Genomic DNA, 280184 nt, shown 5'->3' on the forward strand with positions numbered 1-280184 from the left:
ATAATTTTGTTAAATTAATGTATTAAACCAAAAAGGTAACAAAGTTAGTTTAAGAACCTACTATTCTTCTCACCCTCACTTTGGTTGTTTAAAAAAACGGACAAATGGCTAAAGATTACTACACTATCTTCGTCTTGCTTCTTGCGTTCTTAGGAAAAAGGGCAAATGGTTTTGGTTTGTCAGGTGTAATTAGTTATTTAAGTAATCACGTTACAAAAATGACATTCTAATTTTAAGGAATAAAGATCAAAAAACCTTAACATTGAAGAAATACACATCAAATTTCAAATCAAAATTAAATTAATTTTTTATTTCCAACTAAATCTTAGCCAATTTTAATTTTAACCTCCATTACTATTGATTTATTTCTATGGTGCTAACATCAAATTAACTAAGTGACCATTAAAGCTGTTATTTTAACATGAGTATATTTTCAATATTGCGGCTGGACGCAAATGTCGCAAATAATATTTTCTGTGAGATAAAACTAATTTGAAGTCAATTTTTAAATTTTTGAAAAGGTATTTGAGGTAAAAGTATGTACATTTTTACCAAGTACTAGTATTGTTTTTTTTATATATTTTGTACAAAAACTGTCAATTAAATTTTTCTCATAATTTTACTAGATGTCAAAAACGTTATTTTTCGTTACATAAAATTGTTTTGGAGATGAAATCATTTTTTGTTCGTATAATTTTTCAGGCGAACAATATTTTTTTTCAGTTTTTTTGATTGGTATCTTTGGTATCGTTCGTGAGATATTTAGGGTTTACCAAAATATTTACCCATTTTTTCAAATTACTATGTCAAAAAAAACACCCACGCAATTTTCTTGATAGCCCTTTTTGCATCTTTTTATATTATTATCTGTATAACAAAATTTATTTCAAGTTCATATTTCTAGTGGTTCTTGAGCTATGGACGACGAAAAAAACGTCGCGAACGTACACACGCAAGCATAGACAACTCTCTAAAAATCTTTTATTTCGACTCTAGGGACCTTGAAACGTCGAGAAATGTCAACATTTTGAATTTGACAAATCGGAAACATTAAGTACTATTCACATGAGCAAGACCAACGACCAAAGAATGAACGAATATTCGTCGATTTTGACGTTTCTTTCACATCAGAGTTTTTAATTCGTCGCGAATGAAGCAACAGCCGAACACCATTCACCACCAAAACCAAAACAAGAATGATTTTTTAGGTTAAGTACGCGCGATTATTTTATTCGTTGCCAGTGTGGATTGTGTGGAACGCGAATAAAGTTTGACAGTTCGTATCAACTATAATTTTTTTCGTGACGAATAAATTTGTTTTCTTAAATTTATTAATATATTATAATGTAAAGTAAAAGTATGTATCATAAATCAAATAGAAACTATATTGCTATCGTTTTGTTAAGAATTTGTGTGGAAATATGTCTTCAAACTTATATAAACTCACATTTTGTAATTCATTCGTCGTTCGTTGGTCGCGCTCATGTGAATACTACTTTACAATAACTTCCTATGTTAAGTTAAAAATGTTCGCACTATTATTAGCATGGTTTAAAAATATTTGTCTCATTTGAAAATGATTCGAAAAAAATAGGGAAAACCTTAATTTTTCTAATTGGCAACCACAAAAAGTTTATATTCTAATTTTTCTTCTATTTTTTGTCCTGTGTATTTTTTTAAATGATTTCATTGCCAATCAACCAATCAAACAATCAAAATAACAAATTATACAAAATATAAATAATAAATTATAACAAAAATGTATTTTCATTGACTCCCTCGAACTTTCGCTGAATTTGTATACATTCTTCTCTATCTTCTGTTTTTTTAATAATCTGGAAATTTATTATTTTATATTGGAATTCTCACTCATTTTTGACCTCACCCAATACATTCCACATGCAAAACATGTGGAACGAATTGTTTAGGAAGGCGTAAAAAGATGTCAGGTCGAGCGTTCCTTCTTCATGATAGTACTATTCAAATATATATACAAAGTTTTTGTTCGTTTCTACATAAAAATCAACAAAATGTGATTGCATACTTCTAGGATGTCAACAGCTATCAAATTTCTCGAAAGATGGGACATTCAATTTTATCGATATGTAAAACTTGAGCAAATCGATAAAAATAAGTAAGACATTGTGATTTAAGGTATAAAATGAAGAAAAACTAAGAAAAAAGCACGTAGGTTATTTTTTAAGTATTTCAACTTTAATTTCGGTGACTGCTAAGTAAAACAACACAAATATTAAGAAAACATAAATTATCGATTGAACTAAAATTGAATAAAGTAAGAAGACTCATTACTATTATTGTGACAGATTGTTTTTGAATTTTTTTTTGCAAAGAAATATTTGTTTACTTGTAATGAACATAATTATGTACCTGTACCTTGTACATAAATCCAATGTAAATGAATTCGAAAAATCTCCAAGATTTCTTCTTACACATCGAAAGTTCCAAGACTGCTCATTTTACTCTTCTGTATCACTCAAAAATGCAAAATATTCACGTATCATATATCTCTTTTTATAAAAAACCTTTATTTTTAGTAAAATGTTAATACATTTAAGAAGAAAAACGTCAAAGAAAATGTTGTCGTTTATTTTTTTTTCGCATGTGCGAACGAAAACTTTGGTTAAGTTAAATGAAGCAAATCTTTCACACTCGTGAAAACGTTCCTTCGTGTGTGCGATACAGAATGTCACTCCCAGATCTTATTATCATTCGTTACTATAGAAGCCACTTGTAACGAACTCCAAAGCTTTCGGAAAGATATATTTTTTTTTTCGTTCGTACCATGAATTCCCTCTGTAAATAAGCTCTTTAGATGCGTCCCGCTTCACATAAATAAATATATATAAATCAAACACTTCCCTTTGTTTTTAACAAAATATTACTTCTTTTTTATTAAAATATTTAGGTTCATTCAAGTTGGTGTTGCTGTTTATTTGATTGAATACCGTTCCATTTTAAAACTTAAGCCAAATATCATCTTTCTCTTTTAGTTTTTGTGAAACATACAACGTTCTTTCTTAGATTTTTGTTTTTTTTTATTATTTTCAAAAGAAAAAAATAATACAATAAAAATAACTTTTAAATATTAAATAAAAATACTTGAGCGTTCGCATTTAAGTATCTTTATAAGAAAAAAATATGAAAACCTAAAAATGATTTATATTTATATACTTTATTTGTTGGTTATACATATCGACGAAAAATTTATTTTAAGCTCGACAAAAAATTTTACTTGTAACATGGCCAAACATTAACAAAAAAACGTACTTATTTATTTAAAAATTAAATTACACAGAAAAATATTCATTATAACTTTTAATGGAAAAAAATGCATCAGTTAATATATTTATTTTTTGTTTAATTCATCTTACTGTGACACTAAGTGTTGTTAAGTTTCTATATATTTTGTTTAGTGGTAAATATTATTATTATTATTATGTATAAGAGGAAACAAATATTGAGAACTGTACACAATATTCACTACCCTAAAAAAAAATACAAACAAATAAAAAGAAAACGATATAAGACAAGACGAAGAGAAGAAAAACACATTAATATAACAAATGAACATTATAATTATGTAATAATAATAATAGAAAGATATAAATTCCCCAACTGTGTAAAATAAACAATTTAATAAAAAATCATAATATCTATCTAAGAAGAACGATATTATTATTTAAAAATAATAATTATAGGTTTTGTATGATTTATAAACTTCATTTAATACTAGTTCTTTTTTTTTCGTTTTAATTTATTATTTTTTCGTTAGTAGTTTTGTACAGAGATATATTATTATTTTACACTGCTGCTGTTGAATAGACTTTTTTTTATTTTACTTTAGTGCTGCGAATGTAATTTATTTGATTCAGTTGTATTTGTTTTTTGTTTTTTTTTTTTTTTAATAAGAATATCATGTAAAAAAGTTTATATAAAAAGTTGTTTTTTTAATTTTTTTTGTTGATAGCAAGTACAAAAATTTATATTGTTCCACTCACGTTACTGATTTTATTTTATTTAGTCTTTATTTGTTTTTTTTTTTCAAATACTTTGTTTATAATATTTGAATGCTTATATATCTGATAAAGAAAATAATAAAAACAAAACACATTCCTTTTATAATTATTATTTTTACATATGTTGTAATACAAATATTTTTTTCTTTTTAATGAAAACAAAGTAAACTTTTTTTTTTTGTTAATAATATTGTATTTTTTTTTATTTCATTGTTTGTTGTTAGTTTCATTGACTTTGTCTCTGAATTAGTAATTAAATAAAAACTATATTTACTTATATTTTCGACTAACAATTTTTTCTTCTTTATATAACTGGACGACTGCAATGGCGTTTTAATGTTTCTTTTATCTTTTGTTTTAATTTTAAATATTTTATTAACTTTTTACTTTTTACTTTGTGTTTAAGTTTTTGTTTTTAGTTTTTTGTTGGTTTGTGGGTGAGTTAAGCACTTTACATGTTTTCAAACTGGTCAACACGACGTTTCGTGTTGCCCTTTCGAATTTCTCGGAGTGTCTTGTATTTGTCACGACCTTGACGAACGTTTTCACGATGAATCTTATCGTTGAGCGTCTCCTTGGTCTCATCACGAGAATGTGCCAAATCTAGTTTCAAAACCTGTTTTTTTTTTAATTAAATAAAATGTATGGTTAAGAAGTCTATTAATTTATTTAATTCGGTTAAACTTACCTTCAATTGATCATGAAGCCTTTCATTTCGTTCGGCTAACGTACGCCTATCCTCAACTGGATCGTTAATGTGTTCATCAGTATCCAAGTCTCTTGATACATCCCCACCATGAACATCACCGTTGGCCAATTCTTCTTCATTATCATTCTCATCTTCAGCAACATGATGGTGTTGGGGTGTTGTTGATGCAGCTAAGAGAGCAGCAGCAGCTTCAGCCTAACAAAACAAAAATTATAATAAGATATTAAATTGTATTTCTACATACAAAGCAGTTCACAAACAAACCTGTTTGAGCCTAGCTTCTTCGACTTCAGCTTGCAGCCGTCTGGTTTCATCGTCCTTGGCATTGACTTCCTCTTGAATTCGGAACACTTCAGCCTGTTTAGCTTGGATTTCTTCTTCGAGTTTAATCTTCTCGGTTTGTTCCATATGTTTAGCCTCTTCGAGACGTTGCAACATTGATTGTAGCTCCTTTTGATGGAGTTCGAGCTCGTCCTTTGCCGCTTGCAATTGTTTCAATTGCTCTTCAAGACGACGAATCATCTCTTGGGCCTCCATGAGGTCCTTTTGTGAGCGTTCCATTTCTTCTTGCATTTGCTTAAGACGGTCTTCGTATTCTTGTTGTTTCTTTTCGGCGCGTTCACGGGCTGCCAGAGCCAATTGCAGCTTCTCTCTAATAAAACAAAATTAAAGAAAAAATCGCTCAGAGTTAAAAAACAAAAATGCTTCAAATTATAAAAATTATGATTTACCGTTCCTGTTGCTTGGCATTCTTCTCTTCCCTTGCTTGTGCTTTCATTTGCTGAACATCAATTGTATCTGGTTTGCGACGACGCATATACAATTCGTGGTTGCCCATACACAAGGCCAAAATTCTCTTATTGATCCTAACGCGTGGCGCAAAGAACACAAAGTCTGGCGCTTTTTTATCAATTGGTTTAATGATAAAACGCTTCTCTGAGAAAGAAATATTCCTGATCTCAGACCATGGGAATCCAATTTTTGGAGTCAATTTATCTTCTTGTTCGTAGATATTCAAACCCAATGCATCAACACCCAACCACAAGTCAGTTCCTTTCTTGTTGCGGATTTCGAAATAATTCACTCCGTACATTTCTAGGTCCTGGGCAATTTTCAGATACTCCATCATAGCATCTTCGCGCAACATACCGCGATGTTCTTGCCACCAGGTCATTATTGACGCTTCCCATTCGTCCTTGGACATTTTATGCTGATCAATGACACGTTGCGGAAGAAGACGGTCGTTCGATAGGAAACCAGCAGTGTGGGTGCTCTTATTGTGATCACCATGGCGTGCCTGGACGGCATACGATGCTAGCAGAACTGATGTCTCGGGCGGGCAATAGATTTCATCAGACAATATGGCATTTTTCACTTGCAAATAAAATAGACGCAGAGTTATGTCTTGGATCAGTTCTTCGGCCACATCCTCGGGATAGAATTTGGCTCTGAAGCGGAACTGTAGGGGATCTTCTTTCTTTACATCTTGATTCATAACCTAAAATCAAAACGAACACAGGGAGTTTTTTAGAGATTATATAAAAACTATACAAATCTTGAAAAGAGAAACAGTTTCTTAACAAAAAATTCATCAACTTTACCCAATTAGAAAACGGCATTGATCCTGTCTATTTAAAGACAATCGAAAGCATGACAAAAGGAAGGAAAATGAGTTATGAAAAAAAACATGCCATAATAGATAATTTTGTTGTTTTGGTTTGTTATTTTTTGTATTTGTATTTTGCATTTTGGAAGCTCTACCAATATGATTAACTAGCGATTTGTTTATATAGATTCTACTTTTAGCGATGGTATACTGGAGTTCTTTAAGCCTTTGGGTCGTGCATCGCCTTACCATATCCTCGGTATCTGTATCGTCACCATTTTCTGCAGTTTCGTCGTTTGTTTTTTTGTCCACATATTTTTTAACGCGTTTAAGGTATTTCATTGTTTTTAAAACCGCACTATCTGGCTGCTTGTAATTGTGAAAGAAACATCGAGTTCTTAATTTTTGTAACCTTATATTAAACTAATGAGTGACATGATGAGGATTGATTAATGATGATAAGTTACGAGTAACTCGTCCATTATGGAAATACATTATGAAAGTAAGGAGTTTCCTTTTTCTAATGTTGCAAAATCTAGTTACATTTGATGCGTCATTATAAATGTTAGCTCTTTATTCGAAAGTTTTAAAAATTCGAAAATTAGCGTAAGGTCAACATTCCATTAACCGTTTAACAGAAGGTAATTAGGGGCCATATATAGCATCCATTGGTTTTCATTATTGAAACCAATCATTGGAATGTTTGTCATTAGACGCAAATTTCGTGATTGGTAACAAGCATTTGAAGTAAAAATTGATTTTGAAAGTAAAAAAAGGTGTGAATACCAACAAAATGAAACGCTTTCAGTGAAACGATTATGTTCCGAAATGAGAAATCAACAATAAGCTGTTCATTCCAATCATTTTATCATTAAGAATTTAATTATAAACTTAAAAGTTAAGTTCTCGTTTAAATAATGTATTTTTTAGTAGAAAAAATGCACAACTCATCAACTTTATTTTGGCACCAGACATAACAAATTTGAATCTCGAAACAAAATTTTGAATGATGAGATCCAATGATAGCAACATACATACAACTGGCCCCTAAGTAATATGATTTGTTTTCCTTTTTTAATTTAAAAAAAGGTTTAAGAGGAAAAAGTAAAGTAAAATTAATTAAACAAATTTGTATGAAAGGTCTAGAAAACTTGTTTTAATTTATAAATAGTATATTACAAAATAACTAAATATAATTTATTTAACTATGTATTTCGTTTTAAGTAATGTTTCAGTTCAAGAATCAACTTAATAGTTAAACTTTTGACCAAAATATTGTTTAAGATTTTCAAAAAGAAAGAAATGAGAAACACAATTATTTCTGTAGCTATCCTTACCTTTTTGTATAATTTGATCCATGTCAAGTCACCTCTTGAATCAGTATATTGCAATCCAAAGAACCAAACTTCACGTAGTCCAATAGTCTTAACAACTTGATCGAAGAGCTGTTTGCCGGTGGTAGTCGTCTGTATGGCGAACTCCAGCTCGGCATCCATTGTGGTAACTCGCACATTTAGCTGCAATAAAAATGAAAAATAAATCCCTGATTAGAAATTCAAGTTATAATTATTATCATCATTTTTGGTCATTTATCATAACGAGACTAAAAACAGTGACAAAGAAAAGAAAATAAAAAAAATGCACTATTGGGTGTGGTTGGTAGTTTTTTTTTATTTTGTTTACCAAATACGAAGAAGAAAACTTTCTTAGTTTATCATTTGTCACTGTCGTGGTCGTCGACGTCTTCTTCATCCGTGGTCGTCGTGTCGTGGTAAGTTGTCTTGGACATCATCATCACCATCCACATCTCTCTCTCTGTCTATCTCTAGAAAGTCAGTCACGGTTACTTGGCACGTGATAGGAAATATTGTTTAAGTTTTCTACTTCTCATTAGAGGAACGAGAAATAGACGCGCATTTTATTGGTAATGAAGTTAGATTCGTAATTATAACGGTTGTGACAAAAATAACTAATTAACTTTGTTTGGTCAGTAAAAATTGCATTGATAGTGTGGTCACCTAGCACCTATAGTAAGTATACTATAGCTCGTGATGGTTGCCAAATCCAATTAGCTTTTGGGGTTAATGTTTTCAAGTGAGAGAAAAAATAAGAAGAAAAAAAATACAAATAACAAATTCGAAACGGACGCGGCAATGAGAAGCCATAGGAAAAAATAAACATGTACACTCAATGAATCGTGCATATAGTGGGCGGAATCGTCGATGGTGGAAATACGTAGCAAGCGGGCAGATTTATTTTTTCAAAATTTAAGCAATAATTTGCATAGGTATATGCAATTTATTCATTGCAAATAATAATAAAGGCCACGCCGACAGTTGAACTTCCATTTTTAAAGCAGACGCGCATTTGGCTATAAAATGTTTGCTATTTGAATGTAAAACAAAAATTATCTTCTAGCCCACATTAGATATTTGAAATAAGCATTAACACAGATAAATTGTATGAGCTGATTAAGTCGGTTTCCACTTTAAGTTCAATTCTATTGTTACCAATGAGCTCCTAGTTTAAGTTGAAAACACTGGTCGACAAGGGTTTTTACTGGCGTTAAAATTGAACTTTTTCAATGGGTTTTCGTGATGGCCTTATTTCAAATCTGACTTCAAAGTTATATCACTATTAAAGTTCGAAAAACGCGTATATAAGGCTTTTTGAGTCTATATAAATTTATGAAGTAGCTTAGTAGTGATGGTTTACCAAATCTAGAATTCTTTTCTTCAATATTAAGTTAAAATATTTATAATGTTAGATTACAAAAATCTAAAAGAAATGTAAAACTATTTTTGCTAAAAGTAAGTTTTGTGCTTGTAACGCATCTCATCATCAAATTCAATTTTTCTCGAAACTTTATATAGATTTAAAAAAAGACTCATAACTAATGAGAATTTCCAGAAACTAAGAAAAATACTAAAATGCTTTAAATTGTATCTTAATCGTAATAGAATTTATTGTTGAGAGAAATTTTTAATTTTAACTTAGGCTTCAAAACACCGTTTTTGGTTGTGTTTAGCATTTAAAAAACTAAGAACAAAGTTGAGTTGTAATCCGGCAATCGGTATTACCGATCACAACTAGTAGTCAACTAAAAAATGGTTGACTTTTTAAGTGTGTTCGGGGTATTATGTAAGCCAGTTGAGTTGTCTCTCAGTTGTGATTGTTGTCAAAATTCAGCAACTGATATTTACTAGTTGTGTAGTGTATTTGTGTGTACAAAAAAATAAGGGTAGGCATCAACAATTCATTGAAAACCAATTTTTTAAAGAAAATGGAGAAAAAATGTAAGTTTTACAAATAATAATATAAACATCTGTAAGAAAATAATTGTTTTAGATTAAAAATAACTAAATCTGCCCAATTCGAGAGGTTGATTGAGGTTTTGCAGCAGAAACCTGAGCTGGCTAGAGGCAAGGGACAATTCTGTTCCACAAAAAGAACCCAAGACGAAGAATGGGAAAATATAGCTGTTCAACTGAATAGCATTGGACCACCCATCAAGAACAGCGAAAGAATGGCAAAGAGTAAGTTTAACTGAATGCAAAAGCCATCATTTTTTTTACAAATTATATACACACATACAGGTATGGATCCATTACAAGGGACATTTAAAAAGAAAGCTTGCCAACAAGAAGCTAAATTTGAAAACCACAGTGGGTGGTACAAATCAAATCAAATGGGGTGGCGCAACAGTCCGTTGTGAACCAGGGCCTAGTGACTTACAACTCTCAACCATTCCTGTGTGCGAGTACTGTTGTCAGGAATGGAAGGGACCTACAATTTAAGGCCGAATCCGAACGGCTAATTTGAGAAAGCACTTTTTCATGACAAGAATTACTCTTGAAGGATTTGTCAATTCCTCGCAAGAGGCAGTACCCGCGAAAATTATTTTTTTAAATTAAGGTGGCACAGTCAGGGATTGAACCCAAGACCCCTTGCATGACAGTCCAACGCACTAACCATCATGCCACGGGTACTACATCACAGCATATAAGTTTAACCAATCTGGAAGAGAGCGTGGTTGGGTTGATTGAACTGCAAAAATCAGTGAATCCAACATTCAGACTGTAGTAACCTTTTCTATTTAAATAGAGATGTTGAAGACTCTTTTTTGGTGCTATGATTCGAACATGAGTTCCATCGATGCATCCTATTACTCCAGGAAATCTGGTTTTCTGGTAAAAATGAATTTTTGATAAATTCATCTCATCATTTGTCATACGAGCCTTAATCCATTGTGGACAGATACGTTCTTCTACTACGTCTAGCACTTCTTTTAACCCTACCGAAACTGTTGGCTGAGCAAGGCCTAAATTAAAATCATTACCACTGCACTTTTGGTAACTTCCTTCTGCCATGAAACGTAGGGCAGTGCATAGTCTGAGAATTGGTGGGATTACGGAGGAACGCTGTGGTTGTTTCAAATGATCTTTAATTTCATTTAGCACATAAACAAATGCGTCTTTGTTGAGTCTAAAATAACTTATAAATCTGAAACAAAACGAAGACATTCAAATCAACACGAAGTTCCAATGGATTGGAGTGATCTCGAATATTTTTTCTCATCAGCGTAATATTCAGGGGATTTTCTTCTTCCGAATTTCCAAGAAACAAATCAATAGAACTCTCCATTTCCTATTATTTTGTCTTTTTTATAAAATTTTGCACTGAATTCAAAATTTTGAAATTTCTACGTATTTTACTTTACACAGCTGATTTTGACACGAAACAAGCACATAAAAGAAGGCAACGTATTTGGTCAACTCAACTGAAAAAAATTGTCTCCCATAATACGATTTTTTTTTTGCAGTTGTCTTCAAATTGAGTTGTCTTGATTACAACTCAACTAAGTTGAGTTGTGATCCATAATAGGCCCTTAAAGTTTAGGACACGTTAATCCTTTAAATAAATATTGTTTTGTTCTTGCCACAGAAAAAAACGTTATTTTGTCGACCAGGGCCCTACTCTGTAATGCGTTTCGAAAGCAAATATTTTCGAAAACGAATATTTTGTACTCTCTATTTCTAATGCGAATAAGAAATCTAGTACTTACGGAATGACAAATCCGCATGAGAAACTTTTAGCTATGACTATTTTGCCATTTGAACCCCATTAATTTTGATAGGTGCAAATTTTAAAATTACTTATTGCAAGCCTTTACAAAATAATGGGCTAACTTTGAACAAATTGAATTCAAATTTAAACTAAAAATCGTTACTTTGGGTGGATATTCTGCAAAATATTGTATCACTTTATGTATAAGAGATTTCATCCGTAATTCCCACTTAGGTTTTTGTCCCGCGCCATTCCAGCGATTTAACTGAAATTCAGGAAAAGTCGAGTTGATAAGGTTGAACCGTCATTAAAAATCCGATTTTTGATTCCCTTATTTATTCACAACACAGAAAAAATTAAAATTATTGATAATTGTAGCACATATGGCTTGATGTTTAGTGCGTAGGCTTGTCCTAGATGTAGAATTTTTGTCACGGAATTAAGTTTGAGGTTTACAAATTCTCAAATATAAATTTTTGTCCCAAGAAGTGTTTTTTCTTAAATAGGAAGTTCGGATTTGACATACAAACTGTAAGCCATCCATTCCTCAAAATACAAAGGAATGGTTCAGAAGTAACTAACATTTTTATTTTTGGACAAAATAGTGGTTTAGATATAGATTCAAGATTCAAATATTTTATTTATAACAAATTAGTTCTTACAATATAAGTTTCAACGACAGTAATAAAATAAAATAATAATAAGACAATGGCGTTGCCGTCTGTCTGATATATTTTTGTATTATTAATGTTATATATAGTAAAATGGGATAAAATAAAAAAAATAATCTAACATATCCACTGTTTTATTAAAAGCAACAAAAAAAAACGCCTAACGCGAATCTGCTCAAAACCCTAACTTCCAAGTTTGAACTCAATCGACCCAATGGTTAAGGCTGTAGGAGCGTGGACAGACAGACAAAAATCACCGGACGGAATCGCGATACCCACTTTTATCGACTTCTCTACCATCGTAATATCATGTTTGATTCAAATCTCGAGACCGAAGTTTTGCACGAATGCAAAACTTGCCATATAGTTCCTATATGTCGCAAGTAAAAATATTACACACATTTTTGTAAAATAGAGAGACATGTTTAATTAATGCTAAACTAAACTTATCGTTTACATGATCAAATTTTTAATAGCTCGAAGCCATTCCACTTGTTTACAACCAATCCATATTTTCCACAATATCAACGAAAAAAAAAAACTTACTTTTACTTTTATGATATTAGTGTTACATATGTGTATGTACATAGTTATGAATAAAAATAAAAGTGAAAAATGTTCTTGAAAAATGATTTCATAGAAACCGCTTACAATAATGTTGTCAGCACCACGCCCCGACACTCGATTGTAGAGCTTCATTGTGAAATAATCCTCATAAATAACGAATAATTTGTATTTATTTAATTTTTCAAATAAACGGTTTACAAAATTTTTTAACCGGTTTAGTTAGTTTCTTGAAGTTTGTATCACAATATTCGGTAATACCAAAAATACTATATATATTTAACCTTTAACTTCAGAGATTTTTTTATTATTTTTTTTTACTTTTCAAAACTAACCGTTTTATGTTTTAAGCTTCCACTGGATCGAGATCGAATTTGGACCTTATTAGTATCACATACAACCATTTTTAGCTAATTTGTTGATCTCAAAATTAAAAAGGACTTCAATAAGAATGCTATATAGATATTTTCTGAAGCTCTTATAAATCTACGTCCGTTCTGTAAGTTTAACTCTGACACACTAAAGATAGGACGATACTAGCATTTTTAAGGTTTATTTTTATTTTATTTTTTAGGTTACTTTTATTTCATGAGAAGGTATATTATGGTATGAGGTGATTTATTTGTAACAGGAGGGTGTTTTTGTTTTTCTTCTTGTTTGCCTTATAAGCCCACTGGCCTACTGACACCCTCACAATACACAATAATACTGTGTATATATTTTGTTCTCTTGATAATGACTCACTAAGAAAACACAATAAAGTCCATGTTGAGGATGGTTAAGAGACATGAAGTGCTAGGTAAACAGATAGGCTGCTGGTGGCAGGCACATTTTAATAAAAAAAAAAAAACAAAGTTCTGTTTTGGTTCCCTGGACTTTTTTTGTTTTTAAATAAGCTTGCTGTATTTGCAAGAATATTCTATTGGAAAACGTGCGTATAATGACGTCTTGCAGAGCTTGCTAAGTCAGCTTACATGTGACCAAGTTGTCATGTATAGATTGTCTGACAAATTTAAAATGTCAAGTTTTTTTTTGTTTTATTTTAAATAATTAAGGAAATAGATATATGATATGTAGGTAGGCGTATGTTTTTGTTTTTACTATGGGTGTTTTCCCCAACAAACTATGATATTTTTATGTTTGACCTAAAAAAAAAACAAAAGAATGTCCAACTGTCGTCAGTATTGTACTTTTTGAGTCTCAAAACAAAGACTTCAAAGACTTGCGACAGCCAAGGCAAGACATTACGTCGTCATTAAAAAAGGAGCTGGCGCATTCTTTAAACCTAATGAAGTCAACATTTTAGTCTAATAGGAGTACAAACAAGAGAACATTCAATAATTTAAAAAAATGTAGGTTAATAGTTTGGAAAAGAACTTACAGATGATGATTTGGGCTTCATGTTGATGCAGTTTCTTGTCTCTTATCCAAGTTTAAACCTAGAAATAAATTAAAGAGAATGATTAGTACAAATGTCACAAAATATAAAGCTGATGATATCATAATTCTTGTTAAGTAACTTGTTACCTAAATAAACATTTAAAATAAAGCACAAACTATACTAAACGAAACTATTTATTGGTTCCATTTAAGCACGTAGTTTTCAAGATAAAACATAAGATTTTAGTATTTTCGTGATATAATATTGTGTCATATATTTATAACAGACACATTTTTGAACGTAGAATAGCAATGACATTATGAGTAAAGTACGTAGGTACATTGGAATGTCATAAATTGTTGGAAATTAACTTTTTATCAGCTGGCGCTTGTTTCCAATAATAAAAGATTAAATAAAAATTCAATTGAAATACATGAAATTATAAAAATAAATAGATTTACTAACAGGTATTGAACTTTTTGAAAATGTCTCGCAATCAGAGAGTAGAGCTGAGTCCTCTTCCTCGAATTTCAATACAATTTTAACTCAATTCTAAATGGGGTACTCAATTCAATTCAGAAACTGATAAAAAATATTATAATCAACAACATACGATTGATCGATAAGATTCGATTGAGAACTACAATGAAGTAACACAGCAGTCTACTATCAATAACCAAAAAGTCGTTCGTTCATCAATCAAAAACCACAATAGGGGCCAATTTAGATATATTAAGTTTCTTGATTTATATTTTAAAACTCAATTGCTTACACAGTTAAATAAGTTACAAAATAACAATTGAGAAATCATTCAAAGGTGATGGTGATTTTAAATGTTCTATCATTGATCGACAACTCAACAATATGGGTTATTATTAATTTTTTGATTTCTTTTGTCATTCATGATAAAATGACAGTTATCGTTCAATATAAATGAGTAATAGAACAAATACTTAATTCACTAGTAGTTATTTAAAAAATAGTGTAATCATATACTACACAATACTCCCGGATCTATCGAAATGTTATTTCTACCTACCAAAACAGTAATTAATCATTATTTCTAGTAAAATTATTTTTTTTTCTTCTATTTATGCTTAACTTCCCGCTCAATTAACTCCCTTCAACACTTAATAATTCATTTTAAATGCTTTTTATGACAAAATAGATTCTCAATGATACTTCTCTTGTTTTGTTTCTTTTTTTTTAGAATTTCCCTTGAAATATTTCAACGTGTGTACATTTAAATAATGAAATGACAATGATTCAGGCATCAAGGCAAAAGTTTTTCAAAAATGCATTATCTAATCAATTTACTCTAAAAATTACTTCACAGGTACAAACATTGGTTATACTTATAGGTATAATAAATCATTGCAATAAAAGCTTTATTAGTTAATAATTCTAATCGTCAATTAATATGGAATTAAAATCGGATTACATCAACGAAAGAAATTATTATCCAATACTAAGCACAAAGTAAGCCGCTCAAGGTTGAAAACACAATCAATTGAAAGTGAAATGAGTTTCGATTTCCTTACAAAACTAAAACCATTAAAATGTATGCATAAATATTTTTGAAAGAGTTCTCAAATTATTAATAAATTTAATGGAAAAAATATTCTGCTCACGTTAGTTGGTAGTAGTTTTAATGGCCGAAAATACGTAACCAAAACAAGAGACTTATGCATAAAACGTAGATAATTCTAACACTTGGTTTAAAAGAGAAGTTTATATAGTATTTACTATTTATTCATTTGTGTATAAGGACCTCAAAGTTGTCATTTGAGAAGATATCATTGGCTAGCTTTAGACTTTGTCTTCATTATAGTTCAAGGAATATAGTGACTGCATTTGACTTATGGGTCCTTTTTTACTGTTTTCAAGCAGTCACATATCTTTTATTTCGTTTATTCTTAATGGTTAAAATGTGAAGTATTAAAATGAGAACTTAAAAAAAGAACCTAAATCTAATCACAATAGGCAGGTTCAGACAACATTAGGGACTTTATTTGCAGTCAACTGCATTCTCTGAACGTACATTTTTAAACTTGTAACTTTACTTCACTAACCCCTACCTTCAGTTCATTGCACAAAAACTATAAAAAAAACACTATTGTCTGCAAAACACTCCTCAGGCAAGCTACAAAACCATCACGATTTTTTTTTATTGTAGAGAAATATTATTTATTTCTCTTCCAATTTCACAAGGAATCCTTTTACAAAATTGTCATTGTGACATAAGTTCACTTGACTTGATATTTAGGGATATTTTTCTTGACTTACTTTCCAGTCAACTTTCCAATGAAGTTGCCTTAATTGGAAGTCAATTTTTTGGCAGCTGGCCAATCAAATACTAGAAACTTGCCTTACGTTCAAGTCCCTTATGTCGCCTGAACCTGCCCAATGTTAGTCTTTTTTGTTGAATTTAAGATGTGAGAACTTTTGGAGAAGATATTCAAACCGTAACCAATGTTAATTTTGACATACAGGGTGGCACACGAATCGTGCTACAAAAATAAAACGTAATAACTTTTTTTCTGTGTGAGTAATCGGCTTATTTTTTTTGTATATTGTATTTTATTATTTAGATTTATGAAAATGGATGCTTGGGATACGGAGAAAAGAATTTGGATAGTGCAACGGTACCATGCTTTGCAGTCCGTCATTTCCGTCCAAAGGGAATTTAGACGGGAGTTTGGTGGTAATCCCCCGAGTAGATGGACCATTATGAGGTTTGTAAACATGTTTGCCGAATCTGGAAGCATCGCACGAAGGCCGTACCATCGAGATGCCAATGTTCGGGTTCAGGATACAATCGCAGCAGTAGCATCTGCAATACAGGCCAATCCGAGCGTTTCGACCCGAAATTATCGGGGCAAATTGGAGTTAGTAGACGGTCATTACAACGGATACTTCATGACGATTTAAACTTGTTTCCGTACAAAATCCAAATTACTAGCAAGTTAAACCCTCAGGATTTGCTTGTTCGCCTGGAATTTTGCCAAAAAATGATATCAATGGCCGAAGAAGACAACACATTGATCAATTGTTTGTTCATGTCTGATGAGGCCCATTTTAATCTTAACGGCAATGTAAACAATGCTCCATGAGACGGAACTGCACCCAGAACGAGTCACTGTGTGGTGCGCAGTTTCATCAAGGTGTATTTTCGGGCCGTACTTCTTTGAAGAAAAAGGTGTAACCGTTACTGTGAATGGGGACCGTTATTTAAAGATGTTGAAGGAGTTTTTTTTACCCAGAACTGCGCCGAAGACGCATACGCGTTTGGTTTCAGCAAGATAGAGCAACTGCACATATAGCCAGAACAGTTATGGCGGAGCTAAACAAAAAATTCGCAAGCAAATTAATTTCTAGGAACTCCACTCTTCGCTGGCCCCCAAGGTCACCTGACCTGACTGCACCAGACTTCTTTTTATGGGGTTATGTCAAGCAAGAGGTGTATAAAACGAAGCCCAGGAATTTAACTGAATTAAAGCAGTCCATAACGACAATAATTGAGGCGATCCCAACTTGAACTTTTCAGGCCGCAACCAATAAAAAAAAATGAAATACATCGATTAAAAAAAAAGTTATTTGAATTTCTTATTGTAGCACAATTGGTGCGCCACCTTGTATGTATCTACTGTAGTCAAATAAAAATAAATTAGGCCGCGAAACAGCCCGTTGAGAACTAGGGCCTAGTGACTTACAACTCTGAACCATTCATATGTGTGATTTCTGTCAGGGATGGAGGAGAGCTACAGTTTTATACACCACGAGTAAATGTGTCAAAAAAATCACTCCAAATCCATTCTCAATTCATTTATTGAATCTTGTATTCGGCATGATTTTAAATCTTCATAAAATATAAAATACAAACGCAAGACAACTGGCAGTTGGCACATATGTACAATTGAATTTGTAGCATTTTCATTATTTTATACTGTCACTCAATTCTGGTGACTTAAGAAAAAGCCAAGAGAAGTCAAAATGTAGGAATGATCGTGTTGATGTATGGTGTCAAAAAACTGGAACTCATTAAACATTAAACATAATAGGGACATCTCCAATATAATGTACATACAGTGCCGCTCACTTGAATAGCGCCCCCACTATGCAATATGTAACTGTATAGAATTCGGGTCTTTGACTCAGTATACCGTTGCAATATTTGTATATTTTAATTATCTCTTAAATTGCTCTCTCTGTGACCGAATTCATACAATGGAAATGTTCCGTTAAATATAGTTTTTGTTAACTTTATTGAAACTACTGTGCAAAACGTGGTTTTATTTAGGTTCACTTGAATAGCACCACCCCCTATATTATCAGTTTTCGTGTGGATTACAAGCCAGGTAGTTATTAAAAAATATTTTTCCATTTCTTTTAGTCATTTTAAGATAATTTCAGTCAAAATGGGTCGTGGTAAATCATTGGCAGAGAACGAGAAATCTAAAATTAAAGCTTATCGCGAGTGTGGCCTGTCTATTCACCAAATAGCTAAAAAAACGCTACGAAGCCGCAAAGTTATATCCACATTTTTACGGAACGAGTCAAGCTATGGTAAAAATATGAAAGGCCGAACGTCTAGTGTCGTTAGCGCTGCTGACAAAAGAGCAATCCTGCGACTCGCGTCAAATTCGCATGATTCTGCCCCCAAAATAAAAGAAAAAAGTGGTGTCAAAGCAAGTGTATCTACCGTAAAACGGGTAATTTCTAATGCTACACACTTAAAAAGATTAAAGCTTAAGAAAAAACCACCGCTTAACCCGTCCCGTAAAGAGCAACGCCTTAGTTTCTGTCGTGCTAACATGACATATAGTAAGGAATGGTACCGTGTTGTTTTCTCTGACGAAAAAAAAATTAATTTAGAGGGGCCTGATGGATTTAACTATTACTTCCATGATTTGCGGAAAGAGGAACATCATTTGGATCGTTTGCACAGCCGAGTGGGTGGTGTTATGGTTGGGGAGCCATTACTTATTATGGAACTTTAGAGTTGCAGTTTTTGACTCCTCGTATGAATGCGCAATCATACATTGAGGTACTCGAGGAGGTTTTTCCTTCGATTAAGGAATTGTTTGGTGACTTGTCATGGAAATTGCAGCAGGATAACACACCCATCCACAATGCCAGAGTAGTAAAACTATTTCTAGAGCGCCAAAATGTCTCATTGTTAGATTGGCCACCATATTCGCCAGACCTAAACATTATCGAAAATGTTTGGGGGTGGCTTACTCGAAAAGTATATGAATCTGGGAAACAATATGGTAGTAAAGATGAGCTAATAGAAGCCATTAAGTGTAGCTGGGCCTCGTTTTCACTGTCCTATATCAAAAACTTGTATGATTCCCTACCGAACAGGATGTATGAGGTTATTTATAATCAAGGCGGGACCACCCATTACTAATTTTTGTTTTTATTCATAAAATTAATGTTAATAATTGTGTTCCTTATAATTTAAATTTGTTTAAAAGCTTGAAAATATTAATAAATTAATTTTAAATGAAGAGGTGCTATTCAAGTGAGCTAAAATTTGATTCAAATTTTTTGAGTCACATCACTTTAAAATGTATATAAAAATAACCACTGTGAATATACATTCCATTCTTTCCCTTTTTTTACAGAACTTAATAAACTTGATTTAAAAGAAAAAAAAAGAGTCATTTTCATTACTTGTTTTAAAGATATTGAGCTTTAAACTCGAATTAAAGGGGGGGTGCTATTCAAGTGAGCGGCACTGTATAATGAAATAACATCTTTCATTTATTATTTTAACGATAAATTAAATTGTCAGTCATAATTTTTTATAAAATGTACTATTATATATTGTACGCATGTACATATTTTATTTACTATGACTTTTTGATAACTTAATGTGTTGATGAAATAAGATTTCAAGAAGCAGATGCGGGCGGTGTAAACAAAGTTTTAAAAAAACCTACAGTCAGACATGTGTGTAGGCTAATTTGTTAAGTGATTCATTGCTAGAATTAGTGTTTTTAAAATGTCAAAGAAAAAATTATATAAGAACATTTCTATAATTGTCTATGAGAGATTACTTTCCTGTACTCTGTTTTTGGCTTAAAAAAACAAGCTTCTTTATAAAACTATTAAATTCTTTTAGATTTGTATTTAACAAAAGGAATAGAATTAAGCGTGATAAGAAAATGTTCTCCAATAAAATTTTATTGATACATTTGAATTCCAATGCAAAAAAAAATAATTTCTCCCAGGCCAATAGAACACGATTTAAAATAGAGTTTTAAGTTGTCATTGTGTTTGTGTTCTTTCTAATTGGTGGAGCTAGTGTCGATTTAACTGTCAATTTTTATTTAAATTTGTGTTTGCTTGATGCAAGGAAAAAAGCTTGATTCGACAAATGAAACATTTCTAAAATATTTTTAATACAATTTTTAAAATACAACAAATCATTGTTTTTGGATACAATTTACATTTGTCAATATTGAGATCTGAAGTGGAATCGGGTAAGGTGATTTGTGATAGGTGACAGTCACAATCAACAAATTCGATCTGTGTAAGGTGACAGTCACCGGAGACAATCGCGATTTGGTGACTTTTTCTAGGGACAGCTCTATAGTTGTCACTTTCATTGGAAATTGATTTTTATTTTTAGTTGCTGAAATTTCAAGACAATATGAATGTGTTTGTGCCTTTGATTTTACCTTCTGAAAATGAAAATATTAATCATAATAGAAATGTCCGGCTCTTAAGGATTGTTAATCCGCAATAAAATAAACATTCTTGATCTTCCAAGTCCAAAGTAAGTACGCATATGTGCTATATATGCGGTCAACACACATTCCCCCTATTCTTCGATTAGCCTAGACTTTAAATTTTCTTGGAGGTGGTGGCTACCAAAGGCAAGTTGACGTTGACTGGTCAGCTCCATGGGGCCAAAGTACTGTTTGTGAGGTTATTTCTTTGACCTTAAAACAAATGGAGAGAAAATTGTGCCCACTTACAATCAAATTTAATCAATGGGCTTCAGAAGCAACAAAAATGTTCTTCTACGAAAAATATCAAATTCCTGGAGTCAGGATTTTGTTTCTTGGTAAAAATAAACTAATTTTATTACTTGTTTTTTATTTAATTATTTGTTTCCTAGTAATCGGCTGCATTGATGGGAGTCATATTATGATTCTCCGCCCTTCGGAAATTGAGCATATGTATTTCAATAGAAAAGGAAGACATAGTGTAAACGCTATGATCTTTAGTCAATTTTTTGATTCATTAATTTTTGTTGCCTAGATCTGCAACGAGAACAGAAAAGATCTGGCAATAAATGCAAAATATGGCGGGAGTGCTCACGACAGCTTTGTATGGAGACAGAGTGCTCAACGAGAAAAGTTAAATGCTGACTATTGTGCAGGCAGAACATCATCGTGGCTACTTGGTACATCAAAGCTTATAATTACATAATAATCCGGTTAGCTTCAGATCGGTTTTTGAATACAACCACTGCAATTGTAACAAACGTCAGTGAATTTCTTTTAAAGTGATACCAAATTCTAAGCAAAATTTGGTGATCACCGTACACAGACGCAAAAATTAGTTTGATCACTTTTTATGATCACAAAGGTGACAATCAAAAATCACCTTAGCCGATTCCACCCCTGGTATTTGATTTAAATTGATTCAATCTATTCAAGCCCATGCAAACCTTAGTAAATAGATGTCTTCGTAACATCCTAAGGATTTTCTGGCCAAACCGTGTTGCAAATGAGGTCCTTCATAGAAGGACAGTTCAGGAACCTATAGAATCTATAATACGAAGACGTAAGTGGCAATGGATTGGACATACGCTTCGAAAAGGTAACGACTGCATTGGAGGCCAAGCAATGCAGTGGAATCCGCTTACACAAAAAGGAAGAAGAGCTGGACGACCGAGAAGCACATGGCACAAAACAGTCTTATTTATTTAATCCGTTAATTATCTAACGTTAATATAAACTTATAGCTATTTACATAATTTTTAATTTAAAATTTTAATTAATATAGAAAAAAATAAATACTATAACAAATTAAAAAATCTTTCTTTAAATTGTTTACTTTTAACATTGTCATTAACAGATGAAATTAAATTATAAAATTTATTGAAGACTGAAATCAATTGATTTAAAGGGCTATTCATACCATAGTTAGTTCTGCTAAAGATCGGACATAAAGGTATCTGTCTTCTTATGCTAGTTGGGCTATAGCTAAAATTTAGACGATTCAGAGCTGTTGCGGATATAATAGAACCATTAATTAATTTTAAAATAAAACAAAATTGGAGATATTGTCTATGTTGTGAAAGTGTAGGGAGCTTTATTAGCAAAAGTCTCTGAGAATAAGGAGGTGGTGTAAATATTTGGGAAAACGGAAGAAAACGAAGACAAAAACGCATAAATCTTTTTTGGATACTTTCAAGTCTGTCAATATGGACTGAATAGTATGGTGCCCATATAACACAGCCGTATTCAAGTATTGGCCTTACAAATGATACATAAAGAAGTTTTAAGACGTATGGGTCACGAAAGTCACGAGAAAAACGTTTAATAAAACCTAGAATTTTGTTAGCTTTTTTAACTATAAAGTTATAATGGTCACAGAACGTTAATTTACTGTCAAGAATAACACCTAAATCAGAGGAAACGGAAAGCTTACAAAGGGAGGAAGAATCTAATAAATAGTTATAATCTATAATTGTTTTTTTGCGTGTAAAACACATAGTTTTACATTTGTCAATATTCAATAAAAGTCGGTTTGTATTGCACCATTCCCTAAAACTATGAAGATCTTCTTGAAGCAGTGAGCAGTCATTAATTGAACTAATAGATTTGAAAATTTTAATGTCATCAGCGTATATTAAAACGGAGGAGTTTTTTATAACGGATGTTATGTCATTTATATATAAGATAAATAATAAAGGACCTAAATGGCTACCCTGTGGAACACCAGAGTTGACGTAAAATTGGTCGGAGAATTCATTTCTGAATATAACGCTATAACTTCTGTTCTTGAGATAAGACGCGATCCACGTCAAGAATTTGTCGTCAAACCCTAAGGCCTTAAGTTTATGGACTAAAGTCTTGTGACACAATTTGTCAAAGGCTTTGCTGAAATCTGTGAATACGCAATCTACTTGTTTACGATCTTCGAAAGAGTCAAGGCAGAAAGAAGTGAAGTGAAGTAGGTTTGTAATTGTTGATTTATTCTGGACGAAACCATGTTGATTTTCACATACAATTGAATTACAATTAAAGGATAACATCTTACAGATAATGGACTCAAATAGTTTGAGAATAACGGAAAGTTTGGCAATCGGCCGGTAATTCGTTATTTCATTCTTAGATCCTTTTTTATGAATCGGAGTTATAAATGCACTTTTCCATTATAGTGGGAAAACTGAGCTTCTAAGAGATTCATTGAACAAAACAAACAGAGGGTACGATAAATGAGACACACATTTTTTTAAAACACATGATGGTACTCCATCAGGGCCAGGGTGAAAACAGTCATCAAGTTCTGAGACACAACGAACAATTGAATCCTCACATATTGTCAAGTCAAGTGAGTTAAGGTGAGGATAATTTTGGGCTGGAAAGAACGAATGGGGAATTTGAAAAGAAGGAGGTACGTCGAAAGCATCTTTGAAGAAATTAGCAAACATATTTGAAATTATTTGGGAGTCATGACTTGTTGTGTTATTAAAAGACATAGAGTTTGGGTAACCGTCAGTTTTTCTTTTACTTTTCACGAAATCCCAGAAGTTTTTTGGGGTCTGTTTCAATTCATTTTCAATTTTTATAATATAGTGAGAGTTTAGAATATTGGAGTAGTCAATGAAAATATTTTTAAGTTCGGAGTAAATCGTGAAGTCTTCTTCTGCTCTAGTTTTACTAAATTTTAGCCATGCCTTATTTCTTTTATTTTTTAAGTTTTTTAATTGAGTGTCAAACCATGGTGGAGTTTTAGATTTATAGCGAGATTTCCGTAATGGCGTAGTTTCATAAAAATAGTTAAAAATAATACTATAAAAATTTAGACACATGTCATCAATATTACGATTTAGGAGCAGTTGATTCCAGTCAACATTACACAATAAGTTAGTTAGTTCATTAAAGTTACATTTTTTAAAATTGAATTCAAGTTTTTCATTTGATGTATTAGGGATATTGCACACATTTATATTCAGTGATATATTTAAAGCTGGGTGGTGACGGTCTTCTTCTACTAGTTTAACATCGGCTGGAGATACAGCTACGTCAGTATTTATCGTGTCGGAGAAAAATATTAGGTCCAAATATTTGTTGTATTGATTGGCAACTCCATTAAATTGAACAAGTCCACAAGAAGCTAAACCATCAATAATTGTGAATTCATTGGTGCTCGTTGGACTGATAGGTGTAAAATAGTTGAAATCTGACGATTTTGTCCAGTTGAGGTTCGGAAGATTGAAATCACCTATGATGAGCAGTTCATCATTAGGTTCCATTTGGTCGTGGATCTTCTCAGTTAAATGCATGCAATTTTCATAGACAAAACTGGTAGATCTTGGAGGTATGTATACTGAGATGATAAAGAGATAACCTGTTTCCAATTTGATTTTAATACATAGCATTTCGACGTCAGAAAGATCAAAAGAATCAACCAAAGTGCATATAAGGTAGTTTTTTACCGCGAATAGTATTCCACCACCGACTGTCTCCGAGTCGCTCGATTGGTGCCTATCTCGTCTAAAAACTTGGTAAGTTGAGTCAAAGAGTTCGGTATCTATGAAGGAATTATTTAGCCATGTTTCTGTAAAAGTAATTATGTCATGTTGTAGATTGTTAATATTTTTATAGATCGTATTGATCTTTGTCCTTAGGCCATTGACGTTTTGGTAATAAATCAAAACTTGTTTAATCTGCCTCTTTGATAATAATGCATTGTCCGGGTCTCTTGAAAAGGGTTAAAGGATGACGACTTTATATTATTATTTTGTTTATTCTCGAATTCGTGTATTATGATCCCTTTCGGCCAAAGCGATGTTGAGTTTAGAAGGTGGAAGATTGAGTCTGGAACTCTTATCTTAAAAGATTCATATTTCGAGTGGTTTCGATGAATCATTTTCTCAACTTTTAATAGCGACGTATCAGTCTTGTTCGAAATAAAGTTTTTAATATCGAGGGCGTTTGTTGAAGGGGCAAGTTTAGATAAAAATAAAGTTCGATGGCCTTCTACTACTTTCAATCCACATGAGATAGGTGAGTTTAGATGAGTTTTCTTTGGAAGGGATGAAAATAACAATGAGTTTGCTAACGTTGATGATGATGGGTTTGAATTTGCGAGTAATGGCTCTATTGATGATATTGAAGTTGCTTTTGCTTTGATCGGGACTGAAGATGTTGATAAGGTTAGAGTTGATTGAAGATGTTGAGAAGGGAGTTCAGATGCAGAGGGAGAAGCGGCCCTGGCAGGCTTCTTCGTTGAGGGATTAGCTTCACTATATTCGGCGTCAGTTTCGTCAATTTTCCGCTTTAATGATGCTGCATCGTTTAGCGATCGGCTATGAGTCATTTCATTTTCGACACTATGAGAATCCATGTTGTGAATTGTGTCAGTTTCGTCAGTTATTTGGTTTAAAGATGAGGTGTCATTTAGCGGTCCACTATGAGTCATTTCGACTTTTTTTTTGGTGACAAAGTGGTTATTTTGTCAACTTTTTCGGTAAGACGAAGTAATTGGTTATGCAGCTTTTCTAGATTATATTTGTTTTGTATTATGTCGCGAGTAATGTTAATCTGTGCAAACGGATCGCACTCGTCACAGAAAAAGTAAAAAGATTTCCTTTCCTTGAAAAGCTTAATAGTACTATAAGGGGCGTCAATACATTTCATGTGATATGATCGTCGACAGTTGCCGCGGAATCGAGGCGGAATCAGTGTCACTAGGCAAGAGTTGGAGGGAGCTGAAACACATCTCTGGAAACGGTACACGATGTCGCGTAGGCGTAGAAGAGGCCCTATGCCCATAGGTCTGAGGACCTAATTAAGTATTTAAGCCCATGGAACGGCCGAAAAGAAAATAAGTAACAATTTAATACATTTTTTTCAAATATTTATATGTAAATTGAAAATGAACAACAAATTAAACATTATAATTAGTTTTGCCTTAACGAAATAAAATTCTAATTGTTCAAGGTTAGTAAAATTGAATATTTCAGTTCTGACCTTATGGAAAGGTGTTGTTAATTTTGTAATTGTTTATTAATTGTTTTTATACACTCACTTGTGAGTCACTGAAACTTTGCGTACTGTATTGAACTTCTGGTAGACACTTATGAGGAATAAATGAAAACTTAAGAATTTACATATCAAATTTTAACATTAAAATTTCTGTCAAAATTTAAAATTCTTAACTATCGTACCTGGATTATACACTGTGAACTAAACTTAGTAACATCTATCAACTTGAATCAAGGCCTCATAATTTTAAATGTAATTTACAAGGCTAAAAAGTCACGAAATGTCGTCGTTTCTAACCTGAGATGCGATGCGTATGTTTATAAGCATCACAATTGAATAATACTTTAATCGTCAACATCAATATTATGTATGTACCTTCATAAATATCATCTCCCAATCAGAAAACGACGACGTCATTCATCTTACAATTAAAGCTACAGCAAATAATAAAAATATAGTAATAAAAATGATTTATATTCATATTCAACTGCTGCACTCGCGATGTTTACACTTGAACTCACCATGTGTCCATTAAAACGCTCATAAAAATTGCTTTCGATGAACGTATAAATTGCAATGTAAACACGAGCATCGTTTATTAGTATTTTGAACGTGTTTTGAACCAGGGGTAAACCACTTGTCAAAGTTTTGACTTAAAATGTATTCAAATTTAAAAAAATAAAAAAATGAAAAAAACGGGTGATTTAAATGACGCCAGCATACGAGTAATAACAATTACTATATGTACATATTTTTATTATTTTATATTTCAAAAGGAACATTTTTACTATGACATATTTGGTGGTGCCAAGCAGTGTCAAGGTTTCTGAGGTAGAACAAATCAAGACTCAATGCAAGATTTTTAAAATTCATACAATAAAAATATATTCTATTGAGAAGGATTGATTCCCAAAACAGGCATTTAACAATGATGTCATTCAAAACCACAACAGAAAATTAAACATCACTTACAATAATATGTTTCTGTGACCGTGGGGTTTTTTGTTTTATCATTTAGTCATTTTTAACCCAACTTGATAACCAAATTCTGTGGAAGTTGTCGGTTAAATAATTCGAAGAATTTGACGTTTTATGTACAACTAAATCTACGAGTATATAGGCATCATCGTACAGAATAAAACCGATTAAACTTGACACATATTTGAACATTCCACTTTGTGATTTATGCGAAGTAAACAATGCAATGAAAAATGGGGAGTGTGGCTGTGGGGCAGGCAGACAAGCCTGCCTATACACTAAATGAGAATGACGATGGCAGTCGAAACGAAAACAAGAAGGAAAAAAAGTGAGAATATGTCAGACACGATAAAAGTCTATAAATAGATTTGAGAGGAAACATTGAAAGATAGTCTTGCCGATTTTGGAAGAATATTTAACACACAATTAAGTGATTTAACACAGAAAAAAAAACAAAAAGAAGGAACATTATCTTAAATGCAAGGAAACGACGATAGAGAAAGTGACAGGCATTGTCTTTTCACAATGGAAATTCCTGAGACAAAAGTACAAATTCGAAATTAAACTGTCAACACAATATTCATCTTGAAAAATGTTAAGATGTCAAAAAACAAAGAAAAAATACTTCACAATACAGTAGAGGGTAGGTCTAGGTAGTAAAGGGTGATTTTTTTGAGGTTAGGATTTTCATGCATTAGTATTTGACAGATCACGCGGGATTTCAGACATGGTGTCAAAGAGAAAGATGCTCAGTATGCTTTGACATTTCATCATGAATAGACTTACTAACGAGCAAGGCTTGCAAATCATTGAATTTTATTACCAAAATCAGTGTTCGGTTCGAAATGTGTTTCGCGCTTTACGTCCGATTTATGGTCTACATAATCGACCAAGTGAGCAAACAATTAATGCGATTGTGACCAAGTTTCGCACTCAGTTTACTTTATTGGAAATTAAACCAACCACACGAATGCGTACAGTGCGTACAGAAGAGAATATTGCGTCTGTTTCTGAGAGTGTTGCTGAAGACCGTGAAATGTCGATTCGTCGCCGTTCGCAGCAATTGGGTTTGGGTTATACGACCACATGGAAGATTTTACGCAAAGATCTTGGTGTAAAACCGTATAAAATACAGCTCGTGCAAGAACTGAAGCCGAACGATCTGCCACAACGTCGAATTTTCAGTGAATGGGCCCTAGAAAAGTTGGCAGAAAATCCGCTTTTTTATCGACAAATTTTGTTCAGCGATGAGGCTCATTTCTGGTTGAATGGCTACGTAAATAAGCAAAATTGCCGCATTTGGAGTGAAGAGCAACCAGAAGCCGTTCAAGAACTGCCCATGCATCCCGAAAAATGCACTGTTTGGTGTGGTTTGTACGCTGGTGGAATCATTGTATTTGTATTTTTTTAAAGATGCTGTTAGACGCAACGTTACGGTGAATGGCGATCGCTATCGTTTGTTGCCAAATATGGAAGAACTAAACTTGGTTGACATGTGGTTTCAACAAGATGGCGCTACATGCCACTCAGCTCGCGATTCTATGGCCATTTTGAGGGAAAACTTCGGAGAACAATTCATCTCAAGGAATGGACCGGTAAGTTGGCCACCAAGATCATGCGATTTGACGCCCTTAGACTATTTTTTGTGGGGCTACGTCAAGTCTAAAGTCTACACAAATAAGCCAGCAACTATTCCAGCTTTGGATGACAACATTTCCGAAGAAATTCGGGCTATTCCGGCCGAAATGCTCGAAAAACTTACCCAAAATTGGACTTTCCGAATGGACCACCTAAGACGCAGCCGCGGTCAACATTTAAATGAAATTATCTTCAAAAAGTAAATGTCATGGACCAATCTAACGTTTCAAATAAAGAATCGATGAGATTTTGCAAATTTTATGCGTTTTTTTTTTTAAAAAAAGTTCTCAAGCTCTTAAAAAATTACCGTTTATATGCATATACAGTGAATCATAAAAGTCTGCGTACAAATAAAACAAATGGAAATAACTTATAAATTCCGCTTTATTTTAAGAATAACTTCATGAAATATGCTTCCGTGCTTTATTAAATTTTATGTATTCTTACAAAATAAAAATTAAAGCTTATAAAAAAAAAAGATATTAAAAAAAACACTAACAAAATTTGTCCCAAAAAAGGCTGCACATGACACTGTTCTTACTTAGAAACAATTGTGAAGTGCAACGAGAAATTAACTGTTATCTTGTCAATTGTGTTTTGCTGGCTTCTTTATATAATTATCAGTTGAAAATTTGAGTTAGCAAAGCTGAAAATTATTATAATTTGAGTTGATAAAGTGAAAAATAGTTGTGATAGAGCTAATTTTTAAAATGAGTCGAAAAAATTGTGAAATTCCTATGGATACCAGGTCAATTATTATTGAGCTTGTTGTACAAGGGGACTACATTACGAAAAATTGGTGATATTGTTCACAGAAGTCATTCCTCTGTCCAAAGAGTGGTGAAAAAAACTTTAAAAGTAAAACCACGATCAGGGCGCCCTAAAAAGGTAACCACGCGTTTAGAACACCACATACTGCGACAGGTTAAGTCGGATTCTAAAATAAGTGCTCCCAAAATCGCGTCGGGAATTTTACGAGATTTTGATGTGAACATTAATCCAGAGACAGTAAGAGTTGTTCTAAGAAAAAAATTATTTTCATGGTAGAATCGCAAGACGGAAGCCGCAAATCTCAAAAGTGAACGCTAAGAAGCGTTTAGTGTTTGCAAAGGACTGGATTAAACAACCAGACGAGTTTTGGAAAACAGTTATGTTTTGTGACGAAAGCAAATTCAATTTGTTTAAATCCGATGGCCGTACCATGGTTTGGAGGAAGCCAACATAACATTACTTCGCAAGCTGTTCTTGGCTCAGTTTTGCAGGAAGAGTGGAATAAAATTACACCTGACGATACAAAGAAGTTTGTTTCTAACATGAAAAATCGACTTAAAGCTGTTATTAGCGCTAAGGGATACCAAACAAGGTATTAAGTTAAAAAATACAGTGTCGTACGCAGACTTTTTTGGGACAAATTTTGTTAGTGTTTTAATTTTTTGTAAATATCTTTTTTTGTGAATTTGTTTATAAGCTTTAATTTTTATTTTGTAAGAATACATAAAATTAAATAAAACACGGAAGCATATTTCATTAAGATATTCCTAAAATAAAGCGGAATTTTTAAGTTATTTCCATTTGTTTTATTTGTACGCAGACTTTTTTGATTCACTGTACACTTGTTTTTGAGTAATTTTATTTTAATAATGAAAATGTTAATTTGTAAACCTTCTTTCTTTTCTTAAACTGGTGATTTTGATATCTATTGTCAATTTCTATTTCAAAAAAAAAAAAATAGATTTTTTTCGTAATAAGACTTGATTAAAAATTGATTTTCTTGTTGTCACTGTTTTATAGTTCTTTAATTTTAATGACAGTAGTGTCGGTGTCCATGCGAACTGTCAATTTTGTATTTAAATTTGTGTTCGGTTGCTGCACTTCAAATGAAATACGAGAGGCGTTCAATATATTCACGGTATCGGGGTGAAGCTGTGGTTATATATATAAATTGACTTATTTATCAAGTAATACTATTATTTTAGTGCATTCATGTAAAATTTCATATAAATGTGATTATTATTCACCGTTAAATCTCTATTTAAACAGAATCATAATGGCAACTGAGACGATGATGGTGAAAATTGAGCATCGCGCTGTAATTAAATTTCTCACTAAGCAAGGAAAAGGTCAAAAAACTATTCATGAAGAAATGGTGGCAGTTTACCAGGGTTCCGCACTTTCATTATCAACTGTGCAAAACTGGTCAAGTGAGTTCAAGAGAGGCAGAGAAAGCATTGAAGACGACCCCCGCTCCGGCGCCCCGGCTAGTGCTTGTACGGGAGAAAGCATCAAAGAAGTCGAAAAACTTGTTCTCGAGGATGCCCGAATAAAGGTGAAAATGATGGCAGAGATCACCAAGCTTTCGACTGGTACCATTCACACCATCCTTCATGACCATCTTAACCTTTCAAAGGTCAGTGCAAGGTGTGTGCCACGAATGCTCACAGCGCCTCAGAAAAAAGTGAGAATCGCATGCTGTAGAGAGCTTTTGGAGATGTGTAGTGAGAACGCGGACGGTGTTATGCATTGGATTGTTACTGGGGACGAAACATGGGTTTACCACTATGACCCTGAAAGCAAACAAGAGTCCATGCAGTGCCATAAAAAAGGAACAGACCCCCCGAAGAAGTTCAAAGTCACTCCGTCTGCCGGGAAGCTCATGGCTACAGTTTTTTGGGACTCAAACCATCAACGCCAAATCCTACGCTTCCACTTTGCATAATTTGCGGGAGGAAATTAAAAAGAAAAGACGGGGTAAACTCGCAGCGGGTGTGTTGCTTCTTCATGACAACGCTCCTGTTCACACGGCGCGAGTTTCCAAGGCTGCTGTGCGAGATTGTGGTTTTGAAGAAATTCAACATCCACCCTATAGTCCAGACCTTGCCCCTAGTGATTACTTCCTGTTTCCGGATTTGAAAAAATGTCTTCGTAGAAAAAGATTTTCGGATGATGAAGAACTCAAGTCGGCAATAAATGGGTATTTTGCAGGGAAAGAGAAAACTTATTTTTTTGAGGGTTTAAAAAAGCTTATCTCAAGATGTAACAAATGCATTGATGTTGGGGGAGATTATATTGAAAAATAAAAACAATTTAAATTGAATTCGCATTTTCTTTCATATCGATACCGAGAATATATTGAACGCCCCTCGTATATGGGCTTGATATGAATTATGTATTTCGAAAATGCCTTAACACCATTTTCAAAATCGAATTCTTATTATCAAACTGACATAAAAAGTGAATTGGCATTTGTGTAAGCCTTAATTTCTTGAAAAATTTGCAAATCTTAAATTAAAAGCAAAATCATTTACTTTGCAACATCATAAAGTTGTTGGCAAATTACAAATTACAAGTTAAATGACTTAAAGGAACAACAAGTTTTAAGTATCTGATTGACCTGCTGTCTTCTAATTAAGACGGCTTATTAGAAAATTGACTTGAACGTTAGTTTAAAAAAAATTTCCCTAACTATCAATTCAAGTCCACTTATGTCAAAATAAGAGCTGATCATGTTTTTGACTGAAAGCTGGAACTTTATTACTCTGCAAAAAACTTATTTTCTTCATATCTCCAGTTAATGTCTTGTTTAAAAGGTTCCCCTGTCAGATTTGCAAAAGAATTAGTCATGTCTTTACAATACAAAATATAAATCGTGATGGACTTGTAGCTTGCCTTAGAAGTCTTTTTGGAAATTCTAACACGATGAGTTAGAGTTGAGAGGTAAAGTAAGATTGAGAGTGTGAAAATTTTGACACCTAAGAAACTAGGCAGCTGCCTCGGTTAAAATTAAGTCATTTTGTTGTCTGAATCTGACCATTCTCTTAATGCAATTTCATTTGCTAGCTGTCAAACTGTCACTGGAAAATACATTCCAAACTCAAATAATCTACATTAAATTGTTTCAATACTAGAAAGTGAAGGATGTTAAAATCTCATTCGTGTCAGATTCCACAACACAAAGAAGTCTACATCAATTTTAAATTGATTTCAAATTTCATTTGTGAGATTTTTGAGATTTGTGCAAAATTTAAAATTTTACAATTCTCTGCCTCCATTTGCTTGTCAAAATTTGGCTATTTGGTTGTAAGCGATGACTTTTTTCCAATTTTGAAAACGGATTGAACAACATGTTGACTCTTAACAAAACAGAATTGGCCCAAATATTATTATTTGATTGATTATTTGTTATAGAAAAGTAATAGTTAATAATAAAAACTTAATGTCATAGTAACCCCTCTCGCAGTTTAATTAAGATGTAAAAAAAAGTAGGTAGAAACAAACTAACAGGAAGTTTATTCATAATTGCAATTGTAGTAGAAGGTTATCATGCCTCGTTTAATTTGGGCTTTACTGTTCGTTATCTAAATCATTAAAGATGATTAAAAGTAAATCAAATAAGCTAATTGGTAAATAAAAATAATAATTGCAAATGGGTCAAGGTTGAATATCCAAGCGCTATGCTTTTATAATTATTATTTTATCTTTACTTTGATTGTTATTTAATCACCTCACGTGTAGGTAAGTTACCTACAGATTAATAAATTATAATTAAGGAAACAGATATCATTTACATTATAGGTTTATGGGGATATGTAACGACTCTGTAAGTTGATCATGAGCAAAGTTTAAGAATGTTTCCAATTAAAAAAAAAAACAATACCACTTGTGCTGGTTATTTTATGGTACAGTTTCTACTTAAATATAAAATACTTGCTCCTATCGTTCTATGAATGACATCAATCTTAGAAGTTTATAATTACGTCATTAATTGTGTTTTTGTATGGATATACGTGTACTCACATATGCTCCTAAACAATTTTCTTCGGTTAACAGGTGTGAAATATTTCAGTTAAGTAACAAGTTTTTTTTTTACAGTAATTATCTTGTCAAAAAGTCTAATTAAATAAGCTTAAATTAATTTGGATACCGTTGTTATGCTATATACTTAAGTCTCAGTTGTTAAAAAAACAAGATTAAATCAACAATGAGTACAAAATGACTCGTTTAATAAGACATTTTACAGGTATAAGTACTTATTCTTATATATATTATGTATACACCAACGTTACAAGAGACGTTAACAAAAAAATGCTTTAAGAACGAGTTTTTTTTAAATTATGTAAATTTTATATTACGGTTTCTTTTTCCCTCTTCAGTTAATATGGAAACTTAGTGCTCGTTATGATGTAACAAAAAAGCGATAAAATAATATATGAGTAGAATACAAAAACAATAAATGAAGAATAGTTCAAGAACAGGTAAAGTTCAATCGGTTGCTTAGTTTGACAATTAATTAAGTTAGATAATATTTTCTTTGGATAAATGCTTATAAATAATAAATGATATGCCAATATTTTTTGTATTTTTAAGAACAAATATCTTTTCCAGCTATTGTTAATGTTGTTTTAACCTGGGGACAGGTGAGCTTTTCCAATGAAACCCGGAGTGATTGTATAGCACTTTCATATTAATGTATGTTCAACTAAGCATATAAGTGAAAATTACATACAGTGGTGGAAAAATAATTAGAAACAAACTTTTCGTTTTACTTTTTTATTTACAAAAGGTAGAAAACCTTATTAAAACTAAATAAATATTAACAAATAACAAAAACAATGTTATTTTATATAAACTTATGAAAAAGTTATTAAAAAAAACTATAACATAAATAGCACTATATTCGAAAAAAAAAAAAAAACAAAATAAAAGTGTGGAAAAATAATTAGAAACATCAGTTCACTGAAAAAGAAAAATACAAATAAAAGGTAAAGAAATTATATTTTCTACTTCAAAATACCTTTGTTCGATTGAAAAAATCAATATTTTGTGGGGTAACCCTTATTAGCAATTACAGCTGCACACCGTTTCTAACTACCAAATCTTGACAGCGTTGAAGTGGGATATTCCGCCAAGCTTCTTCTATGTTTTTGAAGAGCTCATTTGAGTTTTTGGAAGTTTTGACTCCCAAACTTCTCTCAACGTCAGCCCACAAGTTTTCGATCGGATTGAGATCAGGGCTTTGTGCTGGCCAGCTTAAAACATTGATGTTTTCTTCCTCAAACCAAGACTTCACTAAACGTGAAGTGTGTTTAGGATCATTATCCTGTTGAAAAATTTATGAAACTGGCAAATGATCAAAAGTATATGGCTCCATAACATTTTCCAATATGTTTTTATACATTTGCTGATCCATTCGGCCATCGATGCGCACAATAGGACCAACGCCATGCCACGAAAAGGCTCACCAAACCATCACATTTCCACCACCATGTTTGATCGTTTTGATGGTATACTTAGGATCGAGTTCTTTGTTAATTGGGCGTCTTACATATCTTTTACCATCAGATCCAAACATATTAAATTTTGATTCATCGCTCCAGAATACTTTTTTCCAAAATGCTAATGGTTTTTGTCCATGTTCCTTGGCAAATGCTAATCAACGTTTTAAATTTTTTTGAGCAGTGCAACCCCGCAAACCTACTTTCAGCAATCTATTCCTTATTGTCCTAGACGTTACTCCTGTACTTAATTGGCATGACACAGCTGAATGAATTTCCTTGCTGGTCGCAAAAAGGGTTGGCCTTGCTAAGCCTACAAATAAGTCTATCTTCTTTGGCAGTTGTTTTTCTTGTACGGTTTTTCCTTTTGGGAGTTTTCGTGCTGCCTGTCTCCCTTAATTGCTCCATACACCATCTTTTTGGAGCAAAGCAAATCCTTGGCGATGTTATCCATGGTAGCTTTTTCCTTGCAGTACTTGTGGATAATTATCTTCCTTAGCTCTGGTGTGCAGCTCTTGTTTTTACCCATTTTTTTTGAACTAGATAGTAAAGATAAGATATTTGAACAAACAAAAATGTAGCGCCAAAGATTTACCGTTAAATAATATCACTTCTTCAATATTTGCTCACTGTTTATAATTATTTTTCCAAGCTTACATTTCAAATATTCTTTTGTAAGCTGGTTTAAATTGCCGATATTAACAAATTAACAGTTTATGAAACCTGCAAACTAAAAACATGCTCCACAATAGCAGCAAAAAGAGAACTGTATTTTACCGTTTATCATTTTTTGTGTGTGAAGAGCATAAACAATGATAAGAAAAGTGCATATGTCTACTCTTTTCATTGTTTCTAATTAGTTTTCCACCACTGTACATGTGTATATGAAAATGGATCTATTGCATCCCTTCAGTATGATTCATCAAATAATGTGATCCTAGTGTTTTCCTTCTAGTCTAGACTACTCGCCTTTTCCTTAGGTTGGGTTCCTAAGATGTTTCTATCCATTAGAAGTCAAAGAGACCTGCTTGATATTTTTATTCAACAGTCAGCCTTTGGAACGACTAAGGAAACGGGTTTTTTATGAGAAGAAATAATACTCATGAGATTATCTCACTCTTGACAAGGGACATTACTCTTAATAGCAAAAATATTTTGCTGTCTGACGATGACATTACAGTCAAATTCACCATTTCGCTGCAGGCTACAAAATACATTTATTCGTCAAAAATATTATGTTTGCTTGAGATCCAGACCAACTGGTAACTGTTTCTTTTGAACACAATGTGGATGAATTTGATGGGTGTGGAAAAAAGCAATTTGATTTTTTATATAAAGGGTGATTTTTTTGAGGTTAGGATTTTCATGCATTAGTATTTGACAGATCACGCGGGATTTCAGACATGGCGTCAAAGAGAAAGATGTTCAGTATGCTTTGACATTTCATCATAAATAGACTTACTAACGAGCAACGCTTGCAAATCATTGAATTTTATTACCAAAATCAGTGTTCGGTTCGAAATGTGTTTCGCGCTTTACGTCCGATTTATGGTCTACATAATCGACCAAGTGAGCAAACAATTAATGCGATTGTGACCAAGTTTCGCACTCAGTTTACTTTATTGGACATTAAACCAACCACACGAATGCGTACAGTGCGTACAGAAGAGAATATTGCGTCTGTTTTTGAGTGTTGCTGAAGACCGTGAAATGTCGATTCGTCGCCGTTCGCAGCAATTGGGTTTGTGTTATTCGACGACATGGAAGTTTTAACCCAAAGATCTTGGTGTAAAACCGTATAAAATACAGCTCTTGCAAGAACTGAAGCCGAACGATCTGCCACAACGTCGAATTTTCAGTGAATGGGCCCTAGAAAAGTTGGCAGAAAATCCGCTTTTTTATCGACAAATTTTGTTCAGCGATGAGGCTCATTTCTGGTTGAATGGCCACGTAAATAAGCAAAATTGCCGCATTTGGAGTGAAGAGCAACCAAAAGCCGTTCAAGAACTGCCCATGTATCCCGAAAAATGCACTGTTTGGTGTGGTTTGTACGCTGGTGGAATCATTGGACCGTATTTTTTCAAAGATGCTGTTGGACGCAACGTTACGGTTAATGGCGATCGCTATCGTTCAATGCTAACAAACTTTTTGTTGCCAAAAATGGAAGAACTGAACTTCGTTGACATGTGGTTTCAACAAGATGGCGCTACATGCCACACAGCTCGCGATTCTATGGCCATTTTGAGGGAGAACTTCGGAGAACAATTCATCTCAAGGAATGGACCGGTAAGTTGGCCAACAAGATCATGCGATTTGACGCCCTTAGACTATTTTTTGTGGGGCTACGTCAAGTCTAAAGTCTACACAAATAAGCCAGCAACTATTCCAGCTTTGGAAGACAAGATTTCCGAAGAAATTCGGGCTATTCCGGCCGAAATGCTCGAAAAAGTTACCCAAAATTGGACTTTCCGAATAGACCACCTAAGACGCAGCCTCGGTCAACATTTAAGTGAAATTATCTTCAAAAAGTAAATGTCATGGACCAATCTAACGTTTCAAATAAAGAATCGATGAGATTTTGCAAATTTTATGCGTTTTTTTTTTTAAAGTTCTCAAGCTCTTAAAAAATCACCGTTTACTATATAAAATCATTGAAATAAAATAAAAGTTGGTTCCAATGTGGAAAAGACCATAACAACGACGATATCGCTAGACGTATGTAGGTACTCTGTTTTAAGATCTGTAACGAAATCAGGGTGTATGTTATAGTTTATAGTAGACAGTTGGCCTTAGAAAACGATATACACTACCGGTCAAAAGTTTGAGACCACCTCCGAAATTTGAAAAATATCGAGTTTTAACCCCTAAACTGAAGTTTAAGGAAAAAAGTTAATACGTGAAAAAAGTGAAGAGCATGTCTAGTTGTAAATGATAGAAAAATATAAACTAGTTTTATTCTTAACATAAATTATTTATTTAAAAAACCAATAAAAGCTCTAAATTGAGTTTTCATCAAAAAACCCTCCTTTAAATTCAATAATTTTTTTACAATTCTGTTCAATCTTCTTACAAGGTTTTGTATTTTTTCTTGTGGAATATTATTCCAGCAATTTTGTAGAGTTTCCCAAAGAGCAGATTCCGATGTTATGTGGTGATTCCGGACATTTCTGTCAAAGCTCAATGGGGTTAATATCTGGAGACTGCGGTGCCCATACCATTACTTTTAGAATTTTCTCATCTTCTTTTTGTTTGAGGTATCCCCGGCAAAGTTTTGAAGTGTGTTTCGGGTCATTGTCTTGCTGGAATACAAAACCTTCAAGGATTAATGAGTCCAGATACCAAAACGTGGTCTTCCAATATCGTTTTTTAGACTTCTTCATCCATTCTTCCGATCACTCGTGTTAGATCTCCTGCTCCATCGAAGGAAAAACAGTCTGGTAGCATCTTCTGCTCAGCACTGCGCCTGACGTACACTTTGCGATTAGAGCCAAATATCTCAAACTTGGACTCATTGCTCCATAAGATTCTGTTGAAGTCTTCATCTGTCCAATCCTTATGAGTTTTGGTCCATTCCAACCGTTTGATCTTGTTTTGGGGCCGTAGAAGTGGTTTCCGCACTGCAACGCGCCCAAAAAGTCCAGCATGCCTTAGCCTTCGTTGTATCGTTGATACAGATAATGGTTCTTGCCGGATTTCATTGATTTCGTCGCGTATTCCTGGTGCCGTTTTCTTCTGAGTGAGTCTTGGAAGTAATTTGCTTGATTTAAGCTCATATTGAGTTTGGAGTACAACACTCTACTGAGGGACTCGCGAGCAGTAGCTTTAAAACCATCCCGAACAGAGTTTCGTGTTTTCCAATTATGCGATAGAGCTTCTCCTTCAAATCAACCAAGTTTCTTTCTTCAATTAAAACTTCTTCATCAAAACTGATTGCCATATTTTTCCATTTCCTCATCCACTAATCCTCATTTCTTATTTCGTAACGCAGCATTTTCTTGAATAGGCCCTCATCTGGTTTAAAAATGTTTACGATATAATCCGCTTGAGTCTTTAATGTACTGGCAAACAGTTTAGAAAGACCTGTTTCTATGTATAAAGCATAGCTTGGAGTTTTCAGAAGAAAATTCACTATGTGAAAACAAAACGGCACTGAGGAGACATCCTTGTTTGACACCATTGTCTGTTGGAAACCATTTTGAATAAACTGACCTATCCCAGACAGATGCTTGAGAATCAAAATACATTTCTTTTATAACATGGATAAATTTAGTTGAAATACCTATTTGCGAGAGCTTATAGAAGAGAGCATTACGATTCACCAAATCAAAAGCTGATTTAAAATCTACAAAGAATGCGTAGACCTTCTTGTTCCTGGCTTGGAAAGCTTTGACAATCGAAGTTATTGAGAAAATGTGGTCGGTGGTTGAATAGTTTTTCCTAAAACCAGCTTGAAATTCGGAAAGAATATTGTTGACGTCAACCCATGATTCCAATCTGCCTGCAAGAACCCCACAAAACAATTTCGCCATAACATTTATAAAAGAGATTCCTCGATAATTTTGAACCAGGTCCAGACCTCCTTTTTGTGAATCGGGAAGATCACTGACTTTTTAAATGAACTGGGGATGTCCTCATTTTGAAACGCTTTATTGAAAAGGATCCTCTGTTGGTTGATGAAGCTCGAAGGAGCGTTCTTGAAAAATTCGTATGGAATTCCATCTTCGCCCGGGGCTTTTCAATTTTTCGCTCTGTGAATAGCAGCATATATTTCAGAAGCCGAGATTTTCTTGTCCAAGCAATCGTTGGTTACCCAAGGTTCCGCAAAGTGGTAGTTTAATATAAATAAATAATGGGTTTCTCCTAATAGAAGGCGCGTGATACTTTGAACCTTTTCTTGAAGATCAACATTTTCGTTGGGGATTGTAATTTCGCGACTTTGAAGTTCAAGTTCCTCCTCTAAAATATTCGATTTGAATTCGAAACGTTGGACTTTTAGGCTCAGTTCTTCATTTTGTTTTTTTAAACAGTCGATCTCAGCATTTTGTGTTTGTACATCGTCTTTGGTGGCCAAGTTGGCGGTTGCTTTTGGTAATTCGGTGTTCAGTGAAAGATCGACTATCATTTTAATCCTTTGTAGATCAGCTTCCGAAATGGACATGATTCGTTGTTTGTTGATATTTTTTTTTGAATTCAAGTGACACGGATTTTTTGCAGGTGTAGTTTTGTTCTGGTGACGTTTGGCTTAATTTTCTTTTTTGGTCAGTCATGTGACTCAGATAAAAGCCTAAAGGATTTGTTTTAAAGCTTAAACTATTTATTTTACCTGAATATTTTACACTTTTCTTCGATAAACTTATAAAAGAACTTGAAAGACTAAAATGTAAGAATTATGTGAGTTAATTATTATTTTGAATTTAAAAATTCGCAGGAGCGATATGAAAATTGATCCAATCACTTTCACAACAGTGTTGCCAACCAATAATTAATATTTAAGCAATGCAATAACCTTGATTTTAAGATTTTAAAATTTAAGAATTGATTTTAATGAACTAGTGTCACAAGAAGAATTGCAGCAATGTTCAGTTCAGCTTAAACATTTCAAATATTTCTTTTGACAGTTCATAGTTCAAAACTTTTTGTGGTCAATGTCCTGCCAAAAACAAGATTGAGCTTAAACTTAAAAATATAGAAGTTTTAGCCTTCACCAGCAAAAAAAAAATACAAATTTATTAATAATTTATTTTTATTTATTGTATATTTCGGTAAATCTACCAAAACACCCCCACTTGTTATAAATATTATAGCTACATTCAGTTTATAGAAATGAGATAAAAATAGTCTAAACGAAAGTCCATACTAGCTTACTCTTTTGATTTTGAAAAAAAAATTAGAATTATTCATCCCTCGGTTTATTTTTTACTCTTGCCAGCTAAAGGTCAGAGGCATTAAGATTAAAAATAAACGTTTCTTCTGTTCTAGTCGTAGTTTTTCATTCATAAATTACTGTTGTATACATATGTTTTGCATATACAGTATTTGGTTTCCCCTCTAATTTGTTTTAATTGCTATTTCGATTAATTTTTGACGCGATCAATTTGGACTAGGAGCGGGCATAAAGGGAAAAGTATACTAACAGCCTGCTTGTTGAGCATTAGAATGAGTTGTATAGTTTTTTTTTTGGCGAGCATTCAAAGAAATAAATAATAAAAGCGTGTCCAACTTCTAGATAGGGGGCGATAGAATACTTTTTTTTGTGTTTTGTTGAATATTTACAGAAACAAATTGTATTCATTAGAAACTATCCATATGCTTAAGTTTTTATATAGATACTTTGTGTATTCTATTTACAATAGCAAGTTTAAGGTCGCTATTTTTGTGGGAATATTTTTTTGTCTGATGTTTTTGCATATGACACACCGGATATTGATGTATTTTTTTTTTAAATATATGAGTAAATAAATGATGTAATTGTTATAACGATATTGGACAGCAACTGAAATTATAGATTGATTACTTCGAGTTGATGTTACTTGCACATATTCATGTCTTATACATTTGACAGAATTCCAAATGAGGAAGTTGGATTAGATAATTTATTAGTTTGGAAATTGATTTTAAAATTTCGTGATACAATGCCCTGACCTGACCATATTTCAAAAGGCAACCCATGCAAGTCATCACATGACTTTGTCTTAGATTGTGTGTTGGAATAGATTAAGATGTTTCTTAGGGAAACATCACATATGTAACTCTCTCCTCTAAAAAAATATGGGACGTCTTTTTTTCTTAAAATGATTGTATACCAAACGCGTAAAAAACAATTTTCTATTCCAAATGTTTGACAGTTTTTCAACATACAGTGTTCCACAGAATTCATGGTACAGTAAACATTTTAAGTACAAAGCTTGAAATATTTAACAGTAACCCAAAATTTCACAAATTTTCAACTTAATTTTAGCAGATTAACATTTGTTCATAATTTCAATAACAAGAAAGGAAACATTTTGCCATAAATATATACTAAATAAATAATAATTACGTTAAGCTCTTGAATTCTCTTCCACAAAAGTCATGATACACTTGGCAACTCTTTTATTTTTTTAAGCAACGGTAAATTCTTTTTATGTTTACGTGAAGCCATTATTTGAGCTAGATCTTTTTAATTTTCTGTGTAATTTCTGTTGAAAAAGAGTCAAGAAAATGGGAGGAAAGGAGCTTACACTAGAAGAAAGGCGCTTGGTAATGATCTTCATCAAAATCAAAACAAATCGTACTCCGAAATTTCAAAAATTATTTCTAGAAGCCGTTCTACTGTTCAAAACGTTATTAAGCTTCAAAACTCACTTCCCGGGATAAGACAAAAATCAAGCACTTGGTAGCCCAAGATCCATTTATAAGTGCGCGTAAGATAAGTGGAGAGCTTGAAAAGTATAATAATAAAAAAGTTCATCCTGAAACTGTGCGACGCGCCATCGTTGAAGCCGGATTTAACTCTCGTGTACCTAGAAGGAAACCGTTAATCAGTGAAGTTAATAGAAAAAAGAGGCTTGCGTTTAACAGTACGTAAATGAGACTCCCGACTTTTGGCGCAAGGTAATTTTTTCAGACGAATCCAAGTACAACGTATTTGGCTCGGATGGTCGTGTTAAAGTATGGCGAAAGCAAGGGGAAGCCTTAAATCCGAAAAATACGATTAAGACAGTAAAACACGGTGGTGGAGGAGTAATGGTATGGGGCTGTATGGCTGCATCTGGGGTCGGAAATCTTGTCTTAATAGAAAATACCATGGACCAACATGTTTACCTTAATATTCTCATAGAGAACTTAAAGGAAAGTGCGAGAAAACTGGGTCTTTTAAATAATTACTACTTTCAACAAGATAATGACCCCAAACACACTGCCCAAAAAGTGCGTATGTGGCTAATTTACAACACTCCCCACCTATTAGCAACCCCTCCCCAAAGCCCGGACTTGAACCCCATTGAGCATTTGTGGGATGTTCTCGAAAAAAAATACGAGTCATTCATAACAAGACCCAGTTAAAAGAAGTTTTGGCTCAACTTTCCATTACCGCAGCACGAATTTCGACTCGCGGTTTTTTTTATTCGATAGATATGTGCAAATAAATAATAACTATAGCAATTTTAGAGCGAGGAAACATTTATTTCTATTTTTAATTAATTTTTAAAGTTCACTTTTTTCCATACAAAACACTCAAAAATGGTTGATTTTGACATTTCTTCCCTGTCTTTTGTTCAGTGTTGCCATACTTGTTTTTTTTTTCTTGGTAATTTCTTTTATTTTAGTGCTCAAATGGAAAAGTACTTTGCATATACCCAAACTCGCACCCACCCCAAATCCTATAGTGACCCCAAGCAGGGGGGTTGCAGTGGGGCAGCATGCCCCCCTTACATACCTAGCTGTTAGTACGCCGTGCTATCAATTAAAAAAAAACTTGTTTTAGGCTCAAAAAATGCAATACAAAAAAAGTAGGGTTAAGTCCGAAAAAGAAAATATTTTTTTTTATGACTTAAAGTTGTTTCCTCGCCCTAATATTTAAAACATGTTCTATTGAGACCTCTACCTAACTGCAAAAAAAAAATCAAAAGGAAATTCATGCTGCGGTAATGGAAAGTCGCCCCGAAGTTTTAATCAAAGAATGGCAGAATATTGGACAAACTTGCACTGAAAATTTAGTTTATTCAATGCAAACCAGACTGAAAGCCGTTATAAAACTGAAAGGCTATCCAACTAAATACTAAAATGGTAACTTTTAATCACAAAAACAATGTTCTGAGATGTTTTTTTAATTTTTTTTATAGGTGTACGATGACTTTTGTGGAAGAAAATTCATGTTTTTGACCTATTTTTTTTTTTATTTTTTGTTCCAATCATGGTTCATTTTCTTGTCGTTAAATTAACATGCGAATAAAAATGAGTTGTTATAAAATAAGAAATTTTGAAATTTTACTTTGTTGTGTAATATTTTAAGCATTATGACTAAAAATGTATGTTGTACCATGACTTTTGTGGAACACTGTATTTTTATTTGAGAGAATTATTAATTTAGTTTGAACTTTTGAATCTAGTACTCTACACTCAAAAGTCCTATAATTGTATTCTTTAACTCTGTTAGGAATTGTAAAATTACAATAAAAAATCCTATCATGAAATTTTGAAAAAGCTTTCAAAAGTAAGAATTTTCAGTATTGTCATTGTCACTTTAGAGGGATTATATCTATTAAATTTTTTGGTGAAAAGAAAGAATCGTCTACACTTCAACTTGCAGTCATTTTTGGATACGCTTTATATTTGTTCAACTCATAAGCGGCCTTAATTCTTGCTTTTAACAAAACAGATCATTGTTATGCATATTTACAATTGAAATATTGTCTATTAAATACATTTTTAATAAGAAACGACTAATTAAGTACCACTTAAACCCACATTTAGCTCATTAGACATTTTTTTTTCTGTCAAACAAAATATTAAGATTTATACATCCAAAAGCCTTCTGGAAATTTCTCCATAAAGAAGAAGTGTCGATCTATATTTTCTTTTAATTCTTTATGGACTTTCAAAAATCCAATTCCAAGCAAACTGGACAAAGTCAGATCTCATAAAAATGATGTACAAATGACGTTACAAAGTAGATCTCATCACAATGATGCTTCCAATGACCATAGACTCTGAGCTATACCCCACTAGCCTTAAAATGTCAATCATTTCGCCTTAACAAGTGTACATGGTTTGGCTATAGACTATTAAGTCTGTTGATCTATTATTACTATATTCTTCTTCTATATTTCTCTTTCCACAAACTCACATATAGACGGATATAAAGATGCTGTTAAAAATCACTTAAGTAAACTTGACATAGATTGAAAATCCGAAAAAAAATTCATCGCATCATAAGCGGAATTAAATTGTGGACAAGTATTTCAATTCACTTTTTCTTTATACAACTCGTATCTTCTATACTGAAATTGAGTGGTGGGGTATATTGGATGTTACTCTGTTGCTGCATGCAACAAAAAGCCGCATATATCTAATTGTCTGATGGGAATAAATAAATAGTGAAAGAGAGACTTGTTTCTACATACATATATAATAATGTTTGTACTTGCTGGAGGTCGTTATTGAGCAAATGATCAGCTTTCGTCTTTTAAGTTTGTGACCAAGTTGTTTAAATAGGTACGAGTACGAGTAGAGTATGTTGAAAGAAAGTCATGCTGTGTGACTATTTCTCTTCCTACTTCACATTGTTCGTTGCAGCAACCATTTATTTGTGTATGGAGGTACAATTATACCCTCTTTCTTTTTGTCTCTACAAATCCGCCCCTTTCTCATCACCCATCAGAAAACAATAAAACATTGTAATACAATATTGCAGTTGTTGCGTTTGTCGCAATCAAAGCAATAGCACCAATCCGATATAAAATCTATCGATTTATTAATTTTAAAGAGAGAAAAGTAAATCGATACTTTTTTAGCAGAGATTCAGCTTTCGCCATATTGAGACTACCATGATTGATAAAGCCATATGTACATAATATCATTGGCTTCTCCGTCGTAGTCCGTTGTCCGACGTCGAACGTCTTCATATGCGGTTTCCTGTTTTCGTCAATAAGAAAAAGTAGAATATTAAAGTCAAAACAAAACAACAACAGCAAAAAAAAAAAGACTTAAATCGATTTGATTAAGAAAATTATTGCAACTTGTTTTTAATTTTTCATTTTGGATCAAAAGTCGTCCTCATCTTGAATTCATATATAGATAGACAAACCGGACAAGTGTGTCTTTTATGATGCATCGGAATTGAGGCCATCGTCTAACTCTGTATATTTATGATTGGCTTGACTTTAAATTCAGCTTATACTGCTGCGCATCGACAAATGTGATGCTCCAAGAGAATATTATATATTTTTTTTAATTGCATCTGTCAGATAACATTGTTTTAGATCTATACAATAACTGTTCTCAGTGTGGTGGTGATTTATGAACAACGACGGAAATTAACACTCGTAACCTTTGTTTGTTTTTTTTAAGGTCGAACTGTAATAAACGATGCATGCCCATGATGTGAAATTATTGTGATATTTTTTTTGTTGACAAGTTGGTTTAAATTTATACTGCAAATAATTTTCAAAATTCATCATCAATGGGAAATTGAAGTCTGATATGTAATTCTTTAAAATATGAGTTGAAAAAAGTTTCTACGGTACTCAGGCTTCTGCAAACCGTGTTGTTTTCTTGCCAAAAGTTGAAGATATATTTCAGATAGCAGTTAAAGTCCTAGAGCTAGATGGAGAAGTTTGTTGGGTGAGGCCTTAGTTCACACAGGACTGTAGCGCCACTTTAAGTAAGTAAGTAAGTAAGTTAAAGTCCTAAACGGTGATTTTTTAAGAGCTTGAGAACTTTTTAAAAAAAAAAAAACGCATCTCATCGATTCTTTATTTGAAACGTTAGATTGGTCCATGACATTTACTTTTTGCAGATAATTTCATTTAAATGTTGACCGCGGCTGCGTCTTAGGTGGTCCATTCGGAAAGTCCAATTTTGGGTAACTTTTTCGAGCATTTCGGCCGGAATAGCCCGAATTTCTTCGGAAATGTTGTCTTCCAAAGCTGGAATAGTTGCTGGCTTATTTGTGTAGACTTTAGACTTGACGTAGCCCCACAAAAAATAGTCTAAAGGCGTCAAATCGCATGATCTTGGTGGCCAACTTACCGGTCCATTCCTTGAGATGAATTGTTCTCCGAAGTTTTTCCTCAAAATGGCCATAGAATCGCGAGCTGTGTGGCATGTAGCGCCATCTTGTTGAAACCACATGTCAACCAAGTTCAGTTCTTCCATTTTTGGCAACAAAAAGTTTGTTAGCATTGAACGATAGCGATCGCCATTCACCGTAACGTTGCGTCCAACAGCATCTTTGAAAAAATACGGTCCAATGATTCCACCAGCGTACAAACCACACCAAACAGTGCATTTTTCGGGATGCATGGGCAGTTCTTGAACGGCTTCTGGTTGCTCTTCACTCCAAATGCGGCAATTTTGCTTATTTACGTAGCCATTCAACCAGAAATGAGCCTCATCGCTGAACAAAATATGTCGATAAAAAAGCGAATTTTCTGACAACTTTTCTAGGGCCCATTCACTGAAAATTCGACGTTGTGGCAGATCGTTCGGCTTCAGTTCTTGCACGAGCTGTATTTAATACGATTTTACACCAAGATCTTTGCGTTAAAACTTCCATGTGGTCGAATAACACAAACCCAATTGCTGCGAACGGCGACGAATCGACATTTCACGGTCTTCAGCAACACTCTCAGAAACAGACGCAATATTCTCTTCTGTACGCACTGTACGCATTTGTGTGGTTGGTTTAATGTCCAATAAAGTAAACTGAGTGCGAAACTTGGTCACAATCGCATTAATTGTTTGCTCACTTGGTCGATTATGTAGACCATAAATCGGACGTAAAGCGCGAAACACATTTCGAACCGAACACTGATTTTGGTAATAAAATTCAATAATTTGCAAGCGTTGCTCGTTAGTAAGTCTATTCATGATGAAATGTCAAAGCATACTGAGCATCTTTCTCTTTGACACCATGTCTGAAATCCCGCGTGATCTGTCAAATACTAATGCATGAAAATCCTAACCTCAAAAAAATAACCCTTTACTTTCCACTTTCACACGAGGACATTTTGTCTCCAGAAAGAAGAAAAAGAAGCGAGTAAAATAAACAAAATAGATAATGTTGGCAATTCAAAGAGATTTTCGAAATATTTGTTCACAACTTAGAAACGTAGACCCTAGGTCTCAGCGGATTATTGCACCACCTAATTTATTTGAATTTCGTAAAAGAGACTTGTGATTATTCCCATTGGAAAAACAAATCCAATAATTTTGTATTTTGACTTTCCGTTAGGCAAAATAAATTATTTTTGTTTTGAAAACAATTTGAAAAAGAGATTTTTCAAAATAAAATTATGATCAAGATTCCCAAACTTGTGTTTTTTGTTATGGGTTTTCACAGCAGGTTCAATAAACGAAATTTATATAGAAAAATATATCATTTCGAAACCATATTTTTCGAAAACAATGCGAAAATAAAACAAAATTTAGTTTGTTTCTATGTGCAAATGTGAATTTCAATGATGTCCTATATTAACTAATTGATATTTGTTTTTCATTTAAATAATTAAAAGCCATTTAATGGTTTTATTGTTAAATCTATATTTAAAACAACAATTTAAAAAAAAAAAAAACCTATTAACCTTGAAATAGAGAACAAAAATAAAACAAACAAATAAAACTCAATCAAGCGATTCATCACATTGCGTGTGTGATGCTTCAGTTGAGTAATATGGAAGTTTTAATGTACGTATTTAAAAGGTGCTTGCTTCCACTTGTACGTCAGTGATATATCAATCATTATTATACAGAAGGTGGTTTTATTGCTGATATTTAATTTAATTAGTTGAAAAAAAATGTCTAACTGTAGAACTTATTTATCCAGATTCAACTTAATATTATCTTCCATATTTAAACCCTTGATTATCTTTCTAAACAATCGTCTCTTCCTTCTCATTAATTTCCAAAAAGAAAATCTTATTTTTTATTATCATTATCACGATTATGATAAAAATTTAACTCGACTGTTGTTATTATTTCCAAAAAGAAAAAATATGACGAATTATTACTCAATGCAATTACTGCCAACCACTTATCTCACACCTTTAGCTAAAAATATAAAAATGATTTCATCTCATTAGATTCTTTTCTCACTTCTATTATGATTAAGACAAGTATTCTTCAAGATAAAAAGTGAAAAAATGCTAATATTTGTTTGAGATGACGACTATGAAGTCGACTTCGGCGGTGCGGCGGCATAAAAATACACTACTTTTAATTTTATTTTTTAATTTTATCTGAAGGAAAAAAATACGACTAATTGAAAGAACGCGGAAAGAATACAAATGAGTATGCAAAAAATATAATCTCCATTTCAAAGCAGTATGTGGGTCACCTGAGACCTTGTTGCACACGTAGGATAAATGAAACAAATTTCCAAAACCTGTGCTTGATATAAAAAAAAAACTTGGTACCTTTAAAAGGGAGTCAAATGAAGTCGTATGCTTTCCGTGCAAGAACAAAATAAAATGAGAAATTAGAAATATCTATTTCTACGTAAAAAAACAAAGTAGTTGATATAGAAGACTTTTCCAACAGGGGTTGAGAAGTTTTCATGAGCAGATACAAAAAAACAAGCTAGTATCACCGAAAACTCATGCTCCCAGGCCTAAGTAGAAAAGATTTGCATACTACATTAATTCTTGGGGTTAAAATGAATCATAAGTAAATGAAACTATTGTAAAAGCAAGAAAAGCTCACCCAGCTCCATCTATCAGAGAAAGAAACAACTATTAAGTATGAGTTTTTGAACAGATCAATTGCACTAACTACAATAAGTAATTTACAAAGTACATTTCACAAACGATATGCCTTTTTATTTTATTAAGTATATAAGAAAATTACTTGATTACTATCTTTCCAGAGTTCAAGAACATTCATTGAAGTGCAAAGGTTTGTTTGTATAAAAAAAATCCCACTCTAATCCGACCGAACTGATCACTCATATGAATATTAATACCTTTACTGAACAAATCATAACGATCATTAACATTATGTTAAACAAATTAAAATTCTATGAATCATTCCAACTATGATTATAATATCGTACAATTGATCAAATACTACATTTATACTATATTCCACAAGAAATGCAACTCATTATAAAAACTTTTACTCCAACTGAATTAATTCGACATTATAAATAAAACTGAATTAAATATAACATTAATTTATTCCTTTACCGATAGCTTAAAAGATTAAAATACCACATGGACTACTATTTATTTATGTTTAAATTATTACATACATACATACATATTGTGACATCACTTAGTTAGTATTGAAATTTTGAAACACAAACTGATCGGGGTTATTTCCTTTTGACAAAACAAGAACTAATCATTTTAGTCTTTCCACTTTAAATGTGTGTTCCATTCAATGACATGTGGAACTTAAGCTTAACCTTTGCATCAAATCATCATTTCATTTATTTTGTATAAACAAATTATATTTTTTGTGAAAAACTTAATTTCAGGAAGACATTCAAATTTTAAAAATTCAAGGTTATACAAGTATAACTTAACATTTAAGCTTTCAATAAATTTCATATTATAAGCTTATATAAAAAATTATAGATTATCATTCATACATAATGTATAGAATATATTTCTGACAGTTCACATGTTTCCCTTAGTAAATGTCAAATAGAAGCCAATTTATGAAACCCTTTTATTGATATAAATGTTTGTACCTACAATAAATCGTTAAGAAAATAAAGAAATTACCAACAAATCTTAACCCTATGATTTTAAAACAAGAATCATTTTGCCAATATAAAAGAGCTCGCAAACCAGTTTAAATTTAAGAGGTTTCGAATAGCATGTTTACATATTTGTCAGGTGTTTTTTTTTCTCGTGTTTGTATACTGAGTTATAAATTGCTAATCGTTAGTATTTAAGTTCTCAGCCAAGAATTGGCTCATCCATTCAATTTATCTATGATTCACAAATCACAATTTGTCTAGAAATGTTCTGAATATTAAACCTGATATGCATTTGCAAAAAAATGTCATCTAAAATAATATTTCATTGGTATTAATAACGTCCGTTCACTCTGCTAGATACTTTCGACTAGTGACTTCATCAAAGTGTCAACAAAAATTACTAAAAACGGTTTCCGAATTGAGCTAAGAAATTTTAAATGTCTTGATTACGTGATTATTTTAAAGAAAACAAATCCCATCAATATTTATAAGTTATTATTCTTAATTGGAAAACTTCGAAAAATACACGTTAAATTCACATAAAAGGTACTTAAGTGGAAAGAAAACTAACTTGTCACTTTTATTCATATGCAAAATGCACATCTCAAAGGCTTCTAACTTAAGCTATTGATTAAGTTACAAAAAAAAACTATTCATTCTTAGTAATAACTTAAACTCTGACTAATTGCAATGAGTGTATGTGTGTAAGTTTTATATTTATATGTATATTGAACGGTAATTACTTCTAAATACATGACAGAATTTATATAAAAATAAAAACTTGAAGTAGCATTGACAAGCACACGAAACCCCATTAAAATCGTCGAACATCACACGACTATCGACAACCAACAAAACAAGAAAAATACATTTTATTGAATAGAAGAAAATACAAAAAAAAAAGAAGAGAAACAAATAAACATGTCCCACATTAAAACAAATACCTTACAATTTTTAAAAAAAAAGTCGAGTTTAAAGTTGGTAGGTGCTTGGTTGTGTGCTTATTGACTGTACAAGTACCAAGTACACTCACCGCACCAATCTATCTATATTATTCAGTCAAGAACTTCCAACTTCCAAGTCGTGATTCACGCATTTTGCGGTAGGTGCTATTTACTGCTATATAATTATGTTTATTTTATGACTTTATATTACATACATAGAAACTGGAATTTTATCATATAAGACACAAAAACAAAATACAACAAACGACAACGAAAAATGTACTTAAGTACAAGTAGCCAGAAAACGTAACGTACAGTTCTTGAAATTTTTCAACTTAAATAGAATATGATTGCATAATTCCAGTTAAATAGAATTCTTGTTTTTTTTTATTTACATTTTGGTTAACATATGAACTGTTAATTTGCACTTATGTTTTTATCTAGATACGAATAAAATAAGTTACGAATTTTATCTTAAGACTTGATACAATAATTAAATAATTAAAATGGATGCTGATACATTCTTGCAAACAAATCCTAAAACATCTTACGCACAAACGAAAACTGAAATAGAACTTTTTGTTAAGCTTCATAATGTTCATAGGGTTTTAATTTACATGTAAGTTTCAACAAGTTACTACAGATTTGCTTTTCAGTATTTAAATGGTTAAGAGTGGCAGTGACACACGACAGAATTGGTAAAATAAAAAGCTCAACATAAGATACCCAATGTACATAAATAAGCAAACCATTCTTAAACAACAACAAAAGAACTCCAATGTCTTGAAATGTTGTGCAAAACTTATATACAAATCTGGCCTTAACCCCGTGCCGTCGGATAAAATGTGTACTGCCAAGTTCTAACTTAACTATTGCCACATAATTCAAATTTGTGTCACTATTTTTCCTGAACTTCAAATATTTTCGTTTAAAAAGCGCTTTGCAAGTTCTTAATTGTGAGTTTTTGTTATAAAAAGTCTTATTTGAGGTTTGTGCTAAGCCCAATATTATTAAAATTATATTCACAATGTGAGTAAATGCTTGTCTAATAAATGAAATAAACTTAAGCTTGAAACACGACTATTTTTCTCAGTTCAAAAGAACCTCGAACGGGTCAAAAATAATTCCACCCTTGACAAGGAAATTGGTCATGACTTTAAAACGATATTCAATTAAGAAACCACACTTAAGAAACAATCTTTTCTTTTGACAATGACAAAAGTGGCTTATCTTATATGATTTTTCTAAAACCTCAGAACCTAAGTGCCTAAACAATTCAACAATCGTTCCATAGAAGTAACTGTGAGACAAAGTGCAAAGGGTTGTTTCTCATAAGCGCTTCGTTTGCATTGAACAAAAAGAAATTTAAATATTAAATAATGTATCACGCGTTTAGAAATAAAAGAATATTCATAGTTTTAGACTTCATAATTAAATCCTAACATTGAAAACAAAAATTCATAACATATGTACATACTACATAATAGCAATTAAGAATTATTATTTTTTTCAAATAACTTGCGTGACTGTTTGAACATAATTAAAGATCTTAAAAGTAACAAAAAAAAAAAAAAACAAATAAAATAACCTATCACGAGTCAAGTGACTGATAGTAGTTTTTTGTTATACTTTGAAGATACATACGCGACTGTTACTCTTGTCAGATGATGATGATGGTGAATGATTTTGTTTTCCAGATCAGTCTAGGTTTTTTTTTGACAAGTCATGATGAGTGATTAAGGCCAGATAGTTTATTCAGTTATGTAAAAATAAATTAGGGAGCACAACCGCTTGTAGAGAACCAGGCCCTAGTGACTTACAACTCTCAAGCATTCCTGTGTGCGAATGTTGTCAGGAATGAAGAGGAATTACAATTTTTATGTTGAATCCGGTAGAAAGCACTTTTTATGACAAGAATAACTCTAGGAGGATTTTCCAATTAATGTGGCACAGGTAGGTATTGAACCAAAGATTTCCGACATTACAGTCACACACACTAATATTCACGCCTGATAAGTTGTGTGTTAATAATAATAACATATTTTTTAAGAACAAGATTTACAGCAAACAAATTTTAATAGGTATTTCCATTCCTTAGGGGAAAGTGTCTATGATATTAAAAGAAGGGAAATATTGTAGCATATTTAAATATTTATAATTGTACTAAAATTTAATCAATTGTATGGTAATGCCTTTTATTTATTTAAGTTGGTACAACTTAGAAATTATACCAAAGACTTAGATTTCCCAGGGACATCCATTTTGATATAGATCAGACTTGGTCTTCTCCTTCAACCTCAGCTTAGAGTAAGACGTATTTTTAATTAATAAAGAAAACTTGAATTATTATAGAATTGTAACCAGAGTTTTATTTCCTCAACATTAAATATAAAAGTGGCAATTAAATTCAAATGAAAGTGATCGATTATAGGAGCATTGTTAAAAAAACTAATCACTCATAAAGATCACGAGTCCATTATTTTTAAATTGGTTGTTTTTTTTAGTGTAGTGGCTAACTGAGAACTTCACTAACATTGTGTAAATTAAGCGAAATAAATTAAAGAAAAACATCTAACATTGTGTAAATAAGGACCTAAGACTTACGATTACGACTCTCAACTATTCCTGTTTGCGAGTATTGGTAAGGATTGATGTGTGCCAATTCAGAATGACTACTCTGAGAAGCAATTTTCAAGACCAGACTCATTTTCTCTTGGAGGATTTTTCATTTCCTCGCAAGAAGCAAACACAAGAATGTCAAAAAAATAGGGCTGGAATTCGACATAATATCTCAAACTAAATTGTTAAACCATTTTTTTTTAGGTTAAGAGTGTAAAATTTACAAAAATGGATCGCTTAACTATCGCAAAACGCATACAAAATGTTAAAACCAACTACAAAAATGGTGATTCTGCCAGCCACAAATCGTGCTTTAAGAGGAGATTATGGTTTACATAATCGTTCCACTACCCAAGCAATTGGCAAAATTGTAAAGAAATTTGAAGAGACTGAATAGGTTTCAGATATTGTAAAGACTGTGTATCAACGTTTTAGATAGATAGATAATTTCTTTATTCTTATTAATGAATTCATATATTACATTGCGCTCGAATGCATAGACATAGTTAACAATAACATTGTATAATAAAAATAGTTAGTGACAACAATTATTTTTCAAAAATAGTGGTGATCGATTTATTTTGTGTGGGGTTACAAAAAATATAATGGAAGAAAAAAAATTAATATAAATTATACATTGAAAATTATGAATTAGAAAAATAAAAATAGTATTAGAAAAAATAAATTTGAAAATTAAAAAATATTTTTTAAAATTAAGTTTCAGCAAACAAATCGTATTTGGTTATATACATAAGTTTAATTTTAGACAGTGTAACGTAGCAAATTTTCAATTTCTTGGTGGCCTACGGCCAGAAGCCATAACTTTTTTTTCTTTAAAAAACGCGCCAATATTTCTTATTTTAGGAACTTCTATAGGAAGCGTGTTAAAAAGTTTGCAGGAAGCTATGGAATAGGAGTTCCTGTAGCTTATCGTACGAAAATATGGGATATTTACTATAAAGGTGGAATTACTCATGTTTAGCAAACCAAAATCTTAGCAAGTGAACATCATAGTTAATATCTGAATTTAGATTCAAAGGACTATTGCTACAGTTTGCAATTCCAAGGTCATCAGCAAAGGCTCTGACTTTATCTCGGAGAGGAAGTGAAAAAAGGGAATTAATATACACCAAAAATAAAATTGGGCCCAGCACGGATCCCTCTGGGACTCCCAAAAGATTAAACGTACTTATGCTGCACCGAACTTTTACATTGTGTGATCTAATATTTTTAGATAAGACTCCAGCCATTTCCAGATGAATCCACGAAAACCGATTGTCAAAGGTTTTAGTAATATCCACGAATAGTCCAGCACACTCTTTCTTAGCATCTAAACCTTCTTGTAAATTGCAGCAAAATTCTAGCCTGAATTCAAATTTGAATGGAATTAAAAAATTTTATTTTATTAAGGTAAGACAGAATTCATGTTTTAATTAAGTTCTCAAATTATTTCGATATTGAAGACAACAAAGTTATGGGTCTATAATTTCCTTTATCTGTTTTACTCCCATTTTTGAATAATGGAACTATCATACCTTTTTTAAATCATCAGGAAACTTTCCAGAGTATATGCTTAAGTTAAAAATGTGTGTCAATATATCTACCAAATTTAATCCAACCTTTTTATGCATTATATTAGATATTTCATATATGCCATGAGAAGTTGAATTATTTAACGAGTTTATTGTTTAAAGTATTTCAAGTCCTGTAATTGACTCAAAAAAAAACTGTTCGAACTTGTTTCTTGAGGAATAATCTCATAGCAACAGTCAAATAAGTATGTACACTTTCAGAAAAAGAACTATGCCCAACAGATGCAAAAAAGGAACTAAATTCATTCGCTACATCTTTTGGATTCGATAAAACAACTTAACCATTTTTTAGTACAATTGGATTGTTGCTATTCGATATGTTCCTACCTAAAATACTATTAATGACTTCCCATTCCTTTTTGATGTTGCCCTTTGCCGTATGGATTTTAGATTGAAAAAACGAATATTTTGTTGTTCTTATTTCTTCTTCAGACTTAAATTTAATCGCACTACTGAAAATATCGCTGCTGTAAGTAAAGTATTGCCGAAATTGTCGTATTTGGGGTTCAGAGAATCCTCAAGTAATTGAAGAGAGGACATTACATCCACAAAAATTCGCTTTGGCCCGGATGTGTTATTGGACCTTAATTCTTCGAAAACACCGATGGAACGATTGTCACCGCCAATTAGGAGCGGTATGGTCATATGATAACCGACTTTTTTAATTTCTCGTCGTGGCCATTTCAACTGGCCACCAAGATCATGTGATTTGACACCGCTGGACTTTTTTTTGGGGCTAAGCGAAAGAACTTGTTTATGCAAATAAATGTTTAACTTTTGAGCACTTAAAAACCAACATTGGTCAAGTTATGATTGAGATACCTCCCAATGTGTTAAAAAGTGGTCGAAAATTACCTTAAAACAAAACGATGCTTTTAACAATTTGCGTGTTTTTAATTTAAATCATGTAGTGTTTCATTTGTTAGTGTTTTATTTCAACAATTGAAGACCGAGTCAAATATTCTATACGTTTTAATAGAAATTGCAATCACAAGTTCAATTCTTTTTTTTTTTGAATTATTGAGTATAACAACTTTACAATGCTCCTATACCTACAACTATCAAGTTATAGCAAAATAAATTATCGAAAAGAAAAACCAAGCAATTTTATAGAAAGTATGTCACTAACAACACTGCATCGATATCTATACAACAACAAAAAAACAAGAATGTAAAAATGAAAACTACTATCATTTTATCACCGAAAGCTGAAGAAAAATAACACACCAACTACAATGGTCACCTATTAAGTTGCAAATAGTAAAAAAAAAAAAGTATTAACAACCAATTGAATTTTTCAAGCCTGTCATTTAAAAACTTTATAAACCAAAGAGTATGGTATATAAAAATGTATAAATCGAAAGTGACTGGTACGCATTTTTAAATTTAAAAAAAAAAGTTGGAGAGTTTTCATTCTTAGCATGGCATTGTCAATTGACCTCTCTTTACATACCACACACCACATGGAGACATTTTTTTGAAATTATTTTTTGCCGACTAAAGATATTTTTGGTGTATTTAAATTATTATTGTTGATTTGTAACGATAACTCGTTCTCGCTCTGACTCATTGGACGTTCAAATATATTAAAAGACATGGGTTAGTTTTTGGGTTTGAGAAAATATAAATGTAAGAAACACCAAGACAGACATTTTTACTTATGCGATAAAATAATAAAATCATATCAGCAAAGTACTTGAAAATTAAATATAATGTCATGTATATTCTCTTCAAAACCCAAAGATATTATTTATCGATAACGAACGATATGAGTTGTGTATTCGATTCAATTTTAACCTATTGTTACCTTTATGTACTAACCCCACCCCTTACCTCCCTACATTATGTATAAGTACATTCTTTTGCCAGCCCCCCTGACCCCGTTTTCCTATCTTTTCCACACCCGTGTATGATTAGGTTTACGTACTTGTTTCTCTGTATTATAATCTTTCGTCAGCAGCTCTATGTTCTTAGGACTACTACCTTGGTGATGTAGACGTTCTTTGTTGGTTCGTTCTCCTCGTTCTTCTAGCAACAGCAGGTGGGTTCCAATTTACTTAACTACTTTGTTTTTTGTTGTTGTTCCTTTTAAGTCACACAGTAAATATAAGAGATTGTTAAACAAACAATTAAAATTTTCTATTTGTGCATTTTGTTTCGTTAAACAATTCAAAAACAAAAAATGGTAATTATGACGACAGTATAACAAGATTTTTCTCTCACTCTCAATGATGATGGTTAAGTACACACGGCGGCGCAAAGGCTTTTGGTGGAGCACACACGATGTCGATGTGGATACAGTGTAGGTTCCTTCGGTCTTTTGGTTTGAACAAAAATATTTTGGAGACGATGAAGATGGAGAGTACGAGAGAGAAATAAAGAGAGAGAGAGAGTAGCTAACACACACACGCACACACTGAAACGGAAACAAGTACAACGAGTTTTATAAGTTTATACAAAAAAAAAAGTTTAATTTTTTTCTTTTTGTTGTGTTATTATTTTTATTTTTTGGTGTTGGAATTTAAATTCAACTTAGTCGAAGCGTCAACGACAACGAAACGGCCAACAAGAAAAGGACTTACTGTGCGCGAAGCAGAAAAGAAACTGAAACCGCGGTTGGCGTTAAAAGCCGCTATCGGTTGCTGTTTTTCATGTTGTGCTGTGCCGTGGCGATCATAGACCCCCTCCTCAACCCCACCAATACCCTCTTAATTTGAATGGATACGAAGTGCTTTGTTGGGTCGTACGATCGAGCTTAGTAATTTCTATTTTCATTTTAACGTGGAATTTGTATTAATTAAGTATAAAATGATACACATTTAATCGTAATAAATTCTTATTAAATTAATTTTAGGTTTTTAATGTGAAATGGGTTTTTTTCATATAGTACTAGACGTAGCATGATATTTTGCCTACCACAATCATTTTAGGTTCAATCCCTGCCTGTACAACTTGAGTTTTTTTTGAAAGGTATTGTCATGAAAAGTGCTTTCTCAAAAACTCCAGGTCCCCTCTGCTCGTAACATTACTGTCAAACAGGGATAGTTGAAAGTCACAAGGCTTTGTTTCTTCACATGCAGTAGGGTCATCAAATTTATATTTCTTATGCGTTTGTCAGAATATCCATTATATCCTTATTGTTAAATATTTTCTGATCTATGGGAAATTAGCAATATGTTTTTGCTTAGATCTGGAAATAATATAATTTGTTAAAAATTTAAGCTTAAAAGAAAGAGCAAGATATTTCATTAACAGGGGTAAACGTATCATCCAAATTGTTATTGCTGAGGTCACAGCGTCATATCCTTTCCAAAAAAGTTTCCATGACCAATTCGCAAATTTGCAGTTTTATGTCCTGGACAACTTCGCTTCTTCTTAGGTCTTGAATCTTGAACAAATGTGGAAAATTAGCATAGAATTTATAATACATATTTCATGTGGCCCTAAAAAAAAGGCTGTAGGTGTAAAATTCGCAAACTCCAGTGACCAACAGTGATCACCTTTATACAAAATAACACAGTCAGGAAACTTTTCTTGCAAATTTGATCACCGTAGCGCCATTTTTGTATTGGACAAGTTCAGACGACATAAGAGGATTGAAAGTAAGGAAAGTTTTTAGCATCTTATTGGCCAGCTGCCAATTATTTCAAAATCTCTCTTACTATCAAGTCAAAATGACAGTTAATCATGTTTTTTTTTATTCAACTGAAAGCTGAAGTTTATTACTCTGTGATTTATTTATTTTCTGCACAATTCTATTTGATGTTTTATGTAAAAGGGTTCCTTGTCAAATTGTAAAAGGAATAAGTAATACTTTTTAAAAATACAAGTCGAGTTAGAATTGTAGATTGTTGGAGGAGTGTTGTGTAGACAATTATGTTTTTGTTAGTTTTTGTACGATCGACTGAAGGTAGGGGTAAGTGGAGTAAAGTTTCGAGTTTGAAGTTTATGACACTTGAAAAATTAACTAGTTGATCTGGTCAAAATGTACGTTCAAAGAATGCAGTTAACTGCAAATGAAGTCCCTTATCTTGTCTGAACCTGCCCATTGATGTTTAACAATTTTAAAGGTGTTTTACTGTTTTTTACTGATCCAAAGTCAATAGATCACATTTCTCCAAGTGGCGTTGCATTTAAAATGTAGCCTTCTATTGAAGAACCTCATAAAATTTTCAGTTTTTGAAAAAAAACCTATGAATAAAACAAATTAATTGCTTAGTAAGCTAATTAGTATTTTTTTATCTTTTAGTGGCTCCAATACATGCCTCATATTACCTGAAGAGATGGTTACTGGGAAAGGCCGGGGGTTTTGAAAATGCAAAACTTTTTTCTTATTCTTTTTTTTTAATTCTTTCCCAAAGAGTTGTTTCAGCGATTGTGTTTTGCTTCCATATATGAGATATGACACACCAACGGCTAATGTGAATGAATAAAAATAAAGACTAACTAGTATATGCGAAAGAGAGAGAGATAAAGAGAAATAAAATTAAAAAAACTAAATCTGCAGTATTTTGTTGCAAATTTCTGATCGGACAAAATATGAAATAAAAAAAAAGAAAAAACGACAACGATAATTACAATATAATCGACTTTGACCAACAAGTCACAGCTCACAGGGCCTTTATAACAATTATTTTGATCAATGATTATCATCGTCATCATCATCGAACAAACAATAAATAATTGTTTCTTTTTTTTTTCAATTTAACAATACCAGAGATGCTCTTCGGTAGAAATTGGGTGCGGTTTTATTTTTAAGTACCTACATAATAGCAAATAAAAAAAATAAACAATTGTATTGCTTTTAGTAAACTATTTCGAGATAAGATAAAAAACAATTGAAATATGAAAAAAAAAATATTTTAAACTTTTTTGTTTTAAAATTCAACTTGAACTGTTGCGTACAGGCTTTCATAGAAAATAATATAAATTGAGGTTAGAGGTGATTGGACAATTTGTTATTTGAGGGCAAGGCTGTGGCATTTAAATAAAAAGTTTTAAAAAAACATTATGTGATAAAAAAAAGAACGAGATAAAATAATTATAATTGTAAAATTATATATACATATCTTAGCTTAAGGTTTTATGTCAAGTTCTTTGCCAAATTGCATGTAAAATAAGAAGTATATTAAATATTATGTAATACATTAAGATAAATCAAATGACGAACATGTTTACATATTTCTTTGAAATTTTGGAAGGGTGTAGATAGAAAATAATTGTTAAGTAATTTAAGCCTGCAAAATGAAGATAGTTATCTTTAGAAACGAAATAGGAGAAAGGGTAACACGATGGATAGAAGAAATGAATTTGAATTGATTTTGAAAAAGGACAACAGAAAATGGACGTGGATATCACCGAATGGTAAAATAAAAAATGAAATAGACCTGACAAACAAAATTAAGACAGTCAAAGATATATCCGTGCTCAACAACGTAAAGTTCGACAGTGACCACAGATTATTATAAGCCATAAGACACTGAAAAGAAACCGACAAGTCCATATCATCCCAAAAATGATTCCCTACAAAAAATAGTAGATTATAACCACACATTGACAGCAAAGATAAATCAATTATCAACCTCAAAACGTGACATACAAAACACATATGACGAATTAAAAAAATCATAAAAAACTCTGCAAAACTATCAATTATGAACACCAAAAGATAAATTATCCAACAATACAAAAATCTTAATCTCAAGAAGAGATACTCTACGAACCAAGAAACAATTACTTGACCAAGAAAAAACTGAACTGAAAGAATTAAGAAAAACTATCAAACTAGAAATAAGGAATGATATCAACAAGTTCAACAAAACAATAGCTAGAAAATCAATAAGGAAAACAAAATCATTACTTAACAGTCAATGGATTATTAGCTTAAAAAGCAAAAATGCAAGCAACATAACAAATAGAAAAGAGTTAAACAAAAATGCTACTAAGTTCTTCGAAAAACTATTCTCCTCGACTAAGTATACTCGTATAACTGAAGAAGAAATATTGAAAACATGGATATCAATCTCCTAACAACGCAAACTCCCATGTTTAGCAAAGAAAATATTGAAACGACCATAGACGATTTGAAAAATGACAAATGCACTGGAAATAATGGAATCTCTGCAGAAATGATAATATACGGTAAAGAATCGCTTTCCGAAATCTTAACATTTATGTTTAACGAAATCATAAGAACTCAGCAATTCCCTAAGCAATGGAGAGAAACAACCATTACACTTATACGTAAAAAAGAAAAAAAAAGACGATTTGAACAACTATAGACCTATAAGTAACATTTCGACAATTTATAAGCTGTTTTCAAAAACAATCTACAGGAACATCAAACAAGATTTTAACAATAAACAACCTAGGGAACAAGCTGGATTCAGAGAAGATTTCTCAACGACAGACCACCTACAGACGATGAATCAACTAAAAGAAAAGTGCAATGAATTTCAACAACCAATATACTTTTTATTCACAGACTTCAGTAAAGCATTTAACAGCGTTGAACAGGAAACAATACGGACATCTCTAGAAAATCAAAAATGGACCCAAACGTTATAAGGACTATCAAAAACATATACAAAAATAATGTAGCACAAATAAAAACAGAGAGTACAGGGCGTAAATTTAAAATAACAAGAGGCGTCAGACAAGGAGACCCGCTTTCACCTTATCTTAGAGGATATTTTTCAAAAGATGAAATGGAAGACAAAATATGGTATAAGGATATGTAGACAACTTCTAAACAACCTAAGATTTGCGGACGATATAGTACTAATATCAACAAAAGCTAAACATATACAAGAAATGACAACAGAACTTACTAGCTTGTGCAAGAACTATATACTACAAATCAACAATCAAAAACAAAAGTGATGACAAACCACATCAAAGAAGATATAATTCTGGACCATGACAAAATAGAATACATAGAGGACTACGTATACTTGGGACAACTTAAATCTTTTAAGGACCAAGAGAAAAAAGAAATCAACAGACGCATCACAAAAAGCTGGAAACAATTCTGGAGCCTCAAACAGATTTAAGAACTGGACCAAAGTGCAGAAACACGAAAATATCTCTTCGACTCCGTTATTTTGCCGGTGCTGACTTATGGACTACAAACCCTGAACTTGACTACGAAATCTCTTGACCAGCTAAGGATCTGTCAATAAAAAATGGAGAGAAAACTCCTCAGAATAAGGCCCAGTGAAAGGATAAGAAATGAAGACATCCGAAACAATACTCGAATAATTGACGTGATAGATAGAACCAAAAGACAAGTTGGCAACAAAATGGAGACCGGAAAGCAAGAGGCGAACAGGCCGACCGAACAAGATATGGAGTGACGATCTTTGCCAAATAAACGAAAATTGGTACAGTGAGGCGAAAAATCGAGACCTATGGGCCGCTTTGGGGAGGCCTACGCCAAAAACTAATAATAAATATTGAAAAAATAAATAACCAAACTTTTAAATATCAATTATCTTACTTTTCTATTATCTAATTAATAATTCTATATTTGTAATTTGTATCATTCTATCAAATAATTTGTAAAAATTCTAATTAAAAAATTTAAAAATTGTATCAATAAAAAGCTTATAATAATAATAATCTTTAGATTCGCTGTGAACATGTACTATTTTACCAATGATTGTGTTATAAGTAAAATAGGTTATGTAAGTAAAATAGGTTATATAATGAAATTTATTTTAAAAATATTTGTTCAATTGTGTTTTAAAAGTTGTTTAATGAAACAGCAGGAGCACGTTTCCTATATATACTTTCTTTATGACTCAAGACGCTAGAAATTGAATTTAGGGGATTATCAACCCCAAAAGTAAACAATTGCAGTTTTTTTGTATCGTACCCATCTTTCGACAGTAACCTTATTTCTTTAAACTGTGTGTTGGATAAAATTAATCTCTCCCGAACCTTTCAACTAAAAAAAGGAATTATAAATCGCCAAAACACAAATTTGTGTGGAGAAGATAAAAATAATATTATTTTCGATTAAAAGTACAGATGGAGTGTAAAAAACTTGAAAAGTTATCTCTCTCTGGAATTTTATGTTTGGTCTTTAATAGTTTGTTATAATATGGTGAATATTTTCCAGAATGGAAAACTTCCTTTTTTATTACTGTTCAAAAGTATGGTCCAAAACATGGAATACAAAACTACTGCCCAATTAGTAAATTGTCATCAAGAACAAACCATATCACCTTACCATTTTCACGAATTGTATTCTCAATTCATTGGAAAGGAGTTAACAAGTGGACGGTATCTGCATCGATTTCGCAGAGGCGTTTTAATAAGATGCATCATTAAATGTTGCTTACAAAATTTAAAGTACATAGGTTTCCATTGACACATACTAAAATGATTGACAGCATATCTTACAGGACGCAGTCAACTTCTTTTTATCGCCTTGGTTATCTCTAAGTCTTTTTCAGTAACTTCTGGCGTTCCGCAAAAGAGTCATTTAGGTCCAATTCAGTTCTTTATTTGTATACCTGATCTATCTGATTTCTTTCCAAATAAAAATGTTTCAAGCGAGTTTGTTTCTTCTCGTGAGCTAAAAATCGTTCCCTATTCCGGAAACATTTTTTTTAGTAGAAACTTATTCAGAAATATGTAGTTTTTACTTTAAAAAAAATTAATTAAAAATTTCATTACGAATCTTTTTTAAGTTGGAATCTGTTTGCCTGAATCGTAGTCATGTGTAAGTGCATCCAAAGAAATGGTCAACTCAATTCAAACATCCAGTAAATGACTTTAATCATGGTTTAACAAATAAAGGGTGTCCCAAAATTAACGCAAGATTTGAATTAAATAGAAAACGCCGTTTTTAGTCTTTTGATAGTTATATTTTTATTGACTCGTAAAGTACATAGGATAGGGTTATGTATGGAATAACACATAGGACAAATGGCCTCCACGGCTTTGCATGCACATGCGTACTCTTTTGTTGAAATTTTCCATGACCATTCTGCATAGATGTGGCTGAATTTCGTTGATGCAGCGTTGAATCTCCTCTTTTAATGCACGGGTGGTTGTGGGCTTGTTGACATAGACTTGTGATTTCAAATAACCCCATAAAAAGAAGTCTAATGGTTTTAAATCACACGATCTAGGAGGCCAATTTTGATCACCGAAACGAGAGAGTACACGACCTGGAAATGTCTCATGCAGTAATTGAATTGTTTCACGGGCTGTATGACATGTGGCACCGTCTTGATGAAACCACATATTGGACACATCAATATCATCCAATTTTGGCAGAAAGAACTGTGTAATCATGTCGCGATATCGAGCACCAGTAACAGTCACTGCTTGACCAGCATCATTTTCAAAAAAATATTTCCCAATTATGCCTCCAGCCCAAAATCCACACCATACAGTCACGCGTTGTGGATGCATTTGTTTTTTCGACAATCACATGTGGGTTCTCCGAACCCCAAATGCGGCAATTTTGGCGATTGACAAAGCCATCAAGATGAAAATGTGCTTCATCGCTTAGGATGATTTTGCTCGAAAAATCAGGGTCCATTTGTTGATGTTCAATAATCCATTCAACGAACTCTCTTCTCTGTCCATGGTCATTAGGCTTCAATTGTTGTGTTAATTGAATTTTGTTATACGCTGTAGAGAGGTTCTTGAAATTTGCAATTCTTATCCACGACGTCGAATTAAGGTTCCTGGATTGTCAGCAACACTCTCACGCACTGCTTCGACATTAACATTTGAACGGCTTGTTTTTGGACGACCAGTGTGTTTGGCGTCTCCAACGGATCCAGTCTCCATGAATTTTTCAATTAATCTCTTCACTTGACGAAGTTAAAACACTATTTCGAACATATTTTGTATGAAATTTTCGATCTGCAGCCGCCAAGCTTTCACTATTTTTGAAATATTCTTTAATAATGAAGACACGTTGTTCTATCGTGTAAAAGTGGCCACAGACGACGAACTTGCTCGCGCAACACGTTCGTGCTCGCGCTAAATTCGTCGTCTGTGGGGTTGTTCGCGAGCGGCACGCTGTTGCCGAAAAATTTCGATTTCATCGTGTTCGCCGGTTTCAATGTTCGTCGTCTGTGGCGATGTTCGCGAGCAAAACTTCATTTTAATTCAGATTTTCGTGGAGTGCACATCGGGGAAGAAAAACAATGGCGACAGTAAGCCGTGATTTCATTGATGAATTCATTCAAATTTTGCGCGGTGAAGATGCGATTTGGAATTGTGTGTGTGACAATTATAAAAATAAAATTGAAAAAAATAAATCTTGGAACAATTTACTAAAAAAATATAAAGAAATAGACCAAAGTGCGACAATTGACAGTGTAAAAAAAAATATAAATCTTTGCGTGCATGATACAGGCGAGAACTCGCTTGATTTGTTTTCTTTTCGCAAAGGTAAATCATCATAAGGGCAACGACTTGCGCTTTTTCATCACACATGATGTTTCCTCCTCGGAGATTCAAAACGAAATGAATGTTCGCGAACAATGTTCGCCGTCTGTGGAGGAACGCAGGCGAGCATGTTGCGAGAGCATGTTCGTCGTCTGTGGCCACCTTAACGCTCCATTTTTAATAACCCTATACTGTTAGCTGTCAAACTGCTTTTTTTTTCAGGGTTGCCAACACTTCACTGCACAAATGGCGGCAAATTCAAATCTTGCGTTAATTTTGGGACACCCTTAATATTGTAAAGCAAGTAATTTGAAAATTATAAAATCCACGAGTCAAATGACCATGTACTAAAAGAACTATCGCAAGACATTTTAATTGTAATAAATTCGAATTATGCGCTCGTATTTACAACCAATAGCACAAATATTAATTTTTCTTTCTTTCGTTTGTTCGTCTTTAAGTTAAGCAAGCATGCATCACATGAATATAATTTTAATTTAAATATTTTATTAATTTCATCGTCAATGCGTATAGCGATAAGGACTTTGCTGAGATAAAAGTAATAAACAGCACAACAGCTCAACGTTGTGCTAGATTTTTTAAATAAATTTAAATGCATAAAAGGTAGGTAGGTATAAATGTTCTTGAATTTGATTTATTTTTAAAAAGAAAATAAATACTTTTAATCACGATAGAAAAAAAATAATAACTTAAATTATTGACGTTATGATGTATCTACAGAAAAATACAAAAAATTGTTTTTTTCGCAAAGCCTATGTACAAAAATGTTCATCTTTTTAAACCTGGGATTTATTTTCGTCGTTCTTTACTTATCTAGATAAGAGATGCAGATAGATATTACAACAATTGCACGCTCATTGTTATCATAGTCATCAAGTAAATACAGTTATTAAATAATTTGTATGCGTTAATAAGATTTATTTGAGATTACTTTAACTTCACTTTAGTGGGAAATTAGTCATAGAATAAACATTTTATGGAACAATGTGAATATTTTGTTTGTAAAAACTTCTACGACAGTTTAATTAACTGTGATTCACTCACATAAATTCAGATGCTCTAAATATTGAAATGGTGGATAAAAAAATTATCATTTTAAAGGTAAATAAATGTTTAACCCTTGTACTTGAATTGTAGCTTCAGCAATCCTTCCAAATTTAATGTGTTAACTTAGAACTTTATCGTTTATTCTGTGTTGTCAATTTGTGGTAGAAATTAATCTTCTAAACATTTTTGTTAACATTTTAATATTTAAAGTAGTTTGAGTATATCAAAATTCGTATATACAATTTGAATATTCTATTTTCCCATTATTTTTGATAGAGTTTGTATTATACAACCCTTGTGTGATTTACAGTCGACAAAATAGCTATAAATAAGCTTTAAATTGTGGGAAGATACACTGTATGCAGTTTTTGTTTTATAGTTTAAGATGTTTGCTATTGATGCGAATATTACAAGATCTCAATCAATTGAGTACGGCTGTTCTTGAGATAAATAAACAATTACTTTGGTAAGATACTAGCTATTGAAGACCTTTGTCATATTGGGCATATAATCGTGTACAAATTCAAAATTGTATAATGTGAAACTGAAAGTTACGTTAATGATACCTTAAATGTTTGAAATCAAAATAACAACGAATATCTTTAAAATACACCACACAAAAATAAAAAATCAGAGCAGACATTTACCCATGAAACACCAAGAGTTCAACTTTACTATTGCGAACCCCATCCATGAACAAAGCATGCGTTCTTTGTCATGTTTGCATATTGTATCTAACCTACCTATGTTTTTGTTCTTCTAGGTAAAAATACACAAACAAAATATTCTCCGAATGTTGTGCACAGACAACAATAACAAACATTTTACCCGCATACGGCACAATCACTCACCCATGATGGTGATAATGTTCCAATTTAAATCAATACTCGCCATTGCCATTCAGTTTGCTCTGGGACTACCTGAATGTATTCAACATAAGCGTATTTTCATCGCAAACATAAAACACGATCAAAAAATTACCAGAGGTATGAAGAAGATCCTCTACACCTAAGTTTGGCACAGCACAAGGGATAAAAATCGAGTCTGAACTGGACAACAAACATTACCAACAGTTCGAAAGCACCAATAACAAAAATTGTATTCTCTCTCTGAAAACAAAATACCCAACATTGCGACTTGTTGACAACTATACAAGCAACAAGAGCACCCGGCCTAAGAACAGCCAACTTAGTCAATGACGAAGCGACAAAGAATCATTTTGAGTAAGGCAAAGGCAAAGTAGAAGAAGAAAGGGCAAAAGTATCAGCGGCAGAAACACAGCCAGAGTCAGATTCAGAGCACTATAGATAGAGAAGTGCACTGGAGGTGAGATGGCGGCTGCCGCGAACCGTGCCATGCCGCCGCGCCGATCTGAACCGCTGTCGAAATTGAAATGGAAATGTATGACGACATAGTCTTCTTTCTCTTAATTGTGTGGTAGGTATGTGTGCTTCTCCCATTTTTATTTTACATAAGCTCCAACATTTTCGATTCGAGACAACAAAAAGAAACCTGCCTGCATCTTTTTCTTTTCCCTCTGCTCTTGGGTCGGTAGTGATGATATTGCAAAAGATGAAGACAAAATACAAAAAAAAAAGTGAAATATCTTTTTGAATGACTCATGGACAGAGCAGCAGCAGCGAGACCTTGAGCTGCTCTACAATATCATTCAACTTTTATTTTCAATAAACAATAAATATAATTTTTACAATTCAATGAGAATGGGAAAACTAATTTTCATGCAAAGGCAGAACATAGAAGTAAAAGAAGTGAATTACTTACCTTTGCAATGCAATTTTATTTGAAAATTCCGATAAGGAGGGCGCGCGGGTTTTTTTTTCGTGTCGCCTATAATTTAATTCACACAAACTCTCGAAGACCACGAACAAAACTGGAAAATTACCACGGAAATTAATGTTTGTTCAGTGTTAATTTTCTTTTGATCATTCACAGATTGATTAGTTCTTTTATTTTTTAAATAATTTAGATCGCAAAGTCACTTAGGTGTAAATGCAATGCGACTAAACTTAAATTAAATAAAAAGAAAATTCAAAATTTCACTTCACTCATTCAGATTCAACAAACAGGAAAAAGAAGTTGAAAATTAGTTTTTTGGACAAGTCAAGTGACGGTGACACCTCATTACAAAAAAGCTCGTTAAATCCAAATGTGTCGGTTTCGGTTGCGGTTCATTATTCTTCGTCAAGTATTCGTTTAGTTTTCGCATAAAAATGTAGTAGATTAAAATGCAATGTGGATAAGAAAGTAGTAGGAGAATTTGAAATTTTCGTTTGGATATTCGGAGTAATCTTGGTACTCGTTTACATTGCTTTTTTTAATTTTTATTAAGATAGCTTCTTGAATCATGTTTTGAATAAATTTAAAAAAAATAAAACACTCAGGAAAGTTGTTGTTGGTAGAAATTAATTTAACGAGTAGCTTAATATCACATTATTTGTCATATGTTGTCTCATATTATATCTGTGTTGTTTGTAAGGAAGTAAAATCGTAGTTAAGTACGGTTTCATTTTAAATAGCCCGCTATCTGAGCAAATGTCAATTTTGAAGTTGTCATTTTTGGACATATGAACAGTAAACACTACAAAACTGTTACAAATGAAACAACATAAGCTTACTCAACGCGTTGAAATATTTGAAATGAGCTACGAAAATGTAAAACAAAAAACAATCGTAACTTACAAGAAAAGTTACCTGGCCTGACATTTTTCTAAGACAAGATCCCAATCTATAAATGATGTAAGACCACGTGAAAGTTTAATTCTTTATCGATGGTGCAATTCGTGCAACTATCAAACTAATGCAGCCGCAAGTTCTATCGTATGGTACTGCAACCGTAGTCGTGGCTGCCATTTGGCTGATACTGTTATAATTATAAACTAATTTTTCTCAAAATATTTGTTTTGCATATTAAAATGAAGCCTCTTATATATTCATAAATACTTCAATTTTGTATGACTACCTGTGAATAGGTACGTATTTATTCATAACAAATACATAAAATTAAGGGGCAAATTAGAAGCAAGCATTGAAATTTTCCACAAATAAAGAAAATTCATACAATGAAAACGTATAAAGGAGCTTCATTTAAATGAGGCTATTGTAAATATTTCCCTGCTGGAAAAAGATCCTTTAAGAACTTTTGTTTAGAACAACTCTGAAAGCTTTGATAACAACTGTTTTTGTTTTAATTTGAAACACACACGGGTTTCCAAAAGAAGACAAAAATAGATGCTCTCATATGTTTATTATTATCTTGCTGATCCATAAAAGTATGGGAATAATCAAAAATCGAAAATGGCAGACATATCAACATCATGAGAAAAACAACAAATTCTAAGACTTGCCGAAAATTTCACCCCAGCAGCGATTTAAGTAGGGGCCAAAAGCTGAGAATAAGTCAACATAACAACGGTTCGAAGGATAATACAAACTAGTGATACTATCCAGATGAGAAAAAATCATATCTGATGAAAACAAAATTACACCGATAATTATATTCATTTCCATGATCTGGAAAAAGGATAAGCTTGTTTCGGCAAGACAATCATAGATGTAAATTTGTTGTAATGGTTCAATAACTACAATAACACAATACACTTGGATTTTTTATCCACAAAAATGAACGAAACAATTATAAACTAGACTATACCCTGATTTACGCTTTAAAGGATGTTTAAAGTTGTATTCAATTAGAAGACGTGGAATTTTTGCCATGGACACCATAATTAAAAACGTTTCGTTATGACCATCACCTAGAGCTTATACAGATGCAAGACTATTTGAACACAAGGATATCTTAATTGAAACTAATCGTGATGACTGTATTAAACTTATTAAAAAAAACTGTATGATATTATTACAAACTGTCTCAGAGGTATCATATTCCAAAATGTCTTAAATATACCTTTCGTTATTTTTTTCTGAAATTTTACTTGTGACCTCTTTCTAACGTCGTACTTTTTATGGTTTTCATTAGCAGTAGTTTTTTATCTTGGGGAGTTCGAATGTGCGTTTTCAATTAAACTTTACATTTTATAAATTTCTAATAATTTGTAGTAGGAAAATACGTACCTATTCACAGGTAGTAAACGTTTCCGGGTACAAAAGTTCAACCCAGTATAAAAAACGAAAATTGAATCAAAAATGTGTGGCCTCATCTCATCCTATTGGCAATATACATATGTTTGTGTCTCTTATGTAAACCTAATATTCAAATACTTATCCTTTTGCCTTCCATTCATATTTAAATTTTATTATTAACTGAGGTTAGGCAGCAATTAAAATAAATGTCTCACTTTGGGTCATGCCTTTCAGAGTAACAAATTTATTTCCACATTAAGAAGGGATTCTCAGAGAATGATGTCTTTTCGGAATATTCATTAAGAGGCCAATTTGACTTCTTCAGGATTAAAATGATGCGTTTTATTTTTGTCTTTTAGTTTATTAAATTTGATACAAAAATGATTAATAAATTATTCACAATAACTTTCACACTGATAACTGAATCCAATAAGTAAACCGCGGAGGGAGTCAAATATAAATTTTAACGTTGTTACAATAGAAAAGGTATAAAATTATTGGAATCTATCTGTCACCCATTCACATCATTTCATTTAAAAATTGTCATGAGGTAATTATTTCTTTTCATGTCACTTTGTTAATTTCCCCCAAAGAGCCCTATCAAAAAAACATACTTGCTCTTTCAAACAAAGAGCTTTGCGTTCATTTCATTTCCTTAAGAATGGAACCTCAAAAAAACATAATAAGCAAAAAAAAATGATCACATTAATTACATAATTCGAATCAAATATAAATTTTGAGATTTCTACCACAGTGAAATTATCAAAAAATAAGTCCCTATCCACCTTTCATCGGATTCTCTTATCGATGTTAAAATATTTATTATTATTATTATTATTATTTATTGAACTATACATAAATGTACAAAACAATACTTAAAAGCTAATAGCTACTAGGGCTTCTAAACGGTGATTTTTTAAGAGCTTGAGAACTTTAAAAAAAAAAACGCATAAAATTTGCAAAATCTCATCGATTCTTTATTTGAAACGTTAGATTGGTCCATGACATTTATTTTGAAGATAATTTCATTTAAATGTTGACCGCGGCTGCGTCTTAGGTGGTCCATTCGGAAAGTCCAATTTTGGGTAACTTTTTCGAGCATTTCGGCCATAATAGCCCGAATTTCTTCGGAAATGTTGTCTTCCAAAGCTGGAATAGTTGCTAGCTTATTTGTGTAGACTTTAGACTTGACGTAGCCCCACAAAAAATAGTCTAAAGGCGTCAAATCGCATGATCTTGGTGGCCAACTTACCGGTCCATTCCTTGAGATGAATTGTTCTCCGAAGTTTTCCCTCAAAATGGCTGAATTCGTTTAAATATTTATTTATTTACTATTTTCTAATTTGATATTTCCTGTTGATGCTGGTGAAGTTTTTTGTTGAGTTGCACAAAACACACAAATGTTAACTCCGAGTAGAAAATAACGATTGCAAACAACACCTAAGACATAAATAGTACTAGAATAAAAAAATGTTTACTGATTCACAAAACTTAACGAAATTGCCGGCAAATATTTCTGCACATATTTGCCGATTGCATTACAGCACTGCAATTCATTATGTCAACATGACAGTGACAGTTCATATGCACCTATGCGGTTTATGCACTCTCGAACAGTCTTCAAGTTATGGCATCCAACATTCGACTATTTGGAAATATCTTCAAAAACTCAATTATAACAGCGAGATGTCGACATCAAACTCGTAAAAAATTAATTTCCCAAAATTGTTAATTGACATAAATTCAAATAACATTAACTCCTAACAGTGACTCCATCTCGCCTACGTTTGGTCAAGTTCTCTTCTACCAACAAGGATTTCGATAGCATAACACTAGATCCAGCTTCTTATGATAAAGTTTGCACTGAAACCTTAGATTCACTGTGTTATTATTTTGAAGAAATCACCGAAGGAGCTACGAATCTAGGAGCTACTGATGTAACATATGGAGTAAATTTGCTATTTCTTAGGCCTAAATGCAAATCGTTTAATATTTTCTTTTGTTTGTTTGTGTTTGAAAGGATGGAGTGTTAACAGTTTGCTTAGGCGATGAACATGGAACTTATGTGATTAATAGGCAATCTCCAAATAAACAAATTTGGCTTAGTTCTCCTACTAGTGGACCTAAAAGATATGATTTTGTTGGACCACATAAGGACAAGGGCAAATGGATATATAAACACACCGGAGAAACATTGCATGATCTTTTGCAAAAGGAAATAAAAACTATAATTACGGAAGACGTAGATTTCTCTAAGTTGCCTTATAGTAAATGAAATATTGAATCTTTAGAAATATTGTTTGTTTCGACATTAATTTGTAATTAAATTAGGTAAATCAAAAAAGTTGTTTTTGTATTTCGTGTAAATCGTTGGAGGAACCGAGAGGCGCAGAAATCCACTTGGCTTTATCAGGAAACCAATTGAAATATTAAGTACGGGATTTTTTTTTACATAGATGGGTCAAAAACAAAAGAAGGGGTTACTGAAGGTTTGTACCTACTCTGAATCATTGTAGCGTGTTCCAGGCGGAACTTTTGGCGATAAAGGAAGTCTTGTCCTGGCTCAAAGAAAACGTGATATCAACATCTGATATCCGTATTTTCTCTGATAGCCAGGCCGCTATCAAGTCCCTGGACTCTGTCTTTACAAACTCTATAACAGTCCATAACTGTCGATCATCTCTAATGGAGGTGGCGCAACAGTTTAATATTCACCTTTGCTGGGTGCCGGGCCATAAAGACATTCCAGGTAACTGTAAGGCAGATGAACTCACCAGTAACGGTACAGTACATCCCATCCTACCACGTTTGGCAAGTACTGGCATACCAATCGCTACTTGTAAACTGTTGCTAATGCAAGACGTTGCGAGGAGGGCAGGCACCAGGTGGAAGAACATCACCACGTGTCAAGCCACCAAAAAGATCTGGCCAACACTGGATTTAAAACGTTCAAGATGCTTGCTCTCTCTAAGCAGATCGCATATAAGCTCGATAATAGGTGTCATAACCGGACACTACCTAATAGGAAAGCACGTAACGAGACGGCGTATTCTCAAAGGACTTTTGCAGAAGCTGTATGGACGAGGAAGAGGAAGAAACGGTTCTTCATCTTCTCTGCACATGCCCTGCTCTGGCTCGAAAACGCAAGAATTACCTAGGAGAATTCTTCTTTAACGATCTAAATCATATCGATATAATCAGCCTCTCACGTTTCGTAAGGGACTCAAGCTGGTTCCATTGAGCTTAGGAGGAAGCCTCAAGATTCAGATTCATGTGGTATCACAATGGGCCATTAAACTGGCCTAAGTGTGTTCGTTTCCATCTTGGACAGCCACTATAACCTAACCTAACCTAAGTACGTGATTTCACTACAAAGAATTAGTGATACCAATGATGACCTGAAGATGTGTAATGTTTTGAAGTACCTCCATCATCTGACCAATTTGATATAATTACCAAAGTCACTTAAGTACATTTCTGATCGGTCTTTTCTTAGAATTTCATGAAACGTATGCAACTCAATTTAATGCACGGACCAAACCCCAACATTTGACCTTCAGTTTAACCCGACTAAGAATTTCATATTTCGCTCAAATTTGTAACTTTTTATTTATTAGCAAGTTTATACAAAACCGTATGTGCATAATCAAAATGGGGATTCGTTTCTTCGCGTACAGTTTCCAACCATTCAGAAATCTTTGGATATTTCCTTCCAACATCATATTTCGAAAGAACTATAAAATTTAAATAAAAATTAATATTGAATTTTGTATTTATCGGTCTAAGTTTTATCGCAAAGAACTTACTTGTTTGTTGAAGTTCAGATGCCCCAAAAATATCTGCCACCGTCATCTCATTGCCAATTAGAAATTTAGATGAACTTAACCATGTTTTCTCAAGGATTTCCAATACTCTTTCCAATTCTCTTTTAGCTTCTTGCACTTCATCTATTGGTGTTTGTATACCAGTTCGTAATGGACTTAACCAATCTAGATGAAAGAAATTTAGAATTTCTTTACGTAGAGTGTATTGCCACTGAAGATACTCTTCGACACGAATAAGGTTTTCTTTATTACCACCACCGACAAGCTTGTCAAAAGCCCGATTACTTGAAGCTAGATATCTAAATAACAAGAATTAATTTAACTTATAAACAATTTCATGGCCATTCGAAGAAAGTACGTACCTAAGAATAGCCACAGATTCGCTTAGTTTAAAATCTCCTTCTGCGATGCATGGAACTTTTTGAAATCGATTCAACTTTTTGTATTCACTAGTTGTCTGTTGTTCTTTAAAGGCAATATTTAATTAATTTTATATTTTTTGAGTTGAATTGATATAAATTTAGAATATTCTTACTCTTTCCTAAGTCAATAAGAACTTTCTCAAAAGGCAGACCACTTTGTTTGAGAGCAATGTAAAGCGAACGACATGGTGGTGATATAAAATCGATGTACAATTTCAAACCTCCTGACATGGTTTAAGAATAAAAATATGAAGCCTTCGAGTTCCGACAAAAACTACAAAAGAAATAATTTCCATTGATATTTTGTATTGGTAAGAAAATAAAACAGCTGGACAAATGATAAGTGTAGTACGAAAGCTTTGAATTATCATAAAGCTTTTCACATGATCGCATCTGGATATCTACTTTCCCAGACACAAATATAGCCATGCCCATTTTTAGATCCCCAATACTAGATCCACTGTAAGCTCAAGTGCTGTGTTTCATCTTAACGTCATCATATTAACAGATGGCATTAAGTAAAGCATTCAACTACGATTCCACTAGAACAGATTCCATAATCGAAGAATAGTCTTTGCCAAAAACGACATCTATAATTCCTCTTTTGATATAAGGGCCCCATATTTGAGGAACCGGACGTGGTCTTTTATTAAAAACAAATTATTAAAAACTATCAGCCGATCTGTCAAAGTTTTCATTTGTTGTACTTTAGTTCTCCTTCGGACTTTGCCTATACATACTTGCATTCATAACATCCTTTTGAATTATTATAAAAAAAATATGGGAAGACCGATATCTCTTTACTACGATCTAATGTCCCAGCCTTCAAGGGCTTTGTGGATCATCCTAAAGATGAGCAAGGCCCCTTTCGAAGATTATCAAGTTGCATTAAGAAAAGGTATAGTTTTCTATCCTTAAAATATATTTTTTAATATTAGTTTTTACCTATAGGAGAACATATGTCTACGGAATTCAAGACGATTAATCGCTTTCAAAAGGTTCCATGTATTGATGATAATGGATTTAAATTGGCCGAAAGCATAGCGATTTTAAGGTTAAATCTCTTCATAATTTTCAACATAAATATCAAACAAAATTAAATTGTTTATAATTTTTAGATATCTCAGTCAAAAGGGAATTATTTCTTCTGCTTTATATCCAACTGATATTAAAGAACAAGCTCGTGTCGATGAGTTTCTTGAATGGCAACATCTAACACTTCGTCTTGGATGTGCATTGTTCTTTAGAGAAAAAGTTCTTGAGCCTTCACTGAGTGGTCAACAGCCAAAGGCAGAAAAAATAAAAAAACTAAAACAAACCATGGAAGGGAATTTGGATATATTTGAAAAGATTTGGTTAGAAAAGGGAAATTATTTATCGGGAGATCGTCTAACAGCTGCTGATATATTTGCAGCATGTGAAATTGAACAAACAAGTAAGTACAATTGAAGAAGAAATGGGGAAGAGTTATATAACTTATTTTTTTTTTAATTTTGATTAAAGGAGGTGCTGGTTATGATGCAAGTGATAAATATCCAAAACTCAAGGCATGGATTGGTAAAGTAAGAAAGGAAACAGGTCCTCATTACGAAGCTGCACACAAGTATTTAAATAAATTGGTTAGTGCTCAAGCGAAGGCCAAGTTATAAGGAAATATTTTTCAAGTTATGTGTTGTATTGAATAATTTGTGTTTGTTGTTAATAAATTGGTGGCTTATCAAGCACTATAAAATAATAAGGGTAATTCTGTCGATTCGTACTCAAGATTAAAATATACTGAGAAAATGTTGATTGGTGTACACAGCAGATCAAAAGTTTTAATCCACTATCATTGTTTGATAGTTTTATTATTTTCTAAATCCTAGTTTTGCTTGATATGTACACTGCGCGTCATCAGGTTAGCAGACACTCTTGCGTAACTGATTCCAACCAAACTAAATGAACTAAGATTTTTATATTATTTTTTATTTATGGCCGATTCAATTTTTAGTTAAATAAAACAAACATTTTTGTTTTTCCGTTTTTAAATATTATTTTATCAATTTGAGTCACCAGGTTAGCACATATCACGTTTTTCATTTTTTTTAAGCTTTCAAGCTTTGAACTTATTTCTTAACTTATACATTTTGTAATTAAAACATTGTTTAATAAATTTAATACTGTGTAGATCCTCCCTTTTTGACAATGACCTCATAGATTTGATTGGGAAGCTCCTCCTACAATTGTTCAATATAATCCAAGAAAAGGAATGACCAAGAGCGTTTAATGCCTTCGATTAGTTCTGGTTTGTTGGAATATTGTTTCCCAGACTCATAAACTTTACGAGCAAGCAACCCCTACACGTTTTCTATTATATTAATGCCAGGTGAGTATGGCGGCCACTGAATTAAACTTACATTTTGTCTCTCAATCCATGTCTTAACGCCCCGGGATGTGTGGATCGGAGCGTTGTCGTGTTGAAAATGCCATGGTAAGATTCCAAACAGATTTTTGAAATGGGGAAAAGCATTTTCAAGTAAGTTTTTTTAAGTACTTCTATTCATATTTGCTGTCAAAAACTGTAATTCGCACGTACCATAGTATGAGATGGCTCCCTACACCATCAAGGCGAGCGGGGGGCCTTTGAAGGCGATCCAACTGGTGTTTCTTCTTGCGAAGATCGTGAAAGTAGAAATTGTATCCGTCTGGATCTTCCAAATTAAATTTCTTTTCATCAGAAAAGACATCGTAGCGCCAATCAGAACTCCATGACATTTGCACTCGTGCAAAATCCAATCGCATTGCCTTTCGAGCCACGTTAAGTAGGGGTTTCTTCTTCTGCTTAAGTCGTTTTAAGTGTCTAGCATTTCTTATCACTCTTTGGATTGTTAATAAACTCGCTTGAACACCTACATTGGCTCTGATCTTTGCTGCCGAGTTGTGAGAGATGGATGCTTCTCTCAAAATTGCTCTTTTATCAGTCTTAGAAATCACTCTATTATTTCCGCCTTTATTTTTTCCATATCCTGACTTTTTACTCAAGAATGCGTATATTACTTTTCGAACTCTAGCGATTTTTTTCGATATTGCACTTATTGACAGCCTTGAATCCTTGTAGGCTTCAATTTTAGCTTTCTCTTGCACAGATAACGATTTTCCCCTACCCATATTAATTTTAATACACCATTTAAGCAGCAATAAAAATGCGGTTAGCCTACGCGTTAAACTCTTGAAGATAAATTAAAAACAATTTGCATGTGCTAACCTGATGACACAAAAATAAAGGCTACTTTTCCATAAAAAATAACATAAACAATAACGGGATCGTTCCATTGCATGTTCTCTTTGCCAGTGAGAGAGTATACAAAGATAAGAAAAATAGGATACACAATGTGAGCTACATGTTGAAAACAACAACGACCAGCAGTGTTGCCACAGGCTAAAATGAAAAGCCCATAGGTCAACCCCTTAAAGTCGCTAGATTGGCTGAAATTCTGGAGACAAAAAGTCGCTGGAAAAAATTGTAAAATAAAGCTCAACAAAAATTTATTTTTGTTTCAAAAATTCAAAGTTATTTAACAAACAAACTTAGGGCTACAGTACCAAAAAAAAAATAAAGGTAATACAAAAAAATAATTCAGTCTCATTGTTAATAGGTATTTAGGTATCTAGATAATCCTTAAATCTTTTGGAATAAAATACATAGTATTTATTCTGAATCACATACAAAAAGATCACTATCGATTTATTCAATATTCTCAGTTGCAAGAAATTCAACAGCATTATTTTTAAATACAAATAACCTAGCGACATCAAAATATTTGTTATCGCGGAAGAAGTTGAAATGTCCCTAGATCTAGCGACAAAGTCGGCATCCCTGACTACCAGATCAGTTCTATTAAGCTTATGGGGGATGTGCTAACCTGATGACGAGCAGTGTATATCTGTGAGGAAGTTTAAACTTATGTTATGGGTCTTAGTTTTGCGAAAATACGAATTCCTTACCTACTAAGATTAGTTTCAAGGTCCCAGTGCAGCATTTTCTTCTTATATCATCTAATGCAGCGTTTTCAAATAAGATGATATCTTAATCGGCTTTAACTTTTCCAAATCCATATTGAAATCAAACGGATACAAAAATATGAAAGTGTAATTTCCCGAATTAGTGATCACAATTGGTCAACGATATGCGGTGATTTAACAGCTTTAGATTTAAGTCTTTAGGCCACATTAAAGATAAGAGTGCTCTTTAATCGATTCAACCCTTCAAAATGTGCGAATGGGCTATGAAAATGTTCATAAAAAATGATAATAAAAACCTGACGGCCATGTGGTTGAGAATCGTTTTTCATTGTTAATGACATACCTTCCTCTGTGCAAAAAATAAACCATTCTCTTTCAAATAACACTCGATTTTTAAATCATTTCAAAAGTTAAAAAGTTTCTTTTTTTTTTTGTTTATTTAGCCAAAATCTAGGCACTTACGAACTATTTATAATCATATAACAGCATCTGATAATATTAACGGTTTTAAGACTCCAATGTTACCATATCCCTACAAATGAAAAATGCTGCAATCAAAGCTGTGGTTTGCGTGCCTTCGGTGCATCCTTTAGCTAATCTTTCTTCGATATCAGCCATTTTTATGATGATTTTATTCATAACACTCATTGGTAGTTCAACTAAAATTAGCAAAGAAAATTCAAAAAATGTAAGAACCTCCCTTAAAATGTATAAATTTGAAAGCATACTTCTCATAACAAACAAATGAAGTTCTGTTAGAATATCTTCCAAAGCTAGACCCTTCGCATTTTTGACTTTTTGAATTTCTAAAAAGAACATTTTTTAATGATTTCTAAACTGTTAAATGATACTGCGGACTACTTTACCATCGTAAGCCTTTTCGAAGCTTTCTGTTGACATAAGAGTTGCCAAGACTCTTTCGATATCCTTCCTCAGTGGATGGCCAACACAAGTGTAGACATTGTCCTCATTTACAGTATCAAATGCCATCGATGTACTTTGTAAGACGTTTAGTACTTTACGCATGTCTCCCTTGGACAAGACCATCAAAGCTTGCTTACCATCTTGAGTTACTGTCAATCTTTAACAAAGGAATGTATATTTTTAAATCACTCCTTCTTTTTATATTGTATCAAAATACAAACCCTTCGGACTCAATGATTTTATCCAAACGTGGAAGAATCTGTTCCGGTGAGAGAGGAGCAAATCGGAATCTAGTGCATCTCGATTGAACAGCAGGAATGATTTTACTCAGATAATTACAAATCACACAGAATCGAACATTTTCGGTGTACTTTTCAATAACTAAACAAAACCTTAATAATCATCAATCTAAGACTAATTGAACCCGAATCATGCTTACTTCTTCTCAAGGCATTTTGAGCATCATTAGTCATGGCATCGGCTTCATCCAATATAATCAACTTGAAAGTTCCACTAAAGATGGTTCTAGTCGATGCGAAGTTAAGTATCTGCCCTCGGACTATATTAATACCACGATCATCGGATGCATTCAACTCCAAGACCATGGATTTGAATTGGGCGGGTGTGTAAAGTTGTTTGGCACATGCTAAAATCGTACTTGTCTTACCAGTTCCAGGAGGTCCATAAAAAAGCAAATGTGGGAGTTGTTTCTTTTCAATAAATCTGTTAACTACAAGTTATTTACCGTAAGTAAGGATCAAGGAACATTCAAGAATTTGAAGAACTTACTTGTGGAAATAATTTCATCGTGGGATATGAGATCGTCGAGTTTTGCCGGGCGGTATTTTTCAACCCTGTTTTAATTATATGAATTAACTGGTTGCCAATGAGCTTTTGATGTAAAGATAATACTTACCAAGGCATTCGTGAAGTTTTTTCGGCATCAGTTAACATAATTCTTTATTAATTTAAAAAAAATTACAAGAAAATAACAAATTTTTGTAATAAAACAACAGAAACAAATTTGACAGTTGTTTGGCGCATTTATAGAAGTCTACCACTCTTTTATTGCTGAATTCCCCACAAAATTATAGTACTGCCAGATTTGGATTTTGTAGTTTTGTTTGTTTTAAAAATGGAGTACATATTCAAATATGAATTCTTTGAACTCATTTCGTTTATTTTTTTTTCAATACTGTAAAAAAAATCCGATTTTGCACATTTTAAAACTTAAATAAAGTACTTAAACTGGTAATCATGCAATTTAAATTCTTTAATAAACTATATGGAAACTTTGTAATGTTTTTATTATTTTGTATTATTGTTAATTTTTGGACACTTAACGGCTGATTGAACCATGATTGATATGTCTTCTACTTCTAATCCATCAAATTGTTTCATCGGCGGCAGTATTCTCAACTTTTTATTCTAGATTAAAGGAGTATTCAGATGCGAGCGACCAACAACCGGCGAATAAAAAACAAATGGGTTTTAAAACATTTAATATGTTTAAATTGCAACGTGATTGTTACGAACTGTCAAACTCTATTCGCGTTCCACATACCATCCACACTGGAACGAATGAATTTTTTCTCGCGAATAACCTCAAAAACTTTCTTGTTTATGTTTACTTGGTAAAGCCTAGTACATACTTCCTCGTGAAGTGAACGTTCGCCAGTGGAGAAAGTGAACTTTTGACATTGCTCACTGGTACACACTTGTGAGTACACGTTGTGAACATGAACAAACCAAATGTCAAAGCTTCACCAACAGTTCCCGTACATTTTGCACGTGAATTGCCCGTGAACGAAAACTCTCCACTTTGTTCTCCACTCAGCTTCACGAGCAAGTTCACGGGTGAACCAAAAACTGAAATTTGTATGGGTTCACGAGATGGTTCACAAGTATGTACTAGGCTTAATTGGTCATGGCTGAAACAAACATGGATAAAAAGAAAAATTATATTCAATCAACACTTATATAAATGTTTAAGAGTTACAAAGATTGAAATAATGTAAATAATTCTGGGAACATGATGATATGATGTAAGAATAATTTTGGAAGCAGATCCATCATTGTACAACAAAGCCGATCTTTCCTATTTAGATAGGTAAAAAAAAAGGATGGCAGAATATTGCTTTAATTTTAAATACCGTCGGTTATATAAACATATTTTATAAAATGTATTCATTCAGTATTAAAGTTTGTTTTTTGATTTTGATTTGAGTGAAAATTTGCAAGGAACGGTGGAAAAATCTCCGGGATACGGTTTTAAAATATTTGTTGTGGATGCCTTCCATTAACCGCATCCTAAGGTAGTAAAATAAAAAAGAATAGTTAAATAAGAAACAAATAAATTTCATACTTACCCAAAAGTTGTTGACTCGTTGGATGTTGTTTATTTTGTTATGTAGCTGTCACTTGCCTCATTGTTGCTCTCCATGGAAACTCTCCATAACTCAGTGGAAAGAAATTCCATGGAAAAGCAATGGGTGCGTTCCGGAAGAGATCTGGGTTTGGTGTATTGTCGTTTAAGTTGGTTGAATGGTTAAGTTGCATGTGAATGAAACTTTGTTTTATTTCCGTGTTTAGTTTTCGGTTAATGCATGTCCTGGCAGTGGTTAGGTGGTTCGTATTCATACGTTTTGTGGTTACTTTGTTATTATGTGTATGGATTTTTTTTAAATGTTCTGGTTTCATGTGGTTCGGTGTTACAGGTCTCTCCGATTTCGACCGTGGAACACACCCTTAGTTCTTGGGACACTGATACCCCTATTCTGTTGGAAGTGTTCTAATACCTACGTGGTTTCCCACTATTTGAGTGTGATGATGTTGGTTGGGGGTATATGTATGGATAGGTGGATCGGATGATGTGTTCCTGTTAGAGATAGAATACATCATCCGAATATTTTTTTTTGCCGGTGTTTGTGGGATGATAATTTCAGCCCTCCCTCATTTGGCCATCTACCACACAGTGGATTAAAAAGTGAGTGATAGTGGTAGAATTAAATTCAAATATTAAAAAAGAAACAGTTGGACCACCAGATTCTAAAATAGTTAGTTTTTTTAATTAATTTGTTTTTAACGCGAATATGTATAAAAATTAATTCTTTATAGGAAAGAAAAGATATTTAAGAAAGTGTAATAAGTGGAATGTTAATTGGTGCCAACAATTTTGGATAAAGAAACCCAGCAAACAACAAGAAAAGGTGGTGAGTCTGTTAATTTAGCGAAGAATAGGAATTTACTGAGGATTATTTTTTTTATATAATAGTTTGATTCCCGGCGGCCCGAATTAAATTATGGAGAGCGGGGCCGCCGCCAAAAAAAAAAAAAAACACAAAATTTTTGAAATTTAATAAAATTCAAAAACAGAAAAAATTTGAAATTAAATAAAATTCAAAGAAAAAATTTTAGAATACAAAGTTGAAATAAAATAAAATTTAAAAACTGAAAAAAAAACCAATGAAGAAAAATCTGAAATTAAAGGAAATTTAAAAAAAAAGAAAACTTGAAAGAAAAGGAAATTTATACGGGAACCAAATTGAGAAGAAAACAAAACAATCAATTTATAAATCATGGAACTATAAAGAAAGTAAATTTGGCCCACAACATATATATCATATATTTCTTCGTACCTAACCGGTGGATCTTTTTGTGTTTGTGATTGTCCTATATTTAAGTTTTTTTTTTTGAAATTTAACAAATTAATTCTTTAAGTAATTCATCGGCGTGGAAGTTAATTTTTTTTTGTTTAATTCCATAATCTTTTTTGTATCTTTTTTTTTATTGTGAGGTGTGAAAAAAAAAGGTTGGTGTTAATTTCGTGTTCGGTCCCATAATTTTTTTGTTGTATAGGGTCCTAAAAGATACCTCCACAGAGCTCTTTAGGGGTAAGGAATTAGGGCGCCGATAATCGTATCCGCTTAACAAAAACGAAAATACCACAAAGGGTTCTTCTACGTAAAGGTAGAAGCAAATAAAGACTTAGGACTACCAACCTGACTTTTTTGTTACCAGTTTTTTTTCTTGTTTTTTTTGATGTTAATTTTTTTTGTTAATTTATTTTGTGAATTTATTTTGTTTAAATTAAACTTCCGACAGAAACGCCGGAAATAGAAAAGAAAAGTTTTTTTATGTTTCGCCCAAGCGAAACGATGAGTGTTTGAGTCTTTTTTTTCAGGGGTGTCGAGGGTAGCGGAGTGGACATGGACCTAGGATGACCTGAACCCGATCGTCGACCACAATCTCGGGGGTATCCAACACTGGCCGCGGATACCTAAAGGTAGGGTGGGTAATGGCCTCACTGCACTAACATCCGCAGTGCCCTGATGTGCCAATAGTCCGTCCGTATGTGTTTCCTTCCTTTTCCTCATTCCTTGGCCTGATATATGTTTTTGTCTGCAGGCGAGGTTGAGTTTCGGGGGCAAGATCCCCCCCCGTCCGACGAGCTGACGCCGTGCACCGCAAGCAGGCCGCGTCCCCCGGATCTCAACAATCCCACCTAACCTATTCCAACTCTTCCTATCTCTTTTTCCTACCTCATCCTTATCCTACCCTTCCACTTCACCCACCTCCACACCTCCTCTTGCCTCGCAACAAAATGGCGCCCAACGTCATTAAAGGGTGTTCCAACCCAGTTGGAACATTTTTTTTGGCGAATTAGTTTATGTTGTACTAGTTTCAGTTTTTTTTATGTTGTATTGTCCTAACCAAACTTGCTGTGGATTTTTAAACCTCGTATGTCTGCGTCAGGAAGGCCACAGGCGTACCTAGTCGTATCGCGACGAGTGTTTGAAAATTCACAGTGACCGCGGTTAATGAATGTAATGTTTTTTCTGAAATTACTGGAGTTTTTGCAAAGGGCGCATGTCTGCACCAGGAAGTCCACAGGCGAACCTAGGTGTATCGCGACGTTCCTTTGCGAAAGCTTGAGTAAGGTCAGTCAGTGCATTTTTTTGTTTTGTCTTTTACCTATTCCCATCCTAACTTTTTTTTCTTTTCTTTCTTTCTAATTTTTCAATTTTCTTTTCCTAGTTTCGTCATTTTCTACTTGGACGATTGAATGTACGAGACGTGTAGTCCGACATCATCGTTCCAAAATTTGTGTGAGTTTGATTCTACCGTTTCATGTCTTCTAGCAAAGTCCCTTGAGACTGTCTAGGATCGCGGGAACGGTAGGGAAAAAACTTTGTAATGTAAATTGTTTGTGTTCTTAGTAGTTTTCCTATCCTATTATGGTCACATCAGGGGAAGTTTAATCGGTCCGTCTGATGTCTTTTTTTTGCAGCGATGTCGTCAGTAAGGTCGTACCATGTCGCTCATAAGCTACCTGAAACACCCCGTATGTTTTTGGAAAACCGAAATTACCTTTTCTTCTGTAAATGTTGAAATTGCTTAAATCTTTTTGTTTAATATTCTTACGTTTATTACATATTTTTCTTTGATTTATTTTTTTGGTACATTTTTCAAAGTTATTCTGATTTTTTTGATTTGATTTTTCGTTAATTTTTTTGTGTGTTATTTGTTACAGAATTTTTTTGGTTTGATTTTTCGTTATTTTTTTTTGTTATTTATTACAAAATTATTGAAATTTTATATTTTTCTTGATATTTTTTTTTGTTTTCGATAGTTTTTCTTACTTTATAGAGTTGATTTGTTTTCATTATAGAAGACTAATTTAATTTTATCGATAAGATATAAAAATTTAAAGATAACTTTACAAAGTTTTCTAAAATAGTTTTTTTAGAATTACATTTGTTAAGAGGTTATCTATTGTTTTTTTTGTTTTTCATTTTTCTATTATTATTATTATTTTTTTTCTAATCTTTCTTAGTAATTTTCGTGAGTAATTTACTTATTTATTTACAGTTATATAGTTACATTTTTTTGGTAAGTTTAAGTACAGGTTTTGAGAAATTAGTTATTTATTTACAATCATTTTCTTTTCTTTTTTTCGTTTACATTATTTATTTACTCGTTTTCGTTATTTATTAAAAATTTCTTTAGTTATTTATTATTTTTTTGTAGTTATTTATTAAACTTTTTTGTTATTTATATATCTTTTTGTTACAAAATAGTAGGTTTTGTTAGTTCAAGTTTACAGTTTTTTTTCTTATTTATTTATTTTTTCTATACAGTTTTCGATAAGTTTACATTTCGTTTTTTTTTGTTTGATTACATTATTTTTCTTAATTTAGTTTTTTCAATTTATCTTTTTCATTTTTTCTTATTTAGTTACGTTAAGTTTACATTTTTGTTTCATCGTTACATTATTCATTTATTTTTTTTGACATTTTCGTTTTCGTAAGATTAGTTGTAAACATTTAGGTTGCAAATACCAATAGGTGTTTTTCTAAATAGAGGAATTTTTTTAGTATTAGTGAAGAAATTCAGTTTCTTAGATAAAGTACTTACTTTTTTGGCAAACTCACCACTTTTGTTTTGTTGTTTTCGTATTTCTATTTTCTTTATTGAGTGTTGAACAAATAAAAGATGGCTTACTCCAGTAAAGAAGAGGAAGAGCGCATAAACCGCCTTATAAGGAATGCTGAAATAAATCAACCAAGGTTAACCCGGTCGGCAAGTCAAGGGTTAGACCATACCTCTAGACAGCAGATGATGTATTCTCCTCTTATTTCTGATAGGCAAATCCGAGCTGAATCCAACCAACCAGCTAGGGCTAGTATTCCTCTGGCTCGCGATGAAACCTATAGCACGGTCGATTCAGTTTCTCCTCCCCCGTTTAGTCAACTTAGTGGGATGAGAGAGGAGAATGTGCATAGTAGGGAAAGTATCGGGTCGATGAACGATACTGTGCGACCAGCGACAGGTTTTGTACCTGATACTAGTAATAGGCCAGTATCAGTCCAGGCAGTTGGCTCAGGTAGTTCTAGGGACATCTTAGAGAGCCTAGCTCAAAGACCACCTCCTTCTGTAACAAAAGTAAAAGAAAAAAGATTACTACCAGAAGACATAAAAGCTTATATTAACTTGGCAATGGTAGAGGGTTTGTCTACTACCCGCCAAGTAATGCAAAGGGAAATGACCAATACCTTAAAGAGTGAGATCCAAAATCAACTTGGTGAATTCCTTAGGAATTTAAACATAGGGCCAACGAATCGTTCGTCTACCGATCAGATGTCTAGACCCGTGCCGGCGACCCAGCCACCAGTGCAGCAGTATCCTCCAGTTGATCCAGGTGGAAGCGCTTTTGTACCGGTTACTCATCCGAGTCGCCGAATACCCGACTCGACGAGAAGACATCAAGATAGGGGTAATCTTCCCGCTGGGTATGAGGAAATCCCGTCAGATCCTTATGCCAACTCTTACCCTGTGCGAACTCCTAACCCATACGGCTACCAACCGGAGTACTATGGTCCAACTCAGCATCCGAGACCCCAGGGTCCAATAAGATTGGATAGATGGGGTTTGAAGTTTGATGGCCAACCAACGACTATGACCGCTGAGGATTTCGTTCTTCGGGTTGAGATCCAGCGGAACAAGCATAGATGTTCCTGGGGCGAAGTGTTAAGAGATTTTCATTTACTTCTCTCAGGAAATGCTACCGAGTGGTACTGGCAGTTTCAGCGGACAAATTACCGTCATGACTGGCTAGCTTTGAAGGATGCCTTGCTGCGTCAGTATAGGAATACTCGCTCGGACTTCGAGATAATCCGAGACATCATGGATCGCAAGCAGCATTCCTGGGAGAGTAGTGAAGATTTCTTCATGGCAATAAACAGGATGAAATTCCAATTAAGGGTCCCAATACCGGATGTAGAGATGGTGCGAATCCTGAAAAGAAACCTCAATGAAAGAATAGGGAAATTAGTTTATCCACAGGCCATCTTTACCTCGGATCAGCTGAGGACAGCGTGCAAGGATGCGGAAGTGACATTCCCGAGGAAGGAATTGCCAAAAACCTTTGCTAAACCACCAGGCAAATATCCGGTTAACGCACTGGAATTGGAAGAGGAGTACCAACCGACTGATGAACAGCTTGCTGCTTATCAGTTTGGTACGGCTCGACCAAAAATTTCGCCTCGCAAATACGCGGACACTACAAAATTAGAATGTTGGAACTGCAGAGTGCAGGGCCATACTTACTTTGATTGTGAGTCTGATGTGCGAAACGTTTTTTGCTACAAGTGTGGTCTAGAAGGCGTAATAACTCCACGTTGCCCACGATGCAATCAGGGAAACCGGTCACGGGACGCGAAGGGTACGGGGGAATCGCGTGCCAATCCAAATCAGAACCCCCAATAGATTTAAAAAATTCCACCTCCGCTGATGGAGTGATGGAAACCCCTCTCTTGCAAGAGGGTGAGATAAAAATACAAATTTTAAAGCGAGAAGAAAAAGGAGAAATTATAAAAGAAGTAAATGAAAGAAATTTATACAAAATCAAACCGTTACATGTCCGTCTTCAGGAATACGAGAAAGCTCGGGCAAGAATTTTTAACAGTGCAATAAGCACACCTTCCAAAAATGTTTTAAAAGCAAGGGCGAGATACAAGGCCCGTAAAGATACAACAAAGAAGATATCTTCCACGATTTTAAATTTAGAATCCGATCCTCGGCCTTATGCCAAAATTAAAATAGGTTCGAGAGACTTTTTAGGCTTACTAGACAGCGGTGCTAGTGTAAGCATATTAGGGAAAAACTGCAAACAGTTGATTGAACAACTTGGTTGTCCTATTACACCTTTCAGTTCAGGAGTTAGGACCGCTGACGGAAAAAGACAATCAATTGTGGGCAAAATTTCCATTAGAGTCACGTATAAGGATAAAGAAGAGATTTTGACCTTCTTTCTCGTTCCCAGCTTGGATCAGGAGATCTATCTTGGAGTTGACTTTTGGAGAGTGTTCCAGTTAGCTCCGGGAATTATAAGTAGTATCTCTGTTGACGAACAATCAGATTCTCCAAATGCTCACCAGTTAACCTCGGATCAACAGGCCAGGCTGGATGCCGTCAAAAATAAATTTTTAAGTTTCGAGCGCGATGGTCTTGGAAAGACTACCATGATGGAGCATGTCATCGATACAGGAGATGCTCTCCCTGTGAAACAGCGTCACTACCCTGTCTCTCCAGCGATACAAACATTGTTGTACGATGAGTTGGATCGGATGCTGAGGCTCGGTGTGATTGAGGAGAGTGAAAGCCCGTGGTGTTCGCCAGTGGTACTCTTACGGAAACCCGGCAAAAACCGACTCTGTTTGGATTCCCGTAAGGTGAACGCACTGACGAAGAAAAATGCCAACCCTCTTCCTCACATTGAAGGACTCACCAGCCGATTTCCCGATGCGATTTATATGAGTAGCATCGATCTTAAAGAGGCCTTTTGGCAAATTCCGCTGGAGAAACAGAGTAGAGAAAAGACTGCCTTTGCGGTACCGGGAAGACCCTTGTACCAGTTCACTGTGATGCCGTTTGGGTTGTGCAATGCAGCTCAACGGTTGAGCCAGTTGATGGACAAGGTAATTCCTGCACGACTTAGGGAGCGCGTTTTTGTGTACCTCGATGACTTGCTTATCATGGCACCGGATTTTGATACCCATATCAGCCTGCTAAGCGAAGTAGCCGAATGCTTACGTAAAGCCAATCTCACCATCAACATGAAGAAATCAAGGTTTTGCTTCAAAGAGTTAAAATACTTGGGCTTCATAGTTGGTGGTGGGAAATTTAAAACGGATCCGGCGAAAGTAGAGGCGATCGTGGATTTCCCGATCCCGAAAACCCCTAGGCAGATCCGTAGGCTGCTTGGAATGGCAGGCTGGTATCGGAAGTTCATAAAGGACTTTTCAACTTTGACTGCTCCTTTGACTGACCTGTTGAAGAAGAGAAGCGAGAAGTTCTTCATGACGGATGAAGCGCTGATGGCATTCGAGAACCTGAAGAAAGCGTTGATCTCAGCGCCGGTTCTTTCGCGCCCGGAGTTCACAAAAAGATTTTACATCCAATGTGATGCTTCTGACGCCGGGATCGGTGCTGTACTGGTTCAGTTGGACGAGGAAGGAGAGGAGGTACCGATCGCGTTTTTCTCTCAAAAATTTAATAAAAGTCAGAGAAACTACAGTGTCACCGAGAAGGAGTGTATGGCCGCGGTGATGGCTGTGAAGAAGTTCAGGCCGTATGTCGAGGGAATGGACTTTACAATCATAACGGACCATTCCAGCCTTAAATGGCTGATGAGCATGAAGGACCTTAGTGGCAAGCTTGCCAGGTGGAGTCTTTCTTTACAGTCCTATACCTTCGACATACAGCACCGTAAAGGAAGTCAACACGTAGTACCGGATACTCTTTCTCGGGTACATGTGGACTCTCTGACTATCGAGGACGTTGCCCCGTTGATTGACTTGAAGTCAGCGGAATTCCTTTCCGATGAATATTTAGACCTCATCGAGACGGTCTACAACCATAAAGACGAGCTTCCCGACTTAAAATACGAAGACGGATATGTTTATAAAAAAGTTTTTAAAAAATTAGGCGAAGAAGAAATGTGGGAACATTCTTGGCTCCTTTGGGTACCATCAGGTTTAACCGAGGAAATTATAAAGAAAGTTCATGATCCTCCTAAATCCGCACACGGCGGCATAGCAAAAACTCTAGCTAAACTTAGAAATTATTTCTACTGGCCTAATATGACCGTGCATGTTCGTGAATACGTCTCCAATTGTAGTGTGTGTAAACAAAGTAAAGCGTCGAATCAAGTATCCCGTCCTCCTATTGTTACTTCATATTGTAGTAATCGTCCGTTTGAAAAAATATACATTGACTTTTTAGGACCATATCCAAGGTCAAAATTAGGAAATGTATACGTGTTTGTTGTATTAGATCATTTGTCCAAATTTGTGTTGTTGAAAGCGTTACGAAAAGCAAGTACTTCAAGCGTCATTAAATTTTTAAAAGAAGACGTCTTTAATATGTTTGGAGTACCAAATATCATCCATTCCGACAACGGAAAACAATTTGTATCCAAGGAATTCGAATCGATGATGGCTAAATACGGTATAAGGCATTTTAAAACCGCTCACTATGCACCGCAATCGAACGCGTCGGAGAGGGTGAACCGCTCCTTGTTGGCTGCTATTCGATCGTACCTAAAAGACGATCAAAGGTATTGGGATACGCACCTTAGCGACATCGCGTGTGCGTTAAGAAGCGCGGTTCATAGCTCTACCGGCGTGTCACCGTATTATGCATTATTCGGCACTAACATGATGACGCACGGTAGCAGTTATGAACTTGCCAAGAAGTTGCATGCGCTGGACGATAGCGAGCTGTTAACTCTTCCCCGACAAGGTCGATTGCAGTGCATACGAAATCAAATTCGCGAAAATATAATCAAAGCCAACGATAAATCCTCAAAAATTTATAATGTCCGTACTAAAAACGTTCAATTTTCACCCGGACAAGAGGTGTATCGGAAAAATTTTGTGATGAGCGATTCTGCGAAAGGTTTATCAGCGAAACTCTCACCCAAGTATATTAAATGCCGCGTCATTAAACGAATAGGAAATCAAATGTATGAGTTAGAAAACTTAAGCGGAAAAAGACTTGGAATATATCACGCAAAAGATTTAAAACAATAAGTAGAATGCTTCCAAAAACACGTTTTTTCGTTTGTTTTAAATACAAATCGTTTTTCTTAGTTATCATTGTTGCTATTCGTATCGTTTCTGTTTGTTATTTGTTAATGTATTAAATTATCCGTGAGTATAACTTATTATATTTATTTAGCAACAGTTCGAAAAAGAAAAAAAACCGAAACAACCAATAACAAAAACCAAAAGTACCTGGAACTGTTTAACAAACACGGATATTTTAAGTATATATGTATTTATTATATTCATTGCATGCCTTATGTTCTAAATGTTACTTAATGTTAAATGTTCTTATTTATTTATTAGGATTTTAACTTATTTTATTAAACGTTTGTGATAAAATAGTTCAACCATCCCATCTGTGATATTTTTACTTATTTTATTAATTTTACTAAGACTAATAGCTTTTAAATTTTTCTTTATCTGTGATAAAATGGTTCAACCCTCCCATCTGTGATATTTTTACTCATGTTTTTAATTTTACTACGACTAATAGCCTTTAAAATTTCCTTCTTCTGTGATAAAATGGTTTAACCATCCCATCTGTGATAATTTCACTAACATTATTAATCCTACTAAGACTGATAGCTTTAAATTTTCTTCATCTGTGATATTTATATTTTCTTTTTTATTTTAGCTTAAGTAACTTATCTTTTAAAACTTGTGATACTAAATTAACTACTTTTTCTAACTTAAATACTATCCGCAATGATTGAAAACTACGATCTGTGATATTTACAAAATCCCTAAATTATTTATTTATTCATTTATTTATATAGTTATTTAGTTATTAATATATACTTTTTTAATCGTATCTATAACTTAACTACTTAAAATAAAGCTATATAAAAAAAAAATATTCCTATCACTTACCAATAACTAATTAAATGGTGTAGGGTCGCTTAGACGTTGGAGGTATTAGCGGTGGCGGATAGAGATGGTTGATTCGTTGCATAGCAGGATTCCTGAAAAACAGAACACATTCAAATTAGTAGGTACTCCCAATTAAATATAGATAGTTTTTTTGTATACACTTTAGGCTTAATAGAGGACATAGGTACTAGCTCGGTTTTTTCTCGCAAATCTCTGACGAGCACCTCCGATCCACATATCTAGAAGTGTACCTCCCAGCATCCTTAACTTTGGTACACCAGACGCTCCAGCAGATAGGGGTTTCAACAAAATCCTGAAAAAGGAATGCTTATTGTTAAATGTGTAGATAGTTATGTATATATGTGTAATTTCAGGTGTCTAGTTGAATAATTACTAATTATAAATAAAAAGTAATTCTTTTTGCCTTTGACTAACGTTGAGGTAGGTCGGCAACCTACGCTGGTTATCGTTAGGGTCATTGACCTTCCCAAGGTATGGAAAAATAACTATAGAAAGAAAAAACAAAATGGAAGCCGACTTAATTTTATAAAATTAATACTAACCTCTACTTAATGGTGGTACTAAAGTTTGCCCGGCCTAAATCGTGGGTTTTTCCCCACAATTATCCAAAAGCTCCATTAATCTAGGAAAGGAAAAGCAAACAAATAAAATCCAATAAAACTATTTGTGTAGTATTTCAAACACTCACCCATCTCAGCATCCCTTTTACCTCTAGTTCCTTGCCTTCATCCGAATCCCATTCCATTTCCCAGGCATCCAGAATCCTTGTTTTTTGCTTTTTATTGAGAGTATATCTCAATAAACAGCAAATTTTGTTGTGGATGCCTTCCATTAACCGCATCCTAAGGTAGTAAAATAAAAAAGAATAGTTAAATAAGAAACAAATAAATTTCATACTTACCCAAAAGTTGTTGACTCGTTGGATGTTGTTTATTTTGTTATGTAGCTGTCACTTGCCTCATTGTTGCTCTCCATGGAAACTCTCCATAACTCAGTGGAAAGAAATTCCATGGAAAAGCAATGGGTGCGTTCCGGAAGAGATCTGGGTTTGGTGTATTGTCGTTTAAGTTGGTTGAATGGTTAAGTTGCATGTGAATGAAACTTTGTTTTATTTCCGTGTTTAGTTTTCGGTTAATGCATGTCCTGGCAGTGGTTAGGTGGTTCGTATTCATACGTTTTGTGGTTACTTTGTTATTATGTGTATGGATTTTTTTTAAATGTTCTGGTTTCATGTGGTTCGGTGTTACAGGTCTCTCCGATTTCGACCGTGGAACACACCCTTAGTTCTTGGGACACTGATACCCCTATTCTGTTGGAAGTGTTCTAATACCTACGTGGTTTCCCACTATTTGAGTGTGATGATGTTGGTTGGGGGTATATGTATGGATAGGTGGATCGGATGATGTGTTCCTGTTAGAGATAGAATACATCATCCGAATATTTTTTTTTGCCGGTGTTTGTGGGATGATAATTTCAGCCCTCCCTCATTTGGCCATCTACCACACAGTGGATTAAAAAGTGAGTGATAGTGGTAGAATTAAATTCAAATATTAAAAAAGAAACAGTTGGACCACCAGATTCTAAAATAGTTAGTTTTTTTAATTAATTTGTTTTTAACGCGAATATGTATAAAAATTAATTCTTTATAGGAAAGAAAAGATATTTAAGAAAGTGTAATAAGTGGAATGTTAATTGGTGCCAACAATTTTGGATAAAGAAACCCAGCAAACAACAAGAAAAGGTGGTGAGTCTGTTAATTTAGCGAAGAATAGGAATTTACTGAGGATTATTTTTTTTATATAATAGTTTGATTCCCGGCGGCCCGAATTAAATTATGGAGAGCGGGGCCGCCGCCAAAAAAAAAAAAAAAACACAAAATTTTTGAAATTTAATAAAATTCAAAAACAGAAAAAATTTGAAATTAAATAAAATTCAAAGAAAAAATTTTAGAATACAAAGTTGAAATAAAATAAAATTTAAAAACTGAAAAAAAAACCAATGAAGAAAAATCTGAAATTAAAGGAAATTTAAAAAAAAAGAAAACTTGAAAGAAAAGGAAATTTATACGGGAACCAAATTGAGAAGAAAACAAAACAATCAATTTATAAATCATGGAACTATAAAGAAAGTAAATTTGGCCCACAACATATATATCATATATTTCTTCGTACCTAACCGGTGGATCTTTTTGTGTTTGTGATTGTCCTATATTTAAGTTTTTTTTTTTGAAATTTAACAAATTAATTCTTTAAGTAATTCATCGGCGTGGAAGTTAATTTTTTTTTGTTTAATTCCATAATCTTTTTTGTATCTTTTTTTTTATTGTGAGGTGTGAAAAAAAAAGGTTGGTGTTAATTTCGTGTTCGGTCCCATAATTTTTTTGTTGTATAGGGTCCTAAAAGATACCTCCACAGAGCTCTTTAGGGGTAAGGAATTAGGGCGCCGATAATCGTATCCGCTTAACAAAAACGAAAATACCACAAAGGGTTCTTCTACGTAAAGGTAGAAGCAAATAAAGACTTAGGACTACCAACCTGACTTTTTTGTTACCAGTTTTTTTTCTTGTTTTTTTTGATGTTAATTTTTTTTGTTAATTTATTTTGTGAATTTATTTTGTTTAAATTAAACTTCCGACAGAAACGCCGGAAATAGAAAAGAAAAGTTTTTTTATGTTTCGCCCAAGCGAAACGATGAGTGTTTGAGTCTTTTTTTTCAGGGGTGTCGAGGGTAGCGGAGTGGACATGGACCTAGGATGACCTGAACCCGATCGTCGACCACAATCTCGGGGGTATCCAACACTGGCCGCGGATACCTAAAGGTAGGGTGGGTAATGGCCTCACTGCACTAACATCCGCAGTGCCCTGATGTGCCAATAGTCCGTCCGTATGTGTTTCCTTCCTTTTCCTCATTCCTTGGCCTGATATATGTTTTTGTCTGCAGGCGAGGTTGAGTTTCGGGGGCAAGATCCCCCCCCGTCCGACGAGCTGACGCCGTGCACCGCAAGCAGGCCGCGTCCCCCGGATCTCAACAATCCCACCTAACCTATTCCAACTCTTCCTATCTCTTTTTCCTACCTCATCCTTATCCTACCCTTCCACTTCACCCACCTCCACACCTCCTCTTGCCTCGCAACATATTACAAAGAAGAGAACAACATTCCGAGTCGATCACAGGCACTCCAAAATAAATATTCATGGCCTAGCTTTGAGATCATGAAGTTCCTCATCACGAACGTAGAAGTCCCATGGTAATAATGAACAATTTGATATTTATTTAATTAATTGTTTTATTTATGTTTGTATTGTTTTTTTTTGTAGAACAAACGGCAACATGACCCGTAAAAAAGTAACTTTCATTGATCCCTGAAGTAAGCTGCCGAACCGTAGCGTTATAACAAACTTTTCTTTGGGACTTTAATATTTTCCACAAATTTTGTTATTAAAGAAACATTTTTACCTTCGGTATTCATTACCTTTGGTATTCATTAAGTGGGTGCGCATGACGTCATTTTTTAATTTTCTTCATTAATAAGAACAGCAAAATTCGGCTCAACTTTCCATTACCGCAGCACGAATTTCGACTCGCGGTTTTTTTTATTCGATAGATATGTGCAAATATATAATAACTATAGCAATTTTAGAGCGAGGAAACATTTATTTCTATTTTTAATTAATTTTTAAAGTTCACTTTTTTCCATACAAAACACTCAAAAATGGTTGATTTTGACATTTCTTCCCTGTCTTTTGTTCAGTGTTGCCATACTTGTTTTTTTTTCTTGGTAATTTCTTTTATTTTAGTGCTCAAATGGAAAAGTACTTTGCATATACCCAAACTCGCACCCACCCCATATCCTATAGTGACCTAGCTCTTAGTACGCCGTGCTATCAATTAAAAAAAAACTTGTTTTAGGCTCAAAAAATGCAATACAAAAAAGTAGGGTTAAGTCCGAAAAAGAAAATATTTTTTTTTATGACTTAAAGTTGTTTCCTCGCCCTAATATTTAAAACATGTTCTATTGAGACCCCTACCTAACTGTAAAAAAAAAATCAGAAGGAAATTCGTGCTGCGGTAATGGAAAGTCGCCCCCAAAATTCTCTTTTTTAGCGAATATTTTTGTTGAACTAATACAGTTTTGTAAACTCTTTTTGACAAGATTTCGATCCGCCGGTCATTGCTTGTTCTCATGTGAATAGTCCTTAACATCTTTGTCCTCCGGATGTGGAACTTCAACGAAAGCGAATGATAAGCCCATTAAATTCCAATTTCAACAGCATTGCACAAGAACCGTATAGAAAGAAATACTTTAAAAACTCGATGCTGTCTCCTGTCATAACTCACCCCTGATGCCGCTACCCATAAGCGGAACTTGCATCGAGAAAACTAATCAACTTTCAATACTCGGTCACCTATCACCTTTTATAGAATGATTATTCAGCCATTATCCTCTCACCTCCAGGAATACTCATTAGCTTACCTTAGAGCTCCATTTTGGACGTACTGTCAAGTATGGGGATCCTTTTTTTAACCGCACATCAAGAATGTGGAATGCTTAAACCAAAGCTTTGAGACAAATGTGCAGAATATACAAAGGCTGATTCGTTACAATGTGCACGAGCTGATGACACCATAGCCACTAGGTGTCGCAGCGTAGATTGACAATTTCCCAAAAGTAATTCTTGTCATGAAAAGTGCTTTCTCAAATTAGCCGTTCCTATTCGGCTTAGAACTGAAGGTCCCCTCCATCAGTGACAGCAGTGCTCGCACATAGGAATGGTTGAGAGTTGTAAGTCACTTGGTATAGTTCTCAACGGGCTGTTGCTCCAAACAATTTATTTATTATATTATAATACTTAAAGCTGCCTGCTTAACTGCTTTATTTGTGATGCTGAAATTTTAATATTTACCACATCAAAGCGCTCTTTGCTGACATTTTTGAATCTCAATTGACTGATTTTAAACATCGATTCTATAATCTTGCTTGATCAACGTTTTGCAAAGCTTTTCAATTAACTTTACTTTATAATAAACTTTAAATGGCTGGTTCCAATATTGCTACCCGTACTCGGAGATTTTGCTTTTTTGTGTTTTTCAATAATTTGGTAGTAATTGCAAAATTGACTTTTGACTCACTCATTGCGTATTCATTGGATTCTATAATCCGTTTGAATAAAGATTTTTGTAAAAGATGTTATACGATGCATTTTAATTTAAACTTTTCGTTTTGAATGCTTTAGTCTTTTTTAGTTAAAAATTGTCCTTATTGAATGAAAACAATAAATGTTTAAGGGGGTATTCTGGTCTAGAAATAAAAAAAAATGTTTTTTTTTTGTTTTCATATTTTCATAGTTTAACTATTTAAGAATATGTCTACGAGAGGATTTTCCCAAATTCAAATTATTTTCGGAGAAAAAAGTATTTTGCTGAGCAGTCATCGAAATCGGTTGGGCTGCAACTAATCGAACAAAAGACATAATGGAGTACTTTAAACGCGTTTTTCTCAGAACTGTCTTTTTGAATCTAATACCCACGATTTCTCAGATTCTGCCAAACCGATTTACTTGAAATTTTAAGTCTTCTTTAGGAACTTGTCTACGTCCGGAACTACGGCCATCCCCAAATTTTAATTTTTACTATTTTTAACAAATCGAAGAATGTTCAAAAAAGTGGTAATTTTTTTTTTCTTTAGGCAGTTCTAGGAGAATTTTTGAGACGCACCACTACATCAGCTGATAACTAACGGAATTTTGATTTTTTTTGTATGCTTCTAATGTGAATAAATAATATATAAAAAAATTGATGGTAAAATTGTTGCTTGCTTTTTTCTACAGCACTTCAAAATTACCTAAAATTCATGTCTCTAGACCAGAATACCCCCATAAACAAGAGTTATACCGGATTCAGTTTTTAGATAACACATTACAAAGTGAATTCCAAGTCTTTAATTTCTGTGCTCTCAACTGGTCTTTTGACCATTTTTTTCTTCAAAGAATTTTGAAAAATATCTCAGCAAAGTAAGAAACAAAAACAGATATGAAAAAAAAATCCCAATAGGAAATAGTAATAAAAACAGCATTTTCATAAAATGTCGCATTGTTTCGTATATTTATTATTTTTTCTTATTTAATATTTACTTCTCTACATGCCTGTATATTTGTTTTATCTTTCCTAAACACTTTTTATTTTAAATTTTAATACAAAATATTTTTGTTACATAATTTTAAACCTCATTTATTTTTTTTTTATTTTATCTCACATGCAACATTGTATATTTAATATATAATCAATATTAATATTATATATATATTTATATATATTTAGAATAATACAATTAATAAAATAATAATAATAAAATCAAATAAAAATAAAAATATATGTAAAACAAAAACATTTAAAAAAATATAGCTATGTATAAAGAGACATATATATAATAAAAGCATTATATATCGCAAACTTGTGCTACAGCATTGAATACTACATTATTCAATTAAACACAATTTAATATTAAAATACAAATATATATGTTTATATAAATACTATTCTCATTTAAACATTCATGCGCATCTACTCAGTTGTTTTGTGTGGTTTCATAATATTTTGTTTGTAATGTATGAATTATAATATTGTAATTATTTGTGTTTTTTCTTTTTGCATGCAGATATTAATTATTGAAAAATATTGTAAAAAAATTAATTATGCGTGCTGCGATCTTATTTATTTTGCGTATAGAAATATAAAATTGTTGCTTCATGTATTTTACTTCTGATCTGTTTGTTTATCCATGAATAAAAAATATATATATATATAAATTAGCTGCTTTTTTGTATGTGCTTCGCCTTTAACATCAGTATCTTCTATTTACATTCTTTATTCGAATTCCTACTTCTAAAACATGATCGGCAACATTATTGCCACTGCCATTTGAAGGCACTACAACTGCACCAGAAGCCAGCTGCGATGGAGGGACAGCAGCTCGCCTTACCACTGTGGTTGCGGTATAGTCGTGCGGTCCACCCACCGTATGCCGTCGCTTTATGGAGCGATTCTGTTTATTCTGGATTTGTCGCTTTTTCGTCAAATTCATATCAGTCTTTTCATCTTTAGTTAGTGCGGAATTATTGCAACCTACGGTGCCGCCACCGCCTCCTCCACCTCCTCCTCCTCCACCACCACCGCCGACTCCTCCTCCTCCTGCTGCGCTACGGTTCGAGTAGTTTCGGCAATTGAAGGAGGCAGAACGAAAGAGCCGGTGATCACGTCGTTTCTTGTAGCGCTCGAGAAAAAACGACGGCGACGAAATGATCAACGCCTCTTTGGGGTCACTGGTGGTGGAACCTTCAGAGTCATCCGAACATGCTGCTTCGTAAACAGAAGAAAAACGAATGTTTTTGGGAAAATCACGCACAATGGCGCTATTTCGCGAGGCGAAAGTCTTAAAATTTGTCATTTCGTTGTGATGATGTCGTTCGGGCGACTCATCCGCATAGGGAATGTTCTCGTGTAAAATCAATGGCTGGCCGCAAAGGTGCCGTCGTGCAAAGTTGTCGCGTTGGCGGTTCGGACTACCGTTTTCATCATTCGACTCAGAGCCACTGCGAAGATTTCGAAGTTTTGAATCCAATGTGTCGGTGATTGTTGTCAACGACATTGAACCTGAAATTGAACATCAAATCATAAGCAACACCCCCTTTAAGTGATTTTCTTCGTTTTCTAGCTCACCACTATCACTAATGCGACTGTTGCTGGATTCCTCATCTGTCAAAATTGAAATATTGTCCACACCAATACGCTCTTTGCTGACATTCTCAATTGACTGCTGTTCCTTGGAGGTGGGTGTGCTTGCAGCAGGCGGAGAATCTGATGTCTTCTTGTTGACATATTCCAGAGACTGTAATTGGACACGCAATTTAATCCCGATATCAATAAATTCACTCGCATCTATAGTTCTCCTTACCAAAACACTTTCACCCGAGTACGTGTCAGAGCTGACGGCACTTCGTTTTGAATGTGTTCGCCGCCGGAGATGAGGAATAAGCCGAGAAGTAAGGGATTCTCGGTCGTTGAGACGTTCGATTTTTGAAACATTATCCAGCAGGAGGCTTGTTTGATCCTGATGTGACGATGACGTCGACGAGGAAGTTATACTGGCTACATTAGCTTCGATCTCTGGTAGTTCACCATCCTCAAAAAAGTAGTCATACTGAAACAAATTAAAACAGATAAACGTCTTCGATTTCAAAAGCATTTCCATTCTTACCTGCGTCAGCAAAAGCTCAACGATTCTACACTGATGTTTCATATCCTTGACTGCGATTTCTAGTGTTTCATTGGGAGTTCGTATTATCGATGGGCCAAAGATAATGGCCAAATTCTTCGGCTCCATCAGATTTATGTGACAATTCTTACTTACACGACTTAAATGTCTAATCAAATGCTTCATTGTTTCATAGGAATTACGTGGCAGCGATCGTAACAAATCTTTCAACTCGCGCAATCGAAGTAAACCTATTTTTTTATCAGCTTCGATGAAGTGGTTGTAAAAATTACTTGGCAGCAATGCATCGGGCAGACTTCGAATGAACAATTTCAACAGACTCGATACAACATTCACATCTTCCCACCTAACGTCGGTGTTGCAACGATCCCATGAGAAATCAGTTTTATTCACTTGATCCTTAAGCTCGGAAATGGCAGCTTTGTTGCCTGGTATTCTGTAAATTCCGATTACGCTTAGACCCTTCGTCTCGACAATGTTTGTGCAGACATCTACGATAAGTGGGACGTATTCGTTGCTCTTAGACTAAAATTTATTTGCAAAACTGGATTACAAACAAAAAGAGTTTTAACAAAATATACCATTGGACACGTTCTTAGAGGCACTCCAATAGAACCAGTTGTTTTGGAACTCGACGACAGGGTTGATGGTGAAATATCAGCACTAGTGCCATGGTTCCGTCGAAAGAGTAAATCCTTCCAGTTTTTCGCCTTTGGCGAACCTAAATCCTTATCGGGAAGGTTCTTGTGTTGGGATTTTCTTGATTTCATTACGGGAGATATCGATTCAATTTCGATATCACCACCGCGAGAAGTTGAACTTTGAGGTGAATACTCTTGTTGTTGTTGTTGTGGTTGCGTTTGTTGTACGTTATCATCACAGTACGTTATTGTTGGCATTGATGTTGTAGCTGCAGTTTTTTGCGGCTCAGCTAATTGCTTTTCTTTGAGATCCTGACGAAATAAATAAACAATACAAATTTATTCTGAACTTTGAGTGTTTGTTGAATAAACAATTAAACTTACGGTATCGCTATTATTCAGATTACACTTTTCTTGGAGTAAATTGAAAATGCGTTTCATCTCCGTAGCACTTTTTGTTTTGAACACAATTTCTGTGTGTTCGGAATTATTTGCCGCTGTCGAAGAAGAAGAGGAGGATAGTTTTTCTTGGGATTCATCATATAGCAAATCGGTATTTCCTGATGCTGGTACCGATGCTGATGATGATGATGAAGAAGAAGTTGTTAGATTGTTTTGTACTCGAGGCTTAGATTGCAGGCGGAATACATATTTTTTCTTATCAGCCGATTCGTCGACGATGTTAAATTGTCTAACATCAAGTTCTATCACCTAAAATACAAATTAATTGTTGTTGTCATTATTCAAGCTAGAAATTCTATTTGCTAAGCGATAACTTACATTTGTTTCCGATTTAGAACTGCGACCTGAGTATATTTTTAGGATATCACCTTTGATTTCGATTTTAACCTGTCTCCAGGACCGGTATTCTGACATTCGCTGAGGGAAAAACAAAAATTACATATTGTGTTAAATGTTTATTTATTTTTAAGTCTTTTTGCTCGACACCAGGGTGTATGTCTATCTTTACATGGTTTACGATATTATAGCATTGTTTCAAGAAAAAAAATATTGTTAATGCTATAATTATTCGTTCTCGAAAATTACTTTATTTTATATAAAACCAAGAACTGAAAAAATGAAAATTCCTAGAGCTGAGTTTGAATTTTATAACTATGATACTTAGTTTAAAACTGTTTCCCTTTTATGACGAAAACCAAACTGGGGATAAAAATGCATCTTAATATGACAAGTTGAACTAGTTATTAGTTCGATTTAAACACTGAGTTTTACTGAAACTGCACTGAAGAAAGCTTAAGCAAAAATGCCTCAGGCAAATGAAATTACAAGACAAATAGGCAATGATAATTGTTAAATAAAAAACGAAAGTAAATTTAAAAAGTTCCCGGTCAGAAAGGAGCTGTCAACGTTTTTGACGAAAAAGGCACAATTGAATTGTTGGGTTTTCTAATTATTTCTTACCTTTCCATAGATGCACGACGATTTGACTTCCATTTCGGTTTCAAAAACTTCCACTTCAGTTGCCACATCTTTTGTTTCCAGTTTTCCATTTATTTCAGGAACATTCTCTATGTGAATGCTTCAAAAAGAAAAGATTATAAAATAAGCATAATATTTATCAATAGATACAAAATTTATAAAAAACATACCTATCGCGTATTTCACTATTTATCGATGTGCGTTTACTTTCGGCATCTGAAACTTCACTTGCTGTTGTTGTCGTCACATCTGTGTTGTATTCGTTTTCGTTTTTGGTGGCCCGCAAATATGATATCCTACGCATCGGTTTATTATCATCAACATTTATTGGCTTATATCGCCTTATTACCTCTGAAGAAGCTATAAATAAGAGATTTTTGGTTTTATTTAAATCAATCAATTAATCATTAAACTATTATTAATTTTATTACCTGGTATGCTTGGCATGTCGCCAGCTTCTGCTATATCAGTCAATGACTGCTTCGATTCTGTACGATGGTTAACTTCCACAATTTTCGAAGAAGAAGAGTATTCTAAGAAAAAAATGAAACGAGCGTTTAAATTAAAGTTAATAATAAGATAATTTATAAGAACGCACTATTTGGCACATGGTAATCATCCATTCCAGCAGATGCCACATTCGCCTTATAGACTTCCATTTTACTACTCTGCTGTCCATCTACCACACATTGTTGCACCGAATCGTAAAGGACCGGCTTATTTAGCACACTAATAGTACTACCGTCCAGGCATGTATTGATCGTCAATGGCTTGAATGGATCGAATCCTCCTTTCGCTCTTGTTGAAACCAACTTCCTTTCAAACCTTTAACGATAATTAAAATCACAATAAGAATAAAAGCACATTGATAGATTTTTTTAGTTTAAAATTACACTTGATTGGTCACACCCATTTCAGGTAGGGATTCCAGATATTCCAATTCTTTGTGGAACTTGTCTTTCATTGTACTACTACTGCTGCTTGCACCACTCATGCTCCCGCTGCTACCAGTACTGGACATATTTCGATAGCGCATTATCGTTGTTTTCATAATATCACCATGATTATTGCTGCTGGTCGTTCTCATGCTATCGGCCAAATTCGGTGGTAGATTTTTCGCATAGAAATTTTGCATATCACAACTGGCCGGCAGGAGATCTCTAGTTATTGGTTGTTTGGCAGATATTTTTGCCGCCACTTGACCGCGAGCTGACATCGTCATTGGCTGTTGGGAATGGAAAAAATTCGGCTGTGTATGCGGCAGGGGTGACTTGAGAAATTCTTCCTTCTGCTTGATACTTTCTCGCAGCCGGATCATTAGGTCATTGTCTGCAGCAGTTCTCGGTAATACTGATAGAATAGGTGGAGCTTTAGAGCTACAAGAAAAAAACAAAACAAATATTGTTAGTTTTTAATATGATAGGTATACACAATAAGACCTGCCTGCTGCAAGGCGAACAGCAAGGACTACAAAAGCAATCAAAGACCGCACTAAATGCAGTCATTTTAACCATCTTCCCTAAAGTTCCATTAGTTTTCTGTATCCCAAGACTATATATCTTCTAATGAGTGTGATCCCTCAAGGTGCGGTCTGTGACGAATAAGTTTCGACACTAACAACGACACCCGTTGCCGTTGTCACATAATGTGACTGGCCCCATCATCATCGTAGAGTCTCTGGACATAGCTTTTCGAGAGACACAAAAGATGATGACGACAACGAATATATTATTATTTGATGATTCGTTGAGCCGATATGATTGAATGTGGTGGAATCATTGTTTTGGTTTGTTTTACCAAAAACGGATCAATTTTGTGTACGCACAAATATTTTTAATTAATTTTGATTTGAATTGTCATATTAATAAAAATTCAAAAAAATATAAGAAGCAACATTGGATAGAGCAAATATTGCAAAACTGATTTATAAAAAATATGTTTTTGTCTAATTTTAATTTTATTCTATGGAATAGTTGGCTTACATCAGACGTGGATGGATTGGTTTGGCTTGGTTCGGGTTGAATATGATTACAGTGGAGTAGCAAAAAGCAATGTAATGCGTTCATCATTGTAGTTGAAATGGAATGCCATCATCGCACTTCCATTGTTGTATCAATCACACATAATATAATGCAATGACATGAATGTCTCAAAATCAAATAAAAAAAGAAGCGCAATCAAAACAGACACACACACGCATTGTGTGCGAAATAAATGTACTTTTATTTTTGTAAGTAATATTCTTATTATGGGAACAGTAGCGGTCAATAAATATTAGAAGACTATAAAAGATTACAATTTTTTCAAAAGATTTTGCGGACTAAAGGAAATATAGACATTTTGTAAACTTTAAGAATGGCTTTTTCTTAAACAAGGTTATACATAAGCTCATCTACTCTACTTGGATCGCATAAGTAGATAACATAAGTATTATAATTCTCTGAACTTGATTTTGTCTCTTCTTTTCTCTCCAAAAAGAATAGGATTGCAACTAAAAAAGCCCTAAAGAATTGAATTTAACAGTCAGTAAAATTAACAGTGGCCAAATTTTTGTTTGAAAAACAACCAATTCATTATCAGGGGTTAAATCGATAAAGACGATTTGGACTTAAGTTCACTAAATACATACATCAAAATAAGAATATGATTGTAACTTTCCTTATTTAACGGTTTTCATTCAATATGACTAAAGTTCCCAGAAATTTCAATAAATTTTGACCTGAAAAGCTTACGGCTTTAAGAAAGGAAAAGTAAGAATATAATAAAAAAAAGTCAATTGGGTTTGGTTGACATGAAAAGCTTAGAAAATAATAATAATAAAACGTCAATTTGGTCTTTGAATTTAATATTTTTTTTTGTTCTTGAAAGGAAAGTGCATAAGGACCGTCATGCCAATTTTTCTAAGATCTACCAAAAATACAAAGAGTGTCAGCTATAACGATGTGTTCAAAAATGATAATCAATAATATATTGAACATAGTTATAACTGCTTATGAGGAATTTGCTTGGCTTAACTTAAACTCTGACTACGGTTCGTCCAACATTCAATACAAATTCTAAATATTGGGAAAGACTCTAATCTAAGTGTTAAAGTTGAATCTGAAACGACCAACTTCACCTAGACTTATCCATATTATATTGAAAATTTGAATTGAAATATTTAACCAAGATACAATCAAGTCACAGCAGCAATTGAAGAAAACATATGTTTAACAACTATGCAATGCTGTGCTCATGATGACACACAAATTAAACAACAACAAAAAAGAAACTCTATTATTTACAAAATTCGATGTTGCCAACAAAATAATACCAAGCATAAAACATTATTCATTTATTTCAACCTCCACTGTTTTACACAGTCTGCTGAACGTCTTTTCATCGTTTCGAGCGTGACGCGCGATGCCCTTTTACAATTTAATGCGAAGGTATTCAAAGTGTTACATAAAGCACCACCAAATAAAATGTAGAAAAATAAAAACATATTACAATAGAGTTGGTATATTATTCGAGAGACCATGGCACACAAGAAAGTGAAATGAAATAAAAAAATAAATAAGTAAAATAAAAGAACTGCAAGAAAAGGGAAACAGACACTTGATTTGAAAGGTTGACTGACTGAATGATGAGTATAGGGCTTATGTTCAAAGTGCTTATTTAAGTTTTATCAACTTCTTGACTATGAGATATGACGGCATAGGTATAAAAAGAAGGTAAAAATAAATTACTTTAAGCACCTTAACCTTCAAAATCGTATTGAGTCTTACCGTGGTGTATCTTCTGAGTATCTCTTCATTTAATCCAACTTTTTTTTCGCGACTTTTTGAAGAAATTATTGGAAAACAGTTTTCAAAACAGCCGACTCCTGTCGACAGCGAGTTTCTTATCAAAATTGATACCGAAAGTGCTTTTCAAAGTTTGCTACTTCACACACAACAACACGACACGAAGAGCGCTTAGTCGAAATAAGATGTAAATTTAGATATTCACAAGCGAAGATTAAACGAAATAAATACGATTGTTAAACACTAATTAAAATAGAGATACCCTCACGTGTAATACATGTACTATGTACGTAAATCAGTTTAGGGGTGGGGTTGTCAGTGCAAGTAACTATCGCGAGGGTAGTTAATATTTTTATTTGTAGTTTGTTTAAAAAAAAACAAAAACTAAATAGTAAATTAGAAATAAAATGACAAACTAAACAAACTATAACAACACTATTAACACTATATCCAAATTAATTATAAAAAGGCATATAGAGAGAGAGGAGCCCACTTCCTTCTTCGTTCGTTCGCTGTCGTCGCGTCGAGCAATAATTCGTGTGTTATCAATCGAAGAGGAGTACACCGTTATTGTTAACAACATCGTCTTCATAGTTGTTGCTTTTTTGCGGATTTTCAACCTCGTTGCTGTACCGCACCGCACTGTGCCGTTCCTCGGTTCGTTGCTTTTACAGTCACTAGAATACAAAATTTTATCATCCAAAGAAGACGACGACGACACACAGAAACAGAAACAGAAATGTCGTCAAACTAAGAGAAGAGCAGAAGCTTCTTTATTGTTGCCTTTTTAACTATATAGAGGTACTACTATCATTGTGATAATCGTCGTCGTCATCTACATACATCATCATCATCATCATCATCATCATCCTATCAATCAAAAAAATTGAAATTAATAATTGAGGTGGAGAAGGTACCAAAGAGCGAAGTAATGCATTGCAATGCGAAGTAGTCTCTTTCAGACTTTACGTATTTTTACGTGTTATGTCCGAATAGCCAGCCAGGCCAGTTGAGCCAGTCAGTCAGGCAGCCAGCAGCCATCAGCGGCAGCAGCTTCATATTCGCGGTTTTAGTTTTGTATTTATATAGCTATATACTTATTTATTTTTTCTGTTGATGTTGTTGTTTTGTGTAGCAATAAAGATGTTTCATTGCCTAAGCTGCACTGTTGTTGTTGTTAAATGTTTTGTATTTAATAGGAATGCGGTGATGGCGGTGTGCGAGCGGATTCACTGTCCAAGCAAGCACCCACATCCATCGAACATTTAGTTGCATTATAAACATGGAGCGCACAAAAACCTACCCAATAATGTATGAATGGTACCACATACTGTGACATTTAAATAAAAATAGTAAGTAATGTTTTTTTTTGTTTTCAAGTACTCTCTTTAATTTTCGCTAGCAATCTAAGATTCTACTTGTATCTAATCCCGAGACCGAGAGTCATAATTCCCTGATATATATGTACATCAATAACAACTGCAAGCTTAATGAAGAATTTTAATAAATAGAGAAATTGCAATGCATATATGGATTTAACTTGACAGATTCCGTAAACCAAAATGCACAGACACACAAAGTAAGTTAGTAAATTAAGTATGAAAAATTTGTGGTTTATTATAGAAATAAACAAACAAAAATTAGGAAAGTGATCCGCGCACGGGTCTTTTGTCACGTTAATAATATTAAATTTTATTCTTTAGAAAAATAAATACATTATACGGGCAGAGATCAAATGATATTTGGGTTAAGAGAAGATGAATCATTGGAAGAGATTATTATGAATAATTCAAAGTTTTATATCGTCACCTGCTTGCAAAAAGAGTTATATAACTCCAATTTTGAAATATCGACGCCAGTTACATTTTTAAGTGCATATTTGAAGCTTGCACAGAACAAATCAAATTTTTAATAATATTGTTGAATCATAGGTTTCTTAACTACGCTGTATGAGAAGAATAGATGTATTGAATCACGTTCAACAGCTGTTAAAAAATAAACATTCAAAATTCATAAACTCAATAAAAGAATTTGACTTTTTTTTTCTTAAAAATTGCTCCAGGAAATTACATTTATTAGGTTTTGATTTATAGAAAGACAAAAAGAAAACTAAACAAAAGATTAACAATAATGTTATTGTTTTTCTGGACTTTAGTGCAATAAACCATATTTTGCAGCTTTATATAAATCATAATCTTATAGTTATTTTATTACAAAATGTGTACTACAATTTGATAAGGGAACAGCAGATGTAAACCAAAGGCAACGGAACTTATAACTTGTGACTGTTGTTTTACAATTTTAGAATTCATTTTTTTAAACAGAATTGGGTATAACAAGCTTATTATACAAAAAATTAATAAGGTGGCGCAACTGCTGGTAGAGAACTAGGGCCTAGTGATTTACAACTCTCAACCATTCCTGTGTGCGAGTAATATAAGAGATGGATGGACCAATAGTTTATATGCCTAATCCAAGCGGCCAAGAATTACTCTTGGAGGATTTGTCAATTACTCGCAAGAGGCAGTACCCTTGAAACAATAACTTTAGGTGGCACAGGCAAGTATTGAACTCATGACGTTTGGCTTGACTGACATATGCACTAACCATCACGCTAGCGGTACTACATAACAAGCTTATTATTAATAAAATGTCTGAAAATTAATCTAACTCAAACTTTTTTTCTAAGATTTTTTTTTGTTTCTTGGGCTTTGATGATCAATCAGTTGGATGCGATTAATAATAAAATAAAACTAATCTTGGTTTTACCCTATGTTTCGCCAGTTGTTTTCCTGCTTCTTCAGGGGATTTATTTAGTATTTTATATTAAAAAAAAATCATTATTAAAAGTTGCACAAGAAGTGCGAAAAGTTTAACTATGGACAACACTAGTATCGCCGTATTTAACACCTAGTTTATGGCAACACTATACATATATATTTCTATATTCGAATCAAAATTAATAAAATAACTTTACAAGCATTAGAGTTTTGCAGGAAAGATACTCTTCATATACAAAATCTTGTAATATTGTAATATAACATTCTCAGTTTATTGTTTAAAGTTCATCAATATTTTTTTATAATCTATATAAAAAATGTGTATTTTCTTTTATATAATTTATGCGTTTTTCTGTCACATTTTATAATATTTACATATGCAGATTATTTATGTTTAATACAACATAAAACATACTGAAATATAAACACTTTAGTTTATTTTTATTAAAAAAAAACAGTGGTGCACTTGGGCGTATGTTTACTTTTTTTAGTCTTTTGAAATTTTCATTAATTTCAATTTACCTACATTAAGTTGGATGTGTCGTTAGCAGGATTAAAATTGATTGTAAAAAAACATCATTTTTCCAAATAAATTAAGTAAGATTTGGTATTGTTTTCATATTAACGCAATATTTAATTTTTTCATTATGTGACAAACATTTTAATATTGAGTGCCAATGTTTCTGTTTTCTAAACATTTAAATTTAGGGTAGTGTTTATTCTTCTAAAAATTCTACGTTACTAAAAAAGTGTAGTGCATTTAAGAGATTTCAGAAATAAAAGTTTATTCTAAACGCTTGGTACAAATTTAAATGTTGTATTCTTTACTTAATGAGTACGCAGAACCTTGTTATAACCAGTGAAATAAATTATTGCGCAATAGAATGTTAAAATACTATATTTTTGTAAAGTATAACAACACAAAAATGTGGCAATATTAATTTCTGATCGGTACACTCTGGCGTATACATACATTTTTTATTTTATTACAAAATTACCTAATGTCAAAATGCGGAACAAAGCCTATTCTATAAGTCGAAATGAATAAAATAAAACAAATTTGTAATACGAAAGCTTATAGAAACTAGCACTCTTGAACCAACCAAAGATTGTGTAAAGTTAAAACACGATGGCTCATAAGAACTGGTAAATTCAAGGAATCTTATAAAATCAATTTGATGACTTAAAATAATTACTATTTAACCAACTATTTAACAAAATAAGTGAAATCTACTTAAAAAGCTTAAATCCTGTATTATTATGAGATCCTTAAGATTTAAGTCTTTGGAGTCTTTGTCTGGTTAGGTTTGTGAGCTTTAAATTACGTTAAAGTCGATGTTCATTGATTAAAAACTGAGCCTGATAATTGTTAAAATAAAAATTAATCGAATAAGTGACTGTATTGGACACAAAAATAATATTTTTAAATGTGAACTACCTTATAACTATAAAATTAAGTCAAATAATTACTTTCCTTTCCTAGTGATAACAAAGAAAATTATTCGCCCTACAAAAAAAAAAAACTTACCGTGTAAAGGCATTGTCCCCATGCATAAGCAAAGGACTATAACGACCTCCTAAATCGTGATAGTCTTCACTACTCAATATTGATTTTGTATTTTGCTTGGAACGGCTAGAACCAACGGGATATGAGATCATCTGTTGATGAATGGATTTATGTGATGTTGCAGAACATGCAGAAGCAACACCACTACCAGGCAAAGCAATAGCAGCAGATTTCGCCAAACGATTTGACTCCGGTGTGTGTGCTATTGTATAGTGCTGTTGAAGGAAAAATATATATATTAATAAATGTATCCTTATAAAGAAAATAAAAACACCAAAATAATGGTAAGCTTAACACGCTTAAGATGCTTAATTGCACCTTAGCTTGCCATTATTAAGTTAGTTAAAATTACCATTTGTAAAACATCACATTCCTTCGGAACAACATGTAATGTTAATACCGATGGTGTTTGTTTTATCATAGAAACAATTAAACTGTACGAGATCCCAGCTATCGGAATGTTATTCACCATAAGGACACGATCCCCGGTTTGTAAGCCTGCAAAACATGCTGGTCCGCTTGTCTGGACTTCTTTAATAAATATTGTTTCCATTGCTTTTCTTTGGTATGAATTGGATGTTTCCTAAAATTGATACAAAAGAAAATGTTTGATTAAGAAAAGAAACCAAAATATAATATTTCATATTTTATAACTTACCGGCCAAGAGGGATCATCTTCTGGTGGATAAGCTATGAAGTGACGTAACGTAAAACCAAATCCCTGATTTGGTCTACGCCTTATCACAACGACTTTAGGTTGGATTGTATTTGAGTTTTGCAGCATTTTGTAAGTAATTGCGTTTTCCGTTGTATCGTTTGTTGTCTGCTTATTGCGAATTAGGTTTATAAATTATTAAGTTTCCCTCTATTTATGCATTTTTATCACATTGAATAATGTTGGCCTTCATTGCTAAAAGGGAATACAAAAAAAAAAATAGATATTATTTATTTATTACTATTTGTGTCAAATTAAAATTCATTATAATAATTTGAAAAACGTTATGGGATAGTAAAATATCACAATGCTGGTATTCGATAGAACTTGAAGAAATAATTTAGGTTCTCAATGGTAAAGTTAATTAAGTCTGTAAAAAAATCAAAACAGAGGCGCTTTAAAGTGGATGTAAAAGTGGATTAAATTGCCTATGATGATTGCCAAAGACATCTATAACTAGTACCTAATGAAAACATGATAAGAGATAGAAGAAGACAAAACTAGAACTTTGTTCAAAGTTTTCAAAATTGGTCAAAAATAGTAATGATTAGCATCGGACACATTTCTACAAAAAGGTTAAAAAATATACAACCCTCTAGTGTATTAAAAACGTTGACATAGTTGAATTCTTGTTCCAATTGAAATACCTTTTAATAACGCTTTCTTTGATCTCTTCCTACTTGGATATTATTTAAAGTAACCTGTATAATTAAAAAAGAAGCTCAATGTCAAGTATTTTGAGACAAGAATCAGCTACAGCTTATAAAAAATTGCAAGAGCAACAAAAAAATCTTTTATATTTTTTGCGCTGAATCAAGAAAGTAATTTTACGTTAAAAGATTTGCTACTGTAAGACACAAAAATAGCTGCTTTATAAAAAAGATACAATCTTAGTGTGAAGTATCGTGTCGAGGGTAATCATAAATAATAATAAGAATTGTTTAGATTAGGTCATCTTTTTACACTCGGTAGCGCAATTTATGACTCAGGATTCATTTTTTATACAAAATAAAAATTAAATTAATAATACTACATTTTTTTAAAATAATTTATTGTTACTACAAAATCGTGCTTTTAAAATAGTAGAACAAAAACATATTTATACTCTTGGTGTACATTTACAATTGATATCAACTATGTAGTTCAATTGTTATTTGAATCTGCAGTTAGCATAAAAGAAAAACAAATTATGTATATTATTGAGTTCTACTTCTCCATTGGTGTTGGGTAACATTAGAAGAATATTTTTGTTTCTTTAATAATAGTAATACAATAAGAACCGGAACTTAATTGACTAAAATATTGCTGGGTTGTGCTTGCAATGCAAGGTCGACATTAAACAAAAATAAATACCTTGCACAAGATACGAAGCTTTTTCAATTCTGGTTTGGATATCTTAATCATTTATTTTCTTAGATTTTAGCAAAAAGATTAGAAATGATCTTAGTATTTGATATACAAATAAATAAATAGTAATAAAACTGAATATTTGTTTAGAAATAAATATGACAACAGAGATATTGCATTGTTTTGTCAATGCGGTATCTAACAATATTAAGCACTTCATGAGAATTGTTAGGAAACGCGATGATTTTAAAGACGTGATATAATTTCCAACGATAAGCTGAATCTAATCTGAGATTTACATATTTCACTAAAATAGTTTAGATTTTGTTGAACTACGAGTATGTCTTATGTACATGCAAACGCTTATAGGTTTGATATTTGCGTCTTTTTAGCAATATTTAGGAATAATTCCTCAAAATAATCGATAACATAAAAAAGTTACAAGGCTGAGATGACCGAAATACGAGAAGAGTAACGATAGCTATGCATGTACGTACAGCAAATGTTTGGGAATCCCCGATAGTGTAAGAATTGAAAAATGGAAAATTGACTGAAAACAGTTCCCGGGTTGCGATATTTAATCTCTAGGCTCCTAAGAAAGTAATTAAAATGCAAAACATTTTCGAGATTTATGTATGTATATTCAATCTTAATCGTTCAGATCAATTTAAATTTTGTTTCATATGGAAAAAGAATCAATTTTCTGCTTGTATCTGTCAAAAGACAATATTGTCTTATGCGCAATAAGATCAGATTTTTATGTTAATCGAATCTATTGTATAGATCCACATTTTTAGTAGATCTATCCCAATAAATCAGAAAAATTTAATCCATCAGTTTTGATGAAAAACGAGCTTAAATAGAATCGAGAAAATTCGGGAAGAAAAAAATGCTTTAAATGCTTTGATATTCAGAAATATAATAAAAATTAATTACAAACAAACAGATGAATTTCGAGATGCTATTATATTTTCAATCCACAAAAAAGGATCGTTGTTTCATGCAGGTACCTAAAGAGGGATTTCTTTCTTAAATGCATCTTACAAGATATTTACAACGATGATGCATAAGCGTCTTGTTAGTTGGATTGATACCGGAAACTTGCTGAGGGAGTTTTAGGTTGGATTTGGACCAGGATATTCAGCAATAGATAATGTTTTTATATTCAGGGAACTTGGCAGGGTACCCGTAACATGATGTTAGTGCGTTGGACTGCCATGCAAGGGGTTCTGGGTTCAATCCCTGACTGTGCCACCTTAATTTAAGAAAAAAAATTTCGCGGGTACTGCCTCTTGCGAGGAATTGACAAATCCTTCAAGAGCAATTCTTGTCATGAAAAAGTGCTTTCTCAAACTAGCCGTTCGGATTCGGCCTAAAATTGTAGGTCCCTTCCACTCCTGACAACAGTACTCGCGCACAGGAATGGTTGAGATTTGTAAGTCACTAGGCCCTGGTTCACAACGGACTGTTGCGCCCCCCATTTGATTTTTTTTTTTGAGCTTGGCAGGGAATTTCTTGAAACAAAGGAAAAAACTGTATGTAATTTTTATCGATTTTAAAGCAGCTTTTGATACAATCAAAAGAGGTGCACTATTCTATAAGCTGTATAGTCTTAGGATTTCATTGAATTTTGGTCGCGTTCTTGAGCACCTACATATATAGCGGAACAAAGGCGGCTGTATAGACACGTTAAGAACTCTCAGACTAGAGCGAGACAAGGTTGTACATTAAGCCCTACCGTGTTTGCATTATTCATATATGACCTTTTAGACTACCTGCAGGGTGGAGTGGATTTCGCAGGGATGCGAATTAAGCCACTTCTATTCGCAGATGATATAGTCACGTTTGCGCAATCACCGGAAACTCTGCAGCTCATGGTTAACAGGGTTTACCAGTATTGTAAATCCAAGGTTATAGTTGTTAAAAGTGGTGATGGACGTAATGCATTAAATGCAAAAAAAGAGCTTTAATCGCGAAAATATTGAAAGTGTGCGAGAATACAAATACCTTGGCATTTCTGTTACAAATAATTTTATTATGGATAAACACTTAAAGGAGAAATTGGTTAAGGCCAAAACTGCTATTAATATGACCTGGAAACAATGCTTCATGAATAAGTGTATAGCACATAGAAGCAAGTTTAAAGTATTTGAATCAGTAGCTGAGAGCACTTTTATATGGATCGCAGGTATGGGGATGTAAAAGTACGATTCGGTTGAAAAAGTTCTAACGCACTTTATAAAAAGAATATTTCATTTGCCGAAAAATACTCCCAACTATGTAATAATGCTGGAAACGGGTCTCTCTCCTTTGTTTATAAAAACATTGAAGTTGCAAGCGGACTTCTTGCATAACGTTTTTAAAATCAATGATTCACGGGTCGTAAAAAAAGTGGCCATAAAAGCCATACAAGATGAAAGTAGTTGGCATCGAGAGTGGCAAGATCTTGCTGAGGAATGTCAAATTAATACCCACCGGGGATTAAACAAGCGCTAAAAACAACTTGTATGAAGTCATTTTAAAGTTTGATGAAAAATGTATAGCTGAATATATTGCTAATGCGTCTAATTTCCTGTACAGGACAACTCACAGCAGATTAAATCATAAACTTGCAGAGAACAACTATTTTAAGGATTCCAATAATGTCCGTGTGATTTCTATGATGGTCAGACTACGTAGTGATCTAATAGATTTAAATTTCATTCCACACAGACCTGACTTACCCCTAGAGTGTAATATGTGCATCCTATCAGAAAGAGAGGATATTTTCTACTTCTTGGGAAAATGCCCCATTCTCAGAGAAATCAGAAGGAATGTATTTAGAAAAGACTTTCTATCGGAAGATCAAGTGATAAGTTTATTGAACGAAATGGATGTTGGCAATCTTTACAAATTTTGCAAAACTGCGCTTAGATATAGAAGTGCTATAATGAACGAACATTTTTGATTGTGTTTTATTCACTGTTAATTATTTGTAATCTAATATGAACTGTCTTTAGTTAAACAATATTATAAATACCTTTTTTAATATTTTAAAAGTACATAATTATATTGAGGGCTTTCTACATTCATTGTGTTTTGTTGTCAATCTGGCAGACGGCAATTGCCATGCTATAATGATTTTTGTAAACATTTTTTTTGGTGTGTAATGTAAATTTTACTTTAATTCAATAAAATCTTTATCTATCTATCTATCTAAATTACAAACAACTGGGAAAAAGTGATTATTCTAAAACAGTGTTTGGGCTAAAATTATAAGCAAATATTCATTCTTTAAGTATAACTAGTTTCAAAACGAGAAAGGGAAATCAATGTTTAAAATCAAAATATGAATTTAATTATCGAAGATAAAACAATTAATATCTAACATTGTTGTTCTAAATTTTATGAAAAAAGTATGACAAGGTTTGTGACACCCAAAATTCTAGAAAAATTGTACAAGTATTTAATCAAACATAAAAATACAATAAAAATAAAACACGATTTTGTTATTGTTTTATCAAATTTTGAAGGATGGTAAAGAACAAAAAAATCAACAACCTACTTTTATTAGTCAGATAACAATAATTTATGTTATTTATTTATCTAGTATTTTCATTGTTCAAGTAAAATGTGAAAACATGATTAAATAATTAACTTCACAAATAAATTAAATAAGTACAAATGTTTAAAATCTAAGGACAACAACTTATTCTTTTTTAAAAAAAGTATATTGCATTAAAAATTCTTTAAAATTCAATAATATTATGATTATGTATAGTTTTTAAATCAATTTCTGTTAACATTTAGAAACGATACGATATGTGAAGAAGGGAATGCAGAAGTTTCTATAGTGAATAATAAAAAAATAAACTCTATACGTACATCTACCAGGGCCAAATCCATTATAAAATTCATGAATAATTTGTAAATTGTAACTACTCTCGAATAGTAGAGGGAAAAATATAGAAAGAGAAGCTTTACGTTGACAAATTTATTCTATGAACAATTTTCATTTTCACATTTGTGACACGATACGATGTATCCTCTCTCAGTCATCTTTTTAATAATTTACGAGGTTACTTTCATTGACTTCTTGTTGCACTGCAAAACAGACGAACTTTAAGTAAAAAGTATGTTTGGATGTTTGTCTTTCTGTCTATGCACTAAGGCGATGTGAATAAAACGTTGACAATGGTAAACGAAATACTTGAGAAACAATAGAAACGACACACGTTAGGTTAGACTTTACTTTTTATAAGATTAAATGTCTATACCTGTGTTCCTGTGAATTGTTTTTTTCGCAATTCTATTTTTAAGGGTTTTTTATTCGAATCTGAAAAGTATGTATTGTTCATCCAAAAACAACCTGGAAAGGAAAGGTTTTTAAAACTGATTTTGCTTTAGGTAAGAATATAATAATTTCTTTTTCGTGACAGCCTTTAATGAAATAAAGTCATTGTTTAAAAATGTTTTTGACGTTTTATAGTATTCAAGCATTTTAAATAGCTCAACCAATCGAAGTTGTGTATTTGAGTTTTCTTGTTTTAGCAATGCAAGTAAGTTTGTTCCAATAGACATTAAGTGATAAATGCTCCAGGAGCAACTTTTTTCTTAAATACAACTTCTAACTAGGTCTTGGTTCTTAACCAGCAGTTGTAACACAAATCGCAATTAATTCAAATGTGGTAATTTTGGAACGTCATTTATTATGGAAATTTTCCCCATTACTGTTTCGAACATTAATCCATAAATCGGTATGATTTTTGTTTTGGAAATATTATCTTTTTTATACCCATCTTGTTTAACCAGGAAAGTTTATTATATAGGGGTTTGCAATAAGAAGTTTCATATTGGCTCAAAGAAACAAGTCTTAATGTGTACAAGATGCTCTTAAGCAACACACACGGTTCAGGTTCTTTTCATTACTTAATTGTTCCCAAAGCTCAAAATTAGTTTGGCGAACTATAATTTCAGTGCGTTGGTTAAGCGTGTATCGTGTATGTTCGGAGTATATCTTACTTGTCGAATGTCAAAAAATGACAGCTGTCCAAAGAAAGGGTTATTCGAAATCGAAACCTTTTACAGGAAAACCCTAGTTTTATGGGTATATGAACTACCTTAATATTGGTACTTTTTTAGAATTACATTGTCTTAAATTATGGTTTTATATTTGAAACGCTTTCTTGAAAACCATCAACAGCCTCTTTTGTATTTAAGGCCATATTATTGAGTTGAATCAAAAATATAAACTTAAAAAAAAAATAGTTTCTGTTTTTTTTCCTGTTTTAAATTTCAAATAACAACTTTATTTAAGCTAGATTAAATTTGTTTTTAACAAGCATATAAATGTAATATCTTGCGTTATTTCAAGCAATTAAAAATAACTTTTTGAATCAAAACAACAACCAAAAAATAATATTAAATTGCAAAACATCCAATTAATTTGTTTCCTTCCTCCATTAAAATATACTACCTAGATTAAAAACAGCAAATACAAAAACATAAACATAACCCACAAAATTAACAACAGCAAAATTACAACATAAAAACGTAGTTTTTTTTTTGTTTCTTTTTGTTCAAAAGTATAAGCATAACATTTTTACTAGCAGCGAAATGAAAGCCACTCGTTTCAGGTCGATGACTTGGAAGCGGACTCGTCTATCATCGTCGTCGTCATCGCTGCTCCACAGCGAAAGGTCAGTTTATCATTATTTGTTTCATAGTTGTTCAAACTTAATTAAAATATCATCATAATGCTTTTCATTTGGCATCATTGCCTATACTTTAATAAACGTACATGCTATTATAATATATGTAATAACAATATAAAAAAAATAACATTTTTATTGCATTACACGCGAGTTTCATCATTTTTATTAATCGTATACTTCCATGAGAATTGGATGCATATAGTATGACAAATTGAAAATTAGCCTAAGTTTAAAAACAATTTTTTCTTCCATTAGATACAAAAAAAACGGCATAAACTTCAGGACTGTAGCTGGAAAATTGTGTACATTTTATTGAGTGACTACATATTTGATTTGACATATAAAAATTTACAATCTCAAACTAACATCAGGGAATATTCTTAATGCAATGGAGGTTTTCACTTATTAATTCAAGTTTTAATACAAGAAAATTGATTTATTTCTTTACCGATGGAAAACTAACTTATAACGATAGGGAATTCGGATACCTTTTAGTTAGTAAAAAAGGAATCCAAAGTTATCCAAGAATTTCTGATATATGTGGATATCTAACAAAACAGCTGATTCAACATATGTTTGAACTTGAAGGTACTTGAAAATTAACTACGAATCTGTATTTTCTTTGATAAAAATCATCCACTGAAAATTTAATTTTACAATATTTTTTTAACCTCGAAGTCTAAACGTTTGTCTGCTTTTGGCAAACAGCTCAAATTTAGGTATCCAACTCGAAATGGAACGCATCCATTGTGTCACTATACATGTTTTTTTTGGCGGTAAAACTAGTGTTAGTGCAGTTGTCAAATTATGATTCAAAATAGTCTTTTTTACATAACGGAAAGAAGTATTTTTGAAATATTTTTCATTCATTTTTAACTATCGAACAAATAAAAAAACAAATAAGTTAAACTGATAAATAAAACTTAAATGAGGCGAAACTTTCGAAATAATGAGGTTTGGAAATAGATCAATTTATTTTGCCCAATGAATCGCAACAAGAGAGATTTGACAGAAATAAAAAAGATTGATTTGTTTCGACAAAGAAAACATTACCTTTTAATTTGAAGTTGTTTCTTGCTAATTGTACAAATATGTAAATAGTATTTAAAACTAAGTTTTCATAATCTAATTAAATTAAACAAAAACAGAATTAGTGGAACAAAAAAGAACGAGGAAAAGTTATATTTTGACAGATTAAAATCGATTAAATATCTTTAAAAACGCAAACGGTTGATTTCCATTCGGAAAAATAGCTTTGTTCACTGACACTGTGCTGGACTGTTCTAGACAGAAAAGTACAGCTTTTTGCTGTTCATTGAGGTTTTTTTTTGTACTGAACTGTTCTACTTTCCTGTTCATTGACAAACTTAGAACAGTTTAGAACAGGATTTTCTATTCTTGCTTTTGAGTCAGATCAGGTTAGAACAGACTCGTGAGAAATGTCAAAATAGAAGTTGTCATTTTTTTGTTTATGTTTTGTTTTGGCTGTGCTTTGTTTTTTTTTTCTCGTGGTTTACAAAAATTAAAATAAAGTTATTTTGCCAATTTGTTTAATTAAAAATTTATAAAATATTTATTCATTTAGTATTATCTTAGCAATCACTTGATTTTCCATTTCAATAATTTTTAATTATATTTTTCACAGTAAAAACGCAAAAAATGAAAAAAATAAGCGAGAAACGAAAAATTCACACAATTAACAATTTCTTTTTTTTTCTTTTTTTTTGACAACTGACATTTAACAGACTGTTCTAACTTGATCTGACGTTTCTCACGCAACTGTGCTGTTCTGATCTAGACAAAACCTCGGTGAACAGAACTAATGTCTGTTCTGTAATCAGTTCAATCAAAAAATTCTTGATCCAAACCAACATTTTTTTTTAAATTCTGAAATTCTTATGCATATTGCACTTGCAGCAGCAATTTTTTAGACTAATCGTGCATAACGATAATGTAGTCCGTCAATTAAGACTATAGTGGGTGGAAAGAGGCTACGTTTGAGTCATCAGGTTTGTTATTTTTTATTTTAAGATTATTTAATAATTTTAACGCGTTTTTTAATTGTTAAGTGAACCATTATTGTAAGCGCAAACATTTAACTAAAATTATAACACTTCTAATGACAGCTGTGTTTGACTAGTGTCAAATGCCAATACTGCCATTTTAAAACCATGAAATACAAATTTGCATATACAGAGATATGTAGACTTTCACATGTGTCAAGTTTGCAGATGAGTGTGAACCAAGCTTTAGGGTATACAAAATGGCAATTGACGTTAAAGTTTACAAATGTTAAAGTTAATCTGAGGTTTAACCCATTTCAAAATCTGAAGGGAACACTTTAAGGAGTCTTTTGGACTGCCAATTGAAACTGACATTAGTGCGAGATGTTTGGACACTTGATTTTTCACTTTGTTTGACTTTGTAGTAACCTACAAAAATATTAAAGCATAGATACCAACAATCTTAACTTAGTTTAAGATTTGTTTAAGCTACTTTATTCATCATTATTTTTCTATGGGATTATAACAAAACACAAAAAAATACAAATAGCATTCGGTGTTTACCAGAACGTGGTCTATGAAAATTCACATTCGTCACCATATCAAAATGTGTCAAGCCCTTTGCTAGATGCTATATATGCACCTGCTTTACTTTCAAGAGCAACTTACGACAACGAATTGTATTTAAATATGTTAACCCACCGCAAATTTCTAGCTGGTGGACTTAACCAAAGGCACCACATATAAATTTTATTTACATATCTGAAAAACCAAAAAAGTTTCAAAGTATTTAGATTTAAAATGAATTGTTTGTTTTCTGCTTTGACCATGTGATTTGAGTGTCTTATGGTGGACAAGCTTGCAGTGGCACTAGACTGATAACAATATCATAATAATTATTAAAGTGATTGTTTGTTATATGATACAAAAAAAATGTTGTTGAGAAATAAGTGGCATCACATTCCAGGGATTTAACTGCGGTAGTTAAATTCATAACTCTAATCATCGTCAGGGTTGTCTGTGGTTATACATTTTTTTTTTCTATTCTCTGTACTATTTTTTATTCTATTTATCTACATGAGAGTAAATATATGTACATAGAAATTAGAATATACAAAATATGATAAATTAAATTTTTAAATTGAACAAGTTCGTCTTTCAATTAAAATAAAGATCTCATCTATTGTGTGGTCATACTATGGGACAAAGAGATATTGATCGATATTAACTTTTGAATTTTTTATAGAAACCCAAAAAACATTGAAATTCGTTTAAGCTTACCAGATCCAGCAGTTGTATAATTTAGATGAGATTTTGCATAAATGTCATCTTCTGGGACAGCTTATATGTTTAAAGGTTGATTTATATGCCAGTTTTAAACATATATTACCCTACTGTCACATCGTATTAATTCTGAACTCTTGAGCTATATTCTCCAGTACCACATCCTATCATCAGCATTACATTGTATGCTTATTGTCAGTTGTCATTTGGTCTTGAATGAATGGAAGCTTATAAATTTGTGATAGATTTATGCCGTGTGTGACTTTGAGTAATGACTGCGAATTATTAGCTCGCATTTTATTCTTATTTTGTCAAACAAATTAGAACACCGACAATGCGAAGGGTTGATTGTATATAATATGCCAGGTCATGAATTTAAGCGTGTTTTTTTTTTTGTTCATTTAGTTAAATATGAGAATATTTGAAAGGAAATAGCGTTGAATTGATCGATCAATTGATTTGGGCAATTAATGCGAATGCGACAAATTTGTTTTATTGATTTCGAGTTAAAAGTTAAAATATATCAGTTTAACAATGGAACAAGACACAAAAACGAGAAAAATACCACACTTATTAGAAAAAAAATGGAAAATTTTTAGTTTTTTTTAAGATGTGTTATTTATATTGTGACCTTGATAATGAATAAAAGACACAATTATGTGCTTATGTGTTACACTTGAAATTATTCACTAATAGAAAACTAATTTAAATTGTTTTCATATTTGATTTTTTTAGTGATCGGGAATCAATTTTACAAGGCTTCATTCTCAAATCAACATACCATCAATCCGCAAGAAGGGGTATCAACGCCTATCGGACTACAAGAACAGACAAAATTATGGCAGAGGCTGGACTTCCTACTTTGGAACAGCGTCAATCAGAAAGCCTGTTAAAAATACTGTCAAAGCTTCTTTTCTCCAAGGACTCTGTCATTGATAAAGATATCGACAATTGCTAAAGCCTTGTCAACTGCAAAACAAATGGGGTTACCATTTAAGCGTGTCAAAGGAAACACCACTTCAACCTTCCCACCGTGGGACATTAATACAAACTCGTTTGAACTAACTCTATCAGTATACAATAAAGACAACACAAACAACAGAATCTATCATTCCACTTTCGCCGAAATCATGGTAAATTTAAAACAAGAAGGCTGGATTCCGGTCTTCACGGATGGGTCGAAATCAACTTTAAATACCTCGTTTGCAGTAATTCAAGAAGACGGAACTCTGCTAAGAGCTGGAATTTTATGGGAATTCTCATCAATCTGAAGCTGCTAAAATTGTCCTGCAATTCACTTCAAAAGCAGTAATTTGCTCCGACAGTCTATCGGTGCTCAAATCAATCCTTAATCCGAACAACAACAACAACAACAACAAAATAATAAACAATATAAGAGATTTGCTCATAAAACACACAACAAAATTAAAATTAATGTGGGTATCAGGTCATATCGCTATACCAGGCAACGAATATGCCGACAAAGCTGCAAAACTCTGCAACGAAGCACCTGCTTTTACTTTCGACACATTTTCAAAGAACGACATTCAAAGATATATCGATCAATTACTTTAAAAGAACAAAATTCTCAACTGGAATAGCTATTTTCGTAGCTATGCATTATGCAAAGATAAACACTGACCGATCCGCTCCAATCTACCCTCCAAAACAAGAATATCAAACTTCATTCGCCTTCACTTAGGACACAGTATCTTAACTCACCAACACCTATTAAGGAAAGAAAGTCCACCTCTCTGCCCATCATGCAACAACAACTTGAACATGCCACATATACTGGCTTATCATCATGTGGAAAAATTAATGCCATCCTAAAAACCGACCAAAATATTTATTCATTTCTTAATACAATTAATGTCGAAAATATATTGAAAATTGACAAATACCTTCATATCAATAATTTAATAATATACATAACTAATAATTTATATTAGAGTGGAAAGCTTAGCTAGAGCTCTTTTCTATTTCATAGGATTTGTAATTTTATGTTAATAAATAATAATAATTACAAGGCTACAGATCTACCCTCTATTTACTCTTTATCAGCCGCTTATTTGCTAAGATTTGTATTTAAAGATGTCAAGAAAGATGACTAAGAGGATCAATCTGAAGTAGAATTCCCTTTTCCAGAAAAAAATTCTGAAAAGTCAAGAGTAAAAAATATCGATTTTTGTTTACCAATGGAAAACACAATTGCATAGCATTTTCTATGCAAATTTTTATTTTGAATATTTAAAAAAATTAGTAAAGGGTGATTTTTTTGAGGTTAGGATTTTCATGCATTAGTATTTGACAGATCACGCGGGATTTCAGACATGGTGTCAAATAGAAAGATGCTCAGTATGCTTTGACATTTCATCATGAATAGACTTACTAACGAGCAACGCTTGCAAATCATTGAATTTTATTACCAAAATCAGTGTTCGGTTCGAAATGTGTTTCGCGCTTTACGTCCGATTTATGGTCTACATAATCGACCAAGTGAGCAAACAATTAATGCGATTGTGACCAAGTTTCGCACTCAGTTTACTTTATTGGACATTAAACCAACCACACGAATGCGTACAGTGCGTACAGAAGAGAATATTGCGTCTGTTTCTGAGAGTGTTGCTGAAGACCGTGAAATTCGTCGCCGTTCGCAGCAATTGGGTTTGTGTTATTCGACCACATGGAAGATTTTACGCAAAGATCTTGGTGTAAAACCGTATAAAATACAGCTCGTGCAAGAACTGAAGCCGAACGATCTGCCACAACGTCGAATTTTCAGTGAATGGGCCCTAGAAGTTGGCAGAAAATCCGCTTTTTTATCGACAAATTTTGTTCAGCGATGAGGCTCATTTCTGGTTGAATGGCTACGTAAATAAGCAAAATTGCCGCATTTGGAGTGAAGAGCAACCAGAAGCCGTTCAAGAACTGCCCATGCATCCCGAAAAATGCCCTGTTTGGTGTGGTTTGTACGCTGGTGGAATCATTGGACCGTATTTTTTCAAAGATGCTGTTGGACGCAACGTTACGGTGAATGGCGATCGCTATCGTTCAATGCTAACAAACTTTTTGTTGCCAAAAATGGAAGAACTGAACTTGGTTGACATGTGGTTTTAACAAGATGGCGCTTCTATGGCCATTTTGAGGGAAAACTTCGGAGAACAATTCATCTCAAGAAATGGACCGGTAAGTTGGCCACCAAGATCATGCGATTTGACGCCTTTAGTCTATTTTTTGTGGGGCTACGTCAAGTCTAAAGTCTACACAAATAAGCCAGCAACTATTCCAGCTTTGGAAGACAACATTTCCGAAGAAATTTGGGCTATTCCGGCCGAAATGCTCGAAAAACTTGCCCAAAATTGGACTTTCCGAATGGACCACCTAAGACGCAGCCGCGGTCAACATTTAAATGAAATTATCTTCAAAAAGTAAATGTCATGGACCAATCTAACGTTTCAAATAAAGAATCGATGAGATTTTGCAAATTTTATGCGTTTTTTTTTTAAAGTTCTCAAGCTCTTAAAAAATCACCGTTTATTTGTGAAGAGAAATCAATGAATGTGTAAACTAAACGGCCTATGGTTGAATCATTAAATTCTTTTCTTAAATGTTCATGACCAATTCGCAAATTAAAGCGTATTCCATTAAATGTTTTTGTAATGGTGTCGTTTTTGATTGTCAAATACTAAAAGATGACAACTTCAAAAGTGATAGATACCCAAATAGCATCGGGCTACTCAAGTTAAAACCTCTTATTGGACTTATTTATATTATTTCATCTATTGCTTATTTTCTATTTGACCGGAAATCAATTTTGAAAAAATGGAATGGCGCCTCTATATCCTTTTCACTAACACTTTAAATCAACATAATTGACATCCGTCAGTTTGACAAAATTTGAAACATAAAAACTCGAATATGCACCATCAATCAACGAAACACCCTAAAACACTACATCACTTGCCTGCGTACATGTATCATAAAATTTTATAAAATGTATCCTTACAAGTTTAGTGACAATTTTTTAAATACATAATCAATATAGCCTTGAGAGAGCAAGTACACGGGACTAAGTCGTGCATTTATTTATTTTTTTGCAATAATTATTAAGAGCTTATCAAACTTCTTTCTTTACGTATTTTTTCACTTTTATTTTTTTGCAATTTATTCACATGACAGGAGATTGTTAATTAATGACTTTTTTTTATATTTTATCAAACGTGTTATTTTGTTCAGTATTATTATGTGTAAATATTATAAGCGAGTGTGTGAGAAATTAAATGACGAACAGAAACGATAACTAAACTGTCGAGTTTTGAATTTCGATAGCAAAATAGTTAATAAGTAGAGATTTGTTTTTGTTTTGGTTATGAGTATATTATAAACTCATGTTGATAGATAGGATGGGATTTGCATTTTAAATACAACAAAATAAAAATGCAAAAAAAAAATAACGTTGAATACTTAAAATTAATAACCAGAGACAAGAAAGAGAAGGCGTTAATGCATTTCACAAATAAAGTGTCAACAGAAATTAACACGTACTAAAGTTGTCGTATGCAGTTGTTTGATGTAATTGGCTACGGGGCTTTATCTTCTGAGTCTAGACATGACTGTTAGAAAGTTTAAGTATGTTGTACTTTAATAAAGTACTTTTTATTTTATAAACAATTAAGTTGTAATGTTTAAAGACTATGAACTAAAAAGAGATTTACTTTTTAACAGGCAACAACTGAAGATTAAATTAATTGTATGCCAATGGAACACGATTGAAAATAGATTTCGTTCTGTTATAACGATAGTGTTCTTTCCTGTCAGTAAAACTTTTGTCGGTGAAAATGATGGGTAAAAATTGTTATAGTGTTTGCAAAAAACGACGTGATTTTAATTCCAATTTATAAATCAATTTGTTTTAACCAATTCAACACTTAAAATGCAAAAATCGATGTTACGACAGATTAACAGCAGCCTTAAGTCATATGAACCTGACTTTTTAGGCTGTGGATTGGTTATCGAATTTGACAGATGGACAATGTTATTTTATTTTGTGTTATTAACATATACATACACTGAGGGGAAACAAATTAAGTGATTAAAAATAGCCAAAAAGAGCTTCTTGATTTGTCCGTTTTTAAAAACAAAGACAAATTTGTTCAGATAAGAAGGAACAAATCTTGTCAGGCGATCAAGGAACTTTAAGTTCGATTCCAAATACACGGAAATGATAGTTAAGGATTTTTGTGGAAGCACTACAAGTTTTTGTTGCTTTCTTCACCATCTGAAAAAACATGTACTGTTGACTAAATTCGGACTTCAAGCATCCAAATGATGCCTTTTGCTGAAGATGACATAACAATTAATAAGAATTCACAAAGAATTGATAAAAGTTGTAGAAAGAATATAATCTCTATAACACAATATACCCAATGGAAGGCCCATCAAAATTATTTGATTTCAAAATAATGGAATATGTCTGGGGTGAACTTAAAAGAAACTGCTGGTATTCCACACTTTTCAAGACATGTGTCAAGGTGGTTAGTTCTATATTAAAAGATGCGACTATGTTATTAATACTAAATATGCAACGCCTATGTATTTAAGGATTAGTAACAATTTCAAAAAGTAGTACCCGTGGCATGATTGATAACTTTTTTTTCCAGGTATTGCCTCTTGCGAGGAATTGACAAATCCTTCAAGAGTAATTCTTGTCATGAAAAGTGCTTTGTCAAATTTCGAATTCGAATTCGGCTTAAAGCTGTAGGTCCCTCCATTCCTGACAACAGTACCCGCACACGGGAATGGTTTAGAGTTGTAAGACTCTAGGCCCTAGTTCTCAACGGACTGTTTTTTCAAACTTTTGTATTCAGTTTTTTTTTTATAAAATTAATTACAACGATAGTCAACTCAAAATTTAGTTGTTGTCTGAGCGGATGATATCGGAATCACCAGGATCTGTGATGGAGAGTGTGCACACGCACAAGTATTTACCGCAAGCTGTGCCCAATTCAAGGTTGGTTCCGCTGTAGTGCTGGACTTCAGTCTTTGCCAACATGGTGTAGTATTCAATCTCGGATTTCCTCAGAGCAGGGGTGTTACTGGCAATAAGGACCAATTTGGCTTTGCCTTGACGAAGGGTCTTCAAAGTTTGTTTGTAACCCAAACAGTATTTGCCTGATTTCATAACCAAGGCCAAACGAGAGTTAGTGGAATCCAAAGCCTTTTTTTGTTTCTTGATTGCAACCATTTTGAAAAAAGTTGTTTAGCTTTTAGTGAAAAACTGTAAAACAAATTTCCAGCGACGGATACTTGAAAATTACTTAATACTTAATTTTATAAAAAAACAATAACTCTTTTAAAGTACCTTTCTTAATTCGTTTCTAAAAATGAGGCAAATAAGTAAGAAATACATAAGAGATTTTGTTTTTCCTTAGAGTATGGAGAGTTCTAAGATGTTTTTTTTTTTTAAATTTGTTTAACTATTCGCAATATAATTTTTATTGCGATAGAAATGGCAAGCTGAGAGTGTTTCTATTATTTTTTCCATCACTGTATACTTAGTCATAATTCCATTTACACCACTATGAAAAAATCAATTAGAATACAGTGATAGCTTCAATTATCAACAAATAAAATGATCTTAAGCTACAAGGCTTTTTTTGGTTGAAATAATCATCAAAAAGCAAGTTTTTGGGTTTGAAATGATGCAAACCAAATCAATATATTCAAAGTATTGGACAAAAAGCAGCCATTGCCAACCAAGATTTGGATCCAAAAATTGGAGAATTGGAAAGGAAGGTACGGTTTCGGACTGTTTTGTTTGGGGTTTTTCATTGGTAAATTAAGATTTCCTTCAAAAATTGCGCTTCTAATTGTTTTTTTTTTTTTCATTTGTCACACTTAAAATAATTTTTTATTTTGTCATTATATTAACATTTTTTAAAAAGTTTATTAGTATTGGTCTGCCGAAAAATCCAGGTCTGTAGATTTTATCTTAAATTAAAAATAAATCAATTTGTTTGTCCCACCAAATCAATTTGTTTGTCCAATCAAACCAATTTGTTTGTCCCTAAAAACAGAAGAAATTTGTGTTTTAACAGATATGGATCAAAAATAGATTGGTTTATTTTGCCCATGGAAAACCACATTAGTTTATAATACCAGTCAACTTTTCTTATGAAAAGTGGTGATATTAAAAATAGGAAAAAAGATAAAAAAGATAAACTTTTGGTGTCCAATGTCAAAATTGATGCTTTGACAGATCCGAATAAGATTGATTGTTCTTATCAATAGGTAAGCTTAAGTCTTTATTCTTAAATATAGCAAAAACTATTGCTTACAATTAAAGTACCTTTAACTGCATTACTTTTCACTGTAGCACGGACAATTCGTTGGGTTCTCACTGTTACTGAGTTTCACACACTGCTTCAAGAACATAAACACCTAATTGCATATTCGATTATAAAACAACTTTATTTTTGTTTTTACAAACGAAGCCAATACTTGCCCTAAAGATTAAGCAAACTAAAATCAACTCCAATAAAAAAAAAAGGTAGGGGCTTCACAATACGTTATTGAGTAATAAAAAATGATGATGAATCGAATTAAATTTGTGCACTACCTACCCTAAAGCCAAACAAACAAAATGACCTTGATTTATACGCCAATCCCTAGAAGAGAAAGGAAGGATTGTCCAATCGTGTTGAGAAAGAATGAAAAACAAAATAAATAAACAAATTGAAACTATTGTTACATCAGATTAAAGTACCTACAGAATAAAAAAAAATAAAACATGACGAGATGATGATTATGATGATGGAACTCAAAGGCATTTGTTTTTAATACATATATTTAATGTGTTATTAATGGTTTGATTAACCTTAATACGAATTAATTTCGCCTGAGAACAAAATAACAAAACAGGACCCAGCTACACAAAACAATCAAAATTCATTGCACAAAAATAAAAATCAAGAACAAAACAAAAAGCAGAAACCAGAACCAGAACCAGGGTGAAGCCAACAGACAAGTTGACATTTATGCTGCTTCTGCTGCGTTTATTATTAATTCATATCAAACTCAGTTCAAGGACCGACTCGACTGCGCCAGCACAAAACCGCCAAGCCAGTTAACAAGAGTCTGAGCAAAGCAAGAAGCGTACTGAGAGAGAGAAAGAGTTATTGCTCGAATGGTTGCTTGATTTAGTCTCTGACTTGGTTTGGGCTTTGGGGTTCTGTTCTGGTATCGATCGATATTTAAGTACCAAACCGAACCGACAATGAAATACAACTTCCCTGTGTTGTTAGCTGGTCTTTTTAACAGAGCTGTCGTCTTTAAATAATTCAAGGATAACATGTCTTCGTACTAGATTACATTTTTTAGAAAAATGACAAAACAAAAACTTACAACAATATACTTAAATTGTTAATAACGAGCCCTGATTAAATGACTCACTAAAATTCAGCACCAAATTTTGAATTCCACATGAGACATCCTCGGATTGAAACTCACTCAAAAGCCAATATTACCATAAAGACTGAATGAATATGTGCTTGTGCGGTACTTCATTAAGCCTATGTAACTTTTTTTTAAAATTAGGATCAAAATGTTACTAAAGGAGCACTTTCGCCATCAGCGCTTTTCACCACCATCCTCATCATCATCATATCACTGACAATGGTGACGACAACGGCTATAAAACGACAACAACCATGTATACGATGATGATGGAGTCGGTGACTTTTGAAGTGGTTATACCCTTTTTATACCTTGATTCCTTGCTACTTCAAGGAGAATTACATGTTCCTCTTCCTATTTACATATTATTTTATGGGGTTTTACTTTTCTTTGTTTTATTTTTACATATATATATTTTTTAAACTTATTTTGCATCATATTTCATGGAGCTCTTTTTTATATTTTTATCCTTGCGTTTATTTATTATATGACAATGGCTTTAATCATAACGAAATAAAAAAAAAACATGAGACAACTTAATAAAACACTCCGTCTGGTTCGTGTTTAGAGTACGTAGTTTCAATTTTAGTGCCTTATATACAAACAAAAAATACTTTTATAAAAACCAAATATTTAAAAAAAAAGTAGGAGCCCGAAAGAGGAGGAACTGAAATCATTGCCTTAAAAACATGCTAAAATTGTTAGTTCAAATATTAAGCTAATCTCAGGAACCAAGTTTCGGTTTTAATTTATTTTTAAGCCAAACAAATATCCTAGGAGGATGGCTTTCGAAATGAAGTTACTTTTGGAGTGAAAAATGCTAAATGTATGCAAGAAGTCTCTCAGATATACGGTGTTGTTTTAGTCGTGCTAAAATATTGCTAGTATTTTATAGCAAAGCCCTTGTTTTTAATCACTTTAGCACATCTTCGAAGCATGGAGTCAATTAAATTTCTTATAATGCTGTTTGGGATACTTTCCCAAGCCAATTCAATTTGATCAAACAGATCGTTTTTATTTTTGCAATTAGTCCTTACAATTTGTCGATCTACAATTAAAAAAAAAATAAATAAATAAATTAAGTGGCGCAACAGTAAATGAAGAACCAGGGCCTAGTGACTTACAACTCTCAACCAATCCTGTGTGCGAGTAATGTTGTCAGAGATTTAAGGGACCTACAGTTTATATGTCGAATCCGAACGGCTTATTTGAGAAAGCACTTTTCTTGACAAGAATTACTCTTGGAGAATTTGGCACGGTACATAAAACGATCCATTGTACAATCTATTTGCTGAATAGGTCCTAGTCCATGCTCTGAAAAACATCCCCACACCTCCGTGTTTCACAGTAGCTTTGGGGTAACGTGGACTTAGTGCCTCTTTTGCTGGTCTGCGAAAACGACGGAAACCATCGGAACCCTTGAAATTGAATTTGGATTCGTCTGAAAAGAGTACGTTCCTCTATTTTCTAACGGTCCTGTTGATGTGGTCATGAGGAAATTTTAATCTCGCCAGCTTGTTTTTGGTGGAAATCGAATGCTTTTTTTACAGCTTTGACAGATTTTAGTCCACAATTAACAGAATGCTGTCGTTTTGTTGTTTTTCTTTGTCTACCACCTCGATGAACCCTTTGGAAAGACTTTTTGGATTTGTAAAATTTTATCAATGGGCAAATCACTGATTTTGGAATGGAACAATTTTCCGATATTTTAATTTGACTTATTCCACTTTTATATTCTTTTAAATTTTTTTCTTTTATTTCGTTAGAGTATTTGTTTCCGGCCATTTTACAAAAGTTAACTAAGAACACTGATTAGCTTCCCCGTAAACTAAATAAAACCTAATTAATAGGTTCGACTGCACTCGTTTGCCAACACCTTTAATATGAACTATAGTTTTTGTAGTTAACGGACTAACTTTCCGCTATAAATAAGAAAAAGAGAGATAGTAATAAAAAGTTGCTTTTGTTTTGACCAACAACAAATTCTGTTAACTGTCCTACTTATGTATAGTATATCATATTTAAATGGACCGTTATGAAAACTGTATTCTCTTCTGGTGTATTTAGAAGTACATACATTATGCATTCATTTTTGGAAAACAAAATTAACATGATTTGTTTAAGTTATTAATTTTTAATTGAATGACATAAAGATGGAGGTAGTTTAAGTTGCTTATGTTTTGGCCAACACTGTATATCAAAAACGTCAAGCGTCCCAAGTTATAATATAGACATTGTACCATTTCAAAAGCTTTCCATTTCTATTCCTCCCTCCTTCTCGTATCATTAGCGATAAGATAGCAAGTTAAGTCGAAAAAATGTTTTCCATTCATCACCTAGCGTAATACATATTTTACTTTTTGATAAAAATCTTATTTTTATATATTGTTTTTTATTTTAAACAAGTAACCAATACTTTTCTCGGAATATAGTCTCTTTAGCAAGAAAGAAAGAAAAAATAAAAACTTTATCTATTATTTTAAAATTCATGGTTATATTTTTTTTATCTCTATCTTTTAATGCTCCAACAAACAGACAGATAAAATTCTTTCAAAACAAATAAACAGCTAGCTAAATAAATAAAATGCGAAAATATCATAGGTGTATACGCCCCGCCATCCATTCATCCATATGTATGTACATTATGTGTTTGTATCTAGATTTATTGCAAGTTAATACCTATACCTATGTTATTTTGTTCCTTTAATATTTCTTTTTTGTTTTTGAAGAAACTTTAAACATGTGTGAGGTAGCAGAAGAAAAATAGTTGTTTGCACCACTATACCTCTCGGGATTGATTGGCGTTGCGGCCGGTGCGCTCGCCGGCCGACACACAAAGTGAATTAGAAAATAAATCGTATTTTTAATCCTAATGATGTGTATTAATGGAACAATTGGTGAGAAATCACATCGATGAGAAAATGAGGGGCGAATGAGTGGGTGTCGACTGATGGCATCAGTTTAAACATGATGCTACTTAATAAGACCTTAGAAATAAACGTAGTCAAAAATTGCATGTTCCTGGTGATCAAATTTACAATTCACAGAGCACATGTGTTTATAAAAAATAAAAAAAAAGTAATGAAACATCAAAAATGAGTCGCACGAAATTGTTCTAATTACAGAGTAATTGTTAAATGCCGTTTCACACTTCCTAATTGAGTATTAATTAACACACATGATGTTTTAAACACAACAACAAATTCATCCGACTGCCAAATTTATGGTAAAGTAAATGATTTTCACATTTTGCTTCCCCACATCAACTTATGAAACCATAAGTTTCACTCACTACCTCTAATCTTATGAAATGTTTGAACAGTTAAATTCTGTGAGACTGTCTATAAAGTCATAAGTGAGGAGTTTTTAAATTTGATTTTCACACTACTACAGAAAATTCTTTTGAATTAAGATATGAAATGGTATCAAAAGGACCTTTGTATTCTATTTGGGCTATGGTTTAAGTTATATAATTGACTATTATCACGTTCATTGACAAATTTGTATCGACCATATCAGTCATAGAAACCCAATTTCTTAGTCTTAGTCCTTGTTAATGGTGGGCAAAACAACTGACACACATAGGTCCTTAAAATAAGGTAAAAAGTCCTTATCTCACCAAAGTGCTACTATTCCCCATGACCCTCAATCCATTATCCTGATTTGTTTGTTGAAGAATGCATAACTTAATTTTAACACACCACCAACCAACAAACATACCAATATAATGTGTTTTGAATTTTAATTACATGTTCTTGATCTTGATCCAATTAGTGTATTTATTTTAAAAATAGATTATGTAGTAAAATAGGTTTTTATAGAACTTGTATGACTAAATGGTTGTTGTCATGAAACAAAAAGAAATAAACGAAAATGCAAGACGTCACATGTTGTTTGTCAAACTTTGTAAATTAGTAAATTCTTAAATGGACTTAAAAATTACTTCATGAATTTTATATTTCCTGAAAGCACAATTTTTTACAAAAATATACTTCATAAGGGTGACGCTCTGGGGAAAGACACTTTAGAGGTACTTGTTATTTTAAAATCATAAAGATGATGACGCAAAAACTGTACAGATTATTCAAGCACGTAGTATGACGGTTATTGTACTCGAGCAGGTTTAATTTGATTTGCGATAAAGCAACAAAGTATTTGACAAAGGTAAAAATGTTTTATTTTTTTTTTTACATTTTCGGAACTGAAAGAACTAACATAACCATTGTTTGGATTACGTGTTGAAATAATTAAAATTAAAGTAGGTAAATACGGGTCAGATGCCTGATATATAGACTCGACATCTTGACTCGAAAACTAAAAAATTTTAAAGAGCAATTTTCTAGTTGGATAGTGCATTGGGAGTTTTTAATTGGCAGGCGATTTAAGTTAGCGCTACAAATGTTATGTGTCTCGACTATAAATTCGTTATATTTTTGAGAAATGCTTTTGTGATTAAAACATCGCTACATTTTACCAGAAATCTGATAGCTTCTAAAAAAGTCTAGTAGAACTGCGAATTGGCTATGCAACAACCAGCTTCGACGTTTCTTGAAAAACGTAAGGCACATTCGTGAAGAACTGATAGTTAGGTTCTGATTTGAGGTGGTTTCTTTATGCGTTCTTATTTTCTGGGATGCATCATCTTTATTTCCAAAGTGCTTACTTTGTTCAGTAAGACTGTCCAATTTTCCCGATCGCGAGCCCACACAATCCAATTGTGGTCCCAATCTGTCCAGTGGCGAAGTAAGCAAAGTCTGTAATGCTGTTTTCTACCATTGAATGTGCTACAAAGAACTTTCCGCTCCAGTTCTTTCTAGCTCTAGCCAACTAGTCGACCTGCCTACCGGTGTGTAGAAAGCTTAGTAGCTCCTTTATCTCGCGTTGGAGTAGAAATGTTAATTTTCATTTCATTTAATTTATTCGTGAATACTTAATAACTGTAAGATACAATATCTTATAAAATAGTTACAAGCTAATAATACAAATTGATAGAGCAAGCTAATAATTTAGTATCTAATATTATAATACACGATTGAAACTAAGTAATGCGAAAAAAGAACAAGCTAGAGTATCAGAAATATACATTTGGAAAAAATAATTCAAGTATTTAAATGCTATGTGAAAAATGATCTTTAAGAGCCTTTTTAATTCTTGTTGCGTTTTGGATTTCGGTAATAGCGCGAGCAAGAGAGTTCCAAAGTCGGACTGAGTTTATAAAAAATTGACGTTCGGATGTTAAACATGTGAAGCGAGGATGAATCAATTGACGAGATCTACTAGAGGTAGGGAAATTTATCTTGTCAAAACAGTATATAGCAACAAACTACGAAGTTTAAGGTAGTTATCAAAGGTCATATCAAGCAGCAGGGTAGCAAAATTGGATACACGATCATATCTTCGTAAACCAAAGACATAGCGAACAATATTGTTAAAAGTGACATTAAGTTTACGTTTACTTTCACAACAACAATAGCAATATAGTTCACAACCATAAATTAAAATTGGTAATAACAAGGTCTTGGCAAGCAGCATGCGTGTAAAATACTGGGTTACCCATAAAGTACGTAAGGCACCATACACTTTGCCTATAATTCCATTTATATGGTTGTCCCAAGTTAAAGAGCGATTAAAGTTAACACCAAGATTTTTGGCTGTTTCAACATATTCAATGGGGGCATTACTTAACAAAATCGAAGGAAAGTAAGAGAGATCAAGAATCTTTTTGGAGATTACTATGCATTTAGATTTCTTATGGTTCAAAAAAAGACCATTTAAGTGAGACCAGTTTGAAATAGTATCAAGATCCTCATTGATATTAGTGGCGCCATGCTCAATAAGTCCCAGGGGACAACTGAAATAAAGTTGAAAGTCGTCGGCGTATAGATGACAGGAACAGTTTTTGATTAGACCTGGAAGTTCATTTACATAGATACAGAATAGTAGAGGACCCAAGATCGACCCTTGAGGAACACCGGACGAAATAGGTAAAAAACTAGACTGACAGTCACCAATTTGAACTGCTTGTTTTCTGTTAGACAAGTAAGAATAAACGAGCTTAGCAGAGCTTGCCGAAAAATTAAACTGATGCATAAGTTTTTTTACACAGAATTACGTGGCTGACAGTGTCAAAAGCCTTAGAAAAGTCGAGCAAGACTAAGAAAGTTACATCACCCTTATCCAGCGCTTGTCTTATTTCTTCGGTCACGCAAAGTAGTGCTGTTGTACAGCTGTGCTGCTTCAGAAAACCAGATTGTTTTGGAGTGAGCAAAGAGTTTGCTGTAAGGTAAGCGTTGATTTGTCGGTTGAATTGAGATAGATGTATATTCAGATCCCTTAGCATTTTTAGGAAGTGGTATGATTTTTGCTGACTTCCAAATGTCCGGAAAAACTCCAGACATCAAAATAGTATTAAATCCGTATGTAATGTAAGGCAACAAAATTGGCAAGATTATTTTTAAAAATTTGGGGTTAAATTATCCAGACCGACAGCACTTGACTTCACTGAAAGCAGCCTTTCAACAACATCGGCAGCATCCACCGAACAAAAACTGAAACAAGAGTGATCTAAATGTTCCCTAAATGAAATGTTATCAGAGAAAGTCGCCCCGGTTGATGGAACTGAGATGAAAGTTTTATTAAGTGAGTTTACATCAACATCGTTAGTAGGCATATTTCTTGCCTTACCAATACCAACGTTTCGCAAGCTCCTCCACAATTTACGTCCGTTTAATGAAGAATTAAGTTGATTAGACAAAATTTGAGATTTGGCTAAACGGATTTCAGCTGTGACTTTGTTTCGTTGTGAACAAAACAAGCGTCGGAATTCGGTCAACCGATATCGCTTCCAGTTGTTGTATACATTATCTGGTTGTTGCATCAACAGTCTAATATTTTGCGTGAACCATGGTTTATCATTACAATTTAGAATTTTTGTTTTCAGAGGAACATGCGTATCGAAAAGGGTTTGGAATTATTTGTTAAGAATTGCCATTGTTCGTTAGTGGAGGGCATAGAAAATATACTCTCCCAATTGATGAGTATTATCTTCAAGATACTGAAAGTTAATGTTTTTGAAGTCACGGTATGATATTTTTTTGTCAGAATATTCGAGATTAAATTTGATTGTTAAAAAAATTAAGTCATGTTTTGAAAAGGCAGGTACGGAAAGTTGATCATACAAGGCTACATCGTCAATGTCACTTACAAAAAACAAGTCAAGCAGAGTTGCCCCACTATCAAAAAAATGGGTTGAATTCGTGGTGTTAACTGGAATTAAACTGAGCGATCGCATGCTATCAGTCAAAGTATTGGTATTCAATAAGTTGCAATTGAAGTCTCCGCATAATACAATATTAGGGGAACCCAACGAAACTTCTTCTATAACTGACAAAAGAGGTGAAAAGTCTATGTTAAATGCCTGTTATTGATTCAAATGTAAGTGAGCGCTGGACTATGTTGACGGACTACAGTAGGCTCTGCTGATGGAATCATCTACCGTTTCTGAAATTTTGTCGGAGTACTTTCTAAGAGCTTCAATCTTCATCTTTAAACCAGTAGACTGGGCTTTGTTTTTAAACATCTGGATTCAATTTGTATTACGAAACTCTTAGATTTGCTTTCCACCACAATATTTTGGGCATAACCTTTTTCCGGATTACCCAATGGTCAGCATATTAAAGCCGGTAATCTTTCCAGGTGTGCTAAGAAATCAATTGTTCTCCTCCGCGCCGCGGTCCATATGAAAATGATATATTTCCAAAATTTATTGTAGAATGTTTAAAAACAAGTTAATAATATCATAAATAACATCGTGATCGTGATCTTTTCATTTTGAGCCTACATTAATTATGCACCGATTGGATAATCGACAAAATTGCTTTATGTAATCTTTTGTATTCAACTTTTTTAGCCTTTAACATCATAATAACATGTCTACACTATCAACAAAACAAAAAAATGATTAATTACAAATAATTCGTTGTTAAATAGACGGATAAAGATAACTTTTGGATATTCAATCATTTAATCATGTTGTTTGAGGAAACATATTGGGCAATGGCTGGCTGGCCAAGCTGACATCATTTTAACAATAACAACAACAAAAAAAGATACCAATGGCCAGTTATTATTATCGAACTTCACCAATCAAGCCCTGTCTTGCTAATACAACACATAAGTTGATATTAAACAATGATTCAAAAACGAAATACTTGATATTGAATGTATTCGAATTCATTTCGAAAGAAGTGAAGCAAAAGAAAACAATAATAAACAAACAAACAAAAATATGAACCCACAAAAATAAACAAACTTAATATAATAAAAAAAATTAACCCTATTCTCTGGATTATTTTTTCTGGAGGGCAGCAGACTTTACGGAAACGAACAAAATTACCTTCGAACTAGTTATTTTTTTTTTATTTCTCTTTAAGAATGGAAATATAAATATGGGAACTTACACTGAAGTAGGTGGAACAGAGTAATTTTATACGAGCTAATAACACAACAAAATTGTATTATAAGACGCCTACTACAATTTCGCCAACCAACAACAACGGTCAGACACACAAATATGCCACCTCAAGAACAAGTGGTGTTGTTTTTTGAATTTATAATCAAATCAAACATATTATGTATGTGAGACTGAGGCTTTTATGTTTTGACCGAAATCGCGTCACTTTTGTCGGGAGTAGCCGCAGCGCAGTATAAACAAAAATGTGTGTAAATCTAATTTGCATCGAATTGAAACGCAAGGTGATTCGTAAATGTGATATCATCGCCATCGTGAGGAGAAACGCTCGCTGGCTGTCCCATCAAAGTTTGATGTAATGAATGAAACCAATGATACAACAAAGTCATATGCTATAATTAGGTTTGTTTTGTTTTATAATTGTGCCTATATTAATTTTATGATACCTATTTTCTATTTATTTTTGATTTAATTTTTGTCTTTCTGTACTTTCATAGCAGTGGATTATACTCAAAATTAATCAAAGGCCAAATTTAAGGGTTTGGTAGGCCTACCTTTGCAAATGAGCAATATTGATTTATTTTTGGATTTCAGTCTCGAAAAATAATGTTCAACCTATACGGTTCAAATAGAATAGGTAATGATATGACACACTATAGATAAGGTCGGCCAAGGCAGAGAAAGGTAATAAAGAGGTTAATATTTAGATATCAGCGGCCTTGGTATCATCCTCCCAAATCAAGCTGACGCCTATTATGTTTATTTTGGTTTGTATAAATAGAACTATAACCCGTTAGAATTCAAATAAAGAGAGGAAGTTGACGCCATTTAAGCTCTAGTAGTTAATTTTGCTAAAAAACCGACAACTAAACAATCTATTATTTTATGATAGTCAACCAGCCATAAGTAGCTTCAACGGAAACTCAGGTGAATTCTGCTCTTTGCATGCTTCAGTAACATTATTTTCCATTATTCAATTTGTCTGAAATTAAATATGATGACCAGTTTTTTGCCATTGTACATCAGCAGGTAGAGTAATGTGCGTAGGAGAATTACGTCAGGAGCCTGATGATCGATTGACAAAGTCTTTTCTATAAAAATTTAAGTTTTTTTCTCAAAAACACTCACACAAAGTCAGTTAGTGGTTTTATCGAGATGTTGAGCCTTTATTCTCTAGCTAAATTTTTTCTTCATATAAATAACACTGGTCAACACTGGTTTTGTCATACGAACTTTGATAGCTAATTTTGTTTTGTCAATCTAGTCTCATTATTAAATCACAATTGTCAAGTGTCAATTAGCCTCAGTTTTGTTGTTATACGGTATAACTCAAACTGACATTCAAAAAACAAAGACGAAACTTTACGAATCTTGTATTGGAGTGTTATCACCAATGTTTTGGTTTTTCTGTCGCCCATCAAGACAAAACCTGGGCTCCTTATGTCTGTTGCATAACGTGTGTGAAAAATTCAACCGACTGGAAGAAAGGCGCACGACCTATGCTGTTTGCAGTACTCATGATATGGACTGAAGAGCGAGATCACTTTTCGGATTGTTATTTTTGTCTAACTGACATAAACAGTATAAAATACAAGAAAAAAATACTGTTATTTACCCTAACTTATCTTCGGCTATAAGACCAGTCTCTAATTGTAAAAAATTGCCAGAACTATTACTAGTTGCAACTACGTCTGTTGAGAATGACCATTCACACCCATCCACTTCAGGTAAATGTGTTGACGAGGACGATGACTTTCAGTTTAAAGGAATCGCAACATGCCACATTTCATAACTCAAGGACACTTAAATGATTTAGTTCGGAATCTAAATTCGTCCAAAAAACAATCAGAACTATTAGGATCTCGTCTAAAAACTAAGCGATTTAGAAAAATCTGCATGGAAGGCTTTTAAAAATGTTGTTGCAAATTTGTTGTAACAAGAGTGACAGCTACAGGGAGTTGGTTAGCGAGCTGTTAATGACATATAAGGCTTTGGGTTGCAACATGTCACTTAAGATCCTCCACTTTTTAGGCTCCCACCTGGATTTTTTTCCTGACAATTTAGTGCCTGTCAGCGACGAGCACGGTAAGTGGCTCCCTCAACACATTTTGAATATGGAAAAGCGGTACTAGGGGAAATGTGTTAGTCGATTACTGCTGGGAAATTAAAAGGGACCAACCAGAAGCGAAACATTGAAGAAAATCTAAGATTTATTAAGTCATTTATAAAAAATACAGTTTTGATTAACAAGATCTGTGTTACTTCGCAATATTTTAAATTACTCAATAAAATAAAATCTTTGGCCAATACATTTTTTTAACTATTTATTTTTTCTTATGATCACCAACTAAAAATATCATAAAAGTCCGTGTGGCAAAAAAATGTTAAAATTTTGTTGACCAGTGTAATTTACCCAATTTATCCAATATATGCCAATGTATCAATAGGAAATATAGTACCCGTAGAGTGATGGTTAGTGCGTTGGACTGTCATGCGGGTCTTGGGTACTGCCTCTTGCGAGGAATTGACAAATCTTCCAAGAGTAATTCTTGTCATGAAAAGTGCTTGCTGAAATAAGCCGTTCGGATTCGGCATATAAACTGTAGGTAACTTACATCTCTGACAACATTACTCGCACACAAGAATGGTTGAGAGTTGTAAGTTACTAGGCCATGGTTCTGGACTGTTGCGCCACCTAATTTTTATAAGTAGCCAATAGTTAGCCTGTTATTGTTCTTAGTTTCATTTAAATTATTTATATATTTATTCACATCAATTAGAGATCTTAACATCTAGAATTAGATTACAAAAATTCAAGAAATGAATAATCAAAAAATCAAATCAAATGGGGTGGCGCAACAGTCCGTTGTGAACCAGGGACAGACAGTCCATCGCACTAACCATCATGCCACGGGTACTACGAATATTGAATTCGTAGTACCCGTGGTTGAATAATCATTCGTAACAAAAAAAAAAAAAAAACATTAAGTGTTCAAAATAACAATTATATAAACATGGTTTGATTAATTAATTCGAAAAGAACAAAAGTATATTATTTTTCAAAGTGTATCTGTTTATATGAAAATTAAAATCAATATGATTTTAAATGAGATTAGTTTCTCTAACACGGCGAGTTAAAGGTTCATTACGAGCATAGTTTACCCTATGTTCCTTTTCTCGGAATAAGCAATGTTCTCTTATTTGAAGCGAGAGAGCATACAAATCTATCAACGATAAAAGGAAAGGGCATTTGATATGATGCCACAAAATGTCACTTATAAACATTACTTGAAAAAGTGAAAGTGACTGAGTTCCAAGAAGTTTACGGGATTTCGATGTTCCAACCTAATTTCTGAATTATAAACCTTGTACATTTTTTTTGGATCATATTTGAATAAATATTGTAGTAAGGATTCCAAATAGAGATTTAAGAACAATATGGTCCTTGAAGTCTTTTGAATTACGTTTAATAAAACCTAGCATTGAATTGGATTTAGCTACAATATATTCTATATGCTTGCTAAAGTTTAATTTTGAATTAAACAATACACCGAGGTCCCTTTTCTCCAAAACTCTTTCAAGAACAAAGTCATTAAATTTTGTAATTAAAAGAAATTTTTGAAAAATTGCGACAAAAGGAAAAAAATTGACATTTATTAACGTTCAAGAATAATTGGTTAGTTGTACACCATTCTGTTAACTTTTGAGATCATTTTGCAAAAGAATACAATCATTTAAAGAATGTATGCATCTGAAAAACTTTAAATCATCTGCAAAGAAAAGTGTACTAGAATTTAAGAAGATATCAGCCAGATCGTTGATAAATTAAAAAAAAAAAGAAGGGGACCAAGATGGCATCCTTGCGGGACACCCGAGGTAACAATAATTGGACTAGAGAGCACTTGATCAATACAAACGAATTGTACACGACCCCTTTGATAGGACTCTAACCATTTCAACATATTTGAGTGAAAACCAAATTGTTTCAGTTTTTCAATCAAAATAGTATGACTTACTCTATCAAAAGCCTTCGCAAAATCAGTATAGATAACATCAATTTTGTAGCCTTCTTCGAGTTTATTTAAAACCAAATTGAAAAAGATAGAACTTAAGCTGCTCCAAATTGGTTTACATTTGGGAATCTTGTTCAAATATGATTTTTTTTTAATCACTTGTCTACCTTTTCATCTATTATTGATTCTTTAAAAAGCAACTCTATTCTATTTTTCTAAGTAGTACAAGGAACAACGGAAGCGAATTCCGGGCAGCTGTCAAGGAACTCATTTTGGTAGAGTTGAAAAAGGGGGTAACTACTAGTTAACCTATCAATGTACTAAAATTTCAATTTTGTTGAGAGTACTATAGATTTTGTATACAATTTAAGTATTGAACTTAATCGCCGATTTATTGTTGCCAAAAGTTGATCTTTCTCGAACTTTTTGGGTTCAAGACACTGATTTTCAATATCCTTCGAGTCTCACATTTTCAATTAATTCTTTATCCTTTTTCCGACTTTTCTTAATAATGGTTATTTTGAGCTTTTAATAATTTTCCAGTACTTTAGGTAAACATTTTTCCTTCAAAGTAGTTTGTGAATAATTTTATCTTACGAGAGCCCTTAAATGGATTTCTAAAGTATCAAAAAATAAAATACAATTAGAATAATCTACTTTACACTGCTATTATTTCCACCGCAAACAAACCTTCCTGAGCATTTCCGTAATAAAAATCGTTATAAAATAACTTAGGTAGCACAACAGTCAGTGGATTGCTAGGGCCTAGTGATTAACAATTCTTTACCATTGCTGTGTGCGAGTAATTTTAGGGATAGATGAGATCTTACAGTTTTTATGCTGAATCATAACAACGAATTTTAGAAAGCACTTTTTAAGACAAGAATTATTTTTGGAGAATTTGTGGCAAGAGGCATTAGCCGCGAAAAAAAGCTTTAGGTGGCAAAGGCAGAGATTGACAGTTTAACGTACTAACCATCACTTTCCTTTTTTATTGAAGTTTTATCGAGACTGCCTCAGGGAAGTCATTTGGGACCCCTCCTTGTCAATCTGTTCGTCAATGACATTACGAACTGTCTGCAATTTTCTAATTGTTTGATGTTCGCAGATGACTTGCAACTATATTCACAAATTTCTTCAGTTGAAAATTTTTTAACTTTCAAAAAGATATAGATGCCTTTTTTAATTGGTATAAATATAATCATCCCGAGCTAAATATCTCTAAATGTAAAATATTTAGTGCTTCTACAACACCTAAAGTGCTGTTCAGTTGCATTCTCGGCAATGAAAGTCTTTCAACCGTGAGTGATTTAAAGGACCTTGGTGTTATTTATGACACTAAGTTTTCTTTTTGTGAACACATACATTTTATTATTTCAAAAGCGAATTCGTTGCTGTTGTTTTTAAAACGCAACAAGGGGGTATTTAAAGATAGTTATACGATTTACATATCTTTAACAATACCCATACTGGAATACTGTTGTATTATTTGGTCTCCTTTCTATCAAAATTCCTCAGACAGGATCGAAAATATTCACGCGCTTTGCTTTAAGGATTTTCAGGTGGTCAGATGGTTTGCCCAATTATGGCTCTAGGTAAGCACTGATAGCTTTAAAATCTTAAAAAGCCGTAGAGAAACCCTTGGGGTCCTTTTTATCAAGTGAATACTCAATGGTAAAATAAAATCTCCGGACTTACTAGCTCTTATGTCTTTTTATGTTCTTGAGAGACATCTTAGAAATAGGGACGTTCTGTTTTTGATTCCTAGTCACAGGACGAACTATGGACTTAATGAACCCATAACTCGTAATTTATCTCTTTTTAATTTAATTCATAGTGAAGTCGACCTTCAAATGAATAGGGATATGTTTAAGAGCATTGCTTTAAACTTTTTTAATGATGTATACTGATAAATTATAATTTAATTGTAGTCAACAGATTATGTATCCATTGATGAATAAAGAAATAAATAAATAAATATACGGGTATGCTACAAAACCGTTAAGCCATAGAAATTTCTAAAACAAAATGTTTTTTTTTTATAAAACAAATTTGTTGACAGGTTGCAATTTATTGCTCATACCTGATAAGTTTAGATTAGAGACATTAGTTTGACCGCAACTTAAGTTTAATATAGTCTGGCCAAAGGAATTAGATCAGAGTTATTTTTCATCAAATGAATTTGACAAATTTCTGAAACTTGTAATGATGGTTTTAATCATATTTTGAGTTCTACTGTTTTACAAAACCTTGTCCTATATTAAAAATGTCTTATAATTTATTGCTCATAACAAAAAATTAAAATATTATAAGCGACTTCATATATTTTTTGAAACTAAATATGACATTAATATTTTGTATTCGCACTGCTAGAAAATTTGATAGCAATAGACCTTGTGTCTGTCTATCTAATTCATTCTATTGGCCAAAAAGAAGAAAACGTATAAAGCAACGCCACGAAATCAAAACAAAACTAGACCCAATAAGTAAAATACTTGCTTTCGGTAACAGGGTAATTTAATAGAAACAAAATTATGTATAAAAACAAAATTACTTACCAAAAGAGTAAAAGAAGCAAGAAAAAATAAAATATATGTACATATATATTGGAATTCTGTGACTGACACTTGCCGCGTTGCGAAACAAAACAATTTTTTTTTATTTTTATTTCTTTTATGATTTTCTTCCGCTTCTCTCTGCTCACTCTCTTTCCAAATAACTATATAATATAATATATAAAAAAATGTTTGTTTTAATTAACTCGTCGTAGAGACGGACGTGTAGACATTTTTGTTGTTGTTGTTGTTCTGGGTGATTGGTTGGTTGTTGGGTTAAAATGAATGAAGTTGGGTAAATAGAAGAAATTGGAGTATCGCGACCTTTTGCAATGCGATTCTTTTCTCGTTAACCCACCTAAAAAAGAAGATTTTGATGGTCTTCTTTATTCTCTCCAGTTCAGCTATCGATAATTTGTTAATCTTTATTGGTTTCTATTAGCCAAGTTGATTGATTGAAGAAAAATCCTTCTTCCACGGCCATTTGCTATGTGACGGTGATAAAAACCGTGAAAATAGTGACGCACAACAAAGTGACCCGTTGTAACTCTTGCGTGAAGGAAACAGGAACTTTCCCTCCCTAACCCCAACACAGGCAGCCGACCAAACCGAAAGGCTGACTATAACTATACCCACATTAGTTTACTCACTCGATGTCGAACTCAATCAAGAGGCGAAAAGCGAAGGAAAAATAAAATTTGATTTCGTAACTTTATGGCCAATGAAATCTCGTGCTCGTCACTAATTCGATTGTTAATTTTTTTTTCAGCAAAACAATAAAACGGCAAAAATTAACTTAAAACTTAGGGAAATTTCACTTTTTTACAGCCCAACAGCCGCCAAACAGGAATGTAAAACAGGAACCAAGAAATTGGCCAAAATGTACAAGGAAAAGGCAAAAAAGTTACAGAACCAGAAAAAGAAAATAATACGAAAAAAAAATGAACGAACGAACTAACGAATGAACGGCAATGGGATCGTGGTCGTGTGGTTCGTGGAATCGAGAGGAGGAAAACTTTTGGTCTTGTGCGAAAAATTTCTCGAAACGATTGCAGCACGGCGACTACATCAACGACGACGACAACGATGGCAAAGCGAACGAGGAACGACTACGACTACGATGGATGATTTGGATTTCCAGCTCAGATCCACACTAAAAGAGCACTCAGCGGCGCGGACACAGACAGACAGACAGACACAGAGAGAGAGCCGCAGCCAAGTCAAGTCGAGTCGAGTCGATTCCATTCGATTCGAGCCACCAAGAGCAATCAAGAAAATGTATAAAAATTCGAAAGGCAGAAAAAGATAAAATACAAAATAAAATCAAATAAAAGGAAATCGAAATATATATGAAAAAAGGTGCAATTGATTGGAGGTTGGGGGAAACTACCGTTCCGATGAGTTACCAGGGCAAAGCAGCACCAACTTCCAACTTAACATTAACTTAACTAACTACACCACTAAAACGAAAACCACACCACACATTTTTATTTCAATTTCAAGTTTTTTCTTCTTTTTCATTTTTTCGTTTTTTTTTTCTTTTCAAGGAGTTTTTCCTTTTTCTTTTTTTTTCAATATCAATTTTTCACATAAAATTCAAGTTTTTATAAATGGTTATGTATGTTAAAGCAATTAAAAGAGTTTATACTAACTTTTTATGATAAAATTTAATAAAAATAGTCACTATTTTACGGTAGAAAACATTATTTTACTTTTCACGTTTTGCATTCGATATGGTTAGTGGATAGAAATTTGTATTTATTGAGACATGGCGAAGCAATAAGCAAAGGTAAAGGCGAAGGCGCTTGCAAACAGCTTCAGCTTCAACACAGCACACTAGAGTTTGATTTGATCTGTGGAACCTGGAATGGAAGTGACAGTGGAGATCTGGAAAAGTGTGACAAATTTGACAGTTGCGAAATATGGTACTGCCATGTGTGTTGTTTGCTTTGTTCTTCCATGGCATAAGTAGTTTTCTTATTTATGTAAGTAATGAGTTGTTAGAAAATTAAGATTCAGTTGCACAATCGTGGTTTATTATTTAAACCGATTTCTTTGGTTTGGGAGTTTTAGAACTTAATCACTGAAACACAAACACGCTTCAGCTTCGGCTTCGCCTGACGTTTACGAGTTCAGCCATAGAAATTCAATGCATGCTATCACAATGAAGCTTCGACCTCACGTTTCGTTTGACAATCGTAAGGAAAAGAACGTAATGTAACGTAATGTGACTCTAAACGGAAGCTTTAGTTCAATTATCTGAACATTTGCTTTGTCTGACAGCTCTATGGCTGAAACACATATACGTTTCAGCTTCGGCTTCACCTGACGTTTACGAGTTCAAATATAGGAATTCAATGCATGCTATCAGAATGAAGCTTCGACCTCACGTTTCATTTGACAATCGTAAGGAAATAACGTAATGCTACGTAATGTGACTCCAAACGGAAGCTCTAGTTCAAATTTGCTGAACATTTGCTTTGTCCGACAGCTCAACTTCAAAGGTTTCTTTAAAAAATAAAGAATTTTGTTAGTTCTGTTTTCAAAGGTGGTTCAGATTTTTTATAAATTTTGCTAAAATTTTACTTCTTTTGTACTTAATTATTGATTCATTTTACTTAAAATAACCCAAATAAAATGAATTAAAATACAAAATAATGATGAAAAATCAATTGTCATCTTTAAACGCGCTTAATGAGTGCCATACGTCTCCAAGACGTATGATTATCTTTCACGCACTAAAAAATATGATTATCTTTCTAGGGTTAAGAGCAATTAAGGCTTAATGGTGTTAATTAATACAAATTTGTTAATTTTATAATAATTATGAAGACATTTTGAATTCTAATTGATTTACAAGTATCTGGATTTGATTTCTGCATAAAGTTATTAAATTCATCCATTTAATTGCAAAAAAAAGGATGATTCACACAAATTTTATAGGAATTTTTTATAATTCAGAAGTCAAGATTACAAAAAAGACAAAAATGTTCATCTTAATTATAGCATTATAGCATGTTGCAGTTCTAGCTTTACTTTTCTACTTTCATATTTAAATTTTGTTACACTTTTTGCAAAAATGTTCATGCAAGTAATTGCAATATTTATCTTACATAAGTCAGGTTCTTTTAGAAAATTAAACCGTTTTTTATATTACAAAGAATTTAAGTACAGTTATAGGCTTTCTACACCGAACCGAAAACTCGGTTTTCGCGAGAAAATAGGTTTTCGTCGAAAACCTATACCGATAACACAAGTTTTCCCATACATTTTTCGTAACCCATAAGTTTTCGTTTTCAACAAGTTTTTGTTAAAACCTCTCGAAAGCCAGTTGAATTTGACAGATGAAGTAAACAAACTCACCTAATGAACAATTCAAAGCTTATTGAAATGAAATGAAAACATTCAAATATCAATCAGACATAAAAAAAAACATCTGACAGCTGACTCAGGAGAAAATTTACAGTTTTAATTTCAAACTACATATTGTTATTTGGTTATGGTTAATTAACTGGTAGGTAATATTTTTTATCAATCATAAAAGATAGTAAATAATTGTACTTTTTCTTTTTTCTTTCTTTTTTGGTTTTAGAACAAGCCAAACTTCTCTACAAAACTCTTTTAAGATCATGCCTACTGTGGATGTGCCAACGCCAAAGATAGCTGCAACTGTCCTGTATTCAGCAGACGACCCAAGCGTATATATTCCAATGGCTATTCTTTTTTTCAAAGGTATGCACTTTCTAAAGTTGGTATCGTGCATTTCTAGATTTTTCAGCCTTGAGGTAATGATATGAAGTTGAGCAGGAACTTCATGCTTTGTTCCATTTTCTTTGTATGTATGGAAATCAAACCAATCTGTCGAGAATTCATTTTATTTCACAAATTATTCGAAAATCAATAAATTTTTAAATTAAAAATATACTATTTATACAAAATTTGACAATTAGTATCAAAATAATGGAAATGTCAAACGAAAACTTGTAAATACTCGGTGTGAACACTTTATGAGTTTTCGAAAACTTTTCGCCGAAAACCGGGTTTTCAGTTTGGTGTGGAAAGGCTATTAAGGCTAGGCGCGCACATGTTATTTTTAGTTTCGAAACTGTTTGGTTTCTAAATTGATCACAAAAGACTTATATGAGAGTCCACGCACATGCAGAAACCATTCGGTCGCATATTCGAGCAACTTTTTAGTGTGTGTTTTGACAGAAGCTAGACGATCACCTCGAACCAATTCCTAAGTTTGTGTTATTGGGAATTATAGATAACTGCGCTGTAAGTGCAAGAGAGAGACAAATTTAGTCAAGGTTAATAAATGTTTCCTGTGTATTGGTTTATTTCGTTGATTACTTTCGGAGTTGCTGATGTACGCGATGTTCGGGCAATCAACGATAGAACTATTCGGTTTCGAAAAAGCTGCATGTGCGCTCCTAGCCTAAGCCCACATTTTAAAACTATGGAAAAGTACTGTGTACCTAATTATAACCACATTTTTCTTTTAGAACAATGTTTTCCGGCTATCCGAAAATATTTTTCAATTTTCTTACAAGTTGTTTTATTTGTTTTCTAATACTTTCGTTATGTCTTGCCGGTACACTGTACCGTCAAAAAGAGCCATTATCCAAGTTAAAGTATTTCATAGGAAGTAAATAGAGTTACCACTGGTTTACTCTCTCCGACTTTTAGATTTCGGCATAAAGTATATATCTACCTTTCTCTACTTTTATGGAGTTACAGGTACATGTCAATCCACTTTAACGTTTCTTGTGACTTCACAATAGTCTTTAATTATGGTTTTAATTTCGTTTTATAATCAATAAAAACATAAAAAAATGGAATAATTAATGTTTCGAATTAAGGATTATAAACATTTAAATTTAAAAGTGCATTTTATAATACATGAGTTATAATAATTGTGTATATATTAATGATGACCCAGTGTACAAAGAAATCAGTTCTAAGTGAAACTTTGATTTTGAACCACAAATTACATAACTTTACTTATGTAAAATTTTTGTACTTCATTTTTAAATATTTAATTCGATAGGCTGTTTTTTTTGTATTGATTTAGGTTCAACAGAAATTTAACTTTTTTTCGCTGATAAATCTTCTTTATGTCAAGGTCTTTCGCTTTTTTCTCTTAGCTTAGGCATTCAAAGTTCAATTACATCACAGAGCCTTCTGCGTGGCTGTTAAAACTCTTAACTCTTCTTTAAACATATATTTACCTTTTTATTGATCTTAATAAAGTGTTTCCCTATAAGAGTTTACAAGTTGATTTTAAAAATCGAGTTATTTTTAAAGAAATCAATGGATGATTATTTCATAATAGTTCCGGTTAAATTATCTCTTGATTTTTGACATGAAAAGTTGTACAGTTGTAATATCTTTAATAACTTCACAAATTTCATTTTTAAGGTTTCAACTTGATTGTTGAATATTAGCATTAGATATTATCTTTCACTTTACGTCCTAAATAAAAAAATCTTAAGGTATTTAATCACAACATCTCAGTGACTGAATATCGTTATTTTTAATTATGACAAATGTCAAAAGCTGACATTTTAAAAGTAGTAGCTGCAAAATTGCGAGCTATTCAAAATGAAATTTCTCATTATAAAATGCATTAGTTAACACCGATTCGAAATAATGTAATGTTTCCTAAATCTAAAAAAAAACCTTTTAAGACAAAGGCTGTTTTTTCATGTGTCACTATCCAGAATATCTTTAGTGGAGTTATAACTAGGATTAAGACTATTCTTAAAGAGAAAAATCAGTATGGTGAAACATTTGCTCTAGCTGTATAGGTGAACATTAGCCCGCAGGCCATTGATATACCAGAAATGGACTCCTAGTCAATTCATATTCCCATAGAAAATACCATTTACCTATCATTCTATGCTTTCCTTTTTTAAGGTTTAATGGAAAAATTGGCAAATAAATTAAAATGCCATCTTTTTCTTTATAGACATCAACAAACAAAGAAACTGAGGACATCTATTTATTACAAAGTTTTCTAAAATAAATAAAAATTAAGTGCTAAAAGGTTTTTTCATATTTCCGCTGAACCTACAGAAGATTTAAGCAAAAATCCATATCTGTTCGGTCCAAGTGTTATTTTCATTTCAATATAGAATTTTTTTTATTTGCAATTAAAAAATAAAGAAAGAAACGATAGGGAAACGTCAAAAAAGTCAGTGAAATTCAATGGATGTCTCACATCCATTCATTAACCCTGTGGCTCCAAAAGAGTAAAATCCAATCCAGCTTCTCTTCCGCAATCCATTGTTTTTTTTTTGTTTTTGACTGGGTATATTATATCAACTTCAAATGGCACATTTGACACTAGAAACGGTTAATCTGTTGTTTATTTTTTTGTTGATTACCTTTAGTGTCGGTAGTTATTGGTTTTGAGTGTATCCATTTCTCGAAGAAAGGGAACTTCATGATTTGGAGGCGCACCTACTCAAGGACTTAGTATGGGAGGACGGTGCAGACTATAAGAATTTTCGTATGATGTCGTTCGACAGATTTGAAGCTGTTCTGTGTCTAGTACAGATAATTTTGAGTTAATGAATTTAGGCTCAGCACTACATACAACACAAACGTCAAATTTAATGACAGAATTTAGATCCGCTCGAAAAATCCATACTGACCGGATCATGGACTGGATGTTGGATTGTTGGTCTCTTTTGGATTATCTGATAAAAGGCCGATAGTCCTGTCATCAGAAATGGAGACCCCAAGTAATGGAAACATCTATTTTGGAATTTTAACTCTGGTGGAAGATCTGCAAAGCTTTATATTTAAATCGGAACGCATTCATTCTATTCCAAAAATTTTCGCCCAATCCACCATCAAAGTTTCGAAAAAAATACGAAACAAAAGCAAATAATACTTCCATTTACATCGATCTATCTCGCTTCCACTTACAGAGTGTTTTCGCAATTCGCTGGAATTAATCTTCGAAATCCAATGGAAAGTCAGAGCTGCCATTAAAATAATTTAGTTTTTTCGCTCAGTCTCTCAAAACTCTTCGAAACTCGGTGACAATCGGACGACGACGACGGCAGTGCGATTGTAGAATTATATTTTTTCTAATTTATTTCCTCCCTGATGGAAATAAAAACCACATAAAACTCAAGAAATCTTTAACACACACACTTTCTTTATCTTCCACAATTTAATGTAAGTGATAAATTCAATAAATAAGTTAAAATTGAATGATTTTTTCCACCATAAAGTGTTAATTTAGTGTCTCGAAGAAAACCCTGCTTTTTTTTGTTCTTTATTTGTGGCGACTCCCCTTTATGTTGTTTTTCTTTTCTTTCTTTGATTTGATTCATCGACAGAATTTATGAGATATACTCTTTCTTGAACGCGATAAGTAATTTCTATAAATAAACTTCAAGTGCAGTGATGGTCAGGAGTTGATAGTTGAAATCGCTCCATTTAAAAAAGAATTGGAATCGAAATCAGCAGAAGCCTATACCACATACTACCAACTATATTCGTATAGTACCTAAGAAAAATTCACTGCCCACGCAATTCGTGTAAGTTTCTTTCTTTTTGTCTGGTGCCTCTGAAGGTGGTTTTAAAGTTCTCTTATTGTTAGCTGGGTCTGTGTAAGTTATCTTTGTTTTCTTTTTGATTTTATTGCAATCACATACCTAATTTTTTATGATGATGATAATGATGATGCACTGAGTCTGACACACCGAATCAATATTCCGTCAGCGTCGACTTCCTGGTATCGCCTCGCCTTTTCCCATTACTGCTTATTAGAGCGCCTTCATGACAGTAGTGTCATGTAGTCTGTCTGTGCACTAGAAACTAGAGGCTCCTCACACCTTCAGCTTCCGCCAATCAGTTGACAGTTGACCCCAACTTACCTGCAATTTCCCTCACCTAGAAGCTTGACACTCGAGTGTGTATTTTGATTTTTGTCTTGGTGTTTTCTCAGATTTGCTTTTGCTAAATATTACGTACCACTTTGTCGATGAGTCACTTTAGTTTTTCTGATTTCACTTTCAGAGTATATTCAGTGCCATTTCCAACTGTACAATGAGTCGATTTGATTCATTGGTGTCTCATTATTTTTAGCAGAAGTTGTTTTATCAAAAAACCACAAATATCGTTATCACATTTCTTTTGCTTTAAAAAAACCTAAAAAGAAATAAATCATTGTTCGTTTTTGACGGGATATGAACGGAAGATACTGCTGGAAGTTAAATAAATAAATAGGTACATAGTGCACATAAAGTTTCTGTTTTATTTTTTTGTTTACCTTGGATGTCGCTAGTTAGGTCGCTGACATCATCGTCTTGAATTTGTTTCGGATCAGTTTAAAATCGTATATCGACTTTTTGTATATATAATTTAGTACCTATTGCATTATCATGGTGTTTCATCTCTAATTTGATGCCTCTTAAAATTGGGTTATTTCGAGACAGTTTTTTTTTCTATTTTTGTTATTAATAATAATTGATATAGTATAAATTATTACCTACATAATTTGGATTCTAAAGATGTGTAGGTACATTTTTGAATTAATTATTCGATTGTTGTTGGGTATTGTTGACATAAGCATGTGACGCTGGTGGAGATGACAAATCCCATTTCCGAAGTATTTTTTGATCAGATTTGTTTAATATTGATGACGAATCTCCAATAGGCAAATTAATTTTTAAATTGAGACTTTATATTGGCAACCAGTTTGATTTTAAACATCTATTTAAATTCATTAAAAAAACTCATCACTTAAAATAGGTACGCAGTTTTTAAAATTTAGATTTAAAATTGTTTGATAACATTCTTCTTTTCTGTAAATAACTAAAAGAAATACAAGAATTTCGTAACCTTTAAAGTTGGCGCCGCCGGCGGTAATTATCCCTTGGTTTGTCATTGGATACACAAAATTCAAGGCTTTAAAAGCAATTGGGAAGACAGCAAATTATTTTAAAATTAAAAATAATTTAGCATAACGAAGAACTTGCCATGAAAATGAAGGATTCCTTATTGAAAATAAGTGCTAAAACTTCCGAAGTATTTTTTGGACAAGAATAAACGGGATCAAAACGAGATCAACAAAGAAGAGGCAACAGTGAACAGCTTAACAGGTATCTAAATATCTAGGAATTTCTTACAGTGCCAGTTGTGCATGGGGAACTCCTGAATAAAAGATGCAATTTAAAATGTGGATCCTATTACAAAAATTTAATACCAGTGTTATGTTATGAAAATATGGAAGGTTTTTCAAAAAAAAAAATAATCTTAAAACCCTTACAAAGAAAAAGTACATATGTATGTACAACGTGGGCGATGAGGACCATTTCTCAAACTGTGAAATTGGAAGAATGCTCTATCTCTTACCCCGGAACCTATATGTACAAGAAACCGCTGCAAACAGCACCCTACGGCTCAGTCAATCTCGTTGCTGGAGAAATAGCCAAATAGGACACGCACGGATGTTACAGGAATACTTAGGAAACGACGTGAGCATGGACTACATGACACAATGTCTGAACTTCAAAAAACCCTTCACTTCTAACTTTCCGGATAAACAAGAATGGGTGAAGAATGTGCCACACATAACTGAGTCGACTATATCTATATACATACATATATTGACTTCTCGTAACAAATGCTGGGGTAGGTGCAGGTTTCTTTTCGGAAATAATTGATCTCGCCAACTTTTCAGACTCCCCGAAAGCACCACATCATGTGAATTCCACAGCCAGGAAATTATAGCCCAAATTTGACAAAATAAGATTCCGTTTAATTATGCATCTCGACAAAAAATTATACGATTGTTTGGGAGCATAATAACCGGGCCACAACCTGTTGGGATACCACAGCTTTTTGACGACGCACAGTGGCCCGTGTTGACTTTTTTGGTTGCAAAAATCATATCTCCTAAACGAATAAAGATATTGCTTTAATTTTTTTATCTTGAAGGAAGCTTCCAAGGCTATACAAATTGTAACTTTCAAAAAACAAAATGTTAACAGGGTGTTTCAGATATTTTTGTTAAAATACAAAGGCGATAAACATAGCGGTATTTTAAAATGAATCGTCAAAATCAATTTTTTAAGTAATCTAAGTGAATTGAAACAGTAGAGCAAAAAGAAAAATTACCAATTCGAATGAAAAAGTGGGAAAAAAGTATTTTTTTTAATTTTAAGGAATTTTTTTTATTTTCCAGTATTCAAGAATACATAATGTATTTTGGTGATATATTAACAGTCAAACAGTGGAAAAAGAAATACAGACAAAACAAATTAATATATAAACACTAAATTTTTTAAAAACTATCATCTAAGTCCGGGGAAATGTGTAATAAACTCATCATTTCTGGAGAGTATCGTTCTTTCAGATCATTTTGGATCCTCACATGCTTTAAGGAAGATCCGAAGAGGTTGCTAGCATGTTAAGTAGGTCCTCATTCTGTCGAATCCTTGAAACTTTACACGTATTCTGATATCAATATTTTTTGTAGTCTTTATTTTTGCATTCCTGGGCTTCTTCTGACAGTTCTCCAAGTGGTAGTGATTGATATTAAATGATATTTTGACTATGAACCAATATGTTGTGTAGAGTAGGTGTGAGTTCTCCATTGACTCCAGTGTTTCCAAACCAAACCATTGCTTTGGTTTATCCACAACAAGGCCAAGCTCATCGTGAAAACGCCTTTGGATCTCTTGTTTTCTTCTTTTTTCCGCCTCCTTGTTCCCAATCGATTCATGAGTACCTTCTCCTTCTTGTCGAAGAGTATACGCAAGCTTCAAAATGAATTCCATGCATCTGATTCTAGCATGCAGTAAAGAGATTTCATATTCGTAATTATTTTCATCCTTAATTGATTTCATCTTAATTCAATTTCTTTTGTGTCACTTTGCATATCGGACATGAGCGCGTAGACTTTGTTTTTATTATTTGACTTTTAATATTATTGATTGTGGTAGTTATGATGTCAATAAACATATTGGAACATAATGGGCAGACAGAAATGAACTGATGATTGGCGAGGGTTCCTCCAGTGTTCACCATATGTACTATTGAGTCGAAGTGGGACAACTGACAACTGTTTCACCATCTTTTGTATTTATTTTTTGCTTGTAGGCACTGGCTTCCTTGGCTTCTGTTTGTCCGGTATTGATATGCAGAAATAAGGAAAGCCATTCTGCATTCTTTTTGAAGTTATTTCTCGATCTTTTCGCTGCTATCCATTTTCTATCAAGGTTGTAATAAAATTGTTTTTATATCTGTTAATATAATGACGACATATGCAAGAGATGCAACGATGAGGAAGAACTGTCCAGCATTGTGCCAGTGGTCTTTTAGAACACGAACACTATAAAATTACGAACTTGCCTCTGAAAATTCTATATTGGGACAAGGTTACGAAATCATCTCATTCTCTAAAATAAAGTGGAATCCGTTTGACTCAAATATCGTCGATTTACGATGAATAAGAATGAAGCGTATTTTTGATAATCAATGCAATAATAAAACAATTTTTTATTTTCCTATTTTGTATGATTGTTTTTAAAGCACTTGTATTGTGTATTCCTCTTTTATAGATTCAGATCCATTGTTTTATGCTTGCTCATAACAAAAGTATGTAAATCTGCAACTATGATTTCTTCCTTCAGCAAAACACCTTGAATGTAAAAAAACGTACTCTCTTTCATCAAATTTTAATTGTTTCAAAGTTTCTATCGTCATCGCATCGCAGACTTATCTTATTTCACTCTCGATTTATTTAACAAATAATTTTCATCAATTAGCATTTAAAAATCGTATAGGTATGTAGATATATAGAAGCTTCAAATAGCTGGAATGTATCGCAATCTGAAGGTCCAAATAGCTGTGGTTAAGTTGAAATAAGCTGTTTGTTGTTTAACCACACTACTTTAGGAGAACTAATGGACGAATTTAATTTCATTTTTCAATTATATCAGCATCTTGATAAAATTAAGAACTCATATTAAAAGTTTTGATTTATTTTCTTTTTCAGATCACTAAGAAGGATTTTGTATAAATCCACAAACATGACTCGAAACAGTAGACTACTAGAATTTCTAGCACTCTTTGTGTTTCTCGGCTCTTTCGTTATCATCGCCGAATCACAAATTGCCGAAAAATATACCCAAAATCAGTGTGTCAATAAACGTACATGTCATGAATGTATACAGACAAAAAGTTGTGCCTGGTGTATGATGCCAAATTTCACTGACAAACCAAGATGCTTCCAGCCAAGCATCCCACCCTTCGATATCTGTCCAGAACCTTATACATTTAATCCAAGTTCCGAAAGAACTATTATACTTAATCGAAGTTTAACAAAAGCCGGCTCAATAAGCAGAGGCGGACAGATGGTATCAGGAGGAAGCTATGAAGCTGGTTCTTCTTATAGTGCAAGTGGATCAAGTTATCAATCGTCCGAGTATGGATCTTCAGCAAGAGGATCGAGCAGCTCGTCGGGAAGTTTTAGTGCTTCAAGTGATTCTATTGTTCAATTGAGTCCACAAAGAGTCAATCTTAAATTGAGAATAAGTAAGTTTTAGATGTAAGAACACTTTTTTTTCAATTAAATAATATCTATCTTTTTTTGTTTATTGCAGATGAACCATCTAGATTAAATTTCCGTTATTCACAAGCTCAAGATTATCCTGTCGATTTGTATTATCTTATGGACTTGTCAAAATCCATGGAAGACGATAAGAAGAAACTCTCAACTCTGGGTGATAGATTATCGGCGACAATGAGAAATATTACATCAAACTTTAAATTGGGCTTCGGATCGTTTGTCGATAAAGTTCTAATGCCATATGTTTCAACTATACCCTCCAAGTAAGTTGGTTGTTTTTAATTGTTCAGTAATTTTTTAATTTTTGTTGTTAAGAAGAAGAAGAAGTTATTCCTACTTTGCAAATGAAATTAGGTTTTAATAAAATAAGTTAGATGGCTTATTATTTAAGGCTATACGTATGGCAGCGGTACAGTTTTATTAGTGAAATCTAAAATTGTTGCCTGAATTTTTATTAAAAATAAAAAACGATCCGGGTAGCGAAAAGTCTATAAAACTCAACGAAACTATGGAGCCAAGTTTCAAAAGTTATATTCCCAAACCTTACTGAGAAAAACCACAATAAGCTCAAACAAGCTAGAAAGAGCTTAAACGATCATATGAAAAAAAAACTATTACGAGGGAATAGTGATAGGAATGACTTCTATGTTTCAAAGTCATCTTGGCTCGACTCTAAAGATACTTCTTTTGTGTGCTCAAATGGAATGGCTTGGACAAAATTTTGTTACTAAGTCTACATTGCCAGAGAGCACCATTTCTTTTTTCGTCATATTAATAGGTCTCATTCTGAGTAGATAGAAAACATCAATCTTGCATCTAACGGTCTTTCGTTTTCATATTAGAGACTTTTAGCTTGAAGTTATAACCTACTTTTTCCGGTGAACACCCATTATTTCAAACTCTGGATATAGAGTGTTCATAAAAATAGCAGTGCTTTTGATTTTATAATTAAAAAGTGTTAAAAATATTTTACTATATAAAGTTTTAAGTATTTGTAACATACTAGCATATAAAAAATTAATAAATATTAGCTCAAAAATAAACAATGGGATGGTCAAGACACTGCACCGAAGAAATTCGAAAACTGCGTTTGGAGGAAAAAACCTACCAAAATATTAAAGACATCCTAGGTTGCTTAGCAAAAATGGCAAAATAAACCGAAAACGCGATTCCCAAAAAGATGGCTACTGAAAAAACTGACAGAAAAATTGATCAGTTAGCAAAAAAGAACTCTTCCATAGGCTCTAGGAAAATAAGAAATGGACTTCAACTGTCTGTTAGCGCTGTTACAATACGAAGACGTCTTTTATAAGAGAAGTTACCAGCCCGAAGTTCACGCAAGGTACCATTCTTGACGAAAAAGCATGTGGCAAAGAGATTGGAGTTTGTTTAAGCGCATAGAGATTTGGAAAAAAAGAAATGGAGGAATGTTCTGTGGAGCGATGAAAGCAAAGTCGTCGTTTTTGGGTCCAAGGGTCGTCGAAAATATGAGAAGAGAAGAAGACCCTAAAATGCAGCATACGATCCACAGTACTCTATAAAAACAGTGAAGCATGGTGGAGGAAAAATTATGATATGGGCTTGCTTTTCATATTACAGGGTCGGGCCTATTTATCCCATGGGGGGTAAAAGGGATACAACCGAGTATGTGAACATTCTCGGGGAGGTTATGTTACTATGCTGAAGAGGAAATACCGTTGGTTTGATGTACCAACAAAACTCACAAAATCATGGTTTGCGCAGAAGAAGTTATCCGTTATGGAGTGGCCCGCTCAATCCCCTGACCTCAACCACATCGCACATTTGAGGGGGATGATAAGAACGCAATTCATAAAGCACAACCCAAGAATTCTGGTGTCAAGTTTTAGTGGACTCGATGCAACTTAGATGCAAAGTATCATACAAAACAATGGTTATGCAACAAAGTAGTAATTGTAAGCTAAAATTATTTGTATAGATAGGTAGGTAGAAATGGCAATCTCAAGGCTACCTAGCCCAATTAGCGCTGTAGTGCGCCGTTTTGATACCAAAAACTCGTTTGACCTGTGATTGAAAGGGACAGATTTATAGAGAAGCTTCATAGTGATTATGTTAGAGCCATTGTCGCATTGAGAAAAAAGATTAGGTCTCTAATCTTTGTCTCAGATAGCTCATCAAGTTCGTGAAAGAATGCTTTTCCAAAGTATTTCATTCTAGTGTTTGCCAAAGCAGGACATTTGCAGAGAAAATGGATTATCGTTTCACTTTCTCTTTGGTCACTACAAATACTGCAAAAGGTGTTGTAGGAGATATCCAACTTCTCCGCATGAACTCCTATAGGCCAATGTCCGGTACAAACCGCAACAATCCTGGCTATGTCTTGCCTTGGCCTGCATAGAAGATCGTTTGTACGGGTTTTATAATAGGCGGGCCATATATTCCTAGATATAATGCAGTTGGCTAATTGGCCCACCTTCGGTTTGATTCAGTTTGGTAAATAGAAAATATTTTACCCTTGATAGCACCAAGAGGAATGTTAACCATTTCCGCAAGTGAGCTATTAAGGGCCGATCCTTGCCTGGCTAGGTCGTCAGTCCGTTCATTTCCCACGATACCACTATGGCCCGGAACCCAGATCAGGGTGTCACCGAGGTTAATATTCAGGCTCGCAAGCTCACCGCGACATTGCTGGACCAATTAAGATGAGGATATGGCCGAGTTAGTGGCTTTGACAGCTGCCTCACTGTCTGTAAAGATATCCGCATTTCGGTTTTGGTTTGGCTTTTTTAAGTATCTTACATGCCTCCCTTATTGCCAGCAGTTCAGCTTGAAAAACGCCAGCAAAGTCAGGAAGCCTAAAGGATTTGGCTACATTTAGGGACTCAGAAAATATCCCAGAACCAACTCCGCACTCCATCTTTGAGCCGTCAGTAAAGATGGTTGTGTTGAAACCTATCGACACGATGTCATCCTCCCAATTTTCTCTGGATTAGAAAATAACCTTAAAACCCTTACGAAGGCTCAAAGTAGGAGTGCAGTAGTCAGTGTCTACCGAGATAATATCTGAGGGAATCAATTTTGTTGTGTTGCTGTGACCATAAGGTTTTGACAACCAGCTGTTTGATACCTTCAGCCTAATAGCGCTGCAGGAAACTATGTATTTAAAATTATTTGTATACTCTCATATAATTTATTAGTTTTTCTTACTTCTTACGTAATAGATCTAGTACTTTGTCATGCACTGCGGTTTTTACTGTGACAAAGCTAATGGTAAAAAATCGATAATAATTATTTTCTGTTATTATTAATTAAATATTTTAGTTTGTTATTAGAAATTTTACGAAATATATCATAACGTTGATATTGAAGGCCTTTTTGTTTTATTTGGTGAGCACTGCTATTTTTATGAAAACAACTGTACCTTCTTCCTTACTTATCTTCCGCACTTTCAATTCCTCGTTTCCAGGTCATAAAAACTCGATTAATCATCAGCTTAGGGTCTATCTTGTTTCTTAATGTCCGTAAAAAGGGCTTTGTATTTAAAGGATCACCGAAGTGGTAGAGTTGTAAATTATTTACTGTGAATACAATGAATACAATGCCTCAAGAACTCCTGTCGTTAAGGCTTAAAATATCAAAAATGCATCAAACTAAACTAAAAACTTTATTCATTATGTGAGGCTTATAAATTTCATTATTTGAGGCTTATAAAACCACCAATTCCGTGGAATAATCAAGTATTGGATGGGATGCTGTCAGTGTTTACAATTCCTGCGATGATGCCACTCTAATCTGACTCTGATATATAAAGCTTGTATTCTACTAAAACTTGTAAAAAATGCTCATATTTCAGTAATTGCCCCAAAAGCAGACTTCAAAATTTGAATGGAATCCATAAAGAAATGATAGACCTATAACCGAAAGTTTTACATGGATAGGACACCTACGCTACTTCTGGAAACAGTGTTGTAATGAAACAGCCTGTTACACCTCCGCTCTGGATAATTCTACTGTTTTACTTGGCTTTCGATTTCGAGCGAAAATTAAATTAAATTGGGTGGTGCAACAGTCCGTTGTGAACCAGGGTGTAGTGACTTACAACTCGCAACCATTCCTGTGTGCGAGTACTGTTGTATAAATAGAAGGGACCTACAATTTTAGGCCGAATCCGAACGGCTAATTTGAGTAAGCACTTTTTCATGACAAGAATTACTCTTGAAGGAATTGTCAATTCCTCGCAAGAGGCAGTACCCGCGAAAATTAATTTTTTAAATTAAGGTAGGGATTGAACCCAAGACCCCTTGCATGACAGTCCAATGCACTAACCATCATGCCACGGGTACTACAGCGTAAATTAGTTCATCAAATATTTGAGACTCTTTGAAAAATGTGTAAAAAACTTTTGATTTTACACGAATTTCAACCCCAAATAAAGATGCCTTTTAAAAATAAAAATACTAGCGAGCTTTAAAAAAAATCATAATTTCATTTGCAAAGTAATTAAAAAAAATATTATTTAAACAAACTTAATTTATTCTAATCCTTATTCGATACTTATTTACAATTTATATTTATTAATTTTTTTTTCTTCAAAATTATCAAAAAAATAAAAGACTGGCAGAGCCATGCCAAGGTTGTAAAGCTCCCTACGGTTATCGCAACCACATGACTTTGAATGTAGACACAAGGAAATTTTCTGTAAGAATTTAATTCAATTTTTTTAAGAAAACAAAAACTAAAAACTAAAATACAACTTTACAACTTCCATGCACTCATCTTTCCGTTTTTCTATGTTAATTTCATGTTTTGTTTCTATTTCTGTTTCTGTTTAATCGTTTCTTTACTTTTCTTTTGCTCACATATTTTTTCTCTTTGTCTATTTACTTTTCTTTTTGATTTTGTCCTAATGAGATTGGTATGACTATTAGACAATCTTTTAATATTTTATGGTGTTTTTATTTCTTAGATGTTTTTATTTATGTTGGTTATGGGTTATTAATTATAAAAGAGTTTAAAATTAAAAATCAATCAAATTACTAAGTTACAAAGTTTTAAATTTACAACTACTAATATATCTGTGTTCAAAAGGTAAAAGGTTTTAAGTCTTTTTGTGTTGTTTTTCAGAAAGCGTTTATTGTTTTAAAAAAGGAGGATACCGTTTTTAGTAAATTTTTAGATTTGTGGTAAAATAATTTAAGTTGACATAAGTGATCTTAATTTTTTGATTAATTTTGAACATAAAACATAACCCGAATCATCCTCTACTTAAACTGTTTTACCTTTTGCAAAAACCTACGACTTGATAACTTATTGATTAAAATAGTTGTTCTGTTTCTTCTTTTAAGCTTATTCAAGTTTAATTTTGCTGTAAAAAATTAACCTGTGTCTATTCACAACATACTCATGCTTCTAATCAATTATTCCTTTATTTTCGTTTCTGAGTATTAAAAAACGATAGTTAATTGAGATAAACCACGTAAATACTTTGTAATTTTTGAATCAAGGCTAATTTTTAACAATTAGAGGGTACAAAATTATCTGAAAATGATGATGTCTCGGTCTCTAGGGAACATACTGACATTACTAAAACTTATTTCTTCATTTATTTAGTGTTTCACAACCGCACTCACCTTACGGCTTCATTAATAATATGGGTTTAAGCACGAATACATCTAAGTTTTTTGTAAGTTGATTGGATATTAATTAATAATACACTTACTTATTTTTTTTGTTTTGGAATGCGTATACTTTATTTATTTAAAATGAATTTGTGCATGTTCGGAAATGTATGTGGGAAAGGAAGGAATTAAAAAGTTTGTCCAAATTATTTTTTTATGGGGTTTAATATTTTTTGTTTATTTTCTTTTTCTTTTAAATGCTGAGTGTTTGGTATTGTCTTTTACTAAATTTTCCTCCTATAAATAAACTTATAACATACATACACACATATTATTTTTAGCCTTTTGTCGTCACGCTGTTCAAATTATTGAATACTTTTTTAAGAACCATTGCATGTATATTTTCTAAGCTTTATGATGTATCAAAAAAGAAGAATAATCATTCATTCATTTCTAATCCTGTTCTAATTATATAACTTTTGTTTTGGTTATTCCAAAATTATATAACAGTGCTTCGACAAAAGTTACCCCATTAAGATATAACTCTTAAAGAATTAATGGAAAGGTGAAAATATAGACGCTGCTTAAAATCAAAAAGTTTATGACTACCTTGGGAAGTAAATTTAAAAAATTACAATTTATCTGAGCATCACACCAATTGTAAAGTTTAGTCCTGCCATAACTCACGATTAAAAATAAATATATAAAGAACTTGGGCCAAGTGATCAACTTTCAAACATTCCTCTGTGCGAGTCATGTTAGGGATGGAGGGGATCTACACTTTTGTGCCGCATCTGAACATCTAGTTTGAAAAAGTACTTTTCATGACAAGAATGACTCTCAAAGGATTTGTCAATTCCTTGTAAGAGGCAGTACCTGTGAAAATCTTTAGGTGACTTTGGAAGGGATTGAATCCAAGACCTCTGGCATGACAGTCCTACGCACAAACCATCACCCGACGAGTAGTTCAAATAAATCACGATGTTAGTTGTAAATAAAACAGAACCTTTTTAGAGAATGATCTTAATTTTTAAATTATCGTGTGAACAGGCTCATGCCTAGAACATTAGAAGGGTTTAAATACTTCAACAATAACTTGATCCTAATTTGTATCATGTGTCATGTCAATGAGATGGAAAACAAAATATCAGCTTGGGTGGAATAGGTCCATATTTTCAGTCGCTCTGTGGCATATAAGTTCTAATGTTGTTAATGTGCACAATTATCTCATTCCTAAGCTCCTGAATTGTTCTTGGCTTATTGTCGAATGAAATCAAACGGTGTCCAATCACATAATTGTGGTGGTTAGTTCGCATCACTCCGAACGACCGACTTGAGATAACATAATTGCTTTATTGGCTATATGACAAGTGACATTGTCTGATTGCATATCCTTGATTTCTGGTCAAAAGTTCCATAACATACCGCAACATGCTGTCATTCTTTGTGGATGCATTGGTTTTTCTATAATCACTAAATGGTTCTCATTTGACTAAATGCAAAAATTCTGCTTCCTAACGTATCCGCTGAGATCAAAGAGTGTCTAATCAAAAAATCATAAAACAATACAATAATTTTAACACGCTGTTCAATTGCGTAACTTTCTATGGTTGAAATAAAGTTGGCCAAACATATGATGGTAGGACTCTGAGCTTATATCGTGTGCTATGGTTGGACCAGATCCCCTTTAATCGAACTCAGATAAAAAAGCAGCTTCCATATTCCCACCTCCTTCTATTAAACTATACAAAATAATTTTACACTACATTCAAAATAGAATAAAAATATAAACCACAAATTATAGGAAGAAGTACATAATGCTTCTGTATCAGGAAACTTGGACGCACCCGAAGGTGGTTTCGATGCAATTATGCAAGCTATTGTTTGTCGCGATCGCATTGGTTGGAGAGATCAAGCTCGTCGTCTTTTGGTCTTCTCCACAGATGCAGGATTCCATTATGCTGGTGATGGCAAAGTAAGTTAAACTAAAAACCAACACAATATTGTATGCTATAAATTTTGTAATTGTATTGTATAGCTCGGTGGAGTTATTGAACCCAACGACGGACATTGTCATTTAGATGACAACGGTCTATATACACACTCGACCATTCAGGATTATCCTAGTATCTCTCAGATTAATCATCATGTTAAGAAAAATTCAATAAACGTCATCTTCGCCGTTACTTCAACTCAAATTAATGTTTATAAACAATTATCACAACATATTGAAGGATCATCAAGTGCTGTGTTGTCCGATGATTCATCGAATGTGGTCGAATTAGTCAAAGAGGAATATGAAGTGAGTTTAAAATTATACAGCCCATTGATTCCCATAACCATAATGTCATGGTTTTGCTTCTTTTTTTTTTAGAAAATTTCATCTTCAATCGAAATGAAAGACAATGCAAATAGTTATGTGAAAATTCAATATTATTCAAATTGTTTGAATGAAAATGCTAGTCCAATTCCAACTTACAAGTGTGATGGCATTAAAGTTGGAAATACGGTTAATTTCAGTGCTGAAATCACTGTCACCGAGTGTCCATCAAATCCCAAAGACTGGAAACAACAAATTCAAATCTATCCCGTTGGTATCAATGAAACTCTGATCGTCGACTTGGAAATGCTCTGCAGCTGTCCTTGTGAAAATCCAGACCATGCATCGTTCGAACGGAATTCGACCAAGTGCCATAATCAAGGAGATTACATGTGCGGAATTTGTGAATGCAATGAGTTCAATTTCGGTCGCACTTGTGAATGCTCTAACTCGAATATTCAAGCCGATACAGACCCCTTCATTTGCAAAGCCGACAATGTAACTGATGTCGAATGCAGTGGACGTGGAAACTGTGTGTGCGGTATTTGTGAATGCGATAAGCGACCAAATCCCGAAGAGGTGTATTCTGGAAAATACTGCGAGTGCGATAATTTCTCGTGTGATCGTCATAATCAATTGCTTTGCTCTGGCCCAGATCAGGGTACTTGCAACTGCGGAGTTTGTGATTGTAAGCCCGGTTGGACTGGATCAGCTTGTGATTGTTTAGCCTCGAACGATACCTGTAAGGTGAATGGTGAGGGAGAAATTTGTTCAGGACACGGAGAGTGTGAATGTGGCGTTTGCAAGTAAGTAAAAAGTTTTAAGAATTCGAAATAGAAAATTCAAGAAACATGAGATATTAAAAGTGACGATCTTTTGATTTTAGGTGTATAGTATCTGAAGAGGGTCGTTATTCTGGTACCTATTGTGAAAACTGTCCCACCTGTACCAAACGTTGTCTCGACCTTAAGGATTGTGTTCAATGTCAAATGTGGAAAACAGGACCACTGAAAGATGAAGCTGCCTGCGCTGCTAATTGCACACTCTTTGTTCCAATTACCGAAGAGAAGAATGTAAACGACGAAGATGCAAATCGCGTTCCTTGCTCGTACTATGACGAAGATGATTGCCGATTCAAATTCAAGTACACCGAAATTGACGGCAAAATCACAGTCTATGCCCAAGAAGAGCGCGAATGTCCACCCAAAGTGTTTATGTTGGGTATTGTATTGGGAGTGATTGCAGCTATTGTTTTAGTTGGTTTGGCCATTTTGTTGCTGTGGAAATTGCTGACAACAATTCACGATCGACGAGAATTTGCGCGATTCGAAAAGGAGCGCATGGCTGCTAAGTGGGATGCTGTAAGTTACAACATAATGTTTTTATGAATGATTCCTAATTTTTGTTTTATTTTTTTTTTCTAAAGGGTGAAAATCCAATCTACAAGCAAGCCACAACGACATTTAAGAATCCCACATACGCTGGAAAGTAATAAGTTCGCTGCTAATTGTGGAAGATATTTTATTTAATTTTTGTTTTCTGTTTTTTGTACCGAACACCGTCGCGTCGTCGTTTTGTTGAACGAATTTGATAAAAAAGTATTCAAAAAGGATAATTTTAAAACTGCCGTAAGCTAGTGTTGCACTATTTATTAAAGTCTTCCCTAATGACTTACTCCAACGAGTATCAAATCCAGTATCTTATCTTATTTTTATCGAACATTAAATTTGCACAACATGACGGTGATGATTTATTTTAACGAATTAAGCGATACAATTTATTTTAAACAACAAATCTGTGTCTTAAGAAATCAAAAAAAAAAAGAAAATAAAACTAATCATGTGTGCCTGCTACTTACATAAATATTTTATGTATAAAATAATAATTTTAAATATTTTTTTGTTTAGCAAACAAATCTAAACACATGATTTATCAACTGCTGTTTGAATCATGCCGACTACTTAACTAAATAAAATAGACAGGTTTTCTTTTTTAAATATACATAAATAAATATTAAAGAAACAAATAAAACGTCCACCGACAGAAATCGTGTTGATTTCTATTTTGGTGTTTCCAACAGATAAATAATTAAGCCTATTTATACTTTTATACGTCATTATTAACAATGCAGATTTTAATTTTGTGTTTTTTAACACTAGAAAGATAAAAAAGAAACAACACTTTTATAATCAAAAGAATTGTGTGCCTATTAATGCATCCTTGTCTTTTTTGGCGGGATAACCGAAAGAAAAAAATTATTATTGTATAGCCAAATTAATATTATATAAATATATGTAACTTTTAAATTTATACACCATAGACTTAATCAAGCGATTAATTCTCTAAAACAAAAAAAAACAATTATCAAAGGAATATCCTTAATATTCCCGCAATATATTTTTGTTTTAAAAAATAATAACAATTCTGAACGCGGTAAAAATAATATTTTCGATTTTATTTTTATACTATTGTAAGTTATTTTTTTTGTTTTTAATTTATAATATACATAAATTAAATTATATAAAAATTAATATAAAGTGTTTATTTTTTGTATTTAGGTGTTTTTTTTTGTAACTGTACTGATTTATTTTTTGTCTTTATTTTAACATTTAACGTATTTAATTTTTTTTTGTAAATCTTTCTTTCGATTTGTCAAAACAAAAATGTAATGATTGTTTTTTTTTTTTTAATTCATACAATTTACAAAAATTATATTTCATATTAAGAAAATAATAAAATGCTTTTAAGAAATAAAAGAAACACGCACATATAAAATAAAAAAATGAAAATTTACATACATACGAGTAGATGATAAATTTGAACACGTATAAAATCATTAAAACAAAAAAAAGTAGTTAATAAAAATAATATTAACATAAGGAAATTATTGAAAAGCTTTTTAATTTAAATGAACTTTGTTTGTAATTCAATTTTATAGGGTTTCGAAAATAACAAAACTATTCCACTATGTAAGCTTTTCCATCTGTCCTATTCTACTGGTCTCTTCCCGAGTGGATGGAAAACTGCATTTGTCCAGCCTGTCCCTAAAAAAGGCGAACCCTCCTTCCTCTCTAACTATCGTCCAATAGCACTTACGTCCCTTCTTTCCAAGGTCATGGAAACGCTGATCAATTTTCAGCTTAAGAAATATCTAGAAGAACGGAAGCTTTTTAATGACCGACAGTATGGCTTTCGTTGTAATTATGTCCACTGGTGATCTCATGGTTTAACTCACCGAACAGTGGAACAAATCCTTACATCGCTTTGGAGAAAGTAAGATTATTGCACTTGATATTTCAAAGGCATTTGATAGAGTTTGGCACCAAGCTCTCTTATCGAAAATGCGTGCTTTTGGTATTGATGAAACTCTTCTTTGTTGGGTTAGAAATTACCTTTCGGAACGTTCAATTCAAGTAGTATTGGACGGGTTCAAATCTGATATTCACAAAATAAACGCTGGTGTGCCACAGGGCTCCGTTTTGTCTCCGGCTTTCTTCCTCATTTTTATAAATGATTTTTTGTCTGAAACTTCTAACCCACTACATTGTTTCGCTGATGACAGTACCCTCTGCTTTTCATATTCGTTTTTAGATTCTCATCCTTGTTCTTCGGATGGGGACCACCAACAGCAGCGTATGATAAGCATATTTAATTCTGATCTTGACAGCATTGTCCAATGGGGATTCAAAAACCGTGTAGAATTTAATGCTTCGAAAACTCAATGGTGTCTACTGTCAAAAATCCTCCCCCAACGCCATTATCCATGGGTGGTACTTGCATTTAGGAGATTGAACAACTATCAGTCCTAGGTATGTGCATCACAAATCACTTGTGAAGTGATTGATCACATATTTGACATCGCCAAAAATGCTGCTAGATGCAAGAAGTTTGGCTGAGTTCAAAAATGCAACTAGTTGCACAAGCCATGCCAACAAAACTCATGCAATGCAATTATGAACAGAAAAACTTCTGCAAGAATGCGGCAGATATACAATATCAAAAACCAGTTCATAAATGTAATTAAATTAGGCGCCTATAAAAAAGTATGACAGAAATAATTAAGTTTTTTCTTTGAGTTACGCAGGTTTTTGTTTTGTAGTGTCTTTACAAAATTCTTTCAAAATGTCCAATAATAATGTTTTATTAGGACTTATTTTAAATGTTTTGAATGGAACAAATTCAAATCTATGAAGTATAAATATTATATTTCAACTTATTAATAACAAATCATTTTATTTTTTGCCAAAAATTTAATAAATATTCAATTATTTTACGTACTCATCTTCTTTTGACATTTTCCTGCAAAGCGGCAACAGAAATAAAATGACTGCAGGTTTGATCGCATTTCAGCTGTCTGATTGCTTTTTTTTGAACAGAGTTACCGACTGCAGTCATGCAGTGTATTTACATTTATGAACGTAAATCTTGCATTACTGCTGCATTTTTACATTAATGAACTTACCCTTTTTTACCCTTCTGATCTGGCTATAATATACAAAGCTTTCCTAAACTCGAGTATAACTCTCCTCTTTGGACTGGAGCCCAAATAACGTACCTGAGTCATCTAGATAGAATTGAAAAAAAAGCTCTAAAAATGATAGGAGATCGTTTTCTCTCTGAGACATTTGAACTGCGAGCATGTTGTGGTTATAAATGGTTCTACGTTCTTCATTAATTATTGGGACATTGCGAGCAAAAATCGCTGCCATTTCTACAGTATTGTATTGTAGTCAACGATTCAAATCAGTGTCTATTAAATCAGATGCATTTCGATTTGGTGAATACATACCGAAATGACTTAGTGGTAAGTTGGCAATGATAACGCAAAAGATCCTCAACAGCAATCAAAGCTTTATTGTACATAGAGTCAATTAATACTATCGCAAGATTGTTGCACCGCGGACGATGTTGATGCAATTCAACCATAGTACTTAGGAATATAAAAAAAGATAAAAACCTATTCTTAGACCACCGAATGTATATGCGAAATTTCATTGAAGTTGGTTAAACTGTTTCGGAGGAGTATGGCAACTAACACTGTGACAGGAGAATTTTATATATTAAAAAATATACAATTTTAGTTGCTTTAATTTCACTTAAAGTGATTTCGAAAAATATTCAGTTATGAAACCGAATGAATGATAGAACCCTGAAAACAATATCACTTGATTTTCAATTCAGATTTAGATTTCATTTCACCACATTTTGGGAACCTAGCTGTATGATTTATCATGTCGTCAAAATAGAAATATCTTATTGCGAGAAAAACAGTATTGAAGATCCAAATATGAACATACATATGTCCTGTGAACGGTCTTTTTAATACTTCTTCCGTTCCTTGAGTTTTGGAGTTATGGCCTTGACTTTTTCCCAGAATATTTTTTAAAATATATGTACAGTGTCACTATACATATGTACATATATATAGTGTCATTAATATTCGGTTTTTATGCTTAAACATACTTTTAGTGTTTTTCTCGTAGTAAAAGTTGAATTTAGGTTTATTATTTGGTTATTTTATAAATTAGTATATTATTTTCTACATATTTCATTAAAAAAAAATGTTGCAATCACTTAACCGCATTAAGATTATACGATAAACAACGCAAAAAGGACACCATGTTTTCTTTACTGAGTTTGACATTTGCCCCGATTAACCGTTTGCCTATTCAAGAGTACCGTTAAAATAAAGTATTCACTAGACGTTTGCATACATTTTTAAAAGAATTAAGTGTAAGATCATTTGGATTCATTTAAAAAGTTAATCTTGGGGCGCAAAGGAAAAAATGCAAGCCTTGAAAAAAGAAACCTTTTTTTCACCATAATAGAGGTGAAACATACAAACAAAATTGCTGATATTTTAGACATGAAGCCAAATACTGTCGGTGATATTGTGTGGAGGTATAAAAGAGAAGGAAGGATCGAACTAAAGAAATAGATGAGTCATGTAAGTGCTATGGTGTGGCGCAAGCCAAATGAAGAGCTTAAAAGCAGGAACACAAAGCAAACAGTGAAGCATGGAGGCGGGAATATCATGGTTTGGGTGTGCATTTCGGCAAGAGGCATGGGAAATTTAGTATTCATCGACGGTATATCGAAAAAGGAATACTCTTTGAGGATTCTAAAAGAGATTTAAGGCAAAGTGCTGAGAAAATGGGAATTTTAAGGAATTTCAAATTTTACCAGGACAACGACCGGAAGCACAAGGCGTATGTTGTAAGGGAATGGCTTTTGCATAACTCTCCAAAAGTTATCCAAACACTTCCACAATTTCCAGACCCTAACCCAATCGAGAATTTGTGGGATGAATTGGACGGCCATGTTCGCGAAACCCCTTTCTCTTCAATAAGTGCGCTAAAGCAACGGCTAGACATTGAATACCTTCAAACAATTATAAAAAATATGTCCAAGCGACTGGACGGAGTATTATCCAATCAAGGGTATTCAACAAAATATTAAAATCAATGGTAAGAAAGATTAATTAAAAAGTAAATATAAGTATGTTAAAAAACAGAAGATGATTTTTGAAAATTGTACACTATACAAATTTGACGTACTTTCACTTACTAAATAAAGATGAAATTGATTTTGAAAAATTGGAATGATGTGAAAATAGTTATTTTTATTTGCGTTTTATTCAAGATTACGATCCAACATACATACATACACATAGTCCAAAAAATCTCCGTACAGAAGCCTAATACCAGTGTTTTTTTTTTTGAAAAAAGTATTACGAATCAATGTAAAAACCAAAGTGGTAATATTGAAAAAAAAGTTATTTTCCACCTTCACCTTTTTAACAAATTTAAAAAAAATGTGATTGTTATTTTCAAATACTTGTTTTTAATATATTGTTATAGTAAATGTTCTATTTCAGAATCAACAAAAAAGAAAGCTGCTACGAAGACTTTTTGGACTATTTTTATATTCAATCAAATCAAATTTTAGGATTTGTTAAACCCTCGCAAAAGAAAAAGCTTTAGGTTGCACAGGCAGTTATTGAACCCAAGACCTCAAGCATGACATCACGCCACTGGTACTTTTATTAGCTTTTAAAGTTTTGCCAAATGATAAGCTTCTTGCTACGTTCAGTGGCTCCCACGACTTATCGGACAAAGAGAATGGTCGCTTTCACAAAGCTAGTGGCTACGTAGTTAAGGGATTCTGATTGGCTAAATCTAACTACAAAAGTAGTTGAAATTTCCCCTCCGACGTATTGTACAAATTTCGGCTACAAAGGTAGTGCACACTGGTTTTGACGTTTCACAATCAGCTACTCGTTAAGGACACAAGAATTCAAAATGAAATGAATCTTTCGGTATTTAAATACAAATATAAATCAATCATATTATATCTTCTATTTGATTTTATTAAATTTAAAAAGAAAACAAATTATTTAAAGTTCTGAAAACATGTTTCTTATTTTATATATTTGTATTTGTTATTTATATGACAGTTCCGGATTGACTAGCTTTGTAGTGCAATTTTGCATTCATAGCACTAGCTTTGTAAATGCGCCCAATGTATATTTTCGCATTGCAATTTTTCCAAGAAAATGTATAGAAGTAGTAGAACTTAATCATCATTTTATAACATATTTATGCTCAAATTACTTACTTACTACAGTCCTATGTGAACTAGGGCCTCACCCAACAAACTTCTCCATCTAGCTCGGTCCCTAACTAGATGTCTCCAGTTTCGCGCTCCAAGTTGGGTGAGGTCACCTTCCACTTGTGCGCACCACCTGATCCGCGGTCTTCCTCGACTGCGCTGTCCTGTGGGTGTGGATTCGAAGACTTTTCGGACCGGAGCATTGGTTTCCATACACTTTACGTGACCCAGCCATCTTAGTCGTTGGTTATGTTTTTATTTTATGTAAAAAAGGTTTTACAAAGTAATAAAAATGTTATTAGAAGAAAAATATATCTGAGTAACTAAATGGTTGGTGGCTTGGTTTCGAGAGAAGATGCAGTTAGATACAAAAGCGATTGTAAAGTTGGTGATCTTTGGTAAAAGTATTTAGCTGTGTTCATCGCTCTGCAGTTCATAGGTTCGTTCAACAGAAACGCCCAAAGATGCTTTCATCCGCTTTTATCATAGTCCCTGCTTCTGCACCGTATAGCAGGACGGGGAAGAGAAAGGTCTTATAAAGCGACACTTTGGTTCTTCGAGAGAGGGCTTTGCCTCTCAATTGCTTTCTAAGCCCAAATAAACAGCGGTTAGCGAGAGTTCTTCTTCGTTAGATCTCAGCGCTGGTGTTGTTTTCTGCGTTAATAGCGGAGTGTAGGTAAACGAAGTCCTTAACTACCTCTAAGTTAGGTCTGTCGATGGTAACGTTTTGACCGAGACGTGGGTGTTGTAAGTCTTTTCTTGACGACAGCATGTACTTTGTTTTGCCGTCATTAACCGTTTAACCCATTTTTGCCGCCTCTGCCTCAATACTCACAAAAGCCCCATTGACATTAGGCTGAGTTTTTCCGATTATGTCAATGTCATCAGCATATGCTAGTAATTGAACAGAGTTTTGAAGGATAGTGCCTCTAGTGTTGACGTGTGAGCTCTGCACTATTCTTTCAAGCGCGATGTTAAAAAAATCGCATGACAGCGCATCACCTTGTCTAAAACCTTTTTTGACATCGAAAGGTTCTGTTAAGTTGTTTTCAAACTTTATGCAGTAGCGTGAATTCTCTATTTTTATCCTACACAAACGGACGAGCTTGTAAGGGATGCCAAAACTAGACGTGGCTCTATACAGCTCTTCATTGTAGATGCGGCCTTGAAATCGATGTAAAGATAGTGGGTGTCGATTTGATGTTCTTTTGAGTTTAGGGAATGGTTGAGATAAAACTCACACATTTTGGTCTATTGTGATATTACATGAATCTATACATCATTTATCATATCTGTCTGATAAGTCCGAGAATGTGTAAAGAAGATTAAATATGCTTCCCTATCAATCAATTGTGGCACTAGACAATGACCAAATATGAAATCTGGTCAAGATACATAAATACATACAAAGGACGAATTGCCTCCTTTTCAACTACATACAGCTGTCAACAAAATAATAGCAGCGCTACTTTTTTTCATTTCTTTTTATTATATCTTCTGTGTTATTGCTTTTTTCTCTCAAAGGGGCCAGTTATAGCTATCAGTAAAATGCATCAGTAAAATTTGAAACAGGAGGAATTTGAAATGTTTTACTGATGAGCGATCATAGCAATCAGTAAATTTACGTCATTAAATTAAATGTCACTTTGAAGTTTCTATTTGAAAAGTTCGTTTTGTTATTCATTTGTTTGTTATCGTTTGTGCTTCTGTGAAATTAAGTTGATCTTATCATGGGTCGTGCAAAAAATAAACAAAATTTATTGATTGCAACAGCTTTGTGTATAATAAATAAAAGATCTTCTCAAAAAATACGACGCTTTCAAGTACACCCGCTTTTCCATGCTCGGAAGATACATGGCGAATATTTTTCACTTATTGAGAGACTCGAGTTGTTCCCAATTAAGTTTTTTGAGTACTTTCGGATGAGCCGTCAGCAGTTCCAGTGTATACTTTTAAAAATACGAAGTGATATCCAGCCTAGATTTAATTTGTTTCGAAACGATACCATAAGTGCCAAGGAGAAACTTTGTTTGACTTTAAGGTACAAAAATTCAATATTATCATAATTTGAGATTTTCATTACACTGATTGTTTCAGATTCCTCGCTACGGGAGCTAGTTTCGCGGACCTATCTTTCCGATTTTTGATGGGAAAAACAACAGTCAGATGGTGTATAATGCAGACTATTCAGGCAATAAACAAGCATTTTACAGACTTGGTTATGCCAGTCCCCGAAAGCCCCAGTTTTTGGAAAGAAATTTCTTTGGATTTTTTGTCAAACTGGAATTTTCCCAACTGTCTTGGAGCTGTTGATGGAAAGCATGTGAAAATGTTTGCCCCAAGAAAGTCCGGCAGTTTCAATTTCAATTATAAAAAATGCTTCTCAACAATTCTGATGGCAGTTGTTGATGCAAATTACAAATTTATTATGGTAAGCATTGGAGCCCACGGATCTAACGCAGACTCGACTGTTTTTGCTTCATCTAACTTTGGAAAAGCTTGGCTAAGCAACCCAAAGTCATTATTTGTTCCTGCTTTCAAAAATTGCCAAGCACAGAAAATTGTCTACCCTTCGTTCTTGTGGGAGACGAAGCATTTGGCCTCCGATATAATTTGATGACTCCCTTCCCAGGTTCTCATTTGACCACCAATCAAAGGATTTTTAACTACAGGTACAAAAAAGATATAATTCATATATATGTATGTACACTATCGAATCATCAATTTTTTGATTGTTTAGACTCTCGAGAGCAAGGCGAATTGTGGAAAGCACATTTGGTATTTTAGTCCACACTTGGAGAGTTCTGATAAAACCTCTCGAAATTCAAATGGATCTGGCAAAACCCCTAATTCTTTGCTGCTGCGTGCTGCACAATTTTTTGCAGAATGAAAAAGAACACTTGAATCCTTCCCATTTTCAAGATGAATTTTCAGCGCAGTTGGTGGATCAGGATGCAAGAAATGCCGAACCAGCATCGATGGCTGTTAATATCAGAAACGCATTTTCTGACTGGCTTGTGACGGAGGGAAACCTTGATTACCAGTGGGAGAGAATTTAAAGCAAAATTATTTAAGTTTTTTATTCAAAATTTTATTTAATAAATAAATATGAAAATATTCTTCCTTAAAACTTAATCTAATTTCGATTTCACAGCAACTTAGAGCTACTTTTAACTTAACATAAATCAGATTTATCAGATTCCGATTATACTTACTCGTCTGGAATCCTCACATAGGGTATTAAAAATTTAAGTGATTCAAAATGAATCCATCGTACCGGAGTTGTAGCTCCAGAGCCACTCGGCACACTATTTTCGGCACGAAAATAAGACCGAAAAGAGTTTCGGAGCGTGGTCCATTTACTTTGGCACTCTTCGACTGAAAATAACTAATTTTATTGTCAACAATTCAGGTTTAATCATTCCATAACTATAAACTTACCAGGCCTTCCCAAGACAAGGGATATATCCCCCCAAGCATTTATTTAAGTGATTCAAAATGAATCCATGATTCAAGCATTTATTCGTGCCATTTTGTCTGAATACTTTTGGTCGTCTTTGGCATAAAGACACATATGGTTTTTCACTTCAAGTATTAATTTGGTTTCAAACTCTTTTTTTGAAGTCATTTTTGTTATTTTTTTAATTTGTTTTGCTAGGAAAATGTTGTTTACTTTCGATCATAACATCGAGCTTCGCGCCTCAGACAATTTTTTTGCTGTTGCTTTCATCAGTAAAATTTTTAATGATGTGATCGGAACAGCAAAAAATTGAAACACGAACAATAAAACGAAATGGAATTTCTTTTGACTTTTGGCAGTCAGCTGTTCAGTAAAATGAAATTTCATCATTAAAAAAATTAAAATGGATTTATAAATTAAATAAAACTTTAAATGCATTGTTTCTTTTTGAAAAAAATACTTCAATATAGGATTCATCTTATTGCATCAATCTTTTGTTAGAAATAAATCTATAACACGCTCAAAAACTAAGACAAAAATTTTACTGATGGATTTTACTGATAGCTATAACCGGCCCCTAACTTAAGGTTTTTCTGAAACTCTTATTCTAAGCTTTCATTATCACCTTTAATCATATTAATATGCATTATATCAATAAAATAACGGCACTTTGTTTAAAAAATTGTTAATTTTGGACACACAAAATAATAGCAGCGTTAATGAAAAAAATAGTTAAAATCAATAAAATAAAGAATAATTCAACTAAAATAGCCAACAAACAGTGAGTATTTTCTGCAAATATCATTTTTTTGTTATTTCGCATGTGTTTTTGTTAAATTTATTAAACAGTGGAGCGAGGAAAACATTTCAGTCAGGAGCTACGCCAAATCATACGCCAAATGAGAAGCCCCGGACAATTGTACAGGCAAATCCATACAAAATTTAACGTTTCTTCAAAGCTGATCCATAATGCCATCAATTTTGTGGAAAAAGTGAAAACCAGAGGTCGAAAACGTAAATTGGAGGACGGGGACCATAGGCAAATAATAAAAATGTTAAAGAAAAACCCCTTTAAATCAGCTTTGGAGATAAACAAAGAGCTCGAGCTCAATGTGAGCGATGTGACAGTGCGGTGCACTCTTCGCACAGCTAATTTGAAGGCATGCCACCCAAGAAGAAAGCCACTCCTCTCAAAACGTCATCTGGTTCAACGCTTTGCTTTTTCAAAAAAGTATGGTGGTTGGACACAAGAGAAGTATCGGAACGTCTTGTTTTCAGACGAAAGCAAAATCGTTCTTTTTAGTGGCACTGGGTCTAGAAATTTTGTTTGGCGTCCACCGAACACAGAATTCCAGCCAAAATACACCATGAAAACAGTCAAGCATGGAGACAGCAAAATAATGGTTTGGGGCTGTTTTTCGTACAATGGTGTTAGGCCCATAAAAAAAATTAATGGCATTATAGATCAACATGCGTGTGTCCAAATTTTGGAGGAAGTGATGCTGCATTACGCTGAAGAAGACATGCCTCTCAGATGGATCTTCCAGCAAGACAATGACCCAAAGCACACAAGCCGTAGTGCGAAAGAGTGGTTCTCGCGTAAGGATATATGTACATTATACAGCTCTTAGATTGGCTAGCGCAATCTCTAGACCTGAATTCCATTGGGCATTTGTGAGGGGATGTTAAACGTGGCGTTGGCAAGCACAACCCCAAAAATCAGGCAGAATTGTGGACGGCTGTACAAAGTGTGTGGAGGGGAATACCCATAGAGCGGTGCAATAAACTGGTGGCTTCAATGCCAAGAAGATGTGGTGAAGCTATGAAAGTGAAGGGTTATTGTACAAAATATTAATATGTTAAATAGATTATATTAATTATAAAATTTGATAAAATTATTGAATAAATGTTAATTTTTTGAATATTTATTAAACTGCTGCTATTATTTTGTGTGTCCAAAATTTGCAATTTTTTAAACAAAGTGCCGTTATTTTATTGATATAATGCATATTGATATGATTGACGTTGATAATGAAAGCTTAGAATAAGAGCTTCAGAAAAACCTTAAGTTAGAGAGAAAAAAGCAATAATAAAGAAGATATAATAAAAAGAAATAAGAAAAAAGTAGTGCTGCTATTATTTTGTTGACAGCTGTATGTAAGGAATAAAAATAAAATTATATGCATGCCAATAAAAATCTTTATTCCTTTGATCATAAACAAAAAAAAAACCGTTCTTCCAAAAAGGATACAAAATTCTGTCTTTATTTTTTGATATTTTATTTCTTTTTTTTTGTTGGCATATTTATGTTATGTCATTTCATGAGAATTAACAAAAGAAAAACCTTAAAGACTTCCTTATCAGCAGCATCTTCACCATCGGCAACCCGGTTGCTTTAAGAACGTTTTTTTATGTGACTTCATCAATCGAAGATTTTAATTTTTTTAATCTACTAGAAGAGACCTTGTTGCTTTGTTGTTTAGGTTGGATTTGATTTTTTGAGAGTAATGTCGTCTCCTCGTTTATTCATCCAAGAGAGAGATACATGAGAGAGTTGTTGGCGGCACTTCTTCTGTCTACACATCAAGTAGTGTTCTCTTTTGCGTGTTACCATGTCTCCTGTGATTTAATTCAATTGAATATCAAATCAGCATCTGGAGCACCCTTTTGATGTTTGAATTTTGGTCGATTTTGACGTTGGTAGTAATTTTGAGATTGATTCTTTTGGGATTGCAACAAAGACTCTTGGTAGTCTTCCTCTTCGATGCGTTCGGTAATGTTGAGTGTGAGTCGTTTGACTTTTTCATTCTCTTCACGGATTTTCTGTTCTTGAAGCTTAAGATTTATCGCCAAATGGCTGTCGGAGGGTGCTACAAAAGTCTTGAATTGCTGTTTGCCCTTTCCACCTCGGACCATCAAAACAAACGGCACTGCACTGTCTTTGGAGTCGTTGGGGGAAGCGCTGCTGCCCCCACTTCCACTTCCACTACATTGTATTTGATCGTAGGATTTTTTGCTATTCTTTGCCATCATTGGAACTGGAATGTCCTTTGTATTTGGCTTGATGGTTTCTTTCAAACGCTCCTGATAGCTGTCGGCTGCCATTTTTTCGAACATCTGCTCGAATTCCAGGTCTTCCTTGGACTTTTCAATCAAATCGTCGGGATTCTCGTCAACTGCATCATCGTTCCAGTTCTGATTGACATTTTCCAGACCAGAAATGTCATCTTCGTCTTCGTCCCGTCGGCGTTCTTTCTTCTCGTCCTCATCCGATTCAGAGGAATCCTCACTTAACTAAAAGGATACAAAAAATTCAACAATGATTGAGCTTTAGGTTTAAATAGCGAAACCTGCTTACAACTTCATCAAATTCACTGTCTTCACGAATCGGATCCAATTCTGTTTCAGCTGGATGACCAGTGTCAGCGGCTACGTCTTGGTTAGCTGCTTGGGCGGCTAATTGAGGATAAAGCTCAGCTTTGAGATTCTCAATTGCTTCCTTGGCCTTTTCCAGGTTCTTATAGAGCTACAAGAAGGAGGACAACTACTGAAGAATAACTTAATACGGATTAGGAAGGATCCTCTTACCTTTAACTTCGGCCTGACATTAGCCAGACAATCCCTGTACATATGATCTACCAAGATGGGGAACAAATCTGAGGTGTCCTCCTTGCTAAATATGGGGTTGCTCTTCTTGTACCAATAGTAGTGCTGGAAGAACACCAGGAAATAATCCAACCTAGGGAATGGAAAAAGGAAATCATTAAAAAGAAGAGCCATCAAAAAAGGTCTTGGTCTGCCTACTTTTTGCGGCTTAGGGCACTGGTAAAATATTGCCCGCAAGTGTCCAACAGTACACAGGCCAGCTTCAACCTGAACAGACTGTCAGGTGGATCGAGAGGTGACACAACACCCTCCTCCGTTGAAACCCCCAGGGAAATAATAGAGTAAAGGGTATTCAGCACATTCGCCGATTCTATGAGCTTATAGTTGTACAATTCACCCAAGTACTTGGCCATTGCAATGCGTCTCTGTGCCAGCTTCGGCGAATGTATCTCAAGACCGGCACGAATATCCTCGAAGACATTATCAATGACCATTGTGACCGCTTTCTCCTGATAAGAGCTCAGTCCCGACACCAAATCGGCCAAGAATCTTATCAGCGGGAAGCGCAGCAGATATGCCTTTGAAAGACACTTAATCGCATAGCTGCTCACTTCCGGGTCGTCCCATTTGATGCGACGCATCATTTTGATGCATTTATCGACGTTCTGTTTGCACAGCTCTTCGAATATCAAGTGGCGGATGTATTCGTGAATTGGCGGACGTAGTTTCTTTTCCAACTTGACCGAGTCTGGTGGTTTGACCAGGTAGTAGACGCTCTCAACCTGCGCTGCGTGCCTGGAGTCGAGAGCTGTGTTGGTTTTCATCCGAATCATTTGGTCGAGAAACACATTTGTGAGCAGACGGGATTCCTTGCAGTTGTAGAGATACACTCCGGCGACTTCGATGAAGGCGCACGCCATTTCGATTTGGTGATGATGGAAGTCACGCAGAAGCATTTTCAGGCAAGCCAGTGCATCGAACTTCTTGCAGAGACCGAACTTCACCATCTCACCGATGAAACGGACGATTTTTATCTTGGATTCGATGTTCAGTTGATTCTTCTTGCGGATGTGCCATTTGAATTCCTTGCGGAGCATTTCCGATAGATCTATGGCGATGTCGGTATTGACCAGGTTCACAATGGCAACGAAACGCGACAAGAATGGCAAGAGATCCAGACGAGTTCTGCAAAAGAAAGAACAACACAATAATGACGATTATTTAGAGAATATCTTTAGTTAGCTTTAGTTTACCTCTGAACTCCAAAAATAGACTTGGTTAGCTTCTTCCTGTTGTTCTTTGTGTTGTAATTTAAGAGAAATTCAATTGCCGCCGAGTCTATGAGTTCCTTGTTGACGCAGTTGTTAAGGTTCGTCAGGAACTGCTCAAATTGTTGTTTGATATTCGTTCCTGCATTGGTTATCCTGCCGGCCTCCATCAGCGCTGAGCCAATTTTGTCTGGCAGAACTGGTTCAGTGGTGGCAGTTGGAGCTGTTGCTGCTTCGTCTGTTTGTGGTTCGGCATCGTTGGAGGGATCGGATGTGGATGATGGAGGATCATCACCGTCGACATCACCATCGATATCTACGTCCAGGGATTCTTCAGTCATTTCAATGGCCTCTTCGAGAGGTTCTAAGTCCTGTTTGGGTGCCGAGAAGTTGGGCAGAAACTGCCTTAAGTCGGGGAGATCGGTATAGAAGGCCTTGGTTTCTTCATCTCCCCACGGATCCAACTCGCCCATGGTGGATTCTTCCAGTAGACTCTCTAGAACTGTCCCAGAATTGCCGTTTTCATTCTCTTTTGCTAGCTCAGGCAGTGGTTCGTCGAGGAGGTCGGACAAGGTCTGGGCAGATGAGAGCAACTTGTCGAAATTAGCTTGCATAAGCTCACACTTCTCCTTTTTGTCATTGGAGATCTCCCCCTTCGACTCCATGATGCGACGAATGTTCTTCGTCATGGTCATCAGCTCGGTCTGTTCCGACACCAGATGCTTGCACAGATTTCTGAAGTAGTCCTTTAGCAGGGTACGGAGATTCTGCTGTTTGTCGGCGGGCAGGAAGTCGGACTTGGGAATTTCGATGCCGTACTTCTCGGCGAGAGTGACTATCTTCTTGGGAACCAGGCCCGCATATTCCTCACCACAGTGTCGACAGAACGAAAGAATGATGGAAAAGTTGCTGTGGTCCTCCTTGTCTTGGGAAATGATGTTCATCAGAACGCTGCCCAGCAGAGATAATCCCTGCTTGCCGCCAATTACCCCCGAACTGACGAGTTCTGCGAAAAGCCTCAAGTCGACACGCAGCTTGCTCGGATTGGAAATCCTTTCGCCGGGTTTGATGGCCAGCGACTTCTGCCAGGCCTCCAGAAACTGGGCATCGAAGTCGGCGTAAGTTTGGTGCAAATGGGAGCACAAACAAACAACAGCTGGCACATCGGTCATTTTGATCTTGGCGTCCGACAAAGCCGTGCATATCTCCGAAATGTATTTGCTTAAATTCAGACCATTCATGTCCTTGGTGAGGGAATCCAATTGCGCAGCAGTGAATTGTTTAAGTTTCTTCACGAATGCCGTATTCTTCTTCAGACTTGAGTCGAGTCTGGCGAAATGTTCCTCGCCAGGAAGAACACGTTTTAAATTTCCATTCCGAAGCTGCGATTTTGCTGATATTTTTGCTTTCAATTCGGTGACAAAGTTTATGACTTCCTGGCGCTCCTCGTTGCTAGTAAATTCTTCGTCACTTTTACCTGGCGCTGGTGCTGGCGTTGACGACGACGATGGATCAGGGGTGGAATCTGATGAGTTGTTTTCAGTCATATTTGAATATTTGTATGATGTTTTTGACTGTAAAGGTGATAAGATTCCATAAAAAATGATTCTAGAGAAGATAACTTTGGTTTGGTTAGTTCTCCTTGTTGGATTTTCTTCTTTTTGTGTGTGATTCTCTTGTGTGTTCTGTGCTGTGGCGTTTTTTGACAGTTTGTAATGTTTTTGTTTTTGTGAATAATTTTTGAAATTGTCGGTAATGGAGTTAAGAAATTTTCGTGCTGTTCGGGAAGTGTATTAAATATCTGTATAGGGTGGATCACGAATTGGGATTATTTAAATAAAATAGAAATATTTTGTATATCTTCATTGGAAGGAAACTTATCATAGGCGGAATTTATTTGAAGTATTGAACAAATAACTTATTTTAGAATAGAAGCGAACAAATTTAATGTAAAAATATTTTTAAACTACAACTGGGTTTCGTGTAACCTGTTGTTGTCTATTTCACGGCTTCTTTCTTAACCGTTATGTTGGATTTTCATGTAAGTGCACTTCAAAGTCTGCAGACACAGAAGATGCAAAATCATGAATACACACTGTGTTTGCATAAAGAGAGAAGATTAAAAGTGGTGACGTCTTTAAAAGTGCAAATTATAGGAAATTGGATGAAGATTATAATAAAGACGACTATGATCGCCTCTGTTATAGCATCTTCATCAACATCAGTGTTACCAAAATGTTGCAAGTGTAACAAAAGCTTTACATTTCTTTTTACTTTTATATTTTGTTAGTATGTTTACGTTCTTTACGTGTTGTTACACCTTTTTTCAAGATTTCATTTAAATTTTCTTTTAATTGTTAGGTTCATGTAACTAATTGTAATATTTTTCTTTCATTAGCGTTATATTTCTCAACGCACGTTTTAACTCTTTTTTTAAGACTATGGGAAAACAGTCACATTTTTCTTTTAGAGCAATGTTTTTCCAACATTTTTTCAATTTTTTTACAGTTCTTTCGATTTGTTACGTTTTTTTTTAAATTTCATTAGATTTTTGTTAAGTCTTGGGGCACCATTGTACAGTCAAAAAGTTAAAGTATTCTATAGTAAATAAAAGAAGTTACAACTGGTGTATTCTCCACCACTTTAAGATTATAAATCTGCTTTCCTCTAATTTTCTGCATTACGGAGATGCAAATACATCTAAATCCATTTTAATAGATACAAAATCAAAATAAGAAATATACACAGGGTACATACGAAGATATGTTTAGCAGTTTTGTAAAAATATAGATTAATTTATCAAAAAAAGAGAAACTAATTTAAAATTAAGGAAACAAATTTAAATACAAATTATAAAATAAAAAAATACAACATGTAAAGGTCTATCAAAGTATACGTTCGCTAAATCTTAGGATACTTTCCAAACTTTGAATTTGGTGTAGCAGGAATCATTTAGAAAAACAAATCTACAAACATTTTTGAGTAAATACTTAAAGATTCTGGTTGATTTATAGAAATGAGAATCAAATTCACTTCGAAACTTAATTTGCCGATATTGAATATTTGTTACCAAACTCCTAAAACGCAACCTTAAGTAAGTTACCCATCTCGGCAATAATTCCTTCTTAAGGGGTTTGGCTAATCTATCATTTTCATATTTTCTGTCTTAGATTGTTTCTTAGAATCTCAAAAATGATGTGCCAAAATATTATGGAAAATACAGGAAGAAACTTTCAAACTTCGGTTTTCAAATTTTTGCATTAAAGGTACGCGTTTATCTTAATTCTTCCTTTTTTAAGTTTGACGGCCTTGTAATTCCTACATCCTACAATTGTCAACTGATATTTCCCATGAAAGCAAGTAGGTTTTTATTTTTACATTGCTTAGTTCGTTTGTTATTTACAATTTTGCGACGATTTTGTGGGCAAATTTAGCAATTTTCAATTTAAAAGTGTACATTTAAAAAAAAAATCTATAAATTAAAAATGAAAGGCAAAATGTGAACCCATAAAAATAGACTTCATCGCAAAACCTCTATACAGCCGCCATCTTGAAATTAATCACTTTAAAAAAATGTTTGTTTAATAAAACTCCATTATTTCCACAAAAAGCCCATTTAAGAGTCGTAAAATTACCAATTACTTAAAGTCTTTATAAAAACTGTTTGTTTTTTTATATAATGTGACATTTCATAGCTCTGTTTATAAGCTAACCAAACTTTAAAAATACAAGATTATAAACTCACCAACATAAATTAGTTCAGCAAATAACCTAGGTCATAACTTAACTAAGGTTTAAAGATTATGCCTCAATCAAGCTTGCAAAATAAGTTTATTAAATAATCTAGCTTAAAATATAACCACGCCTTAAAAAAAATCGGTTTATTATGTAAACAAGGTCATAAAAATAATAAGTTAAAAAAATAACCAAAGTTACAAAAAAAACCTTGGTTAAAAAAAAGCTAAGATTATAAAATTATACAGGCTAAACAATAAACCATTATATAATAAAAGTTATAAAATAATACATAACCAAGGTCAAAAAATGGCCAAGGTTTTAGAATATTATAGGCTATTATATAACTTTGATTGTGAAGTAACCAGTAACCCAAGCTAATAAATAACCGAGGTTTCAATATAAATAATAGCACAAAAAACAAAGTTACAAATTGTTAGGTTTTTATTAAACATAGGTAAGAAGATATCCCAAGATAAAAAATAACCCAGATTAAAAAATAACAAAGATTAGAAAAAAATAACCAAAGTCATAAAAAATACAGGCTGATGGAATCAGTCTTAAGATAGACAAGTTGTGTTAAAGAAACACTCAGGTTATAATTACATGAAACAAACATCCCAGGCTATAAAATTACCAACGTTATAAGAAAATAAGTGTTAAAATGTAAATGTTATTTAATAACTAAGGTTACGAAACAACACAGGAGTGGCTTATGAAATAAACCACGTTATCAAACTACTCAGTTCATAAATGACTTAACTTATAAATGAACCCAAGTTATAAAATAACCTAGGTTATAAAATTAAGCATATACAAAATAACCCAGGTTATGAAACAATCCAGTTTATAAAATTACTTAGGTTTTAAAATAACCTAGGTTATTAACTAATAAAGGTTACTAAGTAGCCAATGCTAAAAAATAACCTAACTAATATAATAATCTACAATGATGGTTTTAAAAGTTGACAAACTAGGTCGGAAATTAATTCAGTTATATGCGGGTGTGAAACTACGAGTATGTATTTTCAACACCTCTGATGAGCATTTGATTAAGCTTAATTTGCTCCTCTATAAAAAAAACCTAATGTGTTCTATTTCCTTAACATTGTCTGAGGCCTCAATCATAACACAAACAAAATCAATGTTGTTCATCACAACGAAAAGGTATTTGATACGATATAGTATCTAAACTTTCATCAAAGTTTGATCGATATTCAATAAAAGTCTGGAGGAATTTTCATTTTAACATTCCTTGACAGTTGAAATTATTTCCTTGGATGAATAACAATACCACCGCGGAGACTTTATATTTCGAAAATTAACAAAATATTTTAAATGCTTTGCTGGAAAAACGAAGATTTATACCTTCAAAAACGTTATCCAGTCTTTGCTTCAATTGAAAATCCAAGAACCCTCAAACAAATCCTACTTAAGTCTAGTATTCCAATTGTGAGTGAAAGTTAAGGCACGATTTTTGAAAAATAAAATATGAAATGGCACGCAAATTCATATCTCGAGAACAGAGTCTTCGATTCACGTCTGGTTAAGGATAATCTACTTGATAAATGGTCCTGCGAAGGAGGGCAATATGTTGAGAGAAAGGACTATCGTAATCTTGTGGAATCATACGTTAGATTGGATATCATTATATATATTTTTATTTTCTTTCACCTCAAAACTATAATTTTATTTAACTCTTTCACAAGTTTCAAATTTTACACAACTTTCTTATGTCGAATAAATTATTCTATATTTTGTTTTAGAAGTTTTAAATTTGTAGATTATTTGATAAATTCCAAACAAAAATGGTTTTAAAATTTGACGAAACTCATAAGAATTCAAAATTACAGCCATGGAGCACAGCTGGTGGTCCATCATGTATGGAGCCTTCAGTTCCTAGAGGAGGTTCCTCACTTCAGGTACGTTGGCTAAAAGTTAAGAAAAATGGAATTATGATTGTGTAACGTGATTGTTGTTTTTAGTCAACTCGGCCACATCCATGGCGACCGACTCTTGCCTACGATATGGTCGAGGTCAATCCAGTAGCAGAGCAACCGATAACAAATCAACTAGTGAAACCGTGTTTCACGCCAGCTGGAATGTCAACAGAGCCGCTGACATTTCCCAACTTGGTTACAGGGTTTGAAAGGAATCCACAGCATGCTGCAAGGGCAGCTCTTTATACGCGCTACACTCCTGGAGAATGGACCAACAACTGCTTGGCTAAATATGCGGAATCAAATGCAAACAGGTGATAATAATTCATGAAAGCCAGGTTATGTTATTAAAGCACCTTTTTCGGTTTCAAGAAATCAATCGGAGAGATTGCGAAATGAAGCAATACGCATTATGCGTGAAACTGATGAAAAGACTGCTCAAGGGCAGCGAGATGCTGGCAGACGTTTGGGCGAGAGACTAACCGATGTGACGTTTTGGAAAAATGAGCTGAACACTGAGTTGGAGAAGGTCGTTTTTGAGACCAATTCCTTGGCAAACTACAAGAGTATAATAACGAAAGCCATTCAAGACCTTGAGACTCCTCTGCATATTGCCCAAGAGTGTCTTTACCATCGAGAAGGACGTCAGGAAATTGAAAAAGTGCATGACCATGTTGAGAAAAGTCTTTTGATGGAAGTTTCCAATTTACGAGCGTGCCAGGAGAAGCTTAGAAACTTGTACGACATGGTCATGAACCAACTTCAGGAACTACGTGGGGCCCAATATTTGCTTGAGGATGATGTTGCGCACAAAGAGTCAACCTTAGGAATCGATTCGGTATGTCATCAGTTGAACAATTACAGCAGGGGAATCAGCTATTATGGAGGCGTTGAGAAATACGATCCAACTATAAGTACTCAGGAATCATGGTCCCAATGTAGCAGTCAAAGGGTTAATAAGTAGGATATCTCTATTTCGATATATATGTTTATTTTTTTGCCATTTTAAATGTCACTTCGAACAATTTTAGATCTCAAACTGAACGCGCAAAGTCAACTCAACTTCGCAGTGACATAGAAACCATAATCAATCAAACTGCCAATAACGTTTGGGACTGTTGGGGCAATTCAAATAACGCCTTAGATCGTCGATCACAAGAGATGTCTGAGGCCAAGAGCAAAGTACAGCTTCATTTGTTTAAAGTTCAACAGGAGTTATTTGATTTGGAAAAACACATTGCACTTTTACAAAAAGCTATCCAGGATAAGTCGCATCCATTGAAAGTGGCTCAAACACGTCTCGAAGCTCGTACCCATCGTGAGGGAGTTGAACTTTGCAAGTATGATTGGTAAAACATTTTCTCCAAAAAAATACGTGCTTATCGATTAATTTCAGAGATTTTGCTCAAATGCGTTTGGTTCAAGAAGTCCATGATCTACAGGATATTGTTTCGAATTTGCATAGAAAACTGCAAGAAGCTGAATCTCAGCATCAGCAGCTTTTGAAAACTCGTGTTAGTTTGGAAGCTGATCTGAGGAGAAAAGTCAATGCACTTTTCATTGATCGGGAGAAATGCATGGGCATGAGGCGATCATTTCCGGTGGACAATTTAATTAAGTATTAGAAACTGATGAAAGTTTTGGTTTTGTTCACGTTTTTGTAGAAGTTATTAATTGTTTTATGTAAAACATTAATTCAAATTAAATAAAATACAAGTAATTAACTCATTTGACATGGTCTGTTTATTTACGACGTCACACAACGTTTCACAAATGTCTGCTAACTGAAAAAGGTTTCACCATTGAAAAACTTGCAAATGAAGAATTTATGAGTGCAATGACTTTAACAATACTGTCAAAATCAGCAACAGCCATTTTGATCAATGTCACTGTTGTTTTGTGGCTCTTTGGAAAATTATAAATGGGTATCCAACAAACATGTCAAAACATTTTTATTTTCATCGCAAATGGCTTTCATAGTCAGTTTTATTTTCCCTTTTTCCATCTTTGCAATGTTTTGGGGGACAGTGTGACACTTAATGGCTTTGGAGCTCAAGTTGCTGAGAAATATTGTCATTCTTTCTACCATAATGCAAATTTTGTAATTAAAAAATTGAAACGATCTGTCAAGCAACAAGCTGTATGGCCATCGAACCACAAAAACACTGCAAAATGTTTTTTTTCCAGAGTTACGCTTTTCTGGAAGCATATTGGTAAAATATTTCAAATACTAGAATTTTTAACTTAAGTGCTCAAACAACGCCCTGCTGATTCTGAAATGTCGGATGAATTCTTCTTCAGTGTAGGAATTCACAGCTTTCTCAAGATTTTTTTACTGCAATTTCTTTTACACTACTTTTGGGCATCGCCTCGTCTATTGCTCTGAAAGCAAAACTTCAAACACCACTGTCAAAATACTTTCAAAAGACATTACGGTTTTAGAAAAAAATTAAGTTTCACAAGAATGATGGTGTCACACTGACAAAGTAAAACAAAAACGTTGTTTACTTCGCAGCATGCTGTCCTCTCTCAAATAGAATTTTCCCCTCCTTTAAAAAATTTGACAGGTCTACACTTCGTGTTACTAAAATAAGACCTGCATATAATAGGGTAATTTATTTTGGTGGTTTGAAGTTGGCTGTGTTGGCATTTAGGACCTGTCAAACTCAGATGTCATCTTTGTATTTAAAACCTATAGTACTATTATCGTATGTTTTTACCTTACCTTGATTCTACGTAAAACGTACATATAAAGTTATTGAAATCGGTCCGATTTGTAGAATTGAAAATTTTGACATTTCTCTACGTTTCAAGGTAGAATCGAAATAAAAGATTTTTGGAGAGATGTCTATGTGTGCGTGTGTACGTACGTTCGTAAGTCTATACGTCCTTACGTACGCGACGTTTTCTCGTCGTCCATAGCTCAAGAACTAGTTTAGATATCGACTTCAAACAAAATTTGATATACAGATATGCAGAAATGACTCTGAAAAAATAATTGGGTTGGTGTTTTTTTTACCATAGCAATTTAAAAAAAAGGTGAAATTTTGAATTTTGGTTAACCCTAAATATCTCACGAGCCAATAACGCTAGAGACTTGAACAAAATTGTATGTTATAAAAAAAAGTTCTTTTTAGAAATAAAAAAAAACTGAATAAAACAAATATTTCTCACCTCAAAAATTGTATAAATAAAAAATGATTTTATCTCCAAAACAATTTTGTGCAACGAGGAATAACGTTTTTAACATCTGTTAAATTTTTGAGGAAAATCGAATTGACTTTTTTTTTATAAAAAATAAAAACCTAAAAAAACATTACTCATAGTTGGTAAAAATGGATTTAAGAATAAAAAATCTTTTCAAAAATTAATAGTTGGCTTTAAACTTATTTTACCTCAGAGATTGTTTTCGACATTCAGTTAATTTTTTATAAAAATCCAACAGACCGTTTTTTTCATTAAAAAAAATTAAATTACAAAAAAAAGTACTCAAATTTGGTAAAAATTGATGTTCGGCTCTCAATATCTCGTGAATCATAGAAGATATTGACTTCAAATTAATTTAATTCATCCAATTTGTATTTGTTTATATAAGAAATTAAAACTTTTAAGAAATACTATTAAAATTGGTTAAAAATAGTTTTCGACTGAAAATCTCTTTAACAAAAATAGATTTCGAAATCAAACTATTTCATTATATGCAAAATATTGTTGGTCATTTTTCAATTATTAAGAATAATTCAACTGACAACTTTTCTTTACAAAACACGAAGTTATCAGCGTGGGTCGCATCCCAGCCTCTTTTTTTTGTATACATATTTTAGAGCAGTGCTTTAACTGTCAACCGAAAAATGTGTTTCTTTTATGCCTCTGAACGTTCATAGCTTTAAATTTGTGTTTCTTTGCATGTTCTAAAAGTGTAATGAGCTTGTTCAGAGCGCGCTCTATAAGGTCTGAATCAAATAAAGGCTTGGTTAAACAGAACCCGGTCCAGTTGGACTGACGTAGCAGAACGTGGAGGGCAGAGGTGCCAGCTAATTGTCCTCCCGGAAGTCGTTCTCAACGACCCAAGTCATTCTGTGTGATTACACAATTTCCTCTTGCCATTTAAAGCACTATTCACATGGGCGCGACCAATGAATTAACGAATATTCGTCGATTTTGACATTTCTTTCACATGAGAGTTTTTAATTCGTCGCGAATGAAGTTTGACAAGGAGCCACAGCCAAACACAATTCTTAATCGAAACCAAAACAAGAATGATTTTTTAGGTTAAGTACACGCGATTATTTTATTCGTTGCGAGTGTGGATAATGTGGAACGCGAATAAAGTTTGACAGTTCGTATCAACTATAATTTGTTTTCTTAAAATTATTAATATATGTTATTGAAAAGTAAAAGTATGCATCATAAATCAAATAGAAACTATATTGCTATCGTTTTGTTAAGAATTCGTGTGGAAATATGTCTCCAAACGTATATAAACTCACATTTTGTAATTCATTCGTCGTTCGTTGGTCGCACTCATGTGAATACTACTTAACTATCTCAGTCTATCTCATACATTTTTGTATGTCTATTTCTCCCTTAAAAATTGAAAATATTAAAATACCATTTTCTGTCACATTTTTCTTAATTTATTTTGTAAAAAGCTTTTTTATGTTGATCAGTATTTAGATATTCATGTATTTCTATTAACAAAATATGAATATAATTAATACGTCAAATAGGCTCAAGTGCATGTTGTCTAAATGGACGTCTTAGTCGGGTATGGCCAGATTAAGAGAGAAACAAAAGAACTTGTGTCAATTTTATTAAATAACAGACGAAGCTACTACAATAAATACGAGCATGTTCGTTTTCTCTATATAATTTTTATCCCATTTCCTATAATGTGAATTTTTGAAGACGTTGGTATTTTTAATCCTATCTATCATATCATTACTTTGCATCCACTTTGTCTGCAAATTACGAAGGGCAGATACATCCACCATTACCCTCAATTTCTATAAAAAAATAAATTAAATGCTTGCTTGATTTTTATTAGTTTTTCTACCAGCAAAGTGAATAATGTCAAATAGTGTCAGCAAAGTGCTCAGCTTCAAAAATAATCCTGAGCGTTCAGAACACACTTTGTATAGAAAATGTTCAGAGAATTCTCGATATGATCAGGGGAGTCATTCCGTTTTCAGTCGTTTTCAGTATAAGATCGTTCAGTATATTTCAAATACTCTTACACTATGACTGAAATGTCAAAATAAACTCAACGAATATAATGTTTGTTCAATAACTTGAAAATGTTATTAAACTTCGTTTTTGTCTTTTAGAAAATTTGAAAAAAATGTATTTTCAACTCACCGATGATAAAACTATAGTATCAAAATGTTTGTTTCATGTGTGATATTTTTATTTATTTATTATGTGCCACTGCGGAATGAAGCTTTTAAAGAAGAGAAAACGAAGGTGGTGGGTAAGTCCTTTGTACCAAGAAAGACCTACGAAAGGTTTCTTTGAAACAACTTCGTGAAAATACGTACGCAAATACCTTTCGTTATTTTGACGGTAATGGAATTTGGGGTTGTTTTGTAAGAAAATAATCAGTAGTAATAAATAAAAAAATACATATCATTTATTTCTCAAAAACAATTCTTTATTAGGTGTACATACATAACTAGACACGAAAAACAATATCATTCTTTATCATACATTCTTATTTCTCACTTTGGCACTTTTTGGAAAAAGAAAGGTTGACAGAGATGCAAAATTGGAAAGAAACATACAGACAACAATATCTAGAAAATGGTTAACAGTTTTATAAATGGTAAGAATTGGATTTTTTCGTTTTCATATACAAGTCCATTGCGGCTATCAAACAAAATTGTCTTGTAAGTTGAACACTGCGCAGTTTTAAAATTAAGTACTCAAAGTTGTGTTATTTTGGGGTCAGTGACAACATACTTTAATTATTTAACTTCAAATGCATTTTTCTACAGTACTTACTATCGAATCCAATTTATTTTTCAAATTTCAGTAAGTTATATACAAATTAAAAATAAGTCAATATACTGAACGAACCCAATAATACAAAATACAAGCATTGACATACTATACATGGACTGCTAGTAGCCAACTTCACGATGGTTCCACTTTTAACGGACAAAACACTAGCGCAAAGAGGGCTATGCGGAAAAATTGTGTAACATTTAATACTCACATCCACTGCTGTCGTTTTTGCTACTATAGTAGTATGTTACTATTTTCAGAGTCAACTGCTACTCTACCCACGGACGAAAACTACTCCCCAAAATAAAACGGAAAAGACATTTGTATATAATGCCCCAATAATAGTGCAACAGCAGAAAGAAAATTTTCAGATATAAGCCTTATAAAAGATAAAAAAAGAAATTCACTCAGGGTAGAAACGGTAAATGCCCTACTAACTGCTAAGGAACTCCTTAAAAACAATTTCACAGAAAAATGGGAGCCATCGAAAACTTTAATCGAGAATAACAAATCATTGTATAAGGCGCCAGTTATAGCTATCATTGGTTTTCATCATTGAAAACAAACATTAGAATTTTTTTGGTAGGTCGTTTATAGCTATCCTTAAACATTTCTGTCATTGAACAAATTTCCCGATTGAAATCCACCGACAAAATTTTACTGAGAGAAATCTATCAATGGAATTGTGTGAAATTGGAACACAAATCAGTGGAACGATTCGTTTCACCTTTGAACATAAAGTATCAGCTGTTCAGGAAAATGAATTTCCGTCAGTTGTAGAGAAAAATAAATGCGCAATTACACTTTTTTCTCAAAAAACAAATTCTTTGTGTGATTTTCGATGGATGATTATATAATTTTCATTTCTAATCAAAGGGAAACACCGTCTTGATCGATTTCAATGGTAGCTATAATTGACCCCTTAATGATTGTAACTGAAAATATGAAACATCGAATTTACAATAATGACTTTAATTTATTCTTGAATATTTAAATATGTATGTTGATGTAAAATATAATTTCAATTGTCAATTTCTTACTTAATAAAAAAAGTTATGAATTTAAATTATTTATTTCAACTATATTATTTTAAAATGTTGGCCTTTAAGCAGTGAAAGCAAAAATTGGTACGACATTATATCCTTCTATTTGTCTGTTTTCGGAACATTAACCTTCACAATAGGCCAATTAACTTCGAATTTGGACATTTTTATTTTCAGTTTTTAATTTTGTTCATGGGCCAAGCATGTGTTTGTTATTTTTTGTTTTACTCCTCAATTTAAGAAAATGCTCCCCAAAATGATAGAAAAATACTACTCTTGAAATTTTCAAAACGACAGCACTGCTCACAGCAAAAAAAACATGGCATCGTTTGTCTTCAACAAATTATACTAGATGTCAGTACTTTCTATGTCAGAAAAAGCTTATCTCAACTAAATACAAACAGATGTCGCTAAATATTTCATAACTTTTTTTGCCACTGTGCCTGAAAGGGCTAGTGTAGCTAATTTGAAGTGGAACCATTTTTATTCAAATTTTGTATGGAAAATTCACACCACTAGCAGTCCATGTATAGTATGTCAATGAATACAAGAAATAATTCAATGTACTGAACGAACTCAATGGCTTGTTTTCATATAGTGCTGTGAACAGACCCACAGATATGTTAAAATGAAGCGCGGTTAATAGCGGAAAATAGAAAATTATTCAACAATGGCGACAGCGATCGCTGCAGCAACAACTTTCCATTGTGGCGCTATGTACTATTTTCGTATATTTCAATTTTGATAGTGAAACAAGCGGCCGCTACAGTGACTCCATTGTGCTGGGGCAGTTACGTGAAGTGAGATTGTCGTCAAAACGCTATCGTCTAAAGGCCCAACTATAATAGGCATAAGCAAACATAAGCTTATGTCAAAAACCCAACGAAAATTCACTTAAGTTTGCGAAATTACTGCATAGCCATAATGCAATTTTGTTCACGTATCTACATGTCAGATTTTACTTATGCGGCGAGCGACTGGGATCGCTCTTGCTTAAGTGTGCTTAAGCTAACGAAACTGAGAAAAATTGAACGAAACGGAGCTAGACTCCATTATGTTCACTCGTATTGAGATTCTTTGTATTCGCACGTTTACTTATGCGCGCATATGCTAGCTTATGCCTATTAAAGTTGGGCCTTAACGATTATCGTTTTACGGAATATCCCCCAAGATTTTCTTAAGAACTTTTCCTAGTCCTAATAAAAATTGCATTGTAGTTGAAGCTTAATACCTCATGAACAACCGCCCGAAATCTACCTTACCGATATAAATTTTGACAGATGACGTTGGCCCAATGACGTTTCTCTCTTTTCTGTGTTGCAACGCCATTGGCCATTTATTCATCGAAAAATTCTTAACTCTGGATGGGTAAGTTTTTGTGGCGGCATAATTTCATTTAAAAAAAAAGTAGTTTTTAATTATTTAAAACAACAAATTTATTATAAAAATTAACCATATAAATACACATAATAAGCATTTCTTAAAAAATAGTTCCCAAGTCTTTTGTGTCACTTACAAAACGGTACTAACATCAGCAGACCCTTTGTCTTGCATAGGTATTTCAATATTTGCACTGAAACAAAAATTAAAATTCTTTAAATTGAAAAGAACTTTAATGAAAAATAGGAACATTAACTAATGACTTATTGTTAAATAAACAAATAGCAGACTTTGCAAATTAATTAAAGATTCAAATTCATATGTTTCTAACGTGGTTTTGTATAATCAAAAATTCCAACAAAAAACTACTAGAAGCCGAAATCTTATCATTAGCACTTAACTATCATCTTCAAAGGCATGTTAAGCGCTGCTGCTTTAGCTTTATTTTTTGTAAATGACGTCTTTCATGTCAGCAAAATAAAATTAATAATAAATATTCCACACCTGCAAGCTTCTTACTGCCAAGAATGTATTTTTAAACATTTTTTCAAGTTCAATTGCATATTTTTCTTTTGCAGAATCAAAAATGCGTTTGGCAATATTTGTGTTAATTTTCTGTACGTTCCATTATGGTTCTGGCGTCGATCCAAAAAACTTCAAAACATGCGACGAGAGCAGTTTTTGTAGGTAAGTTCGTCTCACTAGGCCGACATATTTTGTTCTTCTTGAATTTGTTACTAATTTCTTGTTTCAGACGTTGTCGTAAAGTCCAGCCTGGAAGCTCAAAGTTCGCTCTCCTTCCTGGAACACTGAACACATACTCTGACTCGATAACAGTCGATCTAATCAACAAAGAGAACAACCATCCGTTCATTCTTAAGTTGGAAGCTCTTGAGGTAGGTTCTTGAAAACCCGTATTTGTGTGTGCAAGGAATTTAAATATTTATATTTTTGTTTGTAGGGCGACACTTTCCATGTCCTCATCGATGAGAAGAACCCTCTACAACCTCGTTACAAAGTAACTGATGCTCTTAAAGGAATCCCAAAAAGTGGAACGTAAGTACAATGAGTTTGCCTTAAATCCTCTTGATTTTCAATTAATAAACATATTCATTTAGTATCAAGGTTCAAGAGCTAAATACAAATGAGTTGGGCGTGACAACTGGCATCAACAAGGCTATCATCCATGCTGATCCCTTTAAAATCGATTTCTATCAAAACGATGTCCTCTCAGTGTCTGTCAATGCCAAGGGATTGATGCACTTTGAACATTTGAGGCGAAGAACTCCACCTCCAGCTGTAGCAGGTGAAAATGAGGTCGATGGTGAAGTCCCAGAAGTGCCCAAAACAATTGAAGATGAAGATCCCGGATCATGGGAGGAGAATTTCAAATCTCATCATGACTCAAAGCCACGTGGCCCTGAAGCTATTGCATTGGATTTCTCCTTCCCCGAGGCTGATGTTCTCTTTGGAATTCCCGAGCATGCTGATTCGTTTGTTTTGAAATCCACTCATGGAACAGATCCCTATAGGCTCTATAATTTAGATGTTTTTGAATATGTGCTCGACAGTAAGATGGCTTTGTATGGATCGGTTCCAGTCATCTATGGTCATGGGTAAGATTGTTGCATCTCATTAAGAACCAAATTTTAAGTTGTCCTTTTCTTTTTTAAGACCTCAACGTACTGCTGGTGTTTATTGGCAAAATGCAGCTGAAACCTGGGTTGATATTTTGACGACTGAAAAGAATGTTGTCTCGTCTATTGTGAACTTTGTTTCGGGTAAGTTCAAACTTCCCATTTCATACGTTTCCCTTTTTCTTAATACATTACATTGTTTTTTTTTTTTTTAGGATCTCGTAAATCAGATCCACCAACAGCACATTTCATGTCGGAAAGTGGAATTGTTGATGCCTACATTTTACTTGGACCCACTCCTCTGGATGCTTTCAAACAATACACCGACTTGACCGGCCCTGCCAACCTGCCACAGCTCTTCACTCTGGGTTACCATCAGTGTCGGTGGAACTACAATGACGACAAGGATGTCCAAACTGTTTCGGCCAAATTCGATGAGTATGACATTCCCATGGACACTATGTGGTTGGACATCGAGTACACTGATGGCAAGAAATACTTCACCTGGGACGCCTTTAAATTTCCAAACCCTCTCGCCATGATCCAGAACCTTACAGATCTAGGACGACATTTGACTATCATTATCGATCCTCATATTAAGCGGGACAGTGGGTACTTCTTCCATAACTACTGCACAGACAATGGTTACTACACGAAGACCATCGATGGCAAGGACTACGAGGGTTGGTGTTGGCCAGGATCGGCTAGCTATCCGGATTTCTTTAACCCAGTGGTGCGAGAGTACTACGCCGATCAGTATTTGTTGAGCAACTTTAAGACAACCACCTCGGATGTTATGTTCTGGAATGACATGAATGAACCGTCAGTCTTCAATGGCCCCGAAGTGACTATGTTAAAGGACTTAGTCCATTATGGTAACTGGGAGCATCGGGATGTGCACAATTTGTACGGACACATGCAGTTGATGGGAACGTTTGAGGGAATGATTAAGCGAGATCCTACTCAGAGACCTTTTATTCTTACTCGTGCTCATTTTGCTGGATCCCAGAGGTATGCAGTCATTTGGACTGGTGATAATCTGGCTGATTGGGGTCATTTGCAGCACTCGATCAAGATGTGTTTGAGTGAGGCTGTCGCTGGTTTTTCATTCTGTGGAGCTGATATTGGAGGCTTCTTTGGAAATCCCGAAACTGATTTGCTCGAACGTTGGTACCAAACTGGAGCATTCCTTCCATTCTTCAGAGGTCATGCTCACATCGACACCAAGCGCCGCGAACCATGGTTATTCTCGGAGAAGACACGTTTGATAATTCGTGATGCAATTCGTAAACGTTATAGCTATCTGCCATTTTGGTACACAATGTTCTACGAACATGAAAGGTACGGCCATCCAGTAATGAGGCCTCTGCTTGCCCATTATCCCAAGGATAAGGATGCCTTTTTGGTGGACTCGGAGTTCTTGTTGCACAATCATCTCTTGGTGCGTCCAGTTATGGAGAAAGGAGTGAGCAAAGTTGATGTTTATTTCCCAGCCAAGGATGAACAGAAGAACGGAGATGTTTGGTTTGATGTTGACAACTTCCAGAAACACGATAAAGTTGGCCATGAAACAATTGCAGTAGATGATAAAAAGGTAAGAGAGTTGGATGGTTTATAAAAATGAATGACAATTTAAATGTTTTTTTTTTTACAGACTCCCGTATTCCAACGTGGCGGTTCGATTATTCCTAAGAAGGAACGTATTCGTCGTGCAGCTACACTCATGAAAGAAGACCCATACACTTTGGTGGTTTGCCTTGACAAAGCTGGCACAGCTAAGGGAACTTTGTACATTGACGATGAGAAGTCCTACGAATACCGTAATGGAAAATACATCTACACTCATTTTGAATTCAGTGACAACGCATTGAAGAACATCTTCGAAACAAAACCCAATTACACTACAAAATCATGGCTAGAACGTGTTGTCATTGCTGGTCTTGAAAAGACTCCCAAGTCAGCTACACTCTATCATGATGGTAAAACAGAGGAATTGGATATTTTGCCACACGAGAAGGCAATTGCTGTTCGTAAGCCAGGCATTAATATGGCTAAGAAGTTTGTGATTAAACTTAATTATTAAAAATGCAGCAAGCAGCAATTAAGAAGTTTTTAATTAAGTATTAGAAAGATTGATATCATTTTTAAGCTTAGAAAGACACCACCTTTTTTTTTAAAAAAATTAGTAATTTCCGATTTAGTAGACATCATGAAAATAAGCTTAAATATAACCCATAGACTTTTTATTTTTTTTAATATGCAATTTTAAACGGAGACACAAAAAATATAAATTGCAAATAAATAAAAATATTTGTCGTAATTTTTTTTGGAGTTTCAATTTAAATTAAAAAAAGATAAATCCTGATCCTTGTTAAGACCTCGCATCAGATCAAAGAAATAAAATTCATCTTTTTGAAACATTTTTGGAAGTTTTGTAGCTTCATATCTTTTCTCTGTGCGAACTGGAACCAAACCAACAGAAAATGGATTTAATGAAAATAATTGCACATACGCCACAGGGAACCACCGCTAATTTAAGTTGTGTGTGGATAATAGCTTTATATTTGTTAAATAACTCATAGTTAACCTAATGCTTCAATCAATTCGATAACAATAATTCGGCAGCTCAAGCGTATCATCGTGTGAAAAATTGAAATCGAATCAAAATATTTTCGGAAATTTTCAGATGGCAATTTATAGGCAATTAGATACGACCTTAAAAAATTGTTTTGATTGTCACCTTTAAAAAGCATTAATTGATTAAAATGACTACACAATAAATAAACAATTCACAAGACAATTACAAATATTACTGAACACTGGGGGCCTAAGGTTTCAAAAGGGACAAATTTTGAGTACTTTTTGTTTTAATAGAAATGTGGATCTTTTAGTTTATAGCTTCTCTCAGAATATTTCTTTCCTCCCAAAAATCATCTGTTTTTTTCCTAATTTCAATTTGACATCGAAACAAGACTAAGTTAAACGAGACCAATACACGTACTGAGATTATTTTAAGATGATCCAAATTAAGCTTTTCAAGTTGACTCGTTAAGAGTCACTTCTCAGCTTTTGATCATGTCTTACTTTTAAATATATTTATAATAATAAGAATTTATTATTTTAAACCGGTACCTTCTCGGGCAGTTTGTAACTCAACAAACTAGAACACCCTTTACAGTTAGATTAAATCCAAACAGATGAAATTATAAAATAAATTGAGAATAATTAGAATTTTTATTGTCCAAAAGCTTTGATGCGAAGTTCATAAGTCATATCAGCGGTTTGTGGTAAATAAATTCATGAACAAAAAAACAATTAGAATGTCGCAAGGGGGATTTTATTTCTATTGGCGGGCGTTAAAAATTCGAATGCTTAAATTTATAAACATTTATTATTTGTCTGTCAGCTGAAAAGTAAGCAGCTTTTAGTTTCAATTTAGTTCCGATGATTTGATAGAAAGGAAGTAGAGAAATTAAAAGTGAATATATGATAAGAAATTTTAGTTGTTTATAATCTAGGTAAGTGAAATATAAGTTTTTTAAGAAGTTATCAGTTGTCTTTTAATTTTCACATTACACAACTAAGAAAAAAGAGATTGTTGTTATGATGTTTATGAATTTTGTGAATAAGACTAACTTAATTAATATTTTTTTTTGTTGATTAAAATATTGACAAATACAAAATACTAACTAGATTAACCTATATTATAAAAACATATACTATCAGTGCTTATGTTTTTATAAATGAAAGCTTGGAATTTATTCAAATTTTTAGTTGTAAGGTTTGAAAACAGAATTTCCATTCAATTATATATCAAAAATAATGTGTGTTTTTAAAGGTATATTTTGACTTTAGATTCTTAACAAAAAAATGTCTGTGCCTCGGTTTTGTTAAAATGTATGTTTACATCGGTTTCCTTACTTTCAATGTGATATAATGTACATAACTTCAAGTTCACGTTAGGTTAGTATTGTTTGTTTTTTTTTTTATCCCTTAGAAACTAAAATCTATCAAAAGTTCCATTTTTAAGTTTGGGTTATGTATACGAGGGACGAGCATTTTAATTTTTCAATTTAAAAAAGTACTATTTTTGAACCCTTAAAAATTTAAAAAAATATTTTGCTTTATGTATTTTAGACTTACAATGGTCGGAAAAAGTATTTTGACAAACAGAATATCGTACATTTTTATTCAAATATTTTATTTCATCAGTTGAAAAAATATTACAAAAATGCATAATAATGTTAAGGCCATGAGCTTTGAAAATAACTTTATTTAATTAAATTCAATGTTATAGTTAACTGAAAATTATTTTTGAGAAATATGTGGTGGAAAAAGTATTTTAACAAAATATATTATGAGGAAAAAATGAGTTTGAAAAGCCTGGTATAGATTTTACCAAATTTTGAAGAGATTGCGGAGAAACTTCCTTCCAAAGGCTTTCGAACTCAGCGATTGTCTCTTCGCGCGTTCTTGTCAAGCATGGGCTCCTTTTCGCTTTAAGGTGGTTAATCTAGTGTATTTACACTCACTTCCTTTAGAAAATTAGTTATCATCTTAGCTTTGTGACAAGATGCCTTGTCTTGTTGCAAAATGAACGTCTGTCTTATTTAAAAGATCCGCCGCGAACCTCATAATCAGGCCCCTGAATTACTTCAAGTAAACTTTGGTGTAAGGATTCGTAGACTTCTGTCAGATAATTGAGCGAAATTCGGGCTCGGGACCGTTTTATGGATGTAATAATCTCTTCGTTTTTTTGTATTGTCGTCCTTCTTGGTAGACTTTTCTTGATAGCCATACCCACACGTTTTACATGATGTTCAGGTCTGGAGAATATAGCGGCCATGGTAAAAGGTTTACATTTTGCCTCAGAATCCAAAATTTGCTGTCCGTGCGGTATGTATTGGTGCATTGTATTGTTGAGAAGTCCATCGTTGTCTACCAAATAATTCAGAAAACTGCGGGAAAGCTCGTTCTAGAACCGATTTGTAAGTGATTGTCATTACCTTGGAGCTTTGAAAATCCATCTTCACTGGGCAGTAATAAGTGATTGCAAACCATACCATTACACCATTTCCTTTGCTGTTTTTCAAGATCGAATTCTTCCTTTCTTCAATCATTGAAACTGCAGCTATATTTATCAGTTCTTTCCAAAGTAATTTTTTTCCTGATGTGATTTGTTGCAAAATTAAGGCTTTGGCTTCTGCGTGCAGCATTGAATAGTGGTCTTTTCTTTATTTGTTAGTGTCATATTATTGTCTTCTGTATCTCTTGAGCAACAGTCGATCTAATAGCATTTACTCCAGCTTCTGCCTTTATTTTACTTGAATTTGAAGCAGCTGTCACTAAGTCCGCCTTTTCTGAAATGATGTGGCTTTCATATCTCTTCCTTTGGGGTTGTTTTTATATCTCTCTGTGTCCTTGCGGTAGTTGTATACAACATTTGAACTTCTTCTAATTTTGCTGGATATAAAACAGATGGTTTTGCTGAGATTCCGTAAAGCTCGAATTTGGCCTATTTCTATACCTCTACCCATACTATTTAAGTTATACTCGTACTAAGATCCCAAAACAATGAAAGTATCCTTTTGTCTGATTTAAAACGCGCCAACAGGTAAATTTAGATCTGGTCCATATTTTAGTGACACAAAAAAACAGGCACTTTTTATAATCTTTTTGGGAAAAACCGCCATTTGTATTTATCAAAAATCAAATTGAAATTATTTGTGCATACATTCATGATACATTTTTTCGTTGACGATATCTAAAATTTATTAAGTATTACATAACAGGCAGAATGAACAAAATTTAGTGGGTGTTTTTTATAGTACAGCAATTCAAAATAAAATGCACGACTGGGTCACTTAACCTGGCTTAATTATTCAAATAGTTTTTTTTTTAATTTAATTAAATTTGCTCTCGAAAATAGTTAGAGCGTTTTTTTTTTTTTAAATTATGTAATTATTTTGTTTATATGAAAAAAAAAATAAAAAATGTTGAATACCTTTTTTAGTTATCGAATATTAATATTTTAAAATTGAAATTAACATTTTTTTTGAAAATCCAAAAAAAAAAATATGACATTTTTAATCAAAAAATTCAAATGGGGTGGCGCAACAGTCCGCTGTGAACCAGGGCCTAGTGACTTACAACTCTCAACCATTCCTGTGTGCGAGTACTGTTGTCAGGAATGGAAGGGACCTACAATTTAAGGCCGAATCCGAACGGCTAGTTTGAGAAAGCACTTTTTCATGAAAAGAATTACTCTTGAAGGATTTGTCAATTCCTCGCAAGAGGCAGTACCCGTGAAAATTATTTTTTTAAATTATGGTGGCACAGGCAGGGATTGAACCCAAGACCTCTTGCATGACAGTCCAACGCACTAACCATCATGCTACGGGTACTACAAACTACAAAAACATTTTTAATCATTAAATATTAAAAACAATATAGGTTTGGGATGTATGGGTGACGAAAGATAGATGGAATCGAGGCACACACTTTTTTCAACTTCTCTACCATCGTTATGTCATGTTTTTGATTAAAATCTCGAGTTGAAATCAGTTCCAAATATATCCCGAACTAATAACGCTAGTGGATGTTCAAATGGTAGACATGTGCATTCAAGATGACACAAGCGTCCACAGGTTTTGCTCAAAACCCACCTCTGTCAATCAACTCCTACTCTCACCTCCCAGCGGTGAACATCGGGTGCCTAGTACCTCAACTGGAGATTGGGTTCCAACCCCAGTGAAAAGTTGTTGGGGGCAGCAAACGAGAGAGGGGGGGGAGAGGTGTTTCCACTAAGGCACCCCTCCTTATCCAGGCGGCAGCGGACGAATTCTCGAGATGTAATCAACGGTGGCGTCTACAGTTCCAGTAAGGTTGAACTTTAGTTGCGAAGCACCAACAAGCCTCGGATACGGACGGATTCACTGTTGACAACCCACGCAAACGAAATAAGGACAACGAACTTCGGATATGTACGTGGAATGTTAGGTCCCTTAACAGACCACGTGCAGCCGAACAATTAGCGGAAGCCCTAAACTGCTGCAAGGCAGATATAACCGCCATCCAAGACATACGCAAAGTAAAAGACAGCGATGTATACTACGGCGACTGCTGCGACCGAGAACAAAGACAGCGTCTATTTGGGTGTGCATTTGTTGTTGGAACTAGGCTCACGCAAAAAGTCTTGAGTTTCAACAGTGTGAGCGAGCGCATCACGACAATCCGCATCAAGGCTAAATTCGCCAACATAAGCCTAATATGCACGTATGCCCCAACAGAGGAGAGAGATGAAGACACCAAAGACATATTCTTCGAGCTCTTGGACAAGACATATGAGCAGTGAACTGGCTATGACATTAAAATTGTCTTAGGAGATTTTAATGCCAAGCTAGGAAGAGAAGACATCTTTGGTGGCATAATCGGGAGATACAGCCTGCACGATACCACCTCCGACAACGGATTCAGGCTGGTCGATTTGGCTGCGGGTCGAGACGTTCTGGTAGCTAGTACGCAGTTCACACATCTTAATATCCACAAGGGGACATGGAAATCTCCTGATCAATCAACCGTCAACCAGATTGACCACATTGCGATCGACGCACGAAACTTCTCCAGTATCCAGGATATCCGAACATTCCGAGAGGCCAACATTGAATCGGACCACTACCTCGTTGTAGCCAAGGTACGGCTACGGATATCCCGATCCAAGCCAAAACAAGGAAGTACTGTGAGAAGATTCGACGTTAGACGGCTACAATCGCAAGAGACTGCCATGTCCTTTTCCGATCGAGTCTTTAATAACCTCTTAAGGAGTCCTCATCTGCCTGCATTAAGCATTGAAAACCAGTGGCAACATTGCCTTGCAGCCATCAGAGATGCCGGCTCTGAAGTGCTAGGTTTCACACGGCCACCACAGCGAAACCCCTGGTTTGACCGGGAATGTCGGCAAGCGCACGCAGCGAAACAAGAGGCATACAAAACCGCCGAAAAGACTAGAGCTGCTCGCAAGCTCTACGAGCAGAAGAGGAGAGAGGAACGCCGGCTTCTTAGATGGAAAAAAGAGAGCATGAGAAGCGCGCGATCGAGGGGATAGAGGGATGTCACAACAGGAATGAGGTTCGTAAATTTTACCAAAAGGTAAAAAAAACCCTCCCAAGGGTACCTACCACGAACCGAAGCCTGTAAAGACGATCAGGGAACATCGTAGTAGAACCGCAGTCGATGTTGAGAATATGGAAAGACCACTTCTTCAAATTATATAACGGTGATGACGAACCGAATTCCGCTGTAAGGGAGATACAACCACTCAAACTAGGCGACGCAGATCAACAATTCCGCCTACCCGACCTTGACGAAGTGAAGATAGCTATATGTAAACTTAAGTCAAACAAAGCTGCTGGAGCTGACGGCATCGCTGCCGAACTTTTCAAAGCAGCAGGCGATGACTTGGTACGGAGCATGCACCAACTCATCTGCAAAATATGGTCGGAAGAAAGCATGCCCGATGAGTGGAATCTCAGCATAGTGTGCCCGATACATAAGAAAGGAGACCCCCTAAACTGCTCCAAGTACAGAGGCATCTCCTTAACATTGCGTATAAGATCCTCTCTGCCGTATTATGTGAACGTCTGAAGCCATTTGTCAACAACCTGATTGGTCCTTATCAGTGTGGCTTCAGACCATTAAAGTCCACTATCGACCAAATATTCACACTACGTCAGATCTTGGAAAAACCCAGGAACTTCAAATCGATGTATATGTATGTAAATAGATTGTACATATTTTGCATTGTGACGTGATATCAAATTGGTATAGATTTTTAAAAAAAACAACTATCGGTTTAAATAATAAAACAAAAATTGAAAAAAAAAAAATGTATCTCCTAATATTTTGCGAACATCTATATCTACATAAGATACATTTTTGAAAAATCGAAGTGTAAGTTTTCTTACTGCAAATAAATTTCGGATCGATTTTTTTGGCAACAATTAAAAATATAGTAAGTTTTTTTTTAACAAAGAATCTACACAAAATTATTAAATACTGTTTTTCGACTTCAATATCTCAAAAACAAATGAAGGTATTGAATTTAAAAGTATTTCATTTTATACAAAACATTGTTGTTAATATAATTTATATATAATTAAAAAAACTACCATTTTCTTCAAAAAAACAAAAGCTATCAAAAATGCTCCTAAAAATTAATAAACATTACGACTAAATATCTCTGAAAAAAAAAACATATTGAAATCATCAATTTCAAACTTTTGTTATGTTACAGAAATTGATTGATTGTTTATAAAACGTTTAGAATCATCGACAGATGGACACGAATTTATAAAAATCCAATTTATTGCTTTTTTACAATAATAAAAACCTTCACAAAATACTTAGTATTGAAAATAATAAAAATGTATTTTCCACTCGAATATAGAGAAATATAAAGACACGGACTGAACATTTATTTTATCTTATACAAAATTTTTATTGTTGCAAACTTTCTGTTAAAATAAAAGAAAAAGTTGTGTTTGTTTTACAACAATATTAAATCGTACCAAAAATGGTTGACGTAACTATTTTAGAGTGCATTCGGGGGCTTGAAAGTTAGACAGTGAAAAAACTGTAAATTGGTGGAACTTTTTTTTTATTGAAGTGAAATAGAAGACATGGATTTGGACGACCTCTGGTTTATGTAGGATGGCATGGCACAAACTATGTTTTACGAATCATATTGCCAAATCGTGTTTTCAGCTGCCTTGACAATGTTAATTGGCCACCTTGGAGCTACGGTTTATCTCCATGTACTTTTTTTTTGTATAACAGTGAAATAGAGATGTTATGATGCCAAAACAACTCGGAAACCGTTGCAGACTTAAGGCCAATATCAGGCAATCCCTAATGCTATCAACCAGGTCTGCGAAAAAAATGGTCAACAACATTAAGTTTTTTCAGCTTCACAACTTTTCAACAATACTTTTGAAAAATGCTTTGCTGCCTTATGATGACTTTGTAAAGTACAAAACTTTATTTTTTAAATAAAGTTTCATTAATTTTAGTATCTCGCCAAGTTTTTTGGAAATCGTCATTAGTTATAAGATGACTTACGAGTCTTCGTTTCAATCTATATGAAGTTTTTTAAACACCTTCAATGTCATGTTTCCATGGTTTAGAAAAATGTATCTATTTAAATAAATTGTTGTTTCTCATTCCTATTCTGAGCTCCGGTTTATGATGCATAGTTTAAATGAAAAAATATAAAAATTTTGTAAATCATCAACAGTTTCATGGGAAAAAATGTACCTCGTCAAATCACTAGCCTTAAAGCGCCTAATATACGCTTTCCGAATTTTGAAAGTTTATGTTTTAAAAACCTGAAATGATATTTTAATTTTGAATTCAAACTAAATACACCAAAAATACAAAACCTCACGGAAGTTATGAAAGTGTTTGCTAATATTTATTTTATTGCATTAAAACAAAACTTATATTTGGCCCACCCTTTGGTTATTTTGAAATATGCTTTACATAAAGTTAAAACGTTTTCTTGTATATTCACGTGAAAGCTAACTAAAAACTTATTTTAATGAATGAACAAAAATTGTCGTTCAATTCTCTGGAACTGAATCATAGACTCTTTAGCAAGCTGTAAGGTAAGTATTTATTATGTCTCTTTGCCTATCTCAACTCAGAATAATCATTTAAATGATAATAAATATTTTACTTTCCTGAAACAAAAACACAAAATCAGCTGACTTTTTTTCAAACCTTTTCTTATCAATATAAATAATTAAAATATTTTATAGTGGTATCTTTCATAACAAATAATATTATCCAATAAGCTTGTAAAATAGCTTTGCTAATTTATTGATACCTAGCTATGCCATAACAAAGAAATAAACATGAGCTTAGGGTCAATCCTTAAAGAACTAAGCGTGATAAGCTTTGAATTATTTAAAAACAACAGCAGTTGGGTGTGTCATAAATGTTTAGGTATTTTGTTTTTATTTTTATTAAGATGTTTACCTATATTTTAATTGTAAACAAATTATTATTATCAAATTGCTCTTACCGACCTTCAGTTAAGCTCACAGATACTCACAGTAAGAATTGGAATAATATAATTATTTAATTTTAATTTCAAGTCAAGTGGAAATATTCCATTATCAAAATACCATATGCTCTGAAAGTCGTAAATTGTATTTTATCATTCACAAATTATTGTTTTATAGCGGAAATTATAATTCAATGGGAATCTATTGTTGTTCGTTAAAAATAGAATTATTCAATCCTTCAAATGGGTTTAGGTTGGAAATCTTGCCTTTTTTATTTTTAAAGTTCAAAATATGTTCTTAATTTCATGATCCCTTCGATGTATCGAATTAAAATCGACTTGGAATTAACATAGCTAGGGTCTTAATCCATGGTTTTTAGTAAGTTATTTATTGCATATTTATATTAGAATAAGTATTGCTTTTAACTTCAACTCAATTACAGGCAAATTGTTGCACTATTCCTTTTTTACAGGAACAAACTCAATCGGTTATCAATCATTTGATTTCAGAATCTAGTGTACAATGCTTTAAGAACGCATGAACCCAAACTGACTGACAGATCGACCGGTACTGACCCACGTTTCTGAGTTCGTAGCACCTTTAAAGGAAAGAAAAAAATCGAGGAATTGTGTTTTCGAATTAGGAGGCGTGATATCCACCCATTTTTTATTCAAGGTATACAAGTTAATATTATCACTCTAAATTACCATAAACTTACCACTTTAAAGTGGCAGTAGAGTTATAAAAGTCAGTAAGAACGGATCCAGACTTTCAATCAGGAGGGGTTCACACACTTAACATATAGATGAATTTTTACTCACCACTTAAAAATGTTCTGTAAAGGAGGTATAATAACATAATGTGCGTCTTTACCTTACTTTTACACATTTCAAGGGCTAAAGAGACAACTTTAGTTATACAATTATATATAAAGGTATGGTCTAACTTCTTAATTTGGACGACATTCCAAAATTACAAAAGTTTTCTAAATATGCCATATTCAAGAACTAAAACACAATACTTTAGAGGGTTTTTGGGGCACCTTACGCAGAAATGTAAGAAAGCGATGTCCTAAATTCTAATCTTGCCTTTAAATTTTTCTATCACATCAGGTTTTCAAAATATGCAACTTTAAGAATGCTAAAAATAATAAAAAAGGGGTTTTTGATGCTAAGTTAAAACTTAAAATATCTCTTTGTAACGTAAACATTTTTTCCCTACACATTAGATATTAATCTTACATACTTACTTACTTACTTACTTAAGGTGGCGTAACAGTCCTGTGTGAACTAGGGCCTCATCCAATAAACTTCTCCATCTAGCTCGATCCCTAGCTAGTTGTCTCCAGTTTCGGGCTCCTAGTTGGGTGAGGTCACCTTCAACTTGTGCACACTATGGGTGTGGATTCGAAGACTTTCCGGGTCGAAGCATTGATTTCCATGCGCTCTACGTGACCCAGCCATCTTAGTCGTTGGACTTTTACCCTTCTGGCAGAGTCTACGTCGCTCTACAGCCCGTACAGCTTCATCTCCTCCTCCACTCCCCGCATACGGGACCGTAGATCACAAGAAGAACTTTTCTTTCGAAACGACCCGTATGGAAGGACGGGGATGATAAGGGTCTTATATAGCGACACTTTGGTCCTTCCAAAGAGGGCTTTGTCACTCAATTGCTTTTTTAGCCCAAAGAAACAGCGGCTAGCAAGAGTTATTCTTCGTTTGATCTCACCGTCTTGTCGATTTCTTAGGTTTTTTCCAGGATCTGCCGTAATGTGAATATTTGATCGACTGTGGACTTTCCTGGTCTAAAACCACACTTATAAGGACCTATCAGGTTGTTGACGATGGGCTTTAGACGTTCACATATTACGGCAGAGAAGATTTTATAGGCGATGTTAAGTAGACTTATTCCTCTATAGTTGGTGCAGTTTAGAGGGTCTCCTTTTTTCAGGATCGGGCAAACAATACTGAGGTTCCATTCATCGGGCATGCTTTCTTCCGACCATATCTTACAGATAAGTTGGTGCATGCTCCTCACCAACTTATCTCCAGCTCCTTTTAAAGAGCTCGGAATTCAAGCCATCCGCTCCAGCGGCTTTATTAGACTTCAGCTTAGATATGGCAATCCTTACTTCATCTAAGTCGGGAGGACGGGATTGTTGGCTTTCGTCGTCTATGTTGAATCGATCATCCTGCCTGACAGCGGAATTCAGTTCGTCGTCGCCGTTATACAGTCTGCAGAAGTGGTCCTTCCAAATCCTCAGCATGGACTTCGGTTCCACTGTGATGTTTCCACTTTCGTCTTTGCAGCCTAGGTTTATGTACCTGTGAATTTTGTTTCACCTGTTCATAAAACTTGCGAACTTCATTCCTGCTTTTAAACCTCTCAATATCTTTGACCGCACGCTTCTCATGCCCTCTCTTGTTACTTCTGAGAATTCGGTGTTCCTCTCACCTCTTCTGCTCGTAGAGCTCATGAGCAGCTCTTGTCCTTTTATGCAGCCCCGCTTTGCGTGCCTGTTGTTTGGCTGCATTTGCCTGCCGACATTCCTCATCACACCAGGGGTTCCTTGTTGGTGGCTGTTTGAAACGCAGCACATCAGAGGCGGCTTCTCTGATTGCATCTTGGCACTGTTGCCACTGGTTTTCGATACATTGTGTTGGCGGCAGAGAACTTCGAGAGAGGTTACTTGTAATTCGGTCGGAAAATGATTTGGCAATCCATTGCATTTGTAGCCGTAGGAGGTTGTACATTCTCCCAGCACCTCCCTGTTTTGCTTTGGGTCTGGAAACCCGAAGTGCTACCTTGGCGAGTGGTAGTATAATTTTAATATCGTAGCTAGGGCACTGCTAATATGTTTTGTCTAGGAGCTTTGGCGCATATTAGGCTAATGTTGCCGACTTTAGCCTTGATGCATATGGTTATTGATGCACCTATAGCTCAAGACTTCTTACCTAAGTCTGGCTCCAATGACGAAGCCGCATCCAAATAAGCGCTGTTGGTTTTCGTGGTAGCAGTCACTAGTAAATATCGCAGTTTTTCTTCCTCTTTTTGCCCGGTCCATCCCATCGTATTTCCTGAATGGCGGTGATGTCTGATTTATAGCGGTCTAGGTCCTCCGCTTATTCTTCGGCCGCACGTTGTCTGTTAAGGGACCTAACATTCCACGTGCATATCCGAAGTTCGTTGTCCTGAATTCGTTTGCGTTGGTTGTCAACACTAAATCCGTCCGTATCCGAGGCTTGTTGGTGCTTCGCAACTATGAAAGCTTTTACGTGGCCAGGAAATCACCCCGACGGCACAACCCCCAACCTGGATGGCCAGATCCTAAGTATAACTCCAAGGATGGGGCGACGGATAAACCCGCTCCTTATAGGCCTGGGCTCCGAATAAGTTGAAGAGGCCCTATAGGGTGTTCACTAAGTAGTTCAACCTTACTGAAACTGTAGACGCCACCGTTGATTCCATCTCGGTAATTCCTCCGCTGCCATCTAGATAAGGAGAGGTGCCTTAGTGGAAACACACCTCCCCCCTCTCTCGTTTGCTGCCCTCAACAACTTTCCACTGGGGTTGGAGTCCAATCTTCAGTTGAGGTACTAGGCAAGGCACCCGATGTTCACCACGGGGAGGTGAGAGTAGGAGTTGATAGACAGAGGTCGGTTTTGAGAAAAACCTGTGGACGCTTGTGTCCTCTTGAATGCACATGTCTTACATTTGAACATCAATCTTACATAGTTTCTGAAAATTCTTATTAGTTATGCCATATGAGTCTTCATTTTACTTTATATGATGTTTTCAGAAAACCTTGAAAATACTATTTTCATCATTTTGAAAAATATGTTTTGAACTTTACTTTTAGTGCTGATTTGAATTCAAACTTTAATTTAAACTATTTGCTCAACTTTTTAGAAATACCTGTTTTCAACATTATTTTTATATTTTTAATATATATCGAGACCTTGTTATAAAAGAATTTCCAAGACACTAGATACCTTACAAAAGCACAGTTTACTTTCAAATCGTTTTGCCTTTTTTTTCTTAAAAACCGTTTTGGTATGAATGGTTTAGCATTTCTTTCAGATTTTTGTAAGACTGGTAAAATCTAAAAACTTATGAAGATTTTGTGAATATTATATGAAATTATATAAATATTTCAAATGAATATTGAAGAAAAGGATTATAGATTTGGAAAACCATCACAGATGGTATTGAAAACAAGCTACTTCAGAAATGTAAAAAGCTTCAAAAAGCATTATATACTTGTTTTTTGAATTTTAAAAACTAATACCTATCTTTAAAACCTATTTTCACACAATAATTTTTAAGTCGAATTTAAATTAAGGACATCAAACCCGCCCAGTGTTTTCAGCACTAATTCCGAGCCCATACTCCAATTTAAACTACATGCGATCAAACTAAGAAATACTTGTTTACAACTTGATGTTTATAACCTTAAGACTACAAGATCGTAATACCATCAAAAATTGCTTTTATACCCTTTTGCATTTCTCTATTGAACCGTTAATGAATATTGAAGTAAGGGATTGTAGATTTGGAAAATCATCACGAATTTCATAAAAAAATACTTTATTTATTAATTTACATTAGCCTTAAAATACTTAATTAAGGGATTTTTTTTCGAATTATGTTTTATTTTATATTTTAAAACCCTGACATGATAGATTGATTTTAAAGTCAGATTCGAACTAAAGATATCAAAAAATATAATTTTATTGCCACCCACATTACCTTGTTGACTGGTTCAATCATTTAAACCCTTTCTGTTGTTGAGGGTAAAAATACTGAAAAATAAGGTAAATAATTTTATTACTGTGAATATCAATTCTCGTGTGATGATTATTTAATTGAAAAATATCATAAAATTCTTATTAGCGGTAATTTAAATAAAAATATATTTTTTATTAATTTATTTACCCCCAGAAGCTCTTAAGTGTTTGTCGTTGTTTATTAATCAATTAATCATAATCGTACGATAAACGTATCTAGTTGAACTAAAATTTTCTTTAAACACGTAAATTTGGGGTTGACCTTTGTATTTATTTTATAGGTCAGTTGAATGGAAGTTTTCTGATATAATAATTGTTTGACGTTAAAAAATTGAACATTTTTGATTAGTTTTTTTTTTTGTTTGTTAATGTTCTATTAATACAGAAATGAAATCCAAGATAGGACAGTAATTCAAATGTTTAATTAATAATGAAGATTTCAAAAGAAAAATTAATTTTTACATTTATAATTTTTAAATGGCTGTTATAAAACTTCCATAAAAAGCTTTAAAAAAAATGTTTTAACAATTATTTATAAAATATTAATTTTTAAATTAACAGTAGAAATCCAAATTATTTATTGGTCTGGTCGACAAAATTAAGTTCGTTTTTCTGTCATACGAACGAAACAATACCTTTAAAAGAATTACGCACGATTTTGTTCAGAGAAAGTTGAACATAACCTCATCATTATCATTACAGTTTTACCAAGTTTTAGTAGTGCGTTTTTTAGGTTTTTATCTGTTTTAAGAAAAATGTCAAATGTTCTAAAAATATAACTGAATGTTGACAACAATATTTTAAAAAGATAAAATTAGTTGAAAGCCAATATCTCAAAGTTTTAAAAAGATATTTGAGTCGAAAATCAATTTTTCCCAACTTTCAATAATGTTTTTTTGAGGTTTTTATTTTTATAAAAAAAAAACTGTCAATTCGATTTTTCTCAAAATTTTACCACATGTCGAAAACGTTATTCCTCTTTGCACAAAATTGTTTTCGAGATAAAATCGTTTTTTTTCAGTTTTTTTTTTGATTTATAAAAACCGGTAATTGTAATTTTTTCCAAAAATATATTTATAAAAAAAACGCTAATTATAATTTTTTCAAATAATATATTTGTTTGGTCTCTAGCGTTATTGGTTCGTGAGATATTTAGGGTTAACCGAAATTTTCACCTTTTTTTTTTAACTGCTATTGTAAAAAAACTACCCACTCAATTTGTTTGAGAGTCCTTTCTGCATCTTTCTGCATTATTATCTGTATAACAAAATTTATTTGAAGTCGATATCTTAACTGGTTCTTCAACTATGTACGACCAAAAAACGTCGCTAACGTACGGACGTACAAACGTATCTTTTATTTCGACTCTAGGGACCTTGAAACGTCAAGAAATGTCAAAATTTTTAAATCGGACCGATTAAAAATTGCCATGGATCTTTCTTAAATTCTAAAAAAGCCCATCAAAAGATTTTAAACTAGGTAGTTAAGAAACAAATAAGTTTATGAAAAGAAATTTCAACTTGTGTTCTAAATCTAGAGTTGTAATCAACTCTAAAGTATATCTTAAAAGTTTTTTTTTAGAAAGCAAGCGCACCCTAATGAGAGTTTTACTTTGAAATGGGTTTTTAAAATATGTTCCTGTAAAAATTCTAAGGACAACCAAAGGTTGTTAAAATAAAAAACATCCCTTAACAATTAATTATATTTACATAATTCTTTGAAATGTTCATAAGTAATGAGTCTTCATTTGAAATTAAAAGAAGGTTTTAAGAAATCTTATCTTTTGTGTTGATTTCAAAAGAACGAAACTTCAATTTTAACTATCTGCACAAATTTCAAAAATGCTCGATTTCAATATTGTTTTTATATTTCAAAAATGAATGCGATAGCCTTGTTTTAGAGGACAAATTTGTTACGAAAACAAAAAATATTTTCAAATCTTTTTGTACTTTTTCTGTTAAAAAGAGTTTCAGCATCAATATTTCCGATTTTCAGAAATAAAATAAATGTGACTTTTTTAGAAAATAGTTAAGTAGCGTTAAATGACATTAAATGAGGCATTGAGAGCAGTAGTGGCGTAACCCTAATTTTTTCAATTTTGAGTTTATTACACTAACATGACCAAAATTAAATTTTCTTTTTATGCAGAAGTGGCGTAGCTCATATTTGTTCATAAACCTACACAAAACTTTTGAAACATTATATCTGCACGCAATTTTTGGTTGGACAGAAATGGCGTAACCCGCTTACGCTACATCTGCATTATGCATTTTTTTAAAATTAATCAATTCCAAACACATACGCCAAAAACTGTGGACACAAGCGTCCACAGGTCTTTTTCAAAACCCACTTATGTCTATCAACTTCTACTCTTACCTCCCCGTGGTGAACATCGGGTGCCTTGCCTAGTACCTCAACTGAAGATTGGACTCCAACCCCAGTGGAAAGTAGTTGTAGGAAGCAAACTAGAGAGAGCGGGGGGAGGTGTGTTTCCACTAAGACACCTCCCCTTGTCCAGGCGGTAGCGGAGGAATTCCCGAGATGGAATCAACGGTGGCGTCTACAGTTCCAGTAAGGTTGAACTACTAAGTGAACACCTTATAGGGCATCTTCGACTTATTCGGAGCCCAGGCCTATAAGGAACTGTTTTATCCGGCTCCCCATCCTTGGAGTTATACTTAGGATCTGGCCATCCAGGTTGGGGGTTGTGTTGTCGGGGTGACTTCCTGGCCACGTAAATACTTTCATAGTTGCGAAGCACCAACAAGCCTCGGATACGGACGGATTTCCTGTTGACAACCAATGCAAACAAATTAAAGACAACGAATTTCGGATATGTACATGGAATGTTAGGTCACTTAGCGGAGGCCCTAGACCGCTATAAAGCAGATATCACCGCCATCCAGGAAATACGATGGGATGGGCCGGGCAAAAAGAGGATGAAAAACTGCGATATTTACTGTGGTGACTGCTACCACGAAAACCAACAGCGCTTATTTGGATGCGGATTCGTCATTGGAGGCAGACTTAGGCAAGAAGTCTTGAATGAGCGCCTCATGACCATACGCATCAAGGCTAAATTCGGCAACATTAGCCTGATATGCGCGCACGCCCCCACAGAAGAGAAAGACGACAGCACCAAAGATATGTTCTTCGAGCTCTTAGACAAAACATATGAGCAGTGCCCTAGCTACGATATTAAAATAGTTCTGGGCGATTTTAATGCCAAGCTAGGAAGGGAAGACATCTTTGGTGGAATAATCGGGAAGAACAGCCTGCACGACAACACTTCCGACAATGGATTCAGGCTCATAGATTTTGCTGCGGGGCGAAACGTCATGGTAGCCAGTACGCGTTTTTCACACCTCAACATCCACAAAGGAACTTGGACTTCTCCAGATCAATCTACCGTCAACCAGATTGACCATATTGCAATCGACGACAGACACGCTTCCAGCATCATAGATGTACGAACTTTCCGAGGAGCTAACATCAACTCGGACCACTACCTCGTTGTAGCCAAGTTAGCACTTCGTATTTCCAGACCCAAGGCAAAATAGGGAGGTGCTGGGAGAAGGTACAACGTCGAACGGCTACAATCGCCAGAGATCACCAAATGTATCGAAAACCAGTGGCAACATTGCCAAGATGCAATCAGAGAAGCCGCCTCTGATGTGCTGGGTTTCAAGACCATCAACAAGGAACCCCTGGTTTGATGAGGAATGTCGGCAGGCACGAAAGCGGCGCTGCATAAAAGGACGAGAGCTGCTCACCAGCTCTATAAGCAGAAGAGGCAAAAGAGAAGGAAAAAGAGAGGGCAATAGAAGCGTGCGGTCGAAGATGTTGAGAGGCTTAAAAGCAGGAATGAAGTTCGAAAGTTCTATGAACAGGTAAAACGAAATTCACAGGTATATAAACCTAGAACCGAAGGCTGCAAAGACGAAAGTGGAAACATCACAGTGGAACCGAAGTCCATGCTGAGGATTTGGAAGGACCATTTCTGCAGACTGTATAACGGCGACGACGAACTGAATTCCGCTGTCAGGCAGGATGATCGATTCAACATAGACGACGAAAGCCAACAATCCCGTCCTCCCGACTTAGACGAAGTAAAGATTGCCATATCTAAGCTGAAGTCTAATAAAGCCGCTAGAGGGGATGGCTTGAATGCCGAGCTCTTTAAAACAGCTGGAGATAAGTTGGTTAGGACCAACTTATTTGTAAGATATGGTCGGAAGAAAGCATGCCCGATGAATTTAACCTCAGTATTGTTTGCCCGATCCTGCACCAACTATAGAGGAATCAGTCTACTTAACATCGCTTACAAAATCTTCTCTGCCGTAATATGTGAACGTCTAAAGCCCATCGTCAACAACCTGATAGGTCCTTATCAGTGTGGTTTTAGACTAGGAAAGTCCACAGTCGATCAAATATTCACATTACGGCAGATCCTGGGAAAAACCCAAGAACACCAAATCGACACTCAGCATCTATAGAGACGAGCTGTATAGAGCCATGTCTAGTTTTGGCATCCCTGCCAAACTCGTCCGTTTGTGCAGGATGACAATGGAGAATTCACGCTGCTCCATAAAGGTTGGAAGCAACTTAACAGAACCTTTCGATGTCAAAAATGGTTTTAGACAATGGTGATTAGGTGATGCGCTGTCATTTGTTTTTTTAATATCGTGCTTGAAAGAATAGTGCAGAGCTCACACATCAACGTCTTTCAAAAGTCTGATGACATTGACATAATCGGAAGAACTCAGCGTTATGCCAATTGGGCTTTTGTGAGTACTGAGGCAGAGGCAGCAAAAATGGGTTTAACGTTTAATGACGGCAAAACAAAGTACATGCTATCGTCAAGAAATACAACACGGACGTCTTGGTCAAAACGTCACCATCGATAGAATTAACTTTGAGGTAGTCAAGGACTTGGTCTACCTAGGCTCCGCTGTAAAGCCAGAAAACAACACCAGCGCTGAGATCAAAGGCAGAATAACTCGTGCTAACCGCTGTTTCTTTGGACTAAGAAAGCAATTGAGTGGTAAAGCGGATGAAAAAACCTTGGGTCGCTTCGAGAGAAAAGTTCTTCGTGTGATTTACGGTCCCGTATGCATCGAAGGGGAGTGGAGGAGCAGATGGATCGACGAGCTGTATGGGCTGTACAGTGACGTAGGCTTAGCCAGAAGGTTAAAAGTCAAACGACTAAGATGGCTGGGTCACGTAGAGCGCATGGAAACCAATGCTCCGGCCCGGAAAGTCTTCGAATCCACACCCACAGGACAGCGCAGTGAAAGAAGACCGCGGATCAGGTGTCGCGCACAAGTGGAAAGTGACCTCACCCAACTTGGAGCGTCAAACTGGAGACATCAAGCTAGCGACTGAGCTAGATGGAGAAGTTTTTTGGGTGAGGCCCAAGTTCACACATGACTGTAGCGCCACCTTTAATAAGTAAGTAAGATTAAATATAGAGATAATCAATCTTACCACACTGCTTAGAATATTTAACAAAATAAAAACAAAGAAGCACTCAATTACGTCCTTTTTTATTTTTATTGCGAAGTAAAAAATAACTTTGTAATTAGAAATTTTGTTTTGAATAAAAAGATAAAGTCAAGTGGACTCATTAAAAAAATGATTTATAATTCTACAAAAATATACTCAAGAATTATTGTATTATCAATACCATAACAATATTTAAATACATCACAAGAGATCTTCCGTTAATTGATTTATCAAGAAATTATATTTAAATATATATTATTAGATATTTTTTTTTGGCAACAACACAAAATTTTAGTCTTAGATACCCGCCAATAAAGGAGCTTCAGATTTCTAATCAAAATTGTTTCAAGTACCTCTGCGCTTAAATAGTTGTATCCCAATCTTATCAATATAATGTATCATAAAAATTAAGTCATAAATACTTGAATTTTAATAATACCCGCATACATAATAATCATTTGCAATATTTTGAATTTAAGGTAATAAAGATATTAGATAGTCGAACTGGAAAGAAAATCAAACAAAAACATAATAAAGCTTCTGTGGGCCTGACTGATCCAAAGCTTTTCCCAGAAAGTAAACCACATTGATTTTAATATAAATACAAGAAGTTTGGAAGGAAACTTGCACAATTCAAAAAAACCATGCGTTTAAAACTAATAGTATTAATATTGTTCACACTCTATCAATGTGGGTCGGGTGTTGACAAATCAACTTTCAAAACCTGCTCTCAAAGTAGTTTTTGCAGGTAAATTAATCTTCTTAATAACTCTCTTAACTTATTCTTACTTTAAAAACAATCTTCGTTTTTAGACGAACTCGAAAAGATTTACCGGGAAGCTCAAAATTCGCCGTTCTACCGGAAACACTGAAGACATCGGATAATTTCGTGGAACTCGATTTGATCAACAAGGCAAATGATCATTTGTTCATTCTGAAACTTGAAGCCTTAGAGGTATGTCAATGCAAGAAAGAAATCAGAAAGGATGTGCCATTCAATGCTTTTTTTTAATTTTTCAAAAACAGGATAACAAGTTTCGAGTTCAAATAGACGAAAAGAATCCATTGAAACCCCGCCACAGGGTAACAGATGTTCTCCAGGACTCAGTGAAAAGTGGAAAGTAAGCATACCTAACCGCAAAAAACATACTTTCGAAATAAGACTAGTAAGAATATTTTTTTTTTTCAAAGTATAAACGTTGATACCCAAGATGGACCCGAAATTGTCTTTTCCTGGGGAGAAAACAAAGCCGTTCTCACAAATGAACCTTTCCGAATTGACTTCTATCAGAAGGATGTTCTATCGGTGTCCGTTAATGCCAAGCGATTAATGCGTTTCGAACATATTCGTCGAAAATCAGATGGCGAACCTACCGAAGATCCTGAAGAATGGGAGGAGATGTTTGGTGAATTTCTGGATTCGAAGCCAAACGGACCAGAAGCCATTGCCTTGGATTTCTCTTTCCCTCAAGCCGATGTTCTTTTCGGAATACCTCAGCATGCTGAAACTTTCGTTTTGAAGTCAACCGAAGGCGATGATCCCTACCGATTGTATAACTTGGATGTGGCTTATTATGAGCTTGAAAGTAAAATGTCGTTATATGGTGCTGTTCCAGTTATTTATGGTCATGGGTAAGTTGATTTAAGAAGACGAAGTTGTAGAAAGAATTTTTAAGATTCTTCGTTGTTGCAGAGCGGAACGATCAGCGGGAGTGTTTTGGCATAATGCTGCTGAAACATGGGTTGATATTTGGGATTCTAATAAGAAAGGTGTTTCATCTGTTCTTGACCTTCTAACTGGTAAGTTCTTCTCCTGAACTCGTGGTTTAGTATTCAAAATTCGGAGAAATTTCATCCTAATTTTACAATCTTTTTGACCTTTGTTCTTACAGAACCTCGTGCGTCTGAACCCCCAGCAGCTCGTTTCATATCAGAAAGTGGTATTGTTGACGCTTTTATTTTGCTTGGACCAACTCCACTGGATGCCTTCAAACAATACACAGATCTTACGGGATCTGCCAATTTGCCACAACTCTTTACGCTTGCCTACCATCAGTGTCGCTGGAACTATGACAACTCGAGTGATGTCATGGATGTTGCTGCTAATTACGATAACTACGATATTCCCCTAGACACTATGTGGCTTGATATCGAATACACAGATGAAAAGAAGTACTTCACATGGGATCTACAGAACTTCCCCGATCCCTTGGCTATGATCAAGAACTTGACAGATTCCAATCGCCATCTCACAATAATTATTGATCCCCATTACAAGCGAGATGATTCCTACTTCTTCCATCGGGAATGCGAGAAAATGGGTTATTATACAAAGAATGTGACAAACAAAGACTATGAGGGATCCTGCTGGCCAGGACCAGCTAGTTATCCTGATTTCTTCAATCCTACTGTTCGTTCATACTATGCTCAACAGTTCCCCGTGGACAAATTCAAGACAACCACGAAGGATGTAATGATCTGGAATGACATGAATGAACCATCTGTTTTCAATGGTCCCGAAAAGACTATGCCCAAGGACAATATCCATTATGGCGGCTGGGAACATCGTGATGTACATAATATGTTTGGCCACATGCAAGTTATGGGAACTTTCCAAGGCATGATTGAGCGTGATCCGAATCAGAGGCCTTTCATTCTGACACGATCACATTTTGCTGGATCACAGAAGTATGCAATTGTCTGGATGGGAGATAATACGGCTGCGTGGGGACATTTGAAGAACTCCATTAAAATGTGTCTCTCTGAAGCGGTGGCAGGATTTTCCTTCTGTGGATCGGATGTTGGCGGATTCTTTGACAATCCCGAACCGGAATTGGTTGAACGTTGGTATCAGACGGGAACATATACTCCATTTTTCAGAGCCCACGCTAATCAAGATACCAAACGCAGAGAACCATGGTTATTCCCTGAGAAGACCCGTTTGGTAATTCGCGATGCTGTTCGAAAGCGCTATAGCTACCTTCCAATGTGGTATACAATGTTCTATGAGCATGAGAAATATGGTCTGCCAGTTATGAGGCCTCTCTTAGCCCATTACCCCAAGGATAAGGAATCGTATAGAATCGACACTCAGTTCATGCTCCACGATCTTCTGCTGATTTGTCCTGTGATGGATGAAGGAGCCACTAAAATTGAAGTATACTTCCCGTCGAAGGATGGTCAAAAAGATGGTGATGTTTGGTTCGATACAGACAACTTCCAGAAATACGACAAAGTTGGTTATGAAACTATTCAAGTCGATTATAAGAAGGTAAGAATTTGACAACTTTCAACTAAAACTTTTAATTTTATATTGGATTTCTTGTTCGCTAGACTCCAGCTTATCAGCGAGGAGGTACAATAATTCCCAAGAAGGAGAACATTCGTCGAACATCCACTCTCATGAAGGACGATCCATATACCTTGGTTGTGTGTTTAGACAAGAATGGATCATCTAAGGGAACTTTGTACATTGACGATGAGAAATCTTATGAATATCGCAAGGGCAAATATATCTATGAACAATTTGAGTTCAAGGATAACGCCTTGAAGAATTCGTTTGCAACAACGCCCGACTATGACACTCCTTCGACTTTAGAACGAGTTATCATTGCTGGCTTGGAGAAGACTCCAAAATCTGCAACAATTGAGTATGACGGAAAATCACAGGAATTAAAGGTTGTTTCACATGAGCAAGCTGTAGCAATTGAGAATCCCGGAGTGAATATAGCAAAGGAATTTGTGATTAAACTGAACTATTGAAAAGAAAACATAGATAATGGAAGCTTTAATAAAACTTGACTGATTTACTTACTAACTTTAAAACTTGGGTTTATCTTAATTAGCTTTTTAAACTTTTGCAACAATAATGGAAAGGGTGGGAAATATTGAGCCTGGTAAAGCGTTCCACATTCATGTAGTGCGACTAAAGAAAGAATCCTTATACTTAACAGTACGTCCGAAGTTGGTTTCAAGGGTAAACTGATGAGCATTCAGAAGTACGGGTTTAATGGTTGAATTATTTGAGGGGAGGCTATTTCACTAGAGCATTGTTTGTGAAAACATCGATAAAATAATGATAGGCATAAAGCTTTATAGCGGTGATCAAGAGAAGTAAGTTCTCAGTAATTGAACAATCGCATATAGTTATCAAAGCTCTTTTTTTAATTCTATCCAAAAGACTCAAATACGTTATTGCGAGAATATGCAATTATACTCAAGCCGAATATAAGCTTTGTAAATTAAAGTCAGATCATAAGGGGTAAACAACTTCCTTCATCTTCGGAGAAAACCTAAACACTTAGCAGAATTTTTAGCGATGTGACGCACATATCTAGAACTGAAAGTTGTTCAGTCTCCTCAATGTAAGTACCACTTATGGATAGTGACATTGGGGGAGATCTACGCTACTACTGCGACAGTAGATAGCATTGATTCTTCGAAGCATTAAATTCTACACGGTTTTTGATTTCCCATTTGACAATTCTGTCAAGATCAGAATTGAATGAGCTTATCACACGCTGCCGCGTCGTCGTTGACGTAGTGTTGAGCACATTTTTTTTTTAAATTACCGGAAATTTGTACTACCTTTGGAAACTCACATCTTAGTGTGTGACACGGACCATCCTAGTTGCCTTTCTTATATTTAATCTCATTTCACAACTTTTAATCTGCCGGATTCCTGAACCAAGCCGGTTCAACATTGAAAAACGTCTAGTCAGCAGACTTAACTCGTGTTCTTGGATTTTCGCATTATGGGTTTACTAGTTTTTAGAATCTTGGAATTCAAAATTTCGAGGTTATGTACATATCCCTTTTTTTGAAGTAATCATTTTCAATTCTTTTTAAAATTATTATATATTAAAGTAATTTGAAACAAAAACTAAATATAATATAGTTTACGCTTTGCGTTAATGTAATGTAACAAGACTATCTATGAAAATCCCTTATCTAAAAATCGAAAAGAGAAGCGTAGAAATTTTCAACCTTAGTTCTAATATTCTAGATTCCCCAATTTAAGGATGTAATAAATAGATGTTCTTTCCCTATCCTATATCCTTTTCATGAAATTTTCCACTGTTCGCCCTCGATAATTTTACGAATCATCTTTAAGGTCTTGCATCGTCTCTAAAGGTGGGTGTCCATTTGGGGGTAAACGTGCTGCGAATCGCTCTTAAGCTGCTCTCGAAAGCTATCTCGCAAGTGGACATAGCCTGGAGAGTAGCTCGCGGAGAGTTGAGTAATTACTTTCGTCATTCGATCTTTTTGAAAGTCATTCGCAAGTGGACACATGTGTTTACCAATATCCGAGATAAGCTCGCGAGATACCAACACTGTTCGTATTTTTCTAGTAGCTGTAGAGAGTAAGCATCGCAAAGCAGTGGAGGAAACCAATCAACTTATTGAAAAATATGAGTCAGTTGATTTATTGTGGAGAACTACGGATAAATTATTTCGCGAAAGAAATAAAAAAGCGTAATATTAACCGAATTTGTGAAACAGTTTTCGTGTTCGGAAGCGATTTATATGCCTACCGGATGCTAAAAATCCAAGTGTTACCAGTATACGCTTGCGTGCTGGTATGGCTTCCCTTAACTGAGTGCCTTTTTTTTTTTTAAATTATGGGTCCAACGTTTGTATCAAAAATTCAATTTCAATAACTGACAAACGGCAAAAATTTCGAAATTTTTGAGGAATATCAATTTGAAACTCTCTTGAAAGAGCAGACCCCGCACCGAATTGCTCAAGAACCAGAAGAGATATCGACTTTAAATAAATTTTGTTATACAGATAATAAGGCAGAAAGATGCAGAAAGGGTTCTCAAGAAAATTGCGTGGGTGGTTTTTTAACTATAGCAGTTTAAAAAAGGTGAACATTTTGGTTAACCCTAAATATGTTACGAACCAAAAACGCTAGAGAATTGAATTAAATTTTATATAATATATTGTAATGTGATATTAAAGAGATATATTTTTTGAAAAAAATCCATTTAACGGTTTTTTTTTATAAATCAAAAAAACTGAAACAAAATTTGGCACCTCCAAAATTTTACGATTTCATCTCCAAAGTTTTTTTTACAAAAAATTAAAACTTAACAAAAGAAAAATGAATAAAAGTTGGTAAAAATTGATTTTCGTCTCAAATATCTTTTTAAAACTTTGAGATAATTTACTTTAATTAACTTAATTTACTTTTATCTTTCAAAAAATATTATTGTTAACATTCAGTAAAATTTTGAAAAAAATCGAATTGACAGTTTTTTGTACAAAAAATTAAAAACTTAAAAAACATTAAACAAAAGTTGGTAAAAATTGATTTTCGACTCAAATATCTTTTCAAAAATTTTATATAATAGTTTCTGATTAATTTTTACTTATGAGAAATATTGTTTTCAACATTAGGACAAATTTTGAGAAGAATCGAATTGACCGTTTCTTTACAAAAAATAAAAACCTAAAAAAAATGTATAAAAGTTGGTAAAAATCGATTTTCGACTCAAATATCTTTTCAAAAATTGTAGATATTGGCTTTAAACTACTTTTATCTTTCAAAAAATATTGTTGTTAACTTTCAGTAAAATTTTGAAAAAAATCTAATTGACAGTTTTTGTACAAAAAATTAAAAACCTAAAAAACATTAAACAAAAGTTGGTAAAAATTGATTTTCGACTCAAATATCTTTTCAAAAATTTGGAGTATTGGCTTCAAACTTATTTTATTTCACAGAAAGTATTGTTTTCGATATTTAGTAATTTGTATATAAAAATCCAACAGTCCGTTTTTTCATACAAAATTAAATCTACCAAAAATAGTACGCAAATTTGGTAAAAATTGATACGAGTACATATAGACAAACTTTTAAGCAAGACAAATCGACAGACGGGATGGGAAGTTATCAGTGTGGGTCGCACCCCAGCCTCTTTTTAATTTTATTATCAAAATGTGTGCTTTGATAAGAAAATTAATCGCGAGCTTTTGACCGTTAAATTGTGTTCAGCGACGAAGCTCATTTTTGGCTCAACGTGTACGTAAATAATCAGAATTGCCGATTTTAGAGTGAAAATCAGCCACAAGCATTGCAAGAGCTGCCAATGCATTAAAAAAAGTCACAGTTTGGTGCAGTTTATGGCTGGTAAAGTGAATCGTAACGTAACTGTGAATGGTGAGCGCTCCGTGAGATGATATCCAACTATTTTCTGCCCAAAATGCAAGAGCTTGACATGCATGACATGTGATTTCAACAAGACGGTGCCATATGCCACACAGCACGAGCAACAATGGACTTATTTAGATGTGAGTTCGGTGATCATTTTATTTGACGTTTGAGACCGGTCAAATAGCCGCATAAATGGTGCCATTTAACACCTTTGGTCTTATTTTTGTGGGGCTATGTGAAAGCTCATGTCTATACAGACAAGCCCGCTTCAATTGACGCAGACAATATTGAAGCATTTATTCGTCAGGTACCGGCCGAAATGTTGAAAAGAGTATGCTTAAATTGGACTTAGCAGATGGACCATTTGAGGCGCAGTCAAGGTCAACATTTGCACGAAATAATCTTAAAACACTAAATTATATGAACCTATTTTCGATTCAATGTTTTTTTTGAAAAAACTTTCCTATAGCTTTTAAAATATCACCTTTATTTCCATTTGTATAGTTACACAACTTCAAGACGATTTGCAGTACTTTCAAAGTAACGTTCAAAGAGCTTTGAATTTAAGAGAAAGAGCTAAAATTTAAGTGTGATTGAATGTTGAATTCGAATAGTAGATTTCATTTGACTATAATTAAATAATAATAATAATAAATAATTACAATTGACACAGTTAAAAAATTGGTCAAATTAAAAAAATCTTATCTCGAATGATAAACGTCACATAATTTATAAAAGGTATTTTAATTTTTTTTATTGCCTTATAAAGATTTGATAATAAAATGTTAAGTAAGGCAACAAACACTTTACGCATTTTAAAAACTATGATAATAAATAAATAATAAAATTAAGTAGGCACGTTTGTGAAGTTATACCCGAGGACCGAGGAGACTTGTATTATTGTAATCACTTGAGCAAATGTAAGTGTTATCTTATATAACAGAAACTTATAACTTATATTCAAAAATTCGAATGTCAAGGTCTATTATGCATAATATTTCATAAACAGTATCTACCTACAGGTATTCAGGTATCAACTAGAACTGCTTGACTTTGAAGTACAGGAATTATTTGTTTTGTTTCTACTTGAGTTGAACTTTTAAACTGCCAAATCCATGTCCATAAGTGATGCCAAAACTAATTTCCTTACAATTCTAACTGTACATTTTAACGAAATGTGAGAGATTGCCAAAAAACGACACGCAGTAGTTTAGTTTTTATATTTGAAAGTTGATACAATTGAATATTTACCAGAATATTTTATCAAAAAATTTCAAAAAAAAATAACAAAACCCAGATCAGGGGTGAAATCGGGTAAGCTGAATCTTAATAGTTGACTATCAAAATCAACAAAATACGTCTGTGTAAGGTGATAGTCGATTTCAAAGTTTTAACCAAAGAATTTAACATAATATAAAAACTTCAAGAAAGGGGTTTGTCCGTAGACTATTACATTAACATGAGGTATTGAAGCGAGCTTAAAGCTCATCTCAATTCTTTATATAACTGAATCGAGTTGACTTGAGCTTGATTCGCCTCGATTCCGGTCAGGGATAGAATTTGATTCAAAATTATATATAAATCATATAGTTAGGGGTATTTTTTGATAGACGAAAAATCCCTTTTAAAAAGTATCGAAGAAATATCTCTACAGCTTCGAAAGAAAGATAACCCTAGACTTGAGCTCCATATAAAAGATTCGACGCTGATGTAGAGCGGAATAACCTTTGCTTTGCACTATGTTCGAAGTAATTGTTTTTGATGCATCGCTGCCATACAGTAGAAACTGCTCGTTTTGCTTCGGATAATTTTCCGTCCAGGTGCCTCTTCATGTTGAGGTTTGAAGTTATAAGGACCCCAAGGTATTTGTACTCTCGCACAGTTTCCACAGCATCTCCATTAAAGGTCCATTTTTCGTTTTTCGAGAGTCTGTCCCCTCCTCCTCTGAACACCATCATTTAAGATTTTTGTAAGTTTACTACCAGATTCCAGTGTTTGCAGTATTCTCCTAGTCTATTCATCATAAGTGGCATTCCAACCACCGTTTCAGCAAAGAAGACTATATCATCTTGCCTGTGACTACAATGCCCTGAATTCTTGCGAGTTGTGTTTTCGAAAAAGCTTTAAAAATCTAAAGGATTTCTTCCTAGATTGAAGGCAATCAAAATCAAACCACTCTTGCTTAGCACACGTTTTATTTCTTGGCGAAGGACTTTGAGGGTTAGAGCTCATAATAATGCTTGTCAGAGAGTTTATATCCACTAGAATATTTGAATTTCTGAGTTTTTCGAGTTCTTCAGTTAAATTCCTTTGGTAGGTGAGTCTTTCCAGTGTAGTTTCAGGACAAGGTTTAACTGTCTTGCACTATCAGGAATATCCGCTACATGCGTCGTAAAAGTGACTTCGAGTGGCATATGGTCGGAGAAAGTCTTGATTCCTATCTTAAAATTGTTAGAATATTATTCCACACACCAGACGTAAAGCAATAGTCAATAACAGAAGAAGCTGTACCTCTAATAAAAGTAAACTCTCCTTCGGAGTCTCCTGAGCTGCTTCCATTCCATACATGACAGTCGAAGGTATCAGCAAGCTCTAAAATATTTACTCCCTTACTATCGCATACTGCATCCTTACGGTTTACGGTTTGCATTTAAGTTCGGAAAATGCGTATTGATGAAATTATTTTGTGACACGACAATCCTGCCATTAAAGTCACCTATAAGCATCACATTTGACGTATCAGTATCTTGTTGTGTGTCTCTAAGTTTTTCAAAATCTCGTTGCCAGTGGTTGCATATTACTTGGGAAATCTTTATGAATGCTAACATTTCTCCCTCTCAGAGATCCAGAACTTCTTGACGCGCTCCAGACTTTTTCACGGGACTTCATCTTTAAGATTACAGTTGCTATTTGGGTGTTGTGGCGTGTACGGCTACGAAACAGATTTCTGTACTTCACAGAATGACCGAAATTATGTTCAAAAAAAGCTCTTATTGCATTCCGGTTAAGGGGTAGGATACAGCTTCCTATTTTATAAGATCAAAGTCCGTTTAAAAAAAAACTTTAACAGACAGTAAGGCAAGAAAGGATGATTGTTTTAATGTTTCTGAGCTTAGGTAATACTTCCATAATACTTCCTTGGCTGAATTTTCTTAGGTCCTTGAGTCATCTTCAATGCTTTAATTAGTTCTTCTATCTCATATTGAATTAGGGATCCCTACAAAAATTTGAAGACATATTATAACTAGATGTTAATTTGTAAATGTCAAACCAAGAAACACTCAAGACAACAACTTAAATGTAGCTCACAAAATTATCCAACTTCAAAAACATCAACACTCTGATAAAATTAACTTTATAAATTCAAAAGTAATTAGACCACCAATATTAACTTTCTCTCTCTTTCTCCACCATGCAACTTATACCTATGGAACTTCAATTTCGCTGATTAAATTCCAAAAACCCTTTCGTACAACTGCGGCGTGTCAAAACTTTTCTTCTACAGTGCAGATTCATAAGAAAACTTTATGATTATTCATAATCTTAAACTTAATCGAATCTCTTAAAAAAAGAATTACACAAAAATAAAAATCAAAAGAAAAGTAAGAAGTTGAAAATATAACTGAATATTGAAAAAAAAAACAAATGTCCTTTTACATCAGGATTTCAGACTCTAAAGACCTACTTTAAGTTTACTTTCTCTTCCGTCTCTTCCAAAGTACATTTATTGTTCTCTTTCCTCAACCAAAAAAAAGAAGAACTAAACAGACAAAATTCCCAATCTAACCCTTTTTCGCGTTTCTCAAGAACTCATCCCTGATATGCCAAATATTCTCATCCTTCCCAAAGGACACATTATCATATTAAACTATATGATTTTTTGGTGATAGAAAAGGAAGGAAACTTGTATAGAATTCTATGTAAGAGAGTGTGGGTTGCCATCGGTTTTGCAGATTGATATTTCCATGGGAAAGACATTGTTATTATTAATTCTTGTTTTTTTGTTGTATTACTTCCAGCAGACACGCCTCCTTCCAGTTTTCAAAACAAAAATAATCAATTACAAGTTTCAAGTGCGCATGTTATCCATTCTTGGAATTGGAATTAGAATTGGGGGGTTCAAAGCTTAAGGTAAGTTAAAGCAAGCTGATACTGAATGAACAGTTGGTAGATTTATGTTCTTGAGGTAGGACTGTTTGAAAACGTCCGTCAGTCGCAAAAGATATTTATTTCGTGTCAGGACCTAGGATGGAAAAAAATGATTACAATTTAATGGCATGCAACAAATTCACACGCTCCAGAACATTACTAGTTTTTTTTTGCGCAAATAAAATTATTCAGTCCTTAGGAAAAGGTGTTGGCCTCTTTCATCGCGTGAATTCAATTTGTAAAGTATTTTACCTAAATGGCGCCCAGTGTGAGACTATCGGTAGGTGGAATGTAGTAGGCATTCCATTCAAATCAATTATGAACCAGCGATGGAAGCAAGCACGCTTGCTGATTGAAATCTGCGATATTTCTGTGTCGAAGGACTTGAAAGGTAAAAGAAGGCGAAAGAGATTGATAATAATATTTTTTTTCTTCAGCTTTTCTCCAAAAACGGAAGAAAATTCGACCTATTAGAGGGCGACAGTGACACTGCTCGCGATAAGGAATACACTTCCTTAAATATTTAATGAGATTTCTTCAAGCAGATGAGGTTTATTAATTGTCTGTTCGGTGGGGACTTTTTTTCACTCACTTAATAAGGAAATATGGAGTGAGTCTCTTTGATTAGGTATAACAGACGAACAGAAGAATATCCTTTTTTTGTACCAACACCGCGCCGCGCGTTGGTGTCTCATTATGATATTGACAAGAACGACAAGGACCTTTGATGGTTGAACATGATTTGCGTGACTTGAGGTTAAGACTTACTTTGGGGTATTTTCGTTTTTTTTTGTGATGGTGCAAAGGGAGAAAATTATCATTGTTACTGTGTTGTTGTTTTTATCATCTCGTCGAGGGATTATCAGGCTTTGTCCTTTTGTTGGTCATTAAGTTCGTTTTCTTTCTCTTCGATCATAATTATTTAATAATAATAAGACTGTTAGAAATAAGGTTCAAGAATCAAGCAAATTACTGGCCCAATTGGTTTGAGTCTGATGGTTGGTATTTTAATAGACAGATTGTGGAAGCGTGGGTAGGGTGGTCGGTCGGTGTGTCAATGAATAGGGGTGATATATTATACAATTGATATTCTATTGTGAACATTTATAAAGAAAAGAAAGGTGACATTTAGGTATGAAAGGAAGGTTGGTTTGGTCATCTACTTAAGAGCTAGTTGTTGATGTCTTCCGGAAGAAATGTAAAGAAAATCAATCATAACTTTGGCTATGAGGACAATGGCGATTTCTGCTTTCTACGGATATCCTGAGCTAATTTGAATATAGTTGACATGACCTTATCCAAGAGCTGTTCTGGTCACTGAAAATGCTTCTGAAATGAACTGTTCAGATGCGGAATAAGGCTTATGGGCACCTCCATTCCTGACTACTTGCACATAGGAATGGTTACAAGCTGTAAGTCTGCCACTAGGTCCACAAAATGCATACCTTTTTTTGTAGGTAAGCTGTGGTACGTAATTATATTATGCGTATCTTATTCTTGACTAAAAACATAAAAATTATCTTGAGTGCATTTTAAAGATTTTTAGGGAAGTGAAATACTATTTATATTCCGTAAGCTCTTAATATCCTCAAAAAAACTTGGCTTAACAATTATTGTAACACGTGGTAAACATCGTGTGCCTTGCCTAGTACCTCAACTGGAGATTGGGTTCAAACTATAGTGGAAAGTTGTTGGGGACAGCAAACGAGAGAGGGGGGGAGAGGTGTTTCAACTAAGGCACCTCTCCTCCTTATCCAGACGGCAGCGGAGGAATTCCCGTGATGGAATCAACGGTGACGTCTACAGTTCCAGTAAGGTTGAACCACTTAGTGAACACCTTATAGGGCTTCTTCAACTTATTTGGAGCCCCAGGCCTATAAGGAGCGGGTTTACCCGGCTCCCCATCCTTGGAGTTATAGTTAGGATCTGGCCCTCCAGGTTGGGGGTTGTGCCGTTGGGGTGATTTCCTGGCCACGTAAAAGCTTTCATAGATCAAAGAATTAGCGGAGGACCTAGACCGCTATAAAGCAGACATCACCGCCATTCAGGAAATACGATGGGATGGGCCAGGCAAAAAGAGGAAGAAAAACTGCGATATTTACTAGTGACTGCTACCACGAAAACCAACAGCGCTTATTTGTATGCGGCTTCGTCATTGGAGCCAGACTAAGGCAAGAAGTCTTGAGCTATAGGTGCATCAATGAGCGGCTCATGACCATACGCATCAATGCTAAATTCGGCAACATTAGCCTGATATGCCCACACGCCCTCACAGAAGAGAAAGACGACAACACCAAAGATATGTTCTTCGAGCTCCTAGACAAAACATATGAGCAGTGTCCTAGCTACGAAATTAAAATAGTCCTGGGCGATTTTAATGCCAAGCTAGGAAGGGAAGACATCTTTGGTGGAATAATCGAGAAGAACTTTCGACAACGGATTCACGCTCATAGATTTCGCTTCGGGGCGAAACGTCATGGTAGCCAGTACGCATTTTCCACACCTCAACATCCACAAAGGAACTTGGAGTTTTTCAGATCAGTCTACCGTCAACCAGATTGACCATATTGCGATCGACGCCAGACACGCTTCCAGCATCATGGATGTCCGAACTTTCCGAGGAGTTAATATCAACTCGGACCACTACCTTGTTGTAGCCAAGGTAGCACTTCGGGTTTCCCGACCCAAGCAAAAAAAGGAGATGCTGGGAGAAGGTATAACGTCGAACGGCTACAATCGCTAGAGATCGTCAAATCCTTTTCCAACCGAGTTACAAGTAACCTGTCTCGAAGTTCTCTGACTCCAACACAATGTATCGAAAACCAGTGGCAACGTTGCCAAGATCCAATCAGTGAAGCCGCCTCTGATGTGCTGGGTTTCAAACAGCCACCAACAAGAAACCCCTGGTTTGATGAGGAATGTTGGCACGCAAAGCGGCGCTGCATAAAAGGACGAGAGCTGCTCGTGAGCTCTACGAGCAGAAGAGGCGAGAGGAACACCGAATTCTCAGAAGGAAAAAGAGATAACATGAGAAATGTGCGGTCGAAGATGTTGAGAGGTTTGAAAGCAGGAATGAATTTCGAAAGTTTTATGAACAGGTGAAACGAAATTCACAGGTGCATAAACCTAGAACCGAAGGCTGCAAAGACGAAAGTGGAAACATCTTAGTGGAACCGCAGTCAATGATGAGGATACGGAAGGACCACTTCTGCAGACTGTATAACGGCGACGAAGAACTGCATTCCGCTGTCAGGCATTATGATCCATTCAACATAGACGACGAAAGCCAACAATCCCGTCCTCCCGACTTAGACGAAGTAAAGATTGCCATATCTAAGCTGAAGTCTAATAAAGCCGCTAGAGGGGATGGCTTGAATGCCGAGCTCTTTAAAACAGCTGGAGATAAGTTGATTAGGACCAACTTATTTGTAAGATATGGTCGGAAGAAAGCATGCCCGATGAATGGAACCTCAGTATTGTTTGCCCGATCCTGAAAAAAGGAGACCCTCTAAACTGCACCAACTATAGAGGAATCAGTCTACTTAACATCGCTTACAAAATCTTCTCTGCCATAATATGTGAACGTCTAAAGCCCATCGTCAACAACCTGATAGGTCCTTATCAGTGTGGTCTTAGACCAGAAAAGTCCACAGTTGATCAAATATTCACATTACGGCAGATCCTGGAAAAAACCCAAGAACACCAAATCGACACTCAGCATCTACAGGGACGAGCTGTATAGAGCCATGTCTAGTTTTGGAATCACTGCCAAACTCGTCCGTTTGTGCAGGATGACCATGGAGAATTCACGCTGCTCCATAAAGATTGGAAACAACTTAACAGAAACTTTCGATGTCAAAAAAGGTTTTAGACAAGGTGATGAGCTGTCATGCGATTTTTTAACATCGTCCTTGAAAGAATAATGCAGAGCTCACACATCAACGTCTTTCAAAAGTCTGATGACATTGACATAATCGGAAGAACTCAGCGTTATGCCAATTGGGCTTTTGTGAGTATTGAGGCAGAGGCAGCAAAAATGTGTTTAACGTTTAATGAAGGCAAAACAAAGTACATGCTATCGTCAAGAAATACAACACGGACGTCTTGGTCTTGCTAACCCCTGTTTCTTTGGACTAAGAAAGCAATTGAGTGGTAAAGTCCTCTCTCGAGAGACCAAAGTGTTGCTATATAAGACCCATATCATCCCCGTCCTGCTCTACGGTGCAGAAGCATGGACCATGACACAAGCGGATGAAAGCACCTTGGGTCGATTCGAGAGAAAAGTTCTTCGTGTGATTTACGGTCCCGTATGCATCGAAGGGGAGTGGAGGAGAAGATGGAACGACGAGCTGTACGGGCTGTATAGCGACGTAGACTTAGCCAGATGCACTTTATTTTTTAACTTAATAAGAAGTTATTGTAATGGGTCTGATTTGTCAAATTGAAAATTTTGACATTTCTCGACGTTTCAAGGTCCCTAGAGTCAAAATAAAAGATTTTTAAAAAGATGTGTGTACGGACGTTTTTTTCGTCGTCCATAGCTCAAGAACCAGAAGAGATATTGATTTCAAATAAATTTTGTTATACAGATAATAAGGCAGAAAGATCCAGAAAGGTCTCTAGAAAATGGCGTAGGTGTTTTCTTACCATAGCAGTTTGAAAAAAAAGTTGAAAAAAAGGTGAAATTGGTTAATCCTAAATATCTTACGCACCAAAAACGCTAGAGACTTGAATTAAATTTTATATAATATATTGTAACGTGATATCAAAGAAGTATATTTTTTGAAAAAAATCCATTTAACGGTTTTTTTATAAATCAAAAAAACTGAAAAAAAAATTTGTCACCTCCATAATTTTACGACTAAAATATGATTTCATCTCAAAACAATTTTGCGCAACGAAGAATAATGTTTTCGACAACTGATAAAGTTTTGAGAAAAATCGAATTGACAGTTTTTTTACAAAAAAAAACTTAATAAAAGTTGGTAAAAATTGAATATCTTCTTAAAAACTTGAAATTTATTCTTCAAACTTATTTTATCTTATAACAAATATTGTTTTCAACATTCTGAAAAATGTTGAGAAAAATCGAATGGACAGTTTTTGTACAAAAAATTAAAAACCTAAACAAAATTTAACAAAAGTTGGTAAAAATTGATTTTCGACTCAAATATCTTTTCAAAAATTTGAAATATTGGCTTCAATCTAATTTTATCTTATAAGAAATATTGTTTTCAACATTCTGTAAAATTTTGAAAAAATCGAATTGACAGTTTTTTTACAAAAAATAAAACTCTTATAAAAAAAAAAAAACAATACTAAAACTTGGTAAAAATTTACTTTTGACTCAAATAATTTTTCAAAAATTAAAAATATTGGCTTGAAACTTATTTTATTTCACAGAAAATATTGTTTTCGATATTCAGTAATTTTTATATAAAAATGCAACAGTACAGTACAAAATCGTACGCAAATTTGGTAAAAATTGAGACGAGTGCATATAGACAAACATTTAAGCAAGACAAATCGACAGACGGGATGGGTCAGAGGGTCGCATCCCAGCCTCTTTTTTTTTAATTTTATATCCGATTAAGTTTATTTACTTTATTTATTTACACGAATTATCACTCTTTAAACGTATTCCGATGCCTGATCTTTAATAAAAGTGAATTAGCAAAACTAAAAGAAAGGTTTAAAAGTTTAGAGTAGTTTTATGAAATTGCTGCCTAGTAAAATGTCAAGCCCTTAAAAATAGGTTGTTAAAAATATTGCGCCATTGTCAAAATTTTAGAACAATGCAATTGATAGCTTTTTTGTGTGAAAAATAAAAATCTACAAAATTGTTAACAACTGAATTTCAAATTTTATAAGAATTAAAATATTTAGTAAAAATTATTACACATAAAATATCTAAAGAACAAAATCGGATATTAAAACGAAACTTATTTTATCATTTTCAAAATGTTATTGATAAGTAGTTTTTTAGAAATATGCAACTGAAAACTTTTTTAAAACCCGCAAAAAAGAGCTAAGGACTAAACAAAATTGTTGATAATAATATTTTGATCAACTTTAAGAAATATCCTTAGCCGGGCAAGAATGGGAAGTTATTAATGTGTGTAGCTTCCAAGTCTCTTTTTTTTAATCATAACTCAACTCAAGTATAATTTATTATTCCAAGATTATCTACAACAAACTCTCAAGAAAAAATCTACAAGCTACTAAAATATTTCTGATCCGTCTTATGAAGACCTAGCGGGAGTTTTTTTGACGTGTGGTTTAAAATTTCACAATATGTACTCCAGAGCTGTGTTTTTGACAGCTGCGCAATATTTCGGGTCCTGAGCCTGAGCTTGACACCTTGGAAGAGAATATTCGGTCCGTTGTTTCCTAAGTACGGCTCCAATGTTTTACCTTTTGTCACCATACTACTTAATAACAAAAGATGATATATTTTTTTTGAAGAACAATTAGATTGTCTTATTATCTTTTCATAACTTATTAATGTCCACTTTACCAAATAATATGACTATTTGAATGTAGAGTATGAAATTTTAATTTTTGAATCAATTTAAAATTTATTTCAAAAGAAAGTTAATGGAATCTTTCGTATTCAGAAAAATGAGAAAACAAATGTTTTTATAATTATTTCAAATTGATTTTATTTCGTTGTATTTTTTTGGATTTTTTTTTAGTTTATTTTGAAAACTATGTTATAATACTGTGTCAATCATTGTGTACCTATTTACATATTACAATTTATATTTTTTATTGAAAAGGCTGATGAATTCCTACAATTGTTTTTTGATTTTGATTAAATTAGGCACTCGTATATAAAAAAAAGTAATAACATTACTTAAAAGACTGGGGGGAAAATGCATCCTTGCAGAAATCACTTGTTTGTGTTGAATTTTTTGTATCACTTTTGTCGTTTAACCTTCCTTTAAAAATTCTTTCAATAAATTTCTGCATGAAGCTGCCAGTGCCGATCGATTGGTCCTTGGAATTGGTGTGGATGTTCGTAAAGGTTGATGGTGTATCCTTAATTGACCAAGCATCAATAATCCAAGTGCTGCTTCGATTTCTTTCCTTGAGCGGCCATTCGCAACATAAGGTACTGTAAATATAGAAATTCAAATTTAGATAAATATTTAAATAAAAATAATAATTAAATAAATTAGAAAAGAATTCTAAAATTATACATACCATGAGATGCCTCAACATGGTTTGCTGCTGATGTCATATTGTTTAAACTAGTTGATGGTTTGCAATGAAGTAATGACTAACCATTCGACTACAAGATGTTTTATACATCTGCCGAATAGCTTGAGATACTACCTGGATTAGCCCTTAATGCAAAGGTTAATCATGCAATTAAGTTTCGAATCCACTAAAAATAATTAGGCAAATCTACCTGCATTTAAAAATTGAAGGATTTAAACGGAAAATGTATTTCTTTGCGACAAGGTGGTTACTTATTTTCGTGTTAATCACTTTAATTGGTGATATCAAGATCACAGGTATTTGCATAGATACTTACAGATTTCCTCGGTTGTAAATGTTGGGATAGGCATGTTGATTTTTGAAAAATTTTATAACAACTCTGGATTTATGCCACGGCGGGAAAAAAGGTAATTATTTCTTGAATACTTACTTCTTAGAATTTATTAGTCGTGAGAAAATCCCGTGGAAATGTAAAAATTAAAAATCATGTTGTACGCCCTTCGGGAATTTTTAGTAACAAATTTATTTCATGATAAATTTATATACACTTCTTAAAAAAGATGTCCGTTTTACGAAAGATATTTTATTTTATGTAATTTAATGAAATTTCTGGGAAACACTTAACTTCCGTTTGCTCGAGATTTGAAATAAAATTGATCTTTGGTTGTTAGAGTTGTTCGCATTTTCGCCAGAAATTTTATAATTAAGAACGAATTCCTCAAAAAATGCAATACATTTTATCAATAAAAAACACCGGTCCACAAGATTGTGTTCCTAGGTAGCAAAGTGCACTGTTCCGATGGCTTCAAACCAGACTCTAAAATTAATCTTTCACGTCAGGTTTTTGAGATGTTTTATTTTTAAAATTTAAAAAGCACATATTTTTGTCCATAAAATTTCTGAAATATATTTGAAGCATCTAAAGCTTATGAAATTTTCTTAAACATCCCAAAAGGACCACAAACCTGGGATAAACCTCCCATCTATCAAAAAATTAAGCGAAAAAACGAATTACCGAAAAAATGCTTGAATCCCTCTTCAAATTAAAATTTAAAAAGTGGGATACGACCCACACTGATAATTTTAAATCCCGTCTGTTGATTTATCTTACTTAAAAGTTTGTAGGTTTTCGTGTATTGTTTAAAATCTTGTCAGTTGAATTATTCTTAATAATTTAAAAATGACCAACATATATTTTGCATACAAAGAAATAGTTTGATTTCAAAATCTATTTTTGTTAACCAGATTCTTAGTTGAAAAGCAATGTTTACCAGTTTTAGTAGCATTTATTAAAACTTTATATTTTGTATATGAAAAAATATGGATTGACATTTTGTTAAACGGTGGAAAAAGTTGTGTAAATAAGAGCTCTCTGAAAAAAGGCAAAAAAGTGAATTAAACCTGTCAATTAAACATATTTTTTTAGAAATTCGTCTGCTATTTATATTTGTTTAGCAAAATAAATAAATAAACTCTGAGTAAGTGGTAGAGTTAAGATAAAAATCGGCAAATAAAATACGCGCTCTTATTCCAAAAGCTTAACCTCAATAAATGAGTAAAAGGGTATTAGCACAAATTTCGCCAGAAAAACTCGACACGGGAAAAAGAGCCGCTAAACAATTTCACATCATGTCTAACTCCAATGAAAGTGTTCTTTTCAACAAAGAGATACTAAAAGAAATTCTCCGCGAAAATAACTTCCCACAAAATCCGACTTCCAACATCTGTTCACAGAAATCACAGCACTTAAAAGTAAACACAATAAGATGTCCGCCAAAATTTTGCAATTGAAGCAAAAAAACAAGGCATTAGAAATCCAAATGGATAAGCTAATCCAAAAAAATATTGAAAAAAATCTTATAGTTCGCTTACTAATTGAAACTAATGTGGACATGACAGAAAAAGCTAAATCTGTTTGCTCGGGGCTACTTAACCTCAACACAAACATTGAAATTGAGAGCGCCTTCAAAGTCCAAACCCGAGACAATCAAAAAGCCACAATTGTTATCCAAATGAAAACCCGTGAAAAAGCTTTGGGTGTCCTACGAAACTCAGCCAAACTTAAGAACACTGGTATCTCCGTCAGCAAAGACCTTCCATTTAATGTACGCCAAAGAAGATCAAAGTTAATCAAACTCGTGGTACCACTGCGCAATGAATTCCCTAAGAAAAAGATTGTATTAAGAGACGATCGCTTGCATGTTGAGGATAAAATATTCACATGGGACAATTCTGATGGATTGAAGTGCGGAAATTTTGATGGAATCCAAACTTTGATACAAATATTTGGTAATATCTCAACAGGTGTACGAAATACTATAAGCGAACTTATGAATGAAAGCCCAAGTAATGATAACGAAGTGCAACTGTCAAATTCGACAGCGAGTACAAGTACAGGGATAGGAAGAGTAAGGCAAAAGAACGCCGCTGTACAGAACATGACTGGAGGTTTAGATAGGCACAGTCAATGAGCACCAGCCGTCTACTCGATTCAAGACAACAAAAAATATAAAATCTTAAGTTATAATATTTCTGGAATTAATAACAAATTATATGCTACTGAATTCTTTAATTATTTAAAAAAATTTGATATTTTCTTCTTATTTGAAACGCACTTATTAAATGTTGATCAAGTAAAATTTAACAATATTTTTATAAATTACGAACTAAAATGGATTCCTGCAGAGAAACTAAACATATTCGGAAGAGCAAGTGGAGGTGAACTTTTTGCAAATTTAAGTCTATCTGCAAAACAAAAAAAATCGAATTTGAATTCAGGAATATTGCTTCAATTAACAATGCCCGATCGTCAGCTGAATTTTGGAAAGCAGTCAAAATAATGAATGGTAGTAAAAACAGAATATCGGTACAGCTCAAATCATGTGAATTGCATGTGTATTTTAGAGATCTCTTGAATATCACGCAGATATCCCCTAAGATTCAATATGCTGAACCCCGTTTTACCTTGATGCACCGTTTGATATTGAGGAAACAATTCAAGTAATTAGAAATTCTAAAGACAATAAGGCTCCAGGAGAAGATGGAATTCCTTTCGAATTTTATAAGAACTGCACCACTGAATATGCAAAAGCCCTAACCGACACTTTTAACAGATGTTTTCATAACGAGGATATACCACAAAGCTTCAAAAAAGCCATTATATTTCCTCTTCACAAAAAAGGGGATTTTACAAATCCAGCCAACTACAGAGGCATATCCTTTCTGAATACCTCGGCCAAACTGTTTACAGCCATTATTTATAATAGACTATCAAAATGGATTCAAAGCAAAAATATTTTACATGAATTCCAAGCTGGTTTTAGAGAAAAGTATTCAACTTACGACCAAATATTTACATTGCTAAGTATTGCCCAAATTTACAAACGAAAACAAAAAAAACTCTACGCCTTGTTCGTTGACTTCAAATCAGCTTTTGACTCAATACCACGTGAAGCCATATATTACAAACTCCATAGAATTGGTATAAGCTATAAGATGATTAACATAATAAAAGCCCTGTATGAAAATAATGTAGCAACAGTTTGGGATGGGAATTTTCAATCGGAAGAGTTTCCTACGACAATGGGAGTGAAACAAGGATGCATACTGAGTACTTTACTTTTTATATTATACATCAACGACTTAACTGATGAAATGGTGAGAGGAGTCGAGATAAACCAAGTCGCAATACTTGGTCTTATGTATGCTGACGACATTGTCCTCCTAGGAGATACGGTAAACAACCTGCAACTTAAAATAAATAAGCTTGAGAGCTACTGCAAATCTTGGAATCTAACAGTTAACCTCGAAAAAACAAAGGTTTTGATTTTCAGGAATGGAGGAGGTCGCTTTTCGAGGAATGAAAACTGGAAATACCAAAGACAAACTATTGAAGTTGTACGAGAGTATAAGTACCTTGGAGTTCTGTTTACAGCAAACTTGAATATGGAAAAACATCATAAAACAAAACTGGCGGAAGCAAAAAGAGCAATCAATTCTATCTGGAGTACCGTATTCAAAGCAAATATGTAGCGCATAGCTCAAAAATAAAACTAATAAAATCAACTGCTCAGAGCATACTTCTATACGCAGCTCAAGCTTGGGGATATACTTCGTCAAACACCGTTGAAAAGTTTCAAAGATATTGCATAAAACGAGTATTTAAATTACCTAGCAGCACCCCAAACTACATGTTATATCTCGAGACTGGTTGTTCTCCACTTATAATTACAACACTCAAGCTTCACTTCGAATATATGATGAAAGTAATGGAAATGAAAGATGAACGCTTACCAAAAGTTCTGTTGAAACACATGATAAATCAAAACAATGATCTTGTAAATGCAAATTTGATTCCATCATCAAGAGTGCGGCAACTTGCCTATACAACAATTACTTAAATGAAGCTCGTTCTTCACAACATAGAATGTACTACAGCACCATTAATTATGTTTCAAATGAGGGAACATACTTCTTAAACAGATATACGTCAGATATGATAAGAAACATCTTTATGATAAGAGGTGAATTGATAGGGTTAAATTATGTGCCTCATAGACCTGACCTCCCCATAATCTGTGATCTTTGCAATCAAAACGAGAGAGAAGACACATATCATTTTATGGCTGTATGTCCAATACTTTGCGAGTTCCGGCTTTTGTATTTTGGAGAAAGAACTTTAGACGTCGATGAGTTTAAACGAATTCTGAATGGTGAACGAGGATGGAATATACTCTATACTTATGTGAAAGCTGCCATGAAGTACAGACAACAAAACAGAGAAGAAGATTTTTAAGAAAAAAAAATAATAAGAATAATAATAAAATGTATACTTTTTTGTCAATACTTAAATTAATTTTTGAATTTGTTAATAACTTATCTTATTTACAAAAACATTTATATTTTAATACAAAAATGTTAATCTAGTAGACGGCTCTTAGGCCCAACTAAAAGACTTTGTTTTAATATTATTAAATTGTATTATCACCAAAAAATAATTTTTAATAAAAAGTCAATTAACTAACTAACTAACTAACTATATGAAAAAATACAAATTGGATGAATGAAATTTATTTGAAGTCAATATCTTCTATTGTTCACGAGATATCGAGAGCCAAACATCAATTTTTACCAAATTTGCGTGTTATTTTTTGTAGATCTTATATTTTTTTATGAAAAAAGGACTGTTGGATTTTTATAAAAAATTTACTGAATGTCGAGAACAATCTGTGAGATAAAATAATTTTTGAAAAGATATTTGAGTCGAAAATCAAGTTTTACGAACTTTTGGTATGTTTGATGTTCTTATTGTTTGTTAAAAATCTGTCCATTCGATTTTTCTCAAAATTTTACCAGATGGTAAAAACACTTTTATTGCTATGTAATTAAATACAAATATTTTATCAGTCATTAAAAATCTTTTGTTCAGTAAACATCGAAGTATAAGTTGTTTTACTTCTATCAGGTTATGTGCCCAGGCGTTCTGAATTGGAAAACTCTAGAAAATTAATTGGAAAATTTGTATCTCTTTGTTTTATGTAAATACATTTGTTTTCGTTTAGTATGGGATGGATCCATGTTAAGCATTGAAAAGCTGAATGCAACCAATTACGCTAGCTGGAAGATTCGAATGAGGAATTGTTCCTCTTCCCCGGTTCCTACGCTAGTTGTCAATGATACTCCTTTAGGTAGCTCTATTGATAAAGCCAACTTATTTGCAAGGCAGTTTGCAGAAAATTCCACCTTACCAGATAGTGTCATGACTTCCCCAGTTCTTGAACGCGTAAATGATTCTATGGGACCAATCTTTTTTCGTACTCGAACTGTGGCGAGAGTTCTTAGAGATCTCAACATTCATAAATCCACTGGCCCGCTATTATTCTGAAGAGGTGTTCTTCCACGCTAGCAAAACCACTGCGTAAGCTTTTCAATCTTTCCTATTCTTCTGGGCTCGTTCCGAGTAGTTGGAAAACTGCATTTGTTCAGCCAATCCCAAAAAAAGGCGAATCTTCTTCTCCCTTCTTTCTAAGGTCATGGAAACGCTGATTAATTATCAGTTTAAGAAATATCTTGAGGAACGGAAGCTTCTTAATGACCGGCAATATGGCTTTCGTAGCAATAGGTCCACTGGTGATCTCATGGTTCATCTCACCGAACAGTGGAACAGATCTTTGCATCGTTTTGGAGAAAGTAAGATTATTGCACTTGATATTTCAAAGGCATTTGATAAAGTCTGGCATCTTGCTCTCTTATCGAAAATGTGTGCTTTCGGTATCGACGAATCTCTTCTTCGTTGGATTAGAAATTTTTCTTTCGAACCGTTCAATACAAGTTGTGTTGGACGGATTCAAGTCTGAAACGCATAAAATAAACGCTGGTGTGCTCCAGGGCTTTGTTTTGTCTCTGACCCTCTTCCTCATTTTTATAAATGATCTCCTGTCAGCTACTTCTAATCCAATACATTGTTTAGCTGACGATAGCACTCTTAGCTTTTCATATTCGTTTCCAGACTCACAACCCTCCTCTTCGGATGTGGAACTGCAACGGCAAAATATATTATTAGCTCATTAAATTCCGACCTACACAGCATTGTACAATGGGGAATAAAAAATCGTGTGGAATTTAATGCTTCGAAAACCCAATGCTGTCTTGTATCGTTAAAGCGAGATAAACCCTCTTTGCCACTATCTATGAGTGGCACTTGCATCAACGAAACGGAAAATCTTGACATCCTCGGAATGTGCATCAGCAACCACCTTTTGTGGAGCGATGACATACCGGGTGTTGCCAAAAATGCCGTAAGATGTCTAGGTGTTTTGAGACGTTGCAAGAAACTTTTCTCTCCGTCTGATCCGGATAGAATCTACAAAACCTATATACGTCTGAAACTTGAATATAACTCTCATCTCTGGGCTGGTGCTCCAGTAATTTATTTAAGCCTCTTAGACAGTATTCAAAAAAAAACTTTTAAAATGATCATCAACTCGTTTACATCACTCGAACATCGACGCAAGGTTTTTTGCCTCACCCTATTTTACAGTTATTTTAACGGACTATGCTCTAGTGAAATAGCCAGTCTCATTCCTCCCCTTAAACAATTTAACCGTAATACCCGTGCTTCTAAGAATGCCCATCAGTTTACCCTTGAGCCCAACTTCGGCCGTACTATGAAGTACAGAGATTCTTTTTTAGCCGTACTACGTGAATGTGGAACGCCTTGCCACGCTCTATCTTTCCCTGTCATTGCAATGTTCAGTAATTTAAAACCAATGTACACCGGCACCTCCTATCCAACCCTTCCCTCTTTTCCTACTGCTCACACTGTCTTTGGCATATTAAAGGTATTAAAAAAACCCTTTTAGTGTTTGCTAATTACAAAAAAAATTAATTTTTCAAGAATTATGGCCGTAAAAGTTGGAGCCCAAAAATGAAGTTGAAGCTGCAAAATGGATGAGTCAGGATGAAAAGGATCTTTCTTTGATTTTTCTGAGGATGAAATCGACCTGATTCATGTGAAAAATTGCAAGACTTCAAGGAAAGCTTGGATTCGTTTGTGCGAAATTTTGAACCCTCAGGACCTTCAAGCAAAATAAGCCTTTATAAGAAACTTTTAATGTGCAAGATGACTGGAATAATGTCGATGTCCGATTATCTGAAGTAGTTTTACAGCATTTCGGAAAGGCTAAGGGAAATCCAAGTCGATATTCCAGAGGACCTTCTGGCAATCATATTGCTTTGTAGTTTGCTTGACCGTTTTAATAATTTTGTTGTTGCGATGGAAAGCAGAGATGAGATGCCATCGCTTTCGGTACTCAAGGCAAAAATATTACAAGAAGATTTAAGAAAGCTTAAAAAGGAAGCAGAAAATTGTGATAACCATGTTTAAGCAGCACAAAATAAAAACAAGTAGACTGCCAAACCATGACAAAGAAGTGACAATGGAAGTGAATATCTAAGTGCCAAATTTTCATCCTTTGCTCCAATACTCGCCACAGCAAAATCGAGTCACTGAGAGGGCGAACTGTACCCTTGTTGAAGTGGCCAGATGTTTAATTCTTAACTCAAAGCTTCCAGAGTATCTTTGGGGACAAGCAATTAACACAGTTCCATACCTCAGGAACAGCTCCATTTTAAAAAGTCTACAAGATGTTACATCATTTGAGAGCTGCTACGGAAGAAAACCCAACGTTTCGCATTTGAGAGTTTTTGGTTCTAAAGCTATTGTTTTAAACAAAAGACCAGGTAAATCTAAATTTCAAGCAAAGGGTGTAGAAATGATCATGGTAGGTTATTTTGAAGAGTCTAAGGCTTATAGGTTGTTTGATTCAAAGACAAGAAAGATGGTTAAGGATCAATGTTGTTTTTTATGAAGACACTAACGTTTCAGTTGAAGATAAAACCAATGATAACTTCATTATTTTCAATTTTGAAGAGGAATCCTTCGCTGCCTAATCTAATTCGAGAATAAGTCAAGCATCAGAATCAGAGAACATCCCAGACGTCCCTCAAGAATCTAGAAATCCCGAATCAAACCCTAGAATTGGTCCAGGCCGTCCAAAAGTGATCAGAACTGGAAGACCCCGGCGACCAAGGAAAAAGTACAATGTGATCGAAACTTAAGACTCAATTAAATGTTACCTGGGATTTGGTTGACCTTCCTAAGAACTGTAAGGCCATAGGCAATAGATGGATCTTTAACATTAAGAAGAAAAACGATGAGTTAATCGAAAGGTATAAATGTAGACTAGTCGCTAAAGGTTGTTCACAGAAATACCAAGTAGATTATTTTGGTTTTAGAACTGGACTTTCTACTGAAGATGCTTTTTGAGCTTCTGTTTCAATCTGTTGATTAAATCGCAAGAAATATTGTGCTGGGCTTTTTGTAGATATTACTAAAGCGTTGAACATGGTAAGGCATATTGCTTTGCTAGATAATCTTTATAAAGTTGCCTTTTGTGGATTCGTTTTAAAATGATTCGAGCCTTATTATAAAAATATAACACAGTGTAGGACTACCCACTGGAGTTCCACAGAGTTCCGTACTTGGTCCAATTTTATTTCTTATTTACATTCATTTTCTTTTTCAACTTTCGTTACTAGGTAAAACCAGAGCTTTTGCTGTTTATCTCGGTATAGCTTATTGCTCTTCTAGTTCCTTAAGTAAATTTTTTTGATATACGTACATTTTAATATTCACCTACTTAGATGTTGGTTTGCAAAACATGACCTTATCGTTAGTAATACAACAAACCTTATGGTTTTTAATCTTACTCGCAAAGTATCGCCAGACATTCCCATAATGTTTTATTCACACAATCGTGTTAGACTTAACTAAGTTAACGGCATATGAAGTACTCAAAGAGGTCAATGAATTGGAAGATGCGTCCATTACAACAGTAATTGCTTTATAATTGAAAGTGTAAAAGACTTACTTTCACTTTTGACTAAAATTTAAATTGAACCAAGAAAATAACAATATTGAAAATGTGGCTTCTTGATTTGGATCATAGAGAAATTGAGTTTTTGATACATACTAAAATAAAAAAAATTAAATTTTTATACTGAAAAAATTAGTTTTTGGAAATATATAAAAATAATTTTTAAACCGGATCAGACAGTTTAAATTAAAGTTCGGATTCGAAATCAGTACTAAAATAATTCCAAAACATAAAAACATTAAATTAAAGGTTTCTCAAAAATGTATTTGTAGTAAATAAATCATAACTAAGGAACATTTTCAGAAACTAAATACTAAAATGATTTAAACTGTTTCTAGAAGACAAAATATTTTTGATTTAAAAAATCATAAATGTGTTTTACTTTAGTCTTAAAAATACAATTCTTGCTAGTTTTTAAAATGTTTTTGAGAGTCATTTATGCATATTTCATTTATGCACATTTCTTGCATTCTTATCTGTACAACAACATTTATTTGAAGTTGATATCTCAACTGGCTCTTGAGCTATGGACGACGATAAAAACATATCAAACACGCGCGCTCAGACATCTCTCTAAAAACCTTTTATTTCGACTCTAGGGACCTTAAAATGTAAAGAAATTTCAAAATTTTCAATTCTACAAATCGGACCGATTAGAATAACTTCATATGGAAAGTTAAAAAAAACCTTAATTTACCAATTTTTTGTTTTCGAAAATTGTAAGAGCGGTTTTAAATTAAATTTTGTAGATACAATTTTTAATTTTAGTTCCAAAATATTTTTATTGTGCAGTTTTTTAACGTTTTACACTTAATTTTCGTTAAAAAATTTGACCTGTTTTTGAAATACTGATTAAAAAAATAACATATTTATAAAAATCCAAAAAGTAAAATTTGATCATCGAATATTATTAAACATTTTAAGAGCTTGTGGAGCAAAAATAATAACTGAAATCGGTTTATTAGTCCTTGAAACAACTTGAAGCACATAATGGTTAAAGGGGGGGGGGGGTACCCTTCAGGAGCAATACAAAAATATTTTATCTTAATTGAAAAGGCCAAGTTAAGAAAAAGTTATAAGAGAAAATTTCAAAAAAACTTTCGGGTTTGTTTTTGTGAAAATTCGTATTTACACCGTACCCTAATTTACTTATAACCTTAACTTTCGAAGTTTGAACTCAATTCCCATTGGTTTGGGTAGGATCGTGGATAGACAGACAGATAGACGGACGGAATCGGGGATCCACTTTTTTGGACTTTTCTACGGTCGTAATGTTATGTTTGTTTAAAATCTCGAGTTCGAAATTTTTACGAAAGCAATACTTGCCATATGTTGCACCCGTGACGTGATGGTTAGTGTGTAGGGCTGTCATGCCATAGGTCTTGGGTTCAATCCCTGCCTGTGCTACCTTAATTAAAAAAAAAGTTCGGGTACTGCCTCTTGCGAGGAATTGACAAATTCTCCAAGAGTAATTCTTGTGCTTTATAAAATAAGCCGTTCGGAGTCGGCATAAAACTGTAGGTCCCCAACATCCCTGACAACTTTACTCGCACACAGGAAGGGTAGTTTTCAATGGACCGTTGCGCAACCTAGTTTATTTATTTAAATACTTGAAATATAGTTCCTATATGTTGCAGGTAACTTTGAGGTAGTCAAGGACTTCGTCTACCTAGGCTCCGCTGTAAACGCAGAAAACAACACCAGCGCTGAGATCAAACGCAGAATAACTCTTGCTAACCGCTGTTTCTTTGGACTAAGAAAGCAATTGAGTGGTAATGTCCTCTCTCGAGGGACCAAAGTGTTGCTATATAAGACCCTTATCATCCCCGTCCTGCTATACGGTGCAGAAGCATGGACTATGACAAAGGCGGATGAAAGCACCTTGGGTCGCTTCGAGAGAAAAGTTCTTCGTGTGTTCTACGGTCCCGTATGCATCGAAGGGGAGTGGAGGAGAAGATGGAACGACGAACTGTACGGGCTGTACAGCGACGTAGACTTAGCAAGAAGAGTAAAACTCCAACGACTAAGATGGCTGGGTCACGTAGAGCGCATGGAAACCAATGCTCCGGCCCGGAAAGTCTTCGAATCCGCACCCACAGGACAGCGCAGTAGAGGAAGACCGCGGATCAGGTGGCGCGCACAAGTAGAAGGTGACCTCACCCAACTTGGAGCGCGAAACTGGAGACATCTAGCTAGGGACCGAGCTAGATGGAGAAGTTTATTGGGTGAGGCCCTAGTTCACACAGGACTGTAGCGCCACCTTAAGTAAAGTAAGTAAGTAAAGTATATGTTGCAGGTAAATAAATGGAGAGTATTGATTTTCACTTGGTTTAAAAAGCTCAAGTTCTAAAATTGTAGTAAAATCTGTATTTTAAAAAAAAAAGCGAAAAAGTGTTAACTTCGGTGCTGAAACAAATCATTTGCTGTCTAATTACCGTACCTACAACTTAATAATGATCTTCAAATGGAACTGAGTCCTGTTATCGCAAAGGATCCAAAAAACTAAGGATTTCATGTTTTTGATTTGATTTTCTTGTGCATATGAATTTGGTATGTTGTTTATAATTTTCTGTACCACTCTGTATTATTTAAACAAATAAAACTTTTATCAAATAAAACCAAAAATAAATCAAAGCCCAAACTATACCTTAGCAGCCTATCCCCATTTCAAAACTTTATCAGACACTTAAAACTTTAAAATACTATTTACTTTATTTAATACAATTCTACAAGTATTATAGAATTTAGATACTACTTAAAAAGTGTGCTTTACCATTTGATAAACTTTAAGATATTATTATGCAAACGAAACAAAGAAAATTCTATAAATTCAAAGTATTTTCGATAGAACGGTCTTAATATTCAACATGCATTACTTGATCACGGTCTTATTTATTATCGTCTGTTCCATTCATTATGGATCTTCTGTTGATCATAAAACATTTAAAACTTGTGACCAGAGTAGTTTCTGCAGGTTGGTTGATATTTTGAAAGCTTGGAATCTTTTACCACTAGATCTCATTTTGATATTTTGTTTTGAACTTGTTTAAAAGACGATGTCGAAAAGATCAACCAGGAACTTCAAAATTTGCAATAGTTGCGGATTCATTAAAAACCTTTTCGGATTTCGTGACATTTGACATCTATAACAAGGATAAAAGTCAAGTTGTCTTACTTGCTAAGCTAGAAGTTGTAGAGGTAAGGAATCAAAGCTTTTGTAACAATAGAATTTCTAAAGGAATTTGTTCATAGGGCGGAAATACTTTTCACATGACAATTGATGAGAAAAATCCAATAAAACCACGTTACAGAGTTACTGAGTCCCTGAAAGCCTCCCCCAGAATTATAGCGTAATTTAAACAAATTTCATGCTGCTAATATACATCTAATTCTTATTCCTTAAATATTTGTAGAGATTTATCAGCAGAAGATCATGGTTCAAGCATAACTGTCACTTCAGGTGTAATCAAAGCTTCTATCCAAAAAGATCCGCTTAAAATCGATTTCTACCAAAATAATGTCCTGTCTGTAACGCTCAATGGGAAAGGTCTGATGCGTTTTGAACACCTTCAACGGAGATCACAAGCTGAGCCAATGGAAGATCCAGATTCATGGGAAGAAGAATTTAATTCCCATCGCGATTCAAAACCGAATGGACCCGAAGCTATTGCTATGGATTTGACATTTCCCGAAGCCGAAGTACTCTTTGGTATTCCCGAACATGCTGATTCGTTTGCTTTAAAACAAACTCAAGGTACTGATCCGTATCGTCTTTATAATTTGGATACGGCTAATTATGAGGTTGATAGTAAAATGGGATTGTATGGATCAGTGCCAGTGATATATGGTCACGGGTAAGGCCAATAATATGATTAAAAATAGTGAGATGTTCTATGATTTTCATATGTTGACAGGACTGAACGTTCAGCTGGAGTCTTTTGGCATAATTCAGCAGAGACGTGGGTTGATATTTCAGGTAAACACTGAAGAAATATTGTTAGATGACGCCCGGGAGACAATTTCATAGATGGTTGAAAACTTGACGTATAGTGTGATTTTGTTTCAGGAACGCGCAAACCAGATCCACCCACTGCCCGTTTTATGACTGAAAGTGGCATCATTGATGTATTCGTACTCCTTGGACCATCTCCACTCGATACGTTCAAACAATATTCTGATCTCACCGGAACAGCAAATCTACCTCAGTTCTTCACTTTGGGTTATCATCAATGCCGCTGGAATTATGACAACGAGACCGATGTCAAGACAGTTGCTGCTCAGTTCGATAATTATGACATTCCTTTGGACACCATGTGGTTGGACATCGAGTATACAGATGCAAAGAAGTATTTCACTTGGGATCCTGTCACGTTTGCTCATCCCCTCGATATGATAAAGAATTTGACAGATTCCGGACGACATTTGACAATTATCATTGATCCCCATTACAAGCGGGATAATACTTATTTCTTCCACAATTACTGTACCGAGAATAAGTTCTATACAAAATTTGCAAATGGCAGCGATTTCATTGGTGAATGTTGGCCGGGTACTTCTAGTTATCCGGATTTCTTTAATCCTGCAGTTCGTCAATACTATTCGAGTCAGTTTAAGTTGAGTAATTTCCAGACGACGACAGCAGATGTCATGATTTGGAATGACATGAACGAGCCATCAGTTTTCGACGGTCCAGAAGTGACAATGTTAAAGGACAATATTCACTTTGGTGGCTGGGAACACAGAAATGTCCACAATATTTACGGTCATCACCAGTTAATGGCTACTTTTCAAGGACTTCTTCAAAGGGATTCGAATCAGAGACCTTTCATTCTGACACGGTCACATTTTGCTGGCTCCCAAAGGTATGCCATAATTTGGACAGGAGATAATACAGATGATTGGCCCTATTTACAACATTCTATCAAGATGTGTTTGTCAGAAGCGGTTTCGGGATTCTCATTTTGTGGATCAGATGTTGGAGGGTTCTTCAATGATCCCGAGATCGAATTGGTAGAGCGTTGGTATCAAGCTGCATCGTTTATTCCGTTTTATAGAGCCCATGCTAACATGGGGACCAAACGTCGAGAACCATGGCTTTTCCCCGAGAAGACTCGATTGATAATTCGAGACGCAATTCGAAAGAGGTATACCTATCTTCCGATGTGGTACACAATGTTCTACGAGCACGAGAAGTTCGGATATCCAGTAATGAGGCCGATATTAGCTCACTATCCAAAAGATTCCAATGGTTTCAAAGTGGACTTCGAATATTTGCTTCATGATCATTTGTTGGTTCGTCCAGTAATGGAGAGAGGTGTTGACAGCGTAAATGTCTATTTTCCCTCCAAAGATGGTGGACAGAATGGTGATGTTTGGTACGATATCGATAATTACGAAAAGTTTGATAAGGTTGGAAATCAATCAATCAAAGTTGATGATCACAAAGTAAGTAGGACGTCGTCTACATGAGAAAGTTTGTAATGTCTTTTTACATTTCAGGTGCCCGTATACCAACGAGGAGGCTCAATAATCCCGAAAAAGGAGACTGTCCGACGGACGTCTTTGATGATGAAAGATGATCCATATACTCTGGTTGTTTGTTTGAACAAAGATGGTTACGCCAATGGAACTTTATACATTGACGATGAGAAATCTTATGACTATCGACATGGAAAGTTCATCTATGCGAAATTTGAATTTAGTGGAAATACTTTGAAGAGCTCGTTTGCCTCGAAACCTGATTATATGACGAAATCAACCTTAGAGCGGATCATCATCGCTGGTCTGGCAAAAACTCCCAAATCAGCTACATTGCATTTTGAAAATCAGACTCAGCAACTACAAGTAGCAACTTTTGAGAAAGCAATATCCATATCAAAACCTGGTGTCAATATTGCGAAAGAATTCACAATAATTCTTAATTCAGCCGGAAGTGCCAATCCGGTAGCTTTAAAATTTGTCTTATTATTCTTATTTGTAAAGTTTGTATTGAAAGGTTTTTGATATATATCTACTTGTTATAACAATTGAGTTAAAATAAATTCTCACACTCTTCAAAACAAGGTGAAGTGTCTTATCATTTAATCTAGAAACAAAGATGGTAAACTATCAATTTCACTTGAAAACCGTGTCTAACAAAATAATACTATCTGATAGTTCCATATCAAAGGAGATCTGATGGAATCAATTTCATTGTACTTGTGTTTGAAGTACTAAAAATTTTATCAGTTTTGGAATCAGGGGTACAGTCATTAGAGTTAAAGCCACTTAAATGGTCACAAGAACTTGCACTTATAGTGAAGAAAAGTCTACGTTGATCAGGTTCTGTTTTAAGTTGCAACTCTTTAACGTTTGGTTAATTTTTGGATTTACAGTTGGTAATTAGAAGTTCATAGTTGATGATTAATTATTTATAATTGATAGTTGGTAGTTGATAGTTGATAGCTGATAGTTGATAGTTGATAGTTGATAGTTGATAGTTGATAGTTGATAGTTGATAGTTGATAGTTGATAGTTGATAGTTGATAGTTGATAGTTGATAGTTGAAAGTTGATAGTTGATAGCTGATAGTTGATAGTTGATAGTTGATAGTTGATAGTTGATAGTTGATAGTTGATAGTTGATAGTTGATAGTTGATAGTTGATAGTTGATAGTTGATAGTTGATGATTGATGATTGATAGTTGGTAGTTGATAGTTGATAGTTGATGATTGATAATTGATAATTGATAGTTGATGATTGATAATTGATAGTTTGTAGTTGATAGTTGATAGTTGATAGTTGCTAGTTGATAGTTGATAGTTGATGATTGATAGTTGATGATTGATAATTGATAGTTTGTAGTTGATAGTTGATAGTTGATAGTTGATGATTGATAGTTGATGATTGATAATTGATAGTTTGTAGTTGATAGTTGACGATTGATGATTGATAATTGATAGTTGGTAGTTGATAGTTGACATTTAATAGTTGATAGTTGATGATTGATAATTGAGAGTTGGTTGTTGATAGTTGACATTTGATAGTTGATAGTTGATAGTTGATAGTTGATGGTTGATAGTTGATAGTTCTTAGTTGATAATAGATGTTTGATAGAAGACGGTTTAAAATTCATAGTTTATAGTGGATAATTGATAATTTGATCATTTGTCCCTGGTTGATTTATCAAACGTAATAATAAAAAGTTTTTGAACAAATTCTGAAAATGTTTTGTAAAGAAGTGGCTAGTTCTTTAGAAGTGTCTTTTCTATTAACACTATCACGTTGACGGGATTTTGATTTTTGTTTTAATTTCAGAAGAAATGTATACTCTGCGATGTATATATACTTCTTCAAACATTCTTTCATAACCTCTTAGAAGGCGAAATCACTATTGATCGAGAAATCAGATAATCACTGTAGCATAATATTTCTGCAAACACATTAAACTTCATTTTTTTCACAAACATTCACCTAAAATTATTACAGACGAAAAAATGATTAGTCAACAAAGTTTTTTGAAGTGAAAACATAAAATTTCTTTCAGCCAATTTTGTGTAAAATGGAAAAATTCTAGGAACATCATATTTTCTTTATTCTACTGAATAACTCGCCAGTCACCACTTCAATGAAACTCACTCGACAAAATTGATTTTTTGTTGCTGTTGTAAAACAAGGGAAAAGGCACTCGCTCAAGAGTCTTCTGGGACTTAAAAAAAACACAGAGTATCAACTACTATGAAGCAGCTTATTCTTTGTCGACCTCATCACCATCATCATAGTCCTTCGTCGTCATCATCATCGTCGTCATCGCGTCGCTTGCTGCATAGATAAACCAACTATTTAAATAAGCACCACTAAAGGATGTTTATTCAAGCACTCTTCAATGCGAGCCGAGTGCACTCTGGTATATTCTATAGTGGTGGTGCGATGCTCCTTAGTTCTCATCCTCACTTTCAACTTCTTCAGCTTCTATCTATAGTTATTCTAGTAGATACTGTTGCGGTTTTCTAAAACCTCCTTCGCCCAACTCCTGTTTCGAAGGGATTTGGATTTCGGAAGATTTCTTCTTGACAGCTTCAGCATAAGCATAAGCATCAGCATCAGTAAACGATGTCGACGCATGGTGCTATCTGGCTGGAGGACTTGCAGAAATCTTTGGTGGTATTTATGTTGCTCTCAGTTCGAAGCAATTGAGTCTCACCGCACACGCTTCACCACAAATTGTGTGCATTTTACGCGAAGCATTTTAGGGAACAATGAATATTTGTACAACGTTGGGCTGGCTGCATCAGCCCTGTTATCGGATGATGACTCATGGCACTGGGTTCTATTTTGAAAAGGGAACATTTTTTTGTTTGCATTTTGAGCGGTTGAACTCTTTGCGAAACATTTTAAAATAAGCGCAAGCTTAAGTGTTTACTTAGTGTTTGTAAATGTGATTTTTCATCTGCAGAAAGATTGAAATAAGATTTTTGTATATACTTTTAATAATGTACATTTTCAGGATATTTCTGTTTACAAATCGCAACACTGTCGTAGCGGGGAGAAAAAAGATGACTTTTAATACAATGCTCGTAAACTTTTTTTATAAAATTGAAGATTTCGAGAGTTATCAATTTATTTGGATATTTTATAGCAAAGTTGTACACCACTTTTCGATCTGACCCATATTTATATCTTCAAGTTTTGTAATCTGGGAAAATGTGCGAACACAAAGTTAAACATTTTATTATAAGAACTTTGAGTTTCTGAGAAGTTTGACTTTAAAAATTGGTAAATTAGCCAAACTTGAATCAGAAGTAATCGATATATACAAAAAGAAAGTCGTGTTAGTTACACTTGTTATAACTTAAGAACGGCTGTACCGATAAGGCTGAAAATTGGTGAGTAGGTGCTTAGAGTCAGGAGACGGACATGAGATACTCTTTATCCCATTCGACAGCGTTCTCGTGTGACTCGACACAAAACATTGCAACGTTGAGTACTGCAATTCAGTAAAGTGCATTTATTTGCAAATATGTTACCAAAGGCATCGATGGCGGTTTTCAGATTGCAATTCTCAAATACCAACGACGAAATTTCACGCTATCAAGTTGGTCGTTATGTAAACTGTAACTGAGCGGTCTGGCGTATATTCGCATTCCCTATTAACGAACGTTATCCTACTGTTAAGCTTTTGGCGGTGCATCTGGAGAATGTCCAAAGAGTATATATCACGGCTACGAATGCTATGCAACGTGCTGAAACACCTCGAGCAACTACATTGACCAGTTTTTTGGCAATCTGCCAAAACGATCAGTTTGCACGAACTTTGCTTTGCTAGGATATGCCACTTTATTATACTTGGAACGCTTCATCGAAGAATTTTCAAAGACGGAAGCAGGGCGATGCGATTCCGGATGTGGGTTCTACTGATGCTCTTGGTCGTACATATACAGTTCATCCAATGAATGATGAATGTTTCTACTTGCGGTTGTTGCTGGTAAATATGTTTCAGAAATCACGATATTGAGATGAATGAGGAGATACATAATCGTGCTTTACTCTTGATTGAAGATTTGTGTTACCTCATGTGCGGTAGTTTATCAATCAGGTTAGGAAAGCCAGCGCCAAATCGTGAAATGAATGACCCATTTCATCGAGAATTGGTACGAGAACATGAATATGATCAACAGGAATTAGATTTAGTAGTTGAAACGAATGTACCCCTATTAAATTCCCAACAAAAGGAAGTTTATGATACTTAAATGAAGGCAATCCATGATGAAAATCGTGTTTTATAATACCTAGAGGTCTTTGGTGGAACTTGTAAGACATTGCTGATGTCAGCAGTTTTATCCCCTGTTTGTGCGATTGCAGTTGCTTCTTATAAAATAGCAGCCATATTGTAAAAAGGATGCGGCTCATTCAGCATTAAAAATACCGTTAAATCTTCAAACCATCGAAGAACGAACGTGTAATATTGCAAAACACTCAGCAATGGCCAAAGTTTTATCTGCATCGAAAATCATCGTCTAAGGCGAATGCAAAATGGTGCATTGAAAGATTTACACAATGACTCTAGATGTTTGGAGAAGCAATGCGATTTCCACCAAACATTGGCAGTGATTCCAAGATTTACGGCTGCCGACGAAATAAACGCTTGCCAAATCGTCGAATCCATGGCACCATGTGAAGAAACTGCAGCTGACAACGAGCATGAGAGTTGCATTGCCAAATGTTCTGCTGAAGATTTCTCTGAGCAATTACTGACTATCGAAAATGGTCAAGTACCAGTCGATAAATCAAGCGAATTTATATCATTTCATAATTTCTGTAATTTTGTCATCATCAAAAGACGAACTTATCAACAATGTATTTCCAAACAATGAATGGTTGAGTGAGCTTGCAATTATAGCGGCTAAGAATAAAGTTGTCGATGACCTGAACTAAAGGGTGATTTTTTTGAGGTTAGGATTTTCATGCATTAGTATTTGACAGATCACGCGGGATTTCAGACATGGTGTCAAAGAGAAAGATGCTCAGTATGCTTTGACATTTCATCATGAATAGACTTACTAACGAGCAACGCTTGCAAATCATTGAATTTTATTACCAAAATCAGTGTTCGGTTCGAAATGTGTTTCGCGCTTTACGTCCGATTTATGGTCTACATAATCGACCAAGTGAGCAAACAATTAATGCGATTGTGACCAAGTTTCGCACTCAGTTTACTTTATTGGACAATAAACCAACCACACGAATGCGTACAGTGCGTACAGAAGAGAATATTGCGTCTGTTTCTGAGAGTGTTGCTGAAGACCGTGAAATGTCGATTCGTCGCCGTTCGCAGCAATTGGGTTTGTGTTATTCGACCACATGGAAGATTTTACGCAAAGATCTTATTGTAAAACCGTATAAAATACAGCTCGTGCAAGAACTGAAGCCGAACGATCTGCCACGACGTCGAATTTTCAGTGAATGGGCCCTAGAAAAGTTGGCAGAAAATCCGCTTTTTTATCGACAAATTTTGTTCAGCGATGAGGCTCATTTCTGGTTGAATGGCTACGTATATAAGCAAAATTGCCGCATTTGGAGTGAAGAGCAACCAGAAGCCGTTCAAGAACTGCCCATGCATCCCGAAAAATGCATTGTTTGGTGTGGTTTGTACGCTGGTGGAATCATTGGACCGTATTTTTTCAAAGATGCTGTTGGACGCAACGTTACGGTGAATGGCGATCGCTATCGTTCAATGCTAACAAACTTTTTGTTGCCAAAAATGGAAGAACTGAACTAGGTTGACATGTTGTTTCAACAAGATGGCGCTACATGCCACACAGCTCGCGATTCTATGGCCATTTTGAGGGAAAACTTCGGAGAACAATTCATCTCAAGGAATGGACCGGTAAGTTGGCCACCAAGATCATTCGATTTGACGCCTTTAGAGTATTTTTTGTGGGGCTACGTCAAGTCTAAAGTCTACACAAATAAGCCAGCAACTATTCCAGCTTTGGAAGACAACATTTCCGAAGAAATTCGGGCTATTCCGGCCGAAATGCTCGAAAAAGTTACCCAAAATTGGACTTTCCGAATGGACCACCTAAGACGCAGCCGCGGTCAACATTTAAATGAAATTATCTTCAAAAAGTAAATGTCATGGACCAATCTAACGTTTCAAATAAAGAATCGATGAGATTTTGCAAATTTTATGTTTTTTTTAAAAAAAAGTTCTCAAGCTCTTAAAAAATCACCGTTTACATAATTCAAAATAATTCAAGATAAGATAAGATAGATGAAGCTACCAACTATCCAATTGAATTTTTAAACTCGTTGGATGTGCCTGGCTTATTGACAATTTACGCCTAAATGTTGTCTCCGTAGTAAACATGCTTCGAAACATAAACCAACTAAAACTGTGCAACGGTACGCGTTTGGTGGTTAGAAAATTGATGAATAATGTTAGTTACGCAACGATACTGAGAGAAAAATTCAATGGTGAGGAAGTTTTCATTCCGAGGATCCCAATGATCCCAACCGACGCTTGGATTTAAAGGACTTCAATTTCCGATCCGTCTTGCATTTGTCATGACCATCAACAAATCACAAGGTCAATCCTTAAAAGTTTGTGGTTCGCAGGATTATATAAAAAAAAAATAAGACGGAACAGAATTCGCCGGGTCAGCTAGTACTTGATGTAGGGAAATACATTTTTAAGCAAAATTTGGTTGTCAATAAATTGGGTTTTTGTTCAAGGAGAAATTTATTTTGCATTTACGATTGCAAAATAGTGTTGAAGGTAATTTGATAGACAATATGTGCCACTGTATTAAAGTATTCCAGAATATCAGTCGATTGTGGTTATTTTGGCATTACGACTTTCGTAAACTGGTTACTATATGTAAAGGACAACGGTATTAGGGTTTAAATTAATGACCTTCGTGCCAATACGTTGACGTTTAATAATCCTATCCTCATATGTTTCTTAGCTTCTGTAGAAAGTGGCAGAAAAGTTTGCACTCTATTTGACGATGTTGAACCCTATATTTGGTTTGGTTATAAACATTGGTATCCTAATTGTGGCCAATAAGTTGAACCCAATTATTCACTACTCGGCCAAATGTTCTTCAGGATAAGCTCTGAACTCTTTTGATGACGTGACTCCATTCATCTTAAACGAACATGGGTGGTAGTCTCATTTCAAAGTAAAGCATATGATTTGGAGTATACTGCGGAAGCCTGAACAGTCGTTTCGTGAAAAGTGTCATTAGTTGTTCTACACTCTCGGATTCTAAGAATCCCAAGAACTGTGCACCATAACAAAAGATCGACTGCTAGTACGTTTAAGGCGTTTGTGACAATTTCTAATTTATTGGTAAAATGCTTCTCAAAATGACCTTTACTCGAGGTAATTATTCCAAGGTATTTATAACTACGCACTATTTCTATCTCTTTTCCACACTACAATTCGTCGCATACATTTTGACAATCCCAAACACAAGAAAAAGTTTTTCTCATATAGGCTCTGGGTTACTCGTACGAACTTATACGATAACCCTAGTCTTGTTGTTACTTTCTTAATATGAGTTGACAATAATTAAAATGGTGGAGATATGATCTACTGTTTAATAGAGTTCACAAAATCCAGCTTGGAATGCATTCAGAACTTCCCTTTCTGCTATCCACTTTTTTAGACGAGCTTTAAGTATTGACTTCATTTCTTACTTAGGTTCTCAGATCTGTTAAGCCCGTTGGTAAGCCCATTGGTAACCCCTTAACGGGCATAGGGGTTGGCCTCTACTACTCCTACGCTTCATTGTGTACGGTTTCCGGAGATGTGTTTCAGCCCCTAGAACTTTTGCCTAGTGACGCTGATTCCGCGCCATGTGTCTCTCAATCGTCTAGCTATTCTTACTTCTTGTGTAAGCGGATTCCACTGCATTGCTTGGCAGTCGTTACATTTTCGAAGCGTATTTCCAATCCATTGCCACTTACGCCTTCGTATTATAGAGTCTATAGGTCCCTGGCCTGTCCTTCTATAAAGGGACTTATTTCATACACGGTTTGGCAAGAAAATCCTTAGGATGTTACGATGACATCTCTTCACGAAGGTTTGCAGCTCTCTTGTGATGGCTGAAGTAACCTTTGCAAGTGCTGCACCCATAAAAAATCACAGATTCGACATTTGTGTGAAACATTCGTTATTCCTGCAAATTTTCGACAACATACCGAACGCCGCTTTTGCTTTGCCGATGCGGCAGATGACGTCTTGTTCGGTTCCACCTTCGATAGGGACGATACTTGCAAAGTATTGAAAGCTCTCCACTTTTTCCAAAATCCATTGGATCCCTCCGCTACCTGACAGAGCTGCCCATAAGTACAACGGACTAAGTAAGTAAGTAAGTAAGTTATTCATTTATTAACAGTTAAATACAATAGTTTGTTACAAAATTTGAATCTTAAAGCTATGGCTTAGCCGTCAGCCTGATTGGCAAATTTATATTTTAAATTTAATTAATGACTATAAATAAAATAAATTTTCAATAAATTCAAAATGGCAGGTATTTAAATGTATTCAGATATTAACAATTTTCTGTATTTGTAAACTGTTTTCAAGAAATTGCTAAGAGTTTTCCATTCACATTCGTTTAAAAGTTGTACAGATTCTTGTAATGTTAAAGTGGGTTTACCAAAATGCATAATTCTTTGTGGTCTGAATATAGGGCATATACTAATAATATGAAAGCAGTCTTCTTTTGCTTTAAGGTTGCACAGCGAACAGAATTGGTTAAAGCTTCCATTATAGGGGTTCCCATTGAGGTGAAGGACCTCGCACCTTGCTTTGAAGATTATAGATATCTCATCATACCTTAACGAATCATGGAAGTAGTTCCTTTGTTTTAGATTGTAATCCAATTGGCTGTATAAGACTCTGTTATCAGACTCTCGCGCCTTAAGGATGAACATATCACGAGATGCGTCTTCATTCTTCTGAATAATGTTGTAGAGATTTTCTTTCAAATTGCTTAAGTTGTTAGTGTCAATTATTAAGTTTTCACCACAAGCGTTACCAATAGTCTGCCATTTTTTATACCACCAGTCTTTGTTCCTTAACTCATACAAAAACAGTTTCTTCGAAAGTCGATATTCTTCATAATGACTACATAGCTTAATTATGAAGTCAGCTTGAGATTTCAGAGTGTTGGTTAGGAGTTTTGGAAGGCCAGTTTCCAAGTAAATACAATAATTTGGTGTATTTTGTGGCAGGTTAAATAGTTTCTTCAGAAAATTTCTTTGGAATAATTCTATTTCCTCGTACTCATCTGCACCCCAGACTTGAGAAGCGTAGCAAAGGGTTGATTTGACAACTGAATTAAATATCTTATGTTTTGAGGATAAAGTGATTCTTTTGTTTGAAAAAACATTTTTCCAGGTTAGGTTGATTAAGCTTTGTGAGCTATTGCTTTTCTCGGCTAGGTGGTTCTTGAAACTAAAAGTTGAACTAAGTCTCACACCTAGGTATTTAATTTCTCTCACGGTTTCTACAGCTTGTCCATCGTAATACCACTGTCTGTCATTATGATTTCTTGAATGTCGCTCGAAGACCATCATTTTCGATTTTTCTGTATTTATAGATAGATCCCATCTCTTGCAGTAGTTTGACAAGCGATTTATCATCAATTGCATCTGCTCAGGTGATTCAGCTAGTATGACAAGGTCGTCTGCGTAGAGTAACACATTGACTAAAGTACCAGCAATTCTGACTCCACCAGGTAGATCATCTACTACGTCGTTTAAAAAGAGTGAGAACAATAATGCACTGAGGAGACAGCCTTGTTTCACACCAGAATTAGTTCCGAACCACTCCAAGTACGTTGTACCATCCCAAACTGCTGCATTAGTATCCGTGTACATTTCTCTAATCACTTTAATGAATTTTGACGATATACCAAGTTGCGACATTTTGTAAAAAAGAGCGTCCCTGTTAATAAGATCAAAGGCAGCTTTGAAATCAACAAAGAAAGAGTATACTTTTTTGTTCCTGGCTTGGAACGCTTTAACAATAGACGTAAGAACATATATTTGGTCAATAGTGGAGTAATTCTTTCTAAATCCCGCTTGTAGTTCAGACAGAATGTTTTTCCTTTCAACCCATCTCTCTAATCTTTCAACTAAGACACCACAGAAAATTTTTGACATAACATTCATGAAAGAGATTCCTCTATAATTTTCTACAACGTCTAAAGGTCCTTTTTTGTGGATCGGGAAGATCACAGATTTCCTGAACGAAGAGGGGATGCTTGCCGTTGATAAAATTTTGTTGAACAGGGTCCTTAAGTTGTCATAATATTGAGGTGTTGCATTTTTAAAAAACTCATAAGGAATACCATCCTCACCTGGCGCCTTTCCATTTTTCGCTTTCATCAACACAGATTGTATTTCTTCAATAGAGATGTCGGAGTCTAGTGATTCGTCAATGCATAAAGGTTCTGCGTATGAGATTGTCAGATTAGAATTATTTGAGAGGAGAAGTTTAAAGTGGTTTGCAAGTAATTCAGCCGATACACCTGTACCGATTTTATAATTCATTCCGTTGATTTCCCTCGCAATCTTCCAGAATTCCTTGGCGTTTCGAGTTTGTCCTAAAAGAAGAGCTTGTTGGTTTTCAAAGTCAGTTTTCTTTTGACGACATAAGTTTTTGTAATTTGTGTTGGCTTCGATATACCAAGTCCTAAGGTGTTGGTTGTTTGACGAACGGATTGTGCGTAAAATGGAGAACGACTTTATTCTAGCTTTCCAGCACTCTTTGTCAAACCATTCCTGTTTAAATGATAACTTCGGGTTTATAGTTTTGCTTGGATAAGAATTTCGAATACATTCAGTAAGTTGATTTGAAAGATCTTCCGTGGATTCCGTTCGCAAGGCATTAGTTAGTAAAAAATTTTCTAAATTTCGCTGAAACGAAGTTTTCTGTTCATATTTCCAACTAAGACGAGGAAGAAGTTTAAGATTTGTTTCAGTAGAAGGTGCTTGGTTTAAAAATTCCACAACTATGGGCATGTGGTCTGAGAAAGTCTTACACTCAACTTCAAATCTGTTGACACGATCAATCCATTTATCATTTACAGCGCAAAGGTCAATCACAGATTTACCTTGTACAACGGACTATTGCTGCACCCAATTTGGTAGTTGGTATTATTCTGTCAGTTACAGTGAATTCATTTCCTTTTCAGCTATTTTTGCATCCAAATAGGTGAATTTGTACAGCAAAACCCGAGGTAGTCTATTCCTCGCCTTGCACAAGAACTCGGCCTTTTGCAGACTTGGTTTGGAATCGTTTGGAGGACGACCCTTATTTTGGCCGAAAAATCATCTTTATTGACGAGGCTCATTTTTGGATGAATGGCTGTGTTAAAAAGTAAAATTGCTGCATATGGGACAACACCAACCCACGCGAGGTTCACCAGGTGATAATGCATCCTCAAAAAGTAACCGTTTGGTGTGGATGTTGAGCCGGCGCGGTGTGGCGTAATTTGTCCGTACTTTTTTGAAAACGACGTTAGTGAGCCGGTCGCCGTCAACAGCGAGCGCTATATGACGATGATAACTAATTTCTTGTGGCCCAAATTGATCCATATGGACCTAGACGTCGTGTGGTTCTAGCAAGGCGGCGCGGCGCTACGGCCCACACGGGAAACACCACGATTGACATTTGGCATAAACGACTTGAAGGTAAGGTTATGTCTCGAATGCGTTAAGTGAATTGGCCACCAAGGTCATGACCCCGATACACTTTTTCCTGTGGCGTTTTTTGAAGTCACAGGTCTATGCAAATAAGCCACAATCGACCGATGCCTGGGCTGGGATGCGACCCACACTGATAACTTCCCATCCCGTCTGTCGGTTTGTCTTGCTTAAAAGTTTGTCTATATGTACTCGTATCAATTTTTACCTAATTTGCGTACTATTTTTTTCAGATTTTATTTTTTATGAAAAAACGGAGTGTTGGATTTTTATATAAAAATTACTGAATATCGAAAACAATATTTTCTGTGAAATAAAATAAGTTTGAAGCCAATATTTCAAATTTTTGAAAAGATATTTGAGTCGAAAATCATTTTTTACCAACTTTTGTTAATTTTTTTTGTAAAAAAACTGTCAGTTCGATTTTTTTCAACATTTTTTAGATTGTTGAAAACAATATTTCTTATAAGAAAAAATAAGTTTGAAGCCTAAATTTCAAGTTTTTGATAAGATATTTGAATCGATATTCAATTTTTACCAACTTTGAGTAATGTTTTTTTTTTAGATTTTTATTTTTTTATAAAAAAACTGTCAATTCGATTTTTCTCAAAATTTGATCAGATATCAAAAACATTATTTTTCGTTCCACAAAATTCTTTTGGAGATGAAATCATATTTTAGTCGTAAAATTTTGGATTTGACAATTTTTTTTTCAGTTTTTTTGATTTATAAAAAAAAACCGTCAAATGGATTTTTTTTTCAAAAAATATACTTCTTTGATATAACGTTACACTTTATTATATGAAATTTAATTCAAGTCTAGCGTTTTTGGTTCAGCAAAATTTTCAGCTTTTTTTCAAACTGCTATGGTAAAAAAACAACCCACCAATTTTCTTGAGAGCCATTTCTGCATCTTTCTGCCTTATTGTCTGTTTAACAAAATTTACTTGAAATTGATATATCTTCTGGTTCTTGAGCGTGGCGGTTCTCTTCCTTCAATTGACTAATGTATAGCCTAGATCTGCTTTACTCTGGATGAAACCACTTTCAATGAGAACATTATGAATTACTTCGATCCACACGTGTGCTGCTTGCTTCAAACCATATAGACTCTTCCTTAATCGGGAAACCAAGCCCCCTTCTTTTACTTCAAACCCAGGCGGTTGTTTCATATAAATCTCTTCCTTGAGTTCTCCGTTTAAGAACGCTGACCTTACACCCATATGTTGATCCTTCATTTTGCATTTTCCTGCTATAGAGAGAAGATGTCTGGTCGTAGTCTTTTCGATATTTTTGACTGAATCCCTGCGCGACAAGCCGAGCCTTGAACCTCTGAATACTTTACTGAACGTTTCGTTTAGTCCTTTAGGTCCATCTACAACCGACAAGGTTCGCTCCACTTGGTGGAAATACTTATTGCCATGTTTGGTTTTTCTCAAGGCCTTGAATTTCTTCTGTTATTGCTTTTCCACTTTTCGTTATTTTTACAAGTAATGGGTTTCCTATAGTTCCTAGGCTCTTTCACAAGGTCTTTCTGTACAATATATGCACGGCTTATAAAGCGTTGTGGTGCGACTCCTTTATTTTGTCTGCTTGATGTTTTTGGTAGATCTTCCTGTGTTGGTTCTTATTCCTCTTCTTTTATATTTTCGTCGTTATTAGTATCTTTTTGTTCTGTAGTCACGCCTTGAATTTTAAGTAAAATTGGAACTATTAGTTCTGAACTATTCGTCTTGGTAAAAATACCTTTTACCGTATGAACCTCTCCATTCTTTGATAACTCAAAGAACTTTGCATCTCGGCTAATTGTAGTTTTCTTGGTTCTTTGGTCAACAAACCGATAAGCTTTTGAATGCTAGTCGTAACCAACAAAAATCTTAGCTTCAGCTCTATCATCTAACTCTTTTCGAGTTTCTTTAGGGATATAAACAAAAGCGTTTGTTCTAAAAATACGAAGATGACTTATATTTGGTGTCTTTCCAGTATATCTTTCATAGTGTGTTTTTGGAATTGTAGTCTATTTTGCAAGTAGTTCACGGTTATTATTGCTTTTCCCCAGAATTCATATCCTAAATTCGCCTCCAGATGCATACACCTACCCATCTCTTTGTTCAGCCGTCTGTTGTCACTTAACAAATTTAATATTTAACAATTTCAACATCTACCCGCCCTTATAGAAAAACCCTTTCTTTTGGACCCAATCCCATTAAAAATATCGTTCCTTGTTTTTGAATTTTGCCATACTAAGTTTTTGTTCTTCCCTATCATGTATTGACTTTGACAACTTGGTCATTATTTAAAGGTGTGTTTGCAATAAAGTTTGAAATTGTCAAATGGGAATGAGAGTGAGCCTCAACTCCAATTCTGAAAGTCCATAATGTTTTTCTTCAAACTGATTTTTAAATTCTTTCAAACAAAGTTATAATAACTGCAACTTAAATCCTTTTGGTAATATGTCTTCGTTCAGCTAAAATCTAGACTTTACACCCCACCTTCCACAGAAGATCAAACCTCTTAATACTTAAAAGAAAACACAACTTTAATGCTTTACTTAAAACAAACCAACACCTTAGACAAACTTAAACCGGAGCAAACAAGGACATCCAAAATCCAACGGAACTTTATTGTGACCAATAATAAAAGTTCACTTCTTGTCTTATTTTTTTATTTATTTTCCAATACGAGTACACTTTAGGATGATGTTCATTTTTGTTTTTGCCAATCCCTTTATCTGTCCTTTTCCATTCAGGTTTGTGAGTATGTGCTTCAATTTCAATGTTTGTATTCAAAAATAGCTTCGTTTGGAAAATGTTTAAAAATATTTCTAAAGAACGCAAACACTCAATCTATGGCAATTCCCAGCCCATTTTTAGTGTTCATTTTTTATTATTATTATTCCACTGTATAGTCAGTGTATAGGATAGAGATATGTCCTTGGGGGAAAATCAAACCTCTTCCTTTTTCTTCATTTTTTTAAAAGGACACAAGCATTTTTGAAAGCTCTGAACAAAATGGCAGAGAAAAATAAAAATTCCTGAAGGAAACACTCCACTATACCTATAGTGTAGGATTGGTTAGGTATAGTTAGACTGTATAGTTGGTAAGTATATCTACTTTATTTTTCGCTTTAGAGAAAAGCCTGACCGACTTTTGAATCTCATCCTTGGTCTTGATTCTTGAACATCCACTACACATTGGTAAGAAAAAAATATTATATCCCTCCCGTCGTACTCGGCGTTCGTCTTCGCCTTCGTCATCGTCATCGTCATCATCGTTGGTTGAGAAAGAAACGAATAAATGTAGGGAATCAATCAAACCGATATAGCAGACAGAATGGCCAACTGGGAGAAGCCCACAGAACAGGCGGCTAAGTCAGCTATCCATCGTTGGGTCGTCTCATTACATTTATTGTATTCCCAGCTGAATGCAAAAGATGAAGCAATATCTATAATAGGGAGTATTTACAGGGATGGATTTGGGGTCATTTCAGGTTTTCTAATATGAATTTGACAACTTTGAATTTAGTTTGTGAACGCATCCTTTCACTAATCATTGAACTGTCATCATGAATCATTTAAAGTGATTGGGTAAGTTGTCAAGTCCTCATTGAGAAATTCTATATTAGGAAAGTAGTTGCGAAATTTTTAAGTGTTATTTAACTGTAAAAATTCAAAAGTTTTTTGGCACAAAGTTCGGAAATTAGGGCACTGTAAACCTTCGACAGCTATTGCAGTTGAAGCAGAAACGTTTGGATTATACTTCGGTCGACTTCTGACAGGAGGAATTTCTCCACTCATTTTCCAATACGCACTTCCGAATGTTGTTGATGAAGATCTCGATGCACCAATTGGATTAAACGAGTTGGTCAACGCACTTAATACAATGAAAAACAACAAGTCCTGTGGACTTGATGGCATACCAGTCAAGTTTTTTAAGAATAGCACTGCGAATTTTCATGATTCTCTTTTGATATTCTTTAATAACGTCTTCTTAAACGAGGATGTTCCAAGTCTATTCTTAAAGTCCCTTATTTTTCCGATTTTTAAAAAGGGTGATGCATCGTTAGTTCAAAACTATTGAGGTATATCAATTCTCTGTAGCCTAAGAAAAATATTCGCCCAAATACTATATAATCGCTTTTCAAGCTCGGTGGAACATAATAATCGGCTTAGTATCTTCCAAGGGGGCTTTCGTCCTGGTCTTTCAACAGTTGATCAAATTTTTGCGCTGGAGACTATAGCTAGAAAATTTATAACAAGAAAACAAAAACTCTATGCCTTCTTTGTGGATTTTAAGGCTGCCTTCAACACTGTCAACAGAAACTCACTTATATATTTACAAGCTTAGCTTGATAGGTGTTTCTACGAAATTTCTCAATGTTTCCAAAAACTAATTGCGAACACTTCAGCTGCAGTTTGAAATGGTAGTAATATGTCAAACTTTTTTGCTACTGATACTGGAGTTCCACAAGGTTGCGTCCTCAGACCTATTTTATTCGCCCTATTCATTGACGATGTATCTGAAAACTTGCCTTGCGGTGTCATAGTAGGAGATAAACACATTAAAACACTCCTTTATGCAGATGATTTAGTGATTTTAACGGACAACCCCCTTACATTACAGCTTCAAATTAATAAACTTAAGAGTTATTGTGACAATTGGGACTTAAACATTACAACATTTTTCAGCACACGGCAGATATAGAAGGCATCCGAGAAAAAAGTGGCAGGCCAACCTATAGAGGTTGTTAAGGAATTTAAATATTCAGGTGTCCTACTATCTTAACTTGCGACAACATTTTGGAAAAAAACTCAGTAAGGCCAAAACTGCAATCAATCTCATGTGGCCTAAATTTTATTGTAATAAAAACGTGGATACGCCATCTAAATTTAAGGTCTTCAATGCAACCATCAACTCCTGTTTTTGCTATGCGAATCAAGTTTTTGGCTATAAAAAAGTGGAAGAATTTGAGCGATTACAGTGCTTTTTTTTTAAACGTATTTTTAAACTACCTTCCTCAGTCCCCACCTATGCTATTTATGTAGAAGCAGGAATAACTCAAATTTATTGTAAGAACCTCAAAGCAAATGCTGATTTGATTATCAAAGTAATGAAGCGTCCAAGCACAAATCTTCAGAAGCACTTACTAACGTATGCATTAAGACGCAATTTGTCGCCATTTAAAGACTGGTTGGATTTGGCTTCGGAACACGGAATTGTAGTTAATTTAACTCTTGAAAACATAAATGACTGGCAAATCAAATTCTACGAGTGCATTGCGCAGATAGATGAACGTTTTTACGAAAGCTGTCTCTCTCCCGACCGGAATGGGATCAGAGTTGCCATCGCTAGACTGAAGTCAAACAAAGTTGCCATCGATGACGGTTTACAGATGGAGCTTTTCAGGCACGCGGACGCTGATTTGGTCAGAAGCATGCACCAACTCATAACCAAAATCTATTTCGAAAAAAGCGTGCCGGACGAGTATAATTTTGGGCACTATCTGTCCTATCCATAAGAATGGTGACTGCCCCTTCGCAGCGCCAACTACAGAGGCTTCAGAGAGAATGGTGCGAAACACCAACGACAACACCAATGGCACCATCTTCCAAAAATCCACACAATATCTTGGATATTCAAATGACTTCGACATTATGGAAATAACGAAATGAGCATTTATGGGTGCCTTTCCCGATATCAAGTCTGAAGCGAACAAAATGGGTGTTGTGATTAAAGAGGACAAAACGAAGTTTTTATTGTCATTGGATAGAATCCACTCCTATTGTAGATTCAGTACGCAGAAATCAAATGCAGAATTACTCTTGCTAATAGTGTTTCTTTGGCCTGACTAAGCAAGTGAGGAATAAGGCTCTATCCCGAAATGCAAATAAGACACTGTACAAAAATCTTACGGTATGGTACAGAAAACTGGACTTTTTCCAGGTGGATGAAGGATCTCTTGATATCTTCGAGACGAGGGATCTATTCACGATATATATTCACCGGCTTGTGTCTATTGTACACAATTATTTCAGTTCACCACGGACTTGTCACTGGTCAAAAACCTACGTGTTTAACAATTTATATGGCTAGGTCATGTAGAGCTAATGAACTTCGAAGCTTCAGCCCATGGGGTATTAAACGCTAAGCTTGAGGGAACTATAAGCGGACCCCATCTCCGGTGGAATAATCAAGTTGAAGCCGACACGCTCCGGCTTGGTATTCAAAACTGGAGACAGCAACATAGAAATCGAGTAAGCTGCAGGGATCTATTACTTGACACCCAGGTGCACGATGCGCTGTAGCGCCAAGTTGAATGATGTGGCAGTTCTATGGCTCGAACAAACTTTCAAAGGATGCCTCCTTCTCAAACATGTGCCCATGTCGTGGAGACAGGTTAAAACTAGTTTTTATCCCGAAAGTGGGTAGGTGAGGTCACGAATACGCGAAGGATTTCAGACCAATAAGCTTAACATCTTTTGTGCTTAAAAACCTTTGAGCGCATTTTTGATTACCATATTAGAGAAATCCTAGTTGGACGACCTCTCGAAAGCTCTCAGCATGCTTATCTTAAGGACAAATCTACGCAGACTGCCCTCCATGAGGTAGTGCGCACGGTAGAACAAACAATCCATTATAAGGAATTTACTCTTGCCAGCTTCCTAGACATAGAAGGTGCTTTTAACAACGTCCTTACCGAATCCTTAGAAGAATCGCTCGTTAAGTTCGGTGTAGAAGTCTTCGCAACAAAACACGTTCCCCTACTCAGTGTTTCGCCTCTCCTATAGCTTCTGGTCATGGATACAATTCTCGTTAAATTAGAGAGATGTGGAGTGAAGGCGGTAGCCTATGATTCGGATGATTTGGTGCTATTGGTGTCAGGAAAGCACACCTCTGTGATTAATGAAATCACGGAGTCAGCTTTGAAAAAAGTTAGCAGCTGGGCCACGAGTTGTGGACTAGGAGTTAACCAAAATAAAACTGAACTGTTGTTCTTTACCACCAAAACTAAAGTACCGCCCTTCCACTACCCCGACTCAACGGTCAAATCCTATCATTGTCTTCCAGTGCAAAATATTTGGCAGTTATACTCGACCCTAAACTAAACTCGAAACTTAATATTGAAGTACGGGTTAAGAAGGCCTGTGTTGCCATCTGCGGATGCAACAAAACTTTCTGCAAAAAGTGGGGACTTCTGTCGAAGATGATTTTATGGACGTACACAGCCGTAGTACGTCCAATCCTAACATATGGTTAGATTGTGTGGTGGCCTGCTCTTAGCAAACCTATAATATGGATAAGCTAAAGAAGGTTCAGAGAACAGCTTGCGTGGGCACTACAATGGGCAATGCGTACTTGCCCAACGGACGCCTTAAACGTAATTTTGGATCTTCTACCAATCGACCTTTTTATCAAATACATAGTTTCCTGCAGCGCTATTAGGCTGAAGGAATCAAACAGCTGGTTGTCAAAACCTTATGGTCACAGCCACACAACGAAATTGAATCCCTCAGATATTATCTCGGTAGACATTGACTACTGCACTCCTACTTTGAGCCTTAGTAAGTGTTTTAAGGTTATTTTCCCATCCAGAGAAGATTGGGAGGATGACATCGTGTCGATAGGTTTCGACACAACCATCTTTACTGACGGCTCAAAAATAGAGTGCGGAGTTGGTTCTGGGATATTTTCTGAGTCCCTAAATGTAGCGAAATCCTTTAGGCTTCCTGACTTTGCTAGCGTTTTTCAGGCTGAATTGCTAGCAATAAGGGAGGCATGTAAGATACTTAAACAAAGCCCAAACCAAAACCGAAATGCGGCTATCTTCACAGACACTCAGGCAGCTGTCAAAGCCATTAACTCGGCCACATCCTCATCTAAATTGATCCAGTAATGTCGCGATGAGCTTGCGAGCCTGAATATTAACAACAGTGTCACCCTGATATGGGTTCCGGGCCATAGTAGTATCGTGGGAAATGAACGGGCTGACGAGCTAGCCAGGCAATAATCGGCCCTTAATAGCTCACTTGCGGAAATGGTTAACATTCCTCTTGGTGATATGAAGAGTACAATCTTTTCTATCTACCAAACTAAATCAAACCGAAGGTGGAGCAGTTTTTCCAACTGCATTGTATCTAGGAAGATATGGCCCACCTATAATAAAACCCGTACAAACGATATTCTATGCAGGCCAAGGCAAGGCATAGCCAGGATTGTTGCGGTTTGTACCGGACATTGGCCTATAGGAGTTCATGCGGAGAAGTTGGGTATCTTCCACAACACCTTTTGCCGTCGTTGTAGTGACTAAAGAGAAAGTGAAACGATAATCCATTGCCTCTGCAAATGTCCTGCTTTGGCAAACACTAGAATGAAATTCTTTGGAAAAGCATTCTTTCACGAACTTGATGAGCTATCTGAGACAAAGATTAGAGACCTAATCTTTTTTCTCAATGCGACAAAATGGCTCTTACATAATCGCTATTAAGCTTCTCTATAAATCTTTCCCTTTCTATCACAGGTCAAACGAGTTTTTGGTATCAAAACCGCGCACTAATGCGCTAATTTGATATCAGGCTAGGTTGCCTTGAGATAGCCATTTCTACCTAACTATCTGTACTAAGTTTTCCGGCTAAATCCAACAATATTTCAACTCACCACTGAATTTAAAAATGATACAATTTCACCACAGTGTATTGTACATTTTGGAAAGATCCAAGAATCGCTTTATTTTCGCCCTCTTAATTCTAGACAGTGGCGCCTTTTGTTTTCATTATTGCTTCACTTCATAATCCACTCTTGTAAACTATGTGTCAATTTATTTCTAGCTATAGTGGGTGCGCCACGCCACGCCATCCACGCCAACGGGTCTATTCGTGCACATTGATGCGATTTTCTAGAAAATGGCTTGGCTACTACAACTCGAGCAGAGCGGCAAGAAAATTGATTCCCCCGAGTGAATAGAAAAATCGTTCTTCTTGCATTTATATTGTTCGGCCAAAAAGAAGATATTCCATCGAGAAGAAGAAGAGCAACAAAAAGCTTCAGCTATAAAGTTACCATAGACCAGAAAGATATTGCCCCGTTCTCATCCCGTTCCGTTCCGTCCCTTACCGTCATTGTCATCATTTCGCATCGGTCGCATCAGTATCAGTTTCAATACAGTATAGAAGACCGAGTTGCCCAGGAAGTAGAAGTTGTGCGATGGCAATTTTGATTGCCACTTCTTTGTCAAAGGATGCGAAGAAATAATATTGATGAAACAATCCGTAAATGGATTTTTCAATTTGACTATGCATTCAGTTGAGTGGATGGAATGTTCATATATGGATGGAATCGAATCGAATCGAATCGAATTGAAATTGGATACGATATTTATACCTATACGTTCAAAGTTCATATGCACAAGTTGGTTGCAAAGTTCAAAAAGTCAATATGGAAAAATGGTTGTTTTCTTTTATTTTTGGAAAAATTCACATTTATGTACGAGTGTGATACTGATGCTGATACTGATGCTGATTGAGTGAATCAGAATTGAAAGTTGCAAGCTATTTAGATAGACATTTAAATTGTTTGGATATTTGAGCTTTGTCCGATAAGATTTATGTTAAGTTTCTGTTGTTTCCTGTTTTGTATTTTTATATCACTTTAAATAAGGATAACCAGAAGGAGGACAAAAATCGTATGTCAAGTTGGGATTGATGTAATTGTTCAGTTCTTTTGATGGGATTATTTATTATGTAGATGGTGGTAGACAATATTCTACTTCTGGAATAACTTTGAAGTAATGGTCGGACTTTGTCTTAAGTAAACTTTATTTGTGTGAAGAGCACAAAGTCTAAAAAAAAACCTTCTTAGCTTTCAAATAATTTCTGATATGATTCATTCCTCTTACTGAATAAGTCTAAAATTATTTGAGGAGATGGATTGACTATTTTGTGTAGTTAGCCAAAGCGTAGGATTCAGATGTGCAAAACATCAAATAATTATACGAAATCAGCTTAGTAATTTTCTCAAAAGAATATGCCATGCATATCAACACCCCATTGCAAGTTATCAAGGGATGATAATGGTAGATAAAGTTGTGAAGACATTTTGGAAGAGTCGAAAAGTTACAGATATTGTAAAGCTTGTAACCTTTTTTTTTGCAGTCTCAAGGGCAAGTGCTGCTCATGATATAACATTTCAAGCTACTGAACATGTCTAGTTTTTGGAAAGTAAGCAAAGAAGACCATTAATTGAACGATAAATTGTGGTTCTAATAAGACGGGACCAAAACTTACTTACTTAATGTGGTGCTACAGTCCTGTGTTAACTAGGGCCCCACCTTACAAACTTTTCCATCTAGCTCGGTCATTAGCTCGATGTCTCCAGTTTCGCGCTCTAAGTTGGAGGAAGTCATCTTCCACTTGTGCGCTCCACCTGATTCGGGGTCATCTTCTACAGCGGGGATAATGAGGGTCTTATATAGCGACACTTTGGTCCCTCGAGAGAGGGTTTTGCTAATAAATTGTTTTCTTAGCCCAAAGAAACGGCGATTTGCAAGAGTTTTTCTTCGTTTGATCTCAGCGCTGGTGTGTTTTTCTGCGTTAATAGCGGAGCCTAGGTAGACGAAGTCCTTGACTACCTCAAAGTTAAGTCAGTCGATGGTCACGTTTTGACCAAGACGTCGTTGTTCTTGACGACAGCATATACTTTGTTTTGTCCTCACTAACCGTGAAACCGATTATGTCAATGTCGTCAGCATATGCTAGTAATTGGACAGACTTTTGAAAGTGTTGATATAAGAGCTCTGCACAGTTCTTTTAAGTACGATGTTAAAAAAATCGCATGCCAAAACTAGTTAGGGCTCTATACAGCTCGTCTCTGTAGATGCTGTCATATGCTGACTTGAAATCGATGAAAAAATGGTGGGTTTCGATTTGATGTTTTTGGGGTTTCGATTTGATGTTCTTGGGTTTTTTTTTCAGGATCTGCCATAATGTGAATATTTGATGGACTGCGGACTTTCCTGGTCTAAAACCACACTGATAAGGAACTATCAGGCTGTTGACGATGGGCTTTAGACATTCAAGTATTAAGTGGAAAAGATTTTGTAAGTTTATTTTCTATAGTTTATGCAGTTTAGAGGGTCTCGTGTTTGTCAATAATTGAAAGTGTGATATTTACGAAAATGAGTCGCTCAACTATCGCACAACTCATTTCTGCTACAGCCACATAGGGTGCTTTAAGAACGAATTATGGTTTACATAATCGTCCAACTACGGAAGCATTTTCTAAAATTGTCAAGCAATTTAAAGAGACTGGATTAGTTATGGATGTTGAAAGGCTTGTGCATCATCGTTTCGCTAGTACCACTTTCAGTGTAAGTATGCTGCTGTAAGTGAAAGTCTTGCAAAAGACCCGAATGTGTCCATTTCTCGTCGTTCTTAGGAATAGGGACTGTCTTGCAGCACATTGTCGTATTTTGCATTTGGATCTACACCTACATCCACAACAACTGAAACCAGCTGACTGTTCACAACGTTGTCGTAGATACGTCTAATGGGTGCTTGAACAACAAGGCACATATCTCACTAATACGTAAATAAACAAAACTGTCGTAATTGGGGTTCTGAAAATCCTCAAGTTATTGAAAAAAGTAACTGTTTAGTGCGCTTTTTGGTCCGAAAGTGTGATTGGACCTTACTTTTTCGAAAACGACTGTTACCGTCAATAAGGAGCGCTATGGCCATATGATAACCGCCTTGTTTTTTGCCTGCTATTGGAGAATACGACTTGGAGAATGTGTGGTTTTAATAAGACTGTGCCACATGCCACACAACTCGTGCTAATATGGACTTATTCCAAGAGACATTTCCTGACGACGTAATTACTCGTAGTGGAGATATCAACTGGATTGCTTTTTGTCAACCTTTAACTCTTGAGCACTTCAAAAACAACATTCGTCGAGTTATGGCTGAAATACCGCCCGATATGTGTCGAAAAGTAGTCGAAAATTACCTAAAACAAATCGATGCTTGCAACAAAGTGGTTTTCTATCCTCTCCCCTATGGTATCTAGTGGTGAATGAAATCCTAACTAGCCTGGATAGATGGAGGGTTTTAGAGTGATATCATATGCGGATGACTTGGCTTTAGCGGTTTCAGGAAAGCATCTTTACACCTTAGAAGAACTCTTACAAAATGCCTTAGCCAGATTACCATTTGGACTACTCGGTGTAGACTGCGTGTTAACCCGCACAAAGCTGATTTAGTCCTATTTTGGAGGAAATACAAAATTCGTTTTGTTAACCTTCCCTATATTAAAGGAATCCAATTAAAATGTTCTGACGAGGCTCAGTAAATAAATAAATAAATTGGGTGGCGCAATAGTACATGGAGAACTAGGGCCTAGTGACTGACAACTCTCAACCATTCCTGTGCTCGAGTTCTGCTGTCAGGGATGAAGGGACAGTTTTAAGCCGAATCAGAATGACTATTTTGAGAAAGCACTTTTCATGACAAGGATTACTCTTGGAGAAATGGCCAATTCCTCGCAAGAGGCAGTACCCGTGAAAAAAACCTTTAGATGTCATAGGCAGGGATCGAACCCAAAACCTCTGAAAAGACAGTCGAACGAACTAACCATCATGCCACGGGTACAACGAGGCTAAGTACCTGGGTCTTTTTTAAGATTCAAAACTAAATTGGAAACTCAATGTACAAGAAAGAGTCAAAAAAGCTATTGAAGCTCTCTTTTCTTGATAAAAAGCTATTGGTAATAAGTGGGGCTTAGAACCCAGACCGATTTAAACGTACGGTGTGGTAGTATGGTGAACTGCTTTAGAGAAAGTTATAAACTGCGACAAATTAAAGTAAGCCCAACGTTCAGCTATGTAAATATAAGCGGATCGCTTACCCCACCTGCTGCACTGGACACTTTACTCTACCTAACACCTCTTGACATATTTAGCAAACAAATAGCTGCAAGCTCTGCTATTCGCCTCAAAGCTTTGTCGCAGTGGACTCTCATTCCCAATCATTGTAGAGTGTTGCAGTCGGAACTTTTGGCGATAAAAAAGTCTTGTCCTGGCTTCATGAAAACCTAATATCAACATCTGATATCTGTATCTTCTAAGATAGTCAGGCCGCTACCAAATTTCTGGACTCTGTCTCTACAAACTCTATAACAGTCCACAACTGTCGATCATATCTAATGGAGATGGCACAACAGTTTAATATTCACCTTTGCTGGGTGCCGGGCCATAGAGACATTCCAGGTCATCGTAAGGCAGATGAACTCGCTAGGAACGGTACAGTACAACCCATTCTATCACGTTTGGAAAATACTGGCATACCAATCGCTACATGTAAACTGCTGCTAATGCAAGACGCTGTGAGGAGGGCAGGCACCAGGTGGAACAACATCACCACGTGTCAGGTCACAAAAAACATCTGGCCAACACTGGATTTAAAACGTTCAAGGTGCTTGCTCTCTTTAAACAGATCGCATATAAGCTCGTCTAATAGGAAAGCACGCCACGTGGCTTTTCGTATTCTCAAATGACTTTTGCAGAAGCTATATAGACGAGGAAGAGGATGAAACAGTTCTTCACCTTCTCTTTAAATGCCTTGCTGTAGCTTAACGCAAGAATTTCCTAGGAGAATTCTTCTAATCATATTAGCATAATCAGCCTCTCACGTTTCATAAGGGACTCAAAGTGGTTTCATTGAGCTTAAAAGGAAGCCTCGAGATTCATGTGGTATCACAATGGGTCAATAAACTGGCCTGAGTGTGTCCTTCTCCATCACGGACAGCCACTTTAACTTAACCTAGTCTAAACTGTATGACCCGTCACAATGAAGCTCTGATTTTTGAAGTTCCTTTCAGTTTTTTTTCAGATGGTGTACTGTGGCGTATGAGTGACAAATTAGAAACATTTTTTCAATGTTAAATCAGAAAACGGAGTAGAAGAGAGTTTGATATAAATTTATAAATCTTTTTCAATATTGCCCTGAAGCGAAACTTGATTGCAGAATTTAAAGAAACTCAAATCATACTCATATCTTATTATAAAGGGTGATTTTTTTGAGGTTAGGATTTTCATGCATTAGTATTTGACAGATCACGCGGGATTTCAGACATGGTGTCAAAGAGAAAGATGCTCAGTATGCTTTGACATTTCATCATGAATAGACTTACTAACGAGCAACGCTTGCAAATCATTGAATTTTATTACCAAAATCAGTGTTCGGTTTGAAATGTGTTTCGCGCTTTACGTCCGATTTATGATCTACATTATCGACCAAGTGAGCAAACAATTAATGCGATTGTGACCAAGTTTCGCGCTCAGTTTACTTTATTGGACATTAAACCAACCACACGAATGCGTACAGTGCGTTCAGAAGAGAATATTGCGTCTGTTTCTGAGAGTGTTGCTGAAGACCGTGAAATGTCGATTCGTCGCCGTTCGCAGCAATTGGGTTTGTGTTATTCGACCACATGGAAGATTTTACGCAAAGATCTTGGTGTAAAACCGTATAAAATACAGCTCTTGCAAGAACTGAAGCCGAACGATCTGCCACAACGTCGAATTTTCAGTGAATGGGCCCTAGAAAAGTTGGCAGAAAATCCGCTTTTTTATCGACATTTCTGGTTGAATGGCTACGTAAATAAGCAAAATTGCCGCATTTGGAGTGAAGAGCAACCAGAAGCCGTTCAAGAACTGCCCATGCATCCCGAAAAATGCACTGTTTGGTGTGGTTTGTACGCTGGTGGAATCATTGGACCGTATTTTTTCAAAGATGCTGTTGGACGCAACGTTACGGTGAATGGCGGTCGCTATCGTTCAATGCTAGCAAACTTTTTGTTGCCAAAAATGGAAGAACTGAACTTGGTTGACATGTGGTTTCAACAAGATGGCGCTACATGCCACACAGCTCGCGATTCTATGGCCATTTTGAGGGAAAACTTCGGAGAACAATTCATCTCAAGGAATGGACCGGTAAGTTGGCCACCAAGATCATGCGATTTGACGCCCTTAGACTATTTTTTGTGGGGCTACGTCAAGTCTAAAGTCTACACAAATAAGCCAGCAACTATTCCAGCTTTGGAAGACAACATTTCCGAAGAAATTCGGGCTATTCCGGCCGAAATGCTCGAAAAAGTTACCCAAAATTGGACTTTCCGAATGGACCACCCAAGACGCAGCCGCGGTCAAAATTTAACTGAAATTGTCTTCAAAAAGTAAATGTCATGGACCAATCTAACGTTTCAAATAAAGAATCGATGAGATTTTGCAAATTTTATGCGTTTTTTTTTTTAAAAGTTCTCAAGCTCTTAAAAAATCACCGTGTAGTTGAAGTGAAAAACATAAAAAAATGGCTCGTATTGTTTACTATTCAAAGAATGTCTTGTCCAAATAAAAATATATGAGTTAAAGTAAATTGATTTTCATAAATTTGTTCACTACAATTTCTCTCATGCCT

General features: G+C 34.2%; 13 protein-coding genes and 4 long non-coding RNA genes across 35 annotated transcripts; 10 read left to right on the forward strand and 7 right to left on the reverse strand.

Annotated features, from left to right (window-relative positions):
* Positions 1-2881: 2881 nt before the first annotated feature.
* Positions 2882-69345, reverse strand: LOC129947632 (moesin/ezrin/radixin homolog 1). Of its 4 annotated transcripts, none has more exons than XM_056058267.1 (7): positions 68987-69345; positions 14036-14093; positions 7690-7869; positions 5478-6244; positions 5011-5398; positions 4726-4941; positions 2882-4653 (listed from the first exon to the last, which is right to left on the reverse strand). In XM_056058267.1, exons 2-7 carry the CDS (start codon positions 14054-14056, stop codon positions 4489-4491), a joined length of 1737 nt encoding a protein of 578 aa, XP_055914242.1. In that variant the 5' UTR covers positions 14057-14093; positions 68987-69345; the 3' UTR covers positions 2882-4488. The 4 variants fall into 4 exon arrangements, with proteins under 4 accessions (XP_055914242.1, XP_055914243.1, XP_055914241.1 ...); XM_056058268.1 differs by lacking the exon at positions 68987-69345 and adding an exon at positions 57704-58313; XM_056058266.1 differs by lacking the exon at positions 68987-69345 and adding an exon at positions 57648-58313.
* LOC129947636 (uncharacterized) lies at positions 18264-18854 on the forward strand. The gene is made up of 2 exons (XR_008781738.1): positions 18264-18393; positions 18449-18854. It is a non-coding gene; the product is annotated as an uncharacterized LOC129947636 (long non-coding RNA).
* On the forward strand, positions 26522-27851 carry LOC129947635 (uncharacterized). The gene is made up of 2 exons (XR_008781737.1): positions 26522-26973; positions 27051-27851. It is a non-coding gene; the product is annotated as an uncharacterized LOC129947635 (long non-coding RNA).
* Positions 69346-72858: 3513 nt separating the features above from the next.
* LOC129947634 (frataxin homolog, mitochondrial) lies at positions 72859-73658 on the forward strand. The gene is made up of 3 exons (XM_056058270.1): positions 72859-73008; positions 73073-73254; positions 73326-73658. The coding sequence occupies exons 1-3, from the start codon at positions 72933-72935 to the stop codon at positions 73578-73580; spliced, it is 513 nt and encodes a 170-aa protein (XP_055914245.1). The 5' UTR covers positions 72859-72932; the 3' UTR covers positions 73581-73658.
* A 1239-nt stretch (positions 73659-74897) lies between these two features.
* Positions 74898-75875, reverse strand: LOC129944403 (glutathione S-transferase theta-3-like). Its single transcript, XM_056053805.1, has 4 exons — positions 75665-75875; positions 75492-75594; positions 75112-75428; positions 74898-75039 (listed from the first exon to the last, which is right to left on the reverse strand). The coding sequence occupies exons 1-4, from the start codon at positions 75780-75782 to the stop codon at positions 74912-74914; spliced, it is 666 nt and encodes a 221-aa protein (XP_055909780.1). The 5' UTR covers positions 75783-75875; the 3' UTR covers positions 74898-74911.
* Positions 75876-76250: 375 nt separating this feature from the next.
* On the forward strand, positions 76251-77289 carry LOC129944402 (glutathione S-transferase theta-1-like). Its single transcript, XM_056053804.1, has 4 exons — positions 76251-76449; positions 76503-76605; positions 76670-76986; positions 77055-77289. Exons 1-4 carry the CDS (start codon positions 76332-76334, stop codon positions 77198-77200), a joined length of 684 nt encoding a protein of 227 aa, XP_055909779.1. The 5' UTR covers positions 76251-76331; the 3' UTR covers positions 77201-77289.
* Positions 77290-79971: 2682 nt separating this feature from the next.
* On the reverse strand, positions 79972-81529 carry LOC129944401 (replication factor C subunit 5). Its single transcript, XM_056053803.1, has 7 exons — positions 81394-81529; positions 81267-81331; positions 80917-81207; positions 80699-80858; positions 80420-80634; positions 80282-80359; positions 79972-80212 (listed from the first exon to the last, which is right to left on the reverse strand). The coding sequence occupies exons 1-7, from the start codon at positions 81429-81431 to the stop codon at positions 80061-80063; spliced, it is 999 nt and encodes a 332-aa protein (XP_055909778.1). The 5' UTR covers positions 81432-81529; the 3' UTR covers positions 79972-80060.
* A 5074-nt stretch (positions 81530-86603) lies between these two features.
* On the reverse strand, positions 86604-94694 carry LOC129944404 (uncharacterized). 6 transcript variants are annotated; one of them, XR_008781427.1, is made up of 10 exons: positions 93879-94694; positions 93666-93819; positions 93520-93599; positions 93392-93462; positions 93116-93269; positions 92957-93048; positions 87533-88791; positions 87083-87411; positions 86895-87027; positions 86604-86832 (listed from the first exon to the last, which is right to left on the reverse strand). It is a non-coding gene; the product is annotated as an uncharacterized LOC129944404 (long non-coding RNA). The 6 variants fall into 6 exon arrangements; XR_008781426.1 differs by having other exon boundaries at positions 93351-93462; XR_008781423.1 differs by lacking the exon at positions 93392-93462 and having other exon boundaries at positions 86609-86832; positions 87533-88539; positions 88587-88791; positions 93879-94691.
* A 4393-nt stretch (positions 94695-99087) lies between these two features.
* LOC129948586 (rho GTPase-activating protein 21) lies at positions 99088-147793 on the reverse strand. 6 transcript variants are annotated; one of them, XM_056059700.1, is made up of 17 exons: positions 146358-146913; positions 146003-146163; positions 112121-112372; positions 111815-112045; positions 111424-111677; positions 104224-104706; positions 103929-104155; positions 103762-103863; positions 103501-103690; positions 103313-103430; positions 102671-102769; positions 102275-102601; positions 101831-102202; positions 101232-101774; positions 100929-101174; positions 100694-100862; positions 99088-100627 (listed from the first exon to the last, which is right to left on the reverse strand). In XM_056059700.1, exons 3-17 carry the CDS (start codon positions 112244-112246, stop codon positions 99819-99821), a joined length of 4296 nt encoding a protein of 1431 aa, XP_055915675.1. In that variant the 5' UTR covers positions 112247-112372; positions 146003-146163; positions 146358-146913; the 3' UTR covers positions 99088-99818. The 6 variants fall into 6 exon arrangements, with proteins under 6 accessions (XP_055915675.1, XP_055915674.1, XP_055915677.1 ...); XM_056059699.1 differs by lacking the exons at positions 146003-146163; positions 146358-146913 and adding an exon at positions 147652-147793; XM_056059702.1 differs by lacking the exons at positions 146003-146163; positions 146358-146913 and adding an exon at positions 147406-147534.
* LOC129948588 (uncharacterized) lies at positions 107554-146843 on the forward strand. 3 transcript variants are annotated; one of them, XR_008781900.1, is made up of 3 exons: positions 107554-108426; positions 108496-108694; positions 146828-146843. It is a non-coding gene; the product is annotated as an uncharacterized LOC129948588 (long non-coding RNA). The 3 variants fall into 3 exon arrangements; XR_008781899.1 differs by lacking the exon at positions 146828-146843 and adding an exon at positions 123240-124363 and having other exon boundaries at positions 107559-108426; XR_008781898.1 differs by lacking the exon at positions 146828-146843 and adding an exon at positions 108819-109060 and having other exon boundaries at positions 107567-108426.
* Positions 128352-128814, reverse strand: LOC129948587 (60S ribosomal protein L30-like). Its single transcript, XM_056059704.1, has one exon. It carries the CDS (start codon positions 128749-128751, stop codon positions 128419-128421), a length of 333 nt encoding a protein of 110 aa, XP_055915679.1. The 5' UTR covers positions 128752-128814; the 3' UTR covers positions 128352-128418.
* A 5231-nt stretch (positions 147794-153024) lies between the features above and the next one.
* On the forward strand, positions 153025-168872 carry LOC129944535 (integrin beta-PS). 2 transcript variants are annotated; one of them, XM_056054032.1, is made up of 9 exons: positions 153025-153190; positions 158022-158560; positions 158629-158857; positions 163187-163271; positions 165996-166166; positions 166230-166493; positions 166566-167317; positions 167398-167872; positions 167938-168872. In XM_056054032.1, the coding sequence occupies exons 2-9, from the start codon at positions 158056-158058 to the stop codon at positions 168001-168003; spliced, it is 2547 nt and encodes an 848-aa protein (XP_055910007.1). In that variant the 5' UTR covers positions 153025-153190; positions 158022-158055; the 3' UTR covers positions 168004-168872. The 2 variants fall into 2 exon arrangements, with proteins under 2 accessions (XP_055910007.1, XP_055910008.1); XM_056054033.1 differs by lacking the exon at positions 153025-153190 and adding an exon at positions 153420-153555.
* A 10943-nt stretch (positions 168873-179815) lies between these two features.
* LOC129945698 (regulator of nonsense transcripts 2) lies at positions 179816-184164 on the reverse strand. Its single transcript, XM_056055557.1, has 5 exons — positions 182442-184164; positions 181387-182373; positions 181171-181321; positions 180941-181108; positions 179816-180876 (listed from the first exon to the last, which is right to left on the reverse strand). Exons 1-5 carry the CDS (start codon positions 184001-184003, stop codon positions 180214-180216), a joined length of 3531 nt encoding a protein of 1176 aa, XP_055911532.1. The 5' UTR covers positions 184004-184164; the 3' UTR covers positions 179816-180213.
* Positions 184165-187460: 3296 nt separating this feature from the next.
* Positions 187461-189859, forward strand: LOC129948314 (tektin-3). Of its 3 annotated transcripts, none has more exons than XM_056059265.1 (6): positions 187461-187643; positions 188045-188113; positions 188177-188445; positions 188504-189091; positions 189163-189471; positions 189528-189859. In XM_056059265.1, the coding sequence occupies exons 1-6, from the start codon at positions 187530-187532 to the stop codon at positions 189754-189756; spliced, it is 1578 nt and encodes a 525-aa protein (XP_055915240.1). In that variant the 5' UTR covers positions 187461-187529; the 3' UTR covers positions 189757-189859. The 3 variants fall into 3 exon arrangements, with proteins under 3 accessions (XP_055915240.1, XP_055915239.1, XP_055915241.1); XM_056059264.1 differs by lacking the exon at positions 187461-187643 and adding an exon at positions 187650-187823; XM_056059266.1 differs by lacking the exon at positions 187461-187643 and having other exon boundaries at positions 187896-188113.
* Positions 189860-196422: 6563 nt separating this feature from the next.
* On the forward strand, positions 196423-200515 carry LOC129945334 (neutral alpha-glucosidase AB-like). Its single transcript, XM_056055008.1, has 8 exons — positions 196423-196545; positions 197136-197244; positions 197312-197453; positions 197519-197613; positions 197676-198173; positions 198232-198338; positions 198410-199788; positions 199849-200515. Exons 1-8 carry the CDS (start codon positions 196542-196544, stop codon positions 200275-200277), a joined length of 2763 nt encoding a protein of 920 aa, XP_055910983.1. The 5' UTR covers positions 196423-196541; the 3' UTR covers positions 200278-200515.
* A 1049-nt stretch (positions 200516-201564) lies between these two features.
* On the forward strand, positions 201565-223374 carry LOC129944726 (neutral alpha-glucosidase AB-like). The gene is made up of 8 exons (XM_056054365.1): positions 201565-201712; positions 220029-220297; positions 220363-220504; positions 220576-220670; positions 220741-221181; positions 221243-221349; positions 221442-222820; positions 222883-223374. The coding sequence occupies exons 2-8, from the start codon at positions 220194-220196 to the stop codon at positions 223309-223311; spliced, it is 2697 nt and encodes an 898-aa protein (XP_055910340.1). The 5' UTR covers positions 201565-201712; positions 220029-220193; the 3' UTR covers positions 223312-223374.
* A 27174-nt stretch (positions 223375-250548) lies between these two features.
* On the forward strand, positions 250549-253577 carry LOC129948408 (neutral alpha-glucosidase AB-like). Its single transcript, XM_056059411.1, has 6 exons — positions 250549-250713; positions 250768-250865; positions 250929-251369; positions 251430-251491; positions 251582-252960; positions 253015-253577. The coding sequence occupies exons 2-6, from the start codon at positions 250786-250788 to the stop codon at positions 253516-253518; spliced, it is 2466 nt and encodes an 821-aa protein (XP_055915386.1). The 5' UTR covers positions 250549-250713; positions 250768-250785; the 3' UTR covers positions 253519-253577.
* The last annotated feature ends 26607 nt before the right edge of the window (positions 253578-280184 follow it).

Source organism: Eupeodes corollae, chromosome 2, assembly GCF_945859685.1.
Source record: "Eupeodes corollae chromosome 2, idEupCoro1.1, whole genome shotgun sequence".
Lineage (NCBI taxonomy): Eukaryota > Metazoa > Arthropoda > Insecta > Diptera > Syrphidae > Eupeodes > Eupeodes corollae.

Excerpts from the sequence above, each read along its gene's own strand:
- LOC129948408 (XM_056059411.1), top strand. The coding sequence starts at position 250,786 with ATGACAATTGATGAGAAAAATCCAATAAAACCACGTTACAGAGTTACT. Across the intron at positions 250,866-250,928 it reads GCCTCCCCCAGAATTATAGC|AGATTTATCAGCAGAAGATC; the intron begins GTAATTTAAACA and ends AAATATTTGTAG. Across the intron at positions 251,370-251,429 it reads CCAGTGATATATGGTCACGG|GACTGAACGTTCAGCTGGAG; the intron begins GTAAGGCCAATA and ends ATATGTTGACAG.
- LOC129948314 (XM_056059264.1), top strand. The coding sequence starts at position 187,683 with ATGAAATGGCACGCAAATTCATATCTCGAGAACAGAGTCTTCGATTCA. Across the intron at positions 188,114-188,176 it reads GAGGAGGTTCCTCACTTCAG|TCAACTCGGCCACATCCATG; the intron begins GTACGTTGGCTA and ends TGTTGTTTTTAG. Across the intron at positions 188,446-188,503 it reads GCGGAATCAAATGCAAACAG|AAATCAATCGGAGAGATTGC; the intron begins GTGATAATAATT and ends TTCGGTTTCAAG.
- LOC129945334 (XM_056055008.1), top strand. Across the intron at positions 197,614-197,675 it reads GGAATCCCAAAAAGTGGAAC|TATCAAGGTTCAAGAGCTAA; the intron begins GTAAGTACAATG and ends ATATTCATTTAG. Across the intron at positions 199,789-199,848 it reads TTGCAGTAGATGATAAAAAG|ACTCCCGTATTCCAACGTGG; the intron begins GTAAGAGAGTTG and ends TTTTTTTTACAG.
- LOC129948586 (XM_056059699.1), bottom strand. The coding sequence starts at position 112,246 with ATGCTGCAAAACTCAAATACAATCCAACCTAAAGTCGTTGTGATAAGG. Across the intron at positions 104,156-104,223 it reads ATGGGTGTGACCAATCAAGT|GTTTGAAAGGAAGTTGGTTT; the intron begins GTAATTTTAAAC and ends TTATCGTTAAAG. Across the intron at positions 100,628-100,693 it reads CAGTCGCATTAGTGATAGTG|GTTCAATGTCGTTGACAACA; the intron begins GTGAGCTAGAAA and ends GTTCAATTTCAG.
- LOC129944535 (XM_056054032.1), top strand. The coding sequence starts at position 158,056 with ATGACTCGAAACAGTAGACTACTAGAATTTCTAGCACTCTTTGTGTTT. Across the intron at positions 166,167-166,229 it reads ATTATGCTGGTGATGGCAAA|CTCGGTGGAGTTATTGAACC; the intron begins GTAAGTTAAACT and ends TGTATTGTATAG. Across the intron at positions 167,873-167,937 it reads TGGCTGCTAAGTGGGATGCT|GGTGAAAATCCAATCTACAA; the intron begins GTAAGTTACAAC and ends TTTTTTCTAAAG.
- LOC129947632 (XM_056058267.1), bottom strand. The coding sequence starts at position 14,056 with ATGAAGCCCAAATCATCATCT. Across the intron at positions 6,245-7,689 it reads GGATCAAATTATACAAAAAG|GTTATGAATCAAGATGTAAA; the intron begins GTAAGGATAGCT and ends TTTTGATTTTAG. Across the intron at positions 4,654-4,725 it reads GGCTTCATGATCAATTGAAG|GTTTTGAAACTAGATTTGGC; the intron begins GTAAGTTTAACC and ends AAAAAAAAACAG.
- LOC129944401 (XM_056053803.1), bottom strand. The coding sequence starts at position 81,431 with ATGTTAACTGATGCCGAAAAAACTTCACGAATGCCTTG. Across the intron at positions 80,859-80,916 it reads TCAAAATGCCTTGAGAAGAA|TTATTGAAAAGTACACCGAA; the intron begins GTAAGCATGATT and ends GGTTTTGTTTAG. Across the intron at positions 80,213-80,281 it reads TCATTTGTTTGTTATGAGAA|TTGAACTACCAATGAGTGTT; the intron begins GTATGCTTTCAA and ends TGCTAATTTTAG.
- LOC129947634 (XM_056058270.1), top strand. The coding sequence starts at position 72,933 with ATGGCATCCAACATTCGACTATTTGGAAATATCTTCAAAAACTCAATT. Across the intron at positions 73,009-73,072 it reads GAGATGTCGACATCAAACTC|TGACTCCATCTCGCCTACGT; the intron begins GTAAAAAATTAA and ends AACTCCTAACAG. Across the intron at positions 73,255-73,325 it reads CTACTGATGTAACATATGGA|GATGGAGTGTTAACAGTTTG; the intron begins GTAAATTTGCTA and ends TGTGTTTGAAAG.
- LOC129948587 (XM_056059704.1), bottom strand. The coding sequence starts at position 128,751 with ATGGTTGCAATCAAGAAACAAAAAAAGGCTTTGGATTCCACTAACTCT.
- LOC129944403 (XM_056053805.1), bottom strand. The coding sequence starts at position 75,782 with ATGTCAGGAGGTTTGAAATTGTACATCGATTTTATATCACCACCATGT. Across the intron at positions 75,595-75,664 it reads TCTTATTGACTTAGGAAAGA|AACAACAGACAACTAGTGAA; the intron begins GTAAGAATATTC and ends TTGCCTTTAAAG. Across the intron at positions 75,429-75,491 it reads GAATCTGTGGCTATTCTTAG|ATATCTAGCTTCAAGTAATC; the intron begins GTACGTACTTTC and ends CTTGTTATTTAG.
- LOC129944402 (XM_056053804.1), top strand. The coding sequence starts at position 76,332 with ATGGGAAGACCGATATCTCTTTACTACGATCTAATGTCCCAGCCTTCA. Across the intron at positions 76,450-76,502 it reads TCAAGTTGCATTAAGAAAAG|GAGAACATATGTCTACGGAA; the intron begins GTATAGTTTTCT and ends TTTTACCTATAG. Across the intron at positions 76,606-76,669 it reads GAAAGCATAGCGATTTTAAG|ATATCTCAGTCAAAAGGGAA; the intron begins GTTAAATCTCTT and ends TATAATTTTTAG.
- LOC129945698 (XM_056055557.1), bottom strand. The coding sequence starts at position 184,003 with ATGACTGAAAACAACTCATCAGATTCCACCCCTGATCCATCGTCGTCG. Across the intron at positions 182,374-182,441 it reads TCTATTTTTGGAGTTCAGAG|AACTCGTCTGGATCTCTTGC; the intron begins GTAAACTAAAGC and ends TTTCTTTTGCAG. Across the intron at positions 180,877-180,940 it reads ACAGTGAATTTGATGAAGTT|TTAAGTGAGGATTCCTCTGA; the intron begins GTAAGCAGGTTT and ends GTATCCTTTTAG.
- LOC129944726 (XM_056054365.1), top strand. The coding sequence starts at position 220,194 with ATGCGTTTAAAACTAATAGTATTAATATTGTTCACACTCTATCAATGT. Across the intron at positions 220,505-220,575 it reads TGAAACTTGAAGCCTTAGAG|GATAACAAGTTTCGAGTTCA; the intron begins GTATGTCAATGC and ends TTTCAAAAACAG. Across the intron at positions 221,350-221,441 it reads TGTTCTTGACCTTCTAACTG|AACCTCGTGCGTCTGAACCC; the intron begins GTAAGTTCTTCT and ends TTGTTCTTACAG.